Source organism: Aspergillus oryzae, chromosome 4 (genome assembly GCF_000184455.2).
Source record: "Aspergillus oryzae RIB40 DNA, chromosome 4".
Lineage (NCBI taxonomy): Eukaryota > Fungi > Ascomycota > Eurotiomycetes > Eurotiales > Aspergillaceae > Aspergillus > Aspergillus oryzae.
This window is the reverse complement of record NC_036438.1, coordinates 2105515-2377319: the sequence shown is the minus strand read 5'-3', so window position 1 is coordinate 2377319 and position 271805 is coordinate 2105515. Positions and strand designations below refer to the sequence as shown.

The following is a 271805-nucleotide window of genomic DNA, read 5'->3' as shown; positions in this document are numbered from 1 at the left end:
TTCGACGTCGATTTCCTGGAAGAGACAATCGTAGATCCACCCGCTTGGGGGACCGTTGACTGGCGTAAGGTCGTAGGGGATGATCTCGTAGATGGTGATTAGGGCTGTGCCGGCGGGGGTGAGTTGGAATTCATGGACGTCGCCTTTTTGGTTGTTGAGGGGGGTTATGGTGTGGGTTAGGGTGTAGGTTGAATCTAACTATTGTTTTTCAGTGTCAGTTATCACTGTATCCCTTGTGAACACAATAACCCTAACAAGTCTCACCCCCTACACCCAGAACTCAAACAAGAAGAAGAAGAAGAAGAAGAAGGAGAAGGAGAAGAAGAGAACAAACCATATAATACACCCCCAACCCCCTCGTCCCATCATCCTCCCCAACCCAAAACGTCAAATAATCCTCCCCCCGATACCTCTGAACCCTGAAATCCATAACCATCCCGAACCGATCCTCCATCCAGACCAAGTCCCCCTTATTATCGAAGATCAATGGCCCCGGGTGCGGGTAGAAATGGCCCCGTGGACTGAGGAAGACGTATTTGTCTTCGCAGCGGGGGTCCCATTTTAGAATATTGGGTTCTGGGGAGGCGAGGTCGAAGGATTCGTATTTTGTGACTGGGTGCGCGCCCAGCAGGCCGATGTCGTAGAGGAGGGTGTGCCATTTTAGGGCTTGGGATTGGTTTAATAGGAGGAGGAGTGGGTAGATGTATGTGTATATTGACATTTGGGGGTTTGTGTATGTGTACGTATAGGTGAATGTGTATATGTATGTATGTGAGAAAAGTGCATTATCAAGTCTTTGAATAAGATAGATAGGTAAGACTTGTATACTACAGTGATTATACTTTTTACATCGTCTAGAGAGTACGAGTCGGGGAAATGACCTGTGGGGAGTATCGAATGGAGTACGTTATAGTATCAGTGGTCACTGACCAGTGACAGAGTACATAGAAAAGGGGAAAGCAACGATGTTCCCACTTTGGTGTAAAAGTTCATGGGATTCATCATCGGCGACGCAAATTGAGCAGCGTGGGTGACGAGGCCCGCCACGATGTGGGGAGATTGTGCTTCATATCGTTGGTGGACGATGTGGTCCCGGCCCGCTTGAATGGCGCCAACGGGGAGATAAGCATTTGAGGAGACGTCAATTGATCCTCTTAATCTTTTCTTCAGATTATCTGATTAGGGTGAATTACGAGAGACCTCTTTTCTATGTAGGTTTAAGAGGCTGAACATAAGGGCAACGTTACTTTTCAAGATACAAATACATCGGATATCATAAACAACCACAAACCCACACCCCCCATCAAGTAGTCTTCTTCTTACTATTCCGACCTCCCTTCTTCAGGTCCTCCTTATCGAGTCGCTTTCGTTTAATCCCCGGATTCGCCTTCGCCTCATGAGTCCCCTCATCCGCCGGCTGCAAATCATGATCCACGACATCATATTCCTCCAAATACCCCGAAACATCAATATGCCTCAACACAAAAGCCACCTTCTCAATATCCGCACAAGAAACCTTCCCTGAAGGAGTCTCGGACTCATTCAACCTCGCCCGCAATTCATTGACAGCCGTCCACAGCGTCCGATACTCCGAGACATCATATTTGACATTGATCTCGCCATTCGGCCGTCGGAACTTGCTCGCCTTCTTCCCGAGCTTGTTGATCTCTGTCTTTTCGCTCTCCTGACCGAGCCGGGTCCCGGGACACGGGAACTCCTTCATACATAGCCAGAGGTACGTATCGTCACTGTAGAATGGAGCCTCATGCTCGGGGTCACGGATCGTGCCCACAGATAAGAGTAGCGACGCTGTAGCTATGCCTACGCCGCGGAGCGGTTTCATTAGAGCGTCTAGGCTCGGCTTGGGGAATGAAGCTGTCGGGTCGGTTTCTGGCTTATCCCCAGTTTCAGCCCCAGCTTCACCCTCGGCGGGTGTAGTCGGGTTCACTGCCGTAAAAGCATCCGATGTAGCTTTTTGAACAGTTTTTGCTTGATTCGCCTTCACCATGCCCAGCAGTGTAGGACGGAAAATACCATGTTTCCTACACAAGGGTCAACAGCCATTCAAACCATACAAATCAAACCAAGTCACACAAAACACAAAAAAAAAAAGAAAAAAAGAACTCACAACTTCCACTCAACCAACTTCACAACCTCCTCCTTCTCCAAAGCCCTCTTCTCGGCCGCCACACCCGGCAACTCCTCATACCTCAGGGCGTCCAACTCCCGGAACGCCTCGACCTCAGCCTCAACCTGCTTCTTCTGCCCCTCATCCAACTCAGGAGTCACAACCTGAGAAGGAGGCGCCTGATTTAAGCGTTTGGCCTGCTTCCCTCGTTTTGAGACAGTTTTGAGAACGCGATCTATGGCCTTGCGGCGCGTCACGGCCTCTAAGGTGGCCGGGTAGCAGGTTAGTAGGGCCTGGAAGGTATCCCGGGTGATGTGGCCCGGGTGGAAATCTGTAGAGGGGTCGGGTTGGTGTTGGTCTTCGCCTTCTTCGCTGAAGTCGAAGCTGGTGGAATCTTCATTCATCTTTTTCTTTGGGCTCTCTTCTCTCCTTTGTTTTCTATTTGGGGTGTGGTGGTTTTAGATGGGGTTGTTGGAGAGTATAGTGTGTCTCTATTTTTACTGAGGTGTCTGGAGTTTGGATCACCAGGCACTGTATTTTTGTTCTTCTACAGGTTGATATTGGCTGAGGTTGAGGTCGCGTGGGTGGTATCGTATGTAATGATACCTTATCGGACTTGAACTAAATGTGGTAAGTTTGGTATTCCTATTACGATCCTATTCGGTAAGTGATCTTTGATGAGTTACTCGACGTCACTATATATTGCACACTACTTTTTATAAAGTCGGCAACTTGCAAATCTTTGATTATTCAATACAGAATCATCCCGTATAAGTAGAGAGTCGTCAGAGTTGCATCCGTAAACATCGCCAGAAGCGCTCAACTGCAACGTCTCGCATCGCACAAACCAATAAGAACTAGAACATGCAACCACGAAGATTCATCCAGACCGATCGGACCGTGGCAAGCATAGTCCCACGTAAACACAAGTTGTAAGGCCCTAAAGTCTTATACAAGAATCTGGGAGAGATGTATAGCATTACAACGGACGAGAGGTCTAGCCCCTGCGAGTAGTGATAAGAGTTGAGAAAAGAAAGAAAGAGAAAAGAAGTCTATAGCATTTACTGGCCTCCACTAGATTTTCGCTTGTGGTCCTTCTTCCTCTTGGGACTGGTGTCCGGACTGGCAAAGCTCACGCGCTTCTCATCCTTGCCACGGTTCAAGGACACAATGGACGCGGAAAGAAGGTCATCTTTCTTCTTGGAGCTGCCGCCCCGAAGTGGTTTCGAGAAAGAGGGTGAAGGGTGAGTGGCTGGGTCGGATTTGGGATCGCTGGTGGTCGTGGAGCCCGTCGTATCGTCGTCGTCTTCCACGTCAATGTGACTGAAGTCTTCTTCATGATCCCCCGCTTCCGACGAGCTGGGACCCGGGCTATCCGAATCCGACGCCGCTCCGTAGTCGTCGTCGTCGTCGCTCACCAGACTTGGAGCCTGGTTCGATTCGACAGTGTTCGGGCTAAGATTGGCCGAGCGATCGATCCCATCGACTTCACGGAGACGAAGGTCATCGATCGGGGCTACTGATGAGGGTGGGCCGTACGGAGATTGATAAGGCGCAGCCCGCGTTGGCGTCAGGGTTTCCAAGGTGAGGGGCTTATGACTCGTCTTGTCCACCCCCTTTCGGCTACTGGGGCGCCGCGACCCGGCTTGTGGAGCTGTGGTCCGCATGGGTTGCCGGCTAATGCGAGCTTCAGTCGGTTTTTCACCGTGACTCGCATTGACCGACGGCTGGGCCGGCTCCACGTCCGACTCGCCCTCGTCGGACGAGTAGGCGCTCAGATCAACGGGGGTTTTCGCTTCCCCAACCAGTCGGTCCAGATCGAGTCCGACCCCCTTGAGTTGCATCAGTGATGACAGATGAGGGGTAGCCGGCGAGCCCAAGAAGGCATCCGCGGGCTTCGCCGGCGTATTGCGCTGACTGGGTTGAGGGTGGGCAGACGGACGAGGTGTTTCCACCACGGAAGACGCCTGCTGGCTGGAGACCGACCATTTCTGGGGCGTTGCGTTGTCACCAGAGGCCTCCGATGCGGATGGTGTCTTGGCGGACGACTCAATAACGTGAGCAGATCGAATGAGCGGATGAACGTAACCTGCCGAAGCGGTACTGGAGGTGTCGTTCTTACCCCCAATGATCGCACCCGCTTCGTCCACCTCGACGGGCTCTCCTGATGCGACCGCGGCGGCATCGTGACTAGCAAAGTTCCGATTATGGGCAATGCGGCAATGGTTGATGAATCCTTGCGTGCTGGAAAAATTGTCCCTTCGACAGTCCAAGCAGACAAGTTTGACCAGGACACCATCTGACTTTCGCCGGATGATCATTGGGCCCGCTTTCTCCTTGGGCGGTGGATAGCCATTCGGCAAGGATTGGAGCTTCATGTTACCCGAGCCTCGCTGGAGGCGAGATTTGCTAGCCCAGTAGCCATCGCCAGAGCTTCCACGTGTCGAACGGCCTTCCATCAGCGGCGTACCCGGTGCACCGAATCCCAGAGGGGTTGCCGGCTCGAGCTCCCCTCCGTCGAAACGAGGATCAGGAAGTAACCACCGGGCATAATGGCGGGTGTATGGGCCATCCGTTACACCCCACGGTGCCGGGGAGAGCGGCGGAGGTCCATTTCCAGGAGCTAGCACTGCCATCCCCGTACCGTTGCTGACCGACTGACCCATCGCATGCGATCCAGGATACGGGATTTCGGCGCATCGTCGCAACTGTTCCAACGCGACTTGGCATTTGGCGATCTCTTGGTCGATCAAGCGGAGTTCGTTGTGCTTCAACAACACCTCTAAGCTTAACTGTGCCTCCAACGTCTCGCGCAACCTGTCCACATTCACTTTGCGCGGGGTGGCGTCCTGTTTGGCGACCGGGAAACCTGACGGGTCGGGATTCTGACGAGATGCGTTGTCGGACGGGTGTGACGGTTGGGATGCGCGATCGCTGCGAGTTGTTGGTTCCTGTGACGTCGCAGTCGCACTACTCAGAGATAGAGACGGATCTTGACCAATCGCGACTGGATTGCCGGGCGTATCGTCTGCGCGCAACTTGGTTGCGACCGGGGCACGTTGACCGGTGGCGGAATCGCTCGAATCGGAGCGCTTGCGCTTCAACTGGGGCAGCGCCAGGCTGTTCACACCGGGCGCGGCGCAGTGTGGCGAGGTCGCGAGCATCTTGAGCTCCTCAGCCATCACCTTATTCCCCCCAATTGCAGAGGACCAGGGTAGCAGCCGAAACATGCCATGCGAGAGATGTGCGACAGGGAGAGAAGTAGGGTGTTCAGACGCCAAGGCGACTTGGGAGAAATGCGACACGTCCAAAAGCGACAGAAAAGATAAGGTGGGAAAAAAAAGGGCGCAAATACAGTTAGTCACTGAGCGATTAGATCATGCACCAGTGCATGCGAACGCGATCGAAATCTGGGGGAAATAGATGGAGAGGTGGAGAGTGAGGCGTAGAGTCCGCGAAGGAGTGGACGTTGCTGCCGATCGGTGATCAGGCGTCGTTTTGCGACCGGCAGAAGCTCAGCAAGGGGGAAGAGGGAGGAAAGAGTCACCCCAACCAGAAACACCGGACGTTAGAGCGGATTTCACCACCTTCAGCGGGAGAGGAAAGGATGATAAGGAAGTTGGGGAAGGAGCAGATTCGGGAAAGTTGTTTTAGATTTGAATTTCCGAACCAGACAGAGTTTCCCAGAGAAATGAAATAATGACAGATAAGAGAATAAAAGCTATGGGGATAGGAAGTAAAGTAAGAGGGAGTACAGTACGTTTCCCGTACGTCCCAACAAGTAAGGTAGTAAGCAAGTTAGTCACTCACATGCAGCTCCCGGGAACGGAGGGACCGCAACAGAGGCTATTGATTGGCAACCTCCAGAGAGGCAAAATAGGCGGAAAAGGTGGTGGCGTAATCTATTAATAATGGATGCTAAGGAACAAAACTCGTAACGAAACAAACAGGAACAGGCAGCAGACAAGAAGAGGGAGGGAATGAATGAGGCAAGAGAAAATAAAATAAAATAGAGACTTTTGGGTTCCCTCAGATCCGAAAAGATGATACAGAATAGGAAGGAAGTTCTAGCTAATCTGCAGCTCTGCGAATCAATTAAAGATCAGTTTGGGGAAGAAAAAAAAAAGAAAGAAAACTATATACGGAGTAGGACGAGGGAGAGGAAAAGGGAACGCGTCGATAAGAAAGAAGATCGCAAGTCAGTAGTCCGACCAGGGACCCAAATCTTTTTCGCGGAGATGGAGAGTGATGCAAACCCGTCGGGTATGGAGAGAAGGAGAAAGAAGAGGAAAGAATCCGGGAGGAAACGGTGGAAGAGGAAGAGTTGGAGGAGTTGTTGGGTTTGGGTTCTAAGAAAGGGAAAAGGAGAAGAATATCTTTAGAAAGTTGGATGGGGGGGCAAAAGAGGATCAGTGACCGTGAGGGGATCTTCCAGGGTGGTTTTTGTTTCTCGTTGGTAACCTGCATGTATGTTTGTCCATAGTAAGTAGTAGTATGTACATGTACTACAGAGGTTGAAGGGTCTATGACGACGGGGTGAACAGTTATCACCACTGCACATTCAATCAATCATTATCTAGTCTCAGGGCTAAGAAAATGGCCAATGTCGATTTGCCGGAAGAGAATTTCCTACCGAGTCAGTCCGTTGTAAAAGTACCAGTGAAATCTTTTTTCTCACTATTAAATAAATATTATATTAATAAATATTGATTGATCAAGAGCTCTCATTGATCCTCAAGGAATTGACTTCCCTGTTCCAGCGTCTGGTTGAATCCGACTGACACGTCAAATCAGATCTTCGCGCTATTGACCCTTCACATTGGCTGGTGGGTCAATGATGTGATACCGGGCCTGGACTGGTCCATGGCTCGTCTTCGTTGTAATTACCGTCACGCCCCGTATGGTACTTCTGTTGGTATCAAGCGATCTGAGCTCTTCCTTCTTGTCGTCTTCTTTTCTTCCTTAATTAGTTCTTACTGCACTGCCACAGGAGTCAACTGCATGTACCACCTACTTGACTGGAATTTGATTCTACCTGCTGGTAGGAGTAGCTTAGCGCGCTGTACCACCGTTAGCAAGGTTGACTATTCACATATCATTGGGCACCGTAGAGTTAATGCCCTAACGGAGCTGTATAGGCCTTTCTGAAGTAGGAATGGTGGAGTTGTAGTTGGCCAACTATTGAAAACATCGCCTTAGTCACAGTCGTGACAATTGAATTATGAGCTAACAGTGCCATGGATCGGAAGAGTGTGGTTAAGGTTCGTCGGGCACACATGGCGGATTCTCTTCCAAGTGTTGACTTTTCTTTCATGCTGCTGGACCCCTGGTTCGTTCGCTGCCTGATCAGGTAACGACAGTCATCGAAGGAGTGCCTGAGGTACAGTGATTAATTACATCATGACATCTAGTCATCCCTCGCTTTTCCATTTTGGGTGCTTTGTTTTCTGAACCTTGAAGGATACAGACGATCATCACCACCTTACCATCTCCATACTCTGGTTCAGTAGTTTCACTTAGAGACTCTCCTGCGCCATGACTCTGGTAGATTATGTCTTCTGGACCAGACAATGGTATGTGGTGAATCTTCGATCGTTACCTCCCCTTCGGTCTTTTGATTCTCATTGAAGTGCTGTCATGCTAATACTTTCACGATTTAAAAAGGGGGGTGGTTGAGTCGGACAGTGCACTCAAACAGTTAATGAGCGAGATACCAATCTTGCAACTTTGGCTATTCCCAGCATGAGGGAGACCCTCGTATATAACACCGCGTGCCTCGACTGAAGTGAAATCTCTCAATTCGGAATATCCGAGTGCCAAAAGGCGGCAATTCCTTCTACCACGGTTGGGGAATTCCGGCCGGAAACCTTTTCGTCAACAATGGCCACAGCTTATGGGTCTTGGGCAAATGTTGATCAAAATTTTCGGGTTGATATTAGACCGTACATACTCGACTGTGATTGCACGCGGTGGATACTCTGGGGGTTTGGGGTACTGACGAACGGCATTTTCTCCTCCGCACCCCGCAACGATGCTTTTCGGCAGGGTCACACTAGGTCTCCATGTGGATTCAGTTATGCGAATGAAGAATTCTCGTGGGATCGCAAGATGGATCTCTGCTCTAAGCTCTCCCGCCATTGGGTAAGTTGCCTTGTGCCTAACGGCCTTGGCTTCAACTGCTGCGGAAAATACTCTCTATATGGTTAGACTGTGGAACTTCAGAAAGCAGCGGACGAGGGAATTCTTGCCCCGAAGAGCTTTCCGGATGCACATTGTGATCTCATTGAGAGACGATCGAGCTCGGGAATTCCTATATGGCACCGGGACAGCAGTTGGGCCTATATCATGGCGAGGGTTCCCCCTTGGATCTTGCGCGGTGTGAAGAGTGATTCCTGGGAGGTGATTTACCAGTACAAGGTTACCAAAATTGCACTCATTACGTGAAAATGCGGGCGTCACTACCGTTTCTTACTGCCTTGGGATGTATTCCAGCCGCTTTGGCAGCTCCCCATCCCCGAGTGCAGAGTCCGGAGTATGTCAACTGGACAACTTTCAAAGCCAACGGAGTCAACCTCGGAGGCTGGCTCGTCCAGGAGTCCACGATTGACAGCCAGTTTTGGGGTACATATTCCGGCGGCGCGGACGACGAATGGGGGCTTTGTGAACATCTAGGATCCCGGTGTGGGCCTGTTTTGGAACATCGATATGCCACCTACATCACAGAACGCGACATCGATAAGCTGGCCAGCGTCGGTGTAGGGGTCTTGCGGATTCCCACGACCTACGCCGCCTGGATCAAACTCCCTGGCTCCCAACTGTACTCGGGGAACCAGACAGCCTACCTCAAACAGATCGCCGACTACGCGATCACCAAGTATGGCATGCACATTATCGTGGACGTCCACTCCCTTCCTGGTGGCACAAATGGTCTCACCATTGGCGAGGCTAGCGGGCACTGGGGCTGGTACTACAACGAGACCGCGTTTGACTACTCCATGCAAGTCATTGATGCCGTCATCTCCTTCGTCCAGAACTCGGGGTCGCCCCAATCTTACACCATTGAGCCGATGAACGAACCTACCGATAACCCAGATATGTCCGTCTTCGGTACTCCAGCAGCGCTCTCAGATCGCGGAGCCACCTGGGTACTGAAATATATCCGCGCCGTAATCGACAGGGTCGCATCCGTCAACCCCAACATCCCAGTCATGTTCCAGGGAAGCTTCAAACCGGAGCAGTACTGGTCCAATCAACTCCCCGCCGACGCGAACCTTGTCTTTGACGTCCACACTTACTACTTCGAACGCAATGTCACCTCCGAAACCCTACCAGCCCGCCTATACGCGGACGCACAGTCCAAGGCGGGAGATGGCAAGTTCCCTGTGTTCACGGGAGAATGGGCTATTCAGACGTTATACCAGAACTCCTTTGCCCTCCGCGAGAGGAATGTGAATGCGGGTCTCGATGCCATGTACAAGTATTCCCAAGGTAGCTGTTACTGGACTGCGAAGTTCTCGGGCAATGCGACCGTGAATGGACAAGGAACACAAGCAGACTACTGGAACTTTGAGTACTTTATCGACCACGGGTACATTGACCTTACGAGATTCCATGATACGAAGTGAAAGACGACCTAGATACCTTGTCGGTCGACTGAGACGATATTTTTGTACTTCATAGTCTCCAATTGATTCCCAATAATTCAATTTTGCAATTTTGAAGCTCACTAAACAGCGGCCGTAGCACAATTTTAATCGCTATAACACAGAAACAATAGAGAAATATACAAACTACCCACAATGTACACGTACAAGCAACAATAACCAATCATGAAAAGAAAAAGAGAGAAGACAGTCCTGCGACCGCTCATCAGACGAGACTATAATCTATCCACCGAGTTTTAACCCTTGCACCGGCCAGCGACGTCGACCGCAGCACGAAAAAGAAACAAGTCCATAAAGGGCATAGACCATAACACATAACCCAGGTCTAGCGCCAGCAAAAGTACGGGCACGTGCCCCACAAAACAAGGGGGGTTTGAGAAAAACAAGCACGAAAAAGATAACACCCAAGAAACCACAGGAGATGGATTTAGTTCTCCGTGATCCTGAGGATAAAGTTAACGACGACGGCCGCCAACAAGGCGAGGGCCAGGACGGTGGGACCGAAACGGTCGTCGATGCCGCTCTGGCCGCGTTTGCGGATGCTTGCTGCGCGCCAGTGGAAGGTGCAGAGGGCGTAGATCATGGCCGCCATGGCGATGATGGTGAAGAGACCGGCGGAGATACGGCCGATGCGGTCACCGAAGTTCAGGAGACCGACGGCCAGGCCGCCCAGGATGACCGTGAAGTTGAGCCATGAGAGGAAGGTCCGCTCGTTGGCGAAGAAGACCTTGGGTTCGACTCTGGTGGGCAGGGCGATGCGCTTGCCTTTGGGGAGTTTGTTAGTTGGGACTGGATGATTGATTCATAATTCATTTTTTTTTACTGACCTGGGGCAGTCTGGAGGAGAGGTTGACTCGACATTTTGGTCCGTGTATGTGTGGGTACGGAAGGGGAGAGATAAGAGCTATTGAGATGGGATCCGGGGAGCTTGAAGGAAGAATGAGAGAGCAATTGACGGTCGAGAGTTTCTGATCAACCTCGATAATGCTACAGCCAAGAAATGTGATAGGAAAAAAGATAGATGACGCTCGGTTAGAGAAGGAGGAAGAGGAGAAAAAAATTAATTCGAGGTGTCGGGAGGGGAGACTAGAGAGGATCGATACAGTTGCTGCAACCGCTACTGTCGGTATTCCAGACGGCCCAGATTTCTGCCCCGCTACAAACGCTCTGGGTTGTCTTGCTCCTTACCCACTTCGGCCTAGTTTGTGGCGTCGGCTTGATTTCCGACCGGCTACTCCATCCACGTGCCTCCGTTCGTTGCTGTTGTCATCGCTTGAGGTCGTTTCGGATTATGGTTACCCCGTGCTACTGTGGCGGTGACGGGCTAAGCACGACACTAGCACTTAGCGGGTAAGTAGCTACTAAGCCAACCCTGATCCAGTATGGAGCGGTTATGAGGGTGGGCCAACCACCAACCGTCAAGCCACATTCCTGATAACACACTCAACTGCGGCTCCTAAACATCTAGCAAACACGACCTGTAGGACTACCTTCTCTCCCTCCAGACTTGGAATCCCACCAGCACTGACGCTAGTTTCATCCCTGCATACCACATTACATCAGGTGAGTCTTATACTTCTGCAGTCCTTGACCGTCAATTCGTCTCAGATCTCGGGGCGCACTCCCCCACAATCCTATCTCCAGATTCACTCCGGCCTGCCCACCGTCGACTCTGGACCCGTCTAGACCCCGATCGCAATTAGAGCATGCTAACTCAATAGGTCTATTCCAGAAAATCATCTTCACACCCGACTATCCCACCTACAATGGCTGTCGAGACTGCTCCCACTTCTTCGGTGCGTGACCATGCAATCCTTTTTGCCGCTAAAACGTCATTGTCCGCTATCGCTCGTCCATTGACGCTTACATCTGTCTCTCTTGGACGCCTATAGCCTGTCCCTATCGCGGACCTTACCAAGATTGCCTCCGAGGTACGTTTCCCCCTTTTATCATCCGGCTCCACCAAGTCACGGTGGTATACACTATTGAATACAACTGTCGACCATGGCAAGATAAGGAAAGCCTGAACTAATTCTAGAACAGGCATGTGACTCCGCACTGAACGGCGTCGAGGGCTACGAGCACACCAAGGTCGGCGAATGGAACTCTCAGATCATTGTGAGTGTGGGCCGTATTCTCTAGCACCGCATGCACAACAGACTAATCACCAATCTGCTAAAGAACACCATCCTCAAAGCACTCATCAGCGCTACCGCCCCCTCTACCCCCTCGGCAGCAGCCCCATACCGGTTCACCGTGAACAGCACCATCGTGCAACAAGGTCTGATCGACAAGTCTGCCGCCGCAGAGGGTGCCGCCAGCAACACTGGCAAGCGCGGTATGCACTCCGCCTCTGGTGCGTTCTGGGACGTCAACCGCGATGGAATGTGGACATTCAAGTACCCCGGTGCTGACGAGCGGGGTCTGGACGTCGTCGTGAGTGTAACCTGGTTCGCCGTCAATTAAATCTAAGCATATCAACATGTACGGGGTTAAAGGAAAGATAAAAAGGTTCCTGATATGTTTGGTGGTTTTGATTGATTCTTAAAGCACTGTGGTTGTTATTTTACGATTTATTCTTCCCTCTATCATTCTAGTATTATTATTTTTTCCATTTGCTTTGGGAGCAAGGAGCAACGAGCCAGATAAGGGTTTCTTACCTAGCATTTGTTGGTATGATGTTTTTTCTCGAGTGAGCCTTATACCTTGTGTGTTTCTGATCGTATCCATACGTATGTAGGGGAATATACAACGAACTTGTACAGAGAGAATATTATACGTATATTCTTTATTTCGTATTGGATATACCACAATCATACGTGAGCATGCCATAGACTCGGAGACATCCAAAACAATACAAGTGGGAACAAACAAGCCTGAACTCCAATGCAGAAGGCAAAATACCTCCATGCTTCACCCAATCCCAGGCGCCATGCTAACCATGAAGAAGACTAACTGACAACGGACAACGGACAACAACGGTGCGTAACTCGGGACCTCTCACCGAGGCTCAGAATAATCGTTCAGAGCAACGCACACCGCCCCGCGGTGATGCCCACTGTATTGACGGATAACCTGACCCGAAGCCAACTCCCATAGACGAGCGTAGTGGTCACTCGAAACGGTGACGAGATAGGCCGAATCGGCGGAAAAGGCACAGTCCCACACCCACCGCTGGTGATTTGCTAGGGTGGTCTCCAGGTAAAGGGTGTTGGTATTCGGATCTACTGGGGGACCATCTTCCTGTACGGGGAAGGTTTGCTGGGGCTCGTTGGTGGGCGGCGGGGTTCCGTTGATAAAACTGAATGGGTTGATAAAGTCGGCTCTACCATTTTCACTGCTTGGCGTGTTCACCAGGCTGTCTGAAGGGGGTGGGGATGAAGGGGTCTCTTTAGGTTCAGGGGTGATGCCTTTGGCCTTGGCTTTAGCTGCTTGCGCGGCGGCTATCTTGGCCGGGGGATAGTCGAGGTCAAGGTTCCAGACCTTGGCTGTGTGGTCTGCTGAACAGGTCGCGAGGTGCTTGACGTCTGGTGAGAGGAGAATGCGAGTGAGATAATCTTTGTGAGCCTGGAAGGTGCACATTGGAACGATGCGCGTTAATTCAGCGTCTTGGACCATGCGCCAGATGTAAACATTGCCCTAGCAGGTAAATTAGTCTCAGATCGCAAAGTGAATAAACAGTTTGCTTGATGTGGCACAGAACGAGAAAGAGATGAATATGAATACCTTCTTATTCCCTGCGCAGAGTAAGGATCCATCGCTTGCAACACTAACACTTTGCACAGCAACGTCATCTTCGGGAATTAGCTGATGAGTGCAGACGCTCTCGCCCAGATCCCAAACCCGGACAATACCAGCACGATCACCACTGATGAGCTCACCCTGGTTGGGGTGAATTACAACGTCATTGACGGGGGCTTTATGGGCATAATTGCGTTGTAGACTGCCGGTGCGCGTGTCCCACACTTTCACCGTGCCGTCTTCCGAACTAGTGACCATCCACTTGCCTTCGCAGTGAAATGCAACACCCGTAATGTTGTTCGTATGGCCATCAAAGGTCATAACGGGGTTGGGATTAGTGGACTTGATATCATACAACTTGACATTGTTGTGACCTGCGGCGGCCAGATAGCGCTTGTCTGGAGTGATGCATAAGCGATTTACTTGAGAGTCCGGATGCTGAATAGTCCGTGAGCATATTCCAGACAGAGCTTCCCAGAAACTGCCATGTAGGATTTTAGCGCTGACTATACCGACAATCGTAGAGAAGGTACGACTTACCGAATGGTGTGGTCATATCCGGCTTTGATAGCGAAGCGGTCAATTAGCGTCACTGAAATACCAACCGAAGCTTTCGAAGCCAATGCTGAGATCCAGCTTGTACTTACCGGTACAAAGAATGACACTCATATTGAAGGTGCAGGAACCTATGAGGAACTGAAGAGTATTAAATATCAGGAGACCCTGAGCGTTTCCCCATCAGCGGAAAGAAAGTTGATTTGATTCCTGCCGGCCTTATGCTGCGGCGGCATTCGCTGCCCGCAATCCCTGGCCGTTCTGGGAAAGGCACACGTGAGCGGTCTTTAAGGCGGTGGGCGAGGCGGAAAGTGATCAAGGAGATTAAAAGTCGACTTAAAAAAAGAACCATTGAAATCATGTTCTCAACTTAGTCGCAGATAAGATACAAAGTTTCGCCTTGCGCTTTGTTTTCTTCGTCAGCGAGGATTATTCCGTGGTTGTCAAAGAGGGGTCTGACAAGGCGAACCATCCCCGTATTTCTCTCCTTCATTTGAGCGGCAGCAAGGTCGTGTCCTTGTTCAGTTCAAAATTCTCGAGGCGTCGTACTTGGCAACTCGTCCTCCAATCAAGTAACCATTCTTGGTTACCGACCGTTTATTCGTCTGGAGATTATTCGTGCCGTTCCAAACCCTGTGACTCCCGGCGAGAGCCGCCTGCAAAACTCCTGCACCGACTCGGTATTCGACGGAAGAAGACTGAAATTTCCGATTAGAGGTGCTGTGGTGTCTCAACAGGTACGTACTGCAGCGCAACAAAAGGCTATCAGAGGAAAACACCAAGAACTTATTCTTACTTATTTTGCACAGCCTTTGTACATCATCCATGGCGTATTTTCTCGTGTCGCTGCGTTGATATCTCGACGCCACATACCTTGCGCTCATCGACGTGTCTACAATATCCATCGCACTTGCCTCATTTGAGACCTCCGCTTTATTGAAGGACGTAAAACCATAGTGGTGGACACTCTGTCTTTCTGATCTACATCATATTGGGTTATCTCTGTCAAGATGGATGGAAGCGTGGTTGAAGGTATTTCTACCTCTCTCCAGACCTGCCCTCCTGATCTTCAAGGGCTTTACGCTCTCGAGGATCTTCCATCTCCCCCTTACATATCTCATCTGCATGTGAATGATCTGGGGCTTACACCACCCCCTGGGTCGCAGCCACAGCAACCTGTCGATGCTCAGGTGCCCTCCCAGGAAGAGGACCATAGTTTGCCGGACGGCGGTGATCAAGCAGACACTAGCAACCAGTTTCCTGGGGACCAAAAGGCTAAATATTCGGCGGCGGGTATTGGCTCGTCCAAGTTATCGGTCCAGGATGTTGACCCTGTAGGTTTCACTGGTTCGACTGACCCAGTACAAGCACTGTTTGACGACCCGCTCTTCGATTCCGAGGCTGTGCTTCGCGAGCTTGATGCGGCCTTTGCGTCTCGAAAACGAGCTGGCGATGAGGCTTTTTCAGGGCTCGATTTATGGGGTCAACCAGAAAAGAGACGACTAGTCGAATTACAACAAGATCATTGTGTTCCTTCTCCTGGTGAAACGCCTTCATTGTCTTCTCCCAACTCTTCCCACCAGCCCGAACAAGGTGGAACCGCTCCTCATACACCAGGAATAGAGAGACTGCCGTCACCCAATCCGCTGTTTGACTCTTTGGATGCCCTGTTTGAGGACCCAGATTTCAAAATTCCTTTGATACCCGATGACGAGTTCCCGCCCGATTTCGAACTTGAGCTACCCCTTGCACAAGGCGACCGAATCAGCCATGAACCTTCGAATCAGGACCTGGCAGACAGCACTAGAAACGACCAACATCCCCTTGAGCTCCCTGAAGGCTCGATATCAAAGGAGCCTTCTGTCAGCGAACTTACTAAAGACCGATTTTCTCTTGACTCCTCGCATTTGGCGTCTAATACTAGCCGAGAGATTTTACAACGAATTCATAAAGAGCCGGAGTACACGTCTCCTTATCCACAATATGGGGGACCATTGGGTTACCTTCCGTCCGCACCAAATATCCACGTCAAATACGTCGAAGTTGCAGAGGATCGAATGAACTATCGCCTCGCCTGCCTGAAGGATAGGGTGTATCATCTCACCTGCGAGCGTAACAAGTACAAAAACGCTTTGCTTCAGTGGACGACTATAGACCCTGTGACGGGCAAGACCAGAGAACAACAGCTGCGCGAGGAGAATGCCATGCTTCGACGTGTTTCCAGTCAACACCAGAACCGCGTTGAGCAGTATAAGAGAGAGGCGACAGAGTGGAAAAACAAGCTACATGAGGTTGGTACTATCTATAACAACCTTCTCTACGAGATCCACGTCCAGAAACAAGTGCCTGCAGTTGCTCCAATCCCGGATTCATACAAGCCTCCACGCACATCGCAAGCCCGGGGACAACCTCCCACACCGAATTCGCACCCCGTTACTCCGGCGCCCTCAGGAGACATGCAGCATGTTAGGCAAGGGTCTCAACCCCTTCCTCCCCAGGGCGTGCCACCCAGTGTTAATGGGAGTCAGCAGCCTGCTAGTTCAGCAACAGACCGCGGGTCGACTCCAGTCACGATCGATTTGACGGACGAGACGGAGAACAAATCTGCGCCCTCGGAACCTCCTACGGAAGGAGAACAACGCCGCATGGAGATGCTCCAGTCCCTACGAAACAAAAGATACGGCTGGCTCGAGGCCGGACAGACCGGGCATGATTTCCGTACTTCGACTTCGCAATCTCCACGACCTCAGCAAGACACTAGTATCCTAGTTGAGCCGAGTCACAATGATCCTCCGGATCATCCAGCTGCCCAGAACAGCCCCATCGATGATGACGACGAGTTAGCTCGTGCGATGGAGGCGGAACTGGCCGAAGCTTAAAAGATCATGATACCCCTTATTATTACTTTAACTTTCACCGTTGTCATCGAAGCTTGCATAGCGATTAGGGAAATTACATACTTAGTTAATCCACGTGAAATCCGACTTTGTTTCACTATTGTCACTTAACAAACTCTTGTAATTGTAGCCGAGAGGTTGGCGATGAACCTCTCAACCATTATTACTGTATGTCAGAACAGGCCGAGTAGATCTATCCTTTGAGATGTAGTGTCAATCAAGACACGATACTTGCTAACGGATAAAGAACAATTTAGTAAAGAATGCCTCTATGAAACAAGTCAGATGAAAGCCAATGTATCGAACGAGCGCTTAGCTAGAGCCACCCCTATTATTACCACCAACGGATCTGACTTCTTTCTTAAAGGCTCTTTCTAAAGCCCAATGACGCGATCTCAGTTTTATGAGTAGAGGGTGCTCATCTCCAACGTCGCCATTATATTTCCGCCGAAAGTAATCGTAGGGCGGAAATTTCGCAACTTTCAGAGCATATACAAACTCCTCAAAAGCCCGTTGAAATATAGGCGTAAACCTATGGTTGCCTGAGGCCAACACCGTAGCATGGTCATTAAGCAAGGCACGCGTTTCCGAATGCACTACATATCATCCAATTAGCTATATCTACAATGAGGGCTACATACACCTACTCTTCGGAACCTGGAAAGGAGATATCCCATATAACTCCTCATAGAACTCAGTATCTTGCCTCAGACTCATTTTGTATAGCTTAGCATCTTCGTACAGAGATCCTCCAAGGACTGTCGAATTATGTCCACGGGAACGCTCTCTGTTTCTTCCGTAACGCATACCGCTTTTCTCTCTTAGTTTCCTGAGCTTGTAGGCCGTGAGAAAACGGTGTCTGGTTTCTAAGCTGGTTTTGTCACCTTCGCTCGGTTTTGTTCTCTTGTTGGGACGTAGAGGAGTGTTGGCAGAGAGACTTTTGCCGATTTGTTTCATCCATAGGTATTCCCGCATGGCTGGGGTGGGGATTCCTGGTTTCTTGTGTCTGGTTGCTGTGTTGTTCATGGTGGAAGACGTCATGTGGGATATTTCTCTAGGCTGAAAAGCAAGAGGTACAGAAGAATAAGAGTGATGTCAAGTAGGATGATGAATATGCAAAGTATGCTGCTGTTGCAGAGATACCCTCCTTTTTCTTTCTCTGGTCTGTTTCTTATATACAAACTGTTGATAGAAGATGGGCTAGAGGGATTCCACGGATAATGAGCCACAGGGCTTTATTTCCATTGATTAAGAACCAAGGGAGTTCATTGGTCATGCTGTACATACAGCGGTAAGACGACAATGTAAGCCCTGAGGAAATGATAAGACATTCCATACATGTGTCATAGCTCCACAGGTAATCCGCGGTAGAACAACTGTTAGGGCTCGCTATTGAATGGCAATCTCCGATCTTGTTGTTTGCCGTCCCAACCAAAGCCATGGCCATGGTCCTTTTCTAGTTCCCCACTGGATTTCTCAGCAAGCTGAACAGGTTAATCTAAGGGTTGCTCCCGATACAGGTGAACTACAACATTGTCTTGTTTTCTCTACGATCCGTGTACTAGACAATGACGTGTCGGTGCGCTGGCCATGTACTCATGATATCTATAAGAATATGATAAGAGTCAGCTGGAGCGTTATGAATCTTGAGGGAGTATAATCATCATTAAACAATCATAACTCCAGTATTCTACCAAATATCTCCAACTAGACCTAGGAACCACGTAGTTGTATATACTTTTAGCTTCTCTATACTTATACAATCTCTTTAGACAAACACTTCTATTAAAAGTGCCCTAAGTTGAACCGCAAGGAACCTATACATCTTCAACAACCCCACTTAGACCAGAATAACCAATAGTTTGTGCTGGAACCTACTCAGAACACCTGTATACGAGAAAGATTTCGATCCGCTCTAAGTATAGTATATGATCTAAAGTTATTACTTAGCTTGTAGTTCTAGTTTGCTGTTTTCTCTTACGCAAGCGTACCAGTGGAGGTATTCCCATCTGCACCTTACTAGGTAACCCTGGTACGCTATGGACAGAGACTGATGAAACTGGACTATACGTTCATAAGGTATGCGTCCTGTATCAAGACTGAGCTCAGGTACCTAGGACCACACGACTCTGAGACGGAGACGATACCAGTTTGAATCTTTGGAACGGGAATACAGTCCAATACCCGTAGATTATATCATGACAAGTCGTAACGATCGTAACTAACTAAATCAAATGCACCTCCGATGCTGAGCCAAGCTGTGGTAAAGTAATATCCGTATAGAAACCCCTGTCTATGTAACAGTTCTAAAACAAAAGTTGAGAGATATATGCCCCGCTTATATATGGCTCTTACTGTATATGTATGTTCTTGATGACCAATAATATCCAATTCAAAACCAATCATCGCTTCCAACGGGCTCTTATTTGAACGGGGCATGTTGGAAGAGACGGAAATCAAGCTCACTCTGTAGCTGTCGTCGTCGCAGGACTATGAGGACCCTCCTTCTCGCGCACCGGCAATCCATTCGCACCGCCGTTCTTCAGCGCCTTCCGGGCCTTCCGGCCACCGCAACAAGCTGCACAGCAGGAGCCCAACTGCAGGATGAACGACAGCAGGTTGCAGCCGCTCGCAATCCACATGAAGGCCATCATGCGGGTGCCCAGTTCCGCCTCAATGTTCAGGTTATAGTCCGCCGAGGTGAACACGTTCTTGAAGATGATGAACATGACGGTTGCGACGACGGAGGCGACAATGGTGAAGAGGGCCGTAAGGAAGGTCAGAATGAAGAACGGAAAGGCGCGGAGGAAGATAAAGGTGCGGCGACGGTGGGCCGGGTGAGCAGCGTTGACGTTGGGGTCCGGTGCGATGGACTGCGGGGGTCGCGAGGACGTAGCTAGCGGAGAGAGGAAGATCATGACGAAGGTCAGAATGGTGGACAGGATGAAGAGAGCGAACATCCAATGAGAGGCGATCCGGGCGATCTTGAGAGCGTCGGTGATATCTCCGGGGAGGGCAACTGGATTTTGTTAGTTTTGGTCTCTCGTGTCTGTATTGAGGGTCGAAAACATACTGGTAGCTCCGGAGAGCAGTTCGGACATGATGATCTCGACCGGGTTGAACCAGTAGAGAGTCTCCGGTTTGGAGCATTTGGTGATGCCACTATCATTGTATCCCTCACAGAAATTCCACAGACCGACGGTGTAGAAATCATGGAGACCGATGGATCGCGCAATACTGTTAATCAGGACGGCATTGGGGACGGAGAGCGGGATGATGTTGGAGAGGTCGATCTTGAGGAACCACGTTTGGCGGAGGACGGGTTTGTTGGATACATCGCCAATGACGACCAGAACCAGGAAGATCCATGCGATGAGATAAAGAAAGGAGCGCAGTAGACGGTGCCAGAGAACTTTCGAACGACTCCGGCCGTACTCTGGCCGTTGAGGAGCTTTGCGGAAGAATGGGAGGTTCGCCATGGGCGAGGCACGTGGTAGAAGAAGAGTGACCGATTGATGGATTTGATTTCAATGGTTTAAGAAGAAAAAGAAGGTCAGTGACTGCGACTGCATCGACGATGACGTAGACTGTGAGGGATATCAGTATCAAGAGACCATCCACAACGAGAAGAAATCACCTCGGACGGTATATCCAGAGAGTACGATATCGAAAAGGTGTGTTATACAAGGAAAAGGTAGGGCTGGAAGGAAAACAGGAAGGCAGGAGGAGAAGAATAAGCGAAATACGAGAAAAGGCGACGATCGAACGGGAATTACTTCAATTGAACCTTAAGGTCCAGGAAAATCTTCGCAAGATCGGCGGCGGCGTAATGCGGTCGTAAGTGCTTTTCACCTGTACTGGAGTCGGTAGGGTCCAGATTCCCCGATCCGCTGGCTTCAGGGGGACCGATCGTCCTCTCGGCGGTAGTCAATCCTGTCATTCCTTTCCCTGATAAGCGGTTGATCCTTTAATAGTGCCGTTGATCGAAACATGTTTCAATCCGTTACGATTCATGACCGAGATTACCTGCAGGATTTCATTACGGAGAATTGACTTTGAGCTAACGGAAATACCGAAGAAATAACATCCCATATAAGAAAGTAAAATAGAAGCAATTAAGAAAAAAAGAAAGACAATAACATAGGATTCAATACTAACCCGGATAAAACAGAAAAAAAGAGGCGCAGTGGATATTACGTGTTTCAGCTGAACCAGAATAACCTCACCCATATTTAGAGAATGAGTTGTCTGGACTCTCTGTGTTTATTCTGCCAACCCCTGGGTTTAATTGGGCCACCTGCACCGCCGCAACGTCATCGCAGCGTGCTGCTCCACAGTGGAGTCGTTACCATTAAATGCTGCCTGGAAGTTGGAACATGCTCCATTCCTATTAGTCGAGCCTCTTTTCTCCTGCAGCCACTGATCCGCTGCGATCGCCCTACCGGTACTCAGTTCTTTTTTATTGTTGCGGGTGGCTTGCAGTCCCTGTTACCAAAACATACCCATACTACATAGTGATACCAGAACAATACAGGATACGGTTTTAAGGGACTTGCCTCAGGTGCTAAACTCCGCATCGACCTTCTTTTTTCTCCATCCATTCCACCCTTTTGACTTTACACTCTCCTTTTCCTTATACCCATACCTTCTGTACTGTATTGATTCTTTTGGTTCCTTTCCTACATACATATCGACATACATAATTCTTATCTTCCCGATCAGAGAATCAACCGGCATCATGCGGGTGATGATCCGGTTACTACCGTTGTTGGCGGCAGGCGGCATTCTACCCACCTGGGCTGCAGATGACTCCTCGAGTTCGACCGACACGTCCACTGGCACGGGGAAGGGCATGTTCACTCTGGAAGGAACCATCACCGGTAAAGTCAGTGATGCCGCAACTCCGACCGGCACCTATCAGTCGATCACCTCCACCGTCACCCTAGGCAGCGGCCATGGCACTGTCGTCGGCTCTCACACCCTCACAGGCTCCGACGCCACGGCGACGACCGCATCAAATACCACCACCTCCAATTCTGTGACGGTACTGGGCGGCACCCAGACCCTCAACGGCACCGCCAATGCCACCATGACGGCCTCGGCATCCGCCTCGTCATCCCCGGTCGTCAACACCCAGCCTTGCAATGGATACCCCGAATTCTGTGCACGGAACTATTCCAACATCACCGTGGTGGCTGCCCACAACAGTCCCTTTGTACAATCGGGCAGTGTCGCCGCCAATCAGGCTTTGGAAGTCGAGGACCAGTTGAACGATGGGATTCGGATGTGTAAGTGGATCGATAGAGAGAGACGCCGTGAAACAAGCAACTGAGACTTGAATAGTACAATTCCAGACTCATCTGGTCAATAACACCATGTACCTGTGCCACAGCAGCTGCGAGCTGCTCAACGTGGGGACCCTCGAGGCATATCTGACCAGAGTGACCAAGTGGATGAAAGCCCATCCGTACGATGTGGTCACCATTTTGATGGGCAACTCGGACTACGTCGATCCGGGCAATTTCACCGCGCCCGTCCAGAACTCCGGTCTGATGGACTTGGTGTATACCCCCGCCAAGATTCCCATGGCCTTGGACGACTGGCCGACGCTGTCTAACATGATCTTCTCCGGCAAGCGTGCGGTCATGTTCCTAGACTACCAGGCCAATCAGACGGCGTACCCATGGCTCATGGATGAATTTTCCCAGCTGTGGGAGACGCCGTTCTCGCCCACGGACCGAGACTTTCCCTGCGACGTCCAGCGTCCCCCGGATCTGGCGGCGAATGACGCCAAGAACCGGCTGTATATGGCGAACCACAACCTCAACATCCAGATGGACGTGCTGAATCTCGACCTGCTCATCCCGAACACGGCTCTCTTGAATGAGACGAACAACGTGACCGGATACGGCAGTCTCGGCCTGATGGCGAGCAATTGTACCAGTAAGTTTTCTCTTCCCTCGTGTCGATCGGCAAAGGTCTCATAGCTCCTAGAAATCTGGAATCGCCCCCCGAACTTCCTTCTGGTCGACTACTACAACTACGGCCCTGTCAACGGCACGGTCTTTGAGGTTGCGGCGCAGATGAACAATGTGACGTACAACGGAAAGTGCTGCGGCGTGGCCAGCGCCGGCATGAGCCTGACGCCGCAGAGCGTCATGGCCACCGCTCTCATGATCGGCGGTATCCAATTCCTCGTCTCTCTGTTTTGAATCGCTTGATATATATATTTAGTTGTATAGAAGATTTGACTGGGAGTTACGAGATACGACAGCCCTGTTTACTACATATTTAACGAGAAACGACCTGCAGTAGCGCATATAGGAAAGAAGAATATAAAAACTTTCAATCCAATACCTCTCTACTTTGACAATCAACACCACCTAGTATTTCACTTTACCACAAGAACCAGAGGACAACCTCATATACTCGGTTGCCAAAGGAATGATACCGAAGATAGGGCACACCCCAACCGGGTTAGCGCAGCACCTGATCCGCATCACCTCCACCGCCCGCGGAGACAAATTAATCATACCAACATCAAAAACATATACTCAATCCCCTCTCAAACCGACGAACTCCCCTCAACCCCACCACCTCAATTAACCTCCTCTACCTCAACGGGCTCCCCAAAAAGCCAAAAACACAGAAAAAATGGTCGACATAGTCCCCCTCTCCAGCTACCCAAGCTACATCGACCTCCTCCCCTCAATCCAAACCTGCAACATCACCAACCTCCCCGAAAACTACTTCCTAAAATACTACCTCTACCATGCGCTCACCTGGCCGCAACTGAGCTTCGTCGCCGTCGTCCGCCCCAAGAATGGATACTCCAAACACACAGCTCCCGGCGGGGCCGCAACCGCCAGCGAGCAGTATCCGAAGGTGGTGGGGTACGTGTTGGCCAAGATGGAAGAGGAGCCGACGGACGGGGTCGCACATGGACATATTACTTCGTTGAGTGTGATGAGGACGCATAGACGGTTGGGTATTGCCGAGAGGTTGATGAGGATGTCTCGTATGTTTTCCCTTTCCCTTTCCCTTGCATTCTTTTCTTTCCTTTTCTTTGGGTTCTCGGGGTTTGTGGTATGGGGGGTGGTTTTAGTGGGGTAGTTTGATTGGGATGCTGGAATATGGACTAACCTTTTTTGTTTCTGGTAGAACGTGCTATGGCCGAATCACACCGCGCCCAGTACGTCTCGCTTCATGTGCGTATGAGCAACACCGCTGCACTGCGGTTATACCGCGATACCCTCGGATTCAAGGTCGAGACTGTCGAGAGCAAGTACTATGCCGACGGGGAGGATGCGTATGCGATGCGCATGGATCTGACGGATATGTGGATGGATTGGGCGGAGATCGAGCGGAAGGATCGTCTACGGGCGGAGAAAGAAGGCAAAGATGCCGATGAGGGCGAGGAGGTGGGTGAATTGGGGACGGAGAAGGAGAAGGAGAAGATGGTGAAGGTGCGGGTTGGACGTGGATTGGGTGTGGGCGATTTGGTGGAGAAGAATGAGTCGCAGACTCAGGCTTAGAGGGGATCTTTCTTCTCTTTCTCTTCTTTCTTTCTCCTTCCTTCTCCCGTGCTATTATTATTCATGCTAGGGTGGTATAGACCGGGTTTTTCTGCTGGATGTTGATTGTCTGGTAGTTCTTCTACTTGCATGCGTGGAAATGAAAGATGTATATGTACACTGCTTGCAGTGGCAGAGTGGTGTGATGCAGTTCCATGTCTCATTCAGCGCCAGTATCATGCTAACTACAGCTAAACAAAAACCTCAAAAACACGTAGACCACAAAGATGAAAGACTCGACATGCAATTGGCACTTATTACCCATAAACACATACAAGAAATGCAGTTGCTCCACCTGAACACCGGTTCTCATGTACCATATCCCCCAAAATAACCAATCACGGATTCCATGCAATTGCTCAATAACTCAAATGTTCAAAGCTCGCTGTTCAACCAGACTTTTTGCCTTTCTCTTCTAGTCTTGGGACTTCCTTGCGCTTGATCTTTTCTATCTCCTTTGGGCTTTGCTTGGCTTTCTCAGCCTCCTTTTGGTTTTCTTTACCTCCATTTTGAGGCTCATCTTCCAGAAGGTGATGTGAAGATACAGTGCTAGGGGTACTGATCGAGCTGATCACGCTAATCTCGGCAACGGACCGTGCCGGGGATGGGATGGATGTGAAAGATTGGACGGTCGACTGACTCTCCCGGTTATGGTCGAGGTCCAAATTCTGCACCTGTTGCTCGAGACTTGGCTCTGACGGAGTGGCTTCTATCTGGCGAGACCGTTCCAGACGGCGTCGGTTGCGCTTGAGCCGTCGCTGCTCCTTGTGCTCCTCCCTCGCTCGCCGCAGGACGTCCCGGAAGGCCTTCCGCGTGGCCCGTGTCTCCTCTTTCAGGGCTCGTTTCTCAGCCGCACTCCGTTCATGTTGCTGTGGCGATTCCCATCGTCCTCCCCAGCCGCGTCCGTAGCCATGCTGCTGTGGGTACTGGCCCCACCCCTGCCGCCAATTGCGTCCGGCAAGCCGGTCCCGACGGCGAGACTCCTGCAAAACGGTGAGCTGCCGTCGCAGCCCTACCGCTGCTTCGTGTAAATCACGGTCATGGTGGTCTTCGAGCGACAAGAGCTGCGCCCGAACCGTAGCCAGATCGGAGGTGCTCAGCTCCGACGTTGTGGATAACGAGTCAATCGATTCCAACGACGAGTCGGAGGATGCCGAACCAGTGGATAATCTACGGATACGTTGGACGGGTAGTGTGGTAGCGGGCTCAACAGGTTTAGTAGGCTCGACGGCGTGGGTGGCCGGAGTATAAGGATAGTTATACGCGTTCGGATAGTAGACTTGGCCGCGAGCATCAGTCGCAGGCCATTCGTTGCGAGGTCGGCTGACAAGACCAGTGAAGACATCTTCCACCTTTCGTCCTTGGAGACTGGCCTGTTCCTCTATCCATCGGCCATGCGCCATCGCGTGCTCTTCTACCTGTCGGCCATAATGGGAGGCTTGTGCACTGATCTGATCCCCATACTGCGCAGCGTGCTCCGAGATGCGCTCGCCGTACTTCTGGGCCTGGGAAGCTAGCGAGGATATCCAACCCAGAGGTCCACTCTTAGAACTCGAGTTTTGCTGTGGAGGGGGCCAAGCTCCAGCATTCCAGTTCCACGAGGCGTTGTGCTGATAGGGTATATGTGGCTGGGGGGAGTAAGGATATGTAGGATGGTGAGGAGGTGGAGGATGGTAGTACTGAGGAGCACCGTAGGGTGTATGTGGAGTAGGAGGCAGTTGTGGATGTTGTGGACTCGGGTATGCATAAGGTGCAGGAGAGTGGCGATTACTTGGTGGAGGGGACAGAGGCGACATTGGTTGTCTCGGAGTTAGGGATGGAGTAGGCCGCACCGTCACCGCTGTCCGGTTCTCCTGTGAGACCCGGGTGGCAGCAGGATAGCATCTAGGACAAAGAGGAGACGCCGGTGCATTTTGTGGGTCGGTGACGTAGGAAAATGTGATGCAAGTTGCGCGGGGTTCGAAGAAGTATTGGTTCCATTCTGTGATAACGGCCGATATTCGCTTCCGGCGCTGCTCGTCTGTCTCTTGTGGGCGATCTTTGCGATCTCGTTGGATCTGTGCCCTAACCTGACGAGGTAACTGATCGGAAGAGGAGGCGAGGCCGAGATGTGGAGGAAACAGATATCGCAAGAACATGTCCCAGTCCTGCTGGATGATGTGCTCAGTGCGTGAACCCCAGCAACGAGGGCGACGAGGGAAATCCTTGGACTGACTCCGCGGATAGATGGTTAGGTGGTGCTCGAGGATCGGCCTTTCATTGTCAACGGTAGGGACCGGGCGTTCAACGAAGTAAGCGGCGGCGGAGGTGAAGTTGGCGGGCGTAAGCGGAGAGGAGGCGAGCACAACGGAGCTGGAGCTATCGCTTGATGCAGTATCACCAAATGAGACATCCCCCCCTCGGAGACGGAGTATGACCCGATTTACTTCGGCCGATGCAATGGCATTTCGAGTGAGCGGATCGACGGCGGAATACGGCGGAGGTGCCTCCTCTTCATGGTCCATCACGGATATCTGAACAAAATGGCAGGGGATCGGGGTTGATTTCAATGAACTCAAGTGACCTTTAGGCTCGTCAACGGTGATCCATCGCGCAAACGATTAGATAACCTGCAGCCTTCTAGAAACCGGACACAGCCGCTGACGCTGGGAAGGCAGGCAGCAAGATTATCTAGCGCTTCAAGTGGGACAATCGGTATTTCAAATACGAGTCTATCCGAAAGGAATGGCGGGGAGGGGTTTCAGCAGAATAGCCAAGGTCAATAAACACTCCACAAGAATGAATCAGCGCTGGGAAGATGAACAGTCAGACAAGACAACAATAAGATAAAGTGAAGCTTCTCGTAAGGCGGCGGATGGTCACCTGCGATCACGGGGCCGGCGGGCCGGCATGCGATTGGCCTGACCGCATCGATAAGGCTGACTTATCGAACATTCCATGGATTCGATGCAAATATTAATCTTAATTCATCAGTCAATTATATGTGCATGGTATCTAAATTCTAACGCTCGTTGCGGTTTTACCAAACCCCCATAACTTGAGTTCTAGAAAGGAAAAAACAAAATAAAAACAAAAAATGAACTCAATCCCAAGCATCTCCCCAATCGTCCAGGTCCTCCTCCTTGGGTTTGGTTTCGATCTTTTTGACTGGAGCTAACGTCTTAGGCTTAGTCGTACTATTGCGACTGGCACTCCGAGCCGAGGACGCCGCGGAAGTAGTCTTGCTCAAGCCCTTGGGTAGAGTTTTCTTTGCCTTGGACTGTGCCGCTAGCCAACCGGCGAAGTCCGGTTCGCCTCCATCATCGTAGGGCACAGGGGCAGGCTTTGACGCCGGTGCAGATACGGTGGAGGAAACAGTGGTTGCGGCAGGGCTGAATGGATCATCTGCCCTTTCCCCGTCTTCATCGTCCATGGCACCCCACGCTTCGTACACGTCATCCGGTTCGTCGATATCATTGGTGACTGGAACGACCTGCTCTGACATTGACCGGTGGACTAGGGGCTGTGCTGCAGGACGTGGAGTCACTTTTGGCAAATCAAGCTGCGCCGAGGTTGACGGTTTCGACGGACGTGGCACGGATGCCGAGCGGGCTGGCTCGGCTTCGACGGGCTTAGCGCTATTCGCAGATGGCTCAATCACACCATTCGCCGCGGTAAGCTTGTTTGTAAATGAGGAGATCGCCCAGCCTGCCCAGGACTTATCATTGGACGTTCCAATACGAGCATCGTCCTTGGAAGCGTCTGAGCTGGTTGAAGGAGGCAACACGGTTTCCGGCATGGTGTTGCCGAATTTACGTATCCGTTGGAGATAAACATCGAGCGTCTTGTTCGCCTGATCTCGGATCATCCTATTTGCATGTTAGACGCATAGAGCCAGCGGTGAGATAAGAAGCTCCTTACTTTTCCTTGTCAAGGAGAGAAGGGCATATGGCGGGGAGAACTTTGGTGGCGCAATCCTCCTCGGTAAAGAATTCCATCGTGGCAGCCAACGACAACAAGCCCGCATTCCGGGCATGTACAAACGGATCGCGTAGCGATCTTGTAAACGCAGCAACTAGAACTTTGGATCGGGACTATACTGGCGATTAGTATTGGTTTGTTTCGGTGGCGTGGTGCGACCTACGCTTTGTCCTAAATTTTTCGCGATCTTTCCTAAGCAAATAGTAGTATTTGTACGTATTCCTGGCTGCTCGTCATTTGCAGTCCGAGCCAGGAATTTCAATAGGTCTCCATTAATAGTCCGATCGCTCAATTTGTCAATGACCGCCAGTACGGCCTTGACGGTTTGTTCTCGAACAACGGGTGCAACGTCAGTGAACCCAGATGTCTGGATGAAAGCAATTGTTAGTAACGGGAGAAAACGAGGATTCAATAGCACAACGAACCATCTGCGGGAAGATCTTGTCGTTCACAATCTTTTGGGGAAGATTGTCGATCATTAATGGCAAATTGTCCAACAGACATACCCGTAGCGCTCGATCAGGATTGGCAAATAGGCGCACAATGACAGGCGTCAGTCTTGAATTGAATTCCTCTGAGGATAATTTGGACCCGATCTTGATAATAGCCCCTAGAACCTTGGGGCCGCCTCCGCCGAATTCAACAGATTTCAATAGCTCTGGAAGTACCTTCATTTTGAAAAATTCTTCGGGGAAGTCCTCGGTGAGTCCATCAAGCTCACTAAGACAATCAGTACTTGAGTATTTTACAATGCACTTGTCAGCACAAGGGACGTGAGGGGAAACCTACTTAATGAATTCTTCCCGCTCAGCATCATTCTTGAGGCCTAGACTCTCTATGTCGTCCGTCAATCTGATCAACGGTGTCTGAAAGAAGCCGCCATGCTTCTTTCCTTGCTCAACAAAGTGTCCCGGACTCAGTCGCAACTTAGGATTCGCCGTGCAGAGACGCTTGTAGCTTGCTTGCATGGTTGGTGGGATATTCGTTGTTTTGCCCACCTGATCTCCTCCCATGAAACCACCATTGAAGACCTCATAGATTAAAATTCCAAGCCCATAGGCATCGACGGCCGTTAAAGGGTGGCGCTTAATGGTATCCCAGCCGCCTTTGACAACCTCTGGCGGTGTATACCGAGCCGCGTCTGGTACAAGGCTGGCATATGTCTGTTGGTCGTTAGCCCACGTCTCCGTCTGATCGACTCTGTCAAGGGGAGACTAACGTATATAACTGCATGTTCATCATTCATGGAACTTAACACATCGAAACCTCCTAGCTTCCACTCGCCACTTTCGCTAGCGAATACCGACGAGGCCCTCACGACTCCGTGAACAGACGAAGCATCTTCATTTATAAACTTAAGTGTGGACTGTAAATAAGTCTAGTTAGCAAGGTCCAAGTCCGTTCACACATTCAGCCACATACCGCCACTGTATGCAGTCCCCATTTAGAGGTCTCCTCACTCAAACTCCTCCGCTTCACATGCCACGACAGGGGGACGACTCGCTCCGTGATAATATAAAGACTGGCTTCTGTCTATGCAGCGTAAGTAAGTTGCACATCCACGGCTGCGTGACCCAATACACCACGCAGCAACTCAAGCCACCAAATGATCAAGTACCTCGATAGTATCCAAAACTTTAATCACACCAGGATGTCGTAACGTTCGTGACTTGCGCACCGCGTTCTTCGCCAGGGGTAGACGAGACTTATTAGAAGCAATATCGAATGTGAAAACACTGCATGCCGAGCCGTCATCCTATGCATCCAACCGGGATAGCGCCTCATTAGCCCCGCGATCACATCCAGTGCACCGATAATAGTCTCCTAGCTTTCATACCCGTTTCGTAGCATTATGAAGCGTCCATATCGAATCAGAAATATCGACTCTGTCGCCGAGCGAATAGGGGAAGGAGCTTCCCTTCGCGATTGCAGATGCGACGGCGGATTTGAGGAAATCCATAGTTGTTCGTTTCTCGGCCGGAGATTACTCTTAACTTTTGACGACAATAACACGGCGGAAGTCGGGTTGTAGAAAAGGACGATTATGCCGGAAACTGTTCGATTGCTTCTGAATTGGCTGCACCGCTGACGAAGTCCTGGTAAAAGCCACTTGGCCCCGATTCAACAGCCTGCGCTGCTCACAAGGTGATTGTCAGTGGCATTGAATCACGGAAACTAATAATAACTAAATGACGGCCTTAGGCTTGGCGTCGGCCGACGGTACCCCACCCCAAATGCGGTTTAGCGCCATCTCCAACTCCAATGTCATTCATCACCTGAGCTGTAGCTCCATCTCCTTTTTCTCCGATTCTATTTTACTATACGCGTCAAGGTTACCACACGCCCAAAAACTGCAGGAATGACTTACAATAGCAGACTTACCATCTGAATACTGATTTCTGCACTGACTAACCTACAGTAATTCTGGAACAAGTATTCCCACCGCACTACAAAACAAGTGAGTGAGCTAGCTATCTACCTTCCCCCTCCACAGTCCACCAAATCTCGAGTGATGATCCACTGGTAAAAGGTCAGACCGCGAAACCAAAAGGCACGTCAATCACCAGCCGAAGGGACTCCTCATCCGCTGTCAAGGTGTACCATCAGACGAAAACAAAATCCCTCCCATATCGGCAGCCAGCCGTGCGTCATTCTCGAGAAGATCTTATCATTGCTCTCATCCTCTTTGCTATCCATCGATGATGCAGACACATGCTTCGGTAAAAGGCAAATGGTCATAGTCGCAAGACTCACGGCATTGCATACCCTGGAAAGACGTGTGTACAGCAAAGAGGATAATCCGCAAGCCGCAATTTGGGGTTTCTGGTCCGCTTTGTCTCTATGAGGAATTCAGAAACTAATGGCTGCGGCAAACAAGAGGGGGTGGGTGTTTGGGCTTGATTTTGTGGGAGTAACTGCTGATGGGAGTGGAGGAGAAGCGGTGGGGCATTGGATCGAGAATGAGGCATGGCTTTGGCTTCGATATGGCGGTGCGGAATCTGTGATCGTGTGATGGGCTCCTTGTTTCTGAGCTGGGTGAGGCGAAAGTACCGCGGTTGCGACGCTGTCTTGGTTGGATGATGACCAAATATAAACTGAAAAGACCTGAAGAGATTTACCATCCGTGCCCGATTTCACTACACTTGTTTCTAAGGGTTCGTTGCTAACCTGATGCAACAGACTTCTATCATTTGTTATTCGTCGGCACCAACAGCTACACATACGGAAACACGCTTCTACATTGAGTAGTTCATCGTTTCGTGGAGTATCATTCCCAACTATTCTTTAGCATCACTGAGTATCATTCATCCATGCATAGCCTCTACCTCTCGTGCTATGTCAGCACTTTGCCTGCAACAAGTCAAACACAACAACAGAGCATGCAGAGTGCCATGTTGGCACCCGCTGGCGCTTAAGCTATGAGAAACAAACACAGTCATCGGCTGGCACATCTCCCTGTACATCTTGAGCCTCCTGCATAACCCCTCGCTACAAGTCATGTAAAATAAGAAGAACATGTAGGAAATTGAAACAAAAAACAAAGCAAAACAAGATAACTAAGACAAGTAAAAAATTTTCCAAACATGGTTGGCATATATCGATTCCAGCGGTGTGTTTCGCACGAGCATGGGATGTAATATTGGCCGAGGTCACCCCGTGGATGTTCCGGGGATTATCCCTAGATGCGTATAGTATAGGTGGTGGCGAGGTAGACACTGTCGCAAGTCCATGAAGACCTGCAAACGTCGACAGGTGGATCGTCTCATATTTCAGCATATACATCCTCAGGCCTATCATATACCTTGCCCGCTGAAAGTAGCTGATACACGACACGTAATCGCCTTGACCCATCAGCATAAGATCTACACAATGGGACGTATACCCAAAGGATACCGAGAATACTTACCAGTACAAATGACAGTACCTGCTCACCAGAAGTATTGCACGCTCTGGGTGCAAAAAGGGTAGCGTGAGAGCAGAAATCCAAGGTAGAGGTCTTTCAGAAACAAATTGAGGGCACGGGTATTGCGAGATAGTGTAGTTGTCAACGCTGGACGAATGCTAGGTGCACACTCGAGCGTAGCGGGTACGCCTATTCACAAGATGCAATGGGTATATCCTTAGATTGCTCAACTAAAGAGGCAATGGCGTCTCGCCCACTATTCATGGTGTAGATTCATTTCACCTCATCTGCGGCGTCTACTGGCTGAGGACCCGACGCTGCGGCCGGCGGCGCTTGAGCAGGTACCTGGGGTGGCATCTGAGGTATCTGGTTATAGCCGCTGCTTGGGGTACGATGCTGGTGAGGCGGATAGTGATGCACCTGATGCGGGCTAGATTGGAAGGGTGGCTGCTGTTGTGGATAGTTACCCCGAACGGGAGGCACTAAGAACGGTCAGCAATCAGCAGTGGGTCGCTTCATTGGTTGCAACATACTGTGGCCTGGCTGCTGAGCTGCATAGACGGGCTGTCCATGCTGCCCCGGTGACATGAACATTACTGGCTGTGGGGGCTGGCCCTGTTGAGAGTTTTGATGCATCATCATCGGCGCACCGCGGCTGGGGCTCGGAAAGCCGCTGTGCGGCTGAGGCGGCGCATGCTGCGGGTAGGCGTGGCCCGGATTCGGGGAATACATCTGCATCTGAGGCGTGTAAGGGGCCATACCCTGAGGGACCCCCATGTAAGGACCGCTGGAAGGTTGCTGTACCATCATGGGAGCACCCATGTTGGCCTGCGGGTTCATAAACTGAGGAGCACCTGGGTAGGGCCTCATATGACCAGGTTGGGGGCCACCTTGGTTGACGTAGAATTGTGGCATGGGTTGCCCGAATGCTAGCTGGGCATGAGGGGCCATGGGAGAAGGATACCCATGCTGAAGTCTCGGGGACGGGAAGACCTGAGAAGTTGAGGCTGACATTTGCATCCGATGAGGGTCGTCAAAGTGAGGTGGACCAGATGCATGGTGCTGGGGATGCAGATGAGGCCCATGTGGGGGACCAGATACAGGAGGTATGCCTGGTGTTGTCTGGGGGAATTGGAAAGGCATGTGGGGTTGATGAGGAGCCTGTGGGTTAGATGCTGAGCGGTTCTGGGGAGAGATGGCTGGAACAGTAACAGGAGGCTTGAACATGTGCTGGTAAGTCTTCTCTTCATTGCCAGTAGGCACGTCCCAGGTGGGGAGAGTTTTATATGCTGGCGGAATTCCTCCATTGAAAGTATAATCCTTCTCAGTGTTTTCCGCGCTCTCCTTCTTCATTCTCTTAATAGCGTTGAATTGGTTCTTGAGAGACGGGCGCTCGGTGACGGGCCGTGGCTTCTTAGCACCGAAGAATGCAGAGGGGCTAGTGGCACGAGAAACAGAACGACCTCCAACAAAGGGTGACGAGCTGGACGAAGCACCTGGGGTGAATGTGCTTGCGGCTGGGTTGGGCTTGAACTCTAGGGCTCTCACATTGAACTTTGTGGATGCCGAAGATGTTGGTGTTTGCGCCTTGCTTGGGCTGGTTACGCCGGACTGGTCACCAGCGGGGCCCGTTGGGGGTAAGCGAACGTCTTGAATGGGCAAAGGCGTCGGAACAGCGCCCATCGCTACACCTTTCCGCTGCTGAAGGTTGTCGGCCAGGCGATGCCCGAGCATCCCCGTGGTTTGACGAGCCGGGTTCATTGTCTGGTGCTGGGGTCTCGCACCAGCACCTGCGTGCGGACCGGTAGGAGGATACACCTGGCGACCACGAGGATAGGCCGGGCGATCGGATGGTGTCGCCGATGGCGCTGTCCCGCTGTCATGGCGAGCCGAGACAGGGGCACGGGGCGTTTGTTTCTGCTCAGGCGTTGGAGAGGTCTTGGTTGATGTTTTCTCCTCAGCTTGCTGCTGAGCTCTCTGGATGATTTCTTCCTGCTTATGAGGGTCCTTGGCGAGGATAGGCACCAGATCCTTGGGGACTGGCGTAGCAAGCTTGAAGTTCTTCGAGAATTTCATCAGTTCATTGAGTTTGATCGTACGATCATAGGACGCCTGGTTACGGCGGCGTTCCTGCATTTTCTGTTTCTCGCTGTTGGCGAATTGACGGAAGTGATCTAGCACTTCCGCTTCCACGTTGGCGGTAGCATTCTCCGTGCCAGTCCGCTTCGGTACAGCGCTGGTAGCTGATGGAGGCTTCGCCGAGGCAGACTTGTCCGCGTCAGGAGCGGCGCTGGCAGCTGTAGCTGAAGGGGCAGGTTGTGATGCGGTACTATCTTTAGGTGGTGCCGCCGTAGAAGGCGTTGTATCCTTGGGCACCTGTTTCACAGCGCTAGCGGAGGAACTTGGGGCTGCAGCAGCTTGAGCGGCGGCCTGTCGACGAGCTGGCGGTGTGTACTTGTTTGGCTGCCCAGAGACAAGGGGTGGGAAGTTTCTCTCGTCACGTCGGACACCGCTGTATTTGTCTTCCTCGTCACCACCATCTCCTGGCACTGTTAATCCTCGTTCTTCCCTCATATGCGCATTGTCAACGTCGGTGGTCTCAATTTCACGTGCAATACGAGCGGCTTCCGCTTCCTTCTGCTTGTAAGTCGGGTCGGAACGGTCAATCCGGGTAGTGTAGAGATTCTCGTCATAACTACTAGTGGCTCCAAACAAACGTGCATTGGCCTCGAACTGATCCCAGCCGGCTGACGTGTTCGTAGCTTCCAGAGACAAATCCACCTCAGTCTCTGCCGATGGCTCCCAGCGCTTCAAGGTTCGCTCGCGCATCGCCAGGTTACCAGAAATATCGACATCAGTTCGGAAGCCAGTAGAGGCACCTAAAAAGCGTTAGCGACGAAAGATTATGTGGTGCAGAAACTAAATATGGACAAGCTTTACCATTAGCTCCTTTCGCTGTAACATCGGATGTGGAGACGTTGGGAACGGATATTTCCACCACATCCTTCACATCGAACGACATACTGTGATCCGGTGCGGATCCTAGAAACGGACTTGTAGCATCGCTTACGCCATTCGCCCGGTTTTGCTCTTGCTTTGTTGGGCGCTGCACCATCTTCAAGACAAAGGATGATTCGCTAGGTTCAAGGGAGGACGAAGAGAATATTCCAGTGTACTTCTCACCGTTCTTCGTGGTAATGGTAGCGGCCAAGCCCTAAGAAGTATAAGTGTACCGTCCCGTGTGGGGTCAAGGGTGGACAAGCTTACAATAAAGCTAGTAACCAAGAAAACAAGACGGTCATGGGCATGATTATCAGGTGTGTTCGACTCTTTTGATGTTGGCTTAGGGGCCGCATTCTGTTTCTGAGCCATATTTCCGTTCTGTTGCGAATATGAAGACCTCTGAGTGATCGGGTTCATGCCTTGGGTCCAAGCCTTCTGGGAATTGCTGCGCCTGTATAGGATGGAGAGGAATCGTTAGTCAATGCATTGCAAGGCGAAGCTGCAGAACCGGGCAACTAAATTCAAATGTTTTGGTCCCCGTGCAGTGACGGACAAGCATGGCCATCGACAACACAGATTTAAACAAACAAGACAAAAGAATGGAACACCGAAGCGAAACTCATTTGTTCAGTGGTAAGTGTGCGAGTTGGGAGAAAACAAGGTGGGTAATGAGACGCTCGACGGCGCTCTCGCAAGGTGATAAGCGGTGAAAAAAGAGCAACAGAAACCAAAAGACAGATGGGTCGGATTGGCCACGAAATAATCGAGCAATGCAAATAGACAGCACAACATACCTCTGACCTCCATCAAGCGGGCTGCCTGCCTGACGGCGACCTCCATCCGCCTTGGAGTTAGCGCTGGATCTTAATGAGGGCCTAGAACCCGAGTTCTGTGAAGACGCATTGACGGTATTGCCGGATGCATTATTGGCAGCCGGCAGGGAGTTGACAGAAGCCATTCGGTGTGGTGGTCAAAGTCGAATGAAGCTCACGCCGTGGAACTTCGCACGACGCAAAGCCGTAGAAAGATAGACGGAAAGTAGGCACGAAGCCACAGCACACACACACACACACACACACACACCGCCTGCGCGAACAGAGAACGACCTTGTCGGGGTGGAAGAGAAGAAGCGGGGGAAATGTCAGGAAACAAGAGTAAAAGATCGTAAGAAAAGAGATGGGGTCACGGGACCACAATAAGAAAGGGAGAAAATGAGGTAAATAAAGAAGCTTGGAAGAAAGTGGTCGAAATGAGGGGGAGAAGGAGAAAAGGAAGATGGGGTGGAATCCCGAACCACAAACTGGGGATTGAGAATAAGAATAATAAAAAAGAACAATAGAAACAAAGCACGTCGGCCAGGGTCGAAAAGGAAGAGAGGTGACGGCGGCGGAGGGGAGGGAGGAGGAGAAGTCGTCACGGTTTAGTGTCCGTGGAGGGTGTCCAGACAGTAGTAGGAACAGTAAAGTTGTTAAGGTAGGAGATGAGGTGAGGATTTGGCGGAGGGAAAAGAGTCCCTTCCCATGGTTCCATTGGGCGGTTTGGCAGCAAAAGTGGGGACCTCCTCGATTTGATGGGAATTGTTCAGGTAAGGTAGGTAATTAACGTTATTTGATCGATACACACCCTGTATGTCCAGGTATATTCCATTCCTCTTGGGGATCCATAAATACGATGAGAAGAACACCCAGAATACCGGTTTATTTCCTTTGATTGTGATGTTCTTGTTTTTGGAAATATATATTCATTCTCGTGTTCCTCTTCGGTATCGATTATCATTGTCTGAATTCTTTCCTCCCGGACTGCATCAAATCAGGAATGGGACTGACTGATTCAATGGATTTCTGGGACTACTACTGTGTACTGCAATGACTGTGTGGTGTCTGTTCCACTTTCGCCTACTCAAACGCACTTCAACAATGGTGTCTGCCCAATCTGAATGGAGTACTCCTGCCGGGCCTGTCAGAATCCACTTCTTCCGGCCCACTCTGATAGCACCATGAATTAATCCTCCATGGTACCAATGATGTCTACCGATAATGTCATGTTACTGTCTCGAATAAACCCTTGTACTTCACTGGGAGCTCTGTACATGATTTATTCTCCTTTATACCCTTCTTTTTCTTGTGCGATCCGCTTATTTAGCAAGGATTCACAAACTCAGCCCATCCGCTATGCTGAAGTAGGTTTGAATACATTGTTACCTGACACATACAGATCTGCAACAACCTTGCATTGCAGGATACTGTAGCCAGAGCTGTAACACACCTGGGTACAATGCTCTGATGGTCGATGGCCAAGAAACAAAGGCACCAATTCATTATCTGTTTAGTTTCCGGCAGCCAAGGCTGATTACATCGCACGATACTTTAAGGTGGAGTAACTACACCACTTGTAGCACTGTATACAAAAGGTTTGAAGAACTTGTATGATTAATGCATGACCTTGCGTATGCTTATGCTTTAGAATTCTGTTGGTACTACTACACAGTAGTTATATTCCGAGTCAGACTGCACATGACCTTTCCTTCTGCTGCATTGGTCAGTTGGCCATTGTTTTGCAATACGAGTAAAGACATGACCAACCTTACCTTACAAAATTCGGCAGCCTCATAACAATCTCATTAAGATCCATAAGGTTGACGCTGGCGATTGATGTGGGTTTATTATCTCCGCTTATCCGCGCTACGATAGGAACGATCCCAGTCTATTGACTAACCATGACAATACTTTGGATACAATGAAAAGTTTAATATTCGTTTCATAGGACCATGACTTGTTAAAATATAGATAGTTATCTCTTCCACCATGTATGTCTCCATAAAAACAAAACATTCCCAGTGCTTGACAGAGTAGTATACTCTACATTCCCTCCGGGATAGGTTGTCTCGGATCTTCACAAAAATAGCAATCGGCCAGAGTGGGCCCAATTCTTGGCACCAGTCCCCTCCAGAGTAGGACAACGATAGGGTCCATCAACCAGGAAGAACAGCAGGTATAGTAATACATAAAATAATTATGGGAAGACAGAGTGTTGTCTTTACATATTGACATCGAATTTTCAGTCAGAATGGTAATCCAGCCATTACTTGTTAATGAATGTCCTACCGAGGTACGTCTTTTTATACCTCGAGATCACTGGCTCAGCTGCGAGGGCGAAACTACCGAACAAGGGAAAGCGGGAGGCTGGTGGTGGTGGAACAGCTGACAAGGGGTGCCTTAGGCATGGGACCAACCAACTGACTTGGACCAACTGCAGCCCAAAGAGACTAAACCAGAAGACAGCCGATCAATCAATTCATTAAATCGTCGAATCCCCAATCAACACCAAAAAGAGGCTGGGATACGTGTGTGTGGGTGTGTTTCTCAGCGAGGGGCCTTTTCCTCCTCTTACATTCACTTTCGCCCAATTTTTGCCCTTCTTTTGTTGCTCCCCACTTGTCTTTTTGGTTCTGTTTCGTCTGTCTCCCTTACACCACACACTCACACTTTCCGAGACAGTCAGTCAGCTTGGCCCCTTCCCTACTACGACACCGGTTCCTTACTCCCTGCATCTGCTGTGTCCCTCTCCCGTTTACCCGCCATCCAATTTACCCTCAATAAAAAGGAAAACCTTCCGACTTGCCACATATACGCACGCGCGCATACACGTTCACATATGCAGTCTGCCTCTAGCGTTTCGTCTCGCACCCAGCGCAGTCCGTCAGCCCAGCATTTTTCTTCGGGCTCCGGAAGCAGTATTGAATCCGCCATGACTTCACAGTCCTCCGCGCCACGCAGTTCATCTAGCTCCGGGCGACCACAATCAAGAAGCTCGGTGGTAAGTTGTGCATTCAATAGTTCACACCGCAAACTCTCACCCTGGCTGTCACCCACGTTGTACCCACAATTATCCCGGCTAATACATGTCTATCTACTCGCCACAGCCCGATAAGCAGATCTCACAAATTGAAAAAAGCGTCACGCATCTCTTGGTAGCCACGAAGCAACTGCTAGAAACACTGACCCAGTGGTCCCGGAAACAAGCTTCAGAGAACGAGGTATCCGACGTCTACGTGCGGCTAGGTTATGAGTTCAATCTTGCCTGTCGCGCATTTAATGCGATCGGGGTCGACACCTCGGACTTGGGCCCAGTGCCAGACCTTCTCCGGACAATTCTTGAAGACACCCTTAGCCAGGATGCTTCTCCGCAGAGCCTCGACCGCTATCTCCCGCGCATTCGTGACATCATCATCAACCTTCTTCACGGGCTCAAGAAGAAGCAGGCCCGCTTACGTTCGCGGCAGCAGCGAGAGGAAGGTCGGTCATTACCCGGCCGGCAGGCAAGCGCTGGGAGTGTGGCGAGTGGGCAGGCAGCTATGAACCAGGCGTACGAAGAAACGGTTTCCACTGTGTCATCACCGAAACGATCAGGTCGTCGTTATGGAAGTAATGGCTCTCTGGAAGAACCCTCTGGTGCGTCTCGGACCTCACCAGCACCGGGTGACACGCGAGGGGGGAGCTTCTCAGAACGAGAGGCATCACGACGAGAGGCACAGAATATTCTGTCTCAGTCCTCCCAACCCGAAAGCGATTCTACTCCTAAGGCATCCGCACCATCGGTTAATCCGTCTGAATATCCCACCCCTCCTCCACCGCCTCCGAAGCAAGATGATGCCATTGGTGCGCTGCAGAGAAGTGGTGAGCTTGAGAGGCGCGCCTCACGAAGGTTCTCCGCGTATCAGATACAAAAACACCTGGGGACGTCTTCCAGCGGTGTCCCTGTTCTACCGACCCAGCATTCTCCTCTGCCAAATCGTGGTCGCGATGTTCGTGAATCGTTGAATGCTGTTCGTCTACGAGGATCTTATGCCCACGGCCGACAGCGATCGACGAACCGCTTGCAGGAGACCACTACTACCAAAACTGCACCGGCGCAGGCACCTCCGAATGTTCCAAGCATTGAAGAAGAACGTACTAAGTCCCGGGGTGAGGCTTCGGCGCATGTCTCTGCAAAAGACTACCCTATCCCTCAAGACAAAGTTCAGAAACCGCCCGACACAGAAACGATTGATCTACCTCGCCCTCAGGAGGAGCCCTCCCTTGCCGAGGCATTTCAGCCGGTCAAGGAGAGTACATCCGACGCTGTTGCCTCTCCAACAACACCTAAATCGGAACGTCGGCAGCCTCATTCTGTTTCCACCCCTCCCCAGAGCACTCATTTTACTGCCGAACAGCCATCTCCCGGGAAGGAGCTCACCCTGTTCCTACAGTATAAAAGCAAGATCAAGAAATATGTTCTGCCGGAAGGCTTCACTGGCCTGACGATTGGAAGGCTCCAACTGGCTTTCATCGAGAAATTCGCCTGGAACACTCACAATAACGGGGCCGACTTGCCAGAGATCTATATCCAGGATCCCGTCTCGGGTGTCCGCCACGAGCTAGAGGATTTGAACGACGTGAAGGATCGATCCGTTCTCGTGTTAAATGTTGACATCCTTGACGAGGTGAAGAAGCATTTTGACGATGAATTTGGTGGTGTCCGCCGGTTGATTGAAGGTGTCAAGGATGCTTTGAATGGCCAAGAGAGCGTGATGCAGCGAGTGTCCGACCGCCAGATTGAGGCGGCCAAGGAAATGGCTCGTCTTGCTGCGGCACCTCCGGTATCTGTTTCTAGTGCAAAGTCTGGGGGACCTTCTAAAGGTTCAATTGCAGGTAGCGACAGCCAACTTGCAGAACTCCAGAGCCTGAGGCGCGATATTGCCGTGCTGCGACAAACTTACTCCAACTTTCAGTCGGATATCGCAAGTTCGATGAACGCAATCCGCACCAAGGCCAGCGGTGTGAAATCCGCTGCCACTGAAGTATCTTTGCCTTCTTTTGAAGGCGATGCAGGACGCGCGCGCGTTAATTCGGGAAAGAAGGAGCTTGGTGAGGAATCGGAACGCCTTGTGGCCCGTGTTGATGACCTTCAGGATCTGGTGGAGGATCTGCGCAAAGATGTGGTGACTCGAGGAGTTCGGCCGCTGCCGCGCCAACTGGAAAGTGTCGGCAAGGATATCAGTGCTGTAACAAAGGAGATCAAGAAGATGCAGGAATTCCTCAAACGGGAGAAACCGATCTGGACCAAGATTTGGGAGAAAGAGCTACAACTTGTATGCGAGGAACGTGACCAACTCACTATGCAAGAAGACCTTGCGGCCGACCTGCAGGATGATGTAGAAAAGGCCGCCCAGACATTCGCTCTTGTTGAGCAGGCTACCAAGGAACAAACAATGCAGAACAACCCCAGTAACGGGGTCACTCTACGAAACACATCTCGTAATGTGGTCATCGACCCCGCAGTGGACCCCATGAAGGCGAAGGACAGCGTCTTAGGCGAAGTACGTGCGCTGCAACCGAACCACGAATCACGCCTTGAGGCGATTGAACGAGCAGAGAAAGCACGCCAGAAAGAACTAGAGAATCGCCGGATTGGCCTCTTCCAGAAGGAACTCGGAGCATTTGTGGAAGAGGGTAAGCTGAAAAAGAGTGGTGGTGTGGAAGAGACCGAAAGGCTTCGTCGGGCCAAAGATGATCGCATCCGTAGGGAGGTGTGGGAGAGACAGCAAGCTCGAGCAGCAGAGATGGAGAAAGCAGAGGCGGAAGCAGCTGCTGCACAAGCAGACCAAGCTCCTCAAGCAGAGTCTAACCCAACAGATGATGCTGAAGCAAAGGGTGAGGATGGAGCACCAGATACTGGAGAAGAACAGGAACCATCGTCCCCGAAGGGGAAGGAACCTATCTCCGAAGAAGCAGAGAGAACTGAGAGTAAAAAGGAGGAGAGCGAGCCGGCAAAGAATGATGAAGACAAACCGACTCAGCCTGAGGCTTCATGAATCCAAGTACAGTTCGCGATTCCACGCGAACACATTGTCTTTTTTGGCCTTTTATTGTTCATATTACTATGCATTCGTTGTTTGTCCCTCGCTATGTCGATTTCCTTTGAACCGTGGATACTTTCGTGAACTTACCTCTTTCCTTTGTTTTCCTTTTCTTTCTCTTTCTTTCCTTTTCCTTTTTATTTCCCCTGTTCTTTTCATCTTTCAACGTTATCCGGCCTAGACCCGCCTCGCAAAGCATTTGCTTTTGCTCGTGCGCCGGGTCCGGAAGTCACTACTCTGCGTGGTGTACTATAGCCGTTACTTATTCGAGTTGCTGAGGATACCCTGCCACTATTGTGGCTTGTTTATGACCATTGTGATGATACATTGGGGGCGTCGAAGCATATATCCCTTGTTTTTGTATCTGGACCTGCGTTTGACTTCGATGTGACCCATGTTTAGTTGATATATTTCAATGCGAGGCTTGATTAGTAGGATCAATGTTCCATACTTTGGTTTTGGTGCTGTAGTAGGTTACAACACGTCTGCACAGGTTATCATTTTGTTTCCGCTACACCTATGAATTGAAAATTCAGGTCTCGGTGTTCATGAGCGCTTTCACTATTATCCTGTTGTTGTTGTTCTTCATACGTTCGTCCGGTATGATATCTGTTATAGGTGATAAAGACCCCTGGCAACTGTTATACACATTGTATATAGAAAGGGTTAGTTCGCTTTATATATAGAGTTGTTGATAGTACTACGTCCTGAAACTATTGTGAACAGAGATATAACCAGACAAGAAAAGAAAAGAAAAGAAAAACATAAGTTGTTCGCAATCAAATATTACAAGTAATAACTTAGTAATATATAGCATGGCAATGGCAAAACAGTTGAATCCATGATTCTCTCGATCAAACTAGATATCCAATAATCAGCAACTTCCTCGAGCCCGTATACCTCAAAATATATATATATGTATATATATTTTTAGATTTTCCTTCTTTACAGAGAGGTGAGTATGGCCTTTTTGTGACGACGAGGGAATAATTCAAAACAACTATGAGGCCCGTAAAGGAACTAAGAAGAATACTGCGAGTGTTATAGGCCCTGTAGTTTCTATATATTTAGCTACTCTCCGCAGAATAAAAGTTCCTACGCCACGAGAATAAAATTATAGATATTTAAAATAAATTATATTAATAAGATATTCTTTAAGTTATATTTTCTTTTAGGAACTAGACAGCGCGAAGAAAATTCCCATCTTATTCCTTGAATAATCCCTCTATCATAGCTCATACAATAAGCAAGCACCGAAGGAACAGCCAACGGACACATCACAGAAAAGCCAAAAGCAAAGCCACAGTTCCAAAGCTTCCAATATCTCACTGCGACAAGGCGTCCATGTCCATAGTAAATTTCTCCAGGGCTTTCACTCTCTCCTGCAAGATCCTCACGCCTTCCTCATCATGCCGATTAACTTTCATCATATTCTTCACCGAACCAACCACCAACACAAAGGGAGCAGAATCCCTCATCTTACTATGCTGATCCTGTGAAGCCTGAATCTCCCCATCCGACGACGATATAAGATCCAAATGAGCTTCAGCCACGCACTCGGCGTGGTCAAGCATCGTCAGCGCGCGGAGGACCCACGGAGCTGTGGGTTTTTCTTGCTTGGGGTGAGTGACCTTGAATGAGACATCCTTTTTGATAGTCAGGTATAGCCGTAGGAGGTCTGCGTAGTTGGTTGGCTCTGTGGGGTGAGTCTTGGGTGCTGGGGTAACAGTGCCCGAGCCTGGGTCTGTGCTTGGTTGGTTTGGGGATTTTGATGGTGGGGACTGGATCCTTGATTGTGACGTCCAGTTCTGAAGTGTTGATAGGAAGATTGGGTCTTCGGGTTGCAGTGGTGGGAGGATGGTTGGGTATCCGAGTTGCACCGGTGGGGGTAGGCTAGGGTAGGGTGGGTACCAACCGTCCGTGAAGTTCATATTGAATGGAGGAGGTATGGACATTGGATGAAAGAATGAAAGACGAAAGATATGGGTTATTGTATTGTTGCGGTAGCTAGATGAAGAAGTTGAGGCAGGTGGTACGTGGATTTAGTTAGAAAAGGCAACGATGAGTGGGTGACGAGAGTTGAACATAGTCATGGCCATCATACTTAATGATGCCTTGATATATGATATCACTTCATAATGATAACATGTCTACGTGCTATATAGCCTTAGGGCCTCAGTAGGTGAACCTCATCTATATGGCATATTAGCGTCTAACTCAGAATTGTTGAGCGACATGGGACCATAACCATATCCCCTATAGATACAAAAAGTAGGATCTTCGCCAGGTAGAGTTAGGGTTTGCATCTTGACATCGGCAGAGACCCCGCTGTGGGTCAATGTCAATGCTACCTGAAGATCATCACTCCATGCCTTCTGACTTGATTAGTGTATTGTAGTAACTCGTATATAGCGAAGACTAGTGATGCTAATACACTAACTGTTAGACTATAAGTTTATTCTGCTTTACAAAGTGCATGGATGCTTTGTTTGGAGATAACCAAGGGTTTGATGTAGTCCATGTAGGACCACCTATGGATATGCTGCATAAGAACCCCAAAATATATCTAATTATTATGCTCTATTAGAAACCATACAAGACTGGAAGATAACTCAAAGACTAACATAACACTCTTCTGAGTGAGAGTGACACAACTCTTGATATGCGAAGCCAACAAGAGAAAAGGAGACAAGTATACGCTTCAGTAAATCATACACTATAGGTGTTTTGGAGGTATGAGTACGCAGTTTGTCCCAAATTTCCTTCCCCGAAAGCCAAGATATGTAGGAATAGTGAACAGGAATGGAGCTTAGACATCCTGGTCGTCTAGACAGAAACCTCGAGCCAGAGACGCAAGTGGAGCATGGCTGACACATTAGGAATGCAGCTGTTCTATTCGGCTCAGGAAAGTTACAATTACTATTAAAGTCATCAGACACCGACTGAAACAGGATCAACGGCCCAACAGAGTTAGGGAGGACCTTGCTCTCCGTTGAGATAGACCGTAAAGTCTTGGTAGCTTAAGGATAAGCCGCAACGCAAATAAGGGATGAACTGTCAACACCTAGTCTGAGCATATATAGCCCATGCATGGCCCCGCAAGCAAGAGAGCAATGCTATACAGTCAACCACCAATCTATCTGACGGTAACCCTAAGACAGTTATGCCTCAGTCCGCCTCTTCACGTGCGCCCAATGCGGCACCGCAACAGAAATATATTGAACTTCGTCCGAAAGATGGTTAGTCCCCATGCTTACCCGGGTTTTTCCAAGCCAGGGTAATCATCTTGGCGTGACTAATAGAGAACTCTTCGTCTTTAGGAGGCGTCTTGATCAAAATCCCCAATAGCCACTCCGATTTCAAGCGCCGAAAGCATGCCGTCTCACAGAAAAACCAACGGGATCGGTTAAAGATTGCCTTCGATCAGATGGCCCATGTGCTTAGTACAAGTGGCATGAACCGTGGGCGAAAAAGGGGACTGTGCACTAAGGTAACACACCATCGGGAGCGAGCTTTGCGAGGTTTTCTCGCAATATGGGTTTAAAATACTGTTGGTTGACACGAGCTAATGGCTTGCGCTGTCACATTAGGTGGAGCTCCTCGAGACCGCAGTGGAGTATATCCAGTACTTACAGACTGAGCTAAGTGAGCATCGAAATGATAAACTGAGCGAGGGGTAAAGTAGAGGGTCGTCAAAGTTCGAAATTGGTCGATGATGTTAGTGATGCGCCGGTTCGTCGGGGATTTCTCTGCTTCTAGCAATGGTACTATACTTAGCCCAGCTAGTTTCTCTTTGGTTATGTCTTCACCCTCGTATTTTAGTTGATTCATGTGCCAGGCAGCTGCAACTGCATCTTCCATGTGGTAATAATATGAGCAGGAGACAAACTGCCAAGAAAGGAAATATCTTAGAGGCACGAAGCATGCTCGACTGCTGCAAGGAGACTGGCCAAAGCGAGTCTTGGAATACCTAACAATAATCTGTGGTTGCCACGCTAAAAGCGATATCTGGGAAAAACCCGGGTCTGGATAGGGTACCACCCCTCATGATCCTTTCCTCGGACAGGGAGTGATAAGTTGCAGCAGTGATCAAGGTTACCTCGAGCGGAACTCAAGTCATGTCACTGCCATATACCGTGGCGGATGCCAAGGATCTGGAACTGGACTGTTGGCGCTATTCATGAGTTCGATCCGAGCCCACGTTCCTTTCTATAGAGCTTTAATTGGCCATACAAGCTTTCGGAGCAAGTGGTGCCAAGGCTATTCATGAGCGGACTGCTTGGCAGTTGAACGATGTGCTGCCAAGAGTATCGGAGCATCCAAAACCCATCAGTTGACTTTCAGCGTCCGAAATTAATAGGAAATTATCCCTAGCCTTGGATCTGGTTCTCTCACGTTGAGGCCAATTCGCGAATGAATGGACTGACCTCGCCTAATGTTACATGGAGGGTGGGCGGATGCTGTCAAAGAGTATGGAAACGCTGGGCAATCGTATTAGGGTTTGGCCTAGGTTTCTTATCCTACTTCTCGCCCGTAAGAAATCGCCAATGGTATATAAAAGAGCCTTGCACACCCCTCTGCTTGTGGGGAAAAACGGACTACGGTGCTGGAATATCTGTAGCTTGACTCAAGACCAGTTGCTTCGTGGCTTCAAGCCTCTGTCAGGATGGCCCTTCACCAGTTCGACTACATCTTTGCTCTCGGCACCATTTTTGCCTTCCTAGATGCTTGGAATATTGGCGCCAATGATGTTGCCAACTCTTGGGCGACCTCCGTCTCATCGCGATCTCTGAAGTATTGGCAGGCCATGATTCTTGCCTCCATCATGGAATTCTGTGGGAGGTACGGACCACTCCACTATCCTTTCTAGCCAGCTATATGGAGGATTCTATATGCTAACCCCGAGACCTAGTATTGGAGTGGGCGCCCGTGTTGCAGAAACTATCCGGACGAAGGTTGTCGACGTCGATCTCTTTAAGGAGGATCCCTCTATGCTTATGCTGGGGATGTTATGTGCGGTCATGGGCTCCTCCATCTACCTTACCATAGCGACGAAATTTGGAATGCCTGTTTCGACCACGCACTCCATCATGGGTGGTGTTATTGGAATGGGTATTGCGTCGGTTGGGGCGAATGGTGTTTCGTGGTGGGGAGGTAATATCAACTCTGGTGTTGTTCAGGTGTTCCTGGCATGGGTCATTGCCCCCTTTATGTCGGGTGCCTTTGGTGCCATCGTCTTCCTCATCACCAAGTATGGAGTGATGCTGCGGAGCAATTCTGTCCGGAATGCTTTCATTGCCATTCCTATCTACTTTGGCATTACGTCTGCTCTCCTCACCAGTGAGTCGCATCGCGCACCCGGAACTGCATGAACATTCGCTTACCAGTATAATAGTGCTTATTGTGTGGAAGGGTGGGTCGAGCCGGATTAGCCTCAATGACGCAGAGACTGTTGGTGTGATTATTGGGGTTGGCGCCGCCGTCGCCTTGATTGTCACCATTTTCTTCCTGCCCTGGCTGTACCGAAGGTTGCTGAAGGAGGATTGGCAACTTCAATGGTATCACCTCTTCCTTGGCCCTCTTGTTCTACGTCGTGGGGAAGTTCCTCCTCCTCCGGAAGGGTACTCAATCGTACAAGATTTCTACAGTGGCCATAAGACTATGGAGCAGCTCCAGGCGGAGCGAGCTGCGACTCAAGAAAACCGACCTTCTGACCTAGAGAACGAAGGCGAGCTAGTCAAAGAGAGCCAGAACACTTCATCCGAGGCTTTGAAGTCCGGGACACCTAGCGATGCACCTTCAGTGGCGCCAAAGCCAGAATTTTCAATAATTGGCCCTCGACCGGAAGGAAAGGGGTTCTTTCACCCAGCTATGCTCTTCTGGCAGTTCAAGCGATTCTTCTTTCGTGGAATCGAGCAAGATGTAGTCGGCTTGCAAAAGAAGAAGAATATCCTTACCGGCGACATCGAAATGACCCATGCCCACGCCAAACATTATGATAACAGAACTGAGTACATGTACTCCTTCCTGCAGGTGCTGACAGCATCCACTGCTTCTTTTACCCATGGTGCCAATGATGTGTCCAAGTATGTTTCCTAACTTGGCTGACTATCAACTGTGCTAACTAGTATAGTGCTATTGGTCCATATGCCACGATTTATGACATTTGGCAATCTGGAAAGCTCAACTCCAAGAGTCCTGTCCCTTACTGGATTTTGTAAGTACTATACACCATGCTACCGTGACCAACTAAATACTTATCCCTATAGGGCCTTTGGAGGTGCTGCTATCGCCATTGGTATCTGGACCTACGGCTACAATATCATGCGAAATCTCGGTAATAGGATCACGCTTCACTCCCCTTCCCGTGGTTTTTCTATGGAACTTGGCTCTGCTATTACTATCATCACGGCGACCAGGCTCAGTAAGTCCATCGTATTCTATGAAGTGAAGATATCCGACGACTAATAATCTGCAGAGCTTCCGGTCTCCACAACGCAATGTATCTCGGGTGCAACCGTCGGTGTTGGTCTCTGTAGTGGAACCTGGCGTACCATCAATTGGCGCATGATTCTGTGGATCTACTTCGGCTGGGTTATTACTCTGCCCATAACTGGTATTATCTCTGGATGTCTTATGGGCATTATCATTAATGCCCCTCGGTGGGGAATGGGCGTCTAAGTATTACATTTACACATAAGTGAGTCGTTGGGGTTGAAACTTTGCCGCTGTTCACGCACCTAGAGCACCCGAACAATATAGCTAAATAATAATACACTGTTAATTACGTCTAGAATATGAGGACCTATGAAATGGATGCTGAAAATGAACACTATTAGAGTGGGTTGGGTGGGTTGAAACTGACCTAGAAAGCTCGGTACCCTGAACAGTGTACAATAATAAAAGGTATTCCTTTTTTTGGTTCGTTGATAAAAGAACGAAGATAGGGACATAAACACCATGGCCTAGGCATTCATATGACCTAAGGTAACTGGAAAATAACGTCTCAAAATAGCTATTCTATAACAGGGTTCCAATCCTCTGATCATATACCATGATCCATATCCTATTCCAGGTCGGCTTATTCCTCATCCTCCTTCTCCTCCTCCTCCTCATCATCATCATAAGAAAGACCCGCCGGGGCCATGATCCTCAATCATGGATTCCTCCTCGCTTCGACGGATCTATACTAGTATGTGGAGCTTAGCGCATTAAATCCATGTAGATCCATCGCTGCGGATAGTTTCTGTTATTAGCTGCTTGAGCTTTGATCACTTAAGAAACTTACCTATAGTAGTGATGAACCCATTGATCTGGCGGGATCTTCTGTCAAGGGAGAGTCTCGACGCCACTCAGTAACAGAAGCGGGCTATTAACGTATATCACCTTTACGCTGTCACTCCTCCTGGGGGTCTATCAATTCATAGCTTCTCTGACTGGCGCCTGGTCGTCCAAAATAACTGACAGACGACAACAATCAAGGGAACAAGAATCAATAATGTCAGCGACACGCTAGAAAAGAATATTGTTACTAGAGCAAGCCTTAGAATATGACTTGCATTTTTCTAGTGCCCCCGTGGTAGCCCCTCCGAGGCTAAGGAGGCTGCCCCTGGGAACCGCGAGCATGACTTACATTGAGGCTAGTATAAGGGATATGCCAGCAAACAAGAAAAACAGTGGCACTAAGGCGCGTCGCATGTAGGGCACCGTAGACCAGTGTGGTTCGTGGTAGAACCGGCAATTCTCACCACTTCTGCGGCCGAGGATGTGCAGGACCTAGTTCAGTCGCGTGAGGCGAAGCTGGGTATACAAATACCTTTTTGCCACATCACCATCATCGACGCTGCGAAACAATGCAATAAACCTCGACCATTTGGGCCACTTAGTATCCTCTGGGATGAGCTGATGTTCTTTCGCGAGTCACAGGTCTGACCGATGTTGGATTAGGAAAGAGTGTGATTGTAGAAACCCTAATGCTACCGCCCGCTATGAGTCTGATACACATGCGTGATGGTTTCACTTATCACACGTCCGAGGGCGACAATAGGCACGGTATTATGGGAGATTCAGAAGACAGGAAAAGTCTCTAGATGTCGTAATTTAATAGGCACTGTGGTATTGGCTTTATAAATATCCTCTTTTCTTGCCAGATAAGATGCAGTTTGGATCTTCTGCTGGCAGGATATCTCTACCCTTGATGACCTGACACGAAGGGCATCGATAAGTCGCTCGGCAATGAGGGCATCTGAATCACTAAAGGGGACAGCGGCAACCGGGGTTAGCTTACAATATATTACTCTAGCTATTCAACTGCAGAGCTGTATCTCGTGAGCTCATCTAACTCGAGGCAGTTTGTAGAGACTCATTGTGATCTTCCGGATGAAATATACCCGGAATTTACTAAAAAGAGATATCTATCTCACATAGCTTAAGCACTAGGGCTCATCTGGCATCGGTACTTTTCGATCGAGGCAGTTGGAAAAGGGCCGAGGAGCTGCTAATTCCTCCCCATGAATGGCAGGAGAGGTTGGCTGGTGTGGTCTATCCGCTAGTTATACTGAGTATGGAACACTTTGCCGCGAGTCTATCACAACAGCGTCGACTGGCAGATGCCGAGGAATGTCTTGCGTATGTGTTGGAGACTAAGAGGAGGGTATATGGCCCCGAAGATCCACAAACACTCGAGACAATGGTTGCTCTAGGGTCCATATTTACCAAGGAGGGTCGTTACGCAGAGGCCGAAGTGATGACTGCAGATGCCCTGGAAATGCAAAAGAAGGTTTTTGGCAGGAACACCCAAATACATTAACCAGCATGAACAGTCTGGCCTCAATATTCTACCATCAGGAACGACTGACCGATGCTCTGGAGATGACGGTGAATGTCATGGAAACGCAGAAAAGGGTACTCGGGGCAGAGCATCCAAAAATGATAAGAACAATGTATAACTTGGCGCTCATATTATTTTCTCAAGGCCAACAAACAGAGGGACAAAGGTTGCTTGCCCATGTCGTTGAGATGGAAAGGAAATTGTTTGGCGAAGGGCATCCTGAAACCATCGCTGGCATGAAAGACTTAATATTCATGTTCACGACACAAGGTCGGTGGTTGGATGCTGATGAACTCCTCACGAGGGTGTTTGGCTCTGACAGTTCGGATGACCTGGCTTTCATCAGGGAGCAGTATAAAAGATACTGCGTTTAGATGCGATTAAAATAAAGCTGTAAGTATCATACAGCGTGTTCCGAGGACAATGTAAAACAATATAAAATCTCGATATCCATGTATTTAGTCAACTCCATGTAATCTCCTGGGCCTCGGTCATACGTCGAGACCTATTCTAAAATCTCTATTCTATACGCGCAACAATTCAGAACAAAAGCCAAGCAAAAGTCTAATAAAAAAAGACAAAATAAAAAGACACATCGATCCTCTAAGCACCCGTCCTCTCTAAGAACTCCTTAACACGCCTAAACATCTCTGGTGGATTGGAATACATAGGAAAATGCCCACTATACGGAATCTCGGCCAACTCAACGTTGCCCTCCTTCAACTTCGGCAAGTACGACAAAGAGGCGTTCTGCACACCATACATAAACATGCAGGGAAAGGGGAATCCCAAAAACAACGCAAGCAAGTCATTATTATCCGTAAGCTCAACCATGGTAGACAAAATCCCATAAGTAACATGGGGACTAACCTTGCGTCTTAAATTAGACGCATAGATGGCATTAGAGAAGGCGGGGGCCCGCCTCGCCCTCTCGGTAAATTCACGGAAAAATACCTCCGCATCATCAGCGGGGAAGAGGAAGACCTGACGACTGAGAAAGCAGTCCTCGGGGGCGAGATTGCCCTTGATATTAATGAAGCTGAGGACGCGGTCTGGGATCTCAGATGCGAGTAAGAGGGCGGTTAGTCCGCCCATTGAGTGGCCTGAGAGGTGGAATGTGGTGACGCCGTAGTGCTCGAGAAGGGCTTTGGCTGTTTTGACCAGGAATGGGATGTTCACTTTGCTGAGGTCGGAGCAGGTCGTGTCGCCACAGCCGGGGGCGTCGTATAGAATAAGTCCATATTCGCTGAGATGGGGGAGATAGGCGAAGTCGTTGAATTCTTCCTTTGAGGAGCCGAAGCCGTGGAGGAAGACGAATGGTGGACGGGTGCCTTTCTTGTAGATTGTAGAGAGTTCGAGACTGACGCCGTCGACTTGTAGTTTTACCTTCTCGTAGGAAGGGGCGTTGTCTAGCGAGAAGGTGGCGACGTTTTTCATCCTGCGGAATATTAATGTGATTAAGTCTCCGCAATGCTGTACAGGGTGTGCCTTCAATCAGGGCCTACAGCGGAAGAGTCGATATGTTTCTGAGTTCTATCTATACATATTTATATGAGTTGATTGCCCGTGAAAAATATGAGTCAATTTGCCTCCAGCAAGCATGCCGTCGGCGTGTCGGAACTTGGCCGACATCTGCTCTGTTGCCGGTGAGGATGCTGACGGAATCCCGCAGCAGTAAGCTCTCCACTAGCCCTAATCGGTTCGGCATAATTTCATCTACCCGATCGGTCAGGAAGTATGTTAAAGGTATATAGAGACTGGGCATGGTTAGGACAATGCAGGATTATACGTTGCGGGGTAACATTGGTCTTCTAAAAACTTCATTTCAGCTCGAAAGAAACTCTAGCATTCTTTGGGAAAAGCCTTAAAAAGTTAAGCTGTATACAAACAACCTACGGATGGTTTCAATCAGCCGGTCAGTCAAACAAATACTTCGCAACCACAGCCAGCTTCTACATAGACAGCAGTTATCTCTTACTCGGAACTTTGTAAACGCTGCATCCAGAAAAATGTCTGCCCAATACCTCGACGTGCCCGTCCTTCCTACGGATGTTGCCTTTGGCTTGCTAGCCGATTTCGATGCCGACCAAGACCCAAAGAAAGTCTCCTTAATTGCTGGAGCCTATCGGGATGAAAAGGGCCTACCTTGGATCCTTCCCAGCGTGAAACAAGTAAGTAAGATGTGACGGACGTGACAGCGTGCCATTATCCCGCATGTCCGACGGTTGCTAACACAAGGCTAGGCGAAAGAGCGCATTGCAGCCGACCCAAGATCGCATCATGAGTATCTTGATATTGCAGGGTCCCCTGTATTTTTGAATATTGCCAGGTCCCTCGTATTTGGAACCGAGCTAGCTGAAAGCTGGAACGTCGCAAGCATCCAAGCTGTGTCTGGTACCGGAGCAAATCATCTGGGTGCTTCATTTCTTGCCAAGCACTTGAAACCCCAGCATGTCTTTATCCCGGACCCTACCTGGGTAAACCACAAAACGGTCTGGGCTGTGGCAGCCCCTGAAGTGGCTCAGAGAGAGTACCCATACTACGATCCAAAGACGCGGTCCATTAAGTTCGCCGATATGCTTTCGACACTGGACATAGACGCACAGCCGAACGACGTGGTCATCCTTCAAGCATGTGCCCATAATCCCACAGGTCTGGACCTAACTCGGGACCAATGGAAGCAGCTAGCAGACTTAGCTTTGAAGAAGAAGCTGTTCGTCTTGTTTGACAGTGCCTACCAAGGCTTCGCAACTGGAAATGTAGAAGACGACGCATGGTCAGTGCGGTATTTCACCGAGCATCTTCTATCGAGCCCAGACCCTGATCAAAGGATTCCCGGACTATGCGTTGCACAGTCTTTCTCCAAGAACTTTGGACTTTACGGTGAACGGGTGGGCGCATTGCATTTAGTCGCCCCATCGGACGTTTCCATACAAGGAGCCAAATCTCAACTGTCACTGATTGCGCGAGCAGAATATTCTAATCCGCCTCGATTTGGTGCTCAGATTGTTCAAACTGTCCTCACGGATCCAAGGCTCAGAGAGCAATGGCAGCAGGATTTGAACACCATGAGCTCGCGCATAATGGGCATGCGGAAGCAACTGCGGACGAGGCTGGAAGACCTTGCCACCCCTGGAGATTGGTCTCACATTGAGTCCCAGATTGGGATGTTTAGTTATACAGGGTTGAGTAAGGAGCATGTTAATAAGCTGAAGGAGGAGTATCATATCTATCTAATGCCCTCTGGACGGGCTAGTCTCTGCGGGCTGAATGAGGGGAATGTTGACTATGTCGCGAGGTGCATCTCCAAGGTAGTGAAGGAGGTCTGATGATATATGTCGTTATGAAAGACTCGTGTTAGACTGCTATGCAATGAGACGATATGCTATATATGATTTCTTTCACTAAACTGGAAGTTATGGTCGTATAGCTCCTGATTTGGGTTTTGTATTTCTCTTTAATTCTATTCAAATAAAGTTTGAACAGGGCTTGTCAGTGGGTCTGGTCCGAGTATTCTCTATTACTAGATTAAAAGATACACTGAGTGTCACTAATCACCTTTATCGGTATCCTCTTCTTCCGTACAAATCTGGAATAGGAAAGCAGAGGTTCTGCATAGAAGGAGCAGGGTGTTTCAGGAAACCTATTAAGTATTGCAGTATATCGTCTACCAAGTTTCCTCCTGGTATAGTACACATATACACCCATACAACTAACATATACTATCACAGAGATAATTGCAACACTCCATAACAACAGCACAGATCCAAAAATAGGAGTCTAGCTCCTGAGGCCAGAAATAGTCAAAGACAAGAAAGACCCTAGTCTACCTAGCCACATCCCTTAGCAAGTTAACATATTGAATATAGAGATGTTTACCGATTAAATTCCAGACATACCTCAGTATTTTAATAAATACACATCATCAGAAAAGCCGCTTCTTGTGAATCCTTGCCCTTTGGCTCCCTGTGATAATGACCTAACTAAGGGATAGGGGTTGTCCTTCTCATCCAGCTATCGAAAGAGCCCAACAGATAGAGCAGCGGGATCTGCTTCTTGGAAAAAACTAGCAAATTTATTCTTGTTTACAGATCGGGAGAGCGGGGTTTGAACTATTATTACGTCTCAGATTCTTCCATATAGAGGTACGTATTGATTAGGTTATAGAAGACAATAGCTTGCTAATTATTATATCTATAAATTTCCAGGCATTGGGATGTATGGAGGAAGTGGAGAAGATGATAATAACAAGGTAGAATCTGGAAAGATATAAATAAGAACATTGTCCTTGATAGAGGCAGTCCAGGGAAACACTTAATAAATATATAGAGATTTAAGTTATTTTCAAGCGCGGTATAAACCTATTCACTATTTAGTCTATACATATCTATATTGCCATATCCTTATTTCAGCGTTTGAGATTCTCCCAACATATGATTGTTTCATTCTATCCATTCATCACCATCATAGTAGTTGGCAATGATCAATACGAGAAGTAGTAGAACCGGGGAACAAGCGAAAGGGTTGTTGCTTGCCTCGAGGACAGCTTGATGTGCGGCATAGCGGGTGAAGACCTTTTACATGGAGATCATTGTGAGATTGATGGTTTTTGTGGCAGTCTAGACGAAGTAGAAAGAAAGAGTGACTTCAATATTCCCCAGATCCCTAGATAGAGTACCGTCTTTAAGTATATGGGGTACAATCTATGTGAGAAAGGCATGTAGGGTTTCTCATTAATAAGGATAAAGGTTATGGAAATCATAGTCGTGGCGCTTTGACCAGAACCGGTAAGTTTCCCCAAGAGGAAACTAAGTTTGCTTCCGATGATTGAACGATTATGTATTATTTCCAAGCCTGGTAATAGACATGGAACTCTTTCCCGCTTGGCAAAGCCTTTGGAGAAAGAAATCTGTTTGGAGAGTGGGTTGGATACTAGTATACTCGTCTCCGTTTATCCCTATCGGACAAGGACTTGAGAAAACTGAATTGTTAGTTCTTATTGGAAGGCCACAACTATATATTGATTTACGAAAGCCTCAATAAGCAAGCTATTTTAATTGATATCACTTATCAAAGGAACAGCGCAATGGAACAGAAGAATGTGGTAGTTATTGGGTAAGGGTCCTTCCAACAGTATGATGCGTACTGGCTGCCACGGCGATTTCTGACTCTTATACTTGATCTCAGTGCCGGGGTTGCGGGTCTCACGACGGCTCTTCTCCTCTCGAGGCTTCCAAGGTACAAGGTAGTTGTTGCAGCTAAACATATGCCCGGAGACTACGACATTGAATATGCTTCACCGTGGGCTGGCGCGAATTATATGCCGTGAGTAGAGTTGAAACAAGAAAGGCCTTGCGCATATCTCATTATAGTCATGCTTAGTATGTCGACCCGAGGCACCAAGGCAGCAGATTGGGATAAGGACACATGGGCGGCACTGGAGGATTTAGCACGCAATCACCCTGATGCCGGAATACACTTCCAAGGTAAATGAGAAAGGATTCGTTTGCGACTCAGCATTAACAATGATGAAGAATGTGAAATACACAGCCGCTCGAAAGACGTTGGTACGACAACCGCAAAATGGTTTGGAGAGCTTTTGTCACCGAGCCCGTGGTTTAAGGACGTTGTTCCTAATGTCAGTAATACTTTCACGTACGGATTGGAAGCTGTCTATCTCACGATAAAGCGATTAGTTTTGCACTCTTCCCAAGAGTAGACATGGCCCTGGCTTTGACTCTGTGACAGTCTTCACATCAGTCTGCATCAATACCGCGGTATACCTTCCCTGGCTCGTTTCCCAGTGCCTCAAAAATGGAGTTGTATTCAAACGAGCTGTTTTCAACCATATTCTGGACGCAACCTCTCCATCGGTCCACCCCGACCAGAAGGTCGACCTCGTGATAAACTGTGCAGGCCTTATGGCTTCCAAGTTGGGCGGAGTCGAAGATAAAACCGTTGTACCTGCCCGTGGACAAATTGTGATAGTCCGGAATGAAGCCGGTAAGATGCTAGATGTCTCTGGAACTGACGATGGCGATGGTGAAGCATGCTATGTTATGACCCGAGCTGCTGGCGGCGGTACGATCCTGGGTGGCTCGTATCAGTTGGGAAATTGGGATTCACAGGCGGACCCCAATCTTGCCGTGCGCATTATGAAGCGCGCAGTGAAGATGTGTCCTCAACTTACGGATGGGAAGGAAATCGAGCACCTCGATATTATTCGACACAGTGTGGGTCTGAGACCCGTGCGGGCGAATGGGGCAAGAATCGAGAAGGAACGTATAGGAGACACTTGGGTGGTGCACAACTATGGTGCTGGAGGTGCCGGATATCAATCATCTTATGGATGCGCTCAGGCTGCTGTGAACCTCGCAGAGGAGGCTTTGGCGACCAGGGCAAAGCTGTGACCTTATTTATGGCGTTTAGTATTCTTGATTGGTTTGGGTACGTATGAAGATTGGATCATGTGTACTGCTTTGGTCTTGTATTCTGAGTCGAACTATCAATTCTGAGTCTATACGTTACGTATATTGCTATCTGGTCTGAATTCAATTGGCATGCCCTGTCCCTCTCGTAGGCTAATGTTATTATGGCGACCGGATCATGAACAAACGTTCAAGAGGATACATTCAATGCTTACTCCCTGAGAAGAGTATGGCCAATGCTTAGCTGGGCCTAGAATACGTGGTATGACGAGATTCTCATTAGGTCCAGATAGAATCATAAGACCAACATGTAAAACAAAGTTTGATATATCAGGCCATATAGCCATAGTCAATCAGAGCTTCTTGGAATACTAGTATATATTACGACTAGTATCTTTACTGAGCTGCGCTGACGCAAGAACCAGTAACGTTCCTTTAATCATATGTAATGTTTGAACTTCTCGCTCAGGGCTTTGAAGGACTACCCACGTCACGTCATTATGCTACAAATACCCTTATCCTGCACCTGCATTTCCTCGAATCAAATGCAGTTGCTCCAGCCAAGGGCAGTATTACAGTAGGTATTATCATACTTCTGCTTTTTTCAACCGGATGGAAGGTTTATCAGATCCACATAGTCCTATGATAGTTGCCCAATATGGTGCCCAGTCGCTCCTATCGAGGGTGTATATCATCTCTCTATCCAGCAAGTGAGCTGATAAAGTCAATCTACGGCAGAATAGTATGGAGTCGCTCAACATTAATACCCCCGCATTCGCCGGCTTCGTTAGCCCTTCCTCGTCTGTCTTGCAGATACTGAACCTACTTCTGATTGGCAGTCCTTCCATCACTCCACGCTCACAGGTATTGAAGGTGTCTTGACAGCTGTACCCTGGATTGTGGTCATGGCTACTGTGATTACCAACCTCGAAGCAGTGCAGTCGAATCGCATGGGTATTCTCCCGTGATGTAAGTACCTTAATCAAGGAACCGAGTAACCACGAAGCAAGCTAACAACGTCCTGATTACAAGACTGGCCTTCCCTTCTCTTCCTACTGGAGCCACATCGACCCAGTCCACCAAATCCCTATTCGTACTACTCCACTAGCTACCGGTTTCTGTCTACTTTATGGTCTCCTCTACATTGCATCAACCGCTGCGTTCAACTCGATCATTAACACGGCAATCCTGGTGCTCAATATAACTTATACTGTTCCACAAGGAATCTTGGCTACTTGCGGACGCAATAGACTGCCCCGCCGACATTTCGACTTAGGGCCTGTTATCGGGTATGCGGTGAATATCTTCTCTGTTATTTGGTTGATCATCAGTGGGATCTTCTTTTGTTTCCCGAATACGGTGCCTACAACTTTGGGGAGCATGAACTAATGAGTTTTTCTCTGATTTCTTTCTCGCATTTGGGAATGTGACTAAGTTGATAGTAATGCGGTGGTCATCACGGGCGTTTTTGGACTCGTTTTAGTCCTTTGGATTGAAAGGAGACATAATTTAAAGGACCAGAAATTGATTGGGATGCTTTGAATGCTAGTAATGCACTTCAATGATTCATGAGACATGTCAAAGACATATGAAGGGTCGATTACACAGGATCGAAGACCGATTCACTTGAGCAATTAAGCATGTACTCTGGAGGCAGGTTTCGGGCTTCATCACCTAGTGAGAATATCGTTCTTCTTCCCAGTTGAAAGTCTCTTAACAGAAGAGCAAGGCTTGTTCTTATAGAGCCTACCCAAAAAGAAACTGCACATTAGACCCCTCCGCCGACGACGCCCCTTTAGTCTTCTCATCGACCACATCTCCCCACCATGTATCTCCGTTCCAGATATCCTCCAGTAACACTGGCACAGATTGGAACATATTATATCTACTGCGTTCACTCCACCACCGACAATATCCCCTAGCCATATCCCGCATCTCCTCATCCCCCGTCTCGCTACCAGCTAAAAAGACAGGTAACAATAACTGCTTCTGCGTCTGAGAAGTCCGCCTACAACACTTGACATGGTTGAGAGTCAATCTGGCAAGACAAGGAATAGACAACGGTCGAATCTGACTTCGATCCCATCTGAATAATCTATCAATATAGAGCAGGAGAGCATGTCGCCATGCCTCGGCACAATGATGGCGGTCTTGGTGCGCGTGAACCGTGTCTTCGTCGAGTGGGTGAGTGCGAGTACCATCATCAACACTAGGGTTGGTCTGGTTATAGGACGGTGCTGCGAAGGAAGGGTGCATCCAGGATCGAAGTTGCTCTTCAATTTGGACAATGGGGTTTAGGTTGAAGGTGAGCCATTCCATGCTGGAGGCTATTGTGCTCTGGTGGGCTAGCTCTGCTAGCTTGAAGATGATGACGACTAGGTCGCTTGGACAGCCGGTGAGATCGTAGAATGACCACTTGTCTTTCTTCTCTGAGTGTATAAGGTGGTCGAGGTAGGACTGAGAGAATACTGTTCCTTGGCGGGAGACGAGGGCTAGGGTTGCGTCCCACCTGGTTGTTCTGTTAGGTATAGTAGGTTAGTTGTATGCGTGATGCGGGCTTACCACAGGATCATAGCTACTTGAGATCGAATCAGCGCATTATCAAGGGCTGGCGGGCCTCCACATGCTTCGAGGAGGGAATGTGCTCGAGTTAGGTAGGTGGACCATCGGCCGGAGGCAGAGAGGGTACACTGAGAACACATAGGTCAGCTTTTTTAAACGCCGATAATGACAGAGACTTGTACATCAAGTGTGAAGAGAACCAAAAGCGGATCCAGCAAGGTCAACCCTCTCCTTGCAAGCTGGTCACTTTGGAGTGCATTCTCGAGGAGCTTAAACGCTTGATTACGATGCTCTCGCTCTTCCGAAGATGGTGTTCCAGTAATCTGGCTGAGATGCCGACAACACAGTGCCAGGATAGAATGAAACAGGAGCCTTGAACCTTGGGACAATGGCTCACGACAGCGGAAGGGGTTCAGCGCTGTATCGGATGTAGTTGGGAGGACACGGAATTCCGTATCATCTGAAACATGTTAGCACTCAACGTTCATAGCTTTCGGAGGGCCCACATCATACACATTTGCAACAGTGCCTCATGCTGATTTCCTAGCGGTTGGCTTGGGCCCGGTCCAGCTCCATTTACAGCCTCCAAAGTGGGTGCGCGTAATGTTGATACTAATCCTTCCACAGGGCCCATATCCGAGGAGATGAAGGACAGCCCATCCTGGAATGCGTCCTCTAGCCCTAAGCCGGAGAGTCCCTCCCTTGATGTACGCTCCATCATACTCGGAGTCTCAAACGGAAAGGCAGAAGAGCTAGATTGTAGTAAAGACGCAAAGTAGTCTTGTGGAGTGGGTATATCAATAGTATTATGGTGATGGAAAGCTAGACCTAGTTAGCATCTTGAAGGGTTGTAGTGATATGGACATTGGAACATAGCCAATCATACCATCAGGGGGGTCAAACAAATGCTCCGACTGAGCAAGAGCCGCCAGATCAATTGAGGATTCATCATCGCCATGTGGAGAAACTTCGTTATGGACAACATCTACCGGCTGCGGGGGATTGACTGCCTTTGCCTCGATCTCCGCATGCGCGGTAGTTCGTGGCTGAACCACTTTCCGACGTTTCCGATCTCTTTTCCCTCCCTGTACAAACCTAAAATGCCTCGGAGGGTCTTTGCCTATCTGACCATTTCCTATCTTGGGAGTTGTAACGGCTGCATCCTCCCCCGAATCATCATGGCTGGCTAGAGCCCTTTTGCGCGTGCGTCTATGATCCCAAGAGAGGGGTGTTGCAAAACCACCACATTTACGACCGTGACTGATGCAGGTAGTGCAGTGTGGTCGTTGGCGATCACACTTTTGGCCCCTTGAGGTGCACGTATGGCAATCGGCACGGGCAAAGGCCAAGGAGTTGGTTCTCTTGCCCACTTGGGTAGCCATGCCAGGGAATTTCCTGTACGGGAGATTTACTGAGCGCTGGAAAGTGGTAAGAAAATGGAAGGCAGAAGCGGTTTTTGCCAATTAAGTATTCTTACTTAACAACCGGGGTCGACGTATATACCCTACATCGCTAGTCTTATGATAATTTCTACGCCGTATAACTCAAAATACCCTGTTATCCAGACAGCAAGCCCTGCCTCCCCTCCATAGCGGGGCCACGGAAAAGCTTCAAATTGCGATTCCTTTTAGTTTGCTAGGCATCGTCAAGCCGTTATCATCTGACACTGGCATGGGGGGATATGCATTAAAGCTGGATAAACGGGGAAACCTCGCTTCCTCGGCTAGCGCTGCAGGTACATCGATTAATATTTTACAGATGCTCTCATTGGAAGTGAGGCTGATAGCTCGTCCCAGAGCAGTGCCGGATAATGTCTCGGCGAACAAGCATCGGCGTATTACCGGGCGAGAGATGAGGCTAAACCCACTTCAACGCTGCTGGCTATTTTACCCAGATAGGCAGGTGGGTATCCGCAGCCAGTCAGGTTGTTGTATCAAAACCACTTACCCTAAGTGTGCCCTTGCTGGAGACCGGCTTGAGAATAATTGTTTTCTCGATAGACCCCCTCGTCTTTGTGTCCTTGCGTATTATTTTTCTATTCCTTATTAAGTAATTGAATTACGTTACTCTCATTTGTGAAATTATGACAAGTCATCGAAGACAGTATACATAGATCTATACATTTTACATTCATACATAGTGTCATATACTCAAGTCCTTAGTTCACTCAATCAACATTCTCAAGCTTCTACCACAAGAGACATAATATCCAAAACCACATACAAAAATCTCCCCGGCCCAGTAGGCGACTGCGTGAAACCCGCCTCCCTGGCAACAACAGCCACCGTACCCGTGTCTCCCACGAGCTCTCTCATCTTCACTACTGGGCACATCGGATTCGACCTCAAAACCGGGGCCCTAGTCCGTGAAACAGCAGAAGCAGAATTCGAAGCCATCTTTACTTGCCTCGATGCCGCGTTGAAGAATGCCGATGCAAGCCAGGGACTTGGCCAAGGTTATCGTTTCATTAGCTATCTTGTTCATGTCGAGGATGAGAAGGTTATGCAGGATGTGTTTTGGAGGAGGGCTCCTGGGCATAGACCAGCTTGGTGTACGGTGATGGCTAAAGAAATTAATGTTTAAGGGGATGAGGGCGGAGATTGCGGCTGAGGGGGTTGTTTATCATGATGTTTAGGATAGGTTAGGGGATTGTGGATATGGCTTTGGGGTTTGAGTGCTTGGATATACAATTACGAATGAATTGAAGTGGATATTATCTTGCCTTGTAGTTGATTATGTCCTCCCGTCGTTTGTAAGTACAATCCTCGGGGACGAGGCATTGGGTCTATGGATATCTTATATGTAGCGTTGACTATGTGAAAAACAGAGTTCTTTTTCGCATCGTTAAATGACTCGAGGGCGTTCAGTAAATCAAAGAACGGAGGTGTTGGCATGGCTGCTTCTCGTTTCTTGAAGCGTGTACAGTTGAAGTAAATTATTGGAGATATCGAAGAAAGTGCGGATCTCTTTTCCCACGGTACATATGAGACAAGTTGTCCAGTGCTTAGTCTTACCCCACTGAAATCTGATGATAGGGTTTGAATTTATGGAGTCTCCATACCTGTAGGTAGTAACACTGTTGCCCATCGTTCCTTTCCAATCCAGAATCACGGTTGTATATCAGCAGATAAGCATTAACCATGTCAATTTATGTATTACACACAATCTCACTCCGATCGCTTCGAGATCCCGGGTAAAGTGCATCAACTAATGATCATCACTGCATACAGCACAAGACAGATTGGATGTAGTACCATCGTGCCCATACTCTGTGCAAGAATACCAGTCAGAAAAGGAAACACAGCACCACCGCTACTCCCTGGAGCACTGATGAAACCCAGGCTGACAAGTTGCATACTTCGGGGTAAAAGCTTCGCAAAAGCCGCCGTAGAGCATGGATATAAGGGACCCAACAACAAGCCCAGGATCGCTACAGCCACAGCTTCACCGATAATATTTGGGATTAGCCAGGTCATGAGTTGAAAGCCAATAGCTCCGACAACCAATAACCCGACGACAATCTTCTCTCCAATTCGATGGGCAGGATACACAATCAGAAATTGACCAAGAGTGATTCCAGCCCAAAAGCCGGCACTCACATAACCGACGCGTCGAGAATCACCCCCGCGATAGCTGATTAGGAATGACACAATCCAGTCCGAAACGGAAACCTCGGCACCTTGGTAAGCGAAGATGAACAGTGATCCTAGTATCGTCGTGCGATCCTGAATAGCCTTTTTGAACATCTGCAATCGACTGGGTGAATGATCATTGTTGCTGGTCATGGGAGGAATTGCCGAGTCGGGTGCCCTTTGGGAGACCATAGTGGCATTGTCCTCGTAATTCCGAAACGCGAAGCTTGAGAGCAACAGATTGGCCACAGACATAGCCAATGTGATGGTGTGGAAATAGGTCCAACGTATGTCGTGAGACACCATGAGCGTGGCAAATAATGGTGAAATAACTCCACCGATACCATAAGCTCCGGAAATGCAGCCCAGTGCAGTGGTGGAGTTATGAAGATTTGCACAGAAAGCATTATTCATGGCTATGCTCATGGCCATTCCAAAACCAAGCAGAAGAAAAGCAGCTACAAGCAGCTACGACAACGGCAAATGGTGGGTGACAGACAATCCCCATGTAGCTCACAGTGACAAGGGTCTGTGGGGTAGAAATGAGCAAATCACCGGGGGATAGGACTAGTACTGTAAAGTATTGCAAATTACATCCCCGTCTTTGTAGAGAGCAAGAGTGTTAATCATTAAACAAGGGGGTAGTGTCGTTCTTGCATACAAGGTGTCCTCCACTTACTTTTACAACAGCGGCACCTCTACTCCTGTTCAATTTAACACATAACCTGGTGGAACTAGCTTTCTGAAATTCTTTGACTTATTTGATCCTATTGAACAACAAAATCTCCGTTCCAGGTTTGGCACGAAGAGCTACCTCGACTACTTCTTCTCAACCTTCCACTACTACCCCCCCTACTACGCCTCAATCATCCCAAAATGGCAGACTTAACCGCAGAGCAAAAGTCAAGAAATCTGCTAGATTCCCAGAAAAGGTCCACCAGGAAAATCGAAACCAAAGGTGCGCAATCTCTTCGCCAATGGTAGGTCAACCAACTGAGTATTTAAGACTCTGGAACAATTGTGGATGTTGCAACAGGTATTTCAAACCGATCCGGTCCCAATGCCATGTAAAGACTCGATTATAACTAATACAGATATATTTCTTGCAGAGTTGATAGGAGAGCTCTAAAAGGTGGCGCACTTCATCGATTGCTAACATTGAGGTAACCCGCATGACGTTCGCATATTGACCTTTCCAACTCGTACGAACTTCCCAGGGAGTAGGCACAATAGTAAAGAGCTTCGATGGGATTGAGGCTGTCATGCCACTGGTCTACCGGTGCGCATAAACACATTCGACGGTTGCTCACGATGCCGAAACTCCTCATCCACGTCGTAAATGAACTCACCCCCCTCTTGTTCAAACCCAAGCTTCCTATAAACGTGCCGCCCCATGCTCGAAGCTTCCAGCACAGCTTCCAACCCACCACGTGCCTTCGCCTCACGAAGGCCCCATTCTACCAGTCTGGTAGCAATTCCGAGTCGCTGGAACGATGGGTCGACCACACATAAGTCCAACACCATGACCGCGGGGGATGCACTCGTCGCAATCTCACGGATCACCTCCAAGCGGCGCCGACGTAGTGAAAGGTCTACCTGCCGGAGATACCGCTGTTCACCCGGCTGATTTGGGTACACGGCTTCCAGGTGCGCATTGTCCATTTCGGTGGCAGGTGCCTGGCCGTACCCGTCTACCATGGAAGCCTGCTCCCAGATAGCCACGCCGACAATCTTTCCCTCATCCGCCGAGCCGTCTCCGAGAACGGCCTTGAGGAAAATGGTGTTGGGGTTGCCATGTCGGTCTTTGGTGGTGGTGGACCAGCGCGCAGCAAGACGGGCACTGCCGCTCGAACGACCCTCAGGTGTATCCCAGCCAGGGTTCATGGCGCACCAGACACCATCTTGGACCTGATGGCCGAAGGTGAGGGCAGCAATCTCAAAGAATCGGTTGAAGTCTGCCGGGGTTGTGATGGGCTCCACGCGAATTTGGATCCTGTTAGACTGTGTGTTTGGGGCGTTCTGGTCGGTCATGGTAGTTGTGATATAGGGCCTTGGTGTGTGTGGCAAGATAGCAATGATGTGTGTGGTGGTGGTGGAGTTCTTTTGAAATATGTTGAGGTAGTGGGCCTGCTTCCCGGCATTATATAGATGCCAGATGGCAGCAACGTCACGGCATATGGAGTGGGCACCCTCGTTGAAGGGCTTACAAATCATTCACATAAGGTCATTTCTAGTCTCTAGTTGGTCAATTAATCGTTTGGTAGCCGAGCTGTCCATCTAAGCGAGTCGGCAGGTACTCCTTGGCATCCTTGGCTTGATGCCTTGGTGTGGCGCTATACTACCGTCCGCCAGCGCAGAACGAGCAAACACAGTGAGTCGGCCACATACAGTGCAACCGGGAGGAACTGAACGTATAATCATTCGTCCATGCTAGACTGTCGCAAAACTAGGCCGATGATCTCCCAAACTGGTTCATATCTAGAAACGTTAGAAAGGAAAAGCGGATAGATTGAAGAACATATAACGCCCCAGTGATCGGACTAACCAGGATCATCCAGAAGATTATCAGTCCATTGATCGTTTGATGCAGTCCTAGACCCCGGATGATAATGGGAGAGAAGGAGGTCGAGAAGATCCCGATGATCAAGCCGACAACAATTGAGAAGGCCATAATTATACAGACTCACGCCATTGATTCCCAAGAATGAGCAATCAACAAGATATAGGCAACACAAAACCATTCGTACCCGCCATTGGGAGGTTCATCTTGCACGGTGTTTTCGCTGCTCGCTTCGTTTGGCAAAGGTTGTGTTGAATGACTTCCAAGATGAGTACCAAGCTAAGCCTCAGTCAACTTGTATTTTTTTTTTTTAAAAAAAAACCTTGTTAGAATTGCTCGCATTATGCTCAACTTTACTGACTCCTTGACTGGCCTACTTATATGGTATTGCTATAGTTGATCTAAATGATGGATAATAAATTCGGGTGGCTCAGGACGATCACCGCCTAAGATTAGGGCTAATGCTAAACACGCCACCGGGTCACGGCCCGAGCTACCGGGATTTAATTCAAAACAATGTCGCTGGAGGGCGCATCTCCCCGTGCTCCAAAAAAAGAAAGCGGTACTCATTTTTGCAGGTTTTGTCACAAAAAAACCATATAATAATACATCAGAATTTGTTATTAACCAAATCCAGTTAGCATCGCTCTTGATCGCCTCTTTAGGACTAAAATGACGCAGCAAACCCCGAGTAACTCCTAGTACATAGTAGGAAGATCGGGTATTAGAAAGACATGGTCAGTCAACCTACGCTACAGTATATACAGTAATTCAAGATATTGAAATGAAAGAATAGCCCTGCGTAATTTCTATCCATCTCTGGTGGACGCCTGATCTAGATTCGGCTTTGGAATTTGCTTGCGTAGCATGCAGCATTCGCTAATATTTGGAATCCCATAGAGATATTGGGTATAACAGTACGATGGTGCAATGAAGCGATAGTAAGCCCCATCTGTAAGAGGTCAACTAAATATGCTTGATAAATTACGTTTCCCTGTGCGCGTCTATCACAGATCGAGAACTACGGTCCCGAGACCGCGAGAGACGCAGCTTAGCATGGCCTGATTCTTGTCGGATTCCATAAGCCCCGAGCCCCTATGTTCGACTTTTCCGGCCTTGACCCCAACCCTACAAGTCCCACAGTTTCCAGCCTCACAGGATGAGGGAATATCAAATCCTGCCTCGCGCAAGGCATCGAGTAGTGTCTGCTCTTCTCCTACCTCGATGGAGGTTTTCGATCCAGCCAAGTCTGCGGTGAATGGGTCGCCAGATGTAGCGGCCTTGAACGTCTCAAAATGTAGCCTGCTGGAGCTGACTCCTAAAGAAGACGCCACTGTGAGAACAGAGTCTTGTAATCGCTCAGATCCACAGCAATATACGTGGGTCCCCTCATGGATTTGCTCCATAGTATGCTTGGCGTTAAACACTTTTCCGGAGGACTTATCGTAGATGGTGACATTGGAGCCCAGCCCGCTTAAATACTCTTTCAGGGCAATATCCTCAGCGCTTCGAACAAGGTAATGCAGATGGTATGGGTAGCCGAGCCGTTCACAATGCTGCGCAGCGGCTATGAAGGCTGTAATTCCGATTCCCCCAGCAATGAAGACGTGATGATCAGCAACCGTTGAAAGAGGGAAGCTGGCTGTAATGGGACCACATTGTAGCATGTCGCCGGGCTGAACCTCACGATGGATATATCGCGACCCTCCTCTGCTGGCTTCATCCAGGGCAACGGCAAGGCAAAACTGATTCGAGTCTCCTGTAACAACAGAGTATGGGCGGATCAGTCCCTCATTCAGGCGCACGCGCACATGAGATCCGGTAACAATGGGACTGGGCACTTCCGATGGTGTTATCGCTCTGAGAACCAGAGAAACGATGCGGGGAGTTTCTTTGACTTTTGTGAGCAGAAGATAGTCCTTCCATATTGTGAGTGCCTTTTCGGGTGCTCCTTCGAGCCGGCGCGCTTGATTTTCGTATTGTTTCCGCAGCCTGTTGATGAAAATTCCCCGATACTCCATACCGAGTTCTCTAATCTCGACAATCTGTCGCATCATTTCCTCGTTGCGCATGTCGCGATAAAGGTAGTGCTGGATAGTGGCAATGGTCCACTGCGGATTCGGCCTCTCCAGCAGTGTCATTTGATCGCCCGCCTGAATCGTGCCTGTCTTAAGGATACGGTAGAACCAGCCTGTGCGGCAGAGGTCCTGAGCACGCTTTGACATGTCGGGGACCTGAAATCTGTGGTTCAGTTTGTAACAGGGCTGCCGCGGTCCTGTTACCTGAGCGATCACTTCTCCAATCCTCACCACATCACCGATACACATGTTGTGCTCGTTGGCATTACTCGCAACCAGGTTCTCACCAAATGCGCCCGGTACAAATAAGGCTTTACTTTGCGGCAGCTCCTTTTTCCACCTGGTGTAATGCCGCGCACTGTACTGCAGTAGGGCTTTCTCCGGACCGCCATGGAATTCAAATGCATGCTCGTCCCCCTCACACCCAAGATCGTTGACAGCAAGAGGGCCTCGCCTTATCTGCTTATAGATGGCGGAGGGCTCCTGAGTAGTGAAGGTTGGTTTGACCTTTCCAGTCCTCACCTGGGCCAGTGTCTCCGTCTCCCACGGCTGTTTCAGAGCTTTGATAGCATCAGCATCTTCGTCTTGGAAAGTTGGCATTCTGTGCCGGACCGAACAACGAATGAGATCAGTTATGGTGATTTTCGAGGGTGTTGTGTGCTGAAAACAATCGATAAAATGACTGACTTGCAGGTAAGCATCGCTTTGTACTTGAGCATGTGTCGGAGATATCCGCTCCTGCGGCTGTGGTCCTTTTCGGGCAGAGCCGACGTGGAGCCGGCTTATTTACAGGGCCTCTGCTGATAAGGGTACAGACGAACTAGTAGTAAATCTCTGTTCCAACTTCAGTTATACCTCTCAGTAATATAATTCGGTCTAATGAAGTCCGTTCCATAGTTCGCCGGGTCAGACCCGGATCCACAATTTCTCGCCTGATGGAAAGCTTCTTCAGCATTTGCTTTTGGGGTACCCCATAATGCCAAGACGGCTTTTTCTTGGGATCTTCAAAGTCTCTTGGCATTCTAGAGAGGTGAGAAAGGACAATCTTTTCGAGACCTCGACCCCTACCAAGTGGCCCCCGGTGATGCTGTATGAGAAGTAGATGGAGCCTTTTGACGCCACTATGTTCGGAACGGCGCAGAAAGCCCTTGTGTGATTTTCCTCTGAATATCAACCTGATGTGGGGTACAGTTTCACCGGAAAGTGGGATCCATATAAAGCCATGGCACGATTCCATGCCTAGTGGCCGTATTGTTTACTAAGAATAAAGATAATACTATTCAAGATGAAGTTGTAAGGTACCTCAATCTAATCTAGGGGTCAGGTGATACAAGGTTTACCAAAAGACCATCATTACCTACGGGATGATCCCGCAGACCCTAGAATCTACTAAGTAGCGCACTAGTGCCTTACACTCAGGCAATATGTCTTACACAAGGCCCCTTTATAAATACATATTCAACTTAAAATCTAATACATTAGATTTTTAACCAATTCTATAGATATCTATATATATCCCTTAAAGAGAAAATATCTGAATATCGTTAAAAGTCTAAGATTTTACTTAAATCCAGCGAGTGGGTTTCATGGGTAACGGGTTAATCCGACCGAGTAAAACCAAACCCACCTCAACCCGATCTGCTTTACATTAATCCGCCGGTGATTGGCCCGCTGCCCTTTGGGGGCCGAGACGATCAGAATGAAGGGGAGTCCGGAGTTCGGCCCCATCTCCGGATCTCTTTCTGTGGGTCCGACTCTCTCTATAAATGAATCACGGCTGCCTCGACGGTCATCCTTCTTACAGTGTTGCGGAGTAGTGTCTTCAACAGGTTGATTTTTCTTTCTCTCTCGTTTCATTCCCCCTACACGTATCCGCAGCCATCATGCTGTCGTCGAATATCCGATCGAGAGCTCTGGGGTTGAGCCGACGAGCTCAGTTGCAGAACACGTACGAGAGGATCTCCCATCCCTTCTTCACAAATCGACAGATACTAACAATCATATTCAGTCGTCTTCCACCTGCCGGGCGCCGTTATAAATCCGACGAGTCTCTCAACCGATTCTCCTCGAAGATCACACAACCCAAGTCCCAGGGCGCCTCACAAGCGATGCTGTATGCCACCGGCCTGACAGAGGAGGACATGTCGAAGCCGCAGGTCGGTATCTCCTCGGTGTGGTTCGAGGGTAACCCATGTAACATGCACCTGAACGACCTGTCTGGGATTGTCCGTGATTCCGTCCGCCGGGCGGGTCTGGTCCCTATGCGATTCAACTCGGTCGGGGTGTCAGATGGGATCAGTATGGGCACAGAAGGAATGAGATACAGCTTACAGAGTCGGGAGCTTATTGCCGATGGCATTGAATCTGTGATGAATGGCCAGTGGTATGATGCGAATGTGTCGCTACCGGGTTGCGATAAGAATATGCCTGGTGTGTTAATGGCGATGGGACGCACGAATCGGCCTAGTATCATGGTCTACGGCGGTAGTATCAAGCCCGGATGCAGTGCAAAGGGCCAAAAGTTGGATCTGGTCAGTGCATTCCAGTCGTATGGCCAGTACATTACTGGCCAGATCGACGAGAAAGAGCGGTTCGATATTATTCGCAATGCATGCCCCGGCAGAGGTGCTTGTGGTGGCATGTACACCGCAAATACCCTGGCGACGGCTATTGAGACTATGGGTATGACCGTTCCCGGTAGCAGTAGTTGTCCAGCAGACGATCCTAAGAAGCTGGTCGAATGTGAAAACATCGGTGAGGTGGTGAAGAATATGCTCAGGGAAGATATCAGACCTAGTGATGTTTTGACCCGTCAAGCATTTGAGAATGCAATGATTGTGGTAAATATACTGGGGGGTAGTACCAACGCTGTTCTACACCTGATTGCTATTGCTGACTCGGTCGGTATTAAATTGACTATCGATGACTTCCAAGCAGTATCCGATAAGACACCATTCCTGGCTGACTTGAAGCCATCTGGAAAATATGTCATGAATGACCTATACACTATCGGTGGTACACCGGCCCTCCTTAGATACCTTCTGAAAGAGGGCCTGATCGACGGCTCAGGAATCACGGTCACCGGTAAAACAATGAAGGAGAATGTGGCCTCATGGCCTGACTTCCCTGCTGACCAGGACATTATCCACCCCCTCAGCAAACCTATCAAGCCATCCGGTCATCTCCAGATTCTTCGCGGATCGCTCGCTCCGGGCGGTTCGGTGGGTAAGATTACTGGCAAGGAAGGTCTGCGGTTCGAGGGCACAGCCAAGTGCTACGACTACGAAGATGCATTCATAGAGTCACTTGAGCGGGGTGAGATCAAAAAAGGCGAGAAGACTGTTGTTATTATCCGGTACGAAGGTCCTAAGGGTGGTCCGGGTATGCCTGAGATGCTTAAGCCTAGCTCCGCTATCATGGGTGCTGGTCTCGGCCAGGACGTTGCGCTTCTCACGGATGGGAGATTCTCTGGTGGTAGTCACGGATTCTTGATCGGACATATTGTACCTGAAGCCATAGAGGGCGGCCCAATTGCACTAGTACGAGACGGTGATAGGATCGTGATTGATGCTGAGGAAAGAGTGATTGATTTGGACATTCCGGCTGAGGAGCTTGAGAAGAGGAGGAAGGAGTGGAAAGCACCCCCGTTCCGATACCAAAAGGGAACCTTGAAGAAGTATGCCACGCTGGTCAGCGATGCCAGTCATGGCTGTGTTACGGACGGACCGATCTAGATGTCCCACTGGCCAGAAATCCTAATAGGATTGAACATCAATAATTCGTCATACTCCGTACAATTTAGGGAATATTGTGCAATTGATGTACTTGGCTACGACTATCATCCTATCACTTGCTCTATAAGCTGATATAATACCAAAGGCGCATAGGCCTCCTTCCTGGGTCGTCCGTTTCAATGCAATCCCGAATATTTTGAGGACCCTTTCAAGTACGATCCCTTCCGGTTCTCTCGGATCTGCGAAAAGGCTCCGAAAGACACGACCACGAGCAATCTGAGCTTTGTGTCGACTGCACCGGAGCATCTGCCCTTTGAACATGGAGGTCATTCGTGTCCGGGTAGGTTCCAGGTTGATAGTGAACTCAAGATAATTGCTGCCTATCTTCTAAGAATTTATGGCGTCGAGTTTCGGTCCGAGTGTCATGGACAGAGACCTGTGAATCGGTGGATTGCCGAGGCTCTAATGACGCCTTCTAGGGCGCGAATTAGTGTAAAGGGACGAAGTTAATGTTCTACTACTACCATGATTTGATGCTTAGAAAATGTTAGTATCTGTCTTACACCGGGATATATGTGGGGTATTAGTTAGATATACCCTGTTGAGCCCTTCTGTGTAGATTCGGTATTTGGTTGAGGTTGTTTTTCACTATCTAGAGACTGCATTTCTAGAGAAGATCTGGCAATATCTACTATAATGGGTGTCTTATCTGTATAGATGGAGAACTGTATAGTGCTCTGCACTTTGAGGACCTGCCTGGCCCAGACTCTCTCATTGTAGCCTTGAGCTCGTCCCACGGGGTAAGCAATCAAAGTATTTATATGATTACCCACCTTCCTAATTAGGCAGATTGGCTATATCCACGGAACCACGCGGATGGGCTACCCTAATTTAATCACAACTTCATTGCTGATCAGGCCAGGGGGCGTTTCGCGTTGACACAGACAACCAATCCAATTTCCCTTTCTGAACATAATCCCACTCACGGAGCCAACAGGTAAGCTTAAAAATTGCCAAGTACAACTTAATTTCGGTATAGTTTCTCGCTATTAAAACAAGAAGGTGATTGAACTCAAGCTGCGTCGTATATATAATTTATTGCTTTCCTGTCATCAAGATACGTGTCTGGTAGCCTTTGTTGTCCACTAAGAACAAAGGTAGCACTGCTCAAGATTAAGGAAACCCAGGATGGTTATATATGGAGAAAGGATAAGGGTGTTAGGAAAGGTAACCTCCACTGCGGAGGAGTTGTGGAACCTCCTGAGAGACAAACGGCTCCTGCCGACTAAATCTACGATGTAATTGTCGTTAGCGCTGGCTACAGTGGTCTGATAGCTGCTCGTGACATGACAGATAGCGGTAGGTCAATAGTCTACTGTAATGAACAATCTAGGCTCATATATTATAGGTCTCTCGGTCTTGATGCTTGAGGCTCGCGGTCGTGTCGGTGGACGAACATATACAGTCGAGTCCGATGGTAAGTGCTTACTTCTCGAGCCCTTCAGATAAAATTCTGTAGTATATCTGACTCGCCAAAGGCTTTCGATACGAGATGGGAGGAACATGGGTAACACATCATATGGCGTATCTGTTCAAAGAGATTACACGGTATAAGTTGGATAGAGACCTTAACCTTATCCACGATTGACAATTTGCCAATGACTGAATATGGGTGCTCCGTGGGGCAGAGCCTTTCCTTTGTTATTTGATATAGTAGCTATCGTAGCATCATTAGTGTCAATCAAGCATTTGTCATACGTAAGATTTCAATTCAATCTGATTAATTCTCGATCATGGCTCCTTGATACATGTTGCCTGTACTGACAGTATATAAAAATGCCACTCCTTCAATTTAGCAACTGCTTATACTTACTCCCAACACAACATTGTCAAAATATACCTAGTAGTGCGGTATAGCAGCCAAATATAGTTAGTCCAGCCCCACCGATAAGGCCGATAAGCGCGGCTATTAAAAGACCCAATCCGGTTAGCTCATCGGCACAGTGGAAGCCAGCAGATATCCCCGCCTCCTCAGCAGCTGGCTATTTTACCCGATTAGGCAAGGGAGTTTGGCGTCGGGAAAATATCGGAGGATCCATCCTTGACGTAGTCTCCGCGGGGTCCTGGCTGTGGCATCGTTATATCCAACTACAGCACATCTACTCTGAAACGGTCATCCACTTCAACAATTGGACCCAGTACGTTTTTAACAGGTGTGGAGCATCTCCGGAGTGAATGTGCTAATTATACGACCGCCGAAATAACAGCTGTTCAGTTGAGTTAGGCTTATATATTCTAGACTTTTGGTCTTGTCGTTGCATACTCGATCCTACCAATCTCAATCCCTGCTCTCTTATTCTTAGCTCTCAGATAAAGATCTTTCTCTATACACATAGCCAAAATGGCAGCCACAGCGAAACGCCCAGAGATCATCGAGCTGGCACGTGGGTTAAACGGTGTCCCCATGTGCGAAGAATATGAATGCATGATCTCAGGAATGATGTATGTTTGATTTCAACCCAGTGTTATACATTCCTGTCGGAGATTCCAATGGTGAATCAAAGCTAACGAAGCTAGGTACAACCCCAACATACCTAAGCTCTTAGAAGCTCGCCACCGCTGCCGTGGCTTAACAGATGACTACAACAATCTGGACACCAAGACAGTGCCCTACGACCAGATCGCAGACAAGCGTATGGAACGATTACGGGCACTCGTCGGCCGAGTAGGAGATGGGACCTTCATCGAACCCCCTTTTAGACCCGACTATGGGTCTAACCTTATCATCGGAAGCGATTGCTTCGTCAACTGGGGGTGGGTTTGCCAATTTACCATTCACACCCACAAGAACCACTCACCTTCCAGATAAAAGAAAAGCTAACATGATAATATCAACAGTTTAACAGTCCTCGACACCAGTCTAGTCGTAATCGGGGACCGGGTACAGATCGGCACGAATGTGAGCATTATCACCGCTGGCCACGACACCAGTGTGCTTTCCCGGCGAAAATTTGTCGAATTCGGCCATCCCATCTTCATTGAGGATGATTGCTGGATTGGAGCCAATGTTGTGATTTTGCCTGGTGTGCGCATTGGGAAGGGATCCACGATTGGTGCTGGGTCGATTGTGACGAAGGATATTCCGCCTTATTCGGTGGGTGCTGGCATTCCTTGTCGCGTGAAGAAGACCATTCAGTCGGTCGAGGAGGAGGAGAATGATCCCAGTAACCCTTGGCGGAACTTGGTAAGGGAGGATAGAGAGTGATTGGTTTGGTTTGTTGGGTAGATTTAATAGATGGCAGGTCGTTAAGCAGCGGACTGTCGGACAGTAAACCAGCAATTCATCATTTGCTAGCTGTCTCAGTCCCTGCCTCTCTTACTTTCTGAGTCTCATCTGCTTCACTAAAATCACCAACATATAAGATTGACGACGTAGAAGCCTTCTTGTAGATGTATTTGAAATTAGATCGCGAGTCGTTCAATCGCATTCCGCAAAGAAAGCCGTGCCAGCTGCTACACGGCTATTGACGTTGGTCCAGACAATTTCACCTTTGTGCACAATGAATCCAGTACCGATACTCTGACATATATGAGGACTTATAAGGTCATAGAACTTTTTACCGCCTTGAACAAGATCACTTCTGGCTCGTGTATGGTGAGGATAATGATACAGTGGAAAGGGCGCTAGAGCACTGATCAACTTCTATCTCTGGGACTTCACAGTATCAGAAGCAAACTAAGCTTCAGCAAGCATTTTCCCGTCATAATCGAAATAAAGACACTGTAACGTGAAATATATGAACGTTCTTCTAGACGTCTGCTTTGATATTCCCTGAAACAAGCGGTAGTGATCATGGATGGGTCATCTTACTACAACAAAAATATATAAGGACTACTTCACGACGTTGTTTTTGTGTGTGCATGATATGACAGCCCAATGCGATGTCACACCTACCATATATCCTTTGGTAAGCTTGGCTATTTCACTTGAGGGCTCAATTACTCCCTGCAGCGAGGTACCAGTATCATCAAAACGTGCTCTTCATAACAACTATTCTAAGGGTATTGTTCTAGTCCTCTAATACAAAACATAATAGGGGTTTATTTCTTAGCAGCATCCTTCATCTCCCCCCTCTCGCGAACCAGCGCAGCCACATCCCGGCCAACATCTGTTCCAAGATTCTCGAATCCCTGAATCACACCCTCCCGGTCTCCCTTGGTCGATTCCTGGCTCATCTTGAACTTGCCACCGATATCCTCAATGGTGATCTCAATACCAACGATGTTCTTCTTCATGATATCAATATACCGCTCAGGCGCATCAGTCACTTTCCAAGAATCCGGCCGGCCTCCCTCTCCGGTGTAGCCCATGACAGACGTTTCACAAAGCTCAGAGAGATCTTGAATCTGCTTCTGGAGATACTCCGCGCTCTCAGGAGAGGAGCTATCGTGGTAGATCGTGGCCTTACCATGAACCTGGACAGCAGCGTAGTTCCAGGTGGGGACCACTTTTGCCGTGGCTGGCTTAGTCTCAGTGTAGAACTTAGGAGTCACATAGTGGTGCGGATTGGCCGTGAAGAGAACTTGAACTTCTTGCTGCAATGGCGAAGCAGATGGTAGGCCCGCAGCATTCAGGGCTTCGATGAATGTCTTGCTGTGAGGGTTTTGGCGGGCCATATGGCCGCGCAGACGACCTTTCACTGGCGCATCGGGGTCATCGGAGATAATGTCTAGTACCCATGGGATATGACTAGACTGTATGAAATGTTGAGTAGTCGAAGGGATAGCGGTAGTGAGTACACCAAGAGGGTTCTTTTGGATCAACTCGAAGAGAGCCTTGATCGATGTTTCTGCGTGAACTGCGCGGAGATACATGGTTTTTGGGCAATTGTGTGGTAAACAAGAAAAAGAGGGATTTGGACTAAGGGTAGATTTGATTGTGAGATCCTAGCTACACTGCAGAGGGGTCTAGTTGCTTTTATATTCCATGTCGCAAGTGTGAGTCATCACCTGATATACTAATATGGGTAATCTAATCCGAAGTTTAGAATTAAGGTACATAAGATGGATATCATCTTAACAGGGTGGATCGAGGGGAAGAGCCCGAATTAGAATTGTACGCATCCTGATTGGTGTGCATCGCCGAGCAGCTCTAGATGTTGGTGAAAGGGCTCTGTTGAGTCAGAAAATGATCATGTAAAAGATTCTCATGAAAGTTCTACTGGTCCACAGCGATTCATCGCTTAGAAGAGAAATTGTTTGTCGAATGATGGCAAACACATTCGGATGAACGCCGAATGTCGAAAATCTGCCAGAATTAGCGTGTCCCGTTTGGGAAGTTGATGGTAGTGGGGCGTTTAAACCACATTACACCCAATGGGACACCGATAATTTAAGGACAAGCATCAGTTTTAGGAAAGTCGCGGGAGTGGGCCCCACTTTGGCACTGAACTGGTAGTCGATATCCTCTTGCAGACATCATCTATAAAGGCGACCCCTCCACACGGTCTTCCATCATTCTGGTTTTTCTGAGTCTTTCTTTCTCATTTCAGGGCTTCAGGTCACTACCGAAACATCATGTCTTCTTCAAACGATACTCATCGCTCGACTCGAGCATTGCATGCCGACGACCCGCTCAACCTGGTCACAGACGTTGCGCCTCCAATCCACTTGTCGACAACCTATAGGTTTCCCAGTGATCCTAACGACCTCCTGCCATCTGTAGACCCTGTGGTACGTTACACTGTTACACTGTTACGATCAAATACATAGCAGACAATTTCCATTAACGTTACAACTAGGATGAATTCAACGGAAAGAACTATGTATATTCTCGAGAGTTTGCCCCAAACGCAACTCGCTTCGAAGCTGTTCTTTCATCGCTCATCGGTGGAAATGCCATCTGCTACTCTACCGGATTAGCAGCTCTGACTGCCGCTTTGGTACTTCTGAATCCCCGCCGTATCTCCATCGGCGAGGGCTACCATGGCAGTCATGAGGTTATCGGTGTTCTCTCGCGCCTGTCCGGACTCCAGAAACTGGACCTTCACTGCTCCGCGGAGAGCTTAGAAGAGGGGGATGTCATTCTCCTGGAGACCCCTGTCAACCCGCTGGGGACAGCTTTCAGTATTGAGGAATTTGCCCAGAAGGCTCACTCGAGAGGTGCCTATCTCATTGTCGATAGCACCTTTGCCCCTCCAAGCTTGCAAGATCCGTTCCAGTGGGGCGCTGATATTGTGATGCATTCCGGCTCCAAGTATTTTGGTGGCCACAGTGACCTTCTCTGTGGTGTTCTCGCGACAAAGCGTCAGGACTGGACCAAGAAGCTTTTCGAAGATAGACTTGCGTTTGGAAGCGTCATCGGCAATTTAGAAGCTTGGCTTGGCCTGCGCAGTCTGCGCACGCTAGAAGTCCGTGTGGAGCGCGCAAGCAAGAGCTCTGAGAGATTGATCTCATGGTTGAATCAAGGACTGAACGCCCAGAGTCCAGCTCCGGGTAGCGAGGAGCATATCATCCAGAGCATTCTTCAAAAGATTCATCATGCCAGTTTACAGAACGAGCCTTGGGTACGGAAACAGATGCCAAACGGCTTTGGTCCTGTTTTCTCGATTGTTCTACAGACTGAAGATTTCGCACGGGTCCTCCCAAGCAAGTTACACCTCTTCCAGCATGCAACCAGCCTTGGTGGTGTTGAGTCCTTGATTGAATGGAGAGCACTGTCCGACTCCAGAGTAGACCGGAAGCTCTTGAGACTCAGCGTTGGGTTGGAAAACTGGGAGGACTTGAAGAACGACTTGCTTAAAGCGTTCAAGTCCCTTTTGTCGCAATCATGATTTAATTTCACGAATTCTTCTACTGTACATATTGGAATATACCGTTTTGGAATGCTTGTTCTGCACTTTCATTGGTCTCTTACGCTTAAAGCTAAGTTTTGAAGATGATATTCAAATCTTATGAGGGTCAATATCGGAATCATCTCATGCTAAATACCCATACTATTGAATCTAGCTGTATATGCACGGTATTAGCCGGCTTTTATGCGTATCGTAATCTCCATAACTCGTACAAATATAAGGTTTAGCTTAGGGCAGTAAATTTTAGCGTTAAGTTCCACCAAAATCGCTCACTAGAGACCCTAAACGATGCCTAAAAGGGACAGAAGACCCCGTATTATATCCTCATTCAAGCAGTCTTCCACATGGCCCAACAGTTCCTGCGTATCATGTGACTGATGGAGAAACTGAAACAGGACATCCATTGCCTGAAGAGGTTAGCGGTTCTGCGCCGATCGCCCCTCAAACTTTATTTTAACGTCCATTGTTCATAAACCATACATTGTTTTTGTTCCATGCATGCTACATTCTCCAGCGGGGCTGAGCTGTGAAGTTAACTTCGATTTCTGTCTCTTCACCATGACTCTTATTGCAAATAGTTGGCACTAGTCACCCGATGGAACTCTCGCCACATTATTCACCCCCTTGTGTTCCCCCGCATTGAGGTACACAATGTACGACCCTTGTTATACATGTAAGCGCCGGCGCATCCAGTGTGACCAATCACAAACCCCTTGCAAGAAATGTCTGAAAGCTGGACTGGAATGCTATGACAAGCGGCCCCTCAGATGGGTCAAAGGCGTGGCTATTCGAGGCAGGCTGCAGGGGGTGGCCGCGAAGGATGCGTCGACTGCCTCAACGGCCTTGGCAACGCTGGATCGGGTTTCCGGGAAGAAAGGTAGTAAGAAGATAATATCGTCTGCTTTGGTTAGACGCGATCAGAATGACCATACTGGTGGGTCTCTACGCTCTATAGAGCTGCATTCTATGCGGTCACCGGGGTTTCCCTTCCCTGATTCAAATGTCACGATGGATTGGCCTGGATTTTGACTGAGGTTCCTTGTGCTGTTCAGATGTAGTCGATAATGGAGCGAGCCTATCAATGGCTTTGGAGACTGGTCCTATCTCAAACTTGGACCAGACATCCAGGTATTACCTTGACTATTGTGAGTAAAGTGTCTTTGGTTTATGGCTTCAGGAAAGTTTAATGTCCGATGTAGCTAATTTCTGTCTCTAGATAACGATCAAATATGCAAAGTATTCATTGTATATGATAGCGAGGAGAATCCCTTTAGAAGGCTTATATCTCTGGCTGTGAACAATTCTGTGCTACTGAAGTCGGTCCTCGCCCTCGCGGCGCGCCACAGGGCCAATTCCGGATATTCTTTTGAGAATGCTATAGTGGGGGCTTCCCCAGACCTCCTACAGATTCACCAAGATGCTCTTGTCTTCAAACACCAAGCTATACAAGGTCTAACGCACGCTTTGAGCGATCCGACAATATCTGAACAGGACACGACAGTAGCGTCAATCTTCCTTCTTATCTTCTTAGATCTTTTAGAGTCCGGAAGCGATAAATGGAACTTTCACCTTGAGGGCGCTAAGAGGCTGATTACCAGTGGTCAATTGCATGAGTTGCAGGCTGGAAAGTCCCAGGATCCAGGACGGACTATCGAGCAAATAAGAAAGTTCATCATCAAACAAATTCATGTGTATGTATCGGCCGTCAAATAGGTAAGACTGTATACGTTCTGGCTAACTGTTTTGTCTTTCAGGATTGAGACTCTTGGGGCAACATTTGTCCGTCCTAAATTACTTTCAGGCTGCACTTCATTAGACCATCCAGATTCCTTGCTTCAGGAAACAGTCGAACAATCTTTCATTGGGTGTCCCGAGTACTTGCTACATGCCGTCCAATGTCTTTCAGCCTATCGGGATAGCATGGTCGAGCCCCAGCCACCGACCTCTACCACCAGTAATACGCACATGCAAGATATAACGAGCGTGCTTGACTTAATACAGAAGTTTGACTGTTATACCTGGGCTTCGAATCTACCAGAGTCACAGAAGACCTCGACGCGATACATAAGCAACCTTTGCAAACTGGCGCAGTCATACAAACTAGGAGCTCTAATCTATGGTCAGCGCATCTTGGATGCTCTGCTCGATGTGAATACGCCACAAGAGGAACTCGTCTCTGAACTAATAGGCCTCATCGATGCGTTAAGAGACGACGGCAGGTTATTAAAATGCGTCCTTTGGCCGATATTCGTTGCTGGTCTCGAATGCCGGTCGCAGGCCCAGCGAGACTTTCTAATCACTTCCTTGGAAAAGTTCTGGTTGGATACGAACTGTTTGAACGTGGTTAATGCAGCCAAGGCACTGCAGTCTTATTGGCAAAAGACGGACAAACAGGCGTCTCCAACACAATGGATCTTTGACATCGGAGACCTGGATCATGACTGGCTTTTCATTTAAGTCTTGACTCTTATTGAACTCATTTACTGTGCCAGAGTGCACTTTAATCCACAGCTACATTGCTGGCATGTTTGCCAGCGGTTCACCGTGGTCCATCTGACTTGGGGCACCTGGAAATATAACAACAGGGTCAGTTTCCCCATCCCTCAGAAGCAAAGGGAACCCCAACTCGAACAGGAGCCAGAAACTGCCGGGGTCAAGACCAGGAACAGTCTTGATATACAGCTGAGGCTACATCCAGGTCATCCCCATCTCGCCCATCCTCCGATGTGTGCCCGACTCTTCTTGATATTACTCACGCATGTCGCTTGTGACGGCTTGAATACAGCACAACGCAGAATTGGGCAAGACATACGCTCTATTCGCCACAAGTTGGTTTGGAGGGATTTACCCTAGAAGGAGGGCTATGTCGAAACGTATTAAAGACAACTCACATATAGAACAAACACTCCAATCTCTAATATGGCTTAATACATAATTCACCTCTCTTAGCTTCACGAAGACCATGGCTTTAGCGTCACGACCATAGACATAAAGCTCTCTACTTCTATCTTAGTTCAATGAGCCACGCGTTTACTTTCATATTATAAAGACATACGCGGTTCCATTTGTTGTACATAGATACTACACTTCTTCCGCAGAACAACACTTCGTCGTTCCCCTTTCCTCTTCCCCTATCTTTGAAAGATAACCCGCAGTACTCAACGTATTTTCTCAACTACTGTGAACAGTCAAGTAGCGAGAGGGTGGCCATTCACGGCCCGAACCTTATCTGATCCAGCCCCGTGATATATCATCAAGACTAACGGGATACTCTAGATCAGTAGATGCTTATGGTGGACACTCGGGTTTCGTCGCATGCCACTTGGGTCATATTGCCCTTCTTTAGGGTTGGGTTGCTTACCCTGTCAATTCAATGGCGTTGGCAGCCTTGATGCTAAGAAAGGCCCAGATTCCAGCTACTGTGCTGATCCTCATTCTAGAAAGATATATCAGGAACAAATAAGGACAAGTATATTCTTAGCGATACCCGAATCAAGCATGATATATACATAGTGGTTACAGCTGGAAGCCGAGGCTGATCCCCCAGAAGGAAATATGCATTACATTACACCGCCGTATACATATACTAGGATAAGAGAGAATCCGTTATGGAAATCAATGAACCCTACAGCTACCTTGCCCATCGATTTCTCGATAGGTCCGCTAAGACCAGTCCCTAGCCCATTTTCATGAGGGTGTCGAATCAAACACCTGGGCGGTCGTGGTGTGATCGAGCGATTGACACACCAGAGAACTCCGCGTATAGACACCCAATATGTATCGTGCAGCTACTGATATGGCTCTTCGTCGAAATCATCGAACATCCAATTCTCGGACATCTTGGCCCAGACCTTTTCCAAATCACTTTCCGACGTAGTTTCCGATTTAAGTCCCTCGAACGCAGTTTCCTTGAATTTCATTTCACGTTGCTTAGCTTTGTCATATCCGTCCGACGGCACCCACCCATCTGGCCCACAACCAATATGGTTCCTGAAGTTCAATATCTGTGCGTCACCTCCGATCTGCCAGCTATTGAACATCAACCATGAGTTCGCCTCGCCGTTCGAATATTCTAATGGGCAGACACCCGCCTTAGTGCCGGACGATGGGTTGGACAGTTTGTCCCAGTTCTGCGCTATATAAACGAGGTCCGCTTTTAGTGACACCATATCCCCATCCCATGGGTTGCTCGCGTGGTTGAAAATCAGGCCCTTCATCAAGCTTAGATCGTGGTCCATGGCAATAGTATGAACAGGATTCAACATTGCAGTATACCATGCGTAGTAATGATGGATACGACGTTTTCGGAGAATTTCCAGCTCTTTAAGCTGGTCGCTATCATCAAGATCATCGAAATTGTCTGGTAACTTAGGCGTGTCGAGAGATTTTGAAACCTCGTCCCCACAATTCCATATATGTTGCGGAAACCCACAATTTAGGAAGAGTGGTAAGATAGAGCCATGCTGCCAGTCTATTAAACCAGTAATTGTAAGATCGTCGGACACCAATATATTGTTCGGGTGCCAGTCCGGGTGTCTGATTGTAGGCTGGCAAAGAGATTTGATGTTTTCCGGCACTAGATACGGTGCAACACGTAGATAGTCTTCCAAATTCCTCACCTGACCCAAATGGGACACTTCTTTGTAACCGTATAACGCTCTATAAACACGCTCACGAGGTTGCAGTCTTTTACCGAACCTAGCTAAGTAAGCAAGCTCCTTCTTCGCACCCGCGGTCAGGGCCGCCTCTGCAGTCTCATCTACAGCTTATTAGTGGATCTCGTCAACAGTGTGGTGTCTTAGATAGTAAAGCATCAGACAAACGATGGAAGGAACATACACGGGCCGCGTTCTACTTGTAGTTCACGTCTTTTCCCGAACCACATTCGTGGAGTAGTCTCGGGCCCTATACTAAACCGGCCGTTGCTCGGTGGATCTTCTATCGGCACGGGTGGTCTATCAGTTTTGGAGCACAGATCCGCCGTATAGTAAAGGCTTCCACTGGCAGGAAATCGTAGTTTGAAAAGGCGAGCTTCCAGGTCGACAATATTTTTAATAGCTTTGGAACAATCATCATCAGACAAGTCGAACCACAGATTACCCAAGATCTGTCCACGGATATATTCCATAAAGATGTATTCCGTCCCTGCTGCATTATCCGACGTAGCCGAGTAGCCAAACACCTTGGGTACGGGTATATCATGTAGTCGAAGGTAATCCAAAGTCGCAACTTCACTGGCTACCACGAAGTATTTCGGTTCGATAAGGGGATACGGGACACGGGCGATAAGCTTGGTACCATCGTTCATTGTCACTAGAAAAACACGGTTAAACGACCCCTCAGCAACCTTCTCAAAGCTGGCGACATCCTCCGCGCTTTGGTTAATCGACTCGGCAGCAAGGCGCTTCAATTCAGGGACGTTGAAGACGCGTCGTCGTTCCGCGAGTCTCAGGGATTCATTGAAGCTGTCGGCCGTCATCAATCAAGTATCACCCGCGAAAGCCAGTACAGAATAGATTATAGGAGCTACTAACATCCATCTTCCAGATGTATACTCAAACAGCTCAGAGCTTTCGGCGGAATGGCGGGTTAAGGCGTGATAAGTAGAGAAAGTCCGTGAGATAGAAAGTGGGTTCAAAGGTATCAATGCCCGATTAGTTGATATCACAAGATGACTTGTACATCGAATAGCCCGAGCTCTAACAAGCATTGTGATTATTTGGCTATGAGAAGTTGCTCAGATGAATTGGTCGTTGTGTTCTTTTCTCCTTTCTCTTTGTTACATCCATAACCAACCACGCTAACCTTAATAAGAAGGTGGATAATGCCGCGGCGCAGGTGGCATGATGCATCGTAGCCCTAGACCAGACATGGCCGCGGCGGTGGTAGAATATCTGCTCTGTTCACCCTGTTTTTGATGGGGTTGACTACGGTGAAAGTGGTAATTATAGGGTATCCGCTCCCTGGTGGAAACCACTTGCTCAAGGGCCGGGACCGATCATATTATTGCTCTACTTGGAAAACCGCTAAAGCAATCAAAAAGAGCTACTGGGATCTACTACTACTGCCTATAGTGAAGATTGAACATGAAGAAACATGATGCATTCGTAACGTTCTAAGACGACAAAAATCGATAAAACATGGAAAATAATAAAGGATTTAAAAGAGGAACACAAGTAACAGATCAATCCACCTTAAACAGACCAAGTCGTTTTTACCCTCTCCTTCTCCCTCTCCAAAAACTTCTCGAACGTCCCCAAAGGCAGCTTCCAAGCTCTCACCTCCTCCAAATCTACAAACTGTGCCATATCGCGGGCCAACAACTGGCCCCCAATGAACGGATTCTGCGTAGCTTGCTTTTCAATCTCTTCCTGCGACAAAAAGTCCACTTTGACATCCCTGCCAGTCGCGCGCGACAATGCCTTCGTCACATCCTCCGGATGCATAAACTCGGAAGCAATCTCAATCTCCTTCTCATGGAATCTTGCGGGATCGAACAGTGCCGCAGCCCCAAAAGCTCCGATATCATTGTGATCCACCATCGGAAGCTTCGTCTCAGGAAGTAGAGCGGTAGTCCAGACGCCGGTCTCAACAAACCCGGGATACATCTGAACAAGGGGATGCAAGTAATTCGCCATGAAGTTGCCAGGTCGTAAAATAGTCCAGTACTCGAATCCAGCTGTTCTCACTTTATTTTCGACGGCTTGTTTGTTGAGTAGAATCTTCGCCACGAAACTGTTCGGGTCCCAGTTCCTTAGGCGTTGGGGCTCGTTGACAGAAAACCCACTAGAGTAGATGACGTGCCTGATGCCCGCTTCTTTGGCGGTTGATAGAATGTTTTCGGCCTGGTGGACTTCGCTGTTTGGGACACGTAGGTCGGGCATTAGGTTGAGGAAGAGCGCGGTGCATCCCTTCATGCTTTGTTTGAATGTTTCTAGGTCGGTGAAGTCCCCTTGACTGAGGTTTACACCGCGGGATTGTAGGTTCTGGGCCGCTGGGGTGTCTAGGTTGCGGGTTATGGCGTGGACTTCGGCGCCGGCTTTGAGGAGGTGGTTGATCACGGCGCCGCCTTGGGTGCCGGTGGCACCGCAAACGAAGAAGGTGGAGGTGGACATTGTTTAATGTAGTGTAGTGATTTTGTTGTAAGTGTTTGTATCAATTGAAGACCAGGTGGATTTGGAAATAAGAATGAGAATGATAATGAGAGGACTGTGTTGTTGTTCAGAGCTATCTATCCAATGTTGACGGCTTTATATACTGATGGTCTTCAAGGGTCTAGAGCGGAGTTCCACCCAATCCGCAACCCTAATCATCGGCGCTGTCTCCAATTGGCCGAACACACAACTAGCTTGCGGAATTCCGCCCCCAGACCCACATCAAGCGATATCTCTCCTCCCAACAAATGTAAGATCAGTTTTTTCCCACCTAAACAGCGGAAGTCCGCAGAACAGATACCAGTGTGATATACAATGAACCCCTTATTGGCCGAGCGAGGAAACCCCCCACCGCGACGCAAATCATGCGAAGCGTGCAAGACCGCCAAGCGACGCTGCGATCTGGCATTCCCGGCTTGTTCTCGATGCACTACCAGGAATACGCCATGCATTTACCCGGGACGACAGCCCGCAATACCACAGGAGCTGATCGACGAGATGGTCGAATCCATTGCTCAGACGGTTGATACGCCGTTATCGTTTGATGCCGGTGTCTCGTGCATGACCGAGTTCAGTATACCTGAGCTACCCGACCCTCCTGCTGTTGCTCATCCGTTCGATGTCTTCGATCCACAGTGGGATTACATTGATATCAACGCCCCATGCCTGTCATCGGAATCACATAGTGGTGTCCTCATTCCACGACCAAGCAACACAATGACCGCTCCGGTAGCAAGACCCCCGATGCCTCTCTCAGCTATCATAGCATCCCGGCTCCAATTCGCCATCGATGTCCTCAAAGATGTCCCCAAGATGATGGTCCAAGAGAACCAAACCCCTTGGTCTCATAAGCAGCTCTACATAAATGGCATGCCAAAATACATGCAAGGCGAGTCAACCTACAATTTCTCTTCCTCTTACACCCACAATAGAAAACAAAAGAAGAGACTAACCAACTCAACAACAGACGCCTACACAAGCTGCGCCCTCCACATAACCCTAAACCCCCTCAACAGGCCCCTAATAACCTCCCTAATAAACACCAACATCCAAACCCTCCTCACATCCCCGGTGCCCACAACACCCCTAGAAACCCTCTCCCACACACACGCCCTCCTCCTCTACCAAATCATGCTCTTCTTCTCCCCAGACCCAAACTCCAACGTCTCCCTAATTCCCCACATCGAATCCTCAGCCCTAACCCTCCTCTCCTGTATCTACTTCCCCGACCCCACAAACACCCCCACCATCTTCCCACCCACCCCAGAAGCAAAACAAGACTTCTGGACCTCGTGGATCTTCCAAGAATCCGCGCGCAGAACCGTCCTCTTCGCGTTCTATCTTATACAGCTCTATAAGTCAGTCCAGGGGTATAGGAATCTCGTCTGTGATGGTAGGCTGGGGCTGGTGCATAGCTGGTACCTCTCGGCGCATTTGTGGGGGGCGCAAGATGCGGCGGAGTTTGGGGCGGCGTGGGTGGAGAAGGATCATTTTGTTGTTGGGGAGTTGAATTTTGGGAGGGTGCTTACTGAGGCGAGGGCTGGGGATGTGGATGTTTTTGGGAGGATGCTTTTGGTTAGTTATTTGGGGATTGAGGAGGCTAGGGCTTGGTTTTTGGCTAGGGGGGCTATTTTGTAGTTTTTCGCTTTCCCTCTCTTTTTTTTTTGTTTTACTTTTGTTTTGGAGAGGGGTGATGATGTGGGTTATGTGAATGTGTCCTTGACTTGTAGGTTATTAGTTCAACTTTCTTCATGCTATGTTACTATTGTCGCGCACGGGACTATGTCAAATAGGTACAGCGCAATTTGGTATCTGCAATAATTTTGAAATTTCAACTCCCTCGCTTGACACCTTTGTAACCATTGCTTGCGCTCAACCTCATTCAGCCAGTGAGTGGGTAATGCTTGTGTGTTTTTTCATGTCTTGAGTGTGCAGCGCATCCTTCACAATGCGCCAAGGAATAATTTGGTTCCGTAGTGCAAAGATTCGTAGAAGCCCTATTGATTCTGACCCTCCAAGCATTAGATGTAAAACATTGTATTTCTGATTTTCTCGTGAACAAGCACATCCCTGTTTGTTGCCTGCACTGTACTAGCACCACTGGCCACCGATGAGGTCTCAGACGCCGGTTCGTAAAATCGACTCAGATAGCATCTGGCCCGGTCACAGACCAGGTCGGCGTATCGCGCAGGGCAACAGACTCTAACCCCCTTTGTAGCACGTCCAACGAGGTAGCTCAGATTCAAAGTCAGATCTTGCACAATCTCGGCGACGTTCTTGTATTTGGGACGAAGCTTCCCCGTATATCGCTGGCTGAAAACCTCATCTAGGATCACAAAATAGAAGGCGTTGCGGGCAGTTCCGTGGATAGCGGAATGAGGCTGGAGAAAGAAGCTGAAACAGTGGGGATCAGTGATAGATCGATCGACGATCGTGCACGGTGGTGTGTTTCCATTTTTGTCAGCAGTTTGTCCTTCAGTAGGGTAGAAGCGCGTGTGATGCCGCTTGCTGACAATAATAATGGTGAACTTAGGAAGATTTTTCTCATGCATTTCCTTAGGATATATTTCTCGACAAGCCTTCCGCATTAGAGGCAGCTCTTCGGTCAAGCACTTCATATACTGACCTTCCGAGATTCCGTCTCGGAAGACGATAATGTTTTCAGGGAATGACGCGTGTTTTCCCAGGAGCTTCCATAGCCTAAGGTGCCGCTTAAACATACCATCCAAGCTATCGATTTCCTCCTTTCCACCGTGAGACTGGACCTGAATAGTTGCGGGCCATTGCCCAAGTGTTTTGTCGATGCTAGCAACCATCGCTGCCACGCTAGGTGCAGTGGCTGAAGAGACCTGCGAAGACCCTGTTGGATGTGTTACATCCAAGCCAACAATCATGGTCTTGTCTTCATTGATGATACTCAAACGAAGATTATCCACAACGTGATTCGTCCCGCCCAGCTTCAGGTTGAACTTCATTGCCACATTCCTCATATACTGATCCAGGGACTTGTCATATTGTTCCATCGTTTGACCTTTCTTCGCCACCAGCTTAGGACCAACACTGCAAATCGTCTGCAATCCGTACTCCACATCACACAACCGCTTGATTACTAGGTACCAGCGACTGTCTTTCTTGGGCAAAACGATGTAGAGAAGGTCTAAACTGTTGGCTGCTCCTCTAAGAGTATTATCAAGGTCCGCTGTGTCATCCTTATCCACTCTGACTATCTTTCCAGGGAAGGGCACGTCTACCGGAACGCCGGTGTCCATAAGGGCAGCCTGGAGCTTCTTGACAACTGGCTGAAAGCTTTTCACGTCACGAAATGTATCTTGTACTTTCTTGTCCGAGACCAGAAGATACGACCATTTCCGCAGCCGTTGGCCGGGGACGTTGAATTTGGTGCTCGTTATATTCCAGGAGCCTGAAAATTGCTTTACGCTGGCATTCCCCCGGTACATAACATTTGGCTGGTCCAAGATGCGCCCCTCAACGGTGATCAGCCGCCTCGACGTAGATATACCGAATCGTGTCTACCATATGAGTCAAACGTTACTATTATTACCAACTATCATTTCGTGATAAGAACTTACCAGTATTGTATTCCTTTCAGGGTTCAAGCCAACAGTATCTGCTCCTTGGTTGACGATAGAAAAGGCGTTCTGCAAGGGTGGGCGTACAGCAAATTTGATCATGTCTTGCGTCTGGACGGGGGACAACTCTCCGTTGTGAATCTGGCCCGGAAGTATCTCGAACTCTTGTGCCAATTGGTATGTAGGGCTAGCACGTGTGCTAATGTTGATGACAGGTAAATCTGGCCGTTGGTCTCGGATGTTGTACGCTAGACCCCAGGTGTTAGTAGAGTAGTTGTGTCGTCTCGATTCGGAAACAAACTCACTCTCCAGAAAGTAATCATACACACTAATTAACCTCGCGGGTCCAGCTGGTGATGCTGCAGGTCCTGATTGCTGGCGTCTCTTTTTCTTCGATCCCAGAGAAGACCTGGATGCTGGCGCTTGACGAGGTTCTAGCCAGAACTTTATACCTTTAGAGCCCGCGCCAAATGACTGTATCTCGGGTTTTCTGTTCAGTGGTAAGTCTGTGCCATCACCGCGCCTGGCAAGAGAATGGATGGTCTTAGGCCTGATGATAAGCTCGCCGCTTCGATTTCTTCTTTCGCGTAAATGAAGCGTGCATCCCCGGATGCCATGCAGAAATTCATTCAAATCAGTTAGGCTCTTGCCGTTTGCCTTTTGAAATGTATCAATCAAGTCAATCAGACGTCCGCTGTTGTAGAATGCCCCATGGCTAACATTTACATTAACCAGGACCCTAGCAGCGGCGAGTCTGACGCTCGAAAAGAACCCACGAATTGCTGTCAGCCCACCGACTAGATGGGCCTTGTCTGACAGTGGGGCCTTGTTGCTAAGTGGAAAGGTTCTGTTAGCTCTAGTTCCACCACGCGAGACAAGGTCCGGAGATGTCATGGCGTAGTGATTCAAAAGAATATTTAGCGCTTGAACCATTGGTAGTTTCTCATTATATTGGTTAAAGTCGGTCGATGTCAGATATTCTATCAACTGCGAGACCCGTAGAGTATTGGTGTACAGGATACGGGCTTTATACTGGGTAGCGTCCTCGGCGGGTTCGTCCTCTAGCTCACTTCGGTACAACACGGGTACAATGATTGCATTATTTGTCAACGGCAATTTCTCTCGTGATATGATGGTAGACTTGAAATCAGTGACTAGGTTGGCTGCCACCGAGGAAAGTTCTGGCGCCTCGAGAACCAATCTCACGATTTGGGCCCGCTTCCTGCCAGAAACAGAGGGCCTCACGTCAACAGCATATCTGTACAAAATCAGATTGGAATCAGGGATAATATTAAGATAGTTCGCCCATAGGACGACGGGCTGTCCCTTGGTTCCGTATCCTGGTCGAGGAGGGTATTCGGAATTGAGTTGGAGCTTCCTCAGAGTCAAGGGATCTGCGATCGCTTTCTGAATGCCGTCTTCAGTTTCCCTTACGGTGGGACTGGGGGGAGGAACTTTCCCATCTGGTGGTCTATAGGAAGTTAATATTTAGTGCTGTGATTCGAATAGGGATGACATCCGGTGGACGAACAAGTAGATGTTGGTTTTTGCGTTTCCTCTTCCCTGAGGCGTTGTCGGTCCACCCCTCCCTCCTCTTCGAGGGGGGTTATCTCTGAAACCTCGAAATGACATGTTGGGTATAGCTTTTGTGTTGCGCTTGTGAAGTTTCAGATAAAGGTTTGTGGGAGTAAGATAAGAGAATCAAGTGTAGGTAGGAAAATACGAAAACAGAGAGAGGTGATGAAGTGAAACCTCAAGGTTGGGTTTAAGGAGAGGGGTAATACACAGGATCTGGTCCGATCGTATCTGGTGCAGATATCAGGTTACCTGGGGTCCTTGAGTCAGATTGCTGGTACTGGTTGGGTGGTTACACTGGGGTAAACTGGTCATTGGCTGGGGATAAGCGGTCCTATTGAGTCTGGTCTCAGTGAATGTTTGGTTCTTCTTGATAACAAGGTATTAGCGTGAGTCCACGTGCTCGAGGATAAGATGAGCTTACTTATAGAGCTGGTTTGAATAAAGATCCTCGCTGTATAGTCATCTTCATCTCACCCCAGACCCCTGCACGTGATCTCCGTTATCTTGTTCTCTGTCGCCAACCCTTTCACCCAATTAAGAAAAAAAGAGATAAAAATAAGTTCAGTAATAAGAGGTATGTATTTATCTAGCTATCATGTAATGACCATTCATAACTGAAGGAGGGAAAGAAGATGACGTATGATACCAATTAGGGCTACATGTGACACGGGATGAAGGGAAGCCTTTATTGTTCTAGTGCTTCAGGCATCTCCCTGTACCACATCAAAAAGGCCACTTCCTTCAAGAGAAGTTATCCAACATGCCTCATCCTCCCTCCACTGATCGGACAAGTACTAATCAACACCCACCACTTGATCCCCTCCAAGCCGAAGCAACATGGCGATCAGTCAGATTCCACGTATCATTGGCTTCCAAATTCTGCGCTCTCTGAATCTCCTCATCTCCTCTGCAGGCAACAATGACCTTTTCGGTCTGGCCAAGGACTTTTTCTGGAATCATCCCGATGAAGAGACAGGCATCTCAGATGCCTTCTTCTACACATATATGATCGACACGGTCATAAATAGCCTCGTATGTGTTTCTCCAGGTCCAGTCGCGCTTTGCAAAACCTGCGCACTAATTATGTCCCACACTCCAGATTGACTACTATCTCAGCCATGTGGTCGCTATTATGCTCATTCTCGAAAGTGAGAGGCTGCATGCCAGCAACCAAAGTACAGCAGATTTCATCCACGATAACGTCCAGAATCAACCAACCACTCGCAGTGTGACCCGAGCGTCTTCATTCCTATATCGTATGGGTGGTCTGCGGATGTTCCTAAAAGGACTCCAGACGGGGCTCGTGTACCGCGCTACCCACTTTGCCCTCACAAGTCTATTACAGATGGCACTCTTCCGGCACGATCTTCTCAACCCCATTGCGCCTGTCATATCCACCATAGTGTTGGCGGAGCTCCACATGGCCTGGACACACGCCACCATATCCGCAACCTCATCCACAGGGTCTCTGTTAAAGCTGCGCCACAATCACAAAGCATGGAGAAAGCTACTCACACCGTCCCTCGTATGCGCTGCAGCCCGCGCAGTAATAGACTATCTTCCTGACGCCGCTGACTCTTCATTCAACCTGTTTTTCAAGAGTGCCAGCACACATGACCCCTCAGAGCATTATATTGCCTACTTTGAAGTGTCGACTATGTTACCGACATTGATCCTTCGCATGACTGTCGTGCTCCCTGCTTTTATAGCGTTGATCTTGGTGGAAGCGAGCTTTCTCCCGGAAACGGAGACCACGATCGTCCCTTCCACCCAAGGCCGGAGAGCAAGGATGTCTGCGTTGGTCTGGGGGAAGATCAGCAAGGTTCGGTCGGGATTTGCTGGTGTGTATGGGCTTGTGCGGAGGTCCACGTTTTTTTGGCTCTGGGAGCTGCATGCTAAGAGATGTCTACTGCAATCGGTAGTTGATATTATTATCATGTGGTTGGAGGGTGGATTCGAATAAAAGGTACCACAAAGTGACTCCGTAGCTCAGAGCTACTCTTCGTGGTTTCACCCGCGAGGGTAAGGAAAAGGACAGAACAGGAGAGAAGAAAGAAAATATTTTCAACGGTGATGTATATGCGCAAAGACAAAAGAGCACCGAGAATATCGTTGTAATGCATATATAGCCGGACGGTTCAAACCCGGCGATTACCCTGCTTGTTCTCCTTTGGAACATGGTGCATGGGCACGAGGCCATACCCGAACCGCATGTATTCTAGCCTTAATCGATAGCGACCACATAGAGACCATTTTGTAGAAGGCATAGTTTAGCACAACTAACCTTTACAAAACTGCAATGTATCCACTAAAAACGCATTATGTGGCTTTGAGCTGTATACCAATATTGCTCGAACCTGAAGGCTCGTGCCCGTAACAATTTAATTTAATCATCTAGAAAATAAAATGAACTAATGAAACAGAACAAACCATAGAAGCAGCCACCTATGTCAAAGCCTCATATAAGAAGAATGGAAAGAGTAACACGACCCGGTACCAGTCTTGCAACCAAGTGTAGTGTCATTGTAACATCATCTTAGACCTTAATACACTTCACTACGGTAAGACGGTATTTTCACACTGAAGTACATATATAAGCTTGGACCTACACGACCGACCTCCTAACTTTACCATATATTTAACATGTCCGCCACCGCTGCTGTTGGAGACATTGCCGGAATCGCTACTCTCATAGGCCAAATATACAATGCTATGGGGAACCATATTATTGAAAAAGAGACACTTATAATGCTTCTAAAAGATTACGAATACCGGCTAATAGCAGACCAACCATATCTTGCGCGTGGGCTAGAGCTTCGCCACTGCCAACCCCATGCTATAAATCTCTATGAGAAACTCGTGCTCCTCGGGGAATGGCTTGCTGCTAAACATATCAAACTACGAAATGCTCAAGGTGGTCTACTTAGTCGCCGGCGGTGGAAATTCCCTTGGAAGTTTAGTGGGAAGAAGAGGGTCGTTTTCCAGCAGTTCCTTGATCAAGTTCAACATGCGTCTGATAGGTTGGTTGATTGTGTGAACAGTTCTCCCCATGTTAGTACTTCTGGCTTGATTTAGTCTGCGAGGTCTGGAGCTCATTATTCTACAGGGTAACGTTCTCATGGCTCTGCCAGCTGCTGCGATAGATCCCCCACCAGCAGGTATTTCGGTCAGGATGAGACCTAGTTACATTAACGGCTGACCTATTATATGCAGAACTCTCAGTACTGCAACGAAGAGCTCAAGCTCTTCATCATGAAGCCCTTATATAGGTCGTGGGATTAGAGGAAACCGTCAAGTAATTGGAAACATGATACTCTCGTTAAAGGGACCATGTGAAGATCTACGATTGATAACAGGGAAGAGAAAGAATGTTGTTAGTGATATATGACACGGTATTATATTGCTAAGCTAATGCCGGTCTTCTTTCTAGCGTCTGCTGCCACGCAACCCGCTGAGTGCAATAAACACTGGCTGTTATTATATCGATTCGGCTCTGCGTCACTCAGGCTTGTGTATCTGGTGGCCATTGTGGTCGGAGGAAAGAAATGGGCATCTAGATGGATAGTCCCTCACTCTTTGAAGTGTTTCAAGTTACCTGAGTCCAGTTCAGCTTTGCCAATACAGCGCTCTTGTCATTTACTTAGCTGTAGTCATATAGCACTCAATACCCTCTGTATATTGGCTGACAGTCCGTGTCTGTTGCTAACATTAATCATCCTAAGACAACCTTCGTATATCGTAAAAGAATCTATAAGAACGATTACATTACAGCTTGTCATGCTTCATCACATCGATGTTGGAGGTTTCAACTGGATTTTGATATTATAGTAAGTCTGCCTTCAAAAACAGGCATCCACCTCACCTTACCAAAAAAGGAAAACTGTTTCAGCACGGGATCCCCAGCCACTGATTTGTTCACCTCAAGATTAAATTCAATCAGACAACCCAACTTCAGACGTGGACTAGGATTGTATTTCGTTGTCGGACAGGATCTGCATACCTGTCGATCTGCTGTCATTCCTTCCTCCATTCTTTTCGATCTCTCTTACTCTTGATTTAGAGAGCTTTTTATCGCATCCACCTTTGGTCCGGTTGAAATTATATATTTTGGTGACATCCATCATTACCGTAGTTTAGGTAAATAGCTATCTTCATCTGTATTTTGCCCTTTTCATTTCTGAGGCTAACGCATCGAGAACAGATATTCTAAGCACAGATGCTGGTCGTCCCTCTTCTTGCCTGGGCACTAGGACCAGCACCACTGGCAGTTCAGGCACTGACAGACGGCAACTCATCCATCTACCACCAAAAGGCAGATCTAGACACATACAATATTTTGCAACGCAATGCAGCTATTCAAAGCCAGCTATCTCAGACGTCCGTCCAGGGTATCAAGAAGATGAGTGACGACGAAGGCGAGAAGTTCTTTCTCGACTACTGGTACTTCGGAGAGACCAACCAGACAGATCTACAAAGCTCTCAACCCTCAGAAAAGAGACAATCTAGTCTTCACCCTCGGATATATCCTTATCAACCATCCCACCCTCTGGATCTGGGTGAGTTTTACGACTCCCACAGATGGATGGGCCAATTCTCACCGCTTCTTCGGAGAGAATTCAAATGCCCCGCGGGGACAAATTCATGCACCTCGATTAACCGCCCGAACAGCTGCTGCAGTACAGGATCGACCTGTGAGCTGGTGGACGATACAGGGTCTGGGGATGTAGGGTGTTGTCCGGACGGAGAGAATTGCTCTGGTACTATTGGTTCATGTCAACAAGGGTACACTAGCTGTCCTGCGTCATTGGGCGGCGGTTGCTGTATTCCCGGATATGAATGTGTCAGCGGTGGCTGTGAGTCTGGACCAATTTATAAGATGACGAGCTTGGGCTAATGAATTGCAGGTGCCAACGTGTACACAGTGACTATTACAGTGAGCTCGACCGTTATGGTGTCGACTGTCACGGACACAGTTCCCGCAACTAGCACAGTTTCTAGCAGCAGCAGCAGCAGCAGTAGCAGCACGACAAAGTCATCGTCTGAATCCACCGGGGAGTTTACTCCTCCTGCTCGACCGACGAGTCTCTCAACCGCGACCGCCTCCCAGACTGGGTCAATCTGTCCCATTGGATTTTATGCCTGTTCCGCTGTCTACCAGGGAGGATGCTGCCGGACTGGCCGCGACTGTGACACTAGCTCGTGCCCCCAGACCCCATCGACGACGATCACGACCAACGACCGAACCATTGTGGTCCCCGCCGAGACGGAAGCGCCACCAGCGACTACAGGACGATGCGCGAGCGGGTGGTTCCGCTGCGCAGACACCGCAGGTGGGGGATGCTGTCCAACAGGGTTTGCGTGCGGCTCCAGCTGTACAGCACAGGAAACGGCGACAGCAACGGGGACGGTGGCGAAGGAGCAGCCCACGAACTCCGCCGGCGACAAAAACCTCCCGGAAGGAATGAAGATGGTTGGAATAAGTTTACTACTAGGACTACTCTGGACGATTTAATGAGGAACGAACGCATGTACTTGAATGGATAACGAGAACCACGAAATGCAAGACCAGTTGAACATTCATTAATAATAGAAACCCTGTTAACTTATCTTCACCCCGTGGGGCTTTTGCAAGTCGGTAACTTTGTGGGGCCGCCGGATTCTCACCGGGCTGGGATTTTTCCCGTTCGGGAATTAGTCCGATACGCTCCGACGTCCAACTCCTCTCCTTCGCACACTTGCGTGATCACCTTCCCTTTCTTTTTTCACTCCCCTCCACCTCCTACTCAGCTTCCATTGTCCATTGCTGCATAGTCTCTCTTGCAGGTTCCCTATTAGCGACAATGTCGGCCAACGCTCAGAAGCCCCTCCCCTTCCAATACCAGTTCGCCGCCGGTGCGGTGGCTGGTGTGTCTGAGGTGCGTTATCGGAGCTGTGACCTGTCATGCTAACCAACATCAACTGACTCAATTTCTAGATCCTGGTCATGTATGCTCAATTCCAAGTCCACAGTCACAAATCATATCCATTCTAACCAAAAGAATGTCCCCAGGTACCCATTGGACGTCGTCAAGACCCGAGTGTAAGCTCCCCAATCAGGCCATATCTGCCCCCAAACAAAGAAAACCAATCTAACCCGACACCCACACAGCCAACTTCAATCCGGCACCCGCGCCGCCGGCGAAGAGTTCTACACGGGCATGTTCGACTGCCTGCGCAAGATCGTCAAGAATGAGGGGTAAGCACTTAGCCGCCCATATCAATCCCGACACCAACCCACCTACGCACCCCAACCCTCAAATCAAACCCAAACCTAACCACGAATGCAAATAGCGCATCCCGTCTGTACCGCGGCATCTCCGCCCCGATCCTCATGGAAGCGCCCAAGCGCGCGACCAAATTCGCCGCAAACGACAGCTGGGGATCCTTCTACCGGGGCCTCTTCGGCGTCGACAAGCAAACACAATCTTTGGCCGTCCTGACCGGCGCAACGGCCGGAGCGACCGAATCCTTCGTCGTGGTCCCCTTCGAGCTCGTCAAGATCCGTCTGCAAGACCGCGCATCCAAGTACAACGGCATGCTGGACGTAGTCAAGAAGATCGTGCAAACCGAGGGTCCTCTGGCTCTGTACAACGGTCTCGAATCGACACTGTGGCGACACATTCTCTGGAACGCCGGATACTTCGGGTGTATTTTCCAGGTCCGGGCGCAGTTGCCTAAGGTCGAGCCTGGCAACAAGACGCAGCAGACGCGGAACGACCTCATCGCGGGTACGATTGGTGGTACGGCGGGTACGATTCTCAACACGCCGATGGATGTGGTGAAGTCGCGGATTCAGAATAGCCCTAAGGTGGCGGGACAGACACCCAAGTATAACTGGGCTTGGCCGGCTGTGGGAACGGTCATGAAGGAGGAGGGATTCGGGGCGCTGTACAAGGGTTTCATTCCTAAGGTGCTTCGGTTGGGTCCTGGTGGTGGTATTTTGTTGGTTGTGTTTACGGGAGTCATGGATTTCTTCCGTACTATGAGGGGTGAGAATGTCTGATTGAGTGCATTTGCTTCTGTTTTCTTGTCTGTTCTTCTTTTGCTTGCAAATAGAGAAAGACCTAGCTTTTTGCTTAGATGGAGGTGTAAAAGAGTTTATATATGTTCTTTATGTCAATGGGTCTTTTGATGATTTCTATTTCGGAAGATACAACTCTCAGGCTGTGTGCTACGCGTACTATGAAAACACTTCTGGACCAAGTCGGCAATTGGGGTCTAGAATTCAGTACCAGTAAAGAAACCCTTAGTGATGTATGACTAACCATTATATAACACAGCAAAGAACATCCGAGATACAACCAATCGCATCGTGGGCAAAGGAAATCTTGCGCAGGCAAAAAAAAAGAGAAAGGGTATCGATGTAAAAACGCATGCAGAAGCCCCTCTCAGACGGGCAGCATTGCTAGTAGAACACTAGTTCGCACCGCGTTCTGGATGAAATAGACAAAAAGCAGATGATACCGAGTCGGTCTTGGCCGTCATTATGCATAACATTATAAAGATAGAAAAAGCAACAAGTCTGAGCAGTAGAGAAGCATAAACCAGGAGGACGATAGCCAAAATAGACAGCAAAATGACAACGGGTGGAGCATTGATATAAAAGACAGACATGCGAGGTTATAACGATAATGGACAACGGAATAACGTAACCCAGCAAATCCACAACAATGAAAAAGCAACGAAGCAATACTTCACATGAACTAGGGGCGAGTGAATCAAAGAATTAGTCTGGGTATGTCAAGACTTCCGCGTACGCCGGATCGCTCCTTCCATATGACGCCGTGTATGCAATAGGTCATGCATGGCATGCACTCTTAGAATCCCGGATGGGCACAACACCATCAAAGATGTCTAGTTCATCTCCATTGCGTACTCATCTTCCTCCTTGAAGCTCATCCCCGCGTGGCCGGAGCTGCTCCAGTACTGGGCCTGGCCGGTCCCGCTGTTGCTACTAGCCCCGCTGTTGAACGAAGGGTTCAAGTTCTGTGGGCTCAAGCCACCGTTGGATGCGACAGGGTCTCCAGCCATATTGGTATGCTTCGGCACTCGCAACCCACTACCCGGCGCCCGGCTGTAGCTGAACGAACTGGGATCATTCTTCTCCAACGCATCTAGGATCTCTGTGCGCATGCGTTTCTCTTCCTCGGTTTGTTCGAATGGCCACGTGCCTCCCAGGCTGCTGATGAGCTCCGCCAGTTCGGCTTCCTGTTGGAGTTTCACATGTAGCGACCACATCAAGTCTCGCATCCAGCCAACGGCCCCGTTCAAGATGTCGCCTTTGTTCGGGCCCTTTTCCTTTTCTTCAATCGGCAAGCCCATGGTAATGTTGCCGGCCGCACGACGACCGTTGCCACCGGCCAACAAAGACGTGGCTGCGTTGGACCCGGCTCCAGTGCTCGACATGGCGGTGTTATTGACGAGTTGCTTCCGGACTTTGTCATCCTCTAGTCGATGCTGGGGGACGAGATGGGACAGGTCCTGAATACGCTCATTGATGTTGTCGCGCCGGCGGCGCTCGACCAGGTTATGTGAGGCTCTCCGACGACGTCGCTTGGCTTCCTGTGACTCCAGATCCTGGGCAGTTCCGGGCATGTGTGTATCAACCTTGGCCGGCAAGGAAGCATGCTTGCCCGATTTCAGGATTTCAGAGATTCCAACGTGGTGGGGATTGGGAGGAGATGAGATGGGAGATTCCACTCCAAATGAATGAGCACTTCCGGGTGTACCGTCCCACTGGTTCGAAAGAGTCTTTTGGTGTCGAGGGTGCAATCCGGTCCTGATGGGCTGAGCGGTTGGGAAACTGCCTGACTCCGGTGTTCCAAGAGTTAAGCCGCCTAAGGCAGGAGTCTTGGGTGTCATAGGGCTACGGACATCAGCGGAACGGTCCATTGTCTGCAGAGTGGGTCGTCCCTTGGTATTCATGTAGTTCTGTTCGAAATGGGAGCCGGCATTTTGCATATGCGCACCCGGCTGCTGTTGATTCATGGCTCGGAAATGATCATAATTGAAACTGTTATGCAAGAAGGGACTGTGCATAGGAGCCCCATCCGGCGTGTTCGAGTACATTTGGGACATCTGATTCGGGTGACTCATCGAGATCCCAGCGCTCGAGTGCTGGTCCTGGAGGAAGTTCATACTATCAGCGCGCTGGATGCCATTCTGTCCGTTAATTTCCAAGTCGAGCAACTCGTCCGTGTCAATTCCGGAGTTGCCGCCGAAGTTGAAGCTTTGGGATCCAAAGTTGTATGGCATAAATCCACTGTTGTGCATGGTTAGTTCGGAGGGGTCAACACCGTCATTGGTGCTGCCGTATTGATTGGGCATAGAATAACCGGCGTGCGACATCATGAAATGTTTGTGGTCACTGTGGTGGTCGTCAGGATCATGCTTAATGAAAATACTCGCTTCCGCCATCGTGCAGCTGATTGGCAGCTCCGAACAGGAAAGTCAAGCACGTTTCCAGAGGGAACCCCTTACGATCCAAGATCTGAATTGTCCGGAGTATAATGCGGAACAGGCAACTCAACTCCAACTTCTCGAGTAACGCGATGGATTCGCAAACGACAATCCTCGGGCGGATTCGTACACAGACTTAAAATAATAGGGCGTTGAGTTGGACGGGTTGATCTTTAACGGTCTTCGAGCAATCGGGCCAAGTCACAAATGGAGATCTAAGGCAAGGTGCACAAACCGCATCAGTAAACGTGTGCGCCAAGGTGCTAAACGCCGAGATCGCAAGGAGAAAATTAGGGGATTGCGGGTTTACCAACCAAGGATCTATGAAAGTCTGCAGAGATACCTCGTAACTGAGTAAGGATACGGCTAAAAGTATGAGTGGAAGATATTCACAGCGACGCAAGGGATGGCTGCTGCCAAATCCCGGAAGAACGAGGGCGTGGTGAAAGTATGAGTCGAAAGCGGACAAGGCGGAAAATGCCACGATGGGAGGCGGGAGTCACAACCCAATAGGTGGCACTGTCGAGCGCAAAGAGAAATACGAGGTACGCTGAAAGATTAAGGGTGTAAGCAATATAACATCGACCAACAGGGGTCACGATAGAATAGGAACAGGCTAAAGGAGGCGAGAAGGATGCGTGGCCATAAGCGAGGTGGGCAAAGGAGGGAAAAAAAAAGGTGACCAGAAATAGAATACTGGGTCCGGAGGCGACGGGGTTAAAAGACAATGGGGGTTAAAAAAAAGGGTAAAAAAACGTGGGTCAGAGACAGGATGGAACTTGGATGTGACAGAGCACGACAGAGATGAGATTTGCCTGTGAACCAAGCTCGAAGTCGGTTACAGATGATGTGTCTGTATGCGACAGGGAAAGAACAAGAAGACGATTAAGAAAGTGGGGAGAGCAGAAGAGATAGAGAGCGAGAGAGGGATTGCGATACTGATAGGAACTGCAAAAGGCACCGAGTGGGGGCGGCGCAGCAACCAAGGAGAAGACACAGAGAGGCGGTAAGCAATGACAGCAATGGCAATCCCTCCCGCCTAGGCGGTCTCGCTCGGCATTAAACTATTTTGTCGTGTTTGTTCTCTGGGCCGAAATGGAATGTTCGGTGCCTGAGTGGAGAAAAGGAAAAAAAGGAGTCGCCAGATTTCCCCAGAATTTGGTTTCCTTTGAATATGGGAAATCGACTTTGGCTCCGTTTGGGTTGAATCTTTTATTTTCTTTCCATCTGGCTCAGGCTCCTCTTTTCTGACCCTCGGATCGCTGTTCTCCGCTTGAGTGAGCCGGGAAGGTGCTTTTCCCCTCAGGGCCTGTGAGATGAAGTGTGCCTTAGAATGGTGCCCCGCGGCCTTGATGTCTGGGCAATGGGATCGTCGAATAAGCGCCCCACGGCCTGAAGATGCGATCGGTGGCTTCGGTCCCCGCTAAGAGAAAAACATACAGGGTTCGGGTTTCAGCGGCACCGCGCTACCATCGTTGAAGCATCCTTAAGGGGAGACAAAAAGAGGGGTATTGTCTCCGTCTCACATTTCCTGAGACATGATGCTCAGAAGGTGCTCTTGGCCTATGACGCCATTTCCACTCTCCCTTGATGATGATATGCGAAGGCAATGAGGAAATATCAAGAAAATGAAAATAAATAAATAAAAAATTGAAAATGCAAATTTTGAATCAAAGGATATTGATGTTGTGTTTAAGAAACTGTGGAAATATAAAAAACCATGCTAACTCACCAAGGATCGGTTCTGCAGCTAGCGATCAGAGGATCACTGACTATAAAACGGGAAGGGTTAGCAAAGACATCGAACTGTCTCCCATGGAGTCCCCACCGATGCCAGTTGGGGAAAGGACAAGTATAAGTAGAGACAGACGAAGCAACCAGACAGGAACAATACATGAGGTGTCGGTGCCTTGCACGTGGCAGTGACCACTTGCGCCTCAAAAGCCCAATCACTGCACCCGGCTGAGGCAAAAGAAGCAAAGAATTGGCAAGGCAACTATGAAGAGCCTCGTCCCCTCACAGTGCATGGTCATGAACTAGTATGGCGGATACGCCGGAACCAAGGATGGGGGCGAAAGGAGAATGAGTACTCACTTGAATATACGGTGATTGGCACCAAGATGCCGCAGGAACAAGAGGTTTGAGCACTGGTGCACAAACTGAATGGTTATACTTCGAGTTCCCTTTCATGAAGGGAAAATTGATGAGAGCGAAATGCGTTGCAGTGCGCTTGGGAAAGCGAATAATATAGGGCATGGATATCTCGACCTCGTCGGACTGTGTTGGAGAGTATCAAGACGAACAGGTAAAGGGAAATCAAAGGAGATACAAGAGGGTTGAACAACGAGGGAACGAAGGCTTTAAAGGACTTCGGAGGCGTTTGTCGGAGCCTCTCATTTGATATATCACGGTGAGGGTCATGCAGGCTGTCGATCTTAAAAATCAACGAGGCTTAACAAGACTGACTACAAGAATTACGTGCATTGCGGGATCCTCTCGAAAAATCCAGTTTAATTGTTTTTTTTTATTTTTTTTTATCAATATCTAGGTTTTGCTGCCACACCAAGGAAGGAAAGTAAAATAAAATAAAATAAAAAAGAAGAGGAATAAAAAATAAAAAAAAAAAAAAGAAATAAAAATAAAAATAAGTGGACCAGTGGCAATGAAGGTAAATGGATACTCGGTATGTGACAATACATAGGGCCAAGAGGTAAAGGGAGGACAAAGGAAAAAGAAAAAAGAGATTATTATTATATTATTATTAAAGTTCAAAAAGTAATCTTCATTTTACTAAAAGTGAATAAATAAAATAAATTACCTAAATATTGGACGACGAGACCGGGTGTGGCTATACGACTGGATATGGTGGAGGCCAAGGTCAGATATTCTTCCAACAAGGAGGGTAGCACACTCCGGATAGAGGAGAATAACATCCACCACAATCCCATGAGCACTCAGGTACTACTATATTTGTCACCTGTTCCCCCTTTCTACACGACGTCATGACTCACGTTGGTCGAGCTATTCTCTCTACTAGGAGTGAAAATAAGTCCTGCTGTTATTTTCGGACCTGCACACCGAAGCTTGCCTGAATGTATCAGATGCCCTCTTAGGGCAAAGTCCAGACATGCCAAGATCATTCAGCAGGCAGAATGATCAATGGGCATGGGGGAAGAAGGCTAGCTAATAGGCAGAAAGGCATAGTCACCCATTAATTAATGGATTAATGCACCAAATCCCTGTTTATCTTTTTTTTATTCGGTATTTACTTTCCCCCCCTCTCCTCCTCTGTTTCCTTTTATTCATTATAATCACGTTATTATATTGTTTTGCTCCTATATTTTTTTATGCAGATAATCATCGGATACGATGATATACCTCGCAAACCCCGAGAATGACATCATAGCTGACAGGGATAAGGAATACCTGGAGACCTGCCTTTCCCATGCAGGTATAGTATGGATCGTCTAAACGGTATGGAATGTACCTACTGGCTGATCGTGGAACACCATGTGGAAGGGATGAGTGGATGGAAAAGATCTCCTTCTCAACTGAAGTCTATCTGTCGGTGTGCGAACTCTCAGCGCTCAGCGAGTCCAACCAGGAGTACCATCCATCTCTTTGAATTTAAGCATTCGCAATGGCAACTGAAGGGATCTACAGGCTGGAAGCATGTGCCGAAGCGGCTAAACACCAAGCGGACTATGTGCTTCGACTGACTAGAAACGAGGGGGGTGTTAGGCTAGTTACTAGCTACTACAAGGTAACTCTCAATCCCACCCTAGAGGGAGACTAGTGGGAGGATCATTATCAATTCAGGATCGGAAGTCCGAGCGTTATCGAGGCTGACATCCAGCAGGCGGTCCGTGACACTCTGCAGTTGGGGTTTCTGTCGCCTCCCGAGCGATACCCTTCTCTGATAGGTGAAGGCCGGATTTAGTACGAGTCGAACTGCGATATTTCATGTGGTCGGTTGTCGATTGTTCGATCTCAAATTGTTACGATTATGTTTTGCAGTTCCCTGGTTCTGTGTCTTCTCCCAAACTCTGTTGGTCCGAATTAATATTAGTTTCTTTGCGATTATTCGTTTTCGTTTTCTTTATCTTAGCTCATATTTCTATTTTCTATTCATTCCTTCCCACCAATCTGGGGACATCCTTGATTTGAAATACCTCCAAGAATGTGGGGGACGCCTTTAATCAATCTGGGACATGGGGGTACATCCTTATGCCTCCGGAATGCTAGAAACCCGGGGCCACCCAATCATTTCAAGGAATTGCATTGGTTATCGGTCTTCCCTGGCCTTAAAACCTGAAAGTGTCGAATAGCGACAATCAGGGATGGCATGTCAAGATGTTTATCTCTTGACAGTGATATCCTAGTCCGGTATACTGGCGTACCAAGTCAAGTAAGGTATGAACCATGGTTCGAATAGCGAGTCAAAGTGAAAAACACAAAAGAGCGGTGTGCTACGAATGCTTTTTGTTATCCCAAGTCAACGAGTATATCTTCTCGTCCATGGTATCTACCATCTTCCTCGAGATTTACCATCGACGACCCCATGTCCGGAGGAATGGAGCCCGACGCAGTGCGTAGTTTGGCTCCCGTACCCGTGCCGTCCCGTGAAGGTTCGGAGTGCATGGCCGATAATCCACGGTTACTGCAAGGAGGACCATTAATTTGCAGTGTCTCCCCGCTGATACTAGTTAGCACTAAGAGCGTTACGGAAGTAATTCTTGGTTTTAGGGCGCTGGTTGCGAATGCTACTGTGGGGTTATGATTCAGTTAATTTAAAAAATTAATTGGAGGAGGACCATCGGAATTGCGCTTGCAACATCCAACGCAACGGGGATAAATTATCCGCGGCCATTATGTAACCTCAGACATGGGGATCGGAGGAGATATCAACTCGCCCTCGGATATTAGATGGGTCTCTTATCCGATCCCCACACGGGAAGAAGGATAATGGAAGCTCAGATGCGATAACTGGCGGGGTCATGGCATTGACAACTGCCGGAGGGGTGTGTGGACCAGGAGCATATCGGGACTATTGCAGGTGGGATTCAATGCCATCTACGTAATTAGTGGTAGGCTAGTCTTGTAGACCGCAACTTGGGAATAACTTTTGAGACTAGTCCTTCGTTGTACTGCCCCGAATATACTCCGGTAGTAGTAATCTGAAGTTCAAGTAGACTTCTGCAATCAACGGCTGCTCTAGAAAAGATCGACTAGGCTAAAGTTGATGACCCAACAGGGGGTACGCTGGATCGCCCCGGGTCTAAACAAGTGCAGTTGTATGGGGAGTATCGTAAGAGCTTCTGATCCATTTGCTAGGTATAGAGTGGGTACAGAACAACGGGTGGCTAACCACATTCGTGGAGGGGAAGACTGCACCTTGCCATTCAGACTCCATATGTACATACATACGTACATACTTTCAGGCTAGCACGTACATACTTTCATACATATCCCGATTTGCCTTAGCAGATACACTTCGCACGAGTACTCCATACGTCACTTTGGATGGTTCAGCGGGAACGGCGCTAAACAAATTAACCCGGGTGGGCGGTGGCGGAGACTCTCCTGTCCAATGGCCTCAGACATGAAGGACTGTGATCGCCCTTGTCCACCAATCCAATGTATTGCTGCTCCCTCCTCAAGCTCCTTCTCAGTTCATGATTGGTGGATCGCTGTTCAGCTGGATCATCAGCTCACTTTGGGTTTAGTGCCGACACCGCGTCGCCTGAAGTTACCGCCCGCATTAGCCGTGGCTGTGGGAATGCTGATTGGTTAGTAGTCCCCGTGCAGGAGGAGCTCTCAAAGCTGAGAAGGTGAGCAACCTCTCCATTCCTCCGTTTTTGTCTATCAACCTACTTGGATGATTGGGAGACCAACTGGACAAAAACAATAGTCAGTCATCACCAAAGTCTACACGACTCTGAAAATCAAGGTTCTTCTCATCCTAGCGTTGACCGAAAATATCCACGGTATGCACCATCATTGTTTCTGCCTCGCGTCCGACCACCCTCACTCACACACTCTTTTTCCCCTTCCCCCCCCTCCCTCTTTGCCCCCATCGTTCCCCCTCCTTCGTCCCATTTTTAGTTCTCCTCCTTTTGAGGGTCATCTGACAATGGCTAGTAGGGCAGCCTGTGTAGAAACGATCGCTCTCGAACTAGTGTTATCGCACCGTTACGTCCGTTCAATAGACCATCATCTTGCAGCCTTTCCCCCCCCCCCCCTCCCTCCCATTTCGATCTCCGCTGTGAGTCACTACGGGATTTACCGTCTCGGCTTGCATACCTTGGGTGGAAGACACCGTCATTCTTGGTGGGACGCAGCGTTACACCGCTCGATCTATATCCCTCTTTAACCTATCAACGTCGAGAGTCCAAGCAACCCTCTCTAGAGTTTAAACTGAGGGGACAGAGCTTCGTCGTCACCTCTTGAATGCCATTTTTAAAACTGTTCTAAAAGGCGATCACAAGCTTATTGACGCGACGCGACTCTGTGTCCGCGACGCTTCATTAGTTTTGCCCCGTGCCCCAAGCTCGGAGTCTAGCCCCGGTTGCGCAAAGTCATCTGGCCCGCATTGTCTTGCCCTATCACCTTCCCGGGTGCCATCCTCTCCCACCCTCCATCGTTGATATCTGCAGATCATCTGCACGCGCATAGTGGTTTCCGTCGTGCATAGTCCCTGCAGAGGTTTCCTCAGCTTGCCATCCCAGGGTGCATTCCCACTGGTCTACCCGCCGTTTACACTAACGCGGGAGTAACAGTGACTGGCCTAAAGTCTCAGTCTCTATCAAGAAAAGAAAACAGGTTTCCCGGGAAAGCGAGTCGTGATCATGGCGACTACTTCGTTCCGCGACTCAGTCAACTCATTGGGCTGGTCTCGGAGAGACCCAGACGTCCCCGTACGCACTAACGCCTCGTCCACGTCTTTCCTATCTCGGTTACAGTCATGGAATCCACTCGGTCAAGGCGAGGGATACGTGCAACTACCCACTCATGAAGCTCCAGGAGCTCCCCTCCCGGCTGCAAGTCGACGGGAGGAGGAAGATAATTTCTTCGCCTGTAAGTCCCCGAACATATGACCGATTCTCCGGAGGATCCCTATTCCTTGATTTTCTGCACTGCCTAGTCCAGGTGACGGAGATCCAGTTCCTGCATCAGAACGGGTGCCACGGAAGCCTATGGCTTCCGTTCTTATTCCCGTTTCTTGCACTTCATTTGTCTTCTTCTGTTTCCATCGTTTTCACAAGGCTGATATCGCACTAGTGAGTCGGTGGGATCGTATGCTCGTATTCATTGCATGCAATGCCGGCGCCGCGGTCTGTTTCTTTATTTGCTTTTTCTTATTCCCGGTGCTCTCGCTCAAACCCCGCAAATTTGCCATCCTGTAAGTCTCCAAATACCGACCCATCTCTCTGGATCCACGCAGGGCTCCTTTACACCACCACATTCCTAGAGTCCCGTGCACGCGGCGGTGTAAGACTTGTGGCTGAGGGCCACGCACTCCGATCGGGCCTAGCATCTGTCCTGCATGTTGTCGGCGACCACTCACTGCGAAGAGTCCGAATGCTTTGAGGCTGACAGAACCGGTTTTTCATTAGATGGTCTGTGGGTTCCTTACTGTTTTTGCTGTCATGGGCAGTTCTCATGGGACCCCTGGTTTACGCTAAACACCTGGTCTCGGGACCACGACTACCGTTTACTGCCGCCTATTTTGGGGCGATTGCCATGACTCTATACTTCGCCGTCGGGGTAAGTCCATGTTTCAGTCCTCAGTTACGTGCTATGTCTTGATGGGGATGGTGTCGTCTCCTAGTCTCTGTTTGCACCTCTGCCGCCCACGCTAGTAGGCGTTATAGCTGCACCTCGATCTGGCGTGCATTTGGTCTGGAACTAGATCTGCATGACATCACTGTGCGTGGTACATGTGAGCTCGGGGCAACAAATATACCGCAGATGCCGCATCTTGACCACACCCCCCTGTCTAGCTGTTTTCAAGATTCGTACTCCAAGATGACCAGCGTCGCTGACTCTCTCTTTGCAGCGACATAACACCTTCCTCACCCTCATCTCGTCGATCTTCCAACTGGCCGCTCTGATTTGGTACCTGGTCAGCTACTTTCCCATGGGTAGCACTGGGTTGCAATTCATGGGACGGTTTGGAGCGCAGCGCGTTACAACTTGGATGACCAGCTGACCGCCCCTCGCCAGAGGTATACTGTGGACTCATCGATCGTCGCCTGATAGACCCAGCTTATGTACTCTACAATTCTACATCCCTTGTAAACCTCGACGAATGGATAACGAATTGCAAAACACTCCTCTAGATATGTCTATAATGAATAAACCAGATTAAACCGCTCGAGAGGTAACTCAGATGCAACTCGTGCCATTCCAACACAGTAAATACCTCATAATCTCAACCCTAATCAGTATAATTCACCGACGCCACCTTCCCCCAACATCTAAGTTACATAGTAGCCTAGCTCCTAGCGAAACCATCACCAGGAAATCAGACCAGATCATACTCTCTCCACAGATACATAAACACATAGATACCTACATACCTCTCAACACCACCCCAAGTAGCGTTCAGCATTCATTCCATCTCCTAAATTACTACCGGTTGCATTCGATCTCTCCTTGATATATCCGACCCCGGTCATATATCTATAATATACTTATCTCCTTATCCTAGTACGAGAAAGACATACCATAAGATAAATCAAATATGGTTTGGGGAGTTGATACCGTTGTTTTTGTGGTGGGTTTGATACGTTTGTGGTTGATGTTAGGTTATATATTATGGATAGAATGGTGGTAAGTATATTTTGATTGTATACTTTTAATAAGATAATTGCTTGAACCATGGGAACTAGATTATGTTATCGAAGGATAGTTGACTGTTATATTGGGTGTTGGGGAAAGAAACTAATGTGATGGACTATTTATCTGTGCCAGGTGTCAAGGTGCTCGATGTGCTTAAAAGGCTAGATCGTAATATACATCATCTATGGATATCAGGGTGTGTTTATGTTTATGAGTTAAATGCATACTCATTAGAATTTAAACTTTTTTTTCCTTCTTTTATCTAACCTTTCTTTGAGTTGGTCTGTCCTGTCTTCTCTGTCTTCTTCGAGTCATAATCGGTCGTAAGTCTACCTCCTACTCATAACCAGTCCAACCGTACCATTCACCACCTTCACTCCCGGGATCTCAGCTTCCCAGATGCCCGTATCGCCTCCAGATCCCACCTGATGCCAGCGCTGCAACAGATCGTTACTTTCCTTGGGCTTGACCTGGGGCGAGATCGTGCCCACTGTAACGTGTGGGATGTCATTCGCACAAGCCCATCCCGCTTGCTCCTCGTCTTCTGGGGGCATGATCCGAGCAACGAAAGCCATCAAACGATCATCCCAGATAAGGCGTTCTAGCCGGACGCGGGCAGGAGCTAGAGCTGGGGTAACGGTAGGATCTGACTCAGGCTTCTCCTTCATCGTCTGGATGTACTGCTGGGTGTATCCGTCCCAAACTTCCGGGCGGTCTTTCTTCGAGGCTCGGTGAATCAATGTCACATGGAACGTGGGCTGGATGCGCCGGCTATTCGCTAACTGACGGTACACACGAGCTTTCTCGGGGTCCGTGGAGGGAGGGAACAACGATTGGAGGACTTCCGACACCTCAGCTGCCGGCAGGGAGATGCAGAAGTACTCGATACCCTTTGCCAAGCTCTCGGGAGTTACGCTAGGTGTTGGGGTTGACTGAGTGCCTTTTTTGTTCTTGTCCTTCTGATTCTTCGCCCCGTACTGGTGGCTGAGGTCTATCTGGACTTGGTAGTCGGACATCGCCCAGTCAAGGGCAGCATCGAGCTCTTCTGGTGTAGGGACCTGTTTCACGATTTGTGGGTAGAGTTTATGCAATGTTGTCACTACCGTCTCCAGGTTTCCCCGCGAATCAGCAGACACGTCTAGATCAATGACCTCATCGAAGCTTTTGTCCGGTTCACGGTCGGTATCGACACCTTCAAATCGACTGAGGAACCCTTCCATGATGCCGATAATCTCTTCGGAGTTCTTGCTTCCTGCGCGAATAGTCTGGTGGTTGTCGCCACGGTCGAGCACTCGTCGTCGGGTAACCTCACGAATGCCTGGGAGCATTTGCCCCTTGGGCTCGTGAACATACTGCAGAGCTACAAACCTAGCCCTAGGGACAACCGGAAAGATATCGTCCATGAGTTGCTGCCTTTCGCGCCGCATATGATTGTTCCGGTCCGCAATCACCACGGGATGTGCCGCCAAAAGATTCGTGATGTCGAGAGCAAACTTCTTCGGCTTATTCTTCTGCTTAGGGATGTTATCATTCTGCACGTGTCCCCATCCAAACAGTTTGGTTAAAGCCAGCGCCACTGTAGTCTTTCCACAGCCTAGAGACGCGATTGGAACCAGGATCACATCGTTCTTCACTTCTTCCTGCCCTTCCGCCTCCATCGCAATAATCTCGGATCCTTTCAGGCCTCGTTCCTGGAGGAAGCCCTCTCGCATGGCAATAATTCCGTGATTGTGCTGGTATTCCTTCGCTAGATGGGGGTTTTGGATGAGCTGTCTCCGCGCATACTTCAGGTACTCCTCGGTGATCTTCTTGTGTTTCTTGATGTTAGGGACCTTTCCGACGATAACAGCCTTGGTGCATTCACGCCACTGTCTGTACATCAAGTAGGGCTCCTCGAACTTGTATTTGAAGAACCAATCCTGGTACGGACCCTTACCACCTTCGTTCTTCTGACACCGAACCACAAATCCTTCCGTCTCTCGACCATCCCAGGTTCCAGATTCTGCACACCCATCGAGGAATCTCTTTACCGAATCGATATCGTCGTACTCCACGAATTTGGCTTTCTTGAACCCCCATTTATCGGCGAAGGCATGTACCTCGGAGCCCGGACACGTTCTGAAGTCAGGCACATTGTAGTTGATGCCATGCAAGTAGAAGCCAGCAGCCGATTCATCGTACGCTAGTACATGTTCCTCAAAGCTATCGTCACAGAGTTCACCAACCGCGGTAGCATTCATTTGACGTAACTCTCGAGCCAAGTCCTTCACCGACTTCCCCACGGTCGAGACATGTCGCTCAATCCACTGTTCACCTGCTTGTGCATGGCTAAGCTCGGCATCATTTCGGGACCCTGTCGAGTGTTTGCTGCAGACTAGTAGGGTGTCATCTTCCAGTCCAGAGAGGAAGATGATACATCCGTTTTCTTTCACACTAAGCTCGTACGGTCCCCGTGTGTTATTCTCGATATTCCTCCACTTGGTGTCGTTCACTTCGTCGACGTTGAAGAATTTGTCGTATCCGCGCACTGCGATCTCGGGCGCGCCGTCCTTTCTCCGGGTAGTGAAGAGGCCTCGCGCATAGGTAGGAAGGTCGCCACGTTTGTAATCCCAATCCATGAACTTCCACGAATCGACGGAGATGTTATCCGAGCCGACCACGGGAAAAGTAGACTTTTTGCAGGTGAAAGACTGCTTGCCCTTGCCCTTACCCTTCTTGCTGGCGGCCTCGAGGGCCTGGACCAGCTGCGAGACTTCACCGACGTCCTGCTGGACCATTTTGAATTTGACAGTCTGTAATAGACGCGAGAATCTCTTGATGAATTGCGCCAGTCAAAGTGTTATCGGAGCTGTGGTTTTCGACTCAAGTGGGGGATGTGTGCAGGAGCTGAGCACGACGACAGTTCGGAAGGAAGGAGCTGCTTTAACAGGGTCCTGATTCCTTCAATGTAACCAGAAGGCCTCGCCCCAAACCGTGACAGGTTGAGTCAAATGAAATGGAAGGAAGTACGAGGGGATGAGTCAGTTGTGGGGAGTGATGACACAAAGAAGGTGAAGATGGTTCTGTTTTCTTATCGGCAGCGGATCTGCGGGGCAATAAACTATGAATTAATTAATTTTCGATTTTTCTCTGCGCCGACCTTTTAAAGCTGCCCCTCATTCACTCTCTCACTCAACTTTTCCAGATTCTCCCTTCGATCATTATTCTAATATCCTGACTTGTTCTATTAATAGTGCTTTACTGGGTGAGTACCCGTTCAATCCACTTTTATGGCTCATCTCTGACTCATTGTCTAGTGAACATCATGTCTCAGCCCAACCCCTACATTCTGGCCTGCGACAACCCGTCCGCGGTGCTGACTCTCCTGCGTTCCGACCCATCCATCGCCTCGAACCAAGATGAGCACGGATACTCCCTCCTGCACGCCGCGGCATCCTACAACCACATTGACCTTCTGCGCGCCCTGGTCAAGGAATTCAACGTCAACGTGAACCTGCTCGACGAAGATGCCGAAACCTGTCTGTTCGTGACCGAGACCGTGGAGATTGCCAAATGTCTCGTCGAGGAGTTGGGCGTCGACTACAACCACAAGAACGATGAGGGCTTCACCGCTCAAGAGTCCATCGAGACCGACGGGTCGTTCCCCGAGGTTGCTGCCTATCTCCGCCAAGTCATGGGTCTGCCCCCTGCTCCGGCTCAGGACCAGGTCGCGGACTCTTTGAACCCCGCCCCGCCATTGCCATCCAACATCAAGGTGAACCTGGGCACGGTATCGGAGCAGGAGGCAAATGCTGGTATGGACCAGGTGGACCCGGAGTTCAAGCGGAGAATTGATGAATTGGCGGCCCGGGAGGACTTCCAGAGTGAGGCGACGCAGGCTCAACTTCGGGAGCTGGTTATGGAGGCCATTCGGGGATCCAATGTTGATACTCAGGATCGGGAGGTCCGGCGCAGAATGGACTAAGCCAGACAGAAGCAAGTTCTTATTAATGGCAAGGCTGCTCGATGCCTCCGGTTATCGTTTATTTGGTCGGATACCGACTCTCTAGATACGCTGTGAAGGACCGGTTGAATCTTTGAGTGGCTGAACTACTGCTCTGTCCTGATTCTGAGAATTGGACATGGTCACGGATATCCGGGGGATATCCACCCGAAAAGTACGATATGCAGGAAGTGAAAAACTTCCTCTTATCGCTGTCGGTGCTGTGGCTGCAGAAGCCATGGCGTTATGCGGTACCAACCCGTGTGCTACAATAGACCCATACGAGGCCCACTCGCCTGGCGGGAGTCGCATATGATGATGACTCGAACATATTTGATATTTCAGGACTATTATAGGAGTATCTCGGTAGTGTATTGGCTAGCGTTCATTTCAATGGATGATCATATGGTGTCGCCTCAGGCAGTCATCACATTCCCACTACGCCCTTGAACAACATACAAATTAGATCAATAGTGTATAGCAATCGTATATTAACGACAATCATGTCCGTAGCATGCACACCATAGACTACGTTAGCCTAGACCCTCAGGCAATAATATCGACTGATATGACGTACCCACGTGACCGCCCACATAGTTTCCCCGCATGAAGCCAACGACAAGACGATCCAATCCCGACATCACCTCCGCATTGAAACCCAGCAACCAATCTCTCATCCGTAACAATGAACCCAACCCTGAATTCCGATACGCCTCCGCCCCCGCCTCCCAAGCCCACCAGCCACGAGGCCAGTCGCCGGGGTACACCACAGCTCAACCCTTCGCTCCCAGGCACGCCGCAGACCCTCCACGAACGACCCTACCGAGCAGACACGACCATGCATCGCTACTCAACGGCCACGAACCCAAATGCACTCCCTCGACCACCGACCGTCGAAGAGGGCTGGTTACCGGAGAACGTAAAGGAGAAATCGTACGTGCCTTTCCCCTCCCTCCTCCTTCGCACCCTGAATCAAACAACATGATCTAATACTTTATAATCACAGAACCGTCGACCTCCAGACAATCCTCAAAGACCCGAGTCTAATCTCCGCGCTAGCAAGTCGACATCCTTCCCACACCGCGCACCAAGAGTACCTCCAGTCTCTACTAAAGTATAACAAGGATCTGGCGAGCCATTTACTAGAGCTTCAGGGACGGGTTGGGGAACTGCGCGGGTCGACGGAGACGCTGTTATTAACGCATCAATCGCTGGAGGTGTCGTGGCGGAAGAAACAGACGGAGATGGATGCCGCGCTGGCGCCTTGGTCGCCTAAGGCGTTGTACCAGCGGCTTTCGGCGTCGATCGCCGAGCAGGAGGCGGTTTGTCATGCCGTGGAGGAGAGTTTTCTTGAGGAAGAGCATCATGGACGGGCGACGGAGAAGGAGGTTGCGGATTGGATTCGCCGGGTGCGGGCGGAGGGGGCCAAGTTGGAGGCGAGACGGGAGGCTAAGGCAAGGTGGGATGAGGGGAGAGTGGGTGGGTGGAGGTGATCTGATACAGGTTGGGATGTTTCCCTGGTTTCTATTGGAATGGGTCTGGACCTGATTTATAACGTTACTTTATTTAAAGATGCACGGAGATGTCTCGACTATAGTGCGAACGGGGTATACAGCTATGACTAACTTGTTGTGTGTGGGGGAAAGAAAGATTCAAACTAACATCCAAAACACCTCTGTCCTTGGATCCTAACGCCGGTGCTCATTCGGCCAGGTTACGTGACCCGCTTTCCAGGTCGATGTCTTGACCTGCCGCACGAGATTCCGTCTGTGGGATATCTTTCATGCTGGACCAGTTGTCGCCGCCAATGTGACTGGGCAGTCCGACGCCCTTGAAGAAGGCATGTCGCCGACTTCTAGCGCCCCATGCCCAGCCGCCACCGCGCATGACGGGGAGGTGATACAGACGGAATGCGCCCCAGGCGAAAACCATACCCATGACGGAGCCGAAGATGATGTCGAATGCATGATGCCGGAAGTCAAACCAGCGCGACGCGGAGATGAAGAAGGCGACTGCCATCGGGACAAAGGCAAGGATCACCAAGAGGACGGGAGGCGCAGCTCCCAGGTCGCGAATGGTCTCGCGCTTCTGGGCGCGCAAATCCTGGCCGAAGGGCGAATGCGCCAGATAGGGGAATCCAATGGAGAACTTGGCGCATAACCACAGACTCAGATAGGTCAATCCGGCAAAGGCAACTAGATAGATATCGATCAATATCAAATCAATCCCAGCGTAACCCAAACCAAAATCAAACAAAACACAACACCAGTACACAGTATCTAAATAAATTAAAGAAAAGAAAACTCACAAGAAGAATGCCCACTCGGAAAACTCACAAACCCATCCACAACCAACATCTTCCCCCTATTTCTACAAATCTCCCAACTCACCACCGTCGGCGCACCCTCCACCTTCCCCCCAAGCCCCCCAACCACATAATCCCCAATATTACTCAAATCAGGATCACACCTAGCCAACATATCCGGTCTGGGCCGGCCATACAAATCCTTCAACCCCTCGGTGGCCATAAACGCCCCAGCAACAGCCAACGCCAGCCCCAACCACCCAGCATTCCACTCCCAGACCTTCACCCGCCAGGTCGCGCCCCGACCCCATGACCCGGGGATAATGACCAGAGTCACGAGAACGATGATCACAGCCGGCGCGATAAGGGCTACGACGACGAGGACGGCTGTGCTTACCGTTTCGTGGACGGTGTAGGGGAATGAGATGCTGGGGTCTGTTAGTGTGAAGGGACGGTGGTTGGGGGTGACTTTGTGGAAGCCGTAGCCTATTAGGGCTATTCCTCTGGTACTTTGTTAGTGTTGTGTTGGACTAGTAGGTGGATAGTAGGTGTGTGTGTACATGATGAATACCCAGTCGACTATGTAGGATATTAGCAATGGGAGGTAGCGTTTTGCGGTGGGGATGTTTATATTCTGGAGACCCATTGTGGGGGTGGTTTTGTCGGTGGGCATTTAGATTGTGTTTTGCCTTGTTGGTGTTGGTGTTGGTGTTGGTGTTTCTTGAATATGAGGTGTTAAGAGGAAGGAAAATAAGAGGTCGTCAATCACAGGAACAGTCAAGTCAAGTCAACTGACAGAAATACCCGCCAGGGATGACCAGACGAAGATCAAATGCGAGCCGCGATAATGACAGCCAATCAGTTCGAGACGTCGAGGGAAGCTGTGCTGTTAGACTTCAGGTTCATTAAATAGGAGAGTTCTTGGCTGGTCAACACTGCCTTTTTGCCAAGCTGGTGGTTCCGGGGGATTGTTCCTGTCTACCGGGAATGTTGTATGTGTGGTGTAGAGTGTACTTAATCTTTATTCTTCGAGGGATATTGGAATATTAGAAGGAGAGAGGCGACGTTAGACTGAGAACAGGAACTAGTAAAAGCTTCGTGTGGTTATATTTGTAGATCTTCTGCATGGAGGATAAATATTGAAGTCTAAATCGTTCGGCTTGGCGGTGCTAGAAATGCATTGTAAGCATGGTGGCACGGAGCTCCTGCAGGTTCTAGTGCGTGTTTTCTTTGGGAGTATATCATCATTTATTGTATTGGGTGTATTATAACAGGGTATATTGAGCTACAAGAGTTTGATTTTGTATTTTAGAAGGAATTCTTTTGTAGAACGAGACGAGCCCTAATATCAGACTGACGGAGTATAAGCTCTAGGCAGCAGTCAAGTTGACTTTCTTCTCTCCACCTCCGGGCTTAAGTATTATTAAATACCACTTTATCGGCATCCTACAGGCCATTTCTGGTAGGCTTCCATATTTTCAATGCAGTCGAGTTTAAATATTGGTGCAGTGTGTAGTCTTGATGGAAGAGGTATTCTAGTATTCATAGTACGGAGTAGATTGGTTATAGTTAACCTTTCTTTATTCCTGACCTATCAGAAGGGTGAATGTATATGTACTGTACATATTTATAAACTACCCTAAGAGGTTTCCCTAGGATGACATGGCGCATATTCACCAGGGCCTCTCAAGTTAGCCCACCATTCTTCTAGTGACCATCAAATATTATGCAGTTACTGACGGTGGCGTTTGGGGGGTTGTGGATCAGATTTGGTCAGATCCAGTGCTCGACAGGCCAAGGAGGGAAATTTTGTACGAACTGGGATCTGATGGTTATGTGATACAGTTTCTATACTCCCTACCATAGAATAGCATCAGATTGACGAAATCAATGGTTTGTTATAACCAAGGTAGCTTCCATCAGAAGCCCGCCGCAGTGAGCTGGTCCGCTAGTTTGTTTATGAAATACTGCCCCTGTGCAGGCGCAAGATTGCCGTATTCACCCACAATGATGAAACCCTTCATCCTCACCAGCATTGCCCCATTTCCCTCCTAAATTGAACTCTAAAGTCAGGTTTCCCTTCAACTTGAGATTGTTGTAAATACGCACCTGTACAACCCTGATAATGCGATCATCAGCGGCTGCAGGATGAAAGTGTCGTCCAGTAAGATCTAAGCCTGATTCATAGAAATGATCTTGATTTTCGAATGCGTCAAACATTGCACGCCGTTCAGCTTCAGATAGCTATAAGAATATATAAGCTGAATACCATAGTAGATTGCTTAACCGTGGTTGATAACTTACATTAAAACCCTCGCTAGATGCCCAAACAACAAGATCTTCTCCTATGAAGGCGGCATGAGCAAGTCCCTTTTGGATTAATTGGTAATCAACATAGTCTAGTCTTGTTAGTAATTGTAGAGCTAACTACACGGGGGAAGGAGATATATGGCCTGTACCTTGCCAAGACATCTTGGTAAAAAGTATCCTGTGACAGAAGGTTGTATGCTTCAACGATGCTTTGTTTCTTTCCAGAGAGCAAACGTTGGCATTCTTATACCACGTTGGCAGGCGGCAGTCTGTATTCCTCGCAAATGCCGTGAATATTCCATCTGTCATATCTACGAGCCGTGTACGCATTTCAGCCCAATCAATCCAATTAATATATGCATCCCTTCATCATGCATGACGGTCGAAGCCCTTAGGGGGGTGGTTATAGGATGAGAATGTATTTTAGGGGTTGGGGTTTCCTGCAGAGCATCGGTAGCCTTTCGCTGCTTTTAGTCAAGCATGATGAGCTGGCTGTGGGTCTGGGTTCAGGCCGCTTTCACTCCTTGGGCTTTGGAGACTTCCCCCGCTAATTCCTACCCCGGTTCTTTGCAGGTCGTGCATGCCACTTATGTTTTTGGTCGACTGGCTCAGCTAGCCATTTTCTCTCACACCACTGTCGAGTAAATTGGGTAGGCTGTATTCACATGATAGGAAGTTGAGAGGGAGTGAAGTGAGAAGGGTTGCAGACGACTGCTCCCCTTGGAAGACGTGTCCTTGCAATCCGTGCGAGGAGCACGGGTGGCTTCCACCAGATTATTAGGTCATGGATTGGGAACCGATAATGACGGTCCGCTTCGAGAACAATCAGTGAAGGAAGTTTCGTGAATTTCTGTGTAATTTGAAGTGCGCGTAGAGCTTTCTCGCGCCATATTCGGCTATTTGAGACTGTTGACTTTTGTGGATTGATGATACAGGGGCAGAAAATGCGTTTGAAGTGAAACACTGGCAGAACGCAACCCATCATTCTCTACGCTCTATTATTAGCGTTACTAGGGCTCGAGGTGAAGCCGACTTCCTACGGCATTTGCGTATTATAGAAGAACGGCCGGAGTTTCGGAGATCAGACACGTCTGCTAGAAGTGAGGAGTAGTCAGAAAGCCAACAGCCACGCAGCACTATTCATCCTATGGTTCATTACGGAACAATACTCTCTGGTAATAGCGTGATAAAGTCGAAGGGAAGACGAGATTATCTGAGGGACAGGTATGGAGGTATAGCTGTGGAGATGGAAGCTGCGGGTATAATGACCAGGATACCAGTAGCTGTTATCCGAGGGATAAGTGACTTTGTCGACTCCTCTAAAAATGACAGTTGGCAGCCGTATGCTGCAATTACTGCAGCGGCGTACGCCAAAGAAGTCTTAACTAAGTTACCACCTGAGGCCCGCGGAAGCTGTCCAGGTATGTAAAGCTACAGAGCCTGGACGTATAGGCTCTATGCCCATTACATTTCATGGATGCTTGCTCTAGTCACAATGCTCAAAGGCCATGAAAAAGTACTAATGTACGTTACCTGGCCCACGCTCAACTCCGTTTGCCAACCAAGATGCCCGTTTGGCACAATTTAAGCCTGAAAGGTGGACCTTTGTAGGGCGAGAAGCGGAGCTTGGCTATCTAGATGAGGAACTAGGATTACGGGCTCAGCAGCCACTACAAAAGTCTATCGCCGCTGTTTGGGGAATCATTGGAGTAGGTAAGTCGCAGCTAGCATCAAGATTTGTGCATCAGCAACGATCCAAGCACCCAGAACGCGAGATATTCTGGGTCAACGGTGAGACACAAGAAGCATTTGAGCAAAGTGTGGCAATGATGCTCAGCGAGGACGTCAGACTTTCAGGAAAGGTACAGACCAAGAGCCCACAGAAGGAGGCAATGGATCATGTTCACACGTTCTTCAACGAGCTGAGTCGATTAAAAGACCAAAGATGGCTTCTCGTTATCGACGGTATAAACGAGAAACCATTCCCGAGTTCTCCTGACCGATGGCCCTTCAGTGTTCACGGTCTTATAAGAAACCTGAAGCGGTATTATATTCTGCTTACTGCAAGGAGACGAGACGTGATAGAAGAATATCATCCGAACCGTGAGCTTAAGGGACTAACAATTGAAGATGCTGCCAATCTGCTTCGGTCCCGGGTTGACGCTAGGCTCATAGAAGCAGGTATATACACCCTCATACTTTACACTGTATCTATGATCATTTAACCATGGATGCCAGGTGTCGAAGAACTAGGGCATTTTTTCAAAGGACATCCTCTGACACTTCGGCTGGCAGCCTCTATTCTTTCTAGCCATCATTATACGGCCATTGAATATTTGGATAAATGGAAGGATCATGAAATTGATGAAAACCCCACTATAATCAGCAAATATCTTTTTCTTCCTATTGAGCAGAGCTTTCGGGAGCTCGAGTCTACAGATCCTATAGCGGCAAAAGTGTTGACTCTATTCAGCTACCTTGACTATAAGGATCTATGGTACGAGCTTTGTCTTATTGCACTAGAAGAAACATATCCCACATGGCTCTGCAACCATGCCAGAGAGCGAAAATCATTTCGAAGCTTCTGTCCCATTCTGGCGGATCTATCATTCATTGAACTAAAACATACCGTCGACGGACACCAACTTTGGGAGATACATCCAGCAATTCAAGCAGTAGCCCGACAAAGCACGAACACCAATGAGCAAGAGTACATACAATGTGCAATACCACTAGTAGCCGCACATGTTCCACGATCGTATGAGCACAACTTCTGGCAGAAGATACGCCGACTGGAGCCGCACGCTACTCGGTGATGGAGTTATATAAGACAAGGTAGATGGGGACCATATACCGATCTTATCGAACTTGAAGCTCTCGGTCGACTATTCCGTCATACGGGGCAGTTCGACCAGGCATCGCTAATTTATCGGATGATTGAAAAGGCGCTCAATCAGAAGACGCTCACTATGCCGGAGGCCGAGTTCTTAGCAGACGTCTTCACAAATCTTGGCTTGGTTTATATTAAACAGCAAAGGTTTGACCTCGCACCGCACACATTCGAAAGGTCATCAAACCTGAGAAGCCAGTTTGGCGGGCTATCTCCTGACATATCAATATCTACATTGTACATCAAGTCTGTGGCATTGATGATGATTGGAAGGCCAGAGGAAGCTGAAGAAAATTTATGTAATGCAGCAGCTTACTTCGCTCGACACAAGCCAGACCAATACGGGCTGACGAAGGATGAACGGAAGCAACTTTATATTTGCATATTGAACGATATGGGAGAGGTTCTTCTACAAAAGGGCTCAGTAGCTGCAGCAACTGATATCTTCTTCCACATTTTTGACAGCCAAAGAGGAGTGCTGGGCGAGTCTCATCCGACCATAGTGTCGACCAAGCTAAATCTTGGAAAAGCCAATGCCCAACTTGGTGAATTCAGCATAGCGAACAGCTTGCTGGGGGATGTCATTGCTATCTATACTGAATGGTGGGGTCGCCGCCACCCAGTCACTATGCGCGCGGTGGACGAGCTAGCTTTGGCATTCATGGAAGAGAGCGAGCATAAAAATGCTCTGGGTGTATGTGCAGCTTCGGAACAACAGAATGCAGAAAGACTTTGGAAGGAAGTCTTAGACTTCTATGAGAATACCTACGGGAGTCAATCTGATATGGCAGGCCGTATCAAAATCAATTTACAATGCTTGTATAGTTCGAAGCTTGGGCATAGGCAAGCTCGATTGAGGGATAATAAGAACAAGATGTCGTTTGCGAGGGCGTTATATGGCAGCCAGGATTTGTATTATCTAACTATATTGGCAGTATCATCAAGGTAGTCATTAAATCGTTCTCAAAGCTTTATGTGTGGTACCACAACAGCTCATTTCTTTCCATCCAAGTCGGAGAAGAAATCCCGGCCGAAGTCAGAGCTGCTGTCGTTGAAACGAAGTTTCCTGTCGATTCCATGAATCTTCTGCATATCTTCCTCGCTCAACTTGAAATCTCCTGCCAGGTTGTCCCTGATTCTTGAGGGGGTCTTGGACTTAGGAAGGACCGAGTGGCCCTGGGTAACACCCCAAGCTACAAGGAATAGTTAGCATGTTCCATCAGTATCATTGTCCTTCCAGCACGCAGCACTTACCAAGGGCAACCTGAGCTGAGCTCTTGTTGTACTTCTTGCCAATCTCTACCAGTACCGGGTCATCAATCAACTTGCCGATAGTGCCTTCACGACTGTAGAGCTCATTCTGGTTTCCGAAGGGAGAGTAGTGGGTGACATGGATGCCTTTTTCTTTGTGCCAGTCGACGAACGAACGCTGCTGCAGCCATGGGTGGCCCTCTAGCTGATGCGCCGCGGGCACGACCGAGGTGTTCTTCAGCAGATGCTCCATATCAGCCTTGGAGAAGTTCGAAACGCCAATTGCTTTGACCTTTCCGGTGGACAGCAACTTTTCCATTGCTTTGTAAGTCTGTAGTATGAGGTCAGTCATACAGCTCTTCAACTTAGAACGCTGATGATGTGGAGGCATACATCAACAAAGTCAACATCTATGACTGCCGGCTTTCCATTCTCCTTGGGGAAAAGCTCATCTCCTCGCTTCCATGCCACAGGCCAATGCATCAAGAAAAGGTCGACATATTCTAGATCCAGATCGTTGAGCGAATCCTGAAGGGCTTGAGCGACGTCATCGGGATGGTGCTTGTTGTTCCAGAGCTTAGTCGTGATGAAAAGCTGCTCACGGGGCACACCACTCTTTTTGATGGCTTTTCCTACAGCCTTCTCGGTTCCGTAACTATCGATTATCAGCACTAAATCCCATTCGCAAAGCTGTCGATCTGAACTCACACTCGGGCAGTGTCAATGTGACGATATCCGGCTTTAATCGCTTCAACCACGGCACCCTCTTGTGCCTCGGCATCCTGCCAGGTGCCAAAGCCAATGGCAGGGATCTCTGCACCAGTGTTGAGCTTGAACGTAGTCATTTTGTTTGAAAGATGTAGTTATCTCTTGAATGATTTGATAGAGTCAAGTTCCAGTTGTTCTGCAGCCGACAAAGAGACAATGTCCTCTATATATATTTCATACTGGAGCAGGTCTAGTCAAGAATGTCCATTTTAATAGGATAATTAACCTACCAGTCGACGTCAAGTTGACGCACCCAATGTTATTACTGGCAGTGGATAGTATGACGTCGCGGTGAACCAAGAAAGCAGCTCCACAATTAGCACACTGATAAGGTAACAAGCTAGAACTGGGAAGAAAGCTATCATGCAATATGGAGTGTTTCTTCCGTGCTTCTAGCTAGTCCTGGAATCTCATTCCTATTCCATCTCCTACTCCGAATCAATCTTGCTGGGAAAGCTCTTATGCAACACCTGACCGTAGAGACTAGCTTTGTCGATGATGTCGCCAGGATTTATGTTTCAGACCTATTTACATAGGCGGTCCCAGCGACTCAGTTCTCCCATCATATTACCTATTAGAGCGATGACCCATCCACACTTGCTCTTTCAATGAATAATGGTAAAAGACAGGTATGGTCTGAATAAATGTTGTTAATCGATTTGTTAGGGTAGGAAACTGTGTGTTTGTCTTTGTAGCAAACAACGCTTTGGGTCAAACCCGCTTACCGTTGGTCCAAGCTCTCCACCTATAAAACTTCGTCCCACCCACAACAATTTTTTCTTTGAACTTTCCCAGCTTTACATCTCAGCGACAACAACAACATGGCATGAACATTGTTTTGGCGTCTCAAGTCACAAGTTATGGTTTTGGGTACTTGAGCGTCTGTGTAGTGTACAGTTCATTATGGTTTAAGATATCGAACCTCACTTTTTCATGGAATGTTTTCCATAGTCTTCTAAAAGGTATGCGACAGACTTTTCTCTCGTTTATTTCTTTTCTTCCCCTCGAATGATGACGCTTATGACACGCTATGGCATTCCTCAAACTTAATCACCATGTGGAATTCGTGTTTTAACTCAAGTTTCAGCCTTGTCTGACATGCTTTACATCTTTTGCTGCTATCACCAAGTTTAACTTGCATGATCATTGACTAACAGACTTGTCAATAGGTACATAAATTTCTTCCATTTTCTTGTTCGATTCCAATGAAGAAACCATGAACGAACGGGCGGACATAACGTATACATCTACCTGCATCCATCAAAAGCAGAGCGTACAAACTTTGCGGGTGTAGGACGGTGTACTACTTGTTGAGAACTCGTCACCTGAGCTTTCGGCTTATCCTTCTTTGGTTACCATCCGTGGGACTTGCAATTTACTAACAAGTCTTCAGGTATTGTCACATTTTTCTGTTGTTTCTGTTGTGCACACCCAAATCAGTCAACTTTATATGATGAATCTCTTTATTCACACTGTGTGATCCATGCTCTGCATGGCTATGAACTTTATACAAAAATTCTGATTTAATGAGGTGAGTTTGATATGCTCTTGTGATGCAAGTACCATTATGCTAACATTTATTAGCCTGACTATTGTTGACACATCACACTTCTGAATCACACATAATACTTTCTCGATATGTGCTGACTCGTTTCGTGATGTAGGAATTCTTACTATCTTAGTCTAGTAGTAATTCCGCAAGACTCAAGAGTGAGTACACCTCCATCTCCTTGCCCCGGCTTTCCTATGATGAGCAACAATTATTTCGCTGTGTTCTTACTGAACATCATTGAAGAAAAACAATTTTCACCTTGGAGAACTGATATCACCACACTATCTGTCTTTGGTCATATGGATATGTGTTTTGTGCTTGGCTAACAGCTAGACGCAGGTTATGAAAATGGATTTGGCTTAGCTATTATGATACCCCAATACGATTCTTGCATTGTGAACCCTGTCTTTCTCGTAACATGTTATCTTTATAGTATTGAATATTGTAGTCACTGTACGGAGTAGAGCTGAATTCACATCGCTGTAAAACCTCTGAGCGTCCTAAAGCAGGAATCAGTGCAGCATACGGAGTATTTAAATCGATATACACTACTCCGTATTGTTGAGAAGGAAGATCCCAAACCTGAATCACAATGTCGGATTGGAGCAAAATTTCCGCATTCCCCGGAATATGTCCTGCGCAAGGTCCCCCTGGTTAGCGTATATGCATTCTACAGGAGACAGGGGAGGCAAAGGCTTTGCCATGTGCGGCAGATCTGGGTTCAATTACTCCTAGTCGACTGCGGTACAAGAAGGTTGTAGCATACCTAACATGCAAGGTACTCTCATCTAGCCCAAAGTGCGTACCATAAAATACAAACGGCTTCAATACGGCAGTCTTGCAGATGCGTATTCAGAATTACAACTTTCTTCGTGTTTGAAATAGTATTTATACATTCCATTTGGCAAGTGGTGAGTTTGCACCGTTTGTTTCAATCGCAGTCGGAGACCGACGGCGCCATTTTCCCAATCCATACCATCAATTCCCGTGGCCGTACGGAGTATTATTTCCACACCTTCAGTTTATCAGTTCAACAACTTCATCTCTTTCTTGTGATTTTCCCATTCGAATATAAAAAAAAAGTCAAAATGGGTTTCGGAAGTCCAGGCACCGGTGTTAATCCTACCAAGCCCACCCCGTGAGTTACCTCTGCTCCCTCATTCTTCCTAGCGCATTAAGTCATGCAATCATCTTCAATAGAAACTGCTAACTTGTTACGCAGTCCCGAGCGTGGTAGCTTCCCTCTTGACCATGAAGGTATGATTCCCTAATACTTCAATCGATCCTACGTCCATCTACCATCTCAATTCCGATCTTCCGAACCGCCGGAGTCTCGATGAAGTTACCAATAATTCGAAACCGAAAACATGACCGCTAATATCTAATTCAATAAGGCGAATGCAAACACCTCATTGCCGGTTACCTGAAATGTATCAAGTCCCAGCGCGGCGTCAATGACGAAGAGTGCCGGAAATTGGCTAAGGGATATCTGGCTTGTCGGATGGATAAGTACGTGCAGTCTCATCAGGACTCGTATATGGAAGGCCTATGATTGCTAACGGAGGTCTGGTTTAGGAACCTAATGGCGCCGGACGACTTCAAGAATCTGGGACTTATTTTCGACAAGGAAGATAAGAAAGAGCATGACAAGTCATGATATTGTCTAAAATCGGTGAAGTTGTATGATACCATGTATGATGTTTAGATATTGCTTGTTCTCTTGGGCGTTGTCAGGTCGTGTATATATATTGTTTCATTTGTACAATACGTCCACTCAATTAAAATAAAAGTCATAAACTTTCCAACAGAGGTGTATTGGAGGTGATAAGTTAAGCAATGCAGATCAACCAGTTGACGCGAAGCCATGCGGGGAAAAGCCAAGTTGGGGTCCAGCGGACGGACAATCCAATGAGCGCATCCATCACCCTAGCTTGAAAGTGCAAACTAACGCAACATCCCCCAAACCCTCACACCTAACTCGTACCTCCACGAATGTCGTCAATCGCACGACCGCCAGACCCATGTCTGGTCGCGATCATCCTAATCGTGCGCTCCCGCGCCGGCCCTCGCTTCGTATTCCATTATCCCCCAAACCCCCTCAGTGAGAACGGACTCCGCGCAGCACCCAAAGGCCGCCGCCCCTCACGCGCCAAATCCGCCAAGAGCAACGATTCCAGCTCCAGCGAAGAGTCCGGCTCGACGTCCGATGAAGACGAGGAGGAGGCGCATGCCCAGAGTCAGAATGCGAGCTCAGTACATCTCGCCGGGAGCGCCTTGTCGGCCGGGCGACGGTGGAGCAATTTTGGCGTCGATGATCATGGTTCCATGGCTGCTTCGCCTGGGGGAGATTCGCAGCGGGCTGGGTCTATAGGGTCGGGTCGCGGGTTGCGGAAGCGTGGGGGCAATTCGGATGTCGAGGATGATTCCGGGGCTGGGTCGGATAGACAAGAGGATGGAGCGGGGGGTTCAGGAGGGGGGCTCCGGCCACCGTGGGAGTCGTTGCTTGGATTACAGGCTGATGTTTGGGAGAAGTTGTTGAGTCCGTCCCGGTCGTGGCATAAGCGGCGGTTTGAGGTCGGAATTAATGATCTGGCATTTGTTGGGTGGCCGGTCTTTGTTCGAGAGGATGGCACTTGGAGGAAACAGCGAAGGAAGAAGAAGAAGACCAAACCGGAGTGGGAAGGAGGTGAACTTGGTCATAATGAAATACCAGGGGATGTGCGCGATGATGCCGATGAGGCTATCGCAGCTTCAACGGAAACCTTGAGCCCGCATACGATGACAGCATCTGAATCTCAACGAGCATCGATGGGAAGCATCAGGAGTTCAAGGACGCTAAGCGAAATGCTGGATGGCGATGATAAGGATTCGATGACCATGTTCAATGTGGTGTTTGTATTGGATCCTCCGCTGTTGGAGTACTCCATGCGCATCCGAGAGATCTACGATAATATCATCAAGAAGTTTGCTAAAGCACTGAAGTGGGAGCAGGCGCGAACGGATTACGTCTGGCGGGAGGCTCAGCATATTTCACATATCAAGGAGAAAGCGAAAGAAACAAGTAGGTCGTTCGGTTTCTGGTTGGCTTCAAATGGAGCCTCTGGCGCTAATGATTGCAGGGACGTCTGTCAATACGCTCTACTCTGAACTCATAAACCACTCCTCCCTAGCGAGGGCAATATACACAGTCTACAGCAATATTTCAGCGTCCAAGATCGCTTCCGTTTCGCTGAGCCCGGACGTCTCTATTTCGCTTCAAATCCCTCCTCTTACCTCAACGCCTTATCTCCCTGGGCCAGGTGACAAAGCGTACCCAGGTCTTTGGCTTACAACAGCAGATAGCGTTACTCCCGCCGATGACCCCACCGCTGATGAAAACACTGCTCCGCATCAGGTGCTAGCTAAACACTTTGCGTTATTGTTACTTAGTGACGAAGCGACAATCCTCAAAGACGTAGAAGCATCGGGGGGTGCTCTAGCTCCCGCCCTTGCTCACTATATCCGATGTTCCAAGCCGACGAAATCGTTTGCGCAGATATCTGCTTTGTCAGGAATACCGCTTTCCACCATACAGATGTTGGCGAGCCATCTCGTGTACTGGAGGCGAGCACGGGCCATCCCACCACTCCACCAGCGAGATGTGTATTTCGTCTCTCCGAACTGTGACCTCAGCAAACTAGAGGTAGCTACCGCCGCATATCAGTTGGCGTTTCCCACCCTTCCCAGTCTACCGAAGATGTTGTCGGCCTTGAGTGGCACGCCTAGACCCTACGGAAGCTTTATCCCGAGTAAAGACCATAAGGAAGCCTATTTTGCGATCCTAGCATGGTTATTACGGGGAGGATGGGTGACTCAACTCCGAACGTTTGCGCGAGTCAAGGTGTCTCCAGAGATTAAAATGGCAGTGGAGAGGGCTCTTCGACGTGAGGAAGTGGACAAATACCTGAGCAAACAAGGATCGTCCATACTCTCCGACCATAGCAAGCACAATGGCGACACATCAAAGAATGACGACGACGATGCTAGTTCGTCTTCATCATCCTCTCTCGCAAGCCAAGACAGCGGTGAGGAAACGCCAATGCCTGGCCGGTATAAACCTGACAGCAAACTACACCTCTCGCATTCGCTCCTAGACCAAGACACCTCCCTGAAAACGGCATCTTTGATTCTGTTCCCACATCGTGCGCCGCCATTAGAGTCTCGATGGCTAGATGAGATCGTTTCGCGATTCCCTAAGCAGCCCAGGTTCTCAGTGAGAGGACGAGCTAACATCGATGAGAACGACCCGGAATATGCAGGGCTTCGAACCGCAATGAAGGACTTGTGGCCGGTCTACATTAAGTACTTCAATGGTATGGATGCCCTCGAGAAGGTTCCAGTGCGTGAGAACCTAAAGCGCAAACTGGTGTGGCAGGTCCTCACACGTCTGGGACTGGTCACCGGCTCGCAGTCATACATCGAATTGGACCCCAGTGAGCAGGTGTTGATCGGTGTGAGACATTGGTAGTGATTGACGATGTGACTTATGTAATGATTGCACGATACATACAGAACCATGTATATCCATAATAATCGCAATGCCTAATTGATATCCCTTTCGACCAACAATATGACCTATCGGCATTCCGGAAATAGAACCCAGACCCTCAAGATTTGACTAATCCCATCTCCCATGGTCGATCATGTGATATCCCGGGCCTTTCGGCCGCAAGCCCATTGAAAACAGCGGATCCGAAGAATTCCGAACCATATCCTCTTTGACCCCGAACCTCAGCCCTAATAACCATGCGCTAAGCGACCGTTCAGAATTCCCTTTTTGCTTTTCTTCGAACTGGCTAACCGCATAGGTAAGGTAGCGAGAGCAAGGAACCTCGCTCTTCCGCCTCGGCATCTACGGCCGCTACCATTGGTGCACGGGATATGCAGTGGGATGTGAGGAACAGAAACCTTCATCCCCACGGCATACGCCGGAAGGGCATGCAAATGCGTATATAGATCACGTGTGGGTTCCCTGGGCCTCCGAATATACCGATCTGTATATAATTAGTCCCAGTACGGAGCTGCTGTATCACTTAGATTGGTTTCTGAATTACTGGTATATTAAGAAGCACATAGCCTATCACTTTCTACAAATATCACCGCTAAAGTAGACTAGGCCAAATATTTGATTAAGTTAGGGATTGAGCATAAGGCCTGTTTGAAGATGTGTGACAGACGGATACAGACACCACCTACGGTAATGAGATGAAGAAATTTATGCTGAAACCATGTTTCGAGGAAAAGCGACTCAGTTACCCGGCCCGATTGAAACATGGGTGGTTTTACAGAAACCGGTCATTGTCATTGATTCACCGCACGTGAGTACTATATTACAATGTCCCCATATCTGTTAATTTGTAGTACGTAATTGGCAAGCCATGGGGGAGCGCGGAGGGGTGAATTTTAGTCAAGTGTATTCAAGAGAAAATCAACTAGATTCAACCATTTGTATGAATTGCGGTTGCTATGGTTCGCTGTGCCTGTGGTTGTCCGGGCTTGTAATATATGTTAGACTTGCTTTGACAGGTGCCCCACTGTTATGTAAAATCATTACATTCAAGAACCGAATCTGCGTTTATATGCATGCCTCAGGTAGAAGTATCCATGTACTGGTATGACTCCTGATCCTCCTGTCGCATAGCATTGAGGACGACAAAGAATGGAAATAAAGTTTACTGAAAAGGAATGGGGAAACAGGAACCAAAAGTAAAAATATCCGAATTTTGTAAATGATCAGCATTCTATATACTCCGCACATCCGGTGAATGTATTGTAGATATTCGGATCAAGTGATTTCGAGAAATACTCTAGAACAAGAATTTAAGAAGTATCAATCTCTGTAATCTAGGCACATGACATTACTGAAAGTCGTTGTTAGAATTTAATTGTTCTGCTGTACGACCAACGTCTCTTCAATGATACAGGGCGTTTTTTTTCCCATTTATATAGTTACAGGGCTAGCACCTTGGGCAATAGAGGGGTTTCCTCTAGGTATAATAACCCACGCATTGATCACAGGCTACCCCTCCATGAGCCCCTCCACTATATTGCGCGATACGCCTGTGTCACTTAAGATCGCTTCAATTGTATTTTGAGTAGACCGTTTCGTCAATTATTGGTCGGCTACGGTTGGTTCTGCATCTTTGCTTTTGTTGGGAAGATCACCTGCGGTTTTGTTAGGTCGTAACGTTTATCTTGCATATTCAAAGATGACTGGTCTGGCGGCTAGAATTGGCGCAGTGAGGGACATATTATGATCTTTATACTTGAAGTTGGGCTTATTTGGTGGAAGAAGATGCATGTACCGAGAATGTGACCGTCTTGAAACTAAGCTATGGGAGGGGAAGCGCGGATCTATACACATCTCGGCAATGTGCTCGCGTAGTGCTTGGTTCACAATCGTCGAACAGGAGAGAATGACCTTCTTTGTCCAGGGTATCTGTCGAGCAAAAAAGGAACTGGCGCAGGACGTGCTGTAGACATTGACAGGTTCTTACTACAAACGGTAAAAGTCCAGCCGATAAGATTGTTGCTCATGGAAATACACGGTAATCATCGATACCTACATACTTTACTCCGTACCTTGACCAAGTATAGTACTGCGCATTATATACTTTCCTGTAAGTCGAGGGATATAAAAGGGAAAGGCGAGATCAAAGATCATTGAACCAGATTTCCAAGAACAGATCCTTTTTTTCTCTTTTTGTTCTCCTTCTTCCTTTCACAATTCTAGGCAGCGAAAAGGGTGGTTCATGCGCCCCCCCCCCCCCCCCCACAGAAGCCCTGAAGTCCACTAAAAAACAGTGCCTGAGGTAAGAGGAACAAACGGACGTACGGGAGACACCGATTACAATTACAATTTTCCTTTTTTTTTTTTTTTTTACTGTCCTCTCTTTGCGACTTGTACTTACCACTCACAAGTGACGAACCCCATCTTCAGACGCGGGAAAATACTTTGGGAAACTTTTTTTTTTTTTTTTTGTCCACAATATTACTTTCAACTTGTATTTTCCTTCGGCTTTTCTTCCACGGCCCTCCAAATTATTATTGTTATTTTTTTTTTTTTAATTTCCTAAGTTTCTCACACATTGTTCTCTCTCCTCTCCTCTTTCTTTCTTTTCCCTTTACTTCTCTCTTTTGTCCATTTTCGTCTCCCCCCTCCTCCCCTCCCCTCTTCTCCCCTCTTAACACACTTCTGGGTGTTGTCTACCCTTCCATTCTCCATCTTCGTCATCGACCGTCATATCGTTGGTGGTGTAGTACTGTCTGTAGTGAGGTTGTGCTCACACTTTTAGTGCTCATCTTCCGTTCTCCGATCTTCTTGTTCCCACGTCCTGCATTTCGCGGGAGGTTTTGTTGGCTAGGGTACATTGACCGGTTACTCCCTTGAATTTTTTTTAACCTTTCTCCGCACGAGTTCTACCTCGAAGTTTCTCGTTTGCAGTTCTCAACCGTTCTTCTCTGGATTTGTTCTTACAACTCTTCCCTCGCAGGGATTATCTCACTCTCGAAGTCGAGCTCCCAAAAATTATTCCGTTAGCGTCGTCGCCCACGTGCAAACTCGCGCTTCTCTACGCTTCACAAGGGGCAACGCCAACGAGGTCCTCTCGCCTTCCGACGTGAATCGTCTGCATTACTTTACATTCCAACTGTTCAGCTGGTGTAATCTGCATCTGCAGAGCTTTTGAATTTGCCGACGGACCGAATTTCGAGCCGCACACTGAGTGAGTTTTTTATTGGCTTGCAACATTTGACGAACCTACGCACGAAGACATCGTGCTTATCCTTCGAATTCTGCATCTATAGCCACCGTTCTCCTGTCGAGGTTTATACCCTTCATACAACGGTCTACTCGTCTCGGACGTCATTCAAGTCGACCTTGGAAACGAGCCGAACCGGCCTTAAAAAAAGTTCATCCCAGTCATACCGATGCGATTCGTCTTGTAGGTGGCTTTGTTTACCCAAGTGAAACGCATCAGTCTACGCTTTACCCTCTGCGATACCCAAGAACATCCTCGTTCTTCCTGACCGGTCAAACGGACAGTTCCACGAATTGCATACCCAGTAGGAGTGATCTCCAGTGACAGGAAGTTGCAGTTTGGTGGGGTAGTAAGAAGGCGGAAGTTGATTCTTCTTATAACTATCGGCGTCAGATCTGTTTCGCCTTAGTCGGCCTGACCAGGTTTTCTTGATCGGAGTTGCCATTCAAGGCCCCCGTTCTCTGGCAGAACTTGAGTCCCCTCATTTACTTTCTCCAACGGATATTTTAGACCTTTTCGATTACAAAAACAATGGCTGCTACATTTTCTTATGCCCAAGCTGCTAAGGGCGTTGCCCCCGCACAACCGTCAGAAAAGACAGCGGAGCCGAACCAGGCCTCGAAACCAGAGGAGCAGGCTGAGATCACTACTCCTGAAGCTGAAAACACCGAGACTGTGAAGACGGAGGAATCTCAGGAAGCAGAGAAGGCTCCTGTCAACACTGACAAGGATGTGGAATCCACGGCTGTCGAAAGCTCCAAGGCAGATGTTTCAGGAACTTCCTCCCCCAGTGTGGGCACTTCTTCAACCTCGACGTTACCAAAAGATGATGAGAGCTCAAATACACCGAATGGCACTTCCGAATCTACATGGGATAAGCAGTCCCAGGCCTCGGGAACTGACAAGCAGAGCAATGGAACTGAGAATGCTAAAGAGAAGTCTGCCGAGAAGGAGAAGAGCGAGCCACCCAAAGAGCTCAAGGCTGCTCCTCTTCCGGCAGTGAATATCTGGCAACAGAGGAAAGAGGCTCAGGAAGCCAAGGCTAAGGCCGTTGCCTCGAAGCCCGCTGGCTCTGCTGCCAAGACTGGCACTTCCAAGACCGCTTCTGCGGCTTCTTCGGTCTCCGGCGATGCTCAACAGGACCAGTCAAAGGCTGGCTCAAAGAAGAAGGGAGGAGATGTGGAAGGTGCCAAGGACAGAAGATCCAAAGGACGTGATGACACTGCATCCCTCCCTCCCGTGGGAGATGCCGCTTTGTGGCCCACCCCTCAAAGTGCTCAGGGTGAGGAGAAAAAGAAGTCCGAGAAGAGCCCTGTTATCCGTCCCTCCGGTAAAGAGAAGTGGACTCCAGTCCCTTACGTGCCTACTGCTGTTTTTACTACTCCTCTTCCTTCTGCTGCCCGCCGTGGTGGAAGAGCTCCTCGCGCTGGAAGGGACGGCGCTCGCAACGGAACCCACGGTTCTGCCGCAGCTGCGGACAAGGCTACTGCTGGTCAGGTAGCTCAAGGCTCTGCCACCAAGCAGTCTGCACCCGGTGAGAGGGGAAGGAACGAGCCCAACTCGGCTCGCGCGAACTCCCTTCCAGCCCCATCCAGGCGATCCAACAGCGCCGATGCCGGAATGGGAGACGCCCGTAAGAACCAAGCAACGGACCGGAACCGTGGACCTAAGGGCAGTGACAATGCCAACATCCCGCCAGCCGGTAAGCATGGCCACGGAGGCGATAACTTCCGTCATCATCGTGAAGGCAAGGGATTCTCCAGGAATCACGACGCTACGCACAAGGGCGGCGATCACAACTCCAGGAACCCCCACTTGCCTGTGGATTCACAGGCTAACCCTCGCTCAGGCTCTTCCCACGAACGTCGCTTCGAGAACGGCCCCAAGTCGGCAGAATTCAAGGACATTCCCCGCGAGTCGCGTGCCGACAGAGGTCGTGGCTCTCACCGTGGCCGTGGCGGTTTCGGCGGCTCTCAGAACTCTCACTATCCTAACAACCATATGTCTCACAATGGTTTCATGCACCCCAAGTCCTTTGGCTTCGGCGAGCGCCGGTCGCAACAGCATAGCTCTGGAGGCCACAGGATGTCTTTGAGGTCGCCTTCTTTACCAAACTCTGGATCCATGTATGGTGTCTATCCTTTCCCCACCGATATCAACACCATGTATGGCTACCAGCCAGTACACCCTGGCCCCATGACCGCTGTCCCTTACCAGCAATATATGGAGCCCTTCTCCCTTATGAGTATGATCTCGATGCAGCTTGAGTACTACTTCTCTGTGGATAACTTGTGCAAGGACTTGTTCCTTCGAAGACACATGGACTCTCAGGGCTACGTCCCACTGGCTTTCATTGCTGGCTTCAAGCGCATCAAGACTCTGACCGAGGACTTCGAACTTCTTCGCCACGTCTCCCGCCAACTGAGAAATGTTGATTATCTGCAGAACGAAGATGGCATTGATAGGTTGCGCCCGAGAGAGAAGTGGGATCAGTGGGTCCTTCCTACTGACCAGCGCGAACCCGCCGCTCAGCATGAGGGACCCAGCAAGCCTGATGAGACTGCAGCAGCGCAGAATCATGTCGATGGCGCAGTTAACGGATCGACACCAATTGTCAATGGAACTGGTGAAGCTCCAGTCTCGAAGACTTCATTGTCTTCCGCCGCCCCTGAGTTCTCGCCTTCCAAGGCTGTGGAAGCGCAAAACGAAGCTACTGTAAGGATCCCTTGTATGCCTTTCCCGCATAATTAAGTTGAAAGCTTGGCGATTGTAATCGGTACAATCTACCATTCTAGTTCACTACAATCCCATACTGTTTGCCCCCTTTTTCGATTGTCATGCATTCGTTAACACTTTTCGAACAGCCGGCAAACTAGCCTAGTTCCTTTTCAAGCTTTTCACTTCCTCCAGCATCTCGGCAGTCGAATTTTCAAGGTTTGTACTCGAGTTAAACACTGGCTCTCCGCTGTTGCTAATCCACTCGCAGTCAGGATATGAGTTATACTTCAATCATTGTTGAAGGCCTCCCAGAATATCACTGAAGTCTAACTGCCGACTTACTGGGTGAGGGGAACAAAACTCCTAACTTGAGTTTACATCCTCCGATTTTCCCCACGAATCCAATATTTTTTTTCGAGGACGAGTTCTTGACGAACGAAGTTTTAACGGTAACTCGCCACGGTGACCGTACCAATTCTGGTCGCATTTCTTGGTCCAAAATTTCAAAGCCCAAATGTACAATGAATTTAAGAGTCTAGCGTTTGATGATATTGCACGAAACGTCAGCAACGGTTTCAACAGATTGATTCATTTTTACGGTTCTTTTTCTGTCGAGCAATGGGGTCTTACCTGATGGGATTATCCGCAACCTTGTTGATCTAGGTGGCAAAGAGATTTCCAAATGTCGGGGAGTGCACGGAGTCCTACAGACCTTACGTTCAGCCTGGCAGAGTTGATCTCTCGTTCCCGGAAATCGCAGAAAGATCGACTGTATTCTGGGTGTTAGCCTAAGAGCCGAGCTGGAAAAGTTGATTTTGTTCGTTTCTTTTACGTTATTGACCATCTATGTTTTCTCGTGGTTCATCATGACTTGCATTACTATTTGTCAGCTTTTGCATTTACGCTTGTCGTATCGCCGATGACGATCTTCCAGCGAAGTGGGTTGATATATGCACATTCCGTCTCGGCTTTTCTTTCTTTCTTTTTTTCCCCTTTTAGTTCCCCATTTTGCTTTAGTCATGGGAGGTTTCTAAAATTCTGGAGTCCGGGCATGTTTTACTGGGCAGTATCTGCAGTTTCCATTTGATGCTTGCTTCTGTGGTGCGCCGGGCTGAACTTCTTTCCCACGACCATAGATTGTTCATCCGGATTCTCTATAATATGCGATAATGTTTCTCGATTATGCTAGTATGAATGGAAGAAAAAACCAGCAAAAGACAAAAAAAGATAATCTCTGCTTCATTATGGGACCTTACGGAGTTACAAAGGACATCAACACATTGCAACGAGTATTCGATCCACGAAGCCATTATTTTCGCACGGTTCACGGCATCTCTTCTCGTGAGTTTCTAACTTTTACCTGTTTATATTGTTGGGCGTCATGGGTGTCAGTCACTTCAAACGGAAAAGGGCTTCAGTATCTCGGATGGTAATGTGATATCCATTTCATAGTATTTTCTTTATTCCTGATATTCCCTTGCATTTGTCGGTTTGGTGTAGTTTGGCTAAGGGAAAACAGTTTAACTGGGTTTCAATTCGGCATTAGTTGCTCCAAGACTTGCCTTATGATGTCGAAGTCCTATATTTGTATATCGATATCTATTCTTTTACATCTAAACCAGTGTTTTTTACTATATCATAACGCTGCGCCTATATTGTACTTCTTTCAGTGCATTCCTCGGTGAAGTCAGTCACTTAACTGTACCCCGCAGTTAACAACAATCAGTTGAGGCTTTGTAGCTCTCTGACCAGTCGTATGGTAGCCGAGGCTATCAGGTTGGAGGGCGTCATTGTCTGCCCAATCACCTGGAGTTCTACATAACAACTCATACGCTTTCCTAATACAAGTACCCTTGTATCTACCTGTAGTACCCCTGTAGATCCCTTTTCGCGGGTGATGGTAACAGCATGGTGCATGGGAGTTTGTTTAACGGCTGAGAAATATATATGATGCTGTTGGCGATAGCAACCCTTGTTAGTTATATGGACTATTCACGCAATTTCATCCACGACTTTCCAAGAGAGACACTCCATTGCGGTCAATACTTGTATTACCAAATCGAATCTGATAAAGTTTGAGAGGGGTACAAAGAACTCCTAATTATAACGGCACATACATTGGTAAAGGTCCAATGATCAGCGTTTGATTGTATAAGATGACTCAGCATGTTATATGCCTCAGGCGTGAATTCCCGCAAGTTGACCCGTAGCTTCAGCTTCATCCGAAGGCCCCAGACTGGTCTCGCGTCCAACCGTCTTGACACCCAATCATTGCCCTGTAGGGACCATTTCAGATATTCCTGCCTATCACAATGGATGTGGCATCTAGGCAGTCGTCGAGGCTGCTCCGGTCCTCTCCCAGCGCCATCACGTCCCGTTTACTCCAGAACCCTCGTCTTCCTACCTCCGCACTCACAGCTACGAACAACTTGAATAGCGTTCGACGACGAAATGTGTCTTCCTCACCCCGGAGCCTCGCACCCGAATCACTTTTGAACTTTGGGGCTGGGTCGCAACCTGGAGGACCCCCTACCTACTTCTCCAATCGCTCGGCGCTCCCCATGAACACGGTTATTCGATTCGTCCCTCAACAGACAGCATGGATCGTGGAGCGGATGGGAAAGTTCCACCGGATCTTGGAGCCTGGTCTTGCGATCCTGATTCCGTTCATTGACCGGATTGCATATGTCAAGAGCTTGAAGGAATCGGCCATCGAAATCCCGAGCCAAAATGCTATTACGGCGGATAACGTCACACTAGAGCTGGATGGTGTGCTGTACACGAGAGTTTTTGACGCGTATAAGGCGAGGTGAGTTTTCTTTGCGCCTCTCAGTGTTGAATTGTGGAGTCGGAGCTAGGCTGACATGTGGCTTTGACCATGGTAGCTACGGTGTGGAGGATGCGGAATATGCCATCTCCCAACTTGCACAGACGACTATGCGCTCAGAAATCGGTCAGCTTACACTCGACCATGTACTGAAGGAGCGCGCGACGTTAAATACCAACATCACGCAGGCTATCAACGAGGCGGCACAAGATTGGGGTGTTGTTTGTCTTCGTTATGAGATCAGAGATATCCATGCACCGGAGGGCGTCGTCGCAGCCATGCATCGCCAGGTGACAGCTGAGCGGTCGAAGCGGGCGGAGATCCTCGACTCCGAGGGACAGCGGCAGAGTGCGATCAATATCGCCGAGGGTCGGAAGCAGTCCGTGATCTTGGCTTCGGAGGCTATGCGGCAAGAACAGATCAACCGTGCCGCTGGTGAGGCGGAAGCGATCTTGCTGAAGGCACAGGCTACCGCGAGGGGTATCGACGCCGTCGCCAAGTCTATCGCGGCTGATAAGGAGAATGCCCACGGAGCTCTTAGCCTGAGTGTAGCAGAGAAGTATGTCGATGCTTTCTCCAACCTGGCTAAGGAGGGCACTTCGGTTGTCGTTCCCGGAAACGTTGGTGATATGAGTGGAATGGTTGCGAGTGCCATGGCTATCTACAAGAATGTGAACCAGGGCCAAGCGCACAACGTTGCGGCAAAGACCCTGGGAGTGGAACCTATTCAGGGCCAGGCTTCTCACAACACCTCAGACAAAGCGTCTGAAGTAGACCATGAGGTAAAAGCGGAAGTCGAGGAGACCTCCCATGAAAATGTCGCAGATGAAGTACTGGAAGGCTTCAATGAGGCTAGCCAGCAGAAGAGATAATTTGGAATGATGGACTGCATTATTTCCTCTACAGGCCCTAACGCCTTCTTTGTCCTCTTTCTCATCCACTGCTACCTCTAGTCCCTTTTTACGATTGCTTTCGGATGTGTACGAAATACCTATCCCTACCACACTGTACCTTTATTATCACCCCTCTTCAGTCATTTGTTTTTCATTGCCCGACATTTCTTTAGGATGTGCTTGAAACAAGCGCCTTGGGAAAAGCTTGTGGTCATTGCCTGTTTAGCGTATTGCCGAGTTATTTGAGGAGAGTGTGATCTCTGTTCAAACGAAGTATCATGTATAGTAGACGAGTGGGTTGAGAAATCGATTCGTGTGTCAATGAAAGTTCAGTAAGGTATTGATCAGGCACCCGTAAATGCAGTGCCTGAGGATCCCCAGGCGGAGACAGCAAAGCACGGATCACCCGACCTGCCGCTTTACTCCTTCGGGAGATCGCGACTTTTCTGAAGATCGGCGCGCACTCCATTGTTCGCGTTACTGGACTTTATCTCCTGAGCCGGGAAGACAATCTTTCATACCAAGTCTATCGGATTCTGCCCTTCTCGCTCAGAAAGGAGACCTCGGATCCGATGATTGTGGACGCGGTTGCTTTGCGATGCCCCAAATAAGCTATCCTTTATCCACGTCAACTTTCCTGTGATCCTGCGCACAAGGGATTCGTCCAGGATAAAAAGAAAGCAGCACAGTTGTTGCGATGCATATCATAAAACCTGTTTGGCTGACGCACGGAGGTATTCACCATTCTGTCTACATTGTTTTCGACATTTTATTCACCACCGTGCTCTCTTTCGAGACAGATGGTATACAACTATACATCACCGGGTCGAAATAGCTAACATGGTTTCCCCGTTGCCTTACAGGTGAGAGGAAGGATTTCGAGGTTTATAGTTGCGATGTGTCGCCCGATGGAAGTCGTTTAGTTACAGCTGCTGGAGGTTGGTTCTCCGTGCCCTACGATACCCCTCCGCCGCAGACCGATGGATTGAACTGGTATTGACTCTTCCGAATCAAATAGATGGATACGTTCGGATATGGTCCACGGAAGCTATCTGCAATACCAATGACCCTGCGGTTGCCAGCAAGCCGAAGCAGCTGGCGTCGATGAGCAACCACTCCGGTACGATTCATACAGTTCGGTTTTCGCCAAACGGGAAGTACCTCGCATCAGGGGCGGATGATAAGATTGTTTGTATTTACACGCTGGATACGAATCCTCCGTCGCATGCTACAACATTTGGTGGGTGCTAATTTCGAGTCTCGAGGCTCGTTCGGGTTGGAAGCGGCGGCTGATACGTTGCACATAGGGTCGAACGAGGCACCTCCTGTGGAAAACTGGCGCACGGTCCGGCGACTGATAGGCCACGATAATGACGTTCAAGACTTGGGCTGGTCCTACGACTCTTCTATCCTGGTGTCTGTCGGATTGGATTCTAAGGTGGTAGTGTGGTCAGGGCATACATTTGAGAAGCTGAAGACGATTTCCATACATCAGTCTCATGTCAAAGGGATAACTTTCGATCCAGCTAACAAGTATTTTGCTACGGCCAGCGATGATCGCACTGTCCGAATCTTTCGTTTTACCTCTCCTGCCCCGAACTCGACCGCTCATGACCAGATGAACAATTTCGTCCTTGAACAGACCATCTCCGCGCCTTTCGCCAACTCCCCTCTCACTGCTTATTTCCGTCGATGTTCATGGTCGCCCGATGGTATGCACATCGCCGCTGCAAATGCCGTCAATGGACCGGTCAGTTCCGTCGCGATAATCAACCGTGGGTCCTGGGATGGGGACATAAACCTGATCGGACATGAAGCTCCTGTGGAAGTGTGTGCCTTTTCCCCCCGACTGTACGCCAGTCAGCCGGTCGACAAACAAGCGATGGATAATCAACATGGCGCACAAAACCTAGTGACCGTCATTGCTTGTGCGGGAGGAGATAAATCCCTAAGCATCTGGATCACCAGTAACCCCAGGCCGATTGTGGTTGCTCAGGAGCTTGCCGCCAAATCTCTATCTGATCTGGCTTGGAGTCCCGACGGAAAATGTCTTTACGCAACGGCACTGGATGGCACGATACTCGCAGTCCGGTTCGAGGACGGTGATTTGGGATACGCAACGGCTATGGAGGAGAATGAGAAGTCGCTTACCAAATTTGGGACCAACAGAAAGGGCGCCGGCATCACAGAGACTCCAGATGGATTGCTGCTTGAGGAGAAGAGCAAGGCTGGTGAGATCAAGGGTGTCGAAGGGCGAATGGGTGCCCTGATGGGCGATGACCAGGCCGATAATATAACCAACGAAAAGCCCGCACTTCTACCTTCTAATGCCCCAACCCCAGCACGGCCATCGTCTCCGGCCCCAGATGCACAGAAGAGCCAGCCCAACGGGACCGCAACGCCATCGGCCCCAGAGCCGGAGAAGCCTGACCCGTATCAAGCAAAACTTGAAAGACTGAAGCAACGTCCTACATACACCAAGGACGGCAAGAAGCGTATTGCCCCGCTTTTGGTGTCCGGTGCAGGTGCAGCTGAGTCCTCCCTGCCTCAGGCCCGCTTGATGGCCTCGGTTAGCAACCAGGTGAAGGCCGATACACCCCAGTCTATTGTCGATCTCTCTAAGCCCTTCGACGGTTTACCGAAGGGGGGCCTTGCCACTCTGCTCTTTGGGAATAAGCGCAAGCTCGCGCAGCTGGAGGAAGACGATGATGGGCATGTAGAAAAGCGTGTCGCATTGGCAAGTCAGAATGGTGCTACCCCTCTTCTTACGAACACCCCAGATGGCCTTCTCCCTGCACGACCGCAACCCGCTCCCACCGGTCAACAACCGACACCAGAGTTTATTCGACCTGCGGTGACGAATCCTTGTATGGCCATGAGCCAGGTACGACTAGCCGTACCCAAGGTCCGAAACCAGATACTCCGAGCCATTGACCCTAATGGGAAGCCGACTGAACCACCAAGTGCGTCGGGAGAGTCCAGCAAATCCCGCGTTGATGTTGTCTTTGAAGCTCGCAACCCGTCAGCCGCTAGCTTGACCGGCCGCGCAGTAGACCGGGAGCCGGTGCGGCTCACACTCTTCCGGGGTGAACAGCCCCTGTGGCAGGATTTCCTTCCACGAACGGTCCTACTCGTGACGGGCAACCAGAGCATGTGGGCTGCGGCCTGTGAAGACGGATCAGTTTACATCTGGACCCCAGCTGGTCGTCGTCTTGTCAGTGCGCTCGTGCTTGAGGCGCAGCCGGTGATCTTAGAATGCAATGGGCCATGGATCCTCTGTATATCAGCCGTTGGGATGTGCTATGTTTGGAATGTCAAACATCTCTCCTCGCCTCATCCGCCTGTTTCCCTTCAGCCCGCACTGGATGCGGCAATCCACACACTGGGCGCACACCCGTCAGCCGCGCCGGCAATCACTAACGCACGGATCAATTCCGAAGGCCGAATAGTGGTCGCCATGTCGAATGGAGAGGGTTACTCCTATTCGCCTTCCATGTTTACATGGCAGCGGATTTCAGAGCCTTGGTGGGCTGTCGGCAGTCAGTACTGGAACACTACCGAAGCGCCGGTGGGCAACCTCCAGACCGCTGATGCGCAAAAAGACAAGGACGCAAAGGCTGCTGTATCAGCTGGAATTATCCCATTCTTGGAACGCAACACGACCAGCGAGACGCTACTCCGCGGACGAGCATACTTCCTCCAACGGTTGATCAAGGTTCTTCTCTCCCGCGAAGGCTACGAGAGTTTCGAATCGAGCGTATCTATTGCCCATCTGGAAAACAGACTTGCGGCGGCATTGTCCCTCGGAGCCAAGGAGGAGTTTCGGCTGTACCTCTCGATGTATGCTAAACGTATTGGAGCAGAAGGTCTCAAGATGAAGGTCGAAGAATTGCTAAAGGGCTTAATTGGTGGGTTGTTTGAGGAAGACGAGGCCGGAACTGCCCAGCGCCTACAGGAAAACGAACAAGAAGACCGGAACTGGCGAGAAAGTTCAGAGACCCTCTGTGGCTGGCCGCGAGAGGTGTTATTGAAGGAGGTCATTCTGGCACTGGGTAAGCTTTTATCCTCCCTATGTATTCGTGGACTCATACTAATGCGAACATTGTCTAGGCAAACACCGAGACCTCCAGCGGGTAACGGTACCATATGCCAAGCTACTGGGAGTTGTAGATGGCGAGTCGGATGTGGGCGATGCCATGGAAACATGAGCATACAGACATGAAGCCTTGTCTCTGGTGTTTTTGGCGTTTCTTCATGAGGGTTATACTACGGGACTGGGTGGCTTACTTCTCCGTGGAGAAGCTTGACTTTCGATTTGTCTAATAAAATGGAATAACGATTCCTGCGTCTTTAGCATGTGCTATAGTATATCATTGGGTCTGCAACTCTCTATCATGCTTCAAATTACTGAAATAAGGATAGCGAACCTCTACAGTGGAAGCCTTTTTAAATAACGCATTCACATTGCATAACTAAATACTCCAGAAAAACCAACAAACAGCAGCAGCATCAATCAAACATTACCCAGGCTCATTACCAGTCGGTGCCAGGGATCCACCAAAAAGTGCCATCATGCTGCTCCCCGCAATTCGAGCAGAGCAGGTTATGAGGCGGACTGGGATTCTTCGGTCCATGCTACAAGACATCAAGCATGAAGTCGTCGCTGTGGATACCCAGTGCCAAGGCATCATGAACCAGGTCATCGAGACCAGAGTACTTGCCGCAGTGGGCGCAGACACGACGTTCCTGGGCCATGATGTTTCCGCGGAGGGTGATGGCATCAGCTGTGTTTTTTAGTTATTTCTCTCCCTTACCCTCAACCTTACATAGAAGAACTGGGTTGAGAAAATGAAGAAAGGGAAAGAGGAAAACATGCCACCAGTCCTCAACAAAGACGCAATATGAGTTCGTTCAGCAGCGGAGAGAATCCAGCGATATCCGAGTTCGGTTATCTAGATGGAGGATTTCGGTTGGTGGGAGAGTCATTGCTGCTGTTGCTGCCATTTTGACTTGTCTTTGATACTTGGTCTTGTATGATATAACTTGAGAAGAGTAGAGAAGAGAAGAGAAAAGGATTGTTGTCCTAGTCTAGTCTTGAGAGTTGTAGGCAGGATTCGGGGACCTTTTCATACCTTCATTCTCACCACTCTGTGTTCCAGTTCATCTTAATTCCGACTTCACATGCCGTGCTGTTAGTATGTTTTCTTTTTCTTTCTTTGGCACCCCTCTTTCTACAATCTATCTAGGTATATCCCTCACCGTCAACGTAGATCATCATGAATACGACACCAGAGCACCAACTATACAGTACAGACGTACGCAACGCGTCATGTTTGACAATCCACCAGCCCAAACCAAGAGAAGGAATCAGGAGGTAGCAAAAGCAAGACTAACCTAACCCCCTCCTCCTATGTAATACCTGCATGAAACATGCACACCCAGGATCAAGGATCAAGTAAGTAACCCAGCATATCCACATGCCTACATAGTGCAGAGAACACTGTAGACATAACCGACCAATACATCCCTGATACTATCAAAAGCAAATATAAATACCACCTTGTAATAACCCCGATCAGTAAGAAGCAAAGAAATGGATCATGGATGTAGTGAGCAAAGGACGGGTCTGATTGGTTTGTCTTATGCAGGGTGCTCTCGTAGCCCTAACGCTGGTGTTCTGATTGGTTGGTTGGTTGGTGGGCTGGTGGGTCGAGCTGAGAGCTGCATGTGCAGGTATTAGTGAGTATGTGCGTGTGCTTTTGGTGGTGGGGTTGTGGAATTGGACTTGGGGATGTTAATTCTGGGTATGGGCTTGGTAGATTGGGACTTTTTGGTAGAAAGGGTTGGTTTGAGTGTTATTTGGGTTGAGGTGATGTATGTACTGTACATAGTTCGGGGTATCTTTGGTTTGGGTTGTGAAGAGGTTGAGTAGAGTATTGGTTCTTGGAGTTGAGTGTCTTGTCTTGTCTTTTCTCTCTTTCTTTCTCTTTTCCATCTTCTTATATCAAGTAAGGACTGTGAATATGGGGAACTTGAAACCGGTGGTGCAGACTACTAGCTGTAATTACTTACCGTGAGTTGGTGGTATGTAGATTCATATGTATGTGCTAGTCAGAAGAGCTCTACTATGGAAATCTCTTTACTTAATGTCTAGAAGGTATTGGGATCCTTGTGGTTTCGGTATGCGTAGTTGTGTCTGATTCAGAGGTTAGTAACAGAGCTATATACAGGATCATGGTCTCTTATACCTACTGTCAAAGGTCCAGAGTGGTTTTTATTTGAACTATTTATTGTACTAGTCATCTGATCTTGGACGGTATATAATGGTAGAATCAAGTTGTGGCTTATTAGCATTTAGCATTTATAGCAAATTATTAGATTTTCAGAACAGACCCCTACGTTCTTCCAGGTGTCATCTGTAGTCCCGATCTATTAAGCTCAGGTGTTTTATGAGACACTCTTCTCACGGCACACAAATAAAAGCAATAAGAACATGGATTTTGCTACTACTATCTTACCTAACAAATTCAAAGCAAAATACTATCAACCCCACCGATTCCACGACCACCACCCCCTCCACTTCTCATACATCTCAAGTCCAACAAAATACATCCGGACCACTCTATGCTGTCTGACCAAAAAGATGTCCCGGAACCTGCTTGGCAGCATTTTCCATGCCATGGGGGAGAAAGAACCAGTTCCCCTGGTGGGGTTGAGTCTGACCCTGAGGCGGAGTTTGAGTTTGACCCGGAGACACAGCTCCAGCGAAGGGGTGGACCAGGCCGTGAGTGAAGTCTGTGACCTGCTGGCCACCAGGCAAATGGCCGACGGTGTTGTGGGCGACATCGTGGACTGTGCCCAGGGCGTGCTGTGGGATCGCAGCGGCTGAGGACACAGCTTGGTGGAGGAGGCTTGGGTGGGTATTGCCGTTTGCGACGCCGTTGCTGTTACCGTTGCCATTCTGGAAGGGGTTGATGGGGAGCGGGAGGTGGCCTGGGGTGGAGGCGCCGTTGCTGGGACCATTGGATGGGATGAGTTTGGTCAGTGGGGCTGTGACGCCGTTGGCTACTTTTGAGACAGTTTCTTGTAACTTGTCCTGGTGTTGTTTCTTCAAGGCGTTGGATAGGGCATTGAGGTCTCGGCCTGCGGTGACTGGGATCTTAGGGGGATGGTGAATGCCCTGGCCCTGGCCTTCGAAGTGGATTTTCCAGGCTGATGGGTAATTAGTATATGTTATGAATTATAGAGTCAGGGGACTTACTGGTTGGGTCGACGGTAAGGGTAGACCAGCTGTCGTTGAGGAAGTGCTTTTCAGTACCGGTGGTGATACTCTTCAGGACGCCCATTTGACCGGGGGCTGCTCGGAGGTTCTTCAGGCCAGCACAGACACGGACCAGGGAAGTGATGCACGACAGGGCGATTTCTCGTCCGAGACACTCGTGTGGTCCAACGTTGAAGTGGATATACGCGCTCGATGGTCGATCAAGCTTGAATGCTTCTGGGTCGGGGACAGCATCGGGATCCTTGCACGCCGCACCCTAGTGTATAGAATTAGTTTTGATTTCATGAAACTCTTAAGATCTAACATACCAATAGGCAGATCACCAAGTTGCCAGGTTCGAAGCTCTGTCCATCAATCACGGCCTTGCCCGCACAGAGACGGATGCTTCGTTGGGTGCTGGTCAAGCGTTGAGCTTCGAGGACGTACTGCCGGAGAGACTTGTTTGATGATTCCAAGTCCGAGCTAGCAGCAAGCTTTTGAATCTCTTCCCAGTGGTGGGAGTTCTCATCCTGGAGGAAATAGTTGAGGACATCGGTAAACTAGATCTCATGTCAGCTGAGACTCGGGCAGACACTACTTTCCGTAGACCAGGTGTACGAACCACTCCAATAGTTGCACCAACACCACCGACAGCGTTCATCCAGCTGATATCTGCAACCTCTGCGGGAGTCTTTCCTGAAGCAATTAATTCTTTAGCCACATTGTATCCATACCAGCGCAACGAGCCACTTGTCGACTGCCCTTCAACGCCTTTGCCGTCTCCAACCAGCTTGCCGACCAGAGGAATTTTGGAGGCGATGCTCTTGGCTGTAGAAACGGCCCCCTTAACGATTCCCTTTCCAGATTTCTCCGAAGCGGGCAAGTTGGATACGACCCTCAACGTGGTCTTGGTAAGAGATTCTGCACCCTCACGAGCCCATTTTCTGCGTTGTAAAGCCAATCCTGGATCATCATTGTTGAAACCAAAGATACGCACGTCAATGATATACTTGTATAGCTCTGCGACGTTGTAAGTTCCGTTCGGGTTCTCGGGGGTCTTGAGGTCCAGACAGAAAAGATCGGCCAAAATCCTAGTCACCATAGGGATGGCGACGCTAGAGAGAAGTTAGTGTGAATTCAGAATAATAGTGTTTTTTAAGAAAAAAAAAATAACTTACTCCCGAACGATGTCAACCTGGTGCAACTCCGATGTCAAGTTCAATGTCTCAGTGGCAAGTTGCTCTTTGGCCACGGACACCGCTGTCTCCGACAACAATTGCACGAACTCGGCGGGACTGTAGAGGATCTCCTTGACGAGAGTCTTCTGATCAGTGTTGGCCGGCTTGTCGCCTAGCAACATGTAGCCACTGAAGTCTCTACCCGGAATCATCTCATTCAGATACTTAGCCCAGATAACACGGAAGTTGGCCTGGTCCTTCGAGAGCTTGGTGATGGTGGAGTGCTTGGTCACGATAACGGTCTTTGGAGGCGGCGAAGGGTCATCAAGGGTATACTCGTCGATAGTTCCAATTTCCCGGGCGATCTGCTCGTTCATCTTCCTGGTGTACATAGGCTGGGTGATATGCAATGAGTTATACGGGAACCAGTTGGGAAGAGCGCGCTGGAACAATTTGTGGAACATCGAGCCACCCAGACTAGATAAATTCTTGTTAGCCATCATCTATAAAAGGAAGGAAATAATTGATCTTACATGTCATAGTCCTGTTGAACTTCGTTATAACCCCAGCAGGTGAGGTTCGAAGCCGTGTAGTCAATAGTAAGGAACCGATCCGATCGAACAAGCGTAACGGCGTCACTGAACACTGCTCTTCCAACGGTGTAAGGGGTGCATCCACCATGACCTACCCTACTCGTAAGCAAAAGATTTTCAGAAAGTAAGGGAGGTAAGTATACCAGGATCCATGCGTGGCTTGATATCCTCGAGGAACAGCCCAGGATACATTTCAACCATGTCAGGATCATCATAGAGCTTGCGCAGAAGATCAGCAATCTCATGATTCGAGTTAACATCCTCGAAAGTCTCGTGGCGCTTGAGTTTGAAGAAGTCGCGCGTCTCATTCAAAGAGGCTAGCTGCCACTTCCTTGCCTGAATGATACCCAGAATCTCAATAACACGGAGCGCCTTTGGAACCATCCTGGCACCGAAGCAGCCTGCAGGGTCCTCCATGCTATCCTTCATCAGCTGTACTAAGTCGGCGTCACTGAATTTGCCATTTTCACCACGCTTGAGTCCGCCAAATTCACGCTCACTGGGATCCTCGGGAATGCTCTGTTCGAAGCGATAAAGACCCTGGATGAATTCCTGTGGAGTGAGCTGGTCAACCTTCTTGTCTTGACCGAAGATATCTGCGAAGAACTCGTTCATCCATTTCTCATCGCGACGGGAGATAATAGAGTGGAAGCGGTACAAGAGATTGAATTCGACAGACACCTGGTTACCGATTCCTCGGGGAACACCCTCCGAGTCAAAGATCTTGTTGATCTTGACTCGAGGATCAAGAGTCCAGTCACTCGATGAATGATGAACGTTGGCCAGGCCTCGGATATAGTCGTGCAATGAGATATTAACGTAGAGACCATTGGTAACCCTAGACAATTTGCTGATTAGCAAACATATAAAATCAATAGTCAGTTTTTGGTCCTCACAGTCGAGCAGTCTGAAATAGATCTTCATCCTGTTTGGCCAGTGCAGCCTTCTTGTCCTCCTCGGATTTGGTTGCGGGCAGCGAAAACCGTCCTCCCTCATTGATCTTAAGGAGGTTGTCGGCTACATAGTTGTGGAAACGGTTATACATCACGAGAATTGCATTAACGCCGGGGGGCATTCCAATGAGTCTCTTCTCACTGAAGGTGTCTGGCTTGAGTAAACCGCGGACCTTGGTTCGAACCTTCATCTGATCCTCCAGGCTGGATCCATACAGAGGGGCGAGGTCAAGGTAAGAAGACGTGTCACTGATGTTAGGATCAAATCGGTTGCTCCGGAAGATATCTAACTCACATAAGCAGACTGTTCAAGGTTTTATGCGGGTCTATCTTACCATGAATGATAATCGTTGCGTGATAGAAAAGCACGGATGACAGACCAGCTGGGTTTTCTTTGAAAGTTTCATCGCTTCGAGCCATGAGCACTAGATGAGTTAGTAGTTTCTTCAATGGGAAGAATGCAGTTTAACACCTACAGTCAAAAAGAAGACCTGGATCGGGAGGAACACCATGCATGTGCTTCAATTTGGGAACGTTTCTCGCATAAGGGCTGCCCGCTTTTCCTAAGTCTGGTTGAAGAGGGTTCTAATATATCGATTAGTCAACCTCAATAACGATCATATTGCTCATTATAACTCACGTTGTAGCTTCCATCAGGTGTCCGATATTGATATTTGTTACCGAGATAGGTCATGGGTGGATGAGGTAAACTCTGCCAGAGCGTATCAATGAGAACGCCAGTCAACTTCTCCCTCGCTTTGGAGTTTCGAGGCAGGGACGAGACAATAGCGATGAGTTTCTCCATCTAAGGTCCTGTTAGCAAGCGCTATATCCTTAGATTCTCGTGCGACTTACCGTCAAATCTCGATCATCAATGGGTTTGCCCTTATTCTTGACGACATCCAGAAGCACTTTCAGATCTTGGACACCAGCCTTGAGCCCGACAGCTTTAAGATCGTCGCGCAGGGTGGGAGCCAGAACTTCCGGGTCTCCGTAGGGTTCACCTGCTTGATACCTCATATCATCCTCTTCCTCAGCAATCTTCCGCTTGTTGAAGATTTTCCAGTTGAAGGGATTGAGTTTTGACAGTATACCACCACTACTTCCAGCAATACTTCCGAGCGCACCTTTCGTTGCCTTCGGAATCAGTGACTTTGAAAATTTACCCAAAGGCAGATGTCCTTTCAGGAAGGAGAGCTTGTTGAGGCCTGGGATCTTGCCGAGATACTGGGATGCCTTTTCTTTGATCAAAGTTTGCAAGCCTTTCTCATCATGGCTGACGAACTTGAGGTAGAGAGCATAGAGAAAGAAGCTAAGTACAGTCGCGAGAACACCGTTGAAACCGAATTTACTCAGGACGCTTTGGAACCATTTTTGGTCCTTAGAACCGAAGGCCAGCGATGCCAAAGAGCCACCGCTGTCTGAAGGCCCAGGCAATATATTTTTGACTTTTCTAGTATCAGCAGTGGTTTCCAATTGTATACATAGTATTGAGGAGACATACCTAGAGATGAGCCCGAGGAACCCGTACTGAAGGGATTCCAGGACGACTTAGTCGTAGTGCTCAACCACCCCATGATGGTTCTCCTGCCTTCAGGGCAATGTCACTATCGCTAAGCAACAGAGTTTAACAACCAAGAAGTGTAAAAGAGTCTCTGCAATGAGAACAAATCTTGAGTTTCTGGGGAAAATGGGAGAAGGTCGTCAAGTCCCCCAGGTTATATACCATTCTTCCTCGTTGATAGATCCACTTTTTGTTCGGATATTTCTCGACAAGGTCTAGTCCTGTCGTGAACTCGGATTACCAGATATGACAGTTGCGCATAGATCGATACGAGGAAGCTGGATCACTTTGCCACAGTGCCACTTGCACTCTTGCTCCGAGGCAGACTGTCAAGTCAATTCTCTTCCCTTGCTCATCAGCTCAAGGACATACTTTAATGAGAGTGGATACCTAACGAGGGAGAGCCGAGAATCTCCGGCATCACACGTCACATTGGCTCTTGCTTTTTTGGGCGTTGTGAATTGCTTCTTTCTACCAGGGGCTTGCATCCGATGCCCTTGTAAGTCTGCTGTACGAGTGCCCGCGGAGTTATTGCTGGAAGCTAACCGCACATCCACTCACATATTTCACAAACCACATTGACTATCCAGCCAGCCACATGTATATTTCAGATTCCATAACTTAGCCTGTATTGGAGGGCTTTCCAACAACCCCTCTTGAACCGGAAAACCCGAGCTGAGCATCTGGACTATGGCTACATCATTTCTAACCAATGGGATCCTTCGCATGAATGTGCATCATGTTGCACTGCATGGAAATCTCTGCAACAGGGATGCGGTCAAGCAATAAATCTATCCCTAGAATCGGCGATTGCTTCGCAGCCATTGGGACCCAGAATATATGCACACAAACGCATGGCAACCGCTCAGCGCGGCGAAGTCCGGCGCTTGGGGCGAGAATATTCTCGGTTATACAAAGAAAAAGGGATAAGGAGAAAAGCAATATGAAGCTGAATATCACATGTGTTTCTCATGGACTTGTATCCCAATTAGAACATCACCGAGACCCTAGAGATATTCATAAGCTGGGACTGCCGGGTTTCCGGTCATTCAACACAGAGTCTCGTTCTTGATACTACCCTCATACCCTTAATACTCTGTATTCCTGAACTCGTACCTCACAATGCCACACGCGACAAGCGAAACAGATGCTCCTGGGGACAACCCACGTCGGATTGTCTTGTGTTTCGACGGCACAGGCAACCAGTTCCAAGGAAATGAATCAGACACAAATATCATGAAGATTTATCAAATGCTGGATCGACACGCTCCAAATCAATTTCACTATTACCAACGTATGTTGCAGATTCAAGCGTAGTTGTTGCCAGATAACCGTATACTAACCATTGCCAGCCGGTATCGGGACCTACGTCAAAGGCCAGTCCTCCAGCTCTGGACTGGTTCGATTCTGGCCCAAGATCAAATCCAAGATCATCAGCGCTGTTGATCAAGCAGTTGGCTCATCGTTTAGCGATCATGTCCTTGCCGGCTATCGTTTTCTCATGCGTTACTATTCTGAAGGTGATCATATCTACATCTTTGGATTCTCCCGTGGTGCCTACACTGCACGATTCCTCGCGGAGATGGTTCATGAATTGGGTCTTCTGTCCAGAGGAAATGAGGAAATGGTTCATTTCGCCTGGGAGACATTCAGCAACTATGAACAATCCCGCGGCAATGTTCCTCAGACCGAAAAGGATCGGGAGCTGAATGAGTTCATGAAGAAGTTCAAGAGAACCTTTTGCCGACTGGGCGTGGGTATACACTTCCTTGGCTTGTTCGACTGTGTCAATAGTGTGGGTCAGTTTGAGATCCCCTTTTTTCGCACGTCATATCGATACATCGCGACGCCCGCCGCCAAGTACATTCGACACGCAGTGTCTATCCATGAGAGACGGCTGAAGTTCAAGCCCGCCCTCTACATGATGGACAAGAATGGGCTCAATTCCGACTTCAAGGAAGTGTGGTTTGCGGGGAACCACAGCGATGTGGGCGGTGGATACAATCTCCAGAAAGGCCAGAAACATTTGCTTTCTGATACACCATTGAATTGGATGGTCCAGGAAGTTCTGCACCTGGAAGGCTCGGAAAGTAAGCTGGAATTTCAAACGACTAATGTCGAAGATGTCTTGAGAGCTGAAAGCGTGTTTCCCGGGAAGGAGGAGCCGGGGACCAATGCGTGGGAAGTCAGGCGTCACACTAATCAGCCACATGATTGTCTCTGGTTCGGGCATGCATCGGCTTTCTTGATGGTTATCTTCTGGTGGATCCTCGGTATGCACCCTTTTACTCCCCACCTTCTGTTCCTTTCTTTCTTTTCCTTTCTTCTTTTTCTTTGCGTTGTGACTATACTGAATGAAGACCTGGCAGAGATACTACCTATCTTCACCCGATTAGAACTGGAGAAAGGAGAGTGGGTTCCCAGAAGGTTTCCACCCAACTTGGGAGCCCCGCGGGATATTCCAGTCGAAGCCAAGATCCATTCGAGTGTGAACGAGATGGTCAAAGCGGGGATTCTAGACAAAGAGTCAATCCCCAAGAAGGGTGGCGACAATCCCAATCTGCCCAACCCCGCAAGTGTCGTTTCGACTTTGAAGAGGGCCAGGAAAAGCCTGGCGCGCCCAAAAGCACCTCCCGAGGATTCCGTAGCTGAGGGCCCTGGCAATGATGCGCACAAGGTGCATGAGAATGGATCGATGAAGGGGATCAAAGGAGTGCATAAAGGGAAGGGGGTCAATGGTGTGAATGGAGTGCATGAACTGAATAGCGTAAATGACGTGAACGGGAAAGGTCTGAATGGGGCTGTGGAGAGCTGAGATCGATTGTGGAGTTTACCTGCATGAGTCTTCCTTTGTAGTTGAGTTGGTTGGTCCATCAGTGTTTGTCTTACATGTAGCAGCAATTGATCCCTGTAACTAATTAACCCTGTCGATGTTCTTACCAGGAAAGGAGGTCCAAGCGAGGAGTTGATTGAACCGTCTCAGATGTACATAGTGAAGCTTTTCCACTATCTTCGACGACCACTTCTACAGTACGACTGTCATAACTGCAAAACAGCGAATTGGTAGTCTGTGTAGTTATCTCCCTTGTTCACCAAGGATACTATTGATAGGGGTCGTCGCCTTCTCTTTCACATGCACTTTATCTCTACGTCTATGAGCTGCTCAAAGGCCTCTGGGCTGCATGCACTGTGATGTATAGATGATTAAGAGTGAAATGAATCAGTCGAAAAACCAATACCCACTGTAGATCGTAGGCTCTGAAACATCTGGGGCTAACGATGCACAGTACTCTCAGCAACCTCCTAAATGAGAAAAGGTCGCACTGAAGGCTGGCTGAAGGTGGCGCCTAGGAATATAGCGAACGTCCGACTAAGAAGTTTAGGGTAGTTTGTTGATTATTATACTTTCGGAACCTTATTTTCCAGACCTAGAACGTGGTAGTTCAAGTCTCCTATTGCTATTGGAAGACTTTATTGTCCGGCGTTCATGCCTTTGCTTCGTATAATATTTACTTATATCCGTCCACCCTCGGGGTTAAGACCTACTCCATACATTACTTGAAATCTACACTGACTAGCAATGACGCCACAGGTAAATTATTGGCTTGGGATCCTTGGATCGAGGTGGACCTACAAGACCTGTCTCAGCATTAGCAAAGCAAACATCTCCACTGAGGGTTATGCATGATGTGTTCGCGACGGAAGTAGAGCATTTATGCTTAGCACGACGCACGAAAACGCATGCTGTGCAAATATTACACCTCTAGATAGCTCATAGAATCCATGTGGACCGGGTGGCTGACCGACTTGACGATTATGGCTCGTCGGTTCTCTTTCCCCCGGTAGATTAGCATTACGCCTAATTGAGCTGACATCCGAGTCTGCGTGCTCGGTTTCCAGGTGTAATTATTGCTTGCTAAATGTTTGACGTTGATTGGTCTCGTCCAAGTCCATGCAATTGACCGCCATATTCCCGGAAACGCCGATCCCTGTCAGTAGGCACATACATAGTCACAGTAGTATCCAACCCTACCCTAGTAACCCTACTAAGACATACGTGATGGTCCCCGATCTGTGCGAAAGCTACTGCGCATACTCTGTACGTTGTCTGTACATCGGCAAGTAATTCCCCTCCTTCCACTTGTTGGACCAGCCGCGTTGCCTCGTATTGCTGTTGTTATTACTTACGGTCCTATGTGGGGGCCTTCTTACTATGCATCGATTATCCATCGCTCTCATAGTTGTGATTCCGTTCGATCCCATATGCCATCCCCACTGACTCTTTTGGTCTGGATGCATGGCTGGGCCTGCAACCAGTCTCGCAGACACGGCTGGCGGTAGTTAGAGAGACCATATTCACAATGTTGACTCTCGGTCGGGCTTTGATTTCAAATTGCCCCCAGTCATAACGTCATTGTCATCTCAACTAGATCAAGAGGACGGATTTACGATATATCCACCCGTGCCCTGAACTCCAAGCTGGGTAACAGCGGATACTCCCTGGCGTGTATTCAATAATTGCACTATAGATAGATGCATCCTACATATTACCCTTTTCATACGCCTGTGGCCTCCCGGATTGGGTACTTCAGCTGTCATAGTATAGAAGTATCACATATCGGCAGGCATTATTTTGATCGCTTGGTGACTTTTTGTCAAATTACGTTCTAGCAGACGAAAATGTGCTAGGTCATGTCACAACCATACTGTTCCGTCCGTGAAGTAAATTCGAAGGCGATTAGATTCAGGAAGTGAAGTAAAAGAATATAATGGTGGACGAGATTAGATACCTATTTACACCAGCGTTCGCTGACAATCAGGCATCAAATAGATGCCCTAATTGACACTGATCTTCGCGGGCAAGTGATACTAATCCCAAAAAAAGAAAAGTGCCACAATCGGAGAAACATTAATCCAACCGAACTGTGAGTCAAAAGCCAGGCAGTAATCCCCAGGCATCCAGGCACTCTTAGTGGAGGCAATACTTTGTTCCGGGCCAAAATAAGTGGAGCCGAGACAGCGAACAAGCGCACAAGCGCACAAACCCGTGACCACACTGAAAAATTCGAGCCCACAATCAGTCGGCATCATCAGCGACAACACCATCGACAGAACCTAACGAAACCCTTTCCCCGTTCATCCGCCAAATACAGTCAATATGGGTAAGGTATGTGAATAAGTCGTCCACACCTTCTTTCTCGCAGGGGGAAATGCTGATTACTGACTTTACACCGTTATAGGTCCACGGATCGTAAGTAACCCTTCGCCTCACGACCCCTCCATCGAAGATATCTCCAAGTTTCAGATTCTGACCCTTTTTCTCAGCCTCGCTCGTGCCGGTAAGGTCAAGGCCGCCACTCCCAAGGTCGACAAGCAGGAGAAGCCCAAGACTCCTAAGGGCCGTGCCCGCAAGAGGATCGTCTACACCCGTCGTTTCGTCAACGTCACCATGACCGGTGGCAAGCGCAAGGTATGAGAAAGCGATGGAGATAACATCTTTGGCATGGCTATTGCGATGGAGGCTGATATCTACAATAGATGAACGCCAACCCCAGCTCGTAAAGAACGCACTCTGCGAGGGTTTGATCGTCCGGCGACCGGGAATCCCCTAGGTCGCCGTGGCGAAGGGAGGCTGAGAATGTGATGCATATTTGCGTTGGAGCCATACGTGGCATTTGAAACGGTCTCTTTTTTGCTTCTGATCTTGCGAAACGGGTTCAAAGAGTCGGTTTAGGATGAATAATGTTCAGTTATCGAACTTGACATAGGGGCGAATACAATCACATATTCGGCTTCTCAAAGATCTACTGAGACGACACGACCTTGCTTCATCGTACACTGTTCTCCCGGACAACCTCCACAATCTCCAGCTTGGTTGGAGGACGACTCTGGCGGTTCAACTCCAGTATGACACAGGAGGTGGCTGAGTCAGTCTTGCCATCCGTGGACTCGCCTGTTCTCGCATATACCTCGTCCATCTTTTCGCTAAGGGGCTGGATATGTCGGGTGGCAAGGAGACGTCATGTAGATCTACGCTGCATCTTGTGGTTGAAATGGCCTGGCTTGTCAAACGTTCTCCGTAGACATTACCGAGCGTGGCTCAAGATGCAAGCGGACAAAGAAAGTGTAGCTTTACCTCCTATCATATTGTTCCTGGTTCCTTGTAGTGTAATTTTGATTGTTCGATATCTTAGATCTTGGCAACTACGAACGCACGCCGACCTTGTTCAAAGCCCCAACAACACCTTCGTTCCTAATGCCCAGGATACGACGCATGTAAACTACAGCCAGGTCTCGTACTGACAGCCAGGCCTTATGCGTCTTATACCTTTTGCACAGTAGTGCTGGTGTGTGCTTGGGTTTACTCTATTTTCACGACTTCCGCCACTAATTTATGAGAGGAAGATATCCAAACTTCTGTATATGCTATTATTACTATAGCAAGTCCAACTAACCAGCAAAAGGATTCTTTATGACCATTAGAATACTTATCGACTGATCACCCATAGCTACCCCGCTTCATGCCACCGGATCTTCACATTATCAGCTGGGAAAAGAGTAGTCATATAAGCACTAGAGGTTAAACCCATTTACCCTATCATACAAATCTCTCCGGTATCTCGTGTGCACAGAGATTCTATTGTTGACTCGTGAAATTGCAACCTGGACTGGATGAGCCAACATGCAGATCATGATCAACCAGATTCCTCCTATAAGTATAGTTCCAAAACCCCGAAGACCCCGGACTGGCTTACAGAGCGGAGTCATCTTGCAGCAAGTGAGAGATACGCCGAATGAGAAGTTTCAACATTGCTGCAAATTATCTCATCGACTGAATGTGGCTGCTGCCTCTGGTCTGAATGAATATGTTCACATTGATGGTGGGATGGACAGATGGCATTTAAATGGCCCTACTACGCTGTTCGACTGTTCGTGCCTCAACTTTCTCATTAATTTCATACTTTCCACTCTGAATAATAGCAATTTCATATATGGAAGCACCAATAAATGATTTTAACGGTCCCGGTCTATACTTGTTTCAAGTCCAGCACAGCAAGAAATACCTCGACCTCGACGAGTCCAAGAAGGCTAACCATACCAAAGTCCAACAATGGTACGGTAACCTATGGTGCCCAGGGCGAATTAGTACTGACATGGTTAACCTCGTTACAGGGAGGCACGAAAGCACCATGAGGACCAGAACTGGGTCGTTGCTGCCGCAGGGCATGACGAATACCTCATCCTGGCGGACAAGGCAGGGACATGTTTGACTGCTCCTGGTACTATCACTCTTTATTTATATCATGTCAAAGAAGTGAAACTTCTTGTTAGTTAACATGAGCTTATCTTTTTCACAGAGAAAGACCGAGAACCAGCTACTGGAAATCTCAAGTCAGCAACTGATAAGCATATCAGGTGGAAGTTTGTCTGCGCGGAAGATGGAGCTTACTTGTACGTGGATTCTGTTGTTTTGAAGATTCTTGAGAGAAGATATCATCATACATCAGAGCGATATACTGATAAAGACAATTTTGTAGCGTTCATAGTGTGGCTCATCCTAATTCGGTTCTTGACGTCCAAGGTATTAGCCACGAAAATGGTGCTCCTGTGCTAGTTTTCCCGCTGAATAAACAGAAAAACCAACAGTGGAAGTTGGTTGCCACGAAGTAGTGCGGGTAAGACTGTTCCCAAACAGAAATGGACTTCCCATCCACTGGAGCATTGCTGCACTTGATGTGATTATATGATTGATGTGACGTAGAAGTAAAGAAGCATGTGATCTAGAAGCCCTGGACGGAACTTTTTAGGCTAGATTTAAGGACACCTCTTGGCGACCATACCGCAACAGGGTTAGTGCAGGAGTGAAGAGTATCAGCTTATCCGCCATCTCGCTCGCGAAGTTTCCGACATTATTGCGCATTTTTGCGAAGATATCCTTCTGTCTTCTTCCCAGCGGTTTTATTCCCCCTTGTTCTACTATAGCGATGTCCGAGTGGCGCAGCCATCTTCCGCTGATGTCCGATTCTTCTTAGCCAATTCCCAAGGATGGCGAGCGTCATACTCCGATATACTTGAATAGATTCAAGTTGATTGTCTAGGATCTAGGTGTCTTACCCCCCAAACCAGTGACTCGTTCAACCCGATAGACTCGAAAGCATCATGACGAAAGGCTGCTACACTTGTCGTCGCCGGCGCATCATCTGCGATAATGGCCTCCCTACGTGTCGAAAGTGTCGGGATGCGGGGAAAGAATGCCTGGGCTATCAGAAACCCCTCGTCTGGGTGAAAGGTGGTGTGGCCAGTCGGGGAAAAATGATGGGACGCAGCTTTGATGATGTTGCGCAGAACACTTCAGATCGCAGTAGTGAGGATGATTCTAATGCTGCCGCCGATCCCCCGCCTCCCGAAGTTGGCGCCCAGGGTCAGGACAGTTTGGATACTGGTTCGTACGATGTGCCCCAGACATTGGCCTCTGATAATACCCCTGATGCGGCACAGTGGGGAAGCAATTTCGACTTGATTATTCCAGAGACGAGCATTTCCGTGGTGGATCATGTTCCCACGCCGCGGGGCATGGTTGATCCTTTATTCAAAGACATGGATTCGGTATCAAGGTTCTACATCTCACACTGTGAGTTCTAGATCATTTTTCCCCAGAGAGGATACGAGGTGCATATAGCTGACTTTCTCTTCAAGTCCACCAGAATGTAGTGGGCTGTCTTGCGTTCTATTCCAACGTTCGGAATCCATACCGCGATCTAACGGTCTTAGTGGGTGACTCCCCCGTTCTCGCCCATGCGCTTGCTGCCACTGGGGCTCTACACTATGCGTTACTAGCAAGCTGTGACTTCTCACCGACACCGTGGCTGTCGGATGGCGCTTCGGTCACTGGGGCCCTTCCATCCCCGCAGGATGTTGAAAAGGCGGTGATCAGTTCCATGTCACGACGCCCAGCTTCCAAGTTCTATGAACAATTCTTAAAATTGAAACAACGCACTCTCCGTCAACTGTCACTGGACTTGCAAGACCCTCTCAAACAGAACGATACCAAGACCCTAGCAGTGATCATGGTTCTTGCTTTGATGGATGCAATTGAATCAGGCGACGGCGCATGGAAGTACCATCTGGAAGGCGCCAAGAAACTCTTGGTGAGCCGGCAAAGCAAAAGCCCATCTAGTCCAACACAACGCATGATCGACTGGTTGGACGCATTCGTATTTGACAGTTGTCTCATGTAAGTCAACAATCACAGAGGAACTCCGTCTTCCTCATCGCTAACTATTTACCCCCAGCATGCAAGTCATGGGCGCTACACTCGCAAGGCCCGGCTCCCTCTCCAAACCCTTCTACTCCTCCGACATAGGCCCGGAAACGCTGAAACGCCTCGAAGAAACCGCCTGGATAGGATGTCCCGCCTACCTCCTCGAAGTCATCTTCTTCGTCCACGAGGGCTGGTGCGTCGACCCAGACCCCAGCACCAACCCACCCGCCATGAACTACTCCTCGACATTCCTCCCAAAGGGCTCGAACCCCCTCCTCCAACCCCCAACAGCCCTCCTGCAACACATCCAAGCTTTTGACCCAGTCGCCTGGGCCGAAGAAATGCAAAGCTTCCTCCACCTCCCCGACCTCTCCGTCCGAACCGCACTAGCAACCATCTGGCGCGCCGCCGTCTACCTCTACACCAGCCGCGTCCTCTCCCGCCCTCGCGCCCACGGCCGCGCAAAATCCACCATCCCAGGCCTCCCACCCGACCACAAAGCCATCACCAACCTCCTAATTCAAAAAATCCCGCTAATCCCCGTCGCAGACGACCACTTCAAATGCCTTATCTGGCCGACCTTCATCGCCGGCGCAGAATGCACCGACCCTTCTCTCCGCCCAATCCTCCTCCAGACCCTCAGCGCAATTTATTACGATGTCACATCCGTGAACGTCCGCAACGCAGCCTGGGTTCTAAGTCTGATGTGGCAGAAGCGGGACTCGAGACGGGCTCAACAGCAGCAGGATGGTGATCCCTTTGGGTCTTTTGTTCATGATGATGGTGAGGACGATTTCGACTGGATTCAGGAATTGGATGATTCGCGCATCGATTGGTTATTTATATGATCCTGTTTTACACTATATATAATGCCTTTTGTCATGAGTATGATGTTACGGATGTACATATTGAATATAATTTTTGGTAGATATTCCTTTTTTGGATGTCTTTTTTTCTAAGATTGAAAGAAGTACAGATTTTTAGATATAACATCATAGCCAGTAGAACAATTGACTTTTCCACGCAATCCCAGAGATATATAGGAGCAAGTCCACAGCAAGTAGCTAGTCACAAGATATCCAACCAGAATGGAAATTTTTGAATTCGACTATATCAAATACCATTGAAGGGGAAAGCTATTTAACAAGAACGGAAATGCATGTGGGTGAAATCGAGTAGAATGAAAGGAACATGGAGATGGGGAATCTGGCAGGGTGGAGAGACGCATAGTAGGGGAATCAATTCAGCTCCTATGGAAAGAAAACAAGAAAAGAAAAAAAAAATCCGCTCAGTGGAACAAACCGAATGGTATAATAGCAAACGGAACCTGAAGCAGGAATGAGTAGATGTCGGAGCCGGAAAAAGGGGGCTATCCTGATTGTTTTCTGTATTGAACTCTGTACACCGACAAAGCGTTATCCGACAAGGCTCTGTGGATCGTCTGTTTCGACCAAGCGAAGATATATATCTCAATATGTAGAGGAGAGAATGATGTTGGGAAAAAAGAAGGAAGGGAGAAGGTAAACAGAAGAGGAAGCAAGACAATACAAAGCGAAAAGAAAAATAGATGCCAGATGAGGGATATATGCGTACTCCTGCCCATCTAAATGCAGCGATCTTAAGAAAAGAAACACGCTCATCATTGCAAAGATGCAAGGCAAAATAGAAAATCACATCACAAAAGGAACTGCTGCAAATGCCCGACAAAGGAAATAACAGTGATTGGTTGAGGGTCCATATCAGTGATACTCCAAGACCTGTCAACAATAGAAAGTATGCAAGTCACATCAGCCCGGAGACATCAGGTAGAAGCAAAGAAACTGTGTTATAGTCCGGGACCAGAGAAAGAAAATTTAAAGTTGCGATCCTGCGCAGTAACCAACCCCGATGTCAGACGCGGGAGATGTTAGATAAATGTGACGCTCAGACATTGGTTGGAAAGATCTAACCTGCGGCCGTCGCCGAGGGAAGTCTTCTGTGAGTTCTGGCGAACAAGTCGTCTAGAAAACGGCTGCCAGGCCATTCTTTGAATGGCGTCTACTGAACCGTTTTTTGCCCTTGACGGAATCCGAATCTGAAGGTTGATGCTTAACTAAAGTGGCTCGTCCAGGTGGGTTCTCATGGTGAACCTCAGAGCTACGGTCCAATGTGTTGGCATGGCTCGACAGCTCGGACGATATGTCACGGAAAGCCTCGTCAGCCGAGTATGTTCCGTTCGCTTGCTGAGTTAAAGCCATCTCTCGTGCACGATCCAGAGAATCGACCCATTCCTGCGAGTTGGCAGCAGTCGCGCCTGCGTTGCTAGATGATGGTTTAGGGTCTTCGAAAACGTAATGTTTGTCACGCTACACACGCAGGTTAGCATCAGTTCAGCTATGCCACATGTAAGGATAAGCATACCGTGTCAACGACCCAGCAAGAGAAACCTTTCGAATCCGTTGAGGAGCGCCAGTGTGTTCCTGGAGATAGCAGAGAAATCTCCAGCTTTGCCTTTTTCTCATCTCCACCAGCCGCAGCCATGATAATACGTGCAGAGGAGGTGACCATGACCAGCCTCTGCCGCTTCTTCGTTGTGCTTCCCCCGAAGAAGCGGGAGAACTTTTTCGGCGCTTCGCTCTCGCCACTCCCACTCTTGGTGGAAGGGCTATGCACAGCTGGCGAAGACAGTACCAAGAGATTTCCCAGTTTTAATATCCTTTCATTGCTTTTAGTAAGCACCGGCGACCATTCAATATCGAGCTGGCTTGGAGGCGGCAATTCCGTGACAAGTCTGGGGACTACTCTAGGATTGGCATTGTTGGTACTTGATTGTCCTGCGTTGACGCCCGCAGAGAAGGCGTCCCCTTCACCCGCTCCGTTCAATTTGATCGGTTCGCGAGGTGGAGGAACATAAGCTTTGAGACGAGGCGCTTTTTGTTTCCACAAATCCGGGCCCCAGGTCATCCCCCGGAAGAACTCGTGGCTCTTGATGTGTTCGATTGGCAGCCGGCGAGTCGGGTCCAATACAAGAAGACGCTCGACGAGGTCACGGGCAACAGCAGGGAAACCGAGAGGAAATTCATACTCGAGTCCGACGATTTTTTGGAAAGTCAGGTATTCGTTCGCTGCTTTGAAAGGGGGGCGACCAGCCAAGAGTTGATAGATGATGCAGCCAAATGCCCACAGGTCACTTGCCTTGCACGCATTCTTGTCTGTTAATAGTTCGGGGCTGACATACTCAGCCGTACCAACAAAGGAACTTGCACGCTCTTCTTCAGGGATGTCTGTCGACTCCAATGGTGGCACCCCACTCGTGCTCGGATCTGGTTTGCGCTGGCCCTTGAGAATCTTTGCTGTACCGAAATCTGTGATTTTGATGTGCATCTGGCTGTCAAGAAGAACGTTCTCCGGCTTCAGATCGCGATGGATAACGCCACGCCTATGCATATAGTCTATAGTGTCTAGAATCTGAGCCCCATAGAATCTCGTGCACTCTTCGTCAAAAGTGGTCATGCGTTTCAGCACTCCCAACAATTCACCACCCTTGCAAAGATCCAACACAAAATACAACGAGCGTTCATCTTGGAAGGTATAATAAAGTCGGACGATTCCAGGATGTTCGGTAAGCCGATTCAGGGTATCCTTCTCGATATTCACATATTTCACCTTCTTCTCTTTGATGATGTGCCTCTTGTCCAAAATCTTGATAGCGTATTCCTTGAGCGTTTGACGATCTGTCCCGAGCACAACAGTGCTGTATGAGCCTTCCCCCAGTGTGCTTCCGAACGAAAAGTCGCGGACGCCCTTTTTGATGTAACGAGCAACAGGCTTCCCGTTGGCATCAATCTCTTGCCTCACTGCAACAGCGGCACCTCGGTCATGCCAGTCCTCGCCGTTCGAGGATTGGCCATTTTCCACCCCATACGGGGGTCCAGCGAGTTGTGGAGCCCCCGACGGACGCGCGCGAGCACGGGACGGCTGGCGCATCACCATGGGCCCATTGCCTATCGGTAGCTGCGCTGTCCTATATGACCGATCACTGTGGCTATTATCGCGTACTGGCACTCCTGCCTGGTAAGCTGCAGAACCACCACGGGATTCCGCCCGGGCCAGGCTTTCGGAGGCGGACGATGCAGCGGAATCGGTACGAATCCGATAAGAACCCTCCCGGGCCGCTAATGTCGACGTAGACCCATTCGCATACGCGTAGAGGCCCGACAAAGGACGAGAGGAGCCCAAAGAGCGGTTCTGTTGTGATGGTTGAGGGTATGGTTGTTGGGAAATATAGGCGGGAGATTGTTGGGCAGCTTGCTGCGGTGAATCGGTCTGAGGAAGATATGTTGAACTTGGATTCTCAACTGGCTTAGCCAACGGCTCAGTTGTAGCTGGGGCATCGTGAAGATATTCCGTGGAAGGTGGTATCGACGGCTGGGGTGGTGTTGTCGACAGATGATCGTCTAGTTGTTCGGACCGAGTCGATTCGCGCGTAGATTCGGAATCTGCTGGTGGTTCAGAAGCAGCAGTCGGGGCGGGAGTGGTCGCATCCTCGGAAGAATGTAACGACGAATCGTCCGGGTTTGCAATCCGTAGGCCTCCCAAGGCTTGGGATAGGCTGAGATCCCCATCCATAATGGGCACAGGTGGTTATGGAGAGATCACGATGGAGGTCGAAAGGGGGGCGGAAAAAGAGATACGGGGGGCGGACGGGGTTTTTGGGCGCGGCTTATAGCCAGAGAATCCACCACGCCGTGATACCCGAGAGGGTGAGGGAAATAAAAAAGGATGGAGAGCGAAAAGGAGGAGGAAGAGGACGAGGGGAAATGGTGGTGGTCAAGAAAGGGAGTGTAGGAGAGAGATAATAATAGAGTAGAGCCTCCTGCGAATATAGAGGGGTGGCCGACGGACTATGGCGGCGGTCGGGGGAGTTGCGGATGATACATGATACAACTAACGACACTCGTAGGTATAGATAGAACTTGTATCCTGAACTCTCTTTCAAATCCAGAATAAAATTCGAGAGGAAATAAAAGAATAGGAAACAGAAAAGAAGCGAAACGATCGGATTACGAATGGAGAAGAGGGAGAAGAAAAAAAAAAAACAGAAAAAGGAAAAGAAAAAATAAAAAAGAACTATAGAGGTGAACGAGGGGTGAGAACAGGAGGTAAAAAAGAGGAGATTCAAGAAAGAGGCTGAAGGTTGGCAGCCTGAGGTTGTCAGGATGTCCTCCTTTGGGAAATCAGTTTATTATTAGCACCGCATCCATAGCTCTTCCAGTACTAGTATGTAAGTAAAAGTAGTAGTAAATAAGTGATTGCCTAGAGACAAGCTGGCAGTGTCCGAAGATCCATCGTCCGGCTTAATTCTATTTTCTTTTGACTGGATTTGATTTTTCTTGTCTTTTTCTGTTCAAGGAATTTACATTGGTCCTGCAGGCCCTCTTGACCTCGGCTTTGCCGTTGGCTTGGTTGAATAGTAAACACATGTTCTTTTGATAATAATCTAATTGAATTCTAATAAAAACTAAACTCATAATAATAATATAACTCCATACATGATACCACCACCTACCTCTACAGGGTACAGCCACGGCTCCACTTCCACGGCTTATTATATATCCATCTCTATCCCGTGGTTGTAGTCTACACTACCAGAGACATCGTGACTCGAATAAAGCTGGATACGACAAAATTAAGGGAGACGAATACGAGGAACTACTACCTAGATTGGGAATGCGACAAGAATACATCTCGTAGAACACTTATTCATTCTTTGTAAGGCATACATAGTACTAGGAGCATACTGCTTACGGATTCACCATCGCACTTTCCTTGAAGATTCAACACCTGTAATTTCATAGCAGTGACTTGCAATAATTTATTCCTTGGCCGTGCCCATTGGCTTCAATATATGGGAGGGCGTACTTATAATTTACCATATCCAACTACACCACCCTCTCATCGTTAATTGACGGGGCTGCTCTCATTGAAAGGAACATCATATCCACAGCATCAGACATCATGATTCGATATAAACCTACCCGTGTTACACTGGGCGAGAGTGATGTCCACGATTGTCTGGAAAGATTGTTCTTGCGACATACCAGGTTCGTTGAACGGCAGGAGCAAGATACAGATCAGAGCGACAGTGAGAACAACGAGAGTGCATCTGTAGACTCGAATAGCTTCTCTCCATATGCATACTCTGATGGGTCCAGCTGTGATAAAGATCTGCATTCACTGTTCAGTGAGAGCCCATCACGTGGAAGTTGGCAAAGAAATCGCCGTTCTTTCTCTGTGTCTCCATCCATTGAGGCGCATAGCCTATCTCCATCTGAAGAATTACGATGGGGCCGCATGACCCATAGAAAACAATCCTCATCACCAACTAGTGCAGATGTGGAGAGACCAGATCCGCTAATTGCAACTGGTGACTATCAATCCTTTGTTAACACTGATTATCTTGGGTTAGGGTCATTGTCAAAAGGCATTCACTGGCAATCTCCTGTCAAGCCACTAGTGGCGTGCTGTGCCGAACCGCTGTATCATTCACTGAAGGCACACTCTCTGTTCTCGTTCTTATCAAAAAACTCCCTATCGCGATGGGAAAACTCCATCAACACAGCATGGGAAAGGGCGAGGCAGTTCTTTGTGGCCTCTGGTAATCACCCCGCTTCAGAACACTCCCTGTGTTGTTATCCACGGGGAACAAATATCTCTAATGTAACTCTTCCTGCGGCTTTCTCAGCAGACAGATTTCTGGCCGATAATAGCCCCTACTTAGAAGAGGGGATCACAACTGGTATCTGAAATCACCGCCCCCTCCTTCTGACGTGTGTGACTGAAGCGTGCTAATAATGTGCTTGATAGACAACACGGGACATGCCCCAACCCTGCCTAAGTCAGCAAGTGCAGACGTCGACTTCGAGCTTCGAGCGCAGATGATAACGCCCAGACAATTCCAAGTTCCAGCTCAGTCTCCTGATTGCCTTACCGACATATGTTTAGATGAGAACCCCAGTTTGCTAGCAAGCCCAATGACAGAACCTGCAAGGAAGACCCTTAAGACTACAGAAGGCAGTAAGATCGACACGTCTGTTTCACCACATGGCGAGCAGGTTGGATTTACAGTCCGCCATAACAAGGGCTCTGATGCCGAACCCCAAAAATCTGAAGCTGAACTACCGCATAAGGCTTGCGATGCGGCGTCTTTAGACATAACTTCAAGCAGGAATATCAGGACAGGCTCTGGTAAAAGAAGCTCGTCGCCTCTTCCCGAAATTATTGACAGAAACCACCAAGGCGATGAATATGATATGGGTGAGGGAAGCGACTTGCCCGCCAGCAGCATCGAACGTGATCAGCATGATGCGTCATACACACACAGCCATAGAGGTACACCCAACGATGATACTGCAATTGAGCCTCCACTGCCCGCCACACAGGTATGTGCAATCGATAGAGAAAATCACAGCAAGGACTAATAGCCGCCTCGGTTCTTTTGTTTCAGATCGAGGATGGCGTGGCAGAGCCTAATGCCTTGATGTTCTCTAAAGAAGAGATGGACCGAATTGGCGCCATGTTGTACCGAGAAGCTGACGCAGCGCTGCGATGTCTTGTTAGTAGTCAATGTGAAGGGGCACCTATTGTAGAGCCAGACTTGATGGTGTCTACGAGTCCAAAGGAGCATAATGGACAAGACAATTTGGTAGATCCACATGGCGGCCGCTTGGAACCCGCCAGTAACGTAAGTCGTCTTTCATGGCCCTTTGGGCTCTGTCTCTCATTGACCAGTTGCATAGGAACGAGAGCCAAGCCAGCATGTCATGCGAGCATCTGTGCAATTTCAGAATCAAGTCAACACTATGATGGCTGAGCTCTATCATCAGGTGGAAGACAAGGCTGAAGACTTTGGATTGGCCTCGCTTAGGCGGAAACCATTGGGTGAATGGTATAAAGGCACCTAGACTCGAGTGGGACTGGCAAGCTTCTGGAATGGGTCGCATGAAATTCAGAGCACCCATAATAAGCCGGGTGTCTTACAAGTTCCAGGCTACTTCTTCCAATAATAGATCAACCGCAACGTATGTTTCACTTTAAGCGGGTGGTCTGGATCTGGCTTATAAAGAATGGTGTGGAGGATCAGTACCTAGACCCTTGCAGAGACCAATACAAAGATTCGGACAATTAAGTGCGTCTTCCCCAATTCTCGTCGTACAACCAGTTCTGTACTGGATGGATGATAGATCAGGCAACGGAGTATCCGTAAAGTGGAACAAAACTTGGTCAAATGTACACCGCCACCTTATTTAGGGAGCTTTTCCCACCGCCCCAAAAGAGAGGACATTCGGTCAAAACCGGAACATTATTTAAGTACTATTTACCGGTTAAGGTAATAGGGCACAGGACCACTAGGAATCAGCATGATCATATTAACCACAGTAAATGAGTACACTAAAACTCCACACAAAACACAAGACTTGAAGAAACACGCTCAAAATAGTTAGTGTCTAGGAATGCACAAAAATGTTCCTTCAAAGACAATCTCAGTTACTCCAAAATAGAACTGCCATATTTAGCACGGTGTGTCTAGAACCTAATGGGAATACTACATACCCGGCCGGGCGTGATCATGTATTGCTCATCTAGACAACGTCGGAGAGTTGTTCCCCGGAAAGAGAAGATGGGGGAAATTAGAAGACCATCTCTTTATGATATTACCCAATGTGAGCCCGTGTCATCTTCCAATTGTTTTTGCCCGTTCTCGCCAATATGAGTATGCTGAGATTTGAGTTCTTCATTACCCGCCCCCTTGATATCTCGAATCTGGGGAATCTTCACAAAAGACTTTACGCCTTCTAATTTCTAGCACACCGAAGAGCTTGGCAGGTCAACAATCGCAGTGGAAGTAATTTCCTCCTGTCTAAAGATTTTAATTAAAGGCATAGTCCCAGTGCCCGCGTGGCGTCGCCCAGTTTGCCCGACAAGGACGGGGCATTGGGATATAGGTTAACAAAGAAACCATCCTCACAGGGAGTGTCAAATCTTAAGAAAAAATGTATTCAAGCCGCTTATCGGATACAATGTCCACTCCAACAACAATACATTGAGGATAATATAAATAGGCCCTATGGATACCCTCTAGAAGCATACAGATCATCAAGCTCACTACCATCAGTTTACTCAAAGCTACACACCATGCGTCTACTTCTACCCTTCATCGTCCTGCCTTTGGCAGCCCTGGCTACGCCGTTTGGAGAACCGGACAAGCCCGTTGACCCGAAGGCAGGTAACTTCAGTTTCTCCTGCAGAGACATCAAGCTCGACGGGAAGCCCAAGGATGACGCGAAACCAGGTGATGCGCTTCATCACCTGGTTGCAACCTGCACAGCTGGCGATGGGACCGAAATCACTTCCAAATTAGATTTGAACCATTGCTATTCCCTGTTCAAATCACAGAATAAGCATGTACTCCCGCGCCTTTAATCGACTTTATAAAATATATCTTCGAAGATGTCCTAGCTAACTATAAATAGTGGGAATGGGTTCGCCTACTATTCTAAATGCTCCATTTGGCAACCACGTCGCTATCCACAGCTCGATTGCGAACGTGCTAATGGACCGGACGCATTACAGGCAACGCGATTCAGGCTGGGTGAGTTTCTCTTCTATCTTATATACATACAAGCAAGTGCCTCTTCTAATTATTGAGCTTTAGACGGTATCATTGAGAATGATCATGGTTACCTCAAATGTTTCAATCATAAGGGCGAGCGCGTTTAGAGTTCCATGCTTCTATGGTCTATACGTGAGCTTGGCTTGGCCGAATACTTCCTTTGATATCACATAGGGAGAGCGTGACAAGCAACTACTCAACTTAGTGACGCTCTGATCATTGAGGATATAGTATGCTCCCGTGAAATTGGAGCATTATACTGAGGGTATCAGGCATTCAGGTAGGCCTTGGGTTACTTTGATCATAAACCGCTATATTCAGAACTGTGTTTTCGCTGTACTTATGAAGGTTTATGATATATGTTTGTTAGTGTTCAATTGATCGGCCCAGGTTTATTAAGCTTTTCATCATTAACAAAGTAAGAGATTAAGGACAGTAGTGAACAGTTAAAGCTGGATAAGATTACCACTACCAGTGAAGTCATATCTACGATCTTCTTATCTCTACCAAAAGAGATCATGTCATCATTATCTCCAATGGACTAGCGTTCCTATCCAATGAGCCGCACATTAGGGATCTTCGGATATTTATCTGAAAACCTCCATCAGATGCGATCGAGGCTTCCAGAGGTGCATACAGATACATCTAGATGATCGCTATGACGCGGATCGAAATAGAAGTGATAGCAAGGATGCGAGGATATAAGCGTGAGAACAAAAGTACCTAAATATACTATGATGTCAGGGATTTCCATGTATTTGTTGAATTACCTGGCCAATCAATATGAACTCTTTTTATATCAGCCAGTAGATGAGATACTTGTATGCGAACCTAACTGAGACACGCATCTGTCAGATGAATCTACTTCCGACATTATATGCGAGGGTGAAACATGCGTCAACAAACCAAATATTTCTCGGTAGATGATTGGTAAAATATGAGCCGTCAATGCATGCATCTTAAAAAGCGCCTTGGAGAAGATAGAAGATTACGTCGAAGCACCCACAATCCCCGAGTACGCAACACATATCTCACCATTGTGGCAACAATAAGCCCAGAAATTAACAGCTGGCCACATTACCCTTCTGAATTTAAGTTACACGAAGGGCAACAGCTTCCAATATATCTATCTCCGACTCTAGAGACGATGGTTTAATTATAGCGACGATGAGGTCATCTCAGTATGGAGAACTTACGCGTCCTACCCGCCACGGTTTCGATTGGATGATGCGAAACTGGGATGTGGAGATCGGCATTTCGTAGGGATGTTAGCTTCGTTCCCAGTACTTTACTATGGTACTACTTTTACTAGCGGACGACGACTCCTGACCGGCGGTCATGATCTTGTCGGCAGTTAATTAAATCTCGGGGCGCGTGCATCTCAAGCAATCAATAGCTCTGCAGATCTTGATATATCTCAGTGTCCGAGCTTGAAGTAGATGCGTCTATCGTAATTTAACTTGGAGAGGACCCTTCCTTAGTGTCCTCCACCAGCCCTGAGGCTAAAGCTGTGTACCGAATTTGGTAAGTGAGCCAGAGCTCCGTACCCAGGTGGTGTTATCTGAATCAAACCCACTGCATTAAGTGCCGAGCGGACAGCTCCGTTACGGAGGGCGGCGGGTAGGTCGGCATTTTTGCCTGTGCGTGCGAAGTTCAATTTCTTGTTCATTGTACGGAGTACTTGTGTGATGGTTGAACATGTTCAACATTACGTGTTCGAGGTATTCTGGAATGCCTACGTGTTTCGTAACGATGCCATACCACCTAGTGAGAGTCAGGGTTGGATACGATGAAGACAGAACCATGAAAATGCAACACAAGGGTATTTTGACATTGGAGGATCCCCAAAAAGCTATATATCAAACAGTCTGAATAATAAGACATGACCAATGCGAAACGGACCTCGTTCAAGTCTAGAATCAAAAAAATGAGAAAAGATTTATAGATAGAAAAAGAATCTAGCAAGAATGTAGAAGACGCTGATTCACATCAAATGCCCAGCAATGAACATCTCCCAAATATCGCTCCAAATGAAATTAATGGCTCCCGTTGCCCATAATGTATATCTAAAGATTTTACCCCTTGAATCATTCAATATTAAACCGGTCATGATCTATAGTGATCGCGCAGCCCGTGCTGCTTACAGGGACTTGCCCTTGGCGAACACCTGAGCACCGTCAACCAGGCGCCTCTCGGTGTTCTGTCTACCGTTGACGAAGTCTGGGTAGTTGAGGGTCAGCTCAACAGCGCCGTTGACGATGTTGTCCACAGCCTCGACACCAAGCATGAACGAGTGGTCCTGGTTACCAACCTCGTAGCGCCAGCTACCGAAGCGGCCACGAGACCAGATGTCCATGTTCTGGAGCTTGGGGAGAATCTGGGTGAGTGCGCCCTCACGCTCCAGAGAGGGAGTGGGGTAGCCGTGGTCGAAGCGACGGTGGTATGTGGAGACGATCTCGTCGGTGGGCTTCAGCATCTCGGTGTTGACGAGACCCTGGATGGATTCGGCAAGGAGTGTTTCGTAGTTGACGGGCTTCATGGAGGACTCAGAGACCTCCAACATGATAGACCAGTAAGGACCCTCCTTAGCTTCGTCGCTCTCGGGCTTGGAGCCGTCAGCCAGTTGGAGGGTAGGAAGCTTCTTGGAAGCCTCAGGCTGGTTGTAAGGAGAGTAGTTGGAGAAGATGGTGGCACGGTAGAAGGGGCAGTTGTCCTCAGGGAAGTACAACCAGCACTTGTCACCGATTCTGTCGGGGCGAGCGCCACGGATACCAACACCAATGACGTGAGTAGAGGAGTAGAAGAGCTCCTTGGAAAGGGTGACAAGCTCCTGGTTACCCATAGCCTCAGCAAGGAAATCCACAGACATGGTGGAAACGAGCTTCTTGTAGCCGACAGTGGTGCCATCGGCGAGCTGGACGGTCTTGTTGTTGGCGTTGACCTTGGTAACCTTGCCCTTCTCACCGAAACGAGTGTTCTCTTTAGGAAGAGTGTCGGCAACTGCAATCCAGATACCACCAGTACCCCCACGAGCGGGGAAACGGAAAGTAGCATTGGGACCCCAGTTACCAGCGGTCTTGTTGAGAATAACATTGGTGGTCACGGCCTTGACGTTGGGGGCGGCGACACGCTCACCGAGCCAGGCACATTGCATCTATATCGTGAACCATCAGCAAGTCTGTCTTCTAATGCACATTACTGGTCTATAGGAGCATTAAAGTACCTTGGTGGTGGGCACGGCCCAGACCTTGTAGTTGTAGGGACGCATGAAGAGATCGGCGATACCAGTTCCCATCATGCGAACGATCCACTCGTCGAAGTTCTTGGGCTTGGTGTTGGCAACACGAGCCTCAAGAGCAGCATCGATCATACCGTCAATGCACTTAACCTGCTCCTCCTTGGGAAGCATGGAGATGTTGTTCTGGAATGGGTAGGGAACCCATTGGCCCTGGCAACGGACGTAAGAGATGCGCTGGTGGCTGTACCAGTCATCTTCCTTAGGAAGAGCCTCGTCGATGCAGTCGTCAAAGTACTTGTAGTGGGAGAAGATAACGTGACCTCCGACGTCGTAGAGCTATCGCCTTATTAGCCATGCCGCCTTAACCAAGTCATTGGATTATAGTACATACGAAACCTTCGGGGGTCACATCGGTGGAAGCAAGACCACCAGGAGTCTCATTGCTGTCCACGATCAACCAGGAGGGGCCATCCTAAAACGACGACAATCAGTTCAATTATTCGGGGAACGTAGCTGAAGGATCGGGAATCGTACAATCTGGTTGAGACGCTTCGCGGCACCTAAACCAGTAGGGCCGGCACCAATGACGAGAACGTCAACGGAACTGTAGTCGGGCAAGACCCTGTGTCAGTGCATTGCGAAACACACCCCTGAGTATCGCGAGTACTTACATGTCTGGGTGGGTCATCCTGCCTTGTAGGATATCCTGGAAGCTGGGGACGCGGTTCAGGGTTCTGCGGGCGAGGCTAAGCATAGAAGGAGAGAGTGCTGCAGGGAAACTACAGTATTTAAGAAGCAGAGGACAAGAGAGTGTTGAAGGGAGAGAGAGGAATGGAAAAGAACGGTGAGCGAAGCAGGGCAGATAAGAAAGAAAGGTCCAAAGGTCGGCGGGTGTATCGCAGGCCGGGAAAACGAAACGTGACAAGTCGAAGCTGTGGGGGGTGCCTGTTTCAAGTTTAGACCCTAATAAGACGAATTACACGTATGGTAATTGATTCGCAAGCCCTCCAGGTTAGTGGTTGGTTCAACTGTGGTAGAGCCACCGGTAAGGGGAATAGGGGAAACCCAAATAAAACTGCAAGAGGCAATCGAATTAAAAAAAGAAAAAGAAATTAAAAAATAGAACAATTAACAATAATAGGGGAACTTAATCTTAATGTCTAGAACTTCGACACGAGGCGAATCCAACCCCGATCTATGGATACAATGTACCAATTTCCAAACAATTTCAGAGTCCTTCTTCGAAGTCCCTCTATAGGACAGTACCGTACCTGATAGATGTACACGAACGTTGGGTAGTATTAACTGGTACTACGACTTATGTCGCCTACCGTTCCTTGCAAGGGAATATCAATTCATCGTAGTCGTAACCACGATGATCCTGCGGGATGCTGCCCATGATTGGCCCCAATCTCAATCCTTATCATCCCCATCTTAACATCCTTCACATCCATCAATGTAAGCATTGGTGGTAGGTTCTCTCGGCAGGCACCAGGGGCTGGAGAGACTGGAATGTCGAGGGTTGCTCTTATCCTAAAACGGGACGGCAACTACTCCTCTAGGCAAAGCACACCAGTCATCATGTTCAAACTGGCACATGTCTTCCCATCTGGTTTGCCTGTGCTGTGGTTAGCAGGAGGAGGGGCAGAAGAGAGTTTGTTTTATGTTAATTATAACAGTGGCAAGTATAATTTTCCGGGGTAGTTCTTGCCATTGCAATGTGCATATACATAACATAGTAGTCACACTTAGAATTAAACTCTCTATCAAAGGTGAGATAAACCCTAAGATCTGGAAGGAAAAGGTTATATCCACTCAATCATCTCTATAGCAATGACAGTTGGGTGATATCTGACAGGATGGTTCACGGCGATTCAATTTTACAGGAGCGGGAAGTTCAAGAGATCCAACGACAAATTACACAGTCGAACTTTGCCTATACTGTTCACGGCCAATGGCATCTGCACATATACGTCGTTACGTACTCCTGCTATCTTCCGATATTGGAGTTCTCCTACGAACTCTTCTGTGGTGCGATGGACGTCCGTATTCGAGCCCTCATAATAAAACTAATAAGACGATCGTCCCTTATTCGATCCATCAAACTTGTCAGGACCGATTTTGGGCTGAGCACATGAGCCGGACGCACGACGGTTCCACTGATTGTCCTTCTCAGAAAGGAAAGCTGAAGATGATCTCTTTCCAGAAACCCTGCAACGATGTTTGAACTTTGATCAGGGTCAACGGAGCGTTTAGCCACCACGGAAGGGTCCATGGAGAAAAGCTTTCTTTGATCCTTCTAAGCCCCAAGCTTGATTTGTGGCTGTTCTGGTTTGCCCGGAAAGTTGCTTCCATGGGAACGGGGTCTTCACAATCATTTGTCCCGGGGATGGTGCCATGGAGAGAGAATCTGAAAGAGTCTCCATTGTAGACACCCACTGTGTACCTGACTACATCGAACAGTAAGAATGGCAAGCAGTGGCAGAGAGGAGGATGCTACGGTACTCCATCCAGTAGGACAAATCAGGACCCTCGTGGGTCGTTGCGAGGCCCTGATCATCCTATTAAGGAAGGTGGACAGATAATCCATTTTAAATTTTATCTGAACGCCATTGAACCAAGGTGATGGCGTCAAATCCTCAGCCATCAGATCGCCGCATTCCCCACTCATAAGGGACCTCCGCCGTAGCGCTATGGACAAGTGGCCGCTGAACGCGGGTAACTGAATGCTTGGCCCCAGACTGCTTGCGTAATGCAGCCCAGTCAGTGTTAATTTTGATCAACACTCCATGTCGCAGGCTCGCAGCATGAATTCTTCCGCTGTTGATTTGTCCACCTATTCGAGTCTTTATCAGTGGAAGTGTTTCGGAAGCTGACGTTTGACAATTTGATGCTGTAACTCAAAACGGTACATTTTATTAGGCAAATTTGACAGGAACAGAATGTGTGGGATTTTAGTTTGAGGCCTGAGGGGAGAAAAAGGGAAAAAAAAAACCGTGGAAAATAGCATTATATGGAGGTACCTTGGATGGGGTTCGAATTTCCCAAGAACAAATCCGAACAACCAGAAAAGGGGCAAGAGAGAGAGAGAAAGTGGACACCTGGAGATTGACACCATTCGCCAACTTTCGCCACGAGAGTGATGGACATTGGCCTCGCCCCACACCATCACCAATGGAGTGCTGGTCCTATGGTTGATTCTACCCACCAGGAGGTTGGAGCAGTGCAAAGTATAATCAGGGTTATCATTTCAAACATATGCGACAAAGAGCGGGACTTGGCTAGGGATGGGTGTACGTACAACTGTGTTGGACCCTGATACTAGGGAACTGTTACTGCACCAAAAGCACAGGGTAGGTATGAGGTACGTGGAGAATCGCCAGACTCCAGCGGGTATGATACTTTACCCGTAATGTCTATACAAAACTGGAAGTCCACCAGAGAGACCAAAATAATTCTGCATGTAACAATGGTACTAATACAGTATAGTACTCTGTACGCGTAGTCACTATTGATCTGTTCATGTCCACCGCACTTTTTCGCCTCCAGTCTCCACCACGTCCTCCACTGTTTGTCGGCTAGAACTCGAAACCACCCGTCAGAATCAAATGGTAGCGTTTCAACTGCCGTCTGGTCGTCGAGTAAATTAATCCTATGGAGTAAAGTTCTTCGCAAGTAATTTTAAAACAGAAAAGGAAGATAAGGGATATTAATTAAATAAAAGAAAATAAAACTAAAAAGGATAATAGCCCATGTCAGTTACCAGGTGGTACCGGTATCGATAGTCATGCTTTCTGGTTACATTCTTTTTTTCTTCCATTCCTTTTTCTTTTTTTTTGTTAGTCATTACTATTAATATCTATACTACTATGAAATGGCTGGTGTTGTCCACCATCTTACATTTTGTATAATATACGACAGAAATGAGATATGTATGTAAGTAGTATGTACTATGTAGTGTAGTACTCCGTAAGTCGTACATATATATGGCTGGGAGGGAACGGAAGGCGTGTGCTGCATGCAGTTACTGGTGCATGCCTCTTAAGGGACATACTATGTCGAGTAAGCGTTGACCTTGGACTGGGTCTTAAGACGGGAGTCTAAGTGCAAGCTTGCGCTTCCCTCTCAGCGAACGACATATCTCATCCCGGGCCACGATCTCTCTTTTCTTCTCATCGATGCGGATCCCCGACCCTCTCTTCCCTGTTCTTTGCCTCGTCCTGCCCCCCCTTAAAAATAAAATAAAATAAAATAATCCCGCCAAATAAATCAACCCGTGCCGCGTTCTCGCAAGCTTACCGACAAAAAAGCAAATCACAGTCCATCCGCAGGGTAAGGAAAAAAGAAAAACGTATACTTACTACGTATTTCGCTCCCACCCTTTTCTCTTTCTCCTCCCTTCCCCCTTCTTCTCTCATGCTTCCCATCTCTCCTTCGTGAGCGCCAAGTTTGTCTCGTTGCATCTCTTTTCTTATTTTTCAGTTCAGACCAACTCTTGTCCCACTCGTTCATTCACTCACGCTATTCTTCACTTCTTCTTGGGCTAGACTTATTCCTTTCTTTCCAGTTTTCCTGTCGTTTCATCTTCATCCGTGGCCTCCGCGCAATTTAGCCAAAGCAGCCTTCTACGGCCGCGACCCTTCGAGTTCCAACGCTTTCTATCAGACCAAAGTCGTATCCTGAAAATGAGCTCCGAAGGAGAAAAGGCCAGGACCTCCGGCGAGGTCTCTCGTCCGGAGCCTACTCTGCCTACTGTTAACCCGGCCGCTGAGAGGGCAGAGCCTCCCAAGCCTGCCTTCCACCCCGCGGTTTATGTGACGTGAGTGCGCGGTTTAAGAAACGAAAGTCTCGTACAAGATGGATTTACTAATCTGCTCGCAGCGTGTGGATTACTTTGAGTTCCAGTGTCATTCTGTTCAACAAGCACATCCTCGATTATGCTCAGTTCCGTAAGTACACTCCTGAGATTTGTGTCTACAGAGGATCAGGATAGTTCTAACCTCTTTGTTATATAGGCTTCCGTAAGTTTACTCAATCCCTATACAGCGACGGTATCCTAATATTGTGGCAGCTATTATCCTTACCACGTGGCATTTGGCATTCGCGACCTTCATGACCCAAGTCCTCGCCCGCACCACCACCTTGCTCGATGGCCGGAAAACTGTTAAGATGACTGGCCGGGTTTACCTCCGCGCTATCGTCCCTATCGGTCTTTTCTTCAGTTTGAGTTTGATTTGTGGTAACGTGACCTACTTGTATCTAAGTGTTGCATTCATTCAGATGCTCAAGGTGCGTTCATCTCGATTACAAAACCGTTGTTCGCTCGCTCACGACGAGATCTAGGCTACTACTCCGGTCGCTGTGTTGTTCGCCACTTGGGGAATGGGCATGGCTCCTGTAAACTACAAGGTGCTCATGAACGTTTCCCTGATTGTCATTGGTGTCATTATTGCATCTTTCGGTGAGATCAAGTTCGTTCTCACTGGATTCCTCTTCCAAATCGGTGGTATCATCTTCGAGGCCACTCGTCTGGTCATGGTGCAGCGCCTGCTTAGCTCCGCCGAGTACAAAATGGACCCTCTGGTCTCCCTGTACTACTTCGCTCCCGTTTGCGCTGTGATGAACGGTGTCACTGCCCTGTTCATGGAGGTCCCTTATGTTACCATGGACCATGTTTACCGCGTGGGCGTCTGGACTCTGTTGCTGAACGCGGTTGTTGCTTTCCTGCTAAACGTTTCGGTTGTCTTCCTGGTAAGAATCATTCAGTCGATAGCATTTCGATCTAAACTAACTGTTGGCTACAGATCGGAAAGACCTCCTCCCTCGTCATGACCCTCTGTGGTGTTCTGAAGGATATCCTCCTGGTCGTTGCGTCGATGATGATCTGGCAGACTCCTGTCACCCTTACCCAGTTCTTCGGTTATTCCATTGCCCTTGTTGGTCTCGTCTACTACAAGCTCGGTGGCGATAAGATCAAGGAGTACACCAGCCAGGCCAACCGTGCCTGGGCCGAATACGGTGCCAACCACCCCGCCAAGCGCAAGTCCATCATCATCGGTGCTATTGTCCTCATCTTCTTCCTGTTGGCCGGATCCATGGCACCTAGCTATGCTGGCGGCTCTGTTGACAGAGTCAAGGGCTTGCTTGGTGGCGCCACTGCTGGAAACGCGTAAAGGCGTCGTCTAGCTTTGTGAAGTGTTCTGTCTCAGACAGATACGGCGTGGTTGCATCCTGAACATGGAGCGGTTTCAGGTGCCATGTGAAACTGAACGACACAGACTTACCAACCTTCTTTTCTTTACCTATTTATACCACTATTTACACAGTGGACCTCACGATAAACCTATGGCCCGCAGCTTAAAAGATAATACCCGTCAGCTGCAGTAGTCCCCGCGGGATGGACACCCGGAGTGCCAGGAGGTACGGCCACATGCAGGGAATGCAGCCTGTACCTGATGAACACTGGATGTCATCTCGAAGGGTTGTGATATGACTTGTGGATCTCGCTCGGGAGGTCCCTAGCTTTTGTTGTTTACGGTGTCGATCCTTTTTAGGATTCCATTGTATTGCTTGAGATTTGATGAACATTTGTGTCACGTTAAACTAGCACGAGGTTCTGGTGTCGGGATATTGCTTTATCTAGCTTTTTATATTGTTCTGCATTCCTTCTTGTGACTATAGATTTTTTTTCCTATTATTTCTGACAAAATAGACTTGATTGAAATATTCTAAGTGTGTTTGCAGTTGTGGTTGGTCATCGAGCAAGTACTACTACGTCGAACGGAATATGGGTAAGTAACTCCGGACTCGCTTGAGTGCCGAGGGGGGGGGTGCCTGAGCGTCGACCATGCGCCTTGCTTCCTCAGGCCACACATGCAAGGCTTCCAGGCTTTCCCAAATCGTCATTGACTTGCCCAGACCAAGTGGAGCAGCCGTTGACCCAATTGGCATGGACTTTCGTCAAACTGCAGGCCCACTCGTGGCCAACTGGCGAATGGGGGCCATGAACGGTGGTGACAGGGTTCCTGGAACGACCGGACGCGCGGACGGGGCTTGAGAAATGAGCCAATCGGGGGATCGTTGAAGGTCAGGGTCCCACAGGGTGGTTGCCCGGAGCGATAGGCCAATCGTCCAATAATGGCAGCATCCTTGCTGGTCGATCTGGAGTCGGTGGAGAAGACTAGCAGTACAGTAAGGTATGGTATGCAGCACCTGCACATTGCAGGTAAAATGGCCGACCGGTTGTGTATGGAACGGTAACGAGGCGAGCAAATCCTTCTCCGCATCGCATCCAGAAAAGAAGCTCCGAAACGTCCAGGCAAATCATCTGCTTCCCGTCAGCCTCTTTTTCACGCGTTTTTCTTTCTCTCTCTCTCTCCTTCCCATCCCGTGGTTCGCTGTTGGCTCCTCATCCTCTCTCGTGTTTTCCCCTTCCCTGCATCGTCTCTCCACCCTTCCCTTCCTTTCCTTTCTTTCTCTTCTCTTCTTCCTTTCTTCCCTCCTCTCATCATTGTCTCGCTTCTCTTTCATCGTCACATCCCCATCCTTCCTTCCTCGTTCTACCACCATCATCTTATATCTTCTCGTTGGATATCGACCTTCCTGTCCTTCTTCGCAACCCCAGCATTCGTTGCGCCAACCCTGTCGATCTTCTTCTCACGGCTTGGATCTCGTGATCCATAGGTTGCTCTATCTTGTTGGTTCTAGCTCACTTGATAAAACAGATCGGATTCTTGTAGTTGCCTCCGATTCTATCAGCTCTTTCACATCACCATGTGCCCGATGATGCTCAACAGCTTTTCCGACGGCCCTGCCATGGTCCTGTCCCCTCCCCAGGAACACGCCTTCCTTCAGTTCCCACGCCACTCTGGCTCGATTTTCTCGAGTGGTTCAAGCACCTCGTTTGGTGCAAAGCTAGCTGTGTCTGGGCCTGTCAATGGCAAGCCGTCGCGCAAAAGATCGCGTGATGAAGCGGCTTTCGAAGAAGCTATGAATTCCCCCAGTGTACCCTCCATCCCCGCGCCGGCCCCTGCAAAGAAGGAGGAGCCTATCTATGGAGAAGGTATGGTTCTTCTAAATCCTCGTACCGGGTTGGCTCTCTCCGCAGAGACCCAGACAGGTACATGGTACGAGGAAACGCTGGAGAGCGCTGCTGCTGCACCGTCTGTCTCGTCGCATTCTCAGGCGTTCCAATCCAGCCAGGCAAACACCTCTGGCCGGAAGTCCCAACGCCTTGACCCCTCCGCTCCCAGACTCGATGATATTGCACTCTCTTCGGTGCAGCGATTACAGGATAGCGGCACAGATGACAACCGCCGCCTCCTCGACGCCACAAACCGCTCGCCTAATGAGCCGCTAGTTGACGACGCGACTCGCCTTCTCGGTATCAGCTGGCAACGTATCACGTTCGACGGCGATGGCGACATGGCAGCCGCAGTGCGCGGCTGGAAAAAGTACATCGACAAACAATATTCTGCGTATCTCCTAGACTCTCAAATACTTATGAAGAATCGAGCTCTGAACGCTTACCTCGTGACCGCACGACCTGTCACGCCCTTTGGACCAGCAAACTCCAACGCCTTCTACTTATTCAACGACGATCTCACCCAGGCTCAACTGGTTGCATCCGCTTGGGAAACCTGCATTCAAAACCTCCGATCGAATCCCATTGTCTTTGAGGGGACTCAGATTCTGAATGCTGCGCACCGATCAGTCAATGCTGCTTCCCTTCAAACACAAAATATCCTCGGCGCAAACCCCGCGGACGCCGGCCTTCCTCTCTTACAAACCCTCTCGGCGCAGCCCGTCAGCAATGGCGTGAGCGTTGGGCTGAACGGCAGCGTAGGAATGGGGACGGGCATGGACATCGACGCGTGAAATCACGACACGGGCTTCGACAGCGCACGCGAACAAAAAAGCTTCGACGAGTTTTGCTCACATCTTTCGCTTCGTATCTAACAATTTTTTCGGCACAGATCTTTTCTCATCGTCTTTTGGGTTCTTCGGCAAAACGTAATCATCCGGTATCGGGAATTTGGTGATATCATTTTCTGTTCTTCCAACTTTTAAGGGCGCAAAAGGTGGTATTCACTTGCGGTGTTCGCTCATGGTTTGTCATTTCGATTTTCTTTCTTCTTTCATATTCACATTGTGTTTATAATTTCGATCCGTCGTTGTGAAAGATTTCATAAGAGATCAAAAAGAAATAAATATATTCAAAGAAAGAATAAACATGAAAGAAAAGCCGGTCCTTTTAGCAGAAATCAAAACCCCACTTGTAGTGTTGTCAGGCACGATTGACAACTCATTCGGGCATCCACCCAAAGTAACTTAAGTTGCCCTACGCACTCCACTCCAGACAATATGGATGTACTATGCGATACTAGTATCCTATGTGGAGCTAAGAAAGACAAAGATCCCAGAAATTAATAATGCAAGTAAAAAAATAAATAAAGTAGAAGAGGAAAACCTAAGAACAAAGAGAGGCAAAGGAACCACCGTAACCTAGATGAATAACAACGCTTAAAGTGAATAATACTGCAATGACCCGGAAACATAACCAAGATGATAGGATGAATCGCATTACTTATAGATAAATGAATAATTTCATCTTGGTAGCTAAGACTTCAAGGTGTCTATGTATACTTACTTGTAAAGGAGCTTTGAACTGAATAGGATTCCTATCTATTTGTAAAGCTCTGTATCGCGGAGTTGAGCTTGGTGAGTACATGAATATATATTTGTGCAAAGTACTTGTTACAACAAAATGACATCAGGTTTACTACTATATTTCTCCATCTTTGTTGGCATATACTTTGTTTGTCATCCATACTGGCATTGAATATACTCATAAAATAAATTACGTTTTTTTTTAGTTGGTCGAGAACATTTGCATGGCCGTGGATCTAATGAATAAGAATAGTATTGAGAGGAGAGATCAACATTTTGATAGACTAAGTGCAGATCCGGATGTAAATGTCATATTTCCCCATTTGTGTCGATGAACACCCTGCTCAACATTCCAGCCGCGTGCATTGCTAAACTATATAACTATTTAGGATATATTGCGCGCTATAAGAAGACAACGAATACAACTACAGATCCATTCTATTAACCCACCATCTTCGACTCATCGTAGCAAACGCTTCCCAGGATATAATCCATGTGCCCTATTCCTTTAGTGTTTCAACACTCGTGGTGACGACAATAGGTTCCTTCCACTCTTCCGACGAGTCCAATGATTGTGGGCTCTTGCGCATGAAGAGGGAATCGATCTCCTCGAGATTGAGGTTGGCGGTTTCAGGGTAGAAGAAATATAGAAGCTAAGCATGCTTGTTAGTTATTATGGAAGAAATGGCTGAGGCACGATTTTGGCTCACCGGTACGAAGACAAGGTTGAAGCACATAAAAATCAGGTAGCCCTTCCATGCAAGATCGTTGATCAAGGTTGGTCCGATCATGGCCACGAAGAAATTCCACAGCCAATTTGCCGAGACTCCGAGAGCTTGGCTATTTTGTGAGTATTCAATTAGCTTTGCACAAATTCCACAGGGGCTCCCGGTTGGAATGAAGCTATTATGCCTACCCTTTCGCTCGGACGTGAAGGGGGAGAATCTCCGGCCCGTAAACCCATGGTATGCAGTTAATGGACGCGCCAAAGATGAGCATAAATAAGAAGAAAAATGGCACCGATGCGGTAGCTGCTGCTTTCTCCAAGGAGGTGCCTATTCGGGAATTAGCAGACCCTAAGCTCTCTGCTCCTCTGCCCAGCCATATCACAAGGGGGCTTACTTACCCTTGAAAGACAAAAGAATGGAGATCATCATCATACAAAGAAATAATCCGAAGGATCCCCACATCATCGGCTTTTTTCGACCCAGTCTATCGGAGTAGAATGTGGGATAGAACGAGCCTTGTGTAACGGGATCAGCAGACCTTCTAGATAAGCAGTGTTCAGGAGGAATGCTCGGTTACCTATGACAAACATAACCTGAATCACACCTCCCAGCAGTAAACTCAACTCCTTGTCAAGGCCCACATTGGTCTCCAACACTGCCATCCTCAGTAAAGTTCAAGTTGCATGGGGAGCATGATCCTTACCTGTAGTGACATAGGTCTTGCTGAGAATCAGTTTTTGTTGGGGGAAAACAGATATTATCCGGCTTCACAACTTACGACTATTATGTTGACTCCTCCCATTTGGTTCATGAACTGCAACCCGTAAGCCAGTAGTACACGTCTGCCCGTGTGCAGTTCATCTTTCTTGAAGATCTGGGACCACCTGTATTCTCCGCGGAGGTTATCCAGCTGAATAGCTTTGGTTATCCCTTGCGACTCTTCAATTATCTTTGGGTCATTCGCAGTGCGATCATGGAAGTCACAGAGCACCTGCAAGCCTTCACCTCCACGACCTCGCCGGTATAGCCATCGAGGGCTCTCCGGTAGCCTGTTTACACGTGAGATACGCGTTCAACAACATATACACAAAGTCTACCGAGTTAGGGGTAAGAACACTCACCCGAGGACCATAACCGTCACAATGAGAGCAAAAATGATTTGGCAGGCGATTGGTAGCCGCCAATTCACGGGTCCTTCAACATAGCTCATCCCGTAGTCGAACCAATAGGCAACGACAATGCCCACCCCAACGGCAAGAGGTTGGCTACATACATACATTCCTCGTTTCCGTGCGTCACACAGTTCCGATTGGTACACTGGCACAATACTGGTAAAAATCCCAGTGCCGATTCCAGTAAAGAATCGCGACGCCAGCAATTGCGCTGTGGAAAACGCGCAGGTTTGTGCAATGGCCCCAGCCTGAATGGAATGTTATCTGAGCGGTCATTCTGTCAGCTTGGACGTTGCAAATGAAGACATACCACAATCCAAGTCATCGAGAACCACATTGTCCTTCGAAACCCTAGCCTATCTCCAATCATGAAACACACTCCTGTCCCGAGAAAGCAACCTAGATTGTAGATCCCGACTATGATCCCAATGGTAGCTGAGCCAGGGTGATGTACAACGCTGAGAAAGTCTTCATTCCCCACGATTCCGGAAAATACACCCTGATTGTAACCTACAAATGATCAACGCAGAAGTTAGCTTGCTGCAGTACCACAATGAGTTTGAGGTCTCGCACCAAATAAGACAAATGATATTTGACAGGTGAGCATGATGGCCATCCGAAGGCCTAGCCCTCGGCCGTACATGTTAAGCTTCATCATGTTGCGAAGAGGATACAGGGACAAGTTTGAGACAGGGTGTTCGAAGAGTAAGGAAGGTAGCTGTCCGAAGGACTTTATATAGAGAAATTAGTATGCTTCAGTTTGTCAATCAGCATGCAAACACAGTGAGCTCCATGTAGTCTGAAGTGGATCCAAGCGCATGCTATTGGTGACGAAGGAGCCTCAGTGCAGGATGCACCCTTGCCCACTATAGATACGTGATTCTCAATATCAAAAGTCCATACTAACCTTTTGTAGACGCGTGCAGGAGGGGCGTTCCATACCAACCGGAGAAACTCCGCTCCTGACTTCAGGATAGGGCAAACAGAGTAGATAGAGTCAGCCGGTAAATCGGCAGCATTTGACAATCCTCTCTGCTTCATCATGATTCATGCATTCTGGGCTGCGGAGCAGGTACCCCTCCGCATTCCCCATGATCAGCAGATTCGGGGTCTGGACTGGAAAGTCTCGAAGCCTGTGAATAAATCCAGCTTGCAGGATATGGTGGGTTTCACTGGATATTACCTCCGGACTTAGCTTGAGATGCACCACCGCTGCACAGAGCAAGTCCCTTTCCGAAGGAGAATGCATAACCCTCGTAAACTCTACCTTAGAGCTATGACCTCGGCCGAGAGCATAAGAATCGCACCTCTGGGAGGGCTGTTGCGTCATAAACTGCCCCTTGCCTGATGGTACTGCGGCCAAGCGCATTTATGAAGTGGGTGGGGGAGAGTTAGCCTTCTATCTAGATGGCATTGGCGATGATATAGCAGGCATACTAGTACGGTAAAAGGATGCATGTTGGATCCTTAACAGGATCTGAAGCACAGTGAGTATGGAGTACAAGAGAGGGGACATCAGTCTACAGCAACAAACGATAGTAGTGGCGACAGTGGCAACTGTGATGAGGTAGAAGCTTGAACTTGGAATGAAGCTGTGACCATACGTGACTTTTGGGAAAACGACGATCACACGTGATGGGTAACCGGAATGGTAGTTCCGAGTCAGAAAGGGAAGGAGTCGGGAGATTTCGTGCATGGTCACGGTTAAAGATGTGGACCTTCATGTTGTTATGCCATGGCCCTCTGGAAATCCCTAGGTCCTTCATGACGGGAAGTCGTTCATGATCAAGACGCTGGCTGCACGGAGGAACGGTATCATCTTGATATTCAAGGTTAACCAAGAACTAGGTTGTCATTTCTCGCATCCAAAGGTATCTATCCTATTCGCTATACGTGGTATTAAACTTTATAACTACTAGTCACACTAATCACTGTCATAGTAGTCGCTTCCTTCGTCATAGTAATCGTACTGTCCAGCAAAAGCAGCCTCCACACCATCGGGGTCTTCATCATCGTCGTACTCATCATCTGGTTCCTCATCCGAATAGCCGTTCTTGTCATCGGTGGCCGGCTCTGCGGCATTTTCCTTAGCGTCCGCCTGACCAGCTTTATCCGTTGTGACACCGGTTTGCTGAGTATGTTCAGTGACACTACGCGCGGGAACAGACGTTGGGGCTGGGGAGCCAGGGGCGTTAGCGCGAGTTGATGGGGTCGCTAGTCTAGCACGTCTCGAGATGCCCTCTGGTTCAACACTGACGCTACGCCGCGATGCCACACTCTGACTGCGGCTCATTCTCTCTCCTTCTGCCTTGGCGGCCTCATCTGCCCCCTCTTCGCCGAACAGTGACTCCAACAAACGATAGTTAATCTTCTTACTGAATCCCCTTCGTTCCAGCATTCGACGGGTTGCTTCTGCTGGAGTAGAAGCCCGTGTGCTTCTTCCATCACCGTCTTCGCCGTCGCCCTGCAGGTACGTGACATCACCTAACCTACCGCGACGACGCTTGCGTGGTTTATGCATTCCGGGCTGTGAGTCAGCCTCTTCCAACGCCCGTTTCAAAGCCTTGGCCTGCTGTGTCCGCAGATAGTCTTTGTTTTCGTGCACCCAAATCCGCTCCTTGATCTCGACCTCGGCTGGGGACAGTAAACAGTTAGAGACCTCAGGGTCTGATTCAAACTCCGCCTCATCGATTTCAGCGCTCTCGGACACAGCTTTCCTTGGCACCGTGGTGCTCTCGATCATATTGGAGCCCTTTGTCAGATAGGCGGTCATCTCATTTTCAAGGGCTTCCTCTGAGGCGATCTGATCGGGGGTCGGAGTTGGCAGAGGTCGTGCCTTGGAGCCTTTAGGGCGGCCCCTAGCCGGTTTGCCCGGGTTTTCGCCAACTTCTGGTGCAATTTCGCTCTCGACGGACGTTGTTGACATTCGTCTCTCGCCATCTGCTGCTATCAAGGCCGGATCGATAGGAAGGCTAGGAATAGCAAAGCCATCCGCATCAACGCGCTTCTGCTGCTGGGGAGCGATGTTCGAGGGCGTTGTAGCGGCATCAGTAAGATCTCCCTCAATATCCGCTGCGGTTTCCGTAGGTCTTCGTTTGAAACTCCGCGACGGTTTCCTTCCTTCTCTTGCCCTAGTGAAAGAGGGCGGATCATGGGCATTCTCCAGCTGCACCGAGCGGAATTGATCGACTGTCAATTCTCCACTTTCCGTTGCACCAAATTCATTGAGACGTTGGCTGATGGTGATTTCAGTTACTTTGACGACGTATACAACCTCACGGACCGTGCGCCGGAAGTTGTTCATTCGTGCCGCAAGAATTAAGGCAGCACCACAAATACCGGCAGGACGTCGACCGGTGGTCATCCAGTCGCGATTCATTCGTTGCACGATACGCACAGCTTCGCTGGCTACCTGCATTGTGGCAGCTCCAAATTCCAGCTGTTTGGCGAACCTATAAATCAAACTCTCCGGGTCGATCGGATTCATCAGAAATACATTACCACCTAGACGTAGCTCTTCCAGCAAAGCTTTATACGTTCGGCCTAGCTTGAACACATTGATCATGAGAACATCCGCAAAATCAATGAGCATTACGGTATTGCCGTCTTGCCGGCGACAGGCGATGTAGAGACAGACCGCGGCCACTGTTTTTGTTCGACGACCTTGAATGAAGTTCAAACCAACTGCGAGCTTGAAAACCTGACCAGCAGCCTTCGAAGCACTCTCCGGGATGTTCAGAGCACGGGCTAGCTGATTGATATATCGATTACCATTTTGCTCAGTAATCTCTCGGCTTTCCGCACCACCTCCACGCTGAAAGCCGGGTCCATAACTGCGGACATGAGTCTGATCTTCTCCGACAAATGTACCTTGAACAATTGCAGCACCAGACGATGTCTCACCGAAAGTCACTTCGGAGACAATATTTGCCTCGCTGATGACCGTACCACACCCAGAACAAACCTTCTGCCCGTCATCCTCGACAATATGAGGTGCGGGACAACCAGGGTTAGGGCATGTAGAAGTCTTCGGGTGAGTAGTCGGCTTGGCTGGTTGTGGCCGGCCAATGGGTTGTGGCCGTCTTATTGCAGCCGGATTAGGGGATTTGAGACTGGCCAGGCGACCCATCGGCGGTGCCCTGGGGCCAGCCTTTGAGGGGAATGGAGGGCGCATTCCCGGTCTAGAAGAAGACATGATACGCGGGTTCGAGTGTAAGTTAATGTTCACCAGTAACCCAATTCCAAAGAGGTCCTGAAACGCAGAAATATATAAAGTAAGGAGGTCTGAAGTGGAGAGGAGAGAAGAGTGAATGGGATCAAGGAGACATTCTTTCTATTGATGGATCGAGGTGATTGATAACAGTGGTCGGGATCGATAGCACTTGATGAGACGAAATGGATGTAAGAGAAAAAGGATATATTGGATTTTGACGTCTAGAAGCCGAAAAGTTGGTATCAGGTGTGTTTGAAAGTAAAGGGACTAGAGTCCAACAGAGAAAAAAAAGGATGCCAACTTTACTCGGCGACAAGGCAGATCTTTTAAACGAAGTAGACTAGATAGATATTCAATAGATAGATAGACACGCGACAAGCGATGCGTGGAGGGGGTGAAAAATTGGATGGCGACGTGATCAGTGCGAGCGACGACGCGTTGAAAAAGTCGGCGTGGTCCAGTGGGAGGGTCACGTGGCTGCCCTGAACTCCAGGCATTCTCGTCATGTTTCCAGGAGGAGCCGCCGTTCGATTCCCGCCCAGTTCGTGGAGTACAATATTTTCACCAAATGATTGTCAGGACAATATCATTCATCTGTAGTCAACCTTCACCAGAAGGTTGGCTTTTTGAATGTCACTGTATGGAAGGGGCCCACCTGTCTATTTGTCAAGTTTTTTGACTCTGCTCATGCTCATACAACCTGAAGGTGACCGTTTGCAGATATGGATGTCCGTACCAGGTCATTCTTCTCCCCCTTCAAATCAACCGATCCCACCAGGCGAAGGGATTAAGGATCTGCTAGGAAATAGTCTCCATGACTCATTTGATCTTATCCCCAGGTTGGGGTCGGAATCAAGATTCGCCACGGCAGGTCATTGTGGACTTGACATTTGACGCTATAATCGCTCAACCTCCTGTCGGTATGTCTGTCACATACCGACAGGAAATTTTCTCTTCTAATCGATGAAGTCACTCGACTGAAGTTGACTAATGATAACAAGATGTCCTGGTGTCATCTTGAATATTCGTCAATCTTGTGACGGTTCCGTACTTTGGAAATGAGTGATTTCTGCGTAGTTTAGCGTCTCTCCACAGCTTCACGCACAAAAGACGCAGCCTCTTTCCGTGTAGTACTTTATTGCCAGCGTGCCACCCCAAAATCAACATTTTATTCTATCTTCTACTTGGAACCTTTTCTAATGATTATAACATAATATATAATTAGACTTACCATCCTCCGCTGCTCCTGTTGTCACCGGAATTTTCCAGAAACATACTGCTTCACTCGTCGCTTGCTGCAATTTAACCCAACAGCTTCTCTCTCAATTTGGCCTCTTCTAATACGTCTTAACTAGCTGCCTTGATATTCACGACCCAGGACCTAGTATCTTCAACTTCGCCACTTTTTGCCTATCTTCCAAAGAATCAAGTTCTACCCGCTAGCAATTGCGCGATTCACTCTCTTGTCAAGGGATGCTTCCTGGTTCCTGTGTGTTGGACCTAATTTAGTGCTTTGCAGCTCTATACTTCTAAACTGCCCATAATGTCGCCTATATCAGATCACGCGTCTCGAAATCCTGCGGACCAGGACTCAAGGCACTTCAAGAGCACTTTCTTCGTCAGTAACGTGCATTGTTCTTCCTGCATCGCATATATCACGGAAGTCCTCTCAGAACTATCTGGCGTATTTGGTGTTGATGTCACTATTCTCACTCACGAGGTGCGAGTCTCTCATGCGGCAGAGACCAGTCCTTCTACCTTAGCCAAGGCTTTGATTCAAGCTGCTTTCGAGGTTCATCATGTAACGACTTGCGATGACAAAGGCATGGTTGTATCTGACATCAGCACAACGTCGTGGCTTTCCAAAGACTCTGTGCCTTTTGCGACGCAACAGGCTTCATATTCTAGCTCGACAACGCAGAACAGACACCTTGCGAACTGTGATGCCTGTCGGAAAGAGGAACTGCAAGGAATATCTGAGGTGCGAAACCTGTCAGAGACGACTCCTACTCGGTTAAGGGATGAGAAGAATAGTCAATTATTCGGTGTCAGTGATGAAGTATCGGACATTGCGAGTCTGGCACCCCGAAAGTCTGCGGAAAATGCCAAATCTCTGCAACCACTTGGCGATAATGGAAAGTTCAATGCCCGTATAAGCATTGAGGGTATGAGCTGCGCATCATGTGTCAATACAGTTACAAACGAAGTTCAGCAGCTTAACTTCGTTATGGAAATCACTGTCAATCTTCTCAGCAATAGTGCAACGGTCCTCTATACCGGTCCCCAGTCGAACATAGAGAAGGTGATTGAGCATATCGAGGACATTGGCTTTGAAGCCTCTCTCGATGAGGTAGAACAAATCGGCGTGACTCCGCCACAGAACCGGACTTCATCCTCGTACGTCGCTGAAATTGCTATTGGCGGCATGACGTGCGGGTCGTGTGCAGGGAGTGTCACGCGAGGGCTTGAAGAACTCCCCTTCGTGACAAAAGTTTCCGTGAATCTTTTGTCCCATAGCGGTACGGTAGAGTTCGATGGACACGATCACATTGATACCATTGTGGAGAAAATCGAAGATTTAGGATACGACGCCTCTGTCACGAGTGTCCTTCCCCAGGCTGGTGAAGGTCAGGATGATGGCAAGATCGAAAGAAGAACCGTGGCAATTCGCGTGGAGGGGATGTTCTGTCACCATTGCCCAGAGAAGGTCCTTAACTCTTTGAAGGAGCTTTCTAATGTTGAAATTGATGGCACACTATCTGTGAAGAACCCTATTGTTAAAGTCACCTATACTCCACGCCCTCCTTCTCTCACCATCAGAGCCATACTTCAGCGCATCGACGATGTTCATGATGCTTTCAATGCCACTGTCTACCACCCTCCGAGCATAGAAGACCGATCACGGGCAATACAGTTACACGAGAGGCGTAGGCTACTGTCTCGTTTCCTCTTCGTTTTGATAGTGGCAATTCCAACTTTCCTGATTGGTATAGTTTTCATGAGTCTCGTGTCGTCGGACAATCAGATTCGAAAGTATTTGGAGCAGCCAATGTGGGCTGGGAGTGTCTCTCGGATGGAATGGTCTCTTTTCATCATGACAACTCCTGTCATGTTCTATGGTACTGACTTGTTCCACGTGCGAGCTGCAAAGGAGATATATTCCCTTTGGCGCCCCGGAAGCCGTGTGCCTATTCTGCGGAGGTTTTACCGATTTGGTAGCATGAACCTATTGATTTCTGCTGGAACTACTGTAGCCTACGTCTCTTCATTGGCTGTCCTCATTATTGATGCTGTCGTGGGAGCTTCATCAATGAGCAATAGCACGACTTACTTCGACTCCGTGGTATTTCTTACGTTGTTTATTCTGGCGGGTCGATTTATTGAAGCATACAGCAAAGCGAGAACTGGAGATGCAGTTGCATCTCTTGGAAAGTTGAAGCCTTCCGAGGCTTTACTCATTGTCGATAACCGTGCTGCCGAGCAAAATGATGTTGGAGCTAGTTCTGGCGAAGATGAGATCCACAGAATCAATATCGAGCTGCTGGACGTCGGTGATATCGTTAGCATACCTCATGGAGCTTCACCCCCTGCCGATGGTGTAGTTGTCGACACCAACACTTATCAGTTTGACGAAAGCTCATTGACAGGAGAGTCGCGACCTGTCAAGAAGTCCGCCGGTGATCCTGTTTACACAGGATCTGTGAATGTCGGTCAGCCCGTGAAGATCAAAGTATCCGCAGTTGGAGGGGCATCGATGCTGGACCAAATCATCGCCGTGGTGCGTGAGGGCCAGAGCAGACGTGCTCCCTTGGAAAGGGTTGCGGACTTACTCACATCCCACTTTGTTCCCATAATAACACTTATAGCCGTATTGACATTCATTATCTGGCTTGCGCTGGGTGCTTCTGGTGCCTTGCCAGATGACTACCTTGATGTTGCACATGGTGGCTGGGCCTTCTGGAGCTTGGAATTTGCAATCGCAGTGTTCGTGGTTGCTTGCCCCTGTGGCCTGGCGCTTGCTGCTCCTACAGCGCTCTTTGTTGGGGGAGGACTTGCTGCCCGACATGGTATACTGGTCAAAGGTGGAGGGGAAGCTTTCCAGGAAGCGAGCCGCCTTGACGCCATTGTATTCGATAAAACCGGTACCCTAACGGAAGGAGGAAGCTTGACAGTGTCTGACCATGAACTGCTCATTACAGACTCTGAGGAGTTGCAAGTAGTATGGTCCCTTGCCCGAAAACTGGAAGAAAGTAGCAATCACCCGATTGCTCATGCGGTTTCAGCCTTCTGCAGTGGCAAGGAGTCAGCCAGTATACTCAGTTCTGATATCGAAGAGAGGCCCGGACAGGGAATGAAGGGCAGGTTCACCGTGTCTCTGGTGGACAAGACCGACCAATCGAAAAGGACAACCCAGTACGAAGCAGCGATCGGCAATCAACGTCTACTCCAAAGCTTAACTTCACCTAATTTCGATGACTCCCAACTTTCTAAACTTCTTTCAACCTACCAAACAGAGGGCAAATCCACCGCGATATTGTCATTGCGTAAAGTCGGCTCAGGGTCTTCAAATGATCCCTACTTTACCCCAGCAATCATCTTCGCAATCTCTGATTCAATCCGACCGGACGCCGCTCAAATAATCTCACAACTTCAAAAGCGCAAGGTCGACGTGTACATGTGCACAGGGGATAACCAGACCACCGCCCACGCCGTCGCCGACATGGTAGGCATCCCCCGATCCAACGTCATGGCCAACATCATGCCCGCAGGGAAAGCAGAATTCGTCCGTCAAGTCCAGGACGGCGTATACCCGCCAAGAACCGACTCAGAAGCCGAGAGCCAGAGAAACGAGCAAGGTACACGATCAATCGTAGCCTTCGTCGGTGACGGCGTAAATGACTCGCCTGCTCTCGCAGCCGCAGATGTCAGTATCGCCATGGCATCCGGGTCAGACGTCGCCATGAACTCTGCAAGCTTTATCCTCTTAAACTCGGAACTCAACACTATCCTTCAACTAGTTGTACTTAGCCGTCGGGTATTCAACCGCGTCAGGATGAACTTCGGTTGGGCTGTTGTTTACAACCTCTGTCTTGTACCGGTTGCAGCCGGGGTGTTCTACCCCATTGTCAATGGTCATGAAATGAAAATTATCGGGGGTGAGACAGTTATGGTTGATAAGCACTGGAGGCTGAGCCCCGTTTGGGCTGCGTTGGCGATGGCTTTGAGTAGTATCTCCGTGGTTTGCAGCAGTCTTGCTCTGGGGATTGAAAAGAAAACTATCAAGAGACTTCTTGGTCTGGACAAATGAATGGTTGTTTATATGGGTATAATGTATTGATCTTACTCTATAAGTGGGGTTGTAGCCTTGCGGGCTTTATGCTGTGTTGGTCTGTATGGTGCTGGGTTTGTTTATGGATGGCCACGCGCTACGATTTCATGCTGAGTATGGCGTATACGTCTTTGATAGGCTTTATTTCTTAATATTATTGCTCTTATGTATTCACTCTGACTTTCGTCTCAGTATAGCCCATAGTATCAGCACTACACTGGTGAGGTATACCATATATGAGATACTCGCAAGCGACCTAAATGCAACTGAATAAAAGCCTGACAGTTACAAAGATAGAATATCGAGCCGATACCGTGTTGCAAACCAAAGCATCTTTGGAACTATCCACACGTCCCCTGAATTGCAGAGAAATCTAAAACATCACCCATCTTCCCCCCATACCTCTGCTATCTTTTTACTGAGCACCTTGGCCACCTTCTTTCTCCCCACCGCAGATGATAGCCTATCAGATACCATTGTCTCCCTGCCCTTCTGGTCCAACGCCTCAAAGGCCTGTATAAAGGCTCGTGGAGTGGGCCACCGGCGTTGAATCTCAAGGGCTTTGTCGCCCGTCACACCACGCGTGCACATGAGCATTTTCAGGAATACATCACGGAGGGAGAGAGACTCTGATTTAGAAGCCAAGGCGGCAAATGTGGGGAAGGTTACAGCGTATGTAACAGAGGGAGTCTCAGCTCTAAGTTGAGTAAGAGCATTGAGATATGATTGCGAGGAAGACAGTTGACGACTGGGTATCAAACTGAGGGTATGAGTTGGAGGACCATCTGGTGAATCAGGGGTAGTCTCCTGTGTATACATTTTTCGGAGAAGCAAGGTCATACGGGCCAGATAGCGAATCGTATCATCCAGGTTCTTAGTTTTCTTGACGAAGTAGCCGTTAACGACCTGCGTTGATGCGATGGCGGAGGCGACCATTTCCTGATATTTCATCGCGATTGCGGCATTAGCGTCGTAAGAGACGGCGAATTCCTCGATGAGATAGATAACGTTTTTCATCCCGGATCGACGGAGGCGGAACTTTTGCTCGTGGAATCGACCGTCTTTGATTGAGCCGATGAGATCGTCGAGACGTTTTCGTTCAACGATGTAGTCGAGCATGACTTCGTCGCCTTCTTCGCCGTACTGCGAGAGGAATTTCGGGTCGTGGAATTTGGCTACCCACATTGCGTCGCCGAGCTCTAGTGCGCGCACTTGTGTGCTGATGCCCTTTTTGCTGAGCTCGTTGGAGATGTAGTCTCTGTCTGTCGAGGTTCGGACTTCTCGGGTGTCCAGGACCAGCTGGACGGTGAAGCTGTTAGGGGGTAGGGTGAAGGGTGTTACCGTGGTGTCTTCGGAATCGTTTCCTTGGTTTATTGAAGGGTTGAGGATTGCTTCGAGGTCTTCGTTGTTTTCTTGACGGTGAGATTCGGGGCCATTTTCATTGGAGTTTTGGGCACTGGATGTGTCCTGGGTATGTTAGACATCTGGTATACACGGTGGTTATATTACTCTCTTACCGATTGATTTCCAAAGGACAGGGTGTTCTGGTTTTCAGGAAGGGTTTTTTTGATCCGCTTTGCAACCTCCCATCCTTCTTCTGTAAGAGCATACTTTTTCAAGGGATGGCCGTGGTCATAGACTAGGTCTTTCTGGAGGAGTGTTTTCATCGAGCTCCACGCGGTAAAGAACTTGCCGGGATCACTTGGTGCGGTGAATGAGCTGTCGCAATATGGCTCTGCCCTGTCAATTAACTGTGCTTTTGTCAAGCCCTGAGAGGAATTTTCATCGAGAGTGGCCAGACCCAGCAGAAGTGCGTAAGGTCCGGACCGTAACGCTGGAACATAAGGTCTTGCTTTCCGGGGCTTTTTTGCCGGTTGGCTCTCTGATGCACCTTCACCTGACTGTCTCTTACCGTTTGCTGCAGCTCCAGCTGTTAGAAACCGGTTAAGAGCATGTCAGAGATTGAAAACTCACAATTGTTGGGACGCTCAGGCATGGGAAGGCCATTCTCCGCACAATGAGTTTTTAATTTCTCGGTCAACCTGTCGCATAATTTAGGGCCAAGGCCATTGAGCTGCTGAGCCTCAGATGGATGTTGAAAGACTAATGGACATGCTTTCATCGACTCGTAGGCCTTTTTGTATCTGAAGAGAGCGTATCAGCATCGGATTCATCAAGTAAAACGTGGCTATACTAACACAGTCACTCCTTTACTGTTACGTTCTTTCGCTTGGTCCAGCCATTCTTTAATCCACCCCAAGAGAAGGGGGTTCGCACATGTTTCGCTCATAGTTCCTTGGCCTGGCTGGACGCTAAGAGGCGTAGATGTGATTTAGTTCTCTCTACGCCAAAGAGGTACCTGAGATGGCAGCTAAGAAAAAAATAGCAATGAATGCACCTCCTTCCCTGAGTATGTATCACACTGCCATGCTTTTCCCTTCAAGATGGAGGCAGCAGTCTGTCGGAGTAAAACTGAGGACAACGCGCTTCGATTTCACGCGTATTTCCATTTTGGGATTTAAGTGTGGCTTGAAAGCGGCTTTATGTGGCGGTGCAACGGGCTTCCCAATATATGTGCCTGATACATATGGCACTAAATGACATCAGATCGTAGCCATGAATTAGACTCCACTTATGGACAAATTACTACATTGAGAGTGATCATTATTCTGGACCATGCATTGGACCCAGTCTTCCAAAGTTCCGAACAGTGTAAACCGCGGGCGCTTAAAGAAATAATGACGTCAGTCTCACGGCATCGGATCTATAGATCTTGACTATGGATCCATGCTGCCTTCTCTTTTTTAACAATGGTCTTCCATGGCATGGATGGTTAGCACCGTACAACATGTCAGGACAAAGTTTTACTGACCCCCTGCCAGCCCCTACAGCCGGCTGGGATAATGGCCCTTCAAAACTCGAATTGAAAGAGAGGGAAAAACAAGGCCAGCTTGAAGCATTTGGACCTACAGATAGCCATGCTCTTTCTCAAATAGACCATGACGAAAAGGGCTTGGCTCAGAAAGCCGGCGACACCGACGAGGTGACAGATGTGGGATGGGGACACTCCCCTCAAGGCCGGATCGTGGCAGGCTTATCGAACGAGGACCTTTGGATGCTCATCAGACGGTTCAACAAGGTATGCCATTTGGTACTAATTGATTCCCAGTGCTGACATAGGTCAGCAAATATACTACGTGAAGGCCGTGCCAGATGCTCCGTTACAAAGATTGGATCTCAACCGTGCCGAAGATGAGCACTTCTCCCCAGATAAGCTGCGGGCGACCCTTGAGCGTTTTTATACGACGATTGTTGTATCATTGACTGCATTCTATAAGCATATTGTCCGACTACGTTCGTGGAGGGAGCCTCGGCGGACAGGCTTGTTTTGTGGAGTATGCTTTTACCTGGATTGTACGTGAATGCTTCTTTCTGACTGACTGTATGGCTTTTTAGGTATATTTCCTTGCATGGCTCCTGGATTTCCTAGTACCCACGATATTTTGCTTTCTAATTACACTGGTCGTTTACCCCCCATGCAGGATATGGCTGTTCCCACCTGCGCCTATCGCTCTCGTTGACAGTAATACCGGAGGTGTACAGAAGCCCAAAGCTGGTGTGCTAGGCTCTCACGATAGTGTCACCGGCGCACCTGAGAAAATGAAAGGGGAGGCTGCTGAACAAGAGGCCAGTAACTTAATCGCAAGCGCAGCCACGGTAGCGGTGGGAAGTGTTGCTGGTAAACATGACCAAGGGACACCCGAGGGTGCTCCCATGGAGGACTCAGTTCCTGATGCCATGCATACTGTCGCGGAAGCAGCAGATGCGCAAACAGCAGCCCACGGGGGAGTACCAGATAGTACTCACGATAAGACAAGGGAGCCCATGAAGGAGACCGTACTCAACGGCGCAAACATAGGCATGCGTATAATGAGTGATATCACTGATATTTACGAGAAGCTTGGGAAGTAAGTCTAGTCCGCTTCAAAACTGAGTGGACTGTATCTCTAACGTGGGAATGATAGTGCTCTATCACCAACCCCACCATTTTCGTCTACAACCCCATATGTCCGGTTGGCGAGTATTTTATCCCTTGGGCTACTCGGGTCATTGATTACCTCAAGCTACGTGTTTGTCAAGATGGGCACTTTCGTGGTAGGATTTGGTTTCTTCGGAGATCCCGTTCTTGCTCGTCTTACTGCGTACTTGAATCGCAAATATCCTGGCTGGATCAAGCTTCTTGAATTGCAGAAGTAAGTACATCATGGAGCCAACCTGCTTACCACCTTTTGCTAATCACTTCGCCAGCTCCTTACTAAAAGGAATACCTACAAACGCCCAACTAACTTTAACTCTCCTCCGTATCGGCGAAAAAAATGCTGCCCCCTTGCCACCACCACCTGCAGACTCACTAAATAAAGCGCCTTCTCACCCTGCATCACTCAACCCTAGCCAAGTCAACCTGGATGCGTCAGAAGAAGAAATAACACAAGCCGCTGCACCAGACCCCATAGCGCAAGCACAAGAGGAAGAGGAAAAGTCCCGAGCAAAGAAACCCAAGAAAACAATAGGTTCTCGCATCGTCGGCTTCTTCCGAGGAACAACCGCAACGGGCATTGAAAGCAAACTTGCAGTGGACCGGGTCCGGGCAGCTGCAGGATCCGACCACGCTAAGTCCCGACTTGGAATTCTAAGCCGGAAAGGAAAAAGGGCGTTACCTTCAGGACCGGTCCGGTTTGACGCGCGGTACAAGGGCAATCGAGGAGCTGTGGTGATTGACTCGGCGCTTGACCCTCCGGTGTTGTATTTCACGACGGATCCGGATGCCCTGTTGGATGACCAGAGGCTTGAGAGTAGGGAAAAGGGCACTGTATCCTTCACTTTGCCTGTAACTGATATTAGGGAATTGCGGAAGATTGGAGGACTAGGATGGAAGGGGAAGTTAGCTGCTGGATGGGCGGTGGAGAGTAAAGAAGTGGTTGATGGATTGGAGATTGTTGGAAAAGATGAAAAGAAACAACATTATCAGCTTACTGCTATGAAGACGAGGAACCAGTTGTTCAATCGCTTGGTGGCGATTGATGGACAGGTTTGGGAAAGCTATTGACCAGTATAGAACACGTGCTAAGATAATCCCAGGTCTGGAAGTAATCGAAGGATGAATGGGATAATTGGCTTCGACTGGAATTGCCCTGCGACGTCTGTGGACACGTGATGGATATGAATATCGTGATTGTTTCATTGTTCTAATTATGTTTTATAGCAAGTGTACTGCATCGGGTAAAATGTCATGAGCATCGTATCAAATATAACACCCGCGATAAGCTTTCATTACTGGTTTATCTCTAGCTGGTAATCCCTAACAGCTTCTTCGAACGACGAGTCGCGCTTGAAGCCCAGTGAGATGGCTTGCTTGTTGTCAAATCGCGTAGGCCATGACTCCAGGATTGGCTTGAGACTGGGATCCTCCTTCTCTTTCAATAACGCGAGTTTGTCCTGTCCTCCCACCTTTGCCAGAGCGTCCATCATTTCCTGAATCGTAACGCAGATACCCGGCACATTGATCTGTCGGATATGAGGAGGAACCGAGTCAGCCGGTAGTGAGAGCATGAGGACTAAGTTATAGACGAGAGTGCGCGGGGAACAAAGCCAAGATTTGAACGATCGGTCTTCAAGCGGAATGACGCACTCCTCTCCGTTCAAAGGCTCGCGGATCATTCCCGAGAGGAACGAAGAGGCCGCAGCCGTGGGACGACCAGGTCGAACGGATATCGTTGGGAAGCGAAGAGTAAACCCAGTGATAAAACCACGTCGTGTATATTCGTTGATGAGCGTCTCACAGATAATCTTCTCTGCACCATAGGATGATTGGGGTGTGGGAATGATGTTGTCGTCCACCACTTCGGGAAGAGGCTGGCCGTAGACAGCCTGGCTGGAGGCGTATATCACCCGGACACCGGGACAGGTTTTGCGAAGAGCTTCCAGTAGGACACGAGTGGCGTCGACATTGACGCTCATGCCGAGATCAAAGTTGGCTTCTGAGCCGGACGACATAATACCGTGGAAGGCATAGACAGCGTCTAGGGATTTGTCCACAACGGCATCAGCGCCTTTGAGGAGGTCCGCGGTGATACTACGTGCATTATGGGGGTATTTGACGCCTGTCGGGATAGGTGGTTCGTTGATATCAGTTAATGTAACTTGATGAGAAGGGTCGTTTAGGAGCTCTTTCGCGAGCAATTGGCCGATGAAGCCTGCGGCGCCGGTGATAAGGATTTGCATGATGTTTGTCTGTTCAAAAATCCTTGAGAAAATATAGAACGAATGTATTTACTCAGGTTCGAGCGAATTGGTTCATATAGGGCAATATCATCATTCGCCTTCGGTGGGGTTCGGACTGACCTCCACAGTCGCATCAAGTCCGAGGTTCAGGAACAGCTCTCTCCACAGCCGGACTTGCGCCGGGTTGCTAAAGGCCGCGATATGGGTGGAATTTCAGGGACTTTACAATTTGATACCTTAGTTCCATGGTTTTGATGAGCAGTTAGTCTAGTATTAGTGCTCCAAGTCGCGAATTTGTGTAGCTTTTCTCTCGTGCACACACAGTGTAACAAACCGCCGGGCATGTAGATCAGCAACAGCCCAAGTAAGGGACGGAGATACAATAATAATGATGATAATTTACCAAAAAAGTGGTCCCAGAAATGTTTCTTAAAAAAATTAACTCCACTGATTTTTCAATGAGTAGTATTTGACAGCTGGCCGTCTTAACGGGTCCTTTCCCCGGAGTTTCCCCAGATTTAGCTGCCCCAAACGGGATGCTTGGCTATACAAGATTATAGAACCATAGTCTTCGAATCGCATTGACAGTCAATAGAGGTCTCGAAGAGCGTGCTGGTGAATTATGTCAAGAAGAATATTGTCATATCTGACAAGAATGAGAAGCAATGGGAGATCGAACGTCCCCGCGCGCACACGTTGAAGCGGGGTATTAAATTTTAACTCGCTTTCTCGCACGAGAGCAGTCACACCACTTTCCCTCCTTTTCGTATCTTCAGGGGAATTTGTCTCTGTACACTACGAAGTATTTTGCTCCAATTTCTAGATGTATCTCATCGGACACCCAATTGAATCATGAATATACGATTAGCGACAATTTCACCTTACAATAATTAACACAATCGCTCATTCCCCGCCCATCTCAGTCGCGTCGCATGCCGACTGCATAATGCCGGAGCATCCCCGACCAGTCCTACTCATTCTTAGTCACAACTATCAGTTTACTACTTATCAGCTATGAAGCGCTCATCCTCTGATGCGGGCCTGGTGTCGCCCCGAAGAGATGATCGCCATCCCTCCACCGTACCTGACGGACGACCTCCGCCACCGAAGATCTCCAAAGCCCGCGCCTGTGAGTGTTCCCGTTAAACCACCGAAGAGACGATCTATGGTGAGACAAGGCGGAAAAGTCGCTTGGGTCCCAGGGAGAGGGGATATATACTAAGACACAATGGATTGCAGGTGCGGAGTGCAAACGCCACAAGATACGCTGCGAGTTCAAATCGGGGGAAACGAGCTGCAACAAATGCATACGCAGCGGAATCAAATGTGTCGTCAATGACTTCTCGCAAAAGTTTGTTGACGATGATGGCATGTGAGTAGATTTTGCGCCTCGAAAACGATGCATTGCTGAGTTCCTGTTCTTATCTCTGCGTCAGATGGAAATCCCAGGCTGCTGCCACCATCCAGCAGCTTCAGGCAGCTGTTTCGCATCTCCTTCGCCATGATGGCTTACCTGAGCTTTCATCATACCCAACAGGCGACGCACAAAATGGTCCAAGTCCAGTCGCGTCCCATCATGAACATAGACCCTCGCTCGACGGATCGCAGTCGATCTCTAATCACACGAGTCAACACGGCCCGGGTGTCATTATGGACGTAACTCGAGAGCCTTCTCAAGAGCCAGACCTACAAGACCGAGAATTGGTGCCGGCACCGATGCGTAGTCTCTACGAGGTTACTAAGCTACGTAACTTGCGGAGCAATCTTATCGAACAACCTAAATTAACCTTACTAGAGGAAGACTTCATTTCGCGGGGAGTCCTGTCTGTTCATGAGGCTGAGGAACTGTTTGCATATTTTAGCCGGACAATGAATCAGCTTCTTTGGGGAGGGATTATCTTGGTGCACCGGGACCTCACGTCAGTGCGACGAGCATCAACTCTGTTGTCTGCGGCTGTTCTCACTGTCGCCGCACTTCACATCCCCAATCGTACTGAAACTTTAAACCGATGCTACCATGAATACGTTTCTCTTGTATCCAGTATGTCTCTGACGCGGGCTCACACGTTAGATGATGTTCGTGGTCTCTGCGTCGGAGCGTTTTGGCTATCAGAATTGAGCTGGAAGCTCTCTGGACATGCTGTTCGTATTGCAACTGAGCTTGGTTTGCATCAGAGCTATCAAAAAATGATCCGGGGCCATAGTGACCAGTACGAGCGCGCCCAGCTCTGGTATTTACTCTATGTCTGCGATCATCATTTCAGTATAGCATATGGCCGACCTCCGGTCATACATGAAGATGCAGCCATCAAAAACTACGAAACCTTCCTGCAATCTCCCATGGTTGTACCTGGTGATATCCGACTCCTGGCACAGGTGGCTTTGTTCATGATCTTGACAGAGGCTTATCGCATGTTTGGAAGCGACACTGAGCAGGCTCTAACAGAGGAAGACTTCGGTCAATTACGAGTCTACAATGTGGCGGTTGATCAATGGCGGCTTCTTTGGCAACCGCGCTCAGGTAAGTCATGTTAATTTCCCACCATCGAGCCGCCAATATCTGACCAACACTTGTACTTCAGCCGATAGCCCTTACGTGCGGACGTACCCTTCGAAGGGGGTTGTACTACACTACCATTTTGCAAAATTTCAGTTAAACTCGCTCTCCCTTCGTGCCCTATCGCCGTCCAACACACCTGTCTTCTCCATGGACCGCAAAGAGTCCGCTAATATCGCTATTTCATCCGCCATGGCCTGCCTAAATATGGTGCTCGAAGAGCCGGACATCCGGGACGCCATCGTGGGTGTTCCCATTTTTACGCATACAATGGTCACGTTTTCAGCAGTTTTCCTTCTGAAGGTCGCGGTTAACTGGAATTCGGCCTACCTGAGCCTCGATGGACGCGAGGTGCGGCGGTTAGTGGAACGCGTCATTGAACTGCTGAACTGCGTTTCTGCAGGGGAAAGGCATCTGACGAGGCATATTGCGCGTGGCTTGGGTAAGATGCTGGATCGCTTTGATTCCTGGGAGACGGCGTGGCAGGGTGGACCGCCCGCAGGAGGACCCGCGGATCGAAGTAGTAGCGAAGTTCCAGGCGGCGCGAATGCCATGGCACAAGGATTTCCACCGCCTGATCTGATCTATGACATGGTGGGCACATACGGATTTGGACTGGATGAAAATCTGCTGGACCCCAGCATGGCCAACTTTGAGTTTTTAGCGCATTGATAGAGTACTAGTAGTTTGTGAATAGTGATACCCTGGGTAAAGGGAGACGTACATACATACCTATATACTAATGTATCCGTATATACTTCTGCTTAGTAGACATGTTTCTCGTTAGTTAACTGTATTATGCTTAGTTAGGACTAGGATGGTCTGTGTTTATTTGTTGATGCGCGAATCATCCGGGGGAATTCAGAAATAGTAGCAATTTCGTCCGTGCATCAGACGCTGTGCCCGAATGGGGACTAGTTCCGGAGGTGCCATGTTGGGGTTAGTCTATTTTGAGATTTAAGAAGAAATTCAATTCCTGACATCATGCTGGTCTTGCTATTGCGGCTAATGCGACTATATTGCCACGGAGCTGAATGCTACGAACACACTCGGTACCTGTAATCTGCCACTGAGGAGCAGTTCGGTTCATCTGGTTACTGTATCGCATTACCAAACATTCCTCACTTTTCCCTTTCGATTGATTTGTCATCTTGCCGTCACTTTTGCAACAGACTAGACTTCGTATTACTCCAGATTCTCTTGGTCTTTACGGAGTAGTTCGCTCACAAAGCCCAGGGGTCCCTGGAGCTGCAGGGTTCCGTTGAGATGTAGACTCCGCCACAGGAACAAGGTCCAATCCTGTTTCGCGTCACAAGGGGATCATCTGTTATGCCCACGTCATGAAGGGTCTAAAGCGACGACCTTCCGATAAATCTCCCATGCGACAAATGCGGCAGCTCTCGCTCAGGTTCACTTTAACTCTGCTGCCAGGTCCAGATTTACTGCTGACCGGAAAGCTTTGGCTGCTCCCCCTTCCCCTCCTTCTCTCTCCTTTCCTCCAATCGCTGAAGTAAGAGTCCTACTGCTCACCCATTCCGTCCCCTTCCCCCCCTTCCCTCGCCGACTGAGGCTTTAATCTCCCTCCTGCTGCCGTGGGTAGCACTTGACTCCCCCATCTGCCCTGTTCTTTTATTTCGCCCTCTCCCTCCCTCTCCCTCCCATTTCCTTTCTCTTCCTCTCTCCTATCTATCATCCTCCCCTTATCGCTACCTTATTTCCTCTCTATCCTCACAGCGTATTAGCTGTGTTGTTAAGCTAGACACGCGCCATTGACTTAGCCTCTTACAAAAATCGCATCCATTTCTTCTATCCATTTCCACTCTACTTAGCTCCTAAGACAATCATGTCCACCCGTAAGAGAAAGCAAGAAGCCGAAGAAGAAGAAGAGCTCCAGGCGCTCCCTAGCGACGAGAGCGAAGAGGAAGAAGAGTAAGTTTGTATTGCGATTTGTTATCCCTTCATCTATGCGCATCCGCGCATCCATCACCGCACCTTCTCCCCGTCCTTATCACCCTGTCTTCATTAAAGTCTTAATTGCCTTTTCTGCGCGTCATGGATAAATCTCATCCCATTTGTTTTTTGTTTCTGGTTGTTGTACTGCCTGAGTTGGCGCATTAATCCTGTTGCCTGGGATGCACTATGTTTATCATTGTTATCCCTGCGTTGAGATATGATGTATCGACTAACGTCGTGGTACACAGGTATGAGGACTCTGAAGTAGGCGAAAGCGAAGGTGAAGAAGAGGGAAGTGAAGAGGAGGTTCCTTCCGATGAGGAGGAAGAGGAAGAAGAAGAAGAAGAACCCGCTGAAGAGCAAGGTAAGCGCTTCCCTATTCCCTGTCTCTCTCCCCCACACATACCTGGGCATACTATTCTTCAGAAACTACAAGCTAACATGAAGAATCCTCAGGACCCCCCGCCACCAAGAAACGCAAGACAGCAGCCGCCCCAGCTGAAGAAGGTGAGGGCGAAGTAAAAGAAAACGGCAAAGGCGCCGATGAAAACGGAGTCGGAGAGGAAGATGAAGAGGAAGCAGAAGAAGACGAAGGGGAAGAAGAAGCGCCCGAGGAGACAGCCAAAACCAGTGGTCCTGCTGCTTCTGCAGCCAAGGCCAAGGGTGCGACTGTTCCGAAGGAACCTGAAGTCGACACTGGAGTCGAAGAGGAGGACGAGTGAATGTCCTTCGGGCCTGTGTTGATGATTTGGGGGGGCTGTAATCTTTACGTCAAATAATTTGGTTCGGGCTGTAATTGGAATCTAGCTACTATTTTGGCTAGCTTATCTTCATTCAGTGAATTGGTCGGTCAATCTGGCTGTCCCTTTATTATGAAACGTGCTCTTTAATATCTCTATACTACGTGTAATGGTCGACAATTTGATCTCCGAGGGTTGCGGAGTAGAAGCAGGTCCTCCATTTGAGAATCAAGAAAATAGAACGTAAACCCAACATTTTCTACGATGTGAGTTATAATCTCTCGTCGCGTGTGGAGATGATTCAGGATGGTCCCCATATTGTTAAGAGGCAAATACCAAAGCGGACGACCTAGAAGGCACCGGAAAGGGAAAGTCATACAACATAAATTGGTTCTATGGGAATTAGGTGTTGAAACAGGGTGTCCGACATAAGGGAAATGAATGGTAAATAAAGACACAGAAGAAAAGGGGGAAATGGGCAAATAAGAGGCAAGACATAAGAATAATCAATAACCGTCCACCAACGATGCCTTGGCTGGACATGTAAATATAATTCCGCTGCTAAAGACTTCATTGCTGGTGGGTAGCTATCTCCCAGCCACTGACATTTACCGGTTACATTTAGCCATCGCTGCCGCTGCTACGGAAAGTGGCGCACAGTTGGCAATATTGATGGGTGAGATCAAGTACGGGCTGTGGCAGATTGGTCGCCTGGACAATGCTGCGCACCTTGACGGCACCTTCGTCCTCGATGAGCTTGCGGATAAGATAGAGTAATTCGGGAGAGAACTGAAGTTTGGTTAGTTGATGGCCTTCAGCGAACGGTTATTAAACGTAAACATACCTCTGAGTACCAGCGGTACTGCCAGGCAATGAGTCTAATCAATGCGCCGAGCATCCCTCTTGTATCGTGCTTACTCTCATACAACTTCAGAACGCCCCGCATGGCCTTGGGAGAGAATCGGATGGCCATGCAGTGTTGATAGGCCTCGATCGCCTCGTCGAAGTGATGCAGTCGCTCTGCTAATTCGCCTAGAATTTCCCATTCCGTGGCAGACTTCTTGTATTCAATAGCCTGCTGGCGGTACTGAGCCATCTCTGTGCGCCAGATGGTGTAAATGCGAAGATCCTCATAGAGAACCATGAAGAGATTATCGAGCCACCTCTCGCAGAGACGCTTGTTGCGGAACTGTGTGTATGATGAATGCGACGGGTCGGGCTGTGGCGATTAGTATGATAGCACGCTGTTGAGAGGCGACGTTCGTAACTTACTTCTTCCTTGCCAGATTTCACGACCTCAGAGGCCATTGTTTGTTCTGGCTTCTCGATAGAGTCTCCAGCTTGCTCCTCTTTGTTTTCGCTGGGGGTGGTTTCCGGATTTTCATCCTGTTCCTCAGCATTGGTGCCATTTTGCTGGTCTTCGTTACCATTGGTCGCTATAGAACTGCTGCGTCGTATCGACTTTGAATGCTGCCTTTCGACTCGATACTCCTCTTCCATAACAAACACTTCACTGCGAATCTTCAAAAGCTGATCCCAGCCGATCGCGGCAGCAATCTTAGTCAAGAGGTTATATGCTTTCAGAAACGTCCCCTGGTATGCGGAAGCGTGCAGTCTTCGTAGAGAAGGATGGACATAGTCATGCGGGTCCCCCTGCTTTGGCTGACCCTCATCGATCTCGTCCAACATACTCTCTGCGAGGATAGGAAGCATGATGCGTGACGGTTGTGGCATGCGAGGGGTGTCTTTATCTTGGTACGTAAACATCGGGCATGAATTTAATGTAAGAAGTGCGAGGTCCCATTGTTCCGAGTTCACATACACTTCAGCCAGTCGTGCCCAAGTGCTGAATTCGCTAGGTGCAGCAGTCACGGCTCGCTTCGCGCACTCCAAAGCCATTTCACTCTCTCCCTTACTCTGACAGAAGGCTGCCTGGCAGTCGAGCAATGCATAGTCCATGGGGACGTCCTGCAGTGAGTCGTACATCAGCCGCACTGCTTGCACCTCCTCATCTGCCATTATAAGGACCCGGGCTAGCAGGGAAGAGACCTCAACATCCCGTATGCGGAGTTTTTCTAGAAGATTTATGCCAGATGTGTAGCGTCCCGTTGTTCGAATGTATTTCAAAAGGCCCGAAGTAAGATGATTGCTGACAGTGTTGGGAACTTGAGTCTCAGGATCGGAGCTCAGCTGCCTACCCAAGAAGAAAAGACGTTCCGCAGCATCCATGAACTTGTGCTCCATCTCTGTATTTGTGACTGGGTTGAATCGACGCACTCCGACAATCTTTCGAATCGAATCTCCGCTACCATCGTCCGCATAGGTATAAGCTCGCAAGACTCCACACAGAAACGTCTCTAGCCATAGGGCTTCAGTTGCAACACGTTTATCCCCGCGCTCGTCAATGCAGTAGCTCTCGAGACTACCGGGAATTTTGACTTCGACGCGCATGTCAAGGTGCGAGAAGGCATTGTAGCAGCTGCAAATCTGTTAACCACTCTGAGTCTGTGAAAGTTTCGTTTGGCGAGCGCCCTGACCAGTATATTCCTGAAACCACTTTGTGCGTCTTATCGAGGGGGGAGAAGGTTAGCGTATTTACATAGGCAGCTAAGCTAGCGGAAGAAGAAGCATCAATGCCCGTGACATGGTGATAGACTCCGGTCTGTGATAGTGAACACTCCGTTAGTAACTGTTGTCATTCAACCTCCGAGAAAGCCGTTCCTTCAATGAGCGACCGGAGACTCCTAGAAACGCACCTGAGGGGTTGGGTTGGTCTTGGGTTGTTTGACCAAATATACCAGGTCCGGCGGACCTAATTCCCGCAAGTTCTGTAGTGATTCAGTACGTGCATCGACAGCGGCGAAGAGGTCTTCCTCTTCGTAGAGTCTGATAGCGATTTTAAGGGTCAGCGAAGAGGTCAATGGTGGCCCGAGTGCAGTCGATAACAGGTCTCAGGAACACGTCAAATGAGGGGAATTGCATACTCGGGGACAGCTGGCGCAACCATGGCGCATTGAAAAGCGCAGGCCGAACTTAAATCAAGAGTAAAAGCAGAAAGAAACCAAGTACCACGACGGACTCATCAATCGTGCTTGAAGGACAGATGGCGCAGGAACAAACAAGTCGTCGTCACCTCAGTTGACAGTGCCTGGGGGATGGACGGGCTGGGTCCTCAGGCACCGGTCTATTCCCGTTTTGGTAATTCAATGTCGGAACGCGTGAAATGCGTGTCCCCAGTCACGGGCTAGACCCTGACAGCTTGGATTCTGTTCTGCTTTACCTTTCCTCACCACGGCTTAGCCTCATCAACTATAGGGACTAGCTTCCCTTTTCGGGAGATGCTGTCTGTCACGTCGATCTTGTTACCGATGTCTGGAATCTTCCTGCAGCCTGAATAAACTGCAACATGTCAACCTGGGTGGCATTAAACATCGAGCCCGCTGAGGCGGTAGAAGAAGAGGTTGATGACACTAAGGAAATCCAAATTGAGGAAGCTCTCAAGCTATACCAAAATGCTCTGAAACTTCACTCACAGGGTCCCGCCTTCTACGCCCAAGCTGCGGAAGCATATGATGCTCTTCTTAGTTCGGAAATATTCAAGTACCCGGAGTCTCTCTCCGACTACAAAAGAGCTGCTACTGAGCTTGAATTGACTGAGACATCCGACTATGTTGGTAATGCAGACGGTGCTGAACCGCTAGGAGATTACGATATCAATGATTCCACATCCAGTACTTTGCTGCAGACCATCTATCTTGCGTATAAAAACCACGGGCAGTTCGTACTAGATTCTTTGCGCGCCATTATACAGAATGCTGCCCAGGAGTCAGACTCCACTCCAGGTCTCTCGGCTGAAATTGCTGAGCGTGCAAGCACTGCCCTGACGTCTTTCGCTGAAGCCCTGGAGCGTGATGACACAGACCTTAACCTTTGGAGACAAAGCGCCAGGCTCTGCAGCACATTACAAAGCTATCGATTAGCCCGTTACTGCTTGGAAAGTGTCCTGGCAGATGATGAAAATCGCCTGGAGGTCCGAACAGAACAGCTAGGCTTAGAAGAAACTTTCGCAGAAGAGCGTCTTCGGGAAACCTTGCTGTCGTTGCAAGATAGGATATCGGTCTGCCAAGTCCCGATTAAGAAACCCAAAAAAGCCCTTCTCAAATTTCTCAAGCGCCAAAGTGACCCTTATCCGTATCTGCCTGGATTACCCGACAGCCTTCAGAATGTCCTTCCGTCGAAAGGCCCCCTAGCTTTAAGCACCGCACGACATGATCTGAAGCCTCTTTCACCGACATGGGCCGATCTTGGCAAGACCATCCTCCAAGCGTTAACGGACAAGGAGCAGGGCACCATTGATCTCGGCCCCGGTACTGCAATCAGCGTTTCAACACCAGCTCTTAGCCCCGAACTGAAAGCTACGGCGACCAAAGAAACACAAGTTCAAGACCAGTCACCAAGGGCACAGGATGAAGAGCTTTCAAGTGACCCGAAGCCAATCACCCACATGTCGGGGGAAGATGACAACAACATGGATTTTCAGCCATCTGTGAAGCATGAAGCGCTGGACTCAACCGCAGAACACGCCGATGACCACTCGTCTATTGATCAACGGGCTGAAAAGCAACTTATAGAGTCATTGGAGATCCAGACGTCACAATCTCCCGAGCTAGCTAATCAACAGGAAACTCCAAATGCCGACGATGCTGACCCTAAATCATCGACTAATGGGGCACGAAAGCGATCTTCTACGTCAGCCGTCGCCGAGGACCAGACAGAAAGCGTTCGATCCAAGAGCAGAAGAACCCGTCTACGAGAATCACATGCAGAGGCTTCGTTACAAGCTGATGAAGTCTCATTTGACCATAACAAATACTACGAAGACCGTCTAGAAGTTTTCGTTAGAGCTGACGAATGGATGTTCGGCACGGTTGAATCTCTGTTGTCCAAGTTGGGGATTGAAGACTTAGGGTCAGTTGATGAGCTAAGGAAACAAATTTCTCCTACTTCTGATGGGAAAGACCTCCCAGATAGTGATATCAACGGGAAGGCTGAGTACATTCTACCTCGAGATTTAAGGCACATCTTGAAAGGCTGGGATGAAGGAAAGTCTCAGGCGACACTCCAATGTGATAATGTTGCGGCGCTTCAGGACATTCAAGGGATGGGCAAGTCTGGACTCGCTATCTTCCTAGAGCACTCCAGAAAGTCTGCCCGAAAGCTCGGGATGAAGCAAGTTCTCTCCGGTATCGAGGAACTACTCATGCTCATGAATACCATCAATGATGGATGGTTCCATCTCCGTGAAGCCGCTTTTGAGTGGCTTAAATGCCTTCTCATGCCAGATTACGGACGTATTTCTGCACAGGATGGTGTATTCGGCACTTCAAACTTCACCATCATAAATTCGACATACACTTTGTTCCAATGGCCAGACACACTGAAAGAGACGGTGGTGCAAATATTGATACGCGAAGATGAAACCATCTACAAGGGAGTGAGCGAATACATCGAGGCTCTTGAACGCCAAATCCTTGGCGCTAGCGCTGACACGCCGTTTGAATACACTACGAATCATTTCGCATATCTCGAGATGGCTCAAGCCATATTTGAGCTCCATCTTGATATATATGCTTCCATTAACAACCCAAACAGTGAAATCGACCAAGGGATTAGAGTACAGCAAAAAGATCGTTTAGCACGGTGGAGCTTACTGGCGCGTACTTCACTGACTCACTTCATGGATTACTCTTCACCCGGCAGTCATCAGGATAATATTGTTCTTCGCCATATCTGGGCTTCCACCTTCCACTCGAACATGACAACGGACGCCGAGCGGGAACATGTATTGCTTTGTCTTCAGGAACTGAAGCACTTACTCAGCCGCTTGAAGGATCCAGTGATAAGCCTAGTAAACAACGCAATTATGCCGGAAATATCAATTGAGGCCGTTGACCAAGAGATTTCGAAGCTGGAGTCTATGGACTTCTTCATGAGGATCTTTAATACTGAATCAGAAGATCCTGTGGGACTCATCGAAACCATAGAACCTATTCTGGAACCTGCTTCGGTCCAGTTTGTTGAAGAAAACACTTCAGAGGAACAGGGACATTCGCTGCCGACGTCACAGCTCCACGAAATGGGTTCTTTCTTAGATCGAGGGGACGCTACACTGAGGCTTTTCCTATGGAGGAGGCTACAAGATGCGTACAGGAAGATCGATTACGCACCGAAAGTGGTGTCGTGCCACCTGCGGAGTATTGAAACTATTGTGAGAGAGCTTTGGAACCCTGAACATCTAGAAGAACCTAGTGAGCACCGCCAAATCACTTTGCTCCGTTGGTTAAAGTCTCTCGATGGAATATTGAATAAGACCGTAACAGCAGTTTTACAAGAGCCAGCCAAGGCATACGAATGCTTTGATATGGACCACGTCAAGTCCTCGCTATCTGCAGTAACGCTGGTATTGAAACTACTTCACAGTTTTGTGCTTTACGAAGACTCAGTTCGTGTGGGCCAGTTGTCTGGCTCCGACGTACGCGGAGCGTTGGCAAAGTCGTTGGAAAGTTTCAGGGATAAGCTGCGGGAAATGCATGTCCGTTGTTGGATCCTTCACTATACCTTGGTGAGAGAAGCTATTGCGCAGAATCCAGAGCTCTTCGAGACACCCCTTGAGGACCGCATTCTTTACTTGCGCTCTGTACACAATGCCTTGGGCATCAGGAAGATGTGCAAACGTTCCCACAAGCAGTTTCTTAAGCTTGTTAAATCCGAGATTTTCTCCTTGGATGAGAAAGCGGATTATGAGTATGATATCTGCCAACTACTTTACGACATACACGGCATCAAATTGTCACCGGTTGATGGTTATCTGGAGGACCACGGCTGTCCACCGGAGAAACTGGATCGCTCTACAGCTATTTTGATGATTGACTTTGTCATGAAGCAGGCGAAGAAAATGAACATCAGGGATCTGTCAAAATCTGACTTGAAGTACACTATTGAGAAGATGCAACAAGCCATCGGCACCACAAAGTCATCGCCTCCATTATCCTATAATAAGCGCATTCTGACAGCTTACTTGAAATCACCGCTAAACCCAACGGAAATCTTCCGTGCCGTTCGGGGAGTTGAAGATCTTGCGTTGCTCCCTGTGCCCACCGAGAGTGCAGTCATTGCGAAGAATGGATGGTACTTCCTTCTAGGACATGCTGCGCTGACCAAATTCCGCTCTCAGAAGCGTCTCAACCCCGTTCCAACCACTGATCTGGACGAAGCTATCACGTGGTTCAGACAGGACCTGGAACACAACACACAGAGATGGGAATCCTGGTATCGACTTGCCCAGACCTATGATTCGAAGCTGGAGGAGGACATAACGTGGTCAGCGGACAAGATCAATAATAACCGCACAGAGTTGGTGACTTGGCAACGCTATGCGATCCATAGCTATGCCATGGCTGTTGCAACGGCAGCAAGAAACGCAGATCCTACACCGGAGACTCGAGCGCTCGTATCCGACCTCTACACCGACTTTGGAATCCGTTTGTACTCGTCTTCTCGAGAACCCTTATCCATGGCCGCTTTTAGCCTTTCCGATTTCACTCGACATTACAACAGTGAAGAGAACCAACAGATGTACGAAGCGCTTCCATTCAAGGAGATGAGGTTGTACTCCGTCTGGAATCTTGCGAGTTACCTCCTTAAGCGTGCCATTCCTGATAAGCCCAAGAGTTGGATGTATGTCATTCCTTCGTTGTAACTGATAGTGTGACTACTAACCGTGACTTAGGACTCGCTACATGCTAAGTAAATGTCTCTGGAAGATGTTCAGCTGTGACGACTCCGTCAGGGGCACATCAAAGCACGTCCACCTTGATGATCTCCTAGATTCTCTGCTCGATTCTATTGATGCACTGCCTCAGAAGAGGGATTCTCGGTCGGATCCTATCTTCGAACCCCACTATAAGCTCGTGTCCATTGTTCACAAACTGGTTCATAGAGGAGTGGTTACGGTACGCAATATTTCTCCATTTTGGTTTTGACGATGTGTGAGTGGCAGTTAACTTTTCTTTTCAGCCGGCTGAAGGAAGTAAGACTCTGGTGGCCACTCCTTGGGCGCGAAAGGTACCACCTCCGGAGGAAGGCGCCCCTTGGAAGCCATACATAATGTCTGTCATTCGAAACTTAAAGCATGCCGACAAGTCGAACTGGCACCATCGCATGGCTGTCAGGGTAAGTTTAAGAATTTGCACTATTACCTGTAACGAACCAAGACTTACCTGAATTAGGCTGCACATATCACTTATGATGATGAAAAGGACGCTGCCGCAGCTGCAGGAGCCAAGGGTGAACTGACACAGCAGATATTCACAAAGACAATGACGATCCAAGTGTGGAGGCCTGAGAATGAGCGTCCCGGTAGACACTTCGTTTACACGACACGATACGTGTATTTCTTCGTGGCTCTACTAGAACAACTGGAAGATCGTGCAAGCCTCGACCAACTACTACGTCGAGTCAGGAAAAAGCAGGGCGATTTCATCAACCATGCAAAACTATGGGAGGACCTCTGTCTAACCTATGCACGAGTCATACGAAAAGCAGGAAACATTAACGAAGGACATGATGAAAGCGTCTTCAAACCCATTGGGTGGGACGAATTCGTCGCAAACACAGCTCGCCTAGAGGGTCTCCTCCAGTTAGCTCCAGAAAGCATTACACTTCTCGAACTTCTCCGCGACGCCGTCGAGTTAAAGAAGTTAAATAACAACCTCATGAAAGTCTCCTTGTTAGAAGACCTCATCGCCGACATCTACTCACGCCTATACGAAGTCAACATGCCCAACGTCATCGAACAAGCAAACGAAGAAAACAAAGAGAAAATGAAGGTAGACCATCTCCTCATGGCCAGCGATGGCGCCGCAGACACTCCTACACCCCCAACCTCCGCCCCTGCATCCGAAGCCCCAGCACCCCGCGGCCGCACAAAGGGCATCGCAAGACGCGACATCCAGAAACGGGCGGAGACAATCGTCCAACGCAAACTCGCGCCTCGCGCTCCTATCGCCAAAGCACCGGCCGCTGCAGAAAGCGAACCATCCCACGGCGTCGGCGCGGTCACTTCCGCTCCCGAGCAAACGAAGGATACCGCTACATCTGCTGCTGTAGCTGACGAACTGGCCTCGGGGCAACAGAGCGATATTCCTAATAGCCTGCATGACAGTGCTGATGATGAAAGCGAGCTGAGCGAGATAGATGATGAGAAATTATCCAAGCTTGCGGCGGAGCGCAGCTTGTTGTTCCCTAATCTGCAGGATCGGGGATCTTTGGATCCGGAGGTGGGAATGTCGGCTGCAGCTAGCGCTGATGGAGACGGAGCTAATGAAGGGGCCGGCGACGGGGAAGAAGATGCTGATAGGGAGGAAGATGCTGACCTTGGTGATGAAGGAGAGACCATGGTCGAGGAAGGCGAGACTATGGTAGAGGAAGGCGATGATGGTGCTGATGGCGATGAAGCCGAGATTGACGGAGAGGGGGAGGGTGAGGGTGAAGGTGAAGGCGAGGGAGAAGACGAAGAGGATAATGAAGCCGCTGGGGAAGAAGAAGGGGTGGGGGAAGGTGATGGTGAGCCTGAGGGCGAAGCTGACGCGAACGAAGCCAACGAAATGGATGTCGACGACGGGGGCGAGCAGCCCGCTGCTGCTGAGGCTGATCAGGAAAGTGACCATGTGTCTGATTCGGAAGCAATGGATATCTGAGGCACTCAAGATTCAGGGCTTTCTTGTCATGAGTTGCCTCACTAATATCCCAAGGTCAACTCCAACGACTAGATGATTTCCATCATCTGCTTTTATTTTGCTACGGTAAAAGGCGTTCAGGTGCGAGGAAGTACACGGTAAAGGTGGTATTTTAGCATGTGTACCATAAACAAGAATTAATATTTATACATAAACATTTCGTAACCCCAATCCCCATTCTATCACACGCCAAAGAAAACCGCCCATGATCCTCCTCATATAATGTACAGTGAATAAGCGTCCCAATATGTCAAAAAGAAAATGAAGCGAAAGGATAGGCCGTGTCAAAACTTCAATCTGAAAGAGTCTGTGGAGGGTATCATCAGGAAATTCAGATCTCTTCCTCCGGGGCGAAATCCCATTTTCTGGTTGCCATCTTCCTAAGCCTTTTTCCGGGGGAGCCTGCAGGCGGAGCAGGAGAAAACATGCTGTCTGCAAGCTTCAACTGATCCATCCGTTGGAGTGCCATGTCAATGTCACTTTCGCGACCAAGAATATTGGAATTGCGAGACGGCTCGAGTGTATTTTTTGACTTGGACTTCTTGGTAGGAGACCGGCACATCAGTTCGCGTTCTAAAGATGTAACCTTGCTGCGAAGCTGGTCAATTTCGAACTCCAGTTCTTCCACCTTCTCGTCCCTAGAAGGCTCGGGATCTGTATGGACTAGGCGCATCTGTTAGTTTGACCGCAAATCATCTGTGGGATAGGGGAAGAAGTGGAAACAGTACCTTGGAAACCACGAGACAATAGTTCAATCTTCTTATCAAGGTGTTCATCATTATGACCAGCCTGTAATGATCAGCCAATGCTCAAAGTTATCTGTAAGTCAAGGTGCTCACCTGCTCCTCCAGAGCAACTTGCCACTTCTTTCTCTCTTCTTCCATCCTCTCATCCATTTCGGCCCAGCACTCTTCGCGCACTTCCTGCTCGATCATGAGACATGTTTCTTCACTAGATTTCAGTCTCATATCTAATTCTGCTCTCATGATCTCTTCTTCAGCTAATCTCACGGAAAGTGCCTCATTCTCCTTCGTCAGTCTGCTGATTTCGGCTAATGCTTTCTCGAGCTCTTCACTGGTTGCCATATTCGGTGTAGAGCGGTCGCTAGCAGAAGACTTGCGAAGTTCAACTGTAGCAGAGAAGACAGACTCAGTCGCGGATGGAGCCCGAGGCACGGTGACTTCCCGCGCAAGGGCCGAATAGCGCAGGATCTGCGAAGTTGCGTTGTAGTCTCCAAGAGGATCAGCGGTTACGACCATAATTGCCTTTTGCGGGTGGCGGTTGGGACCAGGCGCCTGGGTAGATGATGGGAATGAGTTTGAGAATAGTAGCTCGGTGAGCTTGCATTGTCTGAATGGGACCAGAGCAGTCTATGATAATTAGCAAGAATGACAGAAGGAGACGCTCGTAAGCGTGAAAGTGAATCGTACCTTCCCCTCTTGTATCTCACTCTGCATTTGTAAGCATTGACCGAGATACATCAGACTCTCGTTGATTTTGCCTGCCTCGGCCAGGGTAGATCCAGCCGTTTTGGCGGTTCTTGCACGCTCGGAGCCTGGAGCACGATTAGCATTCTTACGCTACTGCTCGATTTGTCACCTTACCAGCGAGATCTGCCACTGTAAGGGTGTTCCCCATCCATGTTTCTTCTCCCGTTCTCTTGTTACGCATCCTTCTCTTGACCTCGAGACAGAAGAATCCATGGCTCCGTGAACTGACACTGTTCGCGCCAGTACCCGTGACTTTGCGCTCAGTGAGTCCGACTTCTAAAATTGCCAGTGCCTCTTCGTAAGTACTGCAGGCTATTTTGCGTAGGCCCGCGACGACCTTCCTGTCGGGAGATCCTTCAGTAGATTTGAAAAGGAGGGGTCTCCGTCTGTCCTTCTGGTTGGTTCCCCCTCGCGACACGGTACTTCCTTGGCCTGGAACTATCGCTGGCGACAAAAGGTCAAAGATGCGATCATTATAGACTTCATACATTGACACCAGTACGATATATTCAGAGTTAGGGTTCAGTTCCAATGTGAGATGGCTAACATCGGGCGAACGAGGTGGAACATTTGGCCGTTGGGGCAGATTACGACGGGGGAAAATAATGGCAGGCGCCGGTTCCTTTAAGTTTTGAGATTGTTTAGCGCGATTCATGCCAATAAAGCTAGGTTGAGTGTATGAAAGTGCAAGTGAGAGTCCAGGGACCATTTGTCTGGGGCTCGCCTTAATGGTGGCATTTGGGATAAGGCGGCTCATGTGGTTCAAAGTTGGGGAATACCCATTGCGTAGGCCATACGCCATATTATGGCCACAGAAACGGCTTGGAAAGGGGGCTTGCGGGCGCAAAACTGAGGACCTGAGCAATTGGCTCTGGGGAGGGAAGCATACCGTCAGAGGGGTTTGAGCTCTGGAAGAGCTCATTGGGGTCTGTGCTCTAGAGTTCCTACCACGGTCGGCACTTGGGTCTCCATATACAGCTTCGAGAAACGTCTGCGCCGTGAATATCTGCGATTCTGACTGGTCCGACGACGCGACCGAGGACAGGAGGAGAGGGTGGATAGAATTGTCTGGTGGTTTGATTGTCGAGGCTAACGATTTAAAAATCACATCAAGACTCATCTGGGTGAGACCTCTTTGGGTTTTCGAACCCAAGATGGTGTGGCTCTGTACATGGCCGTCAGCACTGCTTCATATCTTGTTGCGTTTGGTCCCACCTTTCCACTTCCTGTCACACCTAATGTAGCGACCAAGCCATCTCTTCCCTCAAGCAACACTCCCCGTATAATTGAATCGAGTCCTGTGTCTTCGAACACAGTCAACTGAGAAGCCGACTCTTCAAAAACCTTGGTGAAGCCGAATTTCTCAACTGCCCGCTTTCTAGCATCGCTTGGCGGTTGCAGGATAATATGAGTTGCCGCTAGAGCTGGAGTTCCTTGGTCATGTTCAACAACATCTTGAGATTCTGGATACTCGACTGTTAAGCATCGTTCGGCCTGGTCATCTTGCTGAGAGATGGGCGGACGAAGGCGGAGGTACACCTGAAATAGTGACGATTGGGAGGGTTTCGCTGGATTCATAGCTGCGGGTCCTTGTCTGCCGATTGTTCACGTAAGAGGAGACACGACAGCAAGAAGTGGGTTAGTATCGCCGTCTCCACGTTGGCCTGGCTTAGTCGGATCGTTATAACGTGAAGCAGTTGATGGGTTTCCACTTTGAGATGTCATGCTGAGTCTGTCATTCCCCTTTAGGTTAGTGTCCTGTTGTCCAGGCAACTTCATCTTCACGAGCCGAAATGGGGTTGATGCCCCCTTCATCAGGCCGAAAGCCTCCATCCCTAGGTGCAGCCCTAACCAACACCACTTTTGTTACGTCAAAGAGCACACTTCATACTTTTGCCCGTTGTCAGGGTCTTTTTCCATGACTTGGAAACTCTCTATACGAGGTCTCACCCCGTGATAAGCCTAGTACCTACTCTAGCAACCTCCTTGGCTCAGCCCTGCTCGTATTCGCTAAGTGGAACCACAAAACGGATGGTGACCAGCGAAGTCCATAGGCCATGCATACGCCCGATAGATAATTCGATCTTCATTGACGATACTAGGGATTATAAGCTTCCAGTGTGATTTCAGATAACAACGAAGATGGCATGGAAAGTCAGCCTCGTTTCCAGAAAGTAACCAGTTTTGGGTAAGAGAAATTGCTTAGACTACTCGGAATAACTGAGAAAGAACGGTACCCACTAAATCCACCTCTACCACACCCTAGATTGAGGCTGATTTTGCGAGAATGACTGTGTCATTGGGCACTCATTGAGGCTTGTATTTGATCTGAACCAGATCCAGATCTACTTCCACTTTTCCTATTTTGGCCAGCTCGTTTTCGCTTGTGTCTTGTTGATAGTTTCTCGAGGGCCTGTTGTCAATATATAGATAGCCATAGCTTCATAGAACACCTCCCGAGAATCTGTATCATATTTATCTTTTTAATTATTGTCCGGGTCGTTGTCGAGTATCAGTAAATTGTATTTCTCTATCCGGATTTATATACCTTCACCGCTCAGGACTATGATCCATAAAAGGTCGCCCTACCGTATGTTCACCCTCCGACTTGCTCCCAACAACTGTTCATCGCTGACTTAACTAAGAGGAGGGAAGCCTCTGGTACTATGCGCCCAACAAAGGCGCGCCGATCGCTTTTGCGGTTCTTTTCGCATTATCTGGTATCATGCATGGCTATCAATGCTTGTATGTTGGACCCCCTGTATCACAGAGGCTCGAGACTAATTAGTATTGCTTTGAAGCAAATATAAATCATGGAAAGTAACAGGCCTACTACCCTGGTCTGCTTTACTCTTCACCGCAGGGTTCGTGATGCGCACCATTGGGGCATTCGGGCATTGGGACAATCTGGGTGTTTTCATTTCAAGCACTGTCTTCCTCTTAGCTGGGCCGTAAGTTCTCTTCATGGTATGTCAGTTATTGAAGAAGCTAACTGAGTGTCAGTCCTGTCTATGAGGGAGCTAACTTCTTCACTTTGGGCCGTATCCTGTACTACATCCCCTATCATTCTCCAATGCATCCAGGCCGTGTGTTCACCACATTCATTGCCATGGGTATCGTGATCGAGGTCATAACAGCAAATGGAGCATCATTGGTCGCCAATACCAGCAATCCCGAAAGTACGCAGAATACAGGCAAGGCTTTACTCAAAGCTGCCCTGATCTTGCAAATCGCATTGATGGCGGGGTTTGTTGCTCTGGCTAGCAAGTTCTACTACAATTGCCACCGCGCTGGTGTTCTGAACAGCAAAGTGAAGAGAGCCCTTTATGTGCTGTATTGCAGTTGCACACTCATCACCATACGCACGATCTACCGAACTGTCGAGTATTTCACAGCTGCAAGTCTGAACACTAGCAATATCGATGATATAAGTCCCATACTTAAAGATGAGTGGTTCTTCTGGGTATTTGAGACTGTCGTTATGTTCGCCAACACCACTCTTCTCAACGTCTTTCATCCCATGCGATGGCTTCCTCGTTCAAACCGGATCTATCTGGCAACGGATGGTGTGACAGAAGTAGAGGGACCGGGCTACGAGGATCGTCGGCCATTCCTACTTACCCTTTTTGACCCTTTTGATATAGTCGGTATGATCACAAAGAAGGGAAAGAAGGAGAAGTTCTGGGAAGTTGACCACCAGCCATCGACTAGCGTCTGAGGTGTTAGGGTATTGCTTGATGGTTTGTGTTTTGTTTTGTTTTGTTTCCGGTTTCCTTTGTTTTCCTGTGTCGCTCTTCGAATACCATTGCGTAGATAGATAGCCTTATTTATGATCGACAAACTGAATTTGTGAATCAACAAGTCCGTTGGTGTACTATTATTTTCATGTCAGGGTTCTGGAACGTTGCACTATAGTTCATGTTTAGTCCAATCAAAATGCAGGGTTGGGTGGTTGGGTCTGCACGGAAAAGCTACCGAGCGCCGCGCAGGAACCACATGGCCTTTTGGTACGGGCAACATTGAAGGACACATCTCCCTTTGCCCAACCGGCTGACAACCACCCACGACCAGCCGTCTGTTGAGCAAAGTGTGACACGACTGATACGTCCAAGTGAGCGACATTTAATCGGAAGTGTTATTTCTCCACACCATCATTACTTTCCAACATCCCCTCCGTCGAACCTCCGAAGCTTCCTCCGCCGCGATCATAGGCACTCTCAACTACACCGTCAACAAACGATTCGAACCAGCATCTTTATTCTCTATCATTCGGTGACTGAATTGGTATCGTCTGTCCGAGTAGGGTCGCCAAAATGTTGTCGTTTCTCTCGTCGAATCTATCCAATGTCCGGCAGTCACTTGCCCAGGTACTCAACTTCGCGCTGGTGCTCTCTACTGCATTTATGATGTGGAAAGGTCTCTCCGTGTTCACCGCATCCTCGAGCCCTGTTGTAGTTGTTTTATCCGGTAGCATGGAGCCAGCATTCCAAAGAGGAGATCTACTTTTCTTATGGAATCGAAGCCCGCGAGCTGAGGTAGGCGAGATCGTCGTCTACAACGTCCGGGGCAAGGACATTCCTATTGTGCATCGCGTCGTGAGAACATTCCCAGAAATTGAAGGAAAGACGAAGAAAGTGAAGGAGATTTCTGAGTATGCCCTGCCCTTTGTTCTCTTTAATGCATTAAGTGTCACAGGAATATCATCACTAACGGATCACCGCTTCCCCGTCTAGGTCCTCACCGATCCCCAACAATATGCTTCTTACCAAGGGCGACAACAACGTCGCCGACGATGTTGAGCTGTACGCACGAGGCCAGGACTATCTCAACCGCGAGGAAGACATCGTTGGCAGTGTACGGGGGTATATCCCCATGGTGGGATATGTGACTATCTTGCTCAGCGAGTACCCGTGGCTCAAGACAGCCCTCCTTGGAATTATGGGCTTGATGGTCATGTTACAAAGAGAGTAGTAGCACCTTTCTAGGATTGGAGTTCGGCAATGATTACTGTTGACATTTGGATGTTGTTCTTGGGAGATACTGTTCAGCGTACTGTGTAGACGAGATCCTATGCATGGATCGCGTGGGCGGGTAATTATAGCTCTAATAGTAACGCCCGATGCAACCCTGGGGCCATGGTACACCGAGAACAGCAAAATAACGCGGCGATAATAGTACCAAATAGTCAGCTGGGTCCATTAGCAAAATTGAACGCATGGCCTTTGCCACCAAGAATTGTGCGCAAATGATTTTCAGCGGTGGAGGGTAATAAGCGCCAACAAAAAAGGGGATGGAAAGATGAAGGTCACCCATTCTAAATAAAGCAAAGATTAAATACACAAGGCCGCTCTGACGTCGACCATTCATTCAACTTTCCGCCCCGCTTGATCGGCTCGGCGGCCCCGCCGACTTGCTTGAGCTCGAGGATGACTCGACTTTGGACAACACACTCTCTTTAACGCTTGCGGTCCTTTCAACCCCTGCGTCAATCTTTAGTTACACTGGTTCTTTGACTTTGTATCAGTTCTGGGGTGTTCTTTATTCTTCGAACCAAGCTTCCCAGCTTTCATCATCTGACCCAGTAGAGCTCCGTCTATCCGAGAGCTCCTACCATCTTTTTGAATTTTCCCCTTCTACACTTGCTCTCCGGTCCTTTCAAAAACAATCTGAAACGATGGGTAGCAAAAGGATAGCCAAGGTATGCACAAGTTTCACGTCTCTTCCTGGGCAGAGCTCCCGGTGACTATTGACCAACCAGAGGGGCTAACAACCAGTGTACTAGGAGCTAGCTGAGCTCACGGAGTCTCCTCCAGAGGGTATTACCGTCGAGCTAGCGAACGAGTCGGATATCTACCAATGGAAGGTTTACATGGACGGCCCAGAAGGGTCACCGTACCACGTGAGTCTTAGAGATGGAAGACGAGTGCCTCTTTGCTTTGATGTTAGCGCAGTGAAACACTGACCCGTACGCCCTAAATCAGAATGGCAGATTCCTAGTCAAGCTCAGTCTTCCCACCGAGTACCCCTTCAAGCCGCCATCCGTTTCGTTCGGGACCAAAATTTACCACCCCAATGTGACCAACGATGACAAGGGCAGCATGTGTCTGGGTATGCTGCGGGCCGACGAATGGAAGCCTAGCTCCAAGATCGCGGCAGTGCTTGAGTTCGCGCGTCAGCTGCTCGTAGAGCCCATGCCTGATGATGCTGTCGAGGGTCGTATCGCAGAACAGTACAAGAATGACCGGGCACGGTATGACGAAATCGCACGGGAGTGGACCAGGAAGTATGCGATGGCATAGGGTGGTTCTCTAGAAGCGCGATTACCAGAGTTGCCTTCGTGGTGCCACTCTCGGAGGGAGATTCAATGATCGGACACTACTTGATCTTTGAATGGTGAGGTACCTGGCTGGCTTTACGTTCAAGCTGAAAATAAAGACGACACAAGAGTACATATCCGCTACCGCCATTTATTTCTTTCGGACCAAAATCTCATTTGGGGGACTGTAGGGACAGGTTTGGGAGTTCTCGAGAATCTTCGATATCTATGCCATTCATTAGCATTGCAAATCTTTTCTAGGACAGGGTCTTACCTTGCTCCACATGTGAATATGTCAGGTTAGAGCCATAGAACCACCCAAAGAAAACAGGGGTTTTTGCACGAGTTTATATGATGTACCGGTAAAGGGATCCGTAGATACATCACGGTTGGTAAGGAAAATTATGCTTAGGATCATCACCCTACTACGCCGCCAATTGTTGTAGCTTCTGGTGTACCGTAAGGGAGGAACACGTTGCGATCACTTACGGTTGCACATCCGATTGAACACACCATAAAATCATTTTTAGTGTGACCATCTCATAGAACAACAAGTCATGTGCGATCAACCCAATGATATCATACTCGGCTTAGAGATGGTAAATACCATGACCGGATTACGTTGATATTCCTCACAACAGCCGACTCCGAAGCAGATCAACATGATCTGCTGCAAGGATTACTTGTCTCGGGTTGAACGGGACGATATCTTCAGATATGTGATTCTGACGCTTGTTGTACAACCTTACGGAAGGGTGACTACCCGAACGAAGATCCGGACAGGAAGGTCAGTGGCGATGACGTGAAGTGGATCGGATATAACCGCCGGGTTTCCCTGGACGGATTACTACTGTGTATGCATCGAGCAATGCATGTATGATGGGGCCGTTCGGAGAAAACACGGCCTGGTAGCCTCAGCGGGCGCCGAAAGAACATGCGTCTATACTGCAGGCAGCCAAAGCCAAGGAGTTCTTGATGTGGAAAAGTTGTGGGCGAAGCTGAGCCCTCCACCTACATGAACGAGGTATTGTCTCACAACGGGCCCCAGTTACCTAACGGGCCGTTTACGGTGGGCAAGGGACCATGGGGGGATGACATGGAACTATTTCCATTCAGTGTTTGAGAGAAACGTTGGGGTCCATCATCATGGAACAATGGTTCGGCGGCGACAGCGAATCCGAGATGCGGTTGTAAAACACGGGGTTATAAGAAGCGCCGTTGCAATGCATGGGAAGAACATCAGTTTGTCAGATATATATCAAAAATTGGATGGCTCCCCTCATCCTTTGCAGGTAGGTATGGCGTGTGCGTGCACTATTGACCTGTGTGCCCCCAACTAACGATGCAGATAGATTACATTGGACACACCAAATGCCGAGAGGCAGAATCTCAAACGCTCGGTTCGTTCCCCAGAAGAACACGGGTGTCAAGTAATGTCGAGCAGATTCTGCACTCTCAGAGCTAAAAAAGCTAATAATATCCATTTTGATGCAAGGTCAGGCAGTATCTAAGCGCTAACTATCGTGCCATCTTTAGTCATATTTCGAGCACTGTTGTCAGGATGTCGTTGGTTTGTTGGGGTACGAGCGAATCGCCCAATGCAACTTCGACCCACCGATCTGTTGCGTTCAGGTACCATCGGAGAACATCGTCTGGTATACGACGAATCTACGACGCGCCCGGCAAACGCAAAACTGATTGAACCAAAGCCTGCAGTAGTCTATGGACCGTCACTGGTTAAGCAAATCTCATTGTTCCTTTAACTTATCTCCGTATCTTTTGGGTATTTCGATTTGCGCCTATCCCCACCCTTTCTTCGACTTTGAAATTTACGCAAATTCCGAGTTTTCCACTCGAGAACACGGAAAGCCAATCTAACGAGGTGCCAAGCCGCAGAGAGGAAAAAGAGATTGGAAGGCAAATTTTCACTTTTCAGGAAGTCAATTCAACGAGGCGAGGAGTTAATCTACCCCCCCTTATCCAATAATAGTGATAACCGACAGACACCACTCAGCCGCTCGACACGACGCAAGGGTGGCTAACGGTGAAGTGATCTCTCACAACTTCATCAGCACAAGGGGGGAAAACCAACCGAAACAAATCCAGAGCAGCGGATTCGCGTCCTCATGTCGAAGATCGGAAAAGATCACCAAGCAGCACCACTTCCTCGAGGATTCGGGAGGACTAGGAAGACGCCGGCCTGTTCTTGGTGGCTTCTGAGGGTGGAGCGAGATATTAGGACCAACTTACCAAGTATGTTAGGACGATGCTAATTATCTGAGTCTGGTTAGGACCCCTTTGGCCGGAATCCGGCACTTCTCCACTTCAGAACAGGTGTGCTATTCCTGTCGGGATTGGGAAATGGGCTGCGGGCCATTAAATCCCTATAGTAATAAGATTAAGACGGGATTCTTTAGTCCTCCTCGCTAGTATCAATGGATGGAGTCGGGATGACGGGAGCACTCCCGTATAGTGCTAATTCACCGAATTAGTTAGGGCATCTGTGGATGGACTTGGTAAGCCTTCCATGTGAAGTGAGCCGTGATGAATAGGAATATTTTGGACCATCAATTCGAAACGAACTGCAGTTGAAACCCATCTTATGCAGGTATGTTTTGTCTAGGACAAAAAATGTGCATACTACTCCGTAGTGAGGTAGTAGTAGGACTGTAGGAGACTTCTCGTAGCGATGCATGCAGTCTCCAGGCGGAACGGAACGAACACCCCACATCATGATACGATGTAAGTATGGCTCTGTATGTATGTAGATACAAACAAATGTAAAAATACACGAACACCATCTACTAACTTGATACGACCTAGAGTATTGACCCAGACTCTGGACAGTTAGGGGCAGTTCCAACTCCCTGGTGGGCTGTGGGACAGATAGGATGCATGACTGGCTGTCAATTGTCCCCGTGCATATAACCTGTCATTATTATGCAGAGTAATGATCTATCATATATGAACTGACTATGAGAGTGTCTATAATGACTGGCAATATGAAGGACTCTGACCTTGCAGTGAAGACATGGGTGACAAGGTCAGGTGCCGCGACAGGTATTTCAACGGTGTATGTAACCCATTGTTGACAACGGAGAAGAAAAAAAACAAATTGTACAATTCCATTATGACGTTTTTCCACCGTTGATGTCCAACTTCCTTGTTGAAATCCCGCGCTTTAAGAGGATATACAAGGAAACGATCAATGAAACAAGGCCGTTGATATCATGCGATCGTCACGTTGATTCCATACAGCGAATCACAGCCGACGAAAATATTAAAGGGTTTTATATTGGGAAATAAACCCATTAGAAAAATACCACCAGGGTCTGTTTTGGTGAAACCGCATCCATACCGCGCTAAGCCTCAAACAAGCTGTTAGCTTCATTTTGTACCAAAATTCCCCTTTTTTCATTCCCACTTGGGCGCTCCGCTTTTGCGCCCTCTCAGGTTTTTCAATCGCTCGTTCCCTTTCGCCCTCTTTGCTCGCTCTTATCTGTTCTAAACCGTCTCATGAGGGATGGAGTCTCCAAGTAAACCTCTGGTAGGATCGAGAGACTTTTGATGGGATTGAAACATCGGTGTGGTTAGTTGGGGCAACTTCTCCGACTTATTTTTCCTTCCCTCCACTCGTTCCTTTTTCCCGCATTTATAGGATTGATTGTCGGGTAGCTTGACTGCTTTGAGATCCCATCATTCGTTTTGAACTACGACCACCCGAGCTCCATTCACTGCTCACTCAGCCTTTCATTTCTCCTTTCAATTGTTCGCCTCTTGTTCTCAACTACCTTTTACATATCGAATCGGTCCTTCAAGCGGTAAATTCGCTTCCAATCACGTTCCATTTGACCTCGTTATCGACAAATGTCCAGCGGGAACTGGGTTATCAATCGTGGCCATGGTCACAGAAAATGGAGACTTTCGGTATCCGCCGTCTCCAGGCGAACATAATCTCTCCAATCGTCGCAGAGTGCCCAATCCTCCTCGTCTCAACCCTCTAAGAATTAACCCCCCCTCTCCGCCATCTTCTCGACAGTTTACCGCCACCGCCCCACGTGCGCCTCCCCTCCCACGCTCTCCGAGAAGACCACCTGCCATCCCGGATGATCCTTTCCTGCGCTCACCTTCACCCCAACCCGGAATGGGAGGTGATTATATCTCTCACAGGCCGACATATCGCATGCCCGCCACTGCCAATCCAACGTTTGAACGCCTTCCCAGAGCTCCCTCCAGAGAAAGTGACTTTGACCGTCCGGCATATCGTCGCAAGACCCCTCCTCCTCAGCCAAGGTTAAGAACTTCTAAATCTACATCGAAGCTCCACAGCAAGCCCCGCAAGACCCTCCATTCCCTAGAACGCCAGTCCAACGAATCCCCGCAACAGGGGCTGGGCTTACCACGCTTTTATCATAATGGATCGACAGAGGCCAATGGGGAAGATGCTCTCCGCTCCAGTGTGAACTCTGCCATGACGTCGCGCTCTAGTGTTGGACAGGCGAGTGGAACCGAGCGAAGCAGTGTCCTGACGAAGAGTAGCTCGATCACCGACCTCTCTCCTGATACACCAGATGGATCGTATGAGAAGGAAGGTGGAATGAGCGTGGAAGATGCGATCTCTATGTATCTCGACGGGTTTAGTGACGTCACAGAAGAACCGGGGTCTCCTGACTGGCGTGGAGAGTGCAAAGCAAGACCGCTTAGCCCCCGTCCGCCAACAGAGTTGACCCTAGACGATGGAAATACTTCCGATGAACATTCGCCCGAGCTAGATGCTACCAAGGACCTGCCACCGGTACCACCGCTCCCAGCTCTAAACCCACCCGACCAGAATACATTGGATGAGCAGTTCTTAGGCCACACACAATTGAATGAAAAGCAATTTAGCGAGCCTCTAGACCAGACCACACCGAATCGGCCATCTGATAATAGTCCACTAGAGACAAAGATTTTCATTCCCGGCACCGTGCCGCCTCCGTTTCTGAAGCCTACCGAGAGCAGGGATCAGTATGGGTTTCGGAAGACCAGTCACCACGTCACATTGCAACAGTACGAGGCCTGGAGTCGCCCGTATGCAGCTTTTGCTAAGAGTCGGAGAATTAAATGGTCAGAATTGCTGAAAGAGCATGGTATGCCCACCACCGAACCGAGGACTTTTCCGCCCAAATCGAACAAGATCAAGCGTCTTGTCCGCAAAGGCATCCCTCCCGAGTACAGAGGGGCAGCTTGGTTCTTCTATGCCGGTGGCTACGAGCACTTGAATCGTAACCCTGGACTATATGATCAGCTTGTCAGCCAGGCTATGGAAAGCCCAAGCAACGATGACAAGGAGCATATCGAGCGAGACTTGCACCGAACTTTCCCCGATAATATCCACTTCAAGCCGGAATCTACTGACGGGCTCGGGAACTCAGGCGCTAGCTCTGGTAGCAGCAACCTGAAGCATGGCTCGGTCACTGTCGAAACGCAGATGATTCAATCGCTCCGGCGGGTGCTCTATGCATTCGCGTTGCACAACCCCCAAGTCGGTTACACGCAATCACTCAACTTCATTACAGGCCTGCTCCTTCTGTTCCTTCCGGAAGAGAAGGCATTTTGGATGCTGCATATCATTACTTCCGTTTACCTCCCCGGCACCCACGAGATAAGTCTCGAAGGTGCTAATATCGATCTATGGATCCTTATGGTCCTCTTGAAAGATTCTACCCCGCTAATCTACAACAAAATCACGGGTTCCGCTCCCGGGAAATCCAAGACGCCTCCGCTAACGGTCGACTCTCGGTTACCGGATATTACACTTGGCCTGACGAATTGGCTCATGTCGTTGTACATTGGAACCGTGCCCTTGGAGACGACCTTACGCATCTGGGATGTCTTTTTCTACGAAGGATCGAAGACATTCTTCCGAGCTTCGCTAGCCATTTTCAAGGCTTGTGAAAGGGACATCCTCGCCGTCTCCGACCCCATGGAGGTTTTTCAGGTAGTCCAAGCGGTCCCAAAAAGGCTGCTGGATGCCAACACTCTACTGGATGAGTGTTTCGTACGGCGCCATCGTGTTGGACAGGGCCGCATTGAGGAGCTACGAGCGTGTCGACGGACAGCTGTTCGGCAAGAGAAGCTGCGACGTTCGAAAGCTTTGAGCAAGGGATACCTCCAAGCCGCCACGGATGAATGGCCGACTACGCGATCGCGGACACCCGTTCCTGGAGTTGAGCGCAGCATTGCCGATGGATGGCGTCATATGAAAGATGCGTTCCGGTGAATGTCTGCGACGGTGGCTTGCAAAATTGCTGTTGCTTGTAACGAAATCGTTTTTATTGATACCCGAGAAAAACATGCTCTTGTTCCGATACTATTTTGGTACTCTACGTCGTTCTCTATTATGTTCTTTTGTCCCACCCCCCTCGCGCACCGTTGTCTACGGACCCTAAAAGTGCTTGCGAATTTCACCGACTCCTTTCATATTCTGTAATGTTTAGAACTGTAATTTCACTCACTGATTGACGCATTTTGACGGCCAGCTGCCGGGCGTTCGCTGTTAGATTTGGGATTGCGGAGTTTTATCTGTGGTCAAATCTCTGATTCTTGGGTCTGACATTGCCTGCGCATGGGAGAACCTGTGCTGGTAAAATTGGAATGGATCTCTGGATCATGAAATGGGCAGACAATGTTCGTGATGATCTTTCTATGTATGTATTGTACATATGTTGCATGAGCGCCTTTTTCTTTTCTTCTTTTCTCTTCAAGCATTTTCTGTGGCACTACTTTCAATAAGAATTTCTGATACCACTGTTGTTTTACTATTCATGTACATAGGTTAGAGCAATTATCAATTGAAGAAATTGACCAAATATATAGAGAGAACAAGAAAGGGAAAAAAAAAAAAAAAAAAAAAAAAAAAAAAAAAAAAAAAAAAAAAAAAAAAAAAAAAGAGGGAAGAGATTTTGCAAAATATAGTTGGAGTGGTGGTACGCTATGGCAGACTATCAGACGCTAAGGAGTAGGGCTGAGGAAATGTGATCTCTTGGTTTTCTTGGAACTGCCTCAATGCAACCTCGTCATTGGCTCGGATCCGTGGGCGAGTATCATCATGACGCGAAGGAAAACCCTTGAAAGGATGTGGTTGGATCGTCCATTTCTTGGAGATGGAGCCATGAATTTTGAGTGACCGCATGCGGAAGGGATGCGAGATTGTTGCAGTCAATCTTCGCTGCCCCTTGCCGTGCCTTGTGTGTGCCTGCCCAGGTGACAAACCATCATTCTGTTTTCTCTTCTTTTATCTTCCCCCTCGTGTCTCTCACGACTTTTGTCCGTTCCCGGCAGCTGGTGATCTTTCAATGCAGCCATGAGCGGTCAAGCAGCCAGTTACTATAACGAAAACGAACGCTTTGGCGGAGGCCAGCCTCCACCTCCGCCGCCGCAGCAGCAACCATTCTACAATAACAACGGCAATAATGGCAACTATCAATACGCCGACCCCAATTATCAAAGGGGTCCGGAGCCCAAGCAGCCTCAAGAACCCCCGCCGACTTATAATCAGGCCGTCTATGGTTTTGACGATGCTTTCAAGATTGAGAAACCCAAGTTTAACGATATCTGGGCCGGTCTTCTGGTATGTCTTCAATTCTATTCCCGACCCCCTCGCTTGTATATCGCATAACTGTCAGTTGCTGCCCATCATGAGATAGACTAATCCATGATGCAGCTTATCGCGGTGTTCCTGGGATATGTTGCAGTATCGGGAATAGCGATCCACCGATATGCGAAATACAAAGGTTTCAATGGCGGCGGCATCTATGACTCATCCAACACCTTCTCTCTTGACACTAATACGCTGGTGCTGTTTATATTTGTACTCTGCGTGGCACTGGCCTTCTCGTGGGCCTACTTCCTCGGAGCTCGCTATTTCCCCAAGTTTTTCATCTGGGCTACAGGGATTTTGAACATCGTATCCGCTTTGGCCACGGCGATTTATTATCTGGCGAAGAAGCAATATGGTGGAGGTATTGTGTTCCTCATCTTTGGCGTCTTTGCCATCATTTGCTTCATCAGTTGGATTCCGCGCATTCCATTCACGGCATTCATGTTGGAGACCTCCATCGATGTTTCCAGAAAGCACGGACACATGTTCCTCGTCAGTGCGATCGGAGGCATCGTCGCCGTGGCTTTTGGAGCTTGGTTCTCTGTGACCCTGGTCTCGATCTATGTCGCCTACGAGCCCAACAGCGGCGGGGTTAATCCGGCATGTCGTGACGGTGGGGGCTGCAGTACAGGCCGAGTGATAGGTCTGGTCGTCTACGTGACATTCGCCATGTATTGGTTCAGCGAATGGCTGAAGAACACCGTCCACACAACTATCGCTGGAGTCTACGGCACGTGGTACTTCTGGAGCAACTCGCCAAACGGCATGCCGAAGGGAGCCACTCGTGGCGCCTTCAAGCGCGCCACAACCTACTCGTTCGGCAGCATCAGTTTCGGCAGCTTGATCATCGCCCTCATCAATATGCTTCGGCAGGCGTGCTCAGTCGCACAACGCCACGAGGCGGCAGAAGGGAACTTACTGGGTAGCATCGCCTTCTGGATTCTTGGGTGCTTCATCTCCATGCTGGATTGGCTAGTCACCTTTTTCAACCGTTACGCCTTCTGCCACATTGCCCTGTACGGCAAGCCATACATTGAGTCTGCGAAAGATACATGGACCATGATGAAAGACCGGGGCGTTGACGCGCTCGTGAACGACTGTCTCATGGGACCCGTCTTAACCATGGGCTCGGTCTTTGTGTCATATATATGTGCCTTGCTGTCGTATCTGTACCTTCAGTATACCCACCCCGCCTACAACAGCGGTGGGGAATTCACACCCGTGATTATGGCATTCTCTTTCGTGATCGGCCTGCAGGTCTGCCAGATCTTTATGACACCAGTGGGCAGTGGTATCGAGACAATCTTCGCAGCCATGGCGTGGGATCCGCAGGTGATGATCCAGAGCCACCCGGACCTATGGTATCGCCTGGTCAACCTTTACCCTAAGGTTCAAGAGGCGGTTCACGTATAATCAAGCTAGCTCACTCTAAGAACCCGGCAAGCTTGCTTTACGATCCCTTTCTCAACCGTGGATACTCGAATCAAGAAATATCATAAGACGAGACGAAGTTAATGGCATGAGGAACGACCGCGAACGTTATCTAGCCCTAATAAACATCCAACCAGGACTATATAAAGCACTAATTTAAACTACATGAAAACAATATAATAACAATCATCTCTTCATGAAATCCCTTCCCATCAATAACTACCACAGTGCATACTCTAGAGGACCAACCAAGCCCCGAGCAATCCAGAAAGCCCCATCATCGCAAGAACAGGCACCATCTTCTCCGGTGCGGCTCCCTGGAACGTCTGGAACTGATCCGGCCGGCCACTGGGTGTACCACTGGGCGCGCCGCTCCGAAGAGGATCAACCCCACTCGGCACAGCCACCTGGGTACTGAACAACGCCCGGGATGAGGTCTCACTGGATGCAGGACCGAACACCCTTCCACTGGAGAGAGTGGTAGGTGTGGCCTTTGCATTCGCGCTAGATGCGGGACCGAACACCCGAGTACTAGTTGCGGCCACGGGGGTAACCCTTACAGTGTCAGTGGAAGCAGGACGGAAGATGGCCTCGCTGGATGCAGCGACAGGTGTAGCTTCCAAGTTAGCACTGGATGCAGGACCGAACACCCGAACACTTGACACAACTGCAGGCGTAGCCTTCGCAGCCTCGCTAGACGCAGGACCAAAGACTCCCTTACCAGACTCAGCGACAGGCGTAGCCTTCACAGCCTCGCTAGACGCAGGACCAAAGGCACGCACACTCGACTCAGCCACAGGGGTAGCCTCAACAGTCTCAGTAGACGCAGGTCCGAAGACGCCCCGACTAGACTCAACGGCAGGTGTACCCTCCACATGGGCACTAGATGCCGGCCTGAGCACGCGGACACTAGACTCAGCCGCAGGAGTAGCCTTCGCAACCTCGCTAGATGCAGGACCATGGACTCTGACACTGGACACAACCGTGGCAAACACAGTCTCGGTGGAAGCGGGTCTGAAAACCTGACTAGTTTCAACCACAGGTGTAGCCTTCGCAACCTCACTCGAGGCAGGACCATGGACCCTGACACTAGACACAACCGTAGCAAACACAGTCTCGGTGGAAGCAGGACCAAAAACACCTTCACTAGACGCAGCGACAGGTACACCCTCGACATGGGCACTAGAAGCCGGCCCAAACACACGGACACTAGACTCAGCAGCCGGAGTAGCATAGACAGTCTCAGTAGACGCAGGCCTAAACACTCCCGCACCAGAACTAGATCCAACCACAGGTCCCCTCTCCACTCCAGCACTAGGCACAGCATCCGCGTTCACCCCAAACGCCAAAGAACTCGAACTACCACCCACATAAGCCTGGCTGCTAAGAGGGACATGTCCTGCCGACGCCGAGCCCGTCGGGCAGTTACAGGTGGTGCTTGTTTCGGTAACAAGTTCGGTGATCACTCTGGGTCCGTCTGTGGCTGTTGGGGCTGGTGTGGCCTGGCTGTCGTCGGTGTCGGGGTCGTCGACTCGCATCATGGGGTGGCTGGCTCGCATGGGGAGATTCATGTTGGTTCTTTGGGTTGGGAGGGGCATTATATTCTTTTTTGTTAACATCTTTTGTTAGCTTCGTTTTCTTTGGGTGGGATAGGAATAGTATCAACGAACCTTGTACTGCGGACTACTAGGCCCCTGACCCTGATCCTGACCGTGAGGAACAGCCGTTGCAAGATTGGCCGCAAGAGCGGCCATGAAAAGGTGTGGTGCTCTCATCTTCGTTTGCAATAGATCTCAGATCTCAAATATCTCCAAGTTAAAAGAAACCTTATATGATATTGCAACGAAATAAGGAACAAGAACAAAGTATAGATAATCCCTCAACCAGGATCTAAACCTATATCTATAGACAAGAAAGAAAGAAAGAAAGACCAAGACCAAAAAAGCCCGTAGAAATCATCAAATATATACCCAAACCCACAAATTCACATTCACATTCACATTCATACTCCATTCAAAAGACAGAAAGCTATACGCACGTAACACCTAGCAACACGCTCACCAGAGTAACGAACCAAACTTCGACTCAGGGTCTACATCCCTTGCCAAGGGCAAAAGGATCTGATGTGCGGTTCGGTATGTGACCTGCCCGTCCTGCGTTTTGAGGTGGAAGTAGGGTTAGGGACTTGGTCTCCGGGTTACAGTGTGAAACGCGTGGGTGTGGACATGCCGATGATGTTGTTGGAATGTTGCGGGTTTTTTTATTTTTAGCGGCAGGGAAGGTTATTTGGGTGTTTGTTCTGTTTTTAGGGGTTTTTGGTCGGGTGGATTCGTTACTTTAGTATGGTGTTTTTGAGATTTGCTTAGTGCTTGTTTGAGTGTTTAGTGTTTACTTTACTATGTATGTGTAGATTAGGTAGAGGATGTTTCCTGAGTTGGTCTCGGTGTTAACCTGTTCGTGATATTGATATGGCTGAAGTGAAGGGTTCGATATCTAGCAGTTTTCGCATTCTTCCGGAAGTTAACGATTCAGAAACCATTTAGAAACTCCCATGTTGATATGAGAGCTGAGAAATTTCTAACGACGAGACTTGAACGCATGACGCGATTGGGCCAGACAGCGATGGAATGTCACGCAGCCTCGCCGAAGTATGTATGATCCTGCTTATCTCAAGACTAGGGAGCTTTTTCCGAGAAGCCGGAGGTTAATCATGATTCATTTGAACGAAGTGAAGGTATGTTGCAAAGCATTACAAAAAAAAAAGAGAACTATATAAGTGTAAACAATATAAGCAATACTCCAGGCAATCAATCGTAGGCATTCTCGTCGTCCCATCCCATCTGAATACCATCAGACATTTAGTCTAGATCGTTAATCGTTAAGCTTTCGCGCTAGTAGTACATCGAGTCAGATTGACCAGCAACCAGGCGATTATCTTTACCATCATGGTAAGTATGCGCACAAGCATATCCAGCCCCCAGAAGAGGATTCGTAAGCATCCCCGCGTCAAGCCCGGGAGCTTCTGTCCCTCCCGCGAGGAGCCGTAGCCGTAGCGTCCATATTTCTCTAGGTCGAATTCTTCGACCACGATTTTCTTGGTCTTGGGCTTTGTGGGTTTCTGTGGGCGCCAGAAATGGAACCATTTTCTCTGGGTGGAGTCGGCGGATTGCGAGTTTGCGAATTTGATCTTCGACAGAAGTTGGATGCCTTCTTTGGCGTCTTCCTGCTCGGCGAGGCTTTTTATGTTACTATTTAAAGACGAGTGCTTGGATAATGCTTCCTTGGTTGGGTCGTAGAGCTCCATGTCCGTTAGGACGGTGTTTGAGGCCTCGTCCGAGACTGCAACGGCCAGAATTGCAGTGACAAGGGAGTCTATTGCATATAACGAAGGGATCGTGGCGGTGATGGCAGCCGCCGAAATGGAGAGGGTCAGCGTGCCCAGGTCCAGAGACGCTAGGAGTTCATCAGAATCAGCCAAAGGGAGGGTGGACGTCCGAGGCGTGGCTGCCATGTTGGCACCTTCGACCGCGTTGGCCGACATAGGAGTAGTCACAAGAATAGTTGGAGGTTGTCTAGAATTGGATTCTTTCGATGGTGTCGAAACAGAGATGTGGAGGAGTCCGGAATACTTTGACCTCACTGGAGACAGCGGGATACCTGCCGCACCGACAAGGGCTGGAGGTGGGAGCTTGGTAAGCGATGGGTGATGCAGCTCATACAGGTGCTTGGCATTATTCCACGAGAGTCTGCAAGATTCTTGTGCTGCAGCCCGCTTTAGAGCTTTCCCCTCTGCTTCTGCAGCTTCTGACGGACCCAAATGATGCTTTCTAGCAAACGCTTCCGCTTCATCAATGGCCAGCATTGCAGCCAAACGGGAGAAGAGGATGGACACAAGTCCGTCATTTGGGGGTTCGCGGCGGCGGTCTTCTAGTTTTAGCATCATGATAGGAATACTACTATTTGGCTTTGATGGATTGGTCCTAGTGACAGATAGTTCGTTGGTTGAGTATGTCTGCATCTTGTAAAATGGCGCTTGGGGGTCACCAAACGTATATGTTTCAGCCTCCGTCCTAATTGGGTGATGGTCATTAGCACTAGTTTTCGGAAAGAGAAGATATATATTTACTTACCGAGCCACACGCAAATTGAAGGTTCCTGCGAGGTCTTGCGGACGCTGGCCATTGGCTGCTTCCCAGAGGCTCCTAAGCTCGGTAATGGACGAGTATTGTATCTCAACTTGGTCAAGAACACCTGCTGGGAAGTTCATTACACTTGCAGGGACGGTCTTGGGCCCAAGGGCACGGTCAATCTCTGGTGGTGGTGTGAAGGAGAGCTCCTTGGGCCTATGTTTCCGCGCATTGGCTGAGAGTTGGGGGTAATACTGTTGCTGGCTGAGAGACACGTCGGGATTATACTGAGGGAATATGGATCTCATAGGAATGACAGGCGAGCTGGAGGCCTCAGAAGTTCCCTGAGCTAGTTGGGTAGCTATGTGAATTTTGCCGCTCCCCGTCGGGGACACCTGGCTGACTTTATATGCCGGCGAACCCCATTGATTTGTGGTGCCGTTTTTTGGGCTCTTGCTGAAAAGCGACTCAGGCGTTCTCAGTTCCTGTACAGTCTCTGGTACGGATACAGGCGTTGACCGAGGGGTTTTCGTTTTCTTCGCGGGTTTAATGCTCTTCGCGTCATCGACGATTTGGAAAAGCAGCGCCTCTGTCCTGATATCTTTGCCGTTGAGATCATTCAGAGGGATTGAACCCATAGGATGTGTGCCCGCAGTTCTTTGATTCTCTAAGCGGAAGGGGTTCTTAGAAGCCTTGGTTGTTGAAGGCGATGGAAAGAGTTGAAATTGACTCATTGTGCAGATCCAAAGATGATCGTCAGAAGTGTATAGATTTGATTGTAAAAGAAAAGTGGAGAAAAATATACAGTTCTAGTCAATATGTACTCCGCAATGGCAACACTTCAATGTTCACCAGGATGCACAAGATTGATCACAACACCGGTAATCTCAGCACTCCAGTTTCAATGGAATACCAGAAAAGACTCGATAATGAAAGAGGGTCCAAACATTGAACCAAGAAGGTATAGAATGCCATCTTCCGTGGGATCCAGTGTGACATATACCCCTCCCCTCGTGGAAGTAGAACCCTGGCTGCAGCATAACGCCGAAAGCTAGCTAAGCTCAGCGTCAAGGATCTGAACTATGAGAGGTTCCCACTAGTGTGAAAGATGGACATTGTTATGCATGACTGCCGAATTGCCATGGCCGGCGCTTAACCTTGACCTCTCGGGTCCGCTGATAGGTTGAATCATCAGCGCAAAGACCAGTGTGACATCAATCGCGGCGCTTCGAGGACTAAACCCTGGGACGTGATTTGCGACGATCTTGTCGCGCAAGAACCACAAACAGCTAGTGCTATGCTGCAGTTAGTGTGAAGAAGTCGGAACAGGGGGATACGGTGTGAGCTGCCAAAAGCTGGTTGGCTCTTGGATTCAATGCTTTCTATGACTGGTAGTTTTTCCTGAAGTTTATCGCCTGGAAGAAACAAATAGGGGTTAATTGTTTCCGGTTAATTGTGATACAGTGGCTGTGTCGCATGGAGAGGAGGAGGAAAAGCGGTTAAGGTGGTGAACAGGGATGTGATGAAGTGATCGAGGTAAACCTTCCACATGTTCGCTTGGCCGTTTTAGGATGAGATATGCGCTCACGCTATCATCTACCACGAGAATATCATATTGGTACTTTAGTCCAAGTGGAAGACCCCTGCGTGTCTTGTCACCCTCGCGTTTACGCTCTAATTTGTCAAGGCATAGTCAATTACTATGGTCATTCTGAAACGGTCAACATAACGGAGTAGGGTCTATTCAGCCAGGAAACACTTAAGATCTAAAACCTCAAAGATGATCAGGTCCAACACAAGAAGTCACTGTGTTGTCTAATGGTCGTAGCCCAGAAGGTCATCGTCAATATCATACAAACACCCCAACCAAAAACACTAAGGATGCGAACAACAGGGGTACACAGATTAAAGTACACAGAATAATACTATTCCCGAGTGAGGACAGACCTAACCCCGTCCGCAAACAATAACTTAGCATAAACGAAGTGAAACTTCTCAAGATACCCCCGCACCGACGGGGTGTTCTTGGTCGGATTACAAATAAATTGCTGCAAACTGATCTCGGTCTGAGGTGACCGAGTGACCTGGACTCGGTGACATCCTGCGAATCTAGACTGATCCGAGCCAAATCCGTAGTCGACGTAGCTAGGCTCCAGCCCTGGAGCCTTCGAGATATGCTTGTCTATCAACTTGAAGGAGCCAAATAAGCGGCTGCCAAGTGGTAAGAGCTTGCTGCTTGGGATCTTCGTGTAGTCCCATATGGTCATTGCCGCCGGGTCATCTTCAAAATCTGATACAAATTTGAGTGACGAAAGTTATGTTGAAATCCGACTTATGATACAACAGAGCGCGTGCTTACTTGAAAACTTGACTGAGAGTAATTTCCATCCCCCAGCTCTGAGGATCACCCTTTCGCAAGCAAAGGCGTACCCGCCAAAAAATCCTGTAGTAAACAATGACAATACTTCCTCGTCGCTTAATTTTGCGATGTCTGTTTCTAAGAGCTTTTGCGTCACGCAATCCGTGGTGCTTATAACATTGTGGCGTGGATTGACGAAGTTGAACGACGATGAGCGTAGAAAATCAGCGTTAACTGGATTGGTCCTGTGTGATTGACGGAGTGATTCAAAGAATGGGCCCCGAGACAGAGTGCGAAACCACTTGATCGACATGGCTAGCTGCGTGCTGCATTAACTAGATTTGCTGATACTTGAAGGAAATACAGAGGAATGTCAAGAGGTCTCACAGTTTCGGGCCGAAGGATTACCATGACTCAATCGTATAGCGCGAGCGCTAAATGCTTACACTACGTAACTTGGACTTTTATTTGAATCGAAAAGGACCTTCTTGTATGCTAGTTCCAAACAATAGCTGTCGCTACTAAGATACAGCATAAAGTAAAATCTTCCCCATGAGTGGTCAAACTCAGGGTGTAAATATCAAGAGTCTCATTTTCATAAAGCTCGTGAATTCAGCCCATGCTATATACTTGCTGGATTCAAGTTTCACCATGTCAATTGAGCTTGAGAGTCCACAGTAGAGCCGAATGGCCGGTTTATCACCGTAGCGGAAGGATATAGCAGGCAGGAATGTGTGCAGTTTGACAATAAGGGTGGCTTTGCGAAAAAGATATTCCACCTTGAGAACCGTAGTCACCCAGTGTCCTCCTCTCGGGAGAGAGTATAGCCTGTGCAGAAAAGGCACGATGGCGGGTCGGGGACATGTCAACCATGACCCAAGAAGGCATGGTACGAAGGGCAATGTATAACTTTTAAATAATAGCACCGCTGCTTTATAGAAAATGGAGTGGGGTATATGAAAATGGCTGTTTCTGTCGCATAGAAGTACAATGCATGTTCGAGGTCCGTATGCAAAAGATGTCTAAAGATAATATACAGTTAGTTGCCATTTGGACGATCATGCTCCATGGCTTCTTCATGGACTGAATATGTGAGCGCCTCAGCCATCGCAATGGCGCCATCCATGTTCCCTTTGTTGTACAAGAATAAGCCCTGCAGGGCGGCCGCGCTTGTAGCCTTCGGTTGATCGGGCTCCCGGCCGTTCTCGTCTTCTATTAATCCAAACTCGTGTAGTCGGTCGAGGAATATCTTTCGGTACTTTCCATTTGTATCCAACTCACTATAAAATCGATCCCAGAGACATGCAACCTGGTAGCGAGTGACCTCGCCCAACCGAACTGTCATGTCCACCCGACCAGGCCGAACCAGAGCTGGGTCTAGCCGCTCCACGTGGTTCGTCGTGAGGAATATCACACGTTCTTCAGCACTTGCAACTCCGTCCATGGCATTCAGCAAACCGGAGAACGTAACGTTAGCACCGCGATATCCATCGGCATCAGACTGAACCCGCCGATTGGAGAAGGCAGCATCTACGTCTTCCAGCAAAACAAGCGTCCGGTTAGGAACAATGGTGAGGAGATGATTCAACCGATCATCCGTCAATCCCCGTTCACTAAGGTTGAGAATGGCAATATCATAGTCTAGTTCACCTGCCAAAGCCTGGATAAATGAGCTTTTGCCTGTGCCTGGAGGCCCATAGAGCAGATAACCCCGTCGGTACGGTATTCCGCGATCATGGTACCATTTTCCGCTCGAAAGAAAGTCTTTGACATCGTCCACGATCCGCTCCTTGACACCCTCGTCAAGAATGACTGATTCCAAAGGACGCTTCCGTCGCGGTTGTCCAAACAGTTTCCATTCAGCACCCCAGCTGTTGTAGATTGATGTTTTGCCTTCATGTGATTTAGCCGCATATGCGTGAGCCTCTCTGAAGAGGTCCTCAAAAACATGGCGATGCGAATAGAGAGTTGTCAGGGTAATCGTTTCCCACGGGCGACCAGTCTGAAGGTCCAGTGACTTCGACTCGCGCATCCGATTTACGAAGATAAACGCATTCTTGTAACGCAGAACGTGTCTCCCTGGACCGGGTACTAGCGAAAAATGTGTATGTATGGCACCGTTTGAGTGTTCGACTTTCTGCGTTTGGATTGAGAGGTGGCGCATCCCGGGGGTCATCTTCTGGAGTAAGGTTTCCATATAGCCAGACCTGCTGGCCGCTGACTGAGCCGAACTGAGCTGCGAACGTTGGTATAGCGTCATCCAATGTAGAAACCAGGGATACGAATCGTCCTTTACGCTGATTTCCACATCCACGAGCATGCGCCTTCGCAGGAGTGCTGCGCCATGCCGAATGCCCTTCTGAGCGAAACTTAACCCAGCACCTAAGCCGGCGAGACCGAAGCCCTAATAGTTCCAAAATCAATTAGACCAACTGATCTTTCGATATGTATCACAATGTGGCCCAAACCGCCTTACCGCTGTGAAGAAGGGATTGCTAGATAGCTGGGCGAAAAGCCCGCCATCTCCGGTGGGCTGCGCCGCCGCCTGGATAGCATCTTTCCTCTGCTGCAGGATTAAATCGCCAGGCGAAGGCAGCCCCGATGTACTTGGTGGTCCATTCGGGTCCATGCCAACCGAGGGAAAATTAATTACTAGAACTGGCAGTCAATCGAACACTTTCTTCGGGCAATCAAGTGATTGTTCCGAATGATATCGGAGGTCCGGAAGCATAACGGGCCGATTCTTCAATACCCCCATTAGGCAAAGTCTCGGCTTCAGAGCATACTGTAAAACGGAGATATCGGACTTAATGGAAACGTCGCTGTTAGTGCTGAGGCTTCGAGGTTTAATATGTTCAAAGGACCAGTAAAACTTGAGACAGTGGGCTACATTAGGCTAGGTAGATACCTAGCTGACAATGATTAGGTAGCTACAAAGGTACGTAGTCTCATGTCATGTTAGCGCAAATCTTTGGGCTCGCAGATTCATTTGATCGCTTCAGAATACTACATTTCGTCGCAGATCGCCATCGGTTTCGCTAGCAGAGCTAAAATAAATACATTTATATTTGAGAAACGACACCCGAAATCCTAAACAACCGGCATGCGACACTTCTTTCGGCGAATCTTTGGATTCCGTCAACATTCTTCTCCTCACAACTCACCCCAGAGACGCAGCATGAGCTCCTCTACCGTGGCAGTTCTTTACGCCCTCACACTTTCAGTACCTTCAATTTCCACAGGTCCCGAGGATGCGAAAGAGAAGAAACACCATGTCTCAGGGGGATTCACGAATCCATGGGAGTAAGCATTACGGGACGATGCTCGTCGTAAAACTTGCGCAAGCTAAACAATCACACAGTTCATACAAGACCCCTGCTGTTCAGCGCTTTTTTCTGTGAGTACTACTGCAAACTGGTACCGGGGATCTATATCTAGCCTAACGTGGGCTCATTTTCTAAGGCGACAAATAAATGGTACAGCAAACCGTCCTGACACTACACCCCCAACCGTGCCTGTCCGAAAACCAGAGTTCCTGCCCAGTAGAGAAACTCCTAAGTTGCGTGCGACGTGGCTAGGTCATGCCTGTTACTATGTCGAGTACCCCAGCGGTCTGCGAGTACTGTTTGACCCCGTCTTCGAGGACCGTTGCTCACCGATTTCTTGGCTGGGCCCCAAGCGTTACACTGAAATGCCGTGTCAAATCAAGGATATACCCATTATCGACGCAGTGGTGATATCTCATAATCACTATGACCACTTGTCTTACCCAACTGTTAAAGAGATCTCTGCGCGACACCCAAATTGCCATTTCTTTGTTCCTCTGGGCAATGAGCAGTGGTTCAAAAGCTCTGGGATTGATAACGTGACTGAACTGGACTGGTGGGAGGAACGCGACATCGTTCTCTCGCCGTCTCAATCGACAGGAACACAAGTCAAGGAATCGGCTGGGAATGGCAGTTCTAGCCCAGGAGATATAAAAGGGCGAGTTGGATGCCTACCCTGCCAGCATACTAGCAACAGAGGCGTATTCGACCGCGCAAAGACATTGTGGGCTTCATGGTACATTGAATCCGGTGGACGCAAGGTCTACTTTGCTGGGTATGTATACAGACAGTTATTTGCGAGCATTAAACTTTCGCTGCTAACCTGCGGTGCGATTGCAGAGATACCGGTTACAGAAGTGTGCCAGAGCTTCCCGATGGTGCTGATGACCACGCACCGGAATATGACTTTCCAGTATGCCCTGCTTTCAAGCAGACGGGCGAATTTCGTGGACCGTTCGACCTAGGATTGATACCGATTGGAGCCTATGGTCCTCGCTTCGTTTGGAGTCCTGTGCATGCTGATCCTCACGATGCAGTCCAGATATTTCAGGATACCAAGTGCAAGAAAGCCCTGGGCATGCACTGGGGCACTTGGGTGTTAACAGAGGAAGATGTCCTTGAGCCACCTAGAAAGTTGAGGGATGCATTGAGAAAACATGAAATTCCTGAGGATGGGGTTTTCGATATTTGTGACATTGGAGAAAGTCGAGAGTTTTGATCTGAGGGCTTTTGGTGTCTACTGAAACACTGGTGAATCTGGGTCTGAAACGGTATGGAAAATCGCGGAAACTACAAGTAATCTATATATAGCACTGTCCCATGTAAGCAACATTTGACTACAACTTCAATGGCAGAAATTACTTTTCCAAACCTTTCATTGAGCTGGTCGGCGCATACCGATAGAATGTAAGCGCTGGCCTAAAAGATCTAATTATGGAATATAGTGAGTGAATTGGCGCGGCGCTACCGATAGAACCTGGTACACATCTTAAATATGAGGGACTAAATCGCAAAGTGAGCAGGTTTCATGCTTGAAAACACCACTTGATTTGTTTTTCTTACTATGGATGCCCTTCGCCAATAACCCCTGATGATGAGCGCATGATGTTGCATGATTGACAGCCTGCATAATAGGAAATTGCCCGACATATTGACAGGGCTAGGTTTAGTAAGTGATGCAAGCAATTAACATAACAATATGAGCAAGAAAGGAAGAAAAAAGAAAACATGGATACAGGAAGCCTAACGTTGCACATCTGTATCAGGTCATTAGCCTTGGGCAAACGCGTTGCGCTGCGCAACCCACAACAAACACAAACCAAACCCGGGCCTCAGCACCTCGAGAACTATACTCACATTCAATAACACTTGCCACTGAGCACTGGTGTCTCTAAGGCTGTATATTTGTTATTGAAGTAGTAAAATGAAACACATCGAGATGTCAGGCTATTTCAATCCGACAGCGCTCATTCCAGATCCCCCATCAGTTCATCATGAGAGAAGCTCATGGGAAATGAACCGATACAGGAGCCCAGAGGACGGTTACTTTACGGAGAGCGAAGAAGAGGTCCTTAACAACTTGGACGAAGTAGCCATGGCCGCTCTACCGCTCCATTTGCAAGAAAACATGCGCGAGTTACATCTTGAGCGCGTGCAAAGATTGAAAAGAGAGAAAAGTAATGATCCATTCTACAAGCCATCTTACCATGCGACATCACCGGTGATTTGGTACAAGGATTCGATAGCTACGATGGAAGCAAGCCAGGACACGGAGAGGAGTGGTCGCGGAGGTTTGCCAAGTTCAAGCTCGGAGCAAGTTGATTGGTATTTGTGGCAGCGCATACATGAGATGAATGAGAGAAGGCACATGGAGGGTGATACTATCGCGATGGCGGCTCCTTATTCCCACAGCTCGAGTGCGCGCTTCAATCTGGCCGGCAATCTGTTTTCGAAGCATTCGACATCAACTGAAGAGGATATGGAAACCGGATATACTGGCGGCAGACAATCTCGCAGCACATACATATCACAGCCGACAGGCACAAAAGCCCGCGCATGTGTAATTCACACAGTCGAAGACACCGAGGCGCCTTCTGAAGGACCAAATGCGCATGAGCGGTTTCGCCAGAGAGGCTCGTCAATGATCTCCGCTATGCGGGGCCGCGTACGAAAAAGTATCCAAAGAATGAGCAAGGTGTTCAAGAAACAGTCTAGTTTGCAAGATCATAATCGAGCATACGAAACCTTTGTTTCGAGTTGATACATGCATGGCAGAGCCATACTCATCAAAACTGTTACGGAGATAACGAAGACCAGAGTTATGACAGGAAATTGTTACGGGATGGCTGGACACATCCCCAGGGAGCAATAATGTGGATGTCATGTAAGCAAGCAAGCAATTGCAAATATCTCAGGTCGTCTAGGCTATTGTACGAGTAGTACATACAATGAGAATGTTTGGATTTGATAGGAGTGGATTTAATCAGGAGAAAGGTAGACTAAGCCTGAAGGGGATTAGTGGGGGTGAGCTTCCAATCCGCAATCCCACTTCGAGGTTCGCTGGAAATTTGATGGTGAAGGCGGGCACAGCACTCCAGATCCCCCTAGCGAACACGCCCCTCATTTATCTTATTCTTCAGTTGTTTTTGAAGAACTCTTCCAGTAATTTTTAGGAATACCCACCCTCACCTTTTCCCTCCCCGCAGTACGTTAAGCCCACCGCCAAAATGCAGGCACCGGTGGTGGTAATGAGTATGTTGTCAACGGGATTCACCTTGGCTTTGACCCAATTTGGCTAACAATCATAGACACCAACTCTGGTGAGCGACAGGTCGGTCGCAAGGCTCAGCTTTCGAATATCACTGCCGCAAAGACGTACGTGACAATACTCTTTCTAGCCACTTCCGCTCTAACATAAAAATACTCGCAGTGTCGCGGACATCATTCGGTCATGTCTGGGACCTAAGGCCATGCTGAAGATGCTGCTCGATCCTATGGGCGGTATCGTCTTGACTAACGATGGACATGCTATTTTGAGAGAAATCGAGGTGTCGCACCCGGCGGCAAAGAGCATGATTGAGCTCAGTCGTACTCAGGATGAGGAGGTCGGTGATGGAACTACGACCGTTATTATTCTAGGTATCATCGCACGCTCTATAATGTACTACTATGCTGGCATACTAACGCTTGACAGCTGGTGAGATGCTCGCTCAGGCCCTCCCTCAGCTCGAACGTAACATTCACCCCGTCGTCATTATCTCTGCCTTCAAGCGTGCCTTAGCGGATGCCCTTGCCATTGTGGAAGAGGTCTCGATCCCTGTTGATATCGACGATGATAAAGCGATGTACACTCTCATCCAGTCGTCCATCGGGACGAAGTTTGTTTCCAGGTGGTCCGAGCTGATGTGCAGCCTGGCCCTGAAGGCTGTGCGAACCGTTTCCTTCGATGCCGGTGGTGGAAAGAGGGAGGTTGACATTAAGCGGTATGCTCGTATTGAGAAGATTCCTGGTGGTCAGATCGAAGACAGTGAGGTTATCGACGGTGTGATGGTGAACAAGGATATTACCCATCCTAAGATGCGGAGAAGAATTGAGAACCCTCGGGTCGTCTTGCTTGACTGCCCACTGGAATACAAGAAGGGTGAATCTCAGACCAACATCGAGATTACGAAGGAGGATGACTGGAACAGGATCCTGGAAATTGAGGAGGAACAGGTTAAGCGCATGTGCGATGCCATTTTGGCCGTCAAGCCTGATGTTGTCATCACGGAGAAGGGTGTTTCGGGTAAGAAGCTTCTGCTCCAGGTTGCGGCGTGATTCATTACTGACCAATCATCCAGACCTCGCACAGCACTTCTTGATGAAGGCCAATATCACAGCTCTCCGCCGAGTGAGGAAGACGGATAACAACCGTATCGCTCGTGCTACTGGCGCGACGATCGTGAACCGGGTCGATGACCTCCAGGAGTCTGACGTAGGAACGGCTTGCGGACTGTTCGAAATCGAGAAGATCGGCGATGAATATTTCACTTTCCTCAGGAAATGCCAGAACCCGAAGGCTTGCACCATCCTTCTACGTGGTCCCTCTAAGGATATTATCAACGAGGTTGAGCGCAACCTTCAGGATGCTATGGCCGTCGCCCGGAATGTCATCTTCCACCCACGACTGTCCCCTGGCGGTGGTGCTATCGAGATGGCAGTTTCTGTCAAGCTGGGCCAGTTGGCCAAGTCTATCGAGGGTGTTCAACAATGGCCTTACAAGGCCGTTGCTGATGCTATGGAGGTTATTCCCCGGACATTGGCTCAAAACGCAGGAGCCAGCCCTATTCGTGTTTTGACTCGCATGAGGGCCAAGCACGCCGAAGGCCACACCACATGGGGTCTTGATGGTGACTCGGGTGCCCTGGTGGATATGAAGGAATATGGCGTCTGGGAACCTGAAGCAGTGAAACTCCAGAGCATCAAGACTGCTGTCGAGGTAAGTAGTATAGGTTCTCGTCGTGTTGCTGATACGGTTGCTAACCTGGTTAGTCCGCATGCCTACTTCTCCGTGTTGATGATATCTGCAGCGGCAAATCTGCACAGCAGGTGGGTGCCAACCTCGGTGGTGGCGATGAATAAGAGTAGTAACTGGTTTAAAAATGCGTACATAATGCTGCACGATTACCTCTTGATATTGTACGAATATCCTAGACTAAAAATTACACGGGTATCTTTATATCGTACACGTCAAAGTGACAGTGATCTGGTAATATCCTGACTACAGTTTCAGTTGCAACCGTAATCTCAATCTTCGTGAATTATCACTCCTGGTGTTTCCGCATGTTCGACGGCATCTGCTAGCCAGTTTTGGTCCTCATTCTTATCCCCGTCGAGTGCCCCTTTCGTCGGCCCATCAACCGCCATGTTGTCAGGTCCCTTACCATTGCTACCAGCACCTTTCTTTTTATTCTTTGCCGCGTTCCTCTTTTCCCTTCTTTTTCGGTTCTTTTCCGTCTTTTCTTCATCCCTCCGCCTTGCCTCCTCTCGTTGTTTCTCCCAATCTTTATCCTCCTTCTCCCTGCTGACCTCGGTTTCCATCATGCGCAGGCGCTCATATTCCCTCCTGCGACTGGCCTTATAAACGTGGAATTCTCCTGAACCGGCACCAGCAGAAGAACCCTGGACATTCGCCACAATTTCCGGTGGCGGAGGTAATGACCCTGATGATCGTGGCTTGGAAGAATCGGGGAGCTTAATCTCCTTCGCGGGGTCGCGAAAGAGAGATTCGATCTGGGAAGCTTGCTCCGACTGCGCTGTGACAGCACGACGTTTGACGGGCCGCTTGCTACGCGGATCGGCGCTTGTAGGGATCGATTCCGGGCCTGGTTCGGACATTTTTGAGACTTTGCGTTTGCCTTACGCGGGTAATTATAAAGTAATCTGGTGGTGATCTACGCAAAGCGTGAACTGGCAGGCGCAAGATCTGACGTGATTCACTTGTTGAATTTGGTTGTTCGCGCCCCTCGAAATATTGAGGTAGTAAGGTGGGAAATTTTGATTTAATCGGCGCAAATTTGATGACGTTTGTTTTTGTTTAACACCCGGGCCAATCACGAGTAGACGGAGTTGTCTAGAGACTCAGGGCTGGAGAAAAGTTGATGCTCAGGTCCTCGGATAAACTTACTGAAACTAAATCAATCTAGAGCGGTGAAGGCGTGGGGTGTTTAACCCCTTATCATTTTGTGACATGTCTTGATTCTTCAATGTTCAATCACTCATTTAGCTTCTTGGCTGTTCTATCCATGTATGACAATGGGATCTTTTGGGGTTAGTCTTGCTTACTATTGTCACTCAAAATACGGAGTATAGCCTTAGAATAAAAATTAAGTGAATGAATTGAAATGGGGTAGTAAGACGACGGTTTTGTCACTGGCCTTAGTAGCGCATGTGACCGCCGTCTAGGCGACTTATCTAGAATCTATACCATGCACTAATCACTCTTTCTCGTACAATTTGCTCCTTTTCCTAGTTCTTTTCACTCACTCGTCTCTTGCTCCTTTGTTAAGGGATGCTTCACCCCCTTTGGGGTACTACTAGTACGACTATACTCATCTAACAGCGTCATCACCTCCGCGCAAACCCCGCGTCTTATCGCGCAATGGACGTAAGATCAGCACTTACTAACGAAGCAACTAGGACAGGGGGTAAGAAGGATGTGAAGGTTGGTAGCATCGAAATTATGATTACGCTGCCCGATTCTTCAAGTAATTGATATATTATCCACAGTTTGACATCGACGATGCATGCTATTTAAAGTCCAACCCTACTTTGGTGGGACATATTTGCGTAGGTAACGCCGTTTCATAGATATCGGTTTATTTTGGCTAAATGTTCATGTACAGATAACAGACCATGATGTATGTTATCTCTGTCCTTTCTCCGGCGGTTGGGACGATTAAGCAGTTGCTAAATTGACCTGTCCAAGGCTGATAACGATGAACCCCTGGACTTGGGTGAATGCTTGATCCTTTCTTATACCTCCGTTCCTCAGAAGGACTTGGAGGTATTCCTGGAAAATGGAGTAGTATGTAACCACAACTCAACGGTCAACTCTCTCTTACTGAAAGTTAATTCTCGCATTAGCCTCCGAAGGGGTATGTTTTTGTCAGCTTCGCAGAGCCCTCCCAGGGAAGCTCCCTCATACATGAGAGCGATCTTGAGCTGATCAACCGCACTTTTGACCTTGGCGACACTGTCAAGCGGTACCAAGATGATACGATCAGCGGTACGGTCATTAGTACCGCTGCAACATGTAGCCTTGAGCCTATTGCTTATCGAGCACTCGACCCCGAGACTGGAGAGTATGGCTCTCTCAAGTTTAGCGAAAAGGCCATTAAGCGTGAAGGCAGTCTAGCAACTGAGAATGATGCCACAAATCCTCCGCTTCTGCATGAGATTCCGGTAGGAGAACTCAAGAAATACGAAGAATTTTCTGAAGGAGATTATATAGTCTACCGGCAGAAGCTAGGAATCATCCATGGCATTGATCGTGATGCCATACTGCTGCTTCCAAATCAAAGTGTTGTATCGCCCCTCGATCCTAGTGCCCTGGAAATTCCTTTTTCATTCGAAACCGAAAGTCTCGTGGCATTGCCCAGCAACATGAGTGCTACACGATCTTACCCCTTGGCCAATGGTGGCACAATTTGGTCCACGGAATCAACTTTCTTGTTCCCTGGCCAATTTTCCTTTACGGCCAGGAACAATCTGAGCAGAGGCGACTTGTCCTCTAGTGCAGCCTCGATCTCACAGCCAGACGGCTATGTCCTAGCTACGCCGGCCATGGATATTCAAGTTGACTGGCTCTGTCCAAATGTTTTTGCCGCTGGCACATCCCATAATGGCACAAACATCGATGTGATAAGGGCATCTACTCTCCTTGGAAACGCAGTGGTATGCGATTTTGGGCAGGCTCCCCAGGGGAACCCAAATACAAAACCTGTTCATTCAGATACCTGGCTTAACATCGGGGATAGGGTGCGTTTCCGGGATTCGATATCTGCAGCTGCCAGGTATCCTTCGTATCAGCATCTGCCCGCTGACCAAACATTTGGCTACGATATAAACATCCTCCGTGTTACTTCCATGAAAACAGAGGCCACTGTTCAGTGGCAAGATGGGACTACCACCACCGAAGCAGCCACTTCTCTGCACAAATTCTTTGGCGTTGAGGATGAAGTCTGGCCTGGAAATGTAGTTGTCTTGAAAGATGGTATTGAGACTATCCGAGAATCCTGCAAGAACCATACGGGGCCCTTCGGGCACCGTATGAAGGAGACATTGCATGCTAGGAGAGTCGGGGTGGTTCAAAATGTGGATAGCCGGGAAAGGATAGCATTGGTCCGCTGGTATAAGGATCCAAATATCAAAATGACACATCGGGGAAACATGTTGGTTCCTGGATCCTTTCTAGGTGAACTTAGCGATGCCGTCACGGAAGTCTCCATCTATGAGCTTTACGCATATTCTAGCATGCAAAGGGCACTAAATGACCTAGTACTTCTGGCACCAGGGATGGTTCACCGGACATCAATGCCGGCAATTAACAGTGAGCCGACTAGGGCCGCTGGCCCTTGTCGGCTGAGCTCCCTCTCCCCTATCACTTTCTCTGCGACAATTTCATACCTTGAGTCCATGAAGTTATCTATTGTGAACTCTGAATGGTTCAAAAGGACTACCGAAATTGACACATCGCCTGTACCTTCCAGATACAGCTTACATCACGAAGAATTTAACGTCAAATTGCGGACGAACTTCATTGGCAAGATCATTTCAATAGATACTGAGGGCACCATCACCGTTCGAACTGTAGGCGCCGATAATGTTCATGATATTCACGTGCCATGGGAGAGAATCATGATGGTAATTGACGATGATAATGCAATCCCGCCTGTGTCACTCCCGCCATTCGAACTGCTTAGCCTCGCGGATATCGGTCGTTTCGTACAACCAGACGACCTCCCATCCACTCAGACAATTGAATATGAGGGCGGCGAGCGTCTTGATAACGATAGTGGGGATGATGACTGGACGACTGAAGGAGAATCCGAGCTTGACGATGAGGACTTTGAGGACGTGGAAAATAATAGCGATGATACCGATAGGCTCATGGCCCCCGCATTGTCAATTATCAATCCTCCCGAGAAGCTCGACCATGACGAGATGGAACAGTCTGGTACTGATGAGGCCGGGGCTGAAGACTCTCGGGTGGACAATAGATTACTTATGGTCTCATTGGCCTTGCCGCCGTCATGTCCTCCCAGTTTCTCTCTGTTAGAAAGCTCACCCCCTTCTGACCACCATTTCTTTTCTACGGTTCCGATCGAAGCTCCTGGATTGCGTATCAAGCGTATACAAAAAGAATTCGAAATTCTCCAGTCCTCCTTACCAACTGGAATTTTCGCGCGGACATGGGAGTCTAGAATGGACCTATTGCGGGTTCTGATAATCGGACCCCAAGGAACACCATATGAGCATGCGCCGTTTGTGATTGACTTTCACTTCCCTGATGAGTATCCTACTCGTCCTCCAGCAGCCTATTTCCACTCGTGGACGGACAGGAATGGGATGATCAATCCGAACCTGGGAGAAAATGGCAATATCTGCTTAAGTCTCCTAGGAACATGGCCTGGGAAAAATCCCACGGAAAGTTGGTCTCCCACCAATTCGACGGTCTTGCAGATCTTGGTTTCAATCATGGGTCTCGTGTTGGTAAAAATGCCATTCTACAGTACGTATTGACCTTCGCCAGGGGGCTTGCGCAAGTACTAACCTGATCAAGATGAGGCTGGCTACGAAACACTTGCTGCGGAGGAAGACAGGCGCGTCGAGTCGACCCAATACACGGAGAAAGCCTTCCTACTAACGCGAAAGTTTATTCAACATGCCCTTGAAAACCCTATCGCTGGCTTAGAGGATGTTCTAGCTTGGCATTATTTCGCAGGCCCCCAGCAGGAGCACAACGATACTTGTATCCGCCCACGGCTACTGCGCCGGGCTATTGACGAAGCTCTTAGCATGATTGAACATCACAACCGCACACCAGCAGGTGGAAAGTTGAGTGAGGAGCATGCGGCATCGGCCTTTGTGTCTCGTCTCAGTCTGGGAGCAGTTGTGATGTTACGAAAGCATATTACTACACTGGAGAAGATTGAATTAGCTGCCAATTCTTTCGAGAGGCCTTGAGTTCCTTTGATGCTGCACTTTGCTCAAACTCTAGTTTAGTTGATCAGTGCTCATCTAAGGTCGTGGGTATTAGTATTGGGTGCTCTTTCGCATTCTTATCAACACTGCGGCTGTCGCTTGGAATTTGGGTAGGAGACAGGAGACAAAACCAACAGTTGCTGGGATATGAGCGCTATTCTAATTCCATATGCCATTACCAATAGTTGTAACGAATATTGCCGGGCAACTAGTGTGATCTAAAAGACAGACATATATATGCTTTACTCGAGAGTATAGGAATGAGCCGCCGACTATATCGCACCTAGCAGTCATAAACTGGATTAACAGGCAGAAAAGACCCAAAACCAGAAAAGACAAGTAAGCATGTTGTGATTGTTGATCATAAGGACGAGGAACCTGGCCAAGGAAAACTAAGAAGAAATTAAATAATGAAATCTTAGGGAAAAAAGAGGAGTTGGCTTGAGACAAACGTAGAGAGAGCTGCGGGTTTGGTCGGTGGCGTGTTCCGTTGCTCTCTCTTTTGTCGGCTTCTTCTCTCCTCCCTTCATCCTCCTTCTCTTTCCCTCTTGCAAATCTTCTCCCCACTGACTCTCTTCTGTTTCTATGATAACCTAATAGGGTTCGATATCGCTATTAGTTATCTATCTAAAATCTGGCATCCTTGAATAATATTGCGACCTTTTAGCGCTTCTTTCGCATTGCAGATCAAAGAAAAACAGCCGCGTCGCTAGTTTTTAACATGCCATCTTATCGCTTGGGTGAGTGACTTTACACATCTTCCGTCTTGTATTCAGGCAAAGATTTTGGTGGTATATCACTATCATTTCTGTGATGATGTGATAGAGCCTATTCAGTGTGATATTGGATCTATTTGCTGTCGTCCATGGGTTGCGGTTGTGTTCCCAGCCATGTCAATCAGCCGCTGGGTGCCTACTTGCAACAAGCCAGATGTCGCACAGTTCCTTTTCCTGTATCTTTTCTTTTTCTTCTACCCATATCCCCCTCTATCATTCTCTCATTCTTCGTTTCCCGACCTTTATTGCTACAGCTATACATTTATTATATATGGATGCTGCTTAGCTCTGGTCAGTTCCATACATAGAGCAGTATCCTAACCCTGAAACAGAGCAAGCCTCCACCGGCAGAGCCGGCTGTCAAAACAAAGAATGCAAAGACGAGAAGGTCAAAATCGCCAAAGGCGAGCTCCGTCTTGGCACCTGGGTTGACACCGAGCGCATCCAGGCATTTTTCTGGAGACATTGGTGAGCTCCTATCTAAATGATTAGACCTATCAGAAATACCAAACTGACGCTTCTAAAAGGGGCTGTGTAACACCCAGAATCATTGCTAGTCTCAATGAAAATCTTGGGGATGGTGACGAGAAGGATTACGAACAGCTAGATGGCTTCGAAGATCTTACTCCCGAAAATCAGGAGAAGGTCAAGAAGGCGCTGGAGCAGGGCCATGTCGATGACGATGAATGGAAGGGGGTATGCAATTCCCTTTTCCTTATGACTCTTCCCTCCCGATTGTTATTTTCGGGACTCAATGCTGTGTTCTCGATTACAGGTGCTGACGCATATAGGATGTTGAAATGAACCGTCCTGGTAAGAATGGCTTCCGCGTGCGTGGATCAAAGAAGAAGGCGGCTGCCCCTGAGGTTTGTTCCACCATCATTACCATGAAACCCATGTACAATGTTTCTAAACCATGTATACAGGAGAGAGAGGCTGAAGAAAAGTCTCCTGAGCCAAAGACCAAGAAGCGTGGCCGTCAGTCAATCAAGGACGAGGCTGAAGAGACACCGGAAACCAAGAAGCCCAAGAGAGGCGCACGTGGAAAGCGAGCCTCTGAAGGCGACAAGACGACGAAGGAAGAAGCAGACGACGAGACGGCAACTCCAGCAAAACCTAAGGCAATCAGGAGGGGCCGTGCCTCGAAGAATGACACCGAGGACAAGAAGTCCCCCGAAGCCCCTGCCAAAGCTGCTAAGCCGACTACGAGGCGCCAGCGGAAGTCTATTGCGAAAGACGAGGAAGCGGAGCCTGTTGTAGAAGAGCCTGCTGAGGAAAAGCCTGCTGAGGAGAAGCCGAAGCGAGGCCGGCGGAAGAAGACTGCTTAATAGCGCCCTATCGCAAACGCAAACTCTCAGTCTTACCTAATTCTATGCACGGTGTCTTGGTGGTCTGTGAGACTTTCTCGTCCTTTCCTTTCTTTTTGTGGGCTTCTAATGTCGCTCCGTGTTGTTATGCGAGTGTGTTAAGGTTTGTGTGTGAGCAAGCGAGCAAGCGTCTCCGTTGTATGTCAACTTTCTTGTGTCTGAAGCGAAAAGGTAGTGTCGATAGTTGTTTATGGTGTATTAATAGGAAATCTTAATAGGTGCTCTAATGATATAACCACATGATTCTGTATCACGGGCTTGTAAAATGAGGCGGCCTAATCTCTTAATTCCTAGCTTAGATCATTCTACTTCCGACATCAACCATGCATCCTAGATACTAAACGAACTGGGACAGACAAATTCACGCGATTAAAGAGAGCGACGATTGAAACCACAAAAGCGATATAAAGACTCAGCTCAAGGAGTGGCGCCGAAACAAACAAATCGTGCCTCAAAGTTCATTAAATATATATTGATATGGTTCCTAAAACCATAGCGAAATAATACGGTAGGCCAACCTCGAAGAAGTGAAGAATCAGCATGGATCAAGGAATGAAACCGATTCATCTTTGAACAAGCAGTCTCGTTCGGTTCCTTTATATGAAGATCAGAATCTTTTTTCCAATGATTTTCTGTACATATCGTCATGCTCGCTGTGGAATCGTTAGGCCATCTTAGGCGATTCGTTGTTACTGTAGCATAATGTAAGCGCATATTCAGGTCCAAAATAAGTCGGAATTGAAGAAGACTAACCTCATCTCCTCAAGATCATCCATGTGGTTACACATAGCAACAAACAGATCGAAAAACAATTTATGACCCATCTCCATCTCATACTGCATGGTTCCACTAGTCTTGAAAATCTGTCGGGTCCGAATGATCATAGCCAAGTAATGAGAGCGCAGTCGATACTCCGAGTCCGGCGTGTTGTCGTAGGCATACCGAGCGGATCGTAGAATCACATCGATGGGGATTCCGCTCTGAAGACCCTGCTTGCGAATAGCAAGGCTTTTGAGCCCCTCCAGTCCATACTTCTCAGCTGCACAGTACACGACCGTGTCCCTGAGGACGATATCGCCTACAGCGGAGTGGAACATAGTCGCTTCGCTCGACCCGCGGCCACCGGTGTGGGTGGTGGCATTCTGGCTGTTCTCGAGTTCCCATGAACCGGTGTCCTTGTTACGGATCAGGCGCGGGAAATAATCTCCCTTGTACAAGAATTCGAGAACGCAGGATAAAACTTCTGGCTCTCTGGGATATGTTAGGGATATGTCCTTGTACTGGTGTCGGTGCTATTCTTGGTTTGAGGACATACTCATCTGGCAGAGCCACTGCCTTATTCGTGCTGTCCCCGACAAACTCGTCTTTGAGTAGAGACCGGAATAAAGGCGAGCGGCACAGGATTTCCTCATGAGCTACGAAGACACGTTGTTCGTGACTAACGATCATGGTGACTATAGGGCTCGTGAGGGGACTATAGAAATCATCTACGATCAGCTTAAATTCTTCTATCTCGTTGTGCTAGAGCACAAGAGGCACTCTACAGCACGGGATAGGATTCTTGGGAACAAGAGATTATATGAGTTACTCACTTAGCCGGTGACTGACTTTCCACCTTCTCTTGCATTTTCTTCGCCTTCACATGCCTATGTGTCTTCCTTGGCGACCTTCTAGGCTTGCCGACTCGATCGCTTCGAGTGAACGAGCGATTAGCGGTTTTCAGCCTATCGTCCATGCCCATGAACTTGGCCAGGAATGACACAAGAGACATCCAGACGTAGAGACAAAAGATTGACAGAAGAAGCCAAACGAAAGGAAAGGATCGAACGAGCTGGTTAATATAAACGAATGACGCTACCGACTCATACACACTGCATGAAACAGAGAGTCCTGGAAGCCTTCCCGAGACAAGATCCTCCTCGTAATCGACAGCCTTCATTAACGAAAATGAAAGCTTACAGACTGTTGAGAAGGTGCAGGATTCCTGGGAGCTGGCTTTCGCCTACATAAATCCACCTATGCGGAGTAGATTCACGTAGCGAGACTTAGTCGACTCTAGGGAGCGCGAGAAAGGAAAAGAAAAGAACTAGGATGGAGCTAGCAGAGTGTCTTATATAGATGCGGGGAATGAATCATGTGATGGTGAGATTTGGTGATCGGCCACATGACGGCGTAGATCATAGATGCCTTAGTTCCTATATAGTTTGTTTTCAGATTGCATGGAAAACTGTGTGGATAATATCCTTTCAGCAAGTTAGTCACAAATTAGTTCTTTGTCTGCAAGCATAATTATGTTCATGGATTATAACCACCATAAACATTCACTCCCTATTCCCTGCATCTACAATACGGTCCTCTCCAGCACAGGCGATCAAGATCTATAAAAGGATAAGGGTATAGTAAAGCTGAAAAGGTCTGCCCTTTAAGGTTACTTCTATCTTATCTATATCAACCTGGGAAGTTTTACTCATTGTACCAGCAGCATTTGATGTTGAAGTCCATCCATACAAGTAACACCAAAGAATGACATATATCAGCTTCTTAGGCGGTGACAACTAGCACTTTTAGATTTCTATACTCACAAGCAGAATGCTTTTACCACAGCAACCAACACACTATTCACTAAAACACTGATCATCATAACCAAAACGTTGAAAACAGCGAAATTAGAGCCAGAACAACAGGTCTTGCCAACGACCAGAGCCACCAGAGTATAAGCACCCCCTTACTTTCTTTTATCAAAGCTTTGCCCTTTCATACAATCAAGGTAAGGAAGAATGAACGCTCTTATTCCATTACTCATATCGAGTCTCCTTTTTCGAAACCCTGTGTCTTTCATTGCTAAGTGTCATTGTTTATATCATCCGCTGATCCTAGGTAAAACAGGGAATAGGTACTATGGTTAGCTGGACATTAGCAGGGATCACTATTCATGGAGATATACTCATTACATTCGTGATGGTATATACACTGCTCACGCTGCTTAAGCTGTATGGATTATATGTGCTGGCCGTGCTGGCCGATTTTGCTGCAAATTTCGAAGCAGATGAACTGGAGGAGTGGTTGGAACATGCTAGAGCTCGAAGGAACAATGTCTACGCACACAGCAGTTCCACAGACAGTGATTCGGCAGACACCAATTTTACGGATAGTGATTACACTGGCAGTGACTGAGATGTTGGCATGATCTACGGAAGTGGTCTTACAGGTGGTACTTACATAACAGCGACTGACGCCATGATGCTGGCTTGATCCATGGATATATATTTTAAAGACGTGGTTTACGGACAGTGATCGAGATGTTGGATTGATTCATACAATGTACCTGATGGCTAGATTGCCTTGCTCCATCTCTGCTTCTCAACGCCTGCCAACAGTATCATGCCGAGTCAGGATCAAGCCACATATTGAAAGCTCGTTAGTCCCAATCATGGTATCGTTTTCATACTCAGAGAGTAAATGCTTACCTTCTTTTGCATAATGCTCTTCTCTTTTATACATTTAATCCATGCCTTTTCACTGATTAATATGGTTTCTGATATCGCTGTAAGATGCTACCTTCTTATCGCGCAATATTGCGAAAGCAATTTCGACATCTTTCTGGCCACTTACTATCCGTCTTGAGTAGCCCTATATGCATCCTAGACGTAAGGAGCACCGGCCGATAAGCCATTACTCTCCTTGCGCAAGGACACGAGCGGGATCGGGCTATCGGCAAGGCATCCCATTGAAAATCCATGAGATGAGCGCCAAGTATGTCTGCTTAGTTCTCCCAACTGTGGAATGCATATTGCAAGTCTTATCAGGATAGAATTTGTAGCTTTGCAAATAGCCAGAACCACAATCGGTGATCACTCCCTCATTTCTTTTATTTCACTCTTATGGAAGCACATTTATGAGTTACAGTCGAGGCTAGAAGGAATATAATAGATGTCTGGACAGGGATTATCTTGCGAGGCTGACTTCTTGCAGCCCCAATCAGCCATGTCTTTCACCCCGTATTGCAGATGATCCTCACACCCATTTCCTCGATTGGATGAACGAACAGGCTCCATGAGTGCGCATCTTGCGGTCTGTAGGACTATAGCAACTATAATTAGTGCAGCCCTCTCTCTGCGTTATACCATAATACCCTGCACTCTGCAGTCTAAATCATGTTTCAGGAGAACTTCCCGACACACAGAGTAAACATACCTAATAGCAATACTGTTCCTCTGTTTTACTCTAGCAGTGCGCTTTTGCATACTATGAAAAACAAACTGACTACTTACGATATAAAATTCCGCAGCAAAGCACTTCCAAAAATTCTCAAGCTATTTCGCCAAACACCCAAGCATGAGCGCGCTGTATCCCCGGGCTTCCTGGGTCTTCCGAGCGAGATTCGTCTGCTTATCTACCAACTTGCCTTCTCTACTACCTGCGACCATATCCTCGTCACTGCCGATCGTGACAGACGTGCGAGTCGTCCAATAACAAATACAGATGATATAAACGAAAGACCTACTCGAGAGCTCAGATATACTCGTACGCCTTCCGTACCTTTACTAGCAGCCTTACTTCAGACGAACAAACAGATATATCGTGAAGCCCTTCCGGTTCTATACGCGAACACCATATTCTCTACCTCATCGAATCCCACCTCATTAATGTACTTGAAGGATCGCCTGTCAGAATTCGCGATAAGCAATATTCGACAGGTTCAGCTTTGCCCTACCTCTCTACTCTCAGAGTCTTTTATTCGAGAGCGAGAGTTGCTCTCGTGGACCGTCCTTTGCGCTGAAGTCGCTGATCTTCCCGGCCTTCGCCAAGTTTGGATATCATACTCCAGCCCGGAGATGTTGAAGAATGGTACTGTAGAGTTCCATCGAGGGCGTTATGCAAAATGGTTGGATTTAATTCAAGTTAAGAAGTCTCTTGTCTTTGACGTATTTGAGGGTAGCGCAGATGACAGGGAAGAATGTCGAGAACGGTTCAGAGAGATTATACAAGACGCCGGTGACACCTTGGGGGTTTGATGTATATTACTATTCTATGTTATAACTCTTTCATCGGTCTCTATAGTTTATAGAAATACTTGGTTCTAGTCTGTGTTACCAAACTGCCTATCAAAAGTAGTCGGTTCATTGCTATTGCAGCTAGACTCCAGAGACTATCTGTGTATGTTTGGATCTGCATTAAGGCAAAGTTCATGGTGATATGCTTTATATCGAGGTGAGTTTCGGTTGTATTCTCCGTATTATTTATCAGTTTATCGGCGGTCTTTTCCGTTGTTAATAAACTCTTTATACTGGGTGTTTCTAGTTAGAACAATATAAGTCAAGGATACGTCAAGCTAAGTATATCGCCTAATGGCAATTAAGCAGCAACACATCTGATCGTACTAGTAGTCACAGGAGTCAAGCCTTATATAAAGAGTCTGTCCCAGTCCGTCCCTTGTTCTAACCCTCACCAAATCCCCTTATATTTTCAATTTTAGAAAGGATGGCCATAGACCCTCACTCCTCAAGATCTAGGACAATCAGCTAACAGATTTTCGTAAACTAGGACCCTCAAGAACATGAACAAGAATGAAAACGCTAAACCCATCGCCTCCCAAAAGACAAGCAAATGTCACCAGGTTGATACCGTGACACTTGATAGAGTGGACTACGATATCAAAGGCTTATCTCTTGAGGAAATTGCTCAAGACATAGCGAAAGATGTACCGGTAGATGTGATCGGGAAACAGTGGGGATTTAATGAACGCAAGATGAATTGATCATGTCCCAAGTCGCATTCGTGTCTTTCCTGGTATTAATCCTCCTATCGTTCTCTATGCTTGCTTTCCAGATTAGCACCCAAGTCCCGTCCTGTACGTATTTGAGTACGTGTTAGTGTAGTAATAGCAATGATGGGTCTTTCTGTTCGGTATTCGGGCTTCGCAGTAGGGCTTGCGCGAGGACTATTATGTATCAGATAGTCCACCTCGAGAAAGTAGATAATCTCTGGGTTATTGCTGGTGAGCGAGATTCATGGGCAGTGTGTAAAGCTATTATCATCGACTGTGTGATTAAAAGAGAAGGTCGGGGGGAGGGGCTGGTAGATATATTTGAGTGTCATTTTTATATCACGGTGCAGCTGATCACGCGATAAGTCCACGTTAGAGGTTTTATAGGGCATACTGAGATATATTTATTTCTATTTGACTAACTCAGCGGTAGATGGCTTCTATATACTATATTGTAGAGTAACAGCAACAAAGCGCACCAAGTTGCCAAGAAACGTATTTGGTTCAGGTTCTGAGGTGACCGACAACGGTAAACAAGTATTCTACTGGAGTTGATTCCACACCGCGAAAGCGAGGAGCAGAGGTAGTGCTTACATGCTGACAACAGGCAGATGATAGATCACAATCCCATATCAATGCTCATACATTAGTGAAAAGCGTAACATGCATCTAAGGTGCTGGTAAGCAACCCGCCAATCATAGTTCATCAGAGTAGATCCTTGACTGAAGAAGTAAATGTGGCTGTGCATCTCAATGTGTGGCGCACGAGTCAGCCGCACAGATCAGGCAGTGATATCATCGCCCAGGAAGCTTCGATGTTCCTGGATTCCTGAATGCATCTGTAGCCCCTTTCTCCAGATTCTGGTGAAACTGAATGATGTTGATCTACGAAATATTTAAGCGACGTTTCTGGTCTAGATGACTGTCAGCTAGGGATACCCTAGAATTTTTTTTTTGAAATATACAGCTCACCGACCCAGCCATCTAATAACTTTAATACCCCTCTGTCGATCTGATCTCAGCCCTTGCTGGCTAAGACTGCCTTTTAACTTCGCCACTACCTTTAAGCTATCCTAGAGGAATATAATTGTTTCACTCGCTTTCTTTTATACTCTGATTATTTATTTACTCGTCTTATTTATATGAAGTAATCCAACATGCAGCAATTCAAACAATGGCGACGTCCGTCGCAAACGAAACCGCACGATCCAGTGCTGACCTCCGAGGACGAAGCCTTTTTACGCAATATCGTATCCGAACCTACCAACGCAGCACCCAGTTCTTCTGCCGGCGCAGTTGATGATAGTCGATCGCCTGTCAGTCCCATTGCAACTGATGCGCCGGACACCCTCGTCTCACCAGTGTCGCCCTTGGAAGAGTTCAGAGAGCTAGGTGAAGAAGCAAGGAAGGCTAGAGAGAAGGAGGAACAGAAACTCGGTCCTGATCCCCAAAGACAGAGCTCCAAGGATGGAAGTTCTTCACAGGCAGAGGAGAAGAAGAAGAAAACTTGGAGCAGTTGGTTACGGAGGAAGACAACTGTGAAGAAGGTGAGCTCTTTCTCAGCTCCTTTATAATTCTCCCGTGGATGATTCAATTCATTCTGACATTCCATGATGAAAGGACAAACAACCTGTAAAGACCGAAGTGTCGGGCGACGCGCAAACTAATCCGCCCGCCAATTCCAAGGACGAAAATGACGCGAGGCAGGAGACAGAGGACATGACGGAGATACTGGAAAAGCTGAACCTCGCAGCGGACAATAACCGTGTTTTCTCGGTCAGTGATGAGATGCAGGAACTTCTGCGCAAGTTCAAGTTGATCTTCAAGGACTTGATCAACGGGGTCCCGACTGCTTATCATGATCTTGAGATGCTCCTTACCAACGGCAACACGCAGTTGCAAGGTGCATATTCTAAGCTCCCGGGGCCGATACAGAAACTCATCGAAAAGCTTCCAGAGCGATGGACGGAAACTTTGGCGCCTGAGATGATCGCTGTAGCAAGTGAAAGGGCTGCAAAGAGCGGCGTTAATATAGATAACATTGGCAAGGCAGCCGCCGCTGCCAATAAGATGGGCATTAAGGTTCCCAGTCTGAAAGAGCTGGTTGGGAAACCGGCGGCTATTGTCGGCATGCTACGATCGATCATGGCGTTCTTGCGAGCTCGATTCCCTGCCGTGCTGGGCATGAATGTGCTTTGGTCATTGGCTCTATCTAGTAAGTGTGTCTGTAGATTTCTATGCTCGACCTTCAACCATTGGCGAAACATGCTGACAATTGCATCACACAGTCCTTTTATTCGTTCTTTGGTACTGCCATAAACGTGGTCGCGAAGTCCGCCTCGAGAACGAACGTCTCGTCACCGAGGAGGAGATAGAAAAGCTGAACGAGCAGTCTTCATCTGACGAGAAAATTCGAACAACCGAGACTCTCACTACAACCGCCCCGCAAGGTGCTTCGGCAGCTGAAATCCGGGAGGGGGTGAAAGATGCCCAACAATCTCGTGAGAGAGCTATTGCTGCGGCTCAAAGTACACAACTGAAAAACGATACAAATGACAATAACCCCAAGCCGACGCGATCGAAGTCAATTTTATCCATTTGGGGCAGATCAGGCCAAAAGCCAGAACCAGCTACAAAGATCCAGCCATACCCGGGAACGTGATTATCCCTTCTTGTTTCACTATTTGTTTCGATTTTTACTTTTCCTCTTTGCTGGTTTCGCGCCTGGGCTGGCAACCTGGGGTTATTGTTCGATACTACCTCTGTTTACTTCACGAAGCTTGTGTGGCCATGATTACAGGATAACGACACAGAACCAGGCCTTTGATTTCTTGGTACTTTTAAGGATTTTAGTTTATGCAGATGACTTATGACGGTTCCATCTTAACAATACGAGCAATATGACATTATGATCTTCTTCAGCCAGTCAGGCGGCATCAGAGTATGATGAGTAATGACTCTCGGAGCAAAGAAAAATGAAATGAAAAGCAACAACCACTGGGGGGTAGAGAGGACGTCAAATTTGGCCACCTGTTCTATTCAAAGATAGCACCTAATCTCCCGTGAGCCATGGAAAGGGGTCGGTCCGGCCAGAAATTGCGGATTTGCGGTCCCGAGTGGCAATTGAACGGGTTCCATGTGGTTTACTGGAAGGTCGGCATCAATCCGGCCCATCCTCGCTTGCCGGAATTTTCTGGAAGATCGGCTCTGCGCTGACAGGACTCATTTTACAGACAACCGCAACAGTCTGCACATATGAAGCACATGACGCGAGATGTCTTGAAGCTACTGCTAATTATTACTCTAGTGTTTCGTACTAAGTGGTGCACTGTATGGTAATTAAGGCATGGATGCTTCCATACTAGTACGCTGGAAAATAAATCGACGGGTGCGGGGTGCAGCGAATGAGTATGCATTGGCCAATGGGATCTTCGGGGGTTGCCGATCATGAGTAAATGACGGAGCCTAATGGACATAACTGGTTAGTGGAGCCTGGTATCATACCAGAAATTACCGTCTTGATAATGGGCTGCTACTAGTACCTACTTGGGTACTACTAGGTGAGAAGGACTTGTCTACTGAAGGTTCAATATATGGAGATGATATAGTGTGAAAAGTCCTCTACATGTCTCATGATACCTGGCTACCTCCTAGTAGTTAATCCACCGGATGATGTCTTCTAATCCTTGTGTATGGATGTTTGAAGCATTGTTGTCCGTAGTAGTATCGAGCCACCGATGTGGGGACGAACAACTGTACATACGTACGGAATAATCTGGACTAGAAATGCAGGTGATTCCTGGCATCTGTCTATAGTAGTTGGGCTTTACCCAATAGATCCAGGGTTCACCAGCTGATGTTGCAGCCGGACTCGGATTATCTCACCAGTTTATGCCCATGTGTGTATTAATTATTGTACGCATTGTATAGCCCACTGGCCAGGATTTGAGCCGTACCGGATAGCGCGCCTGCATGGCCCATTCATCCTGCATATAGATAATCAGTTCCACGATTCGGCAACCATTCCAATGCAGCCAGCTGTCCCCTTACCGCCCCTTTGACCCAATCAGGCCATGCATCATGCGTACCAGCGTCGACTACAAAGGCTATGTATTTTGAGTGAGTAAGTAAGTATGTACATGTACGATCTAGGCAATAGGAGGTGCTCATACTCCATCAAGTAGCTACCTAACTCCTAATCCTTCCTGCCAGGTAATAAACAGTGTGTCGTGTCATGTCTTGACAGCGGCAACGGCGGGAATTCGTTTGTAATGAACCTCGATATAACCTTCCCACTCTTCTCCTTTCCTTGTGTTATTGTCCTAGACTTGCCACTGTGGAGAGGAATTGTGAAAATATGAAGCAAGAGGGACGACAGTCGTCCGACCCAGACCAGGAAAAATCAATAAAATAGAATTTGCAAATGAATCATTACTTCAGTCGTTGGCGCGGTAGATGGCCGCCGCTAGTGGCGCACCTCGGCCAATCCGAACCAGGATTGGAGGTAAGAGAATGATACAGACATTTTCCCACATGGAGGGACCATTGTAATATCCTATTGTAACTCGGCAGCTATCCAACGGATCGCCCGACATAATTGCATACTGCCACTCCCAGATACGGATACATGGTTCGTTATTCTTTCTGACTCATGTGATGAATCATATTTCTTGGGTAAATACAGTTGTGATCTAGAGATTGATGATGTCGTGTCTGCAGGCTCGTGCAGGAAGCACGGTTCAAAGAAAGCCCCCTGACTTGATGGGGCATGTAAGTATGTAAGTACATACTTAGCCTGTACATATTCCTGGCCCATCTTTTGGGCAATGCTTTTTCCGTCGAACGTTGGTAATTTTACGGAGATTTTGGCGCATCCGTTGGAAGATCGCTTTCTTACATACTTAATATTGCATTCCACATGACCCCTCATTGGAGATGGGAGGCTCAGAAAAGATCTACATTCCTTTCGCCTACAGGGCTATTGGTAGTTCGTGCGTTATTCCCGTATTGGGCTGTGGAAACGTACGTATGTCGAAAATGTAGGAGAATTAAATTGCTGTCACAATTGTCGGAAGAAGAAATACTATGCCTCGTAAATGAGGCACCCTGCTATATTTCCCCTTTTCGCTTGTCTGATCATCCGGTTATTTTCGTTGTATGGAAATTTTTTACTTGTAGATCAAAGAGCGGGCCAAGCGCCCTGTATCTCTGACATGGCAAACGCAGAACTGGGTACGGGGGTGAGTGTCGTTATTGATGGATCATCGACGCAAGCTGCAGAATAAGGTACCCAACGGAAAATCCTCCTGTACGGAGTACAGAGTACAGTACATCCATATCAGTTGGTTCTCCTTTCAGAGCTCTTTGCGTGACTAGGTACCCTAGGTCGAGTCTTGTATTATCCGAAGGTCGTGACTCAACTTCAGCAGCGAATCGACTCAATCTGGTCAAATCCGTATTCCATTACTGGCTGTTCAAGTCAAGATGACTGATGAATATCGCCTCAAATCAAATCCTTTACAGATCCATTCGGTCATTGGCCCCGGCCGCTAGGAGAAACCGTAGGTACTAGGTAAGAAAAGAGAAAACAGAAGAGGAAAAAAAAAAAAGATGCGGTGAGCACCTGCCGACCAATGACAATGCATGCTTTAGTGGTTCCTGACCAATCAAGGATGACAATACTGCGACCGGGTGATGCAAGCCCCACCATGATTGGAAAAATTGGCCCGCCCCATCCCCAAGTCCGTTCCGTCTTGTAACGGGCCAGTGACGGCGGTGGTACAGTACGCTAGCTGATCTTCTGCCTCCCTTCTCTTTCTCCCGGCCTTTTCTTCTTCCAAACATCCCAATCCACCCCTCATTCGATCTGCCATCCAACGTCGCAGATTCCCCTCCTTTTTTACAACGCTATAGAAATTCTTTTCACTGTCCTTATCAACAAATATCGTCAAAAGTTCGTTGCCAAAATGGCCTTCGTTGAGCTGTAGATTCCTCGCTGGGGGGCACGACAGTCTTTTCCTGCTCCCCAGTCCAGCAGCTCCGAGTTTCCTCAATCGACTTGACGATATTTGTTTTCTCTTTCGACGCAAAGTCTTGCAGCGTCGAAATTGCCCCCAAGTACAGTTACAGAAGAAGCACATTAACGTCCGCCGTGGACGGTGAGGTGCTTTCACACTCGAAAAGTTCTTCGCTATCGTTCTGATCAAACCTCCCCCTCCTCCTCTTCTCTTCCCATCCCTGACCCTTCACCACCTACCATTCACCTCTGTCGAACGATAACGAACGCTCTCCTGATCCTCTCTACGTTATAACGAACTGACGGCCAAGAAAACAACAAAAATTGTCTTGATTATCCACTTATACCTACTACGGAATCTCTGACGCAATACACTGCGGCTTGCAAACGGGTAACAAAACTTTGTCAACCCGAGGTACCCAAAACCAACTTGGTTCCATATTGAACCGTATTCTTGTCAATTATCACATTAAAACAATACCATTGTCGACGCAATGCCGCCAACCGCTCACCCCCCCAGGCGGCCTTCGAAGGATGCCGGCAGGGACAACCGCCGTCTCAACTCGAGTCCCATGTCCCGTATCGGGCAACACTCTCCAAGAATATCAAACAAGGCAATTTCCCTTGGGTCATTGACGGCCGACAGGAAACGGAGGGCTTCCTCGTCCGTCTCCAGCGTGTCGTCGGTCTCGTCTGTAGATCTCAGTGACGATGTAAACGAGTCAGATGCTGATGACGAAGAGGACCCACCTGCTGTCCGTGGCCCGTCTTATGGCCGTCGTGACAAGGCTCATAAGGCGGGAATGAAATCTACAAAAAGAACAAAGAAGATGAGGCTCTCGGAAGATGACGGCTACGATGGCCAAAAGAGCAGTGGCGATAACGACTCGGAAGATAGCTCCGATGATGTTTACGCAGCAGTTGACTACATCAGCGATGGAGATGACGATGAAGATCATGATGTAGAGAAGTTGGAAGAACTATTGATCGTGGAGTCAGAGGATGAGAATGATTTCAATGGCATCTTGACAGCCTCTACCGTCAGCGTGGCCAATTCCCACGATTGGGCGGGCCCCAATGTGTTTGATGACCACATGCTGCTTTCAGCTGCCTCATTTTTCGACGAAGAGCAGCTCTACACCGCCATGGAAGCCTTCGGGGAAACCGACTTGGCCAGTGAAACGGCCGTAGAAACACCGGTTCCCCGCCGGGTGCACTTTGAGGAAGACTCGGATTCATCGTCTGATAGCGATTCCCATACTGAGGATGAAATCCCGAGCGACTTCCTCCAGCAGGACAGCCTTGATCCTCAGCTACGTCGCATGATTGAGAATGACAACGAGACCTACAGCAACCGACGACGGCAGTCCGACGAATTGTTCGCGGAGTCCGACTATGGTCATTCAAACATTTATCACGTCGAGTCGGATGCTGTCTCTGAGGAATCGGAGTCCAGCGGATACGAGAGTATGCAGACACCTATGGAAGTTGAACTTAACCTCATGCTAACCAACTTCAAGCCGATGATGGCGAGACTACAGATGAAGACCTTCCCCCACCAGCAACGATTACCCATCCTCGCTCTATCCTGCGCCGTGACTCCTCGGCTTCTCTCCAAGCTACCACTGCTGAAGAGACGAATGATTCTACTTCCCGTCGGCGAGGGCCCATAATGGGAACCTTCGTTGCCGACCCCCACAAGCCTGTTGCACTCGTGGACTGCACGGGCAAGCATCTAGTGATCATTCCTGCATATGCCTCCTCTCGTCATGATTGGCTCGAGTCTGCCACAAATAGCATCTGTGGCACGGCTAATAATAGCCCGCGCGCAACTACAATGCACCTCGTTGATGAGAGTGACACAGATGCGCTCGCATCGCCGAATCACGTTGACCTCAGCCCGATGTTGGCCTCTAGCGCTAACCTCATGATGACGGCCCTTGGGAATGAGGTTACCACCGGTGGTCAAGTCATGGGTCCGCCCGAAGCCTTCTATCCGTCTCGTGACTTTGCCATTGATAGTTCATTTGAGGATGATGAAGAGGATGATCCAGAGGCTGCTTTGAATGTCGATGATTTTATTGACTTTGGTAACGGCTCATCCGATGATGATATGGACAAGGAATTCGACGATGATGCACTGGCCTCGCCGATGGGGGCGCCCACCATCCCAGCTGCTGCCGGCACACCAACCCCTACTCGCGGAGGGGATTCACAAACAAACAGTGCGGAGCGTTTCTTGAACCACCTGGACCGTGGTATTGTGACGGCTTTCCGTCGTAATCACAATCGGTACCAGGCACTGCTACGCCTCCCGCAACACCGGGAGTTTATGCCGGCCAACTCACCATCTCGGCCAGCCAGTGTCTTCAGACATGCGAAACATGCGGATCAACGCACGCCTACGCGGAAACGCAAAGCGAACGGTTACAATGGCGGCGAGGCGGTCCGACGGAAGCTGATGGATGCCCACCGTCGTAGCCAACTTCCCTTCTAGAAATTTAACGGCAGACATCTTAATGTAAAGACGTGCCTCTCTTACTCTTGCGATACCCATCACTGTTATGACCACTTATGTCTCGGATTTACTGGCACGTTGTCACGGCATAGCTATCATTTCTTCTTTTTGTTCCCAAACCTTGCTGAGTCTGTGTTAGCGGCATAGACCTCCCCGTAAGGGGCCATGATTTCGGCTCGGTTTCAGCTGATAAAAGGTTCGACGACTGTTTGCTTTCTTTTTTTTTTTGGATGGAGCGGGCATCTAGACCAAGGTTTGACTGAATGCTCAGGACCGGTCTGTGTGTATGGGAGGCTTTCTGCGAGGAAATTCATTTCGGTCGAGGAAAAGTTGGTGATGGAGTCTGAAAAAATCCGATGGCCAAAAGTTAACGTGATTTTCCTACTGGAGTCGGTGGTGATGCTATATTTGGCGAAAGGGATATACGGCTCTTGTTTACTCGGATTTGTTGATGTGTCTCCTTTTATTTTCTTTGTTCTAGGTCTGTCCCGTTACAGACTTCGCGTAGATAATATTTTTATCAATGCAAAAAAAAAAAAAGTTTAAACACAAAAAAAGAAGGGACAATGTAACAGAAGGCTCTGCGTGGTAGGCAGCAAGGAAATGATTATTTGATCCTGGAGAGGTGTAGGGTAACATTGTGGCTTCAAACAACGGAGGCCCGCGGAAGAAACCTTTGCTACGTCAAAACAAGAGAGCTAAGACAACTTGGTACTACCTCTGGTCAGTAGTTCATGCCATTGGGTCGTGCCCTGGGCTTCTCATGGGGAGAAAGAGCCGAACAAGATATTACTCGATGCAAGCCACCGCACTTGGTCTCGCTTGAGGATGCAACCCATGGACCCGTTGAGCATCGTGCGACATGCCAAGCAAGCACCCTCGATTCTCCCAAGCCGAGTGTGCACCGAATATTCCATGATGGTGTGCAATGCAGTCGGAGCATAAATGACGGAGCACCTTACCTCATGGCAGGGTATGGCCCCTGAGGGGTGAGGGTATTTCCTCGGTCGAGAACATTTTTCCCTTCATGGAGAGCGAAAAAAGGTTCCCAGCTGGTTTCACCATGCTTCCCCATTTCGAAAGAGAAGAAATGATAGGTCGCAAACCACTTGTGGCTGATGCAGTGATCATCTGATTCGTTCGCACCTATCCTGAATTGGGGAGGTGCTCAGTAGTTCCCTAGTCAAGAGGTCCCTGAAGTGGGATATCCGGTTTTTGTCTGTTGTTCGTTGGGGCGAGCTTCTCATTATCTTCGCCCCCTATTGAAGTTTAATGGTAGAGCGTGAAAGAGTTAATCGGTTAAAGGATGGGTTCGGGCGGTTCGTGATCCGGTCCGGCGGTTAATCGACGCTGGGGATGGGTGCATGGTGAGGAAATTTGTCAAAGAATCGAGAACCCTATAATTAGTTCCCGTAAAATTAGAGGCTTTCGGGGGACCTTCTCACACTGGCTGAGTTTCAAGCGAGACGCCCTGTGGAGTGATGGTCGCCCATTCTGGCCCCTGCTGTGAACCCTCGATTATTATCTTGCATGGCCTTGATGCTATGCGGGGTGATAGACTGCGACTGCTCAGTAGGGTCTGGATTGTCACCCTATTTGTGTCTCTCCACTGAACCTTCGATCTATCAATTGCATATTTTATGTCATTTCCTCCTATGATTAATCGCATATTCGATTTGATTCTGGACTGGACACAGCGGCAAGTTCGCCACCACCGTTTCCTGTTTGTGTTGTCGTTGTATTTGCTTCTTCTTGTTCTTGTTCTTCTATATAGTCTACGAGAGGAAGGGCCCTCTGCCGATCCGGCGGCTGTTCGAGCGATCATCACCGTTTTCCCTTTCCCCATAGGCTAGACTAGATCTTATCCTCACACCTGTTCGTCTGAAGACTTCACTGCCGACTCGCACATCGGAACCTGTTGTCCATTCTGCAGAAAATGAAGTATTTGATTGGCGACCAAGGGCGTATAGTTTGCTCTCACCTTCAGGACATGTGGAAATAATGCGGCCTTGGTGGCGGCGCCGTGATTGGTGGAGTGTCGAGGTACCTGCACTAGCGGAACAGCGCGGCAGTCGCTGATTGGCTCCTTGGGTATACTTTTGGGTCATTGTTGTCTGACAAGAAATAAAATAAAAATAATATTCAGGAATAATGGAGAACCAGTAGTAATAACACTCAGGTAAAAAGAATTATTCATGCATTACCGGATCAAGCCAGGGTCTAGCGAACATGAAAGAAAAAAAGAAAAGAAAAAAAAAAAAAAAAAAAACATCAAACAAGACAAATGAAACCCCGACTAGTTTATAAGAAGTAGTCGACGCCCCTCCCCCCGGAGACCCTGGAACCCTTCTGTTTCCATCCGTTCACCATTCTTTTTTTTTGTGTGTTCTCTCTCATTTTGACGTTGTTGTACTATTTCATCTCTTTGTTTCAATCCACTCGTTCATCTTGGGGTTCACTTGGTGGCCCGTCTTTCGTTATCTGATTGTTACGGTGTTGTTGTTATTGCTGGTCGAGAATAATATTACTGAACTATACCATCTTCTTCTTCGACTACTACAGTTCTCCCACTATTACTACTACAACTACTTTCGTCTTGATTCTATCTCCATTCGTTCCATCATTATTCGGTGACCTCAGTAACCATGAGGGTCGCTACTTCGGTTGCATTCGCCTCTCTCCTGGCCATGGCCCAGGCCCATCCCTCGGGCGCCGTAAGTGTTCATGCATGGAGAGAACTACTGAACCCAAGCTGATGTTTTTCTAGTGGTGGGGCACGGATGATTGCTATACTAGCCCGGATAATACCAATAATGAATGCTCTGACGAGATGCGGGGTGGATTCAACTGGGCTGGCCTCGCCGTCGGTTCTTTTGACTTCTTCGCCGGCTTCGAATTCTCTGGGTTCTCTTTCAGCAGCAGCTTCAGTGCTGCTATCAGTGGTGGCTTTGCGGTAAGTAGGCACGGATCGGTGGATACAATGATGTTCAAACTAACGGCTACAGGGCCAATGCGTTGAGTCGAAACTCTCCAAGGACGACGAGACGTCCCCGGAGATCTCGTCCGGCAGCGATAAGACCTTCTCCATCAGCAAGCTTCACCTGGTGACCGCCGAGGAGGCTGATATCAAGATCATCTATGACATGCCCGATGGTTCTTCCTGCAAGCATGTCGCTCCCTGCTCTCCGAAGGGAACTGTTGTCACCAACGACCAGTGCGGTGGTGCCAGCTCCGTCCGGTTTGAACTCGCAGAGGAGGCCGCCGTGGATGCCGTAGTCTTCGGTATCCAGAATGTCGAGTTTGAGTGCTCCCCTGGCCAGAAG

At 48.6% G+C, this 271805-nt stretch overlaps 89 protein-coding genes across 89 annotated transcripts in view; 45 read left to right on the top strand and 44 right to left on the bottom strand.

The window, feature by feature from the left end:
- Positions 1 to 721, bottom strand: part of AO090012000921 (arylsulfotransferase family protein) — a gene marked incomplete at both ends in the record, with an annotated part of 1901 nt that extends 1180 nt beyond the window's left edge. The window contains 2 exons of the mRNA XM_023236690.1: positions 1 to 198; positions 335 to 721. The exon at positions 1 to 198 is cut by the window's left edge and continues 954 nt beyond it. Coding sequence (XP_023091593.1) covers positions 1 to 198; positions 335 to 721 — 585 coding nt within the window. The remainder of the gene's footprint in view (positions 199 to 334) is intronic.
- Positions 722 to 788: 67 nt separating this feature from the next.
- AO090012000920 (uncharacterized protein) lies at positions 789 to 2532 on the bottom strand (the record flags this gene model as incomplete). The annotated part of the gene is made up of 4 exons (XM_023236689.1): positions 789 to 794; positions 931 to 1175; positions 1324 to 2042; positions 2129 to 2532. 4 exons carry the CDS (start codon positions 2530 to 2532, stop codon positions 789 to 791), a joined length of 1374 nt encoding a protein of 457 aa, XP_023091592.1.
- Positions 2533 to 3189: 657 nt separating this feature from the next.
- Positions 3190 to 5292, bottom strand: AO090012000919 (uncharacterized protein; the record flags this gene model as incomplete). The annotated part of the gene is made up of 1 exon (XM_001727807.3): positions 3190 to 5292. The coding sequence occupies one exon, from the start codon at positions 5290 to 5292 to the stop codon at positions 3190 to 3192; it is 2103 nt and encodes a 700-aa protein (XP_001727859.3).
- A 638-nt stretch (positions 5293 to 5930) lies between these two features.
- On the bottom strand, positions 5931 to 6595 carry AO090012000918 (uncharacterized protein; the record flags this gene model as incomplete). The annotated part of the gene is made up of 3 exons (XM_023236687.1): positions 5931 to 5974; positions 6077 to 6212; positions 6272 to 6595. 3 exons carry the CDS (start codon positions 6593 to 6595, stop codon positions 5931 to 5933), a joined length of 504 nt encoding a protein of 167 aa, XP_023091591.1.
- Positions 6596 to 8574: 1979 nt separating this feature from the next.
- AO090012000917 (glycoside hydrolase family 5 protein) lies at positions 8575 to 9753 on the top strand (the record flags this gene model as incomplete). The annotated part of the gene is made up of 1 exon (XM_001727805.1): positions 8575 to 9753. The coding sequence occupies one exon, from the start codon at positions 8575 to 8577 to the stop codon at positions 9751 to 9753; it is 1179 nt and encodes a 392-aa protein (XP_001727857.1).
- A 466-nt stretch (positions 9754 to 10219) lies between these two features.
- On the bottom strand, positions 10220 to 10653 carry AO090012000916 (putative vacuolar transporter chaperon Vtc1; the record flags this gene model as incomplete). Its single annotated transcript, XM_001727804.3, has 2 exons — positions 10220 to 10557; positions 10620 to 10653. The coding sequence occupies 2 exons, from the start codon at positions 10651 to 10653 to the stop codon at positions 10220 to 10222; spliced, it is 372 nt and encodes a 123-aa protein (XP_001727856.1).
- Positions 10654 to 11558: 905 nt separating this feature from the next.
- Positions 11559 to 12258, top strand: AO090012000915 (dynein light chain Tctex-type family protein; the record flags this gene model as incomplete). The annotated part of the gene is made up of 4 exons (XM_001727803.3): positions 11559 to 11588; positions 11685 to 11723; positions 11836 to 11910; positions 11974 to 12258. 4 exons carry the CDS (start codon positions 11559 to 11561, stop codon positions 12256 to 12258), a joined length of 429 nt encoding a protein of 142 aa, XP_001727855.1.
- Positions 12259 to 12792: 534 nt separating this feature from the next.
- Positions 12793 to 14202, bottom strand: AO090012000914 (WD40 repeat domain-containing protein; the record flags this gene model as incomplete). The annotated part of the gene is made up of 4 exons (XM_023236686.1): positions 12793 to 13035; positions 13276 to 13431; positions 13519 to 14039; positions 14181 to 14202. The coding sequence occupies 4 exons, from the start codon at positions 14200 to 14202 to the stop codon at positions 12793 to 12795; spliced, it is 942 nt and encodes a 313-aa protein (XP_023091590.1).
- Positions 14203 to 15098: 896 nt separating this feature from the next.
- Positions 15099 to 16967, top strand: AO090012000913 (uncharacterized protein; the record flags this gene model as incomplete). Its single annotated transcript, XM_001727801.1, has 1 exon — positions 15099 to 16967. The coding sequence occupies one exon, from the start codon at positions 15099 to 15101 to the stop codon at positions 16965 to 16967; it is 1869 nt and encodes a 622-aa protein (XP_001727853.1).
- Positions 16968 to 17618: 651 nt separating this feature from the next.
- AO090012000912 (uncharacterized protein) lies at positions 17619 to 18026 on the bottom strand (the record flags this gene model as incomplete). Its single annotated transcript, XM_023236685.1, has 1 exon — positions 17619 to 18026. One exon carries the CDS (start codon positions 18024 to 18026, stop codon positions 17619 to 17621), a length of 408 nt encoding a protein of 135 aa, XP_023091589.1.
- Positions 18027 to 19447: 1421 nt separating this feature from the next.
- Positions 19448 to 20464, bottom strand: AO090012000911 (SUR7/PalI family protein; the record flags this gene model as incomplete). The annotated part of the gene is made up of 2 exons (XM_001727799.3): positions 19448 to 20004; positions 20059 to 20464. The coding sequence occupies 2 exons, from the start codon at positions 20462 to 20464 to the stop codon at positions 19448 to 19450; spliced, it is 963 nt and encodes a 320-aa protein (XP_001727851.1).
- Positions 20465 to 21723: 1259 nt separating this feature from the next.
- On the top strand, positions 21724 to 23197 carry AO090012000910 (uncharacterized protein; the record flags this gene model as incomplete). The annotated part of the gene is made up of 3 exons (XM_001727798.3): positions 21724 to 22273; positions 22329 to 22928; positions 22980 to 23197. The coding sequence occupies 3 exons, from the start codon at positions 21724 to 21726 to the stop codon at positions 23195 to 23197; spliced, it is 1368 nt and encodes a 455-aa protein (XP_001727850.1).
- A 442-nt stretch (positions 23198 to 23639) lies between these two features.
- On the top strand, positions 23640 to 24520 carry AO090012000909 (peptide alpha-N-acetyltransferase complex A subunit ARD1; the record flags this gene model as incomplete). Its single annotated transcript, XM_001727797.3, has 2 exons — positions 23640 to 24003; positions 24147 to 24520. 2 exons carry the CDS (start codon positions 23640 to 23642, stop codon positions 24518 to 24520), a joined length of 738 nt encoding a protein of 245 aa, XP_001727849.1.
- Positions 24521 to 24948: 428 nt separating this feature from the next.
- On the bottom strand, positions 24949 to 27063 carry AO090012000908 (uncharacterized protein; the record flags this gene model as incomplete). The annotated part of the gene is made up of 1 exon (XM_023236684.1): positions 24949 to 27063. One exon carries the CDS (start codon positions 27061 to 27063, stop codon positions 24949 to 24951), a length of 2115 nt encoding a protein of 704 aa, XP_023091588.1.
- Positions 27064 to 27641: 578 nt separating this feature from the next.
- AO090012000907 (COPI-interacting protein CEX1) lies at positions 27642 to 30479 on the bottom strand (the record flags this gene model as incomplete). The annotated part of the gene is made up of 8 exons (XM_023236683.1): positions 27642 to 28407; positions 28460 to 28632; positions 28683 to 28886; positions 29026 to 29239; positions 29309 to 29682; positions 29739 to 29885; positions 29942 to 30052; positions 30357 to 30479. The coding sequence occupies 8 exons, from the start codon at positions 30477 to 30479 to the stop codon at positions 27642 to 27644; spliced, it is 2112 nt and encodes a 703-aa protein (XP_023091587.1).
- A 2436-nt stretch (positions 30480 to 32915) lies between these two features.
- On the bottom strand, positions 32916 to 36384 carry AO090012000905 (putative PAB1 binding protein (Pbp1); the record flags this gene model as incomplete). Its single annotated transcript, XM_023236682.1, has 4 exons — positions 32916 to 35302; positions 35364 to 35538; positions 35691 to 35877; positions 36221 to 36384. 4 exons carry the CDS (start codon positions 36382 to 36384, stop codon positions 32916 to 32918), a joined length of 2913 nt encoding a protein of 970 aa, XP_023091586.1.
- A 958-nt stretch (positions 36385 to 37342) lies between these two features.
- AO090012000904 (formin-mediated actin nucleation enhancer) lies at positions 37343 to 42279 on the top strand (the record flags this gene model as incomplete). The annotated part of the gene is made up of 3 exons (XM_023236681.1): positions 37343 to 37384; positions 39186 to 39242; positions 39349 to 42279. 3 exons carry the CDS (start codon positions 37343 to 37345, stop codon positions 42277 to 42279), a joined length of 3030 nt encoding a protein of 1009 aa, XP_023091585.1.
- Positions 42280 to 43649: 1370 nt separating this feature from the next.
- Positions 43650 to 44279, bottom strand: AO090012000903 (uncharacterized protein; the record flags this gene model as incomplete). Its single annotated transcript, XM_001727792.3, has 1 exon — positions 43650 to 44279. The coding sequence occupies one exon, from the start codon at positions 44277 to 44279 to the stop codon at positions 43650 to 43652; it is 630 nt and encodes a 209-aa protein (XP_001727844.3).
- A 2711-nt stretch (positions 44280 to 46990) lies between these two features.
- AO090012000901 (inorganic phosphate transporter) lies at positions 46991 to 49005 on the top strand (the record flags this gene model as incomplete). The annotated part of the gene is made up of 6 exons (XM_001727791.3): positions 46991 to 47166; positions 47237 to 47664; positions 47720 to 48410; positions 48458 to 48541; positions 48594 to 48748; positions 48803 to 49005. The coding sequence occupies 6 exons, from the start codon at positions 46991 to 46993 to the stop codon at positions 49003 to 49005; spliced, it is 1737 nt and encodes a 578-aa protein (XP_001727843.1).
- Positions 49006 to 51757: 2752 nt separating this feature from the next.
- Positions 51758 to 52591, bottom strand: AO090012000900 (alpha/beta fold hydrolase; the record flags this gene model as incomplete). The annotated part of the gene is made up of 1 exon (XM_001727790.3): positions 51758 to 52591. The coding sequence occupies one exon, from the start codon at positions 52589 to 52591 to the stop codon at positions 51758 to 51760; it is 834 nt and encodes a 277-aa protein (XP_001727842.3).
- Positions 52592 to 53163: 572 nt separating this feature from the next.
- AO090012000899 (uncharacterized protein) lies at positions 53164 to 54483 on the top strand (the record flags this gene model as incomplete). Its single annotated transcript, XM_001727789.1, has 2 exons — positions 53164 to 53325; positions 53398 to 54483. 2 exons carry the CDS (start codon positions 53164 to 53166, stop codon positions 54481 to 54483), a joined length of 1248 nt encoding a protein of 415 aa, XP_001727841.1.
- Positions 54484 to 56240: 1757 nt separating this feature from the next.
- AO090012000898 (FAD-dependent oxidoreductase) lies at positions 56241 to 57564 on the top strand (the record flags this gene model as incomplete). The annotated part of the gene is given in 5 exon segments (XM_023236680.1): positions 56241 to 56269; positions 56342 to 56479; positions 56504 to 56640; positions 56650 to 56792; positions 56851 to 57564. Coding segments are annotated over 5 exon segments (1161 nt in total).
- Positions 57565 to 59328: 1764 nt separating this feature from the next.
- Positions 59329 to 59901, bottom strand: AO090012000897 (uncharacterized protein; the record flags this gene model as incomplete). Its single annotated transcript, XM_001727786.3, has 1 exon — positions 59329 to 59901. The coding sequence occupies one exon, from the start codon at positions 59899 to 59901 to the stop codon at positions 59329 to 59331; it is 573 nt and encodes a 190-aa protein (XP_001727838.3).
- Positions 59902 to 60628: 727 nt separating this feature from the next.
- AO090012000896 (Zn(II)2Cys6 transcription factor domain-containing protein) lies at positions 60629 to 61526 on the bottom strand (the record flags this gene model as incomplete). The annotated part of the gene is made up of 2 exons (XM_023236679.1): positions 60629 to 60825; positions 61031 to 61526. 2 exons carry the CDS (start codon positions 61524 to 61526, stop codon positions 60629 to 60631), a joined length of 693 nt encoding a protein of 230 aa, XP_023091583.1.
- A 976-nt stretch (positions 61527 to 62502) lies between these two features.
- AO090012000895 (uncharacterized protein) lies at positions 62503 to 63286 on the bottom strand (the record flags this gene model as incomplete). Its single annotated transcript, XM_023236678.1, has 2 exons — positions 62503 to 62707; positions 63159 to 63286. 2 exons carry the CDS (start codon positions 63284 to 63286, stop codon positions 62503 to 62505), a joined length of 333 nt encoding a protein of 110 aa, XP_023091582.1.
- Positions 63287 to 63347: 61 nt separating this feature from the next.
- On the bottom strand, positions 63348 to 64406 carry AO090012000894 (uncharacterized protein; the record flags this gene model as incomplete). Its single annotated transcript, XM_023236677.1, has 3 exons — positions 63348 to 64234; positions 64272 to 64305; positions 64371 to 64406. 3 exons carry the CDS (start codon positions 64404 to 64406, stop codon positions 63348 to 63350), a joined length of 957 nt encoding a protein of 318 aa, XP_023091581.1.
- A 630-nt stretch (positions 64407 to 65036) lies between these two features.
- AO090012000893 (GNAT family N-acetyltransferase) lies at positions 65037 to 65807 on the bottom strand (the record flags this gene model as incomplete). Its single annotated transcript, XM_001727783.1, has 1 exon — positions 65037 to 65807. The coding sequence occupies one exon, from the start codon at positions 65805 to 65807 to the stop codon at positions 65037 to 65039; it is 771 nt and encodes a 256-aa protein (XP_001727835.1).
- Positions 65808 to 67343: 1536 nt separating this feature from the next.
- AO090012000891 (uncharacterized protein) lies at positions 67344 to 69014 on the bottom strand (the record flags this gene model as incomplete). The annotated part of the gene is made up of 1 exon (XM_023236676.1): positions 67344 to 69014. One exon carries the CDS (start codon positions 69012 to 69014, stop codon positions 67344 to 67346), a length of 1671 nt encoding a protein of 556 aa, XP_023091580.1.
- A 1283-nt stretch (positions 69015 to 70297) lies between these two features.
- On the top strand, positions 70298 to 72148 carry AO090012000890 (dihydroxy-acid dehydratase; the record flags this gene model as incomplete). Its single annotated transcript, XM_001727781.3, has 2 exons — positions 70298 to 70362; positions 70423 to 72148. The coding sequence occupies 2 exons, from the start codon at positions 70298 to 70300 to the stop codon at positions 72146 to 72148; spliced, it is 1791 nt and encodes a 596-aa protein (XP_001727833.3).
- A 2401-nt stretch (positions 72149 to 74549) lies between these two features.
- On the top strand, positions 74550 to 75413 carry AO090012000888 (sugar O-acetyltransferase; the record flags this gene model as incomplete). Its single annotated transcript, XM_001727780.3, has 3 exons — positions 74550 to 74650; positions 74726 to 74962; positions 75047 to 75413. 3 exons carry the CDS (start codon positions 74550 to 74552, stop codon positions 75411 to 75413), a joined length of 705 nt encoding a protein of 234 aa, XP_001727832.1.
- Positions 75414 to 76249: 836 nt separating this feature from the next.
- AO090012000887 (FMN-binding negative transcriptional regulator) lies at positions 76250 to 77023 on the bottom strand (the record flags this gene model as incomplete). The annotated part of the gene is made up of 1 exon (XM_001727779.3): positions 76250 to 77023. The coding sequence occupies one exon, from the start codon at positions 77021 to 77023 to the stop codon at positions 76250 to 76252; it is 774 nt and encodes a 257-aa protein (XP_001727831.1).
- Positions 77024 to 77725: 702 nt separating this feature from the next.
- Positions 77726 to 78981, top strand: AO090012000886 (putative transsulfuration enzyme family protein; the record flags this gene model as incomplete). The annotated part of the gene is made up of 2 exons (XM_001727778.1): positions 77726 to 77881; positions 77950 to 78981. The coding sequence occupies 2 exons, from the start codon at positions 77726 to 77728 to the stop codon at positions 78979 to 78981; spliced, it is 1188 nt and encodes a 395-aa protein (XP_001727830.1).
- Positions 78982 to 80083: 1102 nt separating this feature from the next.
- Positions 80084 to 81459, top strand: AO090012000885 (fungal specific transcription factor domain-containing protein; the record flags this gene model as incomplete). The annotated part of the gene is made up of 4 exons (XM_023236675.1): positions 80084 to 80147; positions 80219 to 80693; positions 80757 to 80956; positions 81041 to 81459. The coding sequence occupies 4 exons, from the start codon at positions 80084 to 80086 to the stop codon at positions 81457 to 81459; spliced, it is 1158 nt and encodes a 385-aa protein (XP_023091579.1).
- A 1331-nt stretch (positions 81460 to 82790) lies between these two features.
- AO090012000884 (phosphotransferase family protein) lies at positions 82791 to 84712 on the bottom strand (the record flags this gene model as incomplete). Its single annotated transcript, XM_023236674.1, has 3 exons — positions 82791 to 83761; positions 83842 to 84467; positions 84537 to 84712. 3 exons carry the CDS (start codon positions 84710 to 84712, stop codon positions 82791 to 82793), a joined length of 1773 nt encoding a protein of 590 aa, XP_023091578.1.
- A 484-nt stretch (positions 84713 to 85196) lies between these two features.
- On the bottom strand, positions 85197 to 86117 carry AO090012000883 (NmrA/HSCARG family protein; the record flags this gene model as incomplete). Its single annotated transcript, XM_001727775.1, has 1 exon — positions 85197 to 86117. The coding sequence occupies one exon, from the start codon at positions 86115 to 86117 to the stop codon at positions 85197 to 85199; it is 921 nt and encodes a 306-aa protein (XP_001727827.1).
- A 354-nt stretch (positions 86118 to 86471) lies between these two features.
- On the top strand, positions 86472 to 87794 carry AO090012000882 (Zn(II)2Cys6 transcription factor domain-containing protein; the record flags this gene model as incomplete). The annotated part of the gene is made up of 1 exon (XM_001727774.1): positions 86472 to 87794. One exon carries the CDS (start codon positions 86472 to 86474, stop codon positions 87792 to 87794), a length of 1323 nt encoding a protein of 440 aa, XP_001727826.1.
- Positions 87795 to 88177: 383 nt separating this feature from the next.
- Positions 88178 to 92994, bottom strand: AO090012000881 (uncharacterized protein; the record flags this gene model as incomplete). The annotated part of the gene is made up of 4 exons (XM_023236673.1): positions 88178 to 89686; positions 89747 to 89994; positions 90052 to 91153; positions 92989 to 92994. The coding sequence occupies 4 exons, from the start codon at positions 92992 to 92994 to the stop codon at positions 88178 to 88180; spliced, it is 2865 nt and encodes a 954-aa protein (XP_023091577.1).
- A 973-nt stretch (positions 92995 to 93967) lies between these two features.
- Positions 93968 to 94467, top strand: AO090012000880 (uncharacterized protein; the record flags this gene model as incomplete). Its single annotated transcript, XM_023236672.1, has 2 exons — positions 93968 to 94344; positions 94431 to 94467. 2 exons carry the CDS (start codon positions 93968 to 93970, stop codon positions 94465 to 94467), a joined length of 414 nt encoding a protein of 137 aa, XP_023091576.1.
- Positions 94468 to 95540: 1073 nt separating this feature from the next.
- On the top strand, positions 95541 to 96836 carry AO090012000878 (putative GPI anchored protein; the record flags this gene model as incomplete). Its single annotated transcript, XM_001727771.3, has 2 exons — positions 95541 to 96177; positions 96229 to 96836. 2 exons carry the CDS (start codon positions 95541 to 95543, stop codon positions 96834 to 96836), a joined length of 1245 nt encoding a protein of 414 aa, XP_001727823.1.
- Positions 96837 to 97164: 328 nt separating this feature from the next.
- Positions 97165 to 98366, top strand: AO090012000877 (putative mitochondrial 2-oxodicarboxylate carrier protein; the record flags this gene model as incomplete). Its single annotated transcript, XM_023236671.1, has 2 exons — positions 97165 to 97239; positions 97572 to 98366. 2 exons carry the CDS (start codon positions 97165 to 97167, stop codon positions 98364 to 98366), a joined length of 870 nt encoding a protein of 289 aa, XP_023091575.1.
- An 851-nt stretch (positions 98367 to 99217) lies between these two features.
- AO090012000876 (basic helix-loop-helix domain-containing protein) lies at positions 99218 to 100711 on the bottom strand (the record flags this gene model as incomplete). The annotated part of the gene is made up of 1 exon (XM_003190028.2): positions 99218 to 100711. The coding sequence occupies one exon, from the start codon at positions 100709 to 100711 to the stop codon at positions 99218 to 99220; it is 1494 nt and encodes a 497-aa protein (XP_003190076.2).
- Positions 100712 to 109995: 9284 nt separating this feature from the next.
- AO090012000873 (tRNA ligase) lies at positions 109996 to 113888 on the bottom strand (the record flags this gene model as incomplete). Its single annotated transcript, XM_023236670.1, has 2 exons — positions 109996 to 112458; positions 113796 to 113888. 2 exons carry the CDS (start codon positions 113886 to 113888, stop codon positions 109996 to 109998), a joined length of 2556 nt encoding a protein of 851 aa, XP_023091574.1.
- Positions 113889 to 114333: 445 nt separating this feature from the next.
- On the top strand, positions 114334 to 115141 carry AO090012000872 (vacuolar protein sorting family 37 protein; the record flags this gene model as incomplete). Its single annotated transcript, XM_001727767.3, has 2 exons — positions 114334 to 114581; positions 114655 to 115141. 2 exons carry the CDS (start codon positions 114334 to 114336, stop codon positions 115139 to 115141), a joined length of 735 nt encoding a protein of 244 aa, XP_001727819.1.
- A 208-nt stretch (positions 115142 to 115349) lies between these two features.
- On the bottom strand, positions 115350 to 116599 carry AO090012000871 (phosphatase PAP2 family protein; the record flags this gene model as incomplete). Its single annotated transcript, XM_023236669.1, has 3 exons — positions 115350 to 115843; positions 115957 to 116456; positions 116514 to 116599. 3 exons carry the CDS (start codon positions 116597 to 116599, stop codon positions 115350 to 115352), a joined length of 1080 nt encoding a protein of 359 aa, XP_023091573.1.
- Positions 116600 to 117872: 1273 nt separating this feature from the next.
- pfy1 (profilin) lies at positions 117873 to 118425 on the bottom strand (the record flags this gene model as incomplete). Its single annotated transcript, XM_001727765.3, has 4 exons — positions 117873 to 118004; positions 118063 to 118197; positions 118258 to 118352; positions 118413 to 118425. 4 exons carry the CDS (start codon positions 118423 to 118425, stop codon positions 117873 to 117875), a joined length of 375 nt encoding a protein of 124 aa, XP_001727817.1.
- Positions 118426 to 122146: 3721 nt separating this feature from the next.
- AO090012000869 (aldo/keto reductase) lies at positions 122147 to 123249 on the bottom strand (the record flags this gene model as incomplete). Its single annotated transcript, XM_001727764.3, has 4 exons — positions 122147 to 122346; positions 122408 to 122735; positions 122798 to 123059; positions 123113 to 123249. 4 exons carry the CDS (start codon positions 123247 to 123249, stop codon positions 122147 to 122149), a joined length of 927 nt encoding a protein of 308 aa, XP_001727816.1.
- A 3467-nt stretch (positions 123250 to 126716) lies between these two features.
- On the top strand, positions 126717 to 129231 carry AO090012000867 (nitrogen permease regulator 3 family protein; the record flags this gene model as incomplete). The annotated part of the gene is made up of 3 exons (XM_023236668.1): positions 126717 to 126977; positions 127239 to 127785; positions 127844 to 129231. 3 exons carry the CDS (start codon positions 126717 to 126719, stop codon positions 129229 to 129231), a joined length of 2196 nt encoding a protein of 731 aa, XP_023091572.1.
- A 3823-nt stretch (positions 129232 to 133054) lies between these two features.
- Positions 133055 to 135274, top strand: AO090012000866 (La domain family; the record flags this gene model as incomplete). The annotated part of the gene is made up of 1 exon (XM_001727762.1): positions 133055 to 135274. The coding sequence occupies one exon, from the start codon at positions 133055 to 133057 to the stop codon at positions 135272 to 135274; it is 2220 nt and encodes a 739-aa protein (XP_001727814.1).
- Positions 135275 to 137553: 2279 nt separating this feature from the next.
- On the top strand, positions 137554 to 138940 carry AO090012000865 (SPFH domain-containing protein; the record flags this gene model as incomplete). Its single annotated transcript, XM_001727761.3, has 2 exons — positions 137554 to 138050; positions 138127 to 138940. 2 exons carry the CDS (start codon positions 137554 to 137556, stop codon positions 138938 to 138940), a joined length of 1311 nt encoding a protein of 436 aa, XP_001727813.1.
- Positions 138941 to 139658: 718 nt separating this feature from the next.
- hir1 (putative histone transcription regulator Hir1) lies at positions 139659 to 143169 on the top strand (the record flags this gene model as incomplete). Its single annotated transcript, XM_001727760.3, has 5 exons — positions 139659 to 139695; positions 139825 to 139899; positions 139980 to 140201; positions 140269 to 143013; positions 143072 to 143169. The coding sequence occupies 5 exons, from the start codon at positions 139659 to 139661 to the stop codon at positions 143167 to 143169; spliced, it is 3177 nt and encodes a 1058-aa protein (XP_001727812.1).
- Positions 143170 to 145583: 2414 nt separating this feature from the next.
- On the bottom strand, positions 145584 to 150523 carry AO090012000863 (peroxidase/cytochrome P450 family protein; the record flags this gene model as incomplete). Its single annotated transcript, XM_023236667.1, has 13 exons — positions 145584 to 146173; positions 146223 to 146499; positions 146552 to 146782; positions 146845 to 147337; positions 147401 to 147877; positions 147934 to 148089; positions 148172 to 148831; positions 148890 to 149232; positions 149282 to 149371; positions 149423 to 149531; positions 149587 to 149751; positions 149802 to 150367; positions 150451 to 150523. 13 exons carry the CDS (start codon positions 150521 to 150523, stop codon positions 145584 to 145586), a joined length of 4230 nt encoding a protein of 1409 aa, XP_023091571.1.
- A 1109-nt stretch (positions 150524 to 151632) lies between these two features.
- On the top strand, positions 151633 to 153325 carry AO090012000862 (T6SS phospholipase effector Tle1-like catalytic domain-containing protein; the record flags this gene model as incomplete). The annotated part of the gene is made up of 2 exons (XM_023236666.1): positions 151633 to 151804; positions 151863 to 153325. 2 exons carry the CDS (start codon positions 151633 to 151635, stop codon positions 153323 to 153325), a joined length of 1635 nt encoding a protein of 544 aa, XP_023091570.1.
- A 5345-nt stretch (positions 153326 to 158670) lies between these two features.
- Positions 158671 to 159153, top strand: AO090012000860 (Zn(II)2Cys6 transcription factor domain-containing protein; the record flags this gene model as incomplete). Its single annotated transcript, XM_023236665.1, has 2 exons — positions 158671 to 158953; positions 159041 to 159153. 2 exons carry the CDS (start codon positions 158671 to 158673, stop codon positions 159151 to 159153), a joined length of 396 nt encoding a protein of 131 aa, XP_023091569.1.
- Positions 159154 to 159578: 425 nt separating this feature from the next.
- Positions 159579 to 160620, top strand: AO090012000859 (uncharacterized protein; the record flags this gene model as incomplete). Its single annotated transcript, XM_001727756.3, has 2 exons — positions 159579 to 159745; positions 159804 to 160620. 2 exons carry the CDS (start codon positions 159579 to 159581, stop codon positions 160618 to 160620), a joined length of 984 nt encoding a protein of 327 aa, XP_001727808.3.
- Positions 160621 to 161772: 1152 nt separating this feature from the next.
- AO090012000858 (PDPK1 family serine/threonine-protein kinase) lies at positions 161773 to 164380 on the bottom strand (the record flags this gene model as incomplete). The annotated part of the gene is made up of 2 exons (XM_001727755.3): positions 161773 to 162117; positions 162173 to 164380. 2 exons carry the CDS (start codon positions 164378 to 164380, stop codon positions 161773 to 161775), a joined length of 2553 nt encoding a protein of 850 aa, XP_001727807.1.
- A 7184-nt stretch (positions 164381 to 171564) lies between these two features.
- On the bottom strand, positions 171565 to 173350 carry AO090012000855 (protoporphyrinogen/coproporphyrinogen oxidase; the record flags this gene model as incomplete). The annotated part of the gene is made up of 5 exons (XM_001727754.3): positions 171565 to 172578; positions 172648 to 172998; positions 173054 to 173134; positions 173197 to 173266; positions 173334 to 173350. 5 exons carry the CDS (start codon positions 173348 to 173350, stop codon positions 171565 to 171567), a joined length of 1533 nt encoding a protein of 510 aa, XP_001727806.3.
- Positions 173351 to 177347: 3997 nt separating this feature from the next.
- Positions 177348 to 178835, top strand: glfB (UDP-galactofuranose transporter; the record flags this gene model as incomplete). The annotated part of the gene is made up of 5 exons (XM_023236664.1): positions 177348 to 177481; positions 177544 to 177611; positions 177734 to 177951; positions 178006 to 178413; positions 178467 to 178835. The coding sequence occupies 5 exons, from the start codon at positions 177348 to 177350 to the stop codon at positions 178833 to 178835; spliced, it is 1197 nt and encodes a 398-aa protein (XP_023091568.1).
- A 1600-nt stretch (positions 178836 to 180435) lies between these two features.
- AO090012000852 (uncharacterized protein) lies at positions 180436 to 181539 on the top strand (the record flags this gene model as incomplete). The annotated part of the gene is made up of 1 exon (XM_001727752.1): positions 180436 to 181539. The coding sequence occupies one exon, from the start codon at positions 180436 to 180438 to the stop codon at positions 181537 to 181539; it is 1104 nt and encodes a 367-aa protein (XP_001727804.1).
- Positions 181540 to 182831: 1292 nt separating this feature from the next.
- Positions 182832 to 184889, bottom strand: AO090012000851 (sugar transporter-like protein; the record flags this gene model as incomplete). Its single annotated transcript, XM_023236663.1, has 9 exons — positions 182832 to 182984; positions 183042 to 183171; positions 183248 to 183386; positions 183458 to 183574; positions 183637 to 183714; positions 183831 to 184108; positions 184181 to 184479; positions 184542 to 184741; positions 184805 to 184889. 9 exons carry the CDS (start codon positions 184887 to 184889, stop codon positions 182832 to 182834), a joined length of 1479 nt encoding a protein of 492 aa, XP_023091567.1.
- A 1266-nt stretch (positions 184890 to 186155) lies between these two features.
- Positions 186156 to 188360, bottom strand: AO090012000849 (transcription factor TFIIIB subunit BRF1; the record flags this gene model as incomplete). The annotated part of the gene is made up of 1 exon (XM_023236662.1): positions 186156 to 188360. One exon carries the CDS (start codon positions 188358 to 188360, stop codon positions 186156 to 186158), a length of 2205 nt encoding a protein of 734 aa, XP_023091566.1.
- Positions 188361 to 189166: 806 nt separating this feature from the next.
- AO090012000848 (putative copper resistance-associated P-type ATPase) lies at positions 189167 to 193752 on the top strand (the record flags this gene model as incomplete). The annotated part of the gene is made up of 2 exons (XM_023236661.1): positions 189167 to 189183; positions 189954 to 193752. 2 exons carry the CDS (start codon positions 189167 to 189169, stop codon positions 193750 to 193752), a joined length of 3816 nt encoding a protein of 1271 aa, XP_023091565.1.
- Positions 193753 to 194154: 402 nt separating this feature from the next.
- On the bottom strand, positions 194155 to 196063 carry AO090012000847 (crossover junction endonuclease MUS81; the record flags this gene model as incomplete). Its single annotated transcript, XM_001727748.1, has 4 exons — positions 194155 to 195240; positions 195291 to 195703; positions 195748 to 195917; positions 195972 to 196063. The coding sequence occupies 4 exons, from the start codon at positions 196061 to 196063 to the stop codon at positions 194155 to 194157; spliced, it is 1761 nt and encodes a 586-aa protein (XP_001727800.1).
- Positions 196064 to 196621: 558 nt separating this feature from the next.
- On the top strand, positions 196622 to 198880 carry AO090012000846 (DUF3292 domain-containing protein; the record flags this gene model as incomplete). The annotated part of the gene is made up of 5 exons (XM_023236659.1): positions 196622 to 196912; positions 196959 to 197168; positions 197230 to 197741; positions 197799 to 198026; positions 198082 to 198880. 5 exons carry the CDS (start codon positions 196622 to 196624, stop codon positions 198878 to 198880), a joined length of 2040 nt encoding a protein of 679 aa, XP_023091564.1.
- Positions 198881 to 199104: 224 nt separating this feature from the next.
- Positions 199105 to 200055, bottom strand: AO090012000845 (SDR family oxidoreductase; the record flags this gene model as incomplete). Its single annotated transcript, XM_001727746.3, has 1 exon — positions 199105 to 200055. The coding sequence occupies one exon, from the start codon at positions 200053 to 200055 to the stop codon at positions 199105 to 199107; it is 951 nt and encodes a 316-aa protein (XP_001727798.1).
- A 2043-nt stretch (positions 200056 to 202098) lies between these two features.
- Positions 202099 to 203284, top strand: AO090012000844 (putative C6 transcription factor; the record flags this gene model as incomplete). Its single annotated transcript, XM_001727745.3, has 2 exons — positions 202099 to 202576; positions 202638 to 203284. 2 exons carry the CDS (start codon positions 202099 to 202101, stop codon positions 203282 to 203284), a joined length of 1125 nt encoding a protein of 374 aa, XP_001727797.3.
- Positions 203285 to 204664: 1380 nt separating this feature from the next.
- Positions 204665 to 205087, top strand: AO090012000843 (uncharacterized protein; the record flags this gene model as incomplete). The annotated part of the gene is made up of 2 exons (XM_023236658.1): positions 204665 to 204717; positions 204814 to 205087. 2 exons carry the CDS (start codon positions 204665 to 204667, stop codon positions 205085 to 205087), a joined length of 327 nt encoding a protein of 108 aa, XP_023091563.1.
- Positions 205088 to 205926: 839 nt separating this feature from the next.
- Positions 205927 to 208312, bottom strand: AO090012000842 (ChAPs family protein; the record flags this gene model as incomplete). Its single annotated transcript, XM_023236657.1, has 6 exons — positions 205927 to 206094; positions 206150 to 206524; positions 206578 to 207784; positions 207843 to 207994; positions 208104 to 208191; positions 208290 to 208312. The coding sequence occupies 6 exons, from the start codon at positions 208310 to 208312 to the stop codon at positions 205927 to 205929; spliced, it is 2013 nt and encodes a 670-aa protein (XP_023091562.1).
- Positions 208313 to 208711: 399 nt separating this feature from the next.
- On the top strand, positions 208712 to 215063 carry hir3 (putative transcriptional corepressor of histone genes (Hir3); the record flags this gene model as incomplete). Its single annotated transcript, XM_001727742.1, has 4 exons — positions 208712 to 213042; positions 213095 to 213317; positions 213382 to 213537; positions 213594 to 215063. 4 exons carry the CDS (start codon positions 208712 to 208714, stop codon positions 215061 to 215063), a joined length of 6180 nt encoding a protein of 2059 aa, XP_001727794.1.
- A 370-nt stretch (positions 215064 to 215433) lies between these two features.
- AO090012000840 (kinesin family protein) lies at positions 215434 to 218170 on the bottom strand (the record flags this gene model as incomplete). Its single annotated transcript, XM_023236656.1, has 6 exons — positions 215434 to 215756; positions 215831 to 215891; positions 215942 to 216472; positions 216506 to 216657; positions 216707 to 217712; positions 217742 to 218170. 6 exons carry the CDS (start codon positions 218168 to 218170, stop codon positions 215434 to 215436), a joined length of 2502 nt encoding a protein of 833 aa, XP_023091561.1.
- A 987-nt stretch (positions 218171 to 219157) lies between these two features.
- Positions 219158 to 220310, top strand: AO090012000839 (putative RTA1 domain protein; the record flags this gene model as incomplete). Its single annotated transcript, XM_001727740.1, has 4 exons — positions 219158 to 219182; positions 219238 to 219337; positions 219394 to 219543; positions 219596 to 220310. The coding sequence occupies 4 exons, from the start codon at positions 219158 to 219160 to the stop codon at positions 220308 to 220310; spliced, it is 990 nt and encodes a 329-aa protein (XP_001727792.1).
- A 595-nt stretch (positions 220311 to 220905) lies between these two features.
- Positions 220906 to 221563, top strand: sec11 (signal peptidase complex catalytic subunit SEC11; the record flags this gene model as incomplete). The annotated part of the gene is made up of 2 exons (XM_001727739.3): positions 220906 to 221243; positions 221326 to 221563. The coding sequence occupies 2 exons, from the start codon at positions 220906 to 220908 to the stop codon at positions 221561 to 221563; spliced, it is 576 nt and encodes a 191-aa protein (XP_001727791.1).
- A 703-nt stretch (positions 221564 to 222266) lies between these two features.
- AO090012000837 (putative ubiquitin conjugating enzyme (UbcB)) lies at positions 222267 to 222891 on the top strand (the record flags this gene model as incomplete). The annotated part of the gene is made up of 3 exons (XM_001727738.3): positions 222267 to 222290; positions 222375 to 222491; positions 222574 to 222891. 3 exons carry the CDS (start codon positions 222267 to 222269, stop codon positions 222889 to 222891), a joined length of 459 nt encoding a protein of 152 aa, XP_001727790.1.
- A 3019-nt stretch (positions 222892 to 225910) lies between these two features.
- Positions 225911 to 229170, top strand: AO090012000836 (putative GTPase activating protein (Gyp3); the record flags this gene model as incomplete). Its single annotated transcript, XM_023236654.1, has 2 exons — positions 225911 to 225981; positions 226809 to 229170. The coding sequence occupies 2 exons, from the start codon at positions 225911 to 225913 to the stop codon at positions 229168 to 229170; spliced, it is 2433 nt and encodes an 810-aa protein (XP_023091560.1).
- Positions 229171 to 230253: 1083 nt separating this feature from the next.
- On the top strand, positions 230254 to 231963 carry AO090012000835 (choline transporter-like family protein; the record flags this gene model as incomplete). Its single annotated transcript, XM_001727736.3, has 2 exons — positions 230254 to 230520; positions 230614 to 231963. 2 exons carry the CDS (start codon positions 230254 to 230256, stop codon positions 231961 to 231963), a joined length of 1617 nt encoding a protein of 538 aa, XP_001727788.1.
- A 254-nt stretch (positions 231964 to 232217) lies between these two features.
- AO090012000834 (extracellular serine rich protein) lies at positions 232218 to 233735 on the bottom strand (the record flags this gene model as incomplete). The annotated part of the gene is made up of 2 exons (XM_023236653.1): positions 232218 to 233600; positions 233652 to 233735. The coding sequence occupies 2 exons, from the start codon at positions 233733 to 233735 to the stop codon at positions 232218 to 232220; spliced, it is 1467 nt and encodes a 488-aa protein (XP_023091559.1).
- A 1124-nt stretch (positions 233736 to 234859) lies between these two features.
- Positions 234860 to 235999, bottom strand: AO090012000833 (uncharacterized protein; the record flags this gene model as incomplete). Its single annotated transcript, XM_023236652.1, has 1 exon — positions 234860 to 235999. One exon carries the CDS (start codon positions 235997 to 235999, stop codon positions 234860 to 234862), a length of 1140 nt encoding a protein of 379 aa, XP_023091558.1.
- A 108-nt stretch (positions 236000 to 236107) lies between these two features.
- AO090012000832 (uncharacterized protein) lies at positions 236108 to 236842 on the bottom strand (the record flags this gene model as incomplete). Its single annotated transcript, XM_001727734.3, has 1 exon — positions 236108 to 236842. One exon carries the CDS (start codon positions 236840 to 236842, stop codon positions 236108 to 236110), a length of 735 nt encoding a protein of 244 aa, XP_001727786.3.
- A 561-nt stretch (positions 236843 to 237403) lies between these two features.
- Positions 237404 to 238780, bottom strand: AO090012000831 (uncharacterized protein; the record flags this gene model as incomplete). Its single annotated transcript, XM_023236651.1, has 4 exons — positions 237404 to 237490; positions 237697 to 237782; positions 238165 to 238398; positions 238468 to 238780. 4 exons carry the CDS (start codon positions 238778 to 238780, stop codon positions 237404 to 237406), a joined length of 720 nt encoding a protein of 239 aa, XP_023091557.1.
- A 726-nt stretch (positions 238781 to 239506) lies between these two features.
- AO090012000830 (bifunctional AAA family ATPase chaperone/translocase BCS1) lies at positions 239507 to 241096 on the bottom strand (the record flags this gene model as incomplete). Its single annotated transcript, XM_001727731.3, has 2 exons — positions 239507 to 240871; positions 240944 to 241096. 2 exons carry the CDS (start codon positions 241094 to 241096, stop codon positions 239507 to 239509), a joined length of 1518 nt encoding a protein of 505 aa, XP_001727783.1.
- A 549-nt stretch (positions 241097 to 241645) lies between these two features.
- Positions 241646 to 243012, top strand: AO090012000829 (putative Zn-dependent hydrolase/oxidoreductase family protein; the record flags this gene model as incomplete). The annotated part of the gene is made up of 3 exons (XM_023236650.1): positions 241646 to 241770; positions 241906 to 242568; positions 242634 to 243012. The coding sequence occupies 3 exons, from the start codon at positions 241646 to 241648 to the stop codon at positions 243010 to 243012; spliced, it is 1167 nt and encodes a 388-aa protein (XP_023091556.1).
- Positions 243013 to 243732: 720 nt separating this feature from the next.
- On the top strand, positions 243733 to 244554 carry AO090012000828 (uncharacterized protein; the record flags this gene model as incomplete). The annotated part of the gene is made up of 1 exon (XM_001727729.1): positions 243733 to 244554. The coding sequence occupies one exon, from the start codon at positions 243733 to 243735 to the stop codon at positions 244552 to 244554; it is 822 nt and encodes a 273-aa protein (XP_001727781.1).
- Positions 244555 to 245020: 466 nt separating this feature from the next.
- On the top strand, positions 245021 to 246914 carry AO090012000827 (chaperonin-containing T-complex subunit CCT3; the record flags this gene model as incomplete). Its single annotated transcript, XM_001727728.3, has 6 exons — positions 245021 to 245045; positions 245102 to 245168; positions 245224 to 245432; positions 245488 to 246078; positions 246134 to 246771; positions 246825 to 246914. 6 exons carry the CDS (start codon positions 245021 to 245023, stop codon positions 246912 to 246914), a joined length of 1620 nt encoding a protein of 539 aa, XP_001727780.1.
- A 165-nt stretch (positions 246915 to 247079) lies between these two features.
- AO090012000826 (PRKRIP1 family protein) lies at positions 247080 to 247670 on the bottom strand (the record flags this gene model as incomplete). Its single annotated transcript, XM_001727727.3, has 1 exon — positions 247080 to 247670. The coding sequence occupies one exon, from the start codon at positions 247668 to 247670 to the stop codon at positions 247080 to 247082; it is 591 nt and encodes a 196-aa protein (XP_001727779.1).
- A 763-nt stretch (positions 247671 to 248433) lies between these two features.
- Positions 248434 to 252020, top strand: AO090012000825 (uncharacterized protein; the record flags this gene model as incomplete). The annotated part of the gene is made up of 5 exons (XM_023236649.1): positions 248434 to 248496; positions 248562 to 248621; positions 248761 to 248859; positions 248919 to 251565; positions 251761 to 252020. The coding sequence occupies 5 exons, from the start codon at positions 248434 to 248436 to the stop codon at positions 252018 to 252020; spliced, it is 3129 nt and encodes a 1042-aa protein (XP_023091555.1).
- Positions 252021 to 252759: 739 nt separating this feature from the next.
- On the top strand, positions 252760 to 253618 carry AO090012000824 (PARP-type zinc finger-containing protein; the record flags this gene model as incomplete). The annotated part of the gene is made up of 3 exons (XM_023236648.1): positions 252760 to 252778; positions 253147 to 253282; positions 253342 to 253618. The coding sequence occupies 3 exons, from the start codon at positions 252760 to 252762 to the stop codon at positions 253616 to 253618; spliced, it is 432 nt and encodes a 143-aa protein (XP_023091554.1).
- Positions 253619 to 253701: 83 nt separating this feature from the next.
- Positions 253702 to 254142, top strand: AO090012000823 (uncharacterized protein; the record flags this gene model as incomplete). The annotated part of the gene is made up of 1 exon (XM_023236647.1): positions 253702 to 254142. One exon carries the CDS (start codon positions 253702 to 253704, stop codon positions 254140 to 254142), a length of 441 nt encoding a protein of 146 aa, XP_023091553.1.
- A 703-nt stretch (positions 254143 to 254845) lies between these two features.
- On the bottom strand, positions 254846 to 255952 carry AO090012000821 (uncharacterized protein; the record flags this gene model as incomplete). Its single annotated transcript, XM_001727723.3, has 4 exons — positions 254846 to 254873; positions 254935 to 255432; positions 255497 to 255655; positions 255774 to 255952. 4 exons carry the CDS (start codon positions 255950 to 255952, stop codon positions 254846 to 254848), a joined length of 864 nt encoding a protein of 287 aa, XP_001727775.3.
- A 5153-nt stretch (positions 255953 to 261105) lies between these two features.
- Positions 261106 to 262610, top strand: AO090012000820 (uncharacterized protein; the record flags this gene model as incomplete). Its single annotated transcript, XM_023236646.1, has 3 exons — positions 261106 to 261495; positions 261587 to 262163; positions 262237 to 262610. 3 exons carry the CDS (start codon positions 261106 to 261108, stop codon positions 262608 to 262610), a joined length of 1341 nt encoding a protein of 446 aa, XP_023091552.1.
- Positions 262611 to 266458: 3848 nt separating this feature from the next.
- On the top strand, positions 266459 to 268461 carry AO090012000819 (uncharacterized protein; the record flags this gene model as incomplete). Its single annotated transcript, XM_001727721.3, has 2 exons — positions 266459 to 267431; positions 267485 to 268461. 2 exons carry the CDS (start codon positions 266459 to 266461, stop codon positions 268459 to 268461), a joined length of 1950 nt encoding a protein of 649 aa, XP_001727773.1.
- Positions 268462 to 271805: the final 3344 nt, after the last annotated feature.